Source organism: Pestalotiopsis fici (assembly GCF_000516985.1).
Source record: "Pestalotiopsis fici W106-1 unplaced genomic scaffold PFICI_Scf_3, whole genome shotgun sequence".
Classification (NCBI taxonomy): domain Eukaryota; kingdom Fungi; phylum Ascomycota; class Sordariomycetes; order Amphisphaeriales; family Sporocadaceae; genus Pestalotiopsis; species Pestalotiopsis fici.
In genome coordinates, this window is record NW_006917093.1 from 1690933 (window position 1) to 1959315 (window position 268383).

A 268383-nucleotide genomic window follows, 5' to 3' on the forward strand; every position below is an offset into this window, starting at 1 on the left:
CTATCCCATGAATCAAAAGCATAGAATTGGCCAATCCTGTTTCCTCATGATGCTTAACATGTCAGGACACCATTGCGCTGACTTCCAGACCAACACCTATCTCTTTCCGCGCTTATTAGGTGCATTTGGGGCAGTGTCGGTGCAAACAGATCGGGCAGTTGCGCATGTGAAACTTCACATATTGATGGCACTGGCAGCATGAGCGTTTGGCGATTCGCTGCTGTTGTCGACGAGCTCGGGCATGTTGATGTGTTGACAGTCAACCAGCTCCCAAGCCAACTTTTCCTGGGTCTGGTCGTTCTGGGGAGACATTTGTGCCTCTTTTGTGTCGTTTGGATCTGATACTTGGGTTGAACTGGGGCTTTTCTTTTCTTTTCGGGTGTAGTTTTCAAGGGGCAAAAGTATAGATGAATCTTGATATTGTTAGCTTGTGTCTATGAGGAGTCCTTACTTTTCTTGTCTGTCGGTCACAATACTGAAGAGACTTACCTTGAAACTACTGCGGATCCAATGCTGGAATCTGTTATTAGCTCCCGTAAAAGGGCTTTGGTTTCTTTTCCTTCAAGTCATTGAAATGATGAGCAGGACTTGGTTTAAAGAAACGTGATTGTGGCAGCCTCACCATTGATGATATTCGAATCTATATCAGTTTTGTATGCATTTGTTTGTTTTACCTTCCAATTCCTCAACTGGACAATGAGCTGAGCCTGAATCTATAATTAGCGTTCATGCATGCATCGTTGCACGCGTCTTGAAACCACTCGAGGAGACAATAAACATGTAGCACAAAATGCTAATCAGAACACGCAACACTGATAAAAGTCCATGTGATATTTGATTATAGTCTTTTGAAAGAACCAACAAAACAAAGACTAGTATATACGTATTCAAACGGATCACGTCTGGATGATTTAAAATAGCTGCAGGCCAGGGGAGCAGCATAATTTCAACAATCTCTGTCCATTCGTTTCCGGGCAAGGAGAGAAAACGTGTTAGTCTAGCAAAAATTTCTTTGATAAAGAAGGGAATGTGGATAATCAAAATAGGGGTGATGGTACAGCAGTGGCTTCACACTGTTATCCAGTGCTTTGAGGATGAGTATGGTTTAAACAATACGTGAATAACGTATACAGACCCAGAATGAAGTTCATGTCTGTGATGAGGTCGCATCGCCATGTCTATAAAACGGAAGCAAATTGCTCGCTAACTCGATAGTTTAAAGCAAAGCATTCCCTCTTCACCACATCAACGACTCCAGCACTACTTATTCAACACTCAGGACATCATAAAGGCAGGCATCACGATTCCCATATTCTGGAGCAAGAAAGAAGAACAAGAATTCTCAATAGACGCAAGCCCGCTCACCCTAGCTGTATCTTACAGTTGACCCTAGGAGACACAAGCACGCACAAAAGGGGAAAAAATGGCTCCCTATACCCAAGGCTTGCATGAACTGGTCAACCACAGCAAACCCGACCCTCCTAAACCTCAACCGCCTAAGCCTGATCCTAATCCTCTTGGCTGGACCAGGTATCAATGCTGCAACTGCCAACAGCGTGCGAGACATGACTGGAACAGGTGCCCGGTATGCCAGCATAGGTCGTGCAAAACATGTACAGTCATTTAGTGTGGACAGGAGGCGGAATTAAAAAAGACTGACTTGGAGAAAGAGGAGGCAAGAAACGGCCCAGAGCTTAAGATGATGTAGCACTGTAAGAGAATACAACAAACTTGACCAAGTATCTGCTCTTAATCCATGTGAAATGTGAAAGGGAAGAGAGAAAAAAGAAAAAAGAAAAAAGAAAGACTACCGGGAAAACTGTAAAAGAGCTTGTGTCCTCTCCAACGACATGTTATAACAATCTTCAAGCAGCAGTCTACAGTCTGCATCTTGCTAGTTAGTATGTCTTTATTGTCATTATGCTGTTGATGGTTGCGTGAAGCTACGTGAATCAAGAACTCACACAACTCTGAAGAGCGACCCCTTGTTCTCATCCACACTCCTACCTGACTCTATGAGTTACCGATTTCAGCTTCTCACTTGTCAACCCTCAATCGGATTCCCTCGCTTGTCCAAACTTAGGCTTATCCATTCATTGCTACTTATATGATCATGTCACAGTCAAGTAAGAAAATAGTCTGGAAAGAGCATCACGAGCTACATAGTACCGCACGAAGATCCTCCTCAAAACATTTTTTCCATGCCTCTTCACCTCGAGTAGGCCGCCAGCCCAGCTGCCGAGCCACACTTGTCCTGGTGCGCGAGTTGGAGCACAGTCCGAGCTCAAGCTCGACAAGGTCACCGCCCACCAGGTCCATATACGACTTGAGGTACGTTCCTGCGTCCTCGAGTCCGACACTGCGAACTTGGGCATCCTCTATCTTGCCGGCCCTTTGACACGCTTCCGCGATCCCGCGCGCCACATCCATCCAGGAGTGTATCCCATGACTCGAGAAGAGGATGCCCTTTTTGCCCGCGGGCAGACGGGATCCCCCGTTGTCGAGTATGTCCAGGACCACGAGGCGGTATAGCTCGGCCAGGTCCTCGACGTGGACGTGGTTGATCTCGCCCGCACCATCGCCAATTACTACGCCGTGCCCCAGCTCCAGGACCGCCCGGATGTACGTGGGGATCTGGATGCTGGTCCGGTTGAACAGGCCGGTGCCCACCCCGTAGATAGTCGGGGGCATCACTATTTGAATTTGGGTTAGTTTGTTTATGAAATCATGCTCGTAAGCATGTATATGCTTCTTGCGTGCCAGTGGCCGCTCTACAAGGATAGCATGAAAATACCACCATCCCCTATAGAAGCTGGAGAAACAGCAAGAGACGGTCTTCAAAGGGTTGCTTACTAACAACAGTCCTGACTCCAAGCTCCAGACCCGAGTCAATCACCCCGAGCTCAGTTGCCCGCTGGGGATAATGACGCAGCCCCTCACGGTGCTTCTCGTACCCATAGACGTCGTCCTCGACATCGTCAAACGTGCGGTCCTCGAGATACGCTCCCGTGATGGGTTGATCCGACAAATTCGAGGCGCCGGAGAGGTGAATCATCCAGATATCCGTCTTGCCTTGCGCAGCTGCACGCCGCTTCGCCAGGCCTCGCAGAAGTGCTTGTGCTGATGCTGGGTGGAAGCCCAGAGTCGCCCCGATCACGACGTCAGCCTGAGACGCCGCGGCCTCGGTCGCCTCTACATCGTCGAGACCCTTGTAGATGATGGTGCGCACACGACTGCCATAGGCCGAAGTGAGGGTCGTGGCACGGTCAGCACCTCGAACCAGACAGGTAATGGTGGCTGCTTGTAGCGCAGGGGAGTCTGAAGCGAGGAGCGTGGTCAGTATCGTGCCGCCGATGAAGCCCGTGGCACCAGTGATGAGGATGTTCTTTGGTGATTTGGAAGCCATGCTGTTGTTTCTTCTTCTTATTCTTTGGGATGAAAGGAAGTGGGATGTATTGTCATTGAAATCTTGCTCTGTCTCCATGATGCCAATCCAAACCTTAAACATTGCGCTTCCAATTGTCTTTATAGACGGTTCCGATTATATGGACTTGGACAAGATTCTCGGATTTTGGCCAAAAGTCCATGAAGATTTGCGCCTATGAACTTAGAGAGTATGAGAATTTAGCGGAAAACACAACATTTCGTGGCCCGATAACTACTATGGTTGCATCGATCCCCTCTGCTAAACGCCGATGAGGAAAGATATGCGACCTCTGATTGGCCAGATCGCCGAAATCGTATAACACCACTAATTCTTAACTCCCTATAGCTCCGGATAACGAGCCGTTCCCGAATGCCCATGATCATCATATCATAAACCTTTGAATACTCGAGTTACGATTCTTCGGTTGATGATCGATATAAAGTCACCCAAGAGGATTCCTAAGAAACGAGCACAAGACTGACATGTATCCGCCCCAGAAGTCAGTTGCCTGTTGAAAAAGTGCGCTGGAGAACATAAGGGTCATATGCGACACCCTTTCTTATGCTTCAGATACTCGAAGCATGTCTTGATACAGCCGAATGATGTAGTCATGTCGCTGAATGTTCTCCCGCTATCTTTTAGTACCGTGGTTTTGGAATATTGAGCTTCGCCATCTTCAGAGACATAATATGAGCCGGTGATTACCACGCTAGACCACTGTACTCTCGTTCCTTGATATCTGACAACCGTTTTCTAATTCCTTTATTTGGGTTTCACGTTCGCTTCGCCCCTCACGTTGGACCTCGAGAGAATTATCAGTGACCAAAGCAGTAGAGAAGCCTAAATGCATCACATCGATCGCAGCGATTCAAGCAGGCTTAATCTCCAATATTAGGAAGATCTGGTTACGAGGCACAAGTTGAATATAAGCTTTCTGGGATGGAAATGTCAGAGAACGAATGGACGCTGCGAAAAATGGCCATATACCGTTCCCTTGACCTCGACATGGGAAAATCGTTTTGGTTCACGACCAAGACAAACGACGTCATCTCCCAAAGAGGGATGGAGGCAAACGGTGAGGCGTGTGGGGCTTCTCCTCCTATTACGCACACTCCCGAGGCTTCTCTGTTGAACGCTCGCCAAACGGTGCTCAGAAGGTTGGCAGTTCTACATTAGCGATCTAGTATGATGCTTCCCATGATGCTTAAGGAGATCATGAAAACCCCGATTCCGGATAAACTCGACTCCCATATCAGCTCCAGATTTAATCAGAGGTCAATCCAACAGACCAGTCAATGTGTTCGCGCCGGAGAAAACTGTACCGCTGGCATCTCTAGGTCAACCAAACTGGCTTCAGGACGTAAGAGATCAAGGCAGACTTGCAAAAGCCTACCCTCTACTCCCTCTGTACACGGACCAAAAGGACACCACAGAACAGTACAATACTGTACAGGACCGTGAAGTGAATCCTTTTAAATGATTTCCAAATTGCTTGTCTCTCACCCGAGCCGATGTGTGAAGGGGGAACTGAAGACGAGATGATCGAGGAAGCATTGAAAGTTGTCTGAGTTGATCTCTAGTCTACAAAAGAGAGGTGCTGAAGAGCGACTATATACCCACGCAGGTGATCTGCGGTGGGTACTAACTACGTCAGTACGATATTGTCACCATTATTATATTACCCCTGGGTACAATATCGTGTTACATTCTATTACAGCCATGGACATCCGCCACGATACATAGAAGTGTTAGAGCGCTGCAGGACTGCGTGGGGGTTCCACGTAGGGGCATACAGATTCGTATGTAAGGACCGTTGGATCGCCATACAGGTGGTTCCAACGGCAGGCTTTAGTTGTTTTCTTTAATATACCGGTGCCTATCACTTTATCGTTGCAGTGATTCTTACACCTTGAATGCACTTTCGCAAAAGATGCCCGCATGAACACACTGCATATGCTGAAATCCAACTGCTTGGTTTTTACGATCACCACCAAAGAATGATTCCCTATGAACGGTTCATTTGGGCTAATTAAAAAAAAAAAACACATTTCCTGTGTCACAAGTTTTTATAGCAGCATCCATTCAACCTATCCATTCACGTAGCAAACGATATGCACATTTCGAAGAATACGAGACGGCAGTAGACAGCAATAAATAGACTGTATGCTTGACTGCCGCGTGGGGTCCCCACAGCCTGCATTTCACGTTAAAGGCTGGATAGACATGACAATAACTCATTCTTCTGAACCTTCATGTGATTATGACCCTGGTTTCAAAGGCTTTGATGTTTAACCGGATTATTGGTGTCAACGCAAATGCTCTTGAGATGATGCGTCGAAATCCTATCGAGAACCATAGTTTTATGCATCAAATCACTAAAGAGAAGGTCTTGTTCCAGAACCCAACCTTGACGACCTCAGTCCTCAAACATTTTCCATTTCTTTTTGTCGGGTTAGACGCTGTTGGAAACCATGACGTGACAACAATAAGCTTGGAATCTGCAACGCGAATCACTTGTGTGCACTCGTGTATATCACTTTAGCGACATGACGCTGGAAAACACGCTGCGTACCTCGCAGGTTTGTGAGGCCCATCATCGTAATAAGCTGTCTGCATAAGGACTCACTTCAATGTGAATACAGACTGATTCCCCTGACTTTGTGGCTGCCGCGATCGGCCTCTAGGTCTAATCAATACCCTTGTAGGTGATGCTGTCCGGGGTGGGGACGAGGGCCTAGAGCTACTTGCAAAAGGAGCTTCGTCATAAATGCGTCGTCATAAAGAAGAAGAAAATACGTAGTCACAATGAGAAGATGAGCGATGTCATTGTTATTTGCTTGGGGCAAGGGGGTCTATTGGCGAAAATATGATACAGAGGGGGGCTTCGCCTGGCGACCTCCATGACTGTTAGGCAATCTCCTGACACAACCGCTGCATCAAACTGCCTTGCGATATGCCTGTCAGGATGTATTATACCGAGAATGTCGTCGTGAGAAAATGAGCTTCGGTCACCGATTAATGGTTTTACTGGAAGGGTTTATGCAGAATGTGTTTCCTTTCGCCAACTGGATTTGAATTTGATTTGCACATGAACAGTTCCGTGGCCGCAAAGCAGGAATATAAGGTAGTTGCGCGGAATGGTTCATTGCTTCCCTGACCCAAACTCAGCATCGAGAGCTGAGGCATTAGAGCTTGCCAGTGTCCTGACGGGGCAACTCAATACGGCAGGGTATTGTATTTCTCGGGGTGCGGGCGGCAGTCTAATCTTGGGCCCTGTCACAATATATTCACCACAGTCCAACAGGTCTACGGGTAAACGATCTCACGGTTGCAATATTTTAACTGCTAGGACATAGCTCAAAGAGCTACAATTTCAGGTTCTAGCAGATCGGTGTCAAGATATTCGCAGTTCTGGGGCCGCCCACAGCTGACGCCCGAGTCCATCCACTGGCTGTCCAGCGACAGCATCCAGCGCTGTGATACCGCGTGGTCTTCATTGAGTGATCTTGGCACGGTCTTGTGGTGGCTTGGCTGGTAGGAATTGGACCCAAGGGGCAATGCAGTATGTGTTCAATTGTAAGCTGGGCAATAAAGATCCGATGGTCCAGTGATATCTACGGCTATAGCCGGCCAATGGGTGGACCGGTGATCTAACCAATCAGGTCAACGGACTAATGGCAGAACCATGGTCTACCATGACAGGATATTTTGCAGGGGTAGACATCATGGTAGAGGCGTCAAGACTGCCTAGAGAGAATGGTGAATAATACTATGCAAGCCTCTCTTGCTTTTGACCGTGCTTGGATTTCAACTTCTCGAGATACTATTTATTATGGCTCGCAAATAAGGTGTTTTCTTTATAGTTAGAGTTTCGGGGAAGGTTCCCCCACGGGGATATAATAATACTTGCATAGTTTTCCGTTTTAGGACGGCTTATAGCTTTCTACTCTTTGCATACCTAATACACCACCTTTCCCCGGACCGGATTTTTCTTTTATGGGGCTGATAATTAGTTGTTCGGGTCGTAGTTATGTCGTATGCCGATAAACTTCTCGGCTCTTAGAGCGGGACAACGGATCCGCACACTCCAGAAATAAACAAACGCGTAATTAGTTAATAAGCGAAAGTGGAGATGAGGAGACGGCAGGCATGCATATATATGACAAGATTTACTGCGATCCTACGCTTAGTCGCAGCCTAATAAATCTCACTCTTGAGAGATTAGGGGATTTAAAGGTAATTTATGTCCGAATACTCATTATGAGTATGGGATTTGATAAAACGCCGACTAAATAGCTGCTGAAAACTGGCATAAAACCTACAGAAATAGCTTCGAAAATACTAATTATTAGGGATTTCTTTTTGATCCTGTCATGGTGCATACTGTCCTCCTCCGTGGGCATATAGGTCCTGGTTCGTGATCGTTTCCCAACGATTGCGAGCATGCTCTTTGGCCATTATCGTACAGTGGTAGCAGCATGCCCTGACAGATCCGTTATACTTAAAGGAGGATCGTCGAAAACTCCATTTACGCGTCATGCCGCGTATTCCATGGGGGAATTTACCAAGGCTTAGCATGTCGGCAGTCGCAACACATTGCACCGCTTTGCTTGATACGGATAATGCCAAGAACTCATATTAGTACACAACATTGAATAGTTTTGCAAACTCGCAACCGTGTTGGGTCGCTTTCGCTCAATCTGCCTCCGATGTATCCTACCTTTGATTTAGAAAAAATAACAACCAGTAAACAACGACTTATATGGGACGAACATTGGCTAGTATTGCCCATATATGATGGTTTTCGGCATAGTGATGTCTAAGATTGGAGGTTTTGGGATTAATAGATGGCAGACCTTATACTAAATGCAGTGCTAGAAAAGTGCTAACGCACTTAATAATAACCCCACAGAAGCGTCTAAAAAGCGGCGCCTGCGGAAAATAACCTTTTTTAGTTTTAAACGGACCTTTACGGTATTGCAATCTTTCTCCAATGATATCGCACGCCCATCGGTGTGTGTTTATATAACTGCGTGCTTGCTAATTCTCGCGATAACTGCGCCTAACATGACTAAGGATATAATTTCTTTAAATAACAATCCTTAGTTTTGGTAACACAGAGCCAATATGGTTTTCTTAACAATATGGACCAAGAAATTACATAACTGTTAGAATATAGCTATTCGCGGCCTCGTATGACTATAGCATTTAGGTAGACAAGATGGATCAGAACGCGGTTAGCAAGCCACCACAGCCACGAGGTGACTTTCGGCTGCCATCATCCGTACGGCCAAGGCCGTTCTCCATGGCCATCGTGCGTAGGGGAACTAGTTCCCTTCTTTCCTTTTGTACACAACGTTGAATGTAGATTTATTTGCCATAGCCCCTGGTGCAAGAAAGTGAAATCGATCCGGATGGTGTAGCCATTCCAATATGAACCTATTTGTTTTTCTCACCTGAGCCGATATCGAAGGGGATAAGTGATCGTTAACGGAGTGAAAGTAGATTGAGTTGATCTTAACGAGCTACAGAAGAGATGCGCTGAAGAGCTATCTAATATACCCAAGCAGGTGATCTGCGGTGGGTCAAACTACATCACGTAACAGCAAATGGATCTGCAATTCTCGTGGATGGTTCGGCATACTCTGAATCAATACAGACGAGCGCCGGCCAAGTACTGGTAGTAAGCCTTGCATGATAGTCAGCCTCAGATGATTTCCAAAGAGTTGTACCTGTGCGGACTGGATTTCTTGTGAGGTCTGTATCAAAGAGTTGACGTAAGAGACGTCTTTATTTAATGTTGAAAAACATATTCAAATTGTGCAAATTGGTACATAAATGAGTGAATGAGATATTATCCATGCTGTCAAGGTTCTCGATTGATTCTAATAGGAAATTGAAGGTCCAGCCAGCTTCACTCATGGGATGATGCCAATCAGAAAATTTGGAGACACTTCTTTCCTTCTAATTTCGGGCGTCCGACTTGTTTTCTCTTTTATCACCTCACTCGGTGTCATATGCATGATCTTTCCCTCTGTGTGGCAATGATAGGAGGATCTCACTCACCACCCTCCTTTCTACGCTCTTCCAACCCGAAGTCTGTCTCAAGATGCGTGCGCATTGCAACTTCCTTTACAACCGCGCTGACGAAGAAGCCTAATAATGAGAAACCTATTCCAACTTGCCAGCATAATCGAAGACTATCCACGAAAATGCTATTCACCTGGCTGTTCACAAGAGGGTCGCTTGTTATAGTGCCAATTTGACCGCCTGAGGCTAGTGCATAAGCGCCTCCGTTGCTCAGAAGACTCTGCAATTGCTTATCTTGCAACCTCTCTTGGACAAGTGAGTTCACTTGAGAATTGAATATGGCAGCTGGAATAGCTACGCCCCAAACTCCTCCAAAACTTCGGACGAATCCCCAAGTCGCTGTTGCGACAGCTTGGTCAACTTCCGATAGAGGTGCCTGGATACACGGGAGAGTTGTCGTGGTAAGGATACCTGCAGCAGCAGCACCGATACACTGGCTACCCGCCCAGTATGCGGTGGAAGACTTCTCGTCGAGACGACTAAAGAGCCCAAATGAGATAGCAAAGAGGGCATACCCCAAGAAGAACCAAGGGCGGTAACGACCAAACTTGGACACGCCAAAGCCGGCAATCATGGCAAAAGGCATGGCCAGGGCTGCCATTGGGAGTATATTGACACCAGATGTAATGGCATCAGTCCTTAATACAGCTTGAAAGTAAAGCGGCCTAAGTCACGTGGTCAGTCAGATTTCCCACAGTTTTTGGGAAAGAAAATGCTTACATGAAATAAGTGATCCAATACGTCAGCATGGAATGTACGAAGGCCACAGCAAAGCCACCGAGCGATGTGCGATTCGAGAACAATCGAATTGGCATGGTTGGCTCGGGGATCTATCGCGTGGACTCGATACCAAGAAAAGCAGCTATACCAAGCACACCCAGAACCAATGGTAGGATTGTCCTCCAAGAGGACCATGGAAACTCCACGCCACCCCAGGTGAGTGCCAACAGCACAGAGACCACAGAAGCAATCAGTAGGACATTTCCGCCAAAGTCCACCCGCTTTAGAGAATTGCGCATGGAATCCTTCTTATACTGCACGCGCAAGACCGCAAAGAGCATAATCAGGGCCACACCGGATACTGGAAGGTTTAGATAGAAGATCCATCTCCATGTCACTCTTTCCGATAACAACCCGCCAATAACGGGCCCGAGCACTACAGCTACCGTATAGGCAGTAAAGATAATGCTAATAAACTTGGGACGTTGGCGTAAAGGCAAGAGGTCAGCGACGACAATCTCAATCAGGATATTGATGCCACCACCACCGATGCCTTGGATCGCGCGACCAACAATCAAAGCGCCGAGGTTTGGTGCTGACCCGGACACTGCCGAGCCGACAGCGAACAATAAGACAGCAAGCAAGGTCAAGCTGCGGCGGCCAAAGATGTTGGCCGTCTGTCCATATATCGGCTGAAACGCGGTCATGGTAAGGAAGTAGGCATTGGCAATCCAGATGAAGGCATAAGTGGAGCCAAGATCGTGAACTATAGACGGCATTGCCGTTGAGATCACAGAGACATCCAGTGCTGATAGTAGTGAAGCAATCATTAAGGAGACAATGATGGCCTATAATCCCATATTAGCTCACTAGCACGCGGGATTTCGAAACTCTTGACGTACCCAAAAACGAAAAGAATGGCTTGGCTGCGGCGGGTTGTTATCCACGTCTTGCGACGGGTTGGTATCAACATCTTGCGACGTGTTACTGGTAGAAGCCATGACGAGCGGGAACCCACACCAGTTCACGATGAAACTTGAAGGTGAGAAAAAATGAGGTAGTCAGAACCGAATGCACTAGCAATAAGACATGGGCGACAAAACAAGTCGAATACAGAGACCGAGAAAACACAGAGCTTTGACGAGACCGGGCCGACCTTGGGGGGAAAGTGGCGGCCCGCTTGTCCCAAAGGCAGGGCACAACCAACACGTAAAGAGCAGCCTGAAACTGCGCGCAATCATGCAAGATGATATCTTTCTGCGTAGTATTTGTTGTAAAGAAAGGTGACAGCGACTAGGGTTCTAACAGGATAGGAACCCAAGGCAGAAAGATATGTTGTGGAATAGCGGGTAGGACAAGGCACCTAGCAAGCCGGCATGTGTACAGATACAGACTATGAACATTCGGAAAGTGAAAGAGACAGAGTGCGGACACCGTGTGTTACGTACAAATTCGTACTACACATTCCTGGCTCTGTATCTTACCTCTGTCCCTACCCCTGTGCCCTGTGTTTCTGTTATTTCGGCTATTGCGGTGTCACATTGGAGTCCTGCGCGGTTTGGCGCCCGCCCCCACCATTATCTGCATCCGACCCCTGTACATGCACCTACTCATGCAGTTATTCCCGCCTCGTAGGGTTGGCTCCGGTGCACCAACATTAGGCGGGTTGGCCCACTTGAGCGGCATACATCTGGTTGCCGAAGTGAAGGCCTTTGACGCTGGACTGCCGGTTGAAGAAAATCCCATGCAGTCAGCGAGAATAGGATTGTCCCCATGATCTTCGAAGAATCGCGAGAGCCATAGTCAAAGCCCATCCTTCATCATGTCTACAAAATTCAGAGAAACCCTATTACCTATGCGCCAGAGTTGCAATAGATGTAGGGAGCTCAAAGTCAAGTGTCAGAGAAGTTCAGGCGGTCAATTTCGCGATGCACCCGCTTCCTGTATGCGATGCACCAGGGGCGGAGCAGTGTGTACCTACAGTCGTAAGTCATTTCCACAATAACCACCAAGGCTGGTCTCATAGGACACTGCATTCTAAGTACGCAATTCGATCGACTAATTCGAGAGACTTGACAGCACAACAGCGCAATGGCAGGCCACCACTATCAGGATGCGCACAGGATCTTTCCCCAAGCGTGGCACACAGAAAGCATGCCCGGCACCCTGCCCTGGGCACAACGACGCAGTCGGATGTGAGCTGTTTGACGGTCGGAGGGCCGTCTCCGCGTGAGGGAGAGTGTTTCAATATTGAACTAAATCCGGAGCTATACAACTTTTTCAAGATGCCTGGGATTGAAACGGGGCCATAGCCCGTGACAATCTCATCCCGTTGCCATATATGCGCCTCGTCATGTTTCATTTGCATTTCTGTGCAATGGACCTGTCTCTTATCGGAACTGCGCAAAATGAGTTCTGGCTGCGGTTGGGGGAAGCTGCTTGACATTCTTTCTCTCTGGCCCCTTGGCTGTGAAAAGTGCTTAGATGTGTGCAAGTGAGTGTGTGTCAGCATGTGTGTGCATATCAAGTGAGGTGGATGAAGAGTTATTCCGCTTTATGCAGATTGCTCGGTGCATCATACGCATTTGAATCACGGTACATCATGCCGTTGGTTGCACAGGTGGAAGTGGAATCTTATTGGACGGCCAAGTCCCAACCCTGCCCGGATCTGACCCTGACATTCCTATATAAATGGGTGAACAAAATTTCACTTCTTTCACCTATTTTCTTTCAGATAGCTCTATCTAATTCCGAACCTAACATCCGGGAACTTATTGCGTATAGTCCTCAAGTCATTACATTTCTATCACCATGGCCGATCAACAGCCCGATCAAGATGTTCGAAAGATGCTGCTCAAGTGGTCCGTCCACCACTTCAAGCTACCTGAGGTGGACGACCAAGCTTTTGCGAAATGGTACACAGAAGTCCAGGTTCCTCAAATGATGAAGATCGTTCAAAGGCATGGTATCTTGAAGTATACGCTCGTGAGTCTGATGCAGAAGCGCAGCGCTTGGAAGTTCTATGAATAACTCTGCCGCCAGTATATCACCCCCACTTATTTGCGTCAAGGGTTCGAGGCAGAAATCAAGGAGCAGAAGTCGGCGCCTGGTTGGAAGCTGGCTCCCTTTGATGTAACATCTACTTATTGGGTCGACGACCCAGACAAACTCAAGGCCATGCTCGCAGATCCCGACTGGGAAAATATTGTGATTGCCTCAGAGAGGCCTTGGATTGATACGGAGAGAGCCGAATGCCAAGTTGGATTCGAGACTACATTTCTCGAGGATGGAGAGATTGTCAATGTAAAGCCTTAGAGGCATGGCAAGAACTTGCTCCAACTTGGACATCTCCATTTCAGCTTGCTGCATAGAGGCAAAATCAGGAAAATTGAACACTCATTCTGACAATAATCGTGAAAATGCCCGAATAAGAAATATTGTTGCATGAGGTGTCGATTATCGCTGCGGACCGTGGTCGTGCAAAAGTGATTTCGTCTGAGTCTACGCAGAACCACCAAACCACAATCAGAACCGCTCTTGGAAACCCCTCATCCGCTCCCTGTCTTTCCTTCACAGTATCTGCCAATATGACGTAGTATTACAAAGCAGCAGTGTACAAACACAAAGGTTTACATACGGCGCTGATCCGGTGTTTTTGTGTTCAGTATAGATCCAATACCAGTAGAAATTGCAATGTTCGGCTTGGAATCTCAGGCTCCATCAATCGCGGACCGTCGTTTGGAACATGATAGATGTCCATGGCGGAATTACCAAACGTCCTGATTTCTCGTTCCCCAATGCTACACAAATTACGTGACTCGGTTGTTTATAGACTACGATATTATTGTCAAACTATGGCTTATGGATACCCTTGTTCCTCCGCGGCTAATATCAATACTATTCTATCGCTGAGCGGTGCCGTCATGAACCCGGCAATGGTAGTCCCAATGAACGGCGGAATGCTCACAAGGCCGGCTTGAGCTGCATCAAATAGATAGGGCTCCACAGGCATGTAGGTTGACAAAACCGTGATGGATATCTAAAACCCAGCAGTGGCCATGCCGTAAAGAACTGCAACAAACAGAACAGCAGGAAATTCGAACATAACGACCAAAGGTTGCGTAACGTGATGAAGCAGTTAGTTGACACACATACCGGAATCAATACAGATCTTGAGCTTCTGGGTATAGCTGTTGTTGAGTTCCTCGAATATGGAACCAAGTTCAAGGCTCATTGGGGCCCAGACAGGTGTCACAGCGGCGATCCTGAACTCATCAGTGATTATTTTGCATGCAGAAGACCTCGGCGAGGCACAATACGATGAACAGATAAATACATACAAATCAAATACAACCAGAGAGTACAGTATGACGTGGCCAAAATTTATCGATTTTCCCCCATTTTCTCCATGTCGGTCGTGCCGATGATATCCAATGCAATTTGCTTCAGCTCGGTCGCTACAAAAGTTCGGCACGGCGGCGCTGATCTTCATGGTCCCTCTCTCCATGTAAGTTAACATCTTGCTATTTGGCGTACAATCAATCTCAACCTCAATTCATCAATATGGCAAACCCATATTAGCGAGTCAATTGAGCATTTTGTCATCCCGAACTTTAAATTCCAAAAAGGCACTCACTACTTTGGACGTGCGTCTTGCATACAAAGGAGTCCAACCCAACTGCAGCCAAGATTGCCGTAATTGGCACCTGCTTTCGGGGTAGGATTCAGTCCCAACTTAAGCTTTGCGAAAGGCGCGCTGTATGATTACAGAATTGTTATAATCGCGCTGTTTTGCAACGGTGAATCGTCCAGCTGCCCATTGAAGCCTACCCTCTACCTCCCTCTGTACACGGACCAAAACGACAGCCGACTTGGGTATCTGATGCCGCAGCAGCTCCCAGTCCATAAGATAGCAGACCTCAGTCGCAGAGAACAAGTCGAGAGAACGATGAAAAGACCTAGTGGACCAGGATCTTCCTCCCTTGACAAATTGAGACAGCTCAGTTCCATTGGACTGAGACTGAGGGAAGCAAGAATGGTAATGAGTCTTGACGTCGCAATCCTCAAAGACTTGAAGGAATACTACATAATCTTTTTTCAAGCTCCTGACCTTCTTGGGGCGTTCAAAGAGTTTTGTGCTGTTGCCATGCACGATTTCAAGAGACGAATGAATGCGCTAGAGCGGTGCATTGAGTTGGAGTGCATGAGGTGCGACACGCTCATCAGTCAGTTGGAGGATGCCAAATTCATCGCAAGTGTCAAGGATATTTATGCATGCTGTTTACCTATCGGATTTGTAACGGGTCGGCCGATATGACTTTTTAGTACGGCCTCATCCTCGAGGCTTAAAGCAAAGAAAACGAGATCGCAAAACGACATGCGATTAACCAAGATTCGACAGCGCGCATAGACGAGCAAGGGCGCAATATTGCCTCGGACACACAGCAGGACAGCACATCAATGCACATTATCACACTAATAACTCTGATTTTCCTTCCAAGGAACATTTTTTGTTGTAAGATACCTATATCCTCGTTGAGATAAATTGTGGCAGTCAGGCCTGACACATATTCAGACTTTGCTCGACATGGGAATATCCGGCTACGATTCTATTGATAGCCTTGCGACAATGACCACGAGTTCATTCTGGATGCTTGTTGGCATTTTGGCTATCAGTGATGGCGACAGGATTTATTGTGTGCGCGCTCATTGTGCGCGCTCATTGTGCGCCACAAGGCAAGAGGAAAGGCAAAGGCAAAGGCAGAGTCAGCGGCAAGAAAACGCCGGGCATTAGGGAAATGCAACGAAAATGACTTTCAAAAGAATCTGGATGTCTAATGAAACCCCAATGTTTATGTAGTTTGTACGGATTGCAGATCTAAGTAATAGGATACTACAATGTCCGGGTCCGAGAGTGGAGCTACCCAACTAATAACGGACTGATTGCATTTGTAAGCTCACCAAGTGCGACAAGCTGCTGAGCGGACAAGATTGCGCCGAACGGAGACATATCTGGTAATAAACAAAAACGGCACTGCCATATTGCTGACCAATTCTTTATCGGCACTTTTTTTCTGCATCTCTTGGTTGTGTCTCACAAGCATGGATATATGTCCTTTCCAGCAGAGAGTATGTCCTATACAATTTCAAGGCTCCACCACCGTCTAGGATCCCTAGCAAAGAAATGGACATTTGGTTTGGTAATGTTTCTATACGACTTGGGTATAACGCCTCGAGGGCATTGCTTGACTAAGCCGTGGTGCTCGGTGTCCAGACAACACCGAGGCTGGGGAACTGGCAAGAAGCAGATGATATTGAGCAGAGTAAAAGTATCGTGGCTCGGGTCCGACGAGGTCCACGTGAATTTGAGAAGTATCGAGATGTTTTGAGTATAAGAAGTAAAGAGTTATCCAACACTGAATTGAGATTTTGATAAGATCACTTTCTCGCCAGCTTTCTCTTCATCGCCCTGGTCCGGTTTCAACTCTGCTATACAATTTCATCCAACACCAAGACTTGATCTCGAGACTTTACCAAATTCCCACCATGGCACCAACCACCAAGCAAGGCCGTAAAATCACCGTCGTGGGCGGCTCCGGCAACGTGGGATCCCGCATTGTAACGGCGCTCGTCGAAGCCGGGATCCACGAGGTCTCGGTCATCAGCCGGCCCGAGTCCCAGGCCACTTTCCTGGCTTCGGTGCAGGTCCGCCGCGGCGCCTACGACGACGAGGCGTTTCTGGCCTCGGCCCTCGCCGGCCAGGACGTCCTCATCATGACCCTGAGCTTCCAGGCTAGTGATGCCCAGAAGCCTCTTATTCGTGCCGCCGCCGCTGCTGGCGTGCCATATGTCGTGCCATGCGAGTTTGGCTCGGATACTACGAGTAAGTACCAATTTTTTTTTTTTGGAGCAAGAAAAAAAAGAGAAAGGAACACGCAAGAGTCTAATATGAGTGTTTCAGACGAGCCCTTGTGCCGGGAAATCTTCTTCTTGGAAGCCAAGAAGCAATACCGCAATCTGATTGAGGAATTGGGCGTCAGCTCATGGATCGGCGTCGTCAACAATCCCTGGTTCGACTATTGTCTGCCGCTGGGCTTCTTTGAGATTGATGTCAAGAACCGCACCGCTACATATTGTGAGCGAAAACCCACCACCAATCCCTTCCCCTGTTATGCTTCTTGCGAGACCGAGGAAGCAAGCCACTACTAACCAGTCTTCTTCCCACAGTCAACGACGGTAGCTACAAAGCCAACTTTACTACCATGGGCCGTGTGGGCACCAGCCTCGCCGCCCTCCTCAGCCAGCCCGACGCCAAACTGGCAGAGCACAAGAACCGCTGGGTCTACTTTAGCTCCCTTGTCGCCAGCCAGCGGGACATGGTGGCCAGCGCCCAGCGCGCCACCAAGACGACCGATGCCGACTGGACCATCACCTCCAAGCCCACGCAGCAAGTCCTCGACTGGTCCCGCGCCGAGACGGCCAAGGGTAATTTCATGGCCGCCGGTAAGGCCCTCTTTGCCCTCACCGTCACCGAGGGGTATGGTGGCAATTACCAGGACAATGTTGTCGATTATGCAGCTCTGGGACTCGAGCCCGGGGAAGACCTTGACGAGATTGTGCGCAACTTGGTTGGCGAAATGGGGGCGTAAAAGATGCCCATTAATATTAAGTGTTTGAAATCTAGGTTAGCAATTGATGACGTTTTATTTTTAGCATTTCCCAAGCCACCTTGCCTGACAAGCATACCTAGGTATGTTGTACCAAGACCAATGAAATCAGCAGTGTTGGTCTGTGTTCATACATTCATGTATTCAATCCTCGTCTTCATGTCTGTATCTATGTCCATAACATTAAGAATTCCGTGGATCCTCAACCCTGGCTCATATGGTATCAGCCCGCCCCATCAATTCATTTATGATGAAGCCCGATTCTATCCTCTTTGAGTCCATGTTTCACTACCACTGTTCCGATTGCAAATGGTATACAGGGCCGAAGTAGAGTCCTGGCCCTCCAAATGTCTCCGCGTGACACGGCAAACGGCCAACGCAATGCGCTATGCAATTTGTGTGGGGTGTCGATCAGACAGCCTGTCAGCTGTCCCTCGTAAGGTCATGTGCCTCATAAATATCATTCCATTCCTTTCTCCAATTCAAACACTTTCTGCGAAGGAGGCTCGTGGCGGCTCTGTCGGATTATGGCAAACAAACAGCCATCCCAAAGAGCCCAATTGCTCAAAATGACCCTGAGCCACAACGTCATTCTCATGCTCTATTTCTAGTCCAACTGAGAGATGTTGTCTCATTCAAACGGCATTGTCTCTCCAATGCCCACATTATGAGGAGCGAGATCCGTTTGCCAGAGTCTTCATCACAAGTCTCCGGTATTCAACAAGCTTGCCATCGACTGCAGCCCAACCCGCTCTCACAATAGCATTGTGCTTGCTTGCATAATATCAATCGTGAGCCTGGCGGTCGTTCCAAGCTGTAAAAGCGGTCGATGGCGCTCGCAGAATATCTTTGGCAATGCTGTTCTGGGCCGGCAAGACCTACTTCGCACGATCCCGGAATGTGATAAACTCCTGGACACGAGCTTGGTGTTCATCACAGTACCGCATCCACTTTTTTCGAATTTCGTGATCCTGCTGCAGCTCGATCTGGTACAAGGCCGCACCGTCCTCTCCATGGACACCTTCGAGCCAGGCTCGGCCGAATTGCTCCCGGCGCTTCTTCATTTCGAATTGGCGTGTGGCAAAGTGTGTGAGGACTATCTCGGTGAATGTCTCCCATTTCTCCATGTAGTTGTAGAAGTCCTGGGAATATTTTCTCCACTGAGTATTGCTTGGGCGCAGACCTACTGCAATTGTAGGATGCAAGCGTGGAGCGACTGGCACAGCCGGAAAGTCTAGGTCCGGAGCAGCCTGGGGCTTACTCAAGGGAACGTGGCCCGATGCTCGGCTCTCAAATGGCAGTGTGGTCTTGAGGTCGGCGAATGAATTAAGACCGGTGGGTTGAGGGTCTGTAAAAGGCTCAACCTTTTTGAAATCTGCAAAGCTTGCCCGGAATTCTTCCGAGTCTTCAGATCCGCCATTCTGTGCTACAAACGGCTGAGCACTTGCAGGTGCTGACTTAGACTGAGCTGCGGTAGTGTTTGTTGTATCTGTCGAAAGCGTAGGGCGCTGTTCTTGATCCTTACCCTTCACGTCCACATTACCAGCTCTCCACTCGGGCCGGGTTGGCTCCACTGGAATCTTTCGTGCGCCGTCCTCTGTCACATCCTCGTCTCCGGCCTCTCCGTCCTTTTCGACAGATGGCTCGTCGATATCCATAGCCATAGGGCTTTGGGTTCGGGGAGGAGGTTTAGGGGCATCTGTCCAAGCAGCTGTTGCGGTGGGTATCTCGTCGTCATCGTCGATGATACCTGCTGATCCGCCCCGCGTTACCTTGATTGGTTTAGAGCCTCTTCTAGAGTTTGTGCGTCTGGTTGGAGATGTAGAAGCGCTGGTGCTTGGCTTTGGGACAAAATGCTCAGATCCTATCTTTTCACCCCATTCAGCAGCCGAAAACTTGGCCGTAGCACCTTCGTCGGAGGCGCTGGTTTCTGGTCGCATTGGACTAGGGCCTGGTGGTGCAGGAACAGGTCGTCTGTTGATCTTCATGGGAGATCGGCGTCCTAGGCGGCTACTGGACTGCGAGCCACGCTTTGAAGGCAGAGGGATGTCTTCTGCAGGAGGGCCTCCCGCCGTAAAGGAGAACGCTTCTGGCTGCTCATCAACAAATTGTGTGCTGATATTATCCGCACTCGCCCTATCAAATTTTGCCGATGTGTACGTCGAGTCGTTCGTGTACCCGAAGCTATTCAAGTCGTTAGTACTGTCTTGTAGGTGATATGTGGGAACTGATGCGAACTCGACGCGCTTCTCTTTACCGCGACCCGTATCATTCGAGATGCCATACGAAGCAGGGTCTCCTATCCTGCGAATGAGGCGATCCACATGATTCTTGAGATACTGCTCGAATGGCAACAGTCTTGGAACGGTTTGGTTCACTTCACTTGAAGTGCTTCGAAGGCGCGATTCAGTGGTCATCGGATGTGTGGTCGTAGCTCTCTGAGACTTTCCAGAGGGCGAATGTATCCTGGGGCGATTTTGCGTGGCTGAAGCCGTGCGTGACGAGATTGCATACTTTGTTGAGTTATCATTAGGCTGATTTGCTGTTCCATCCGTGCCTGATGATTTACTGGTAAGTGTATGCGTATGGCGATTCAGGAAGCCAGACTTACGATTCTTGTCAGCTGCTGACTGCGCCTTACCTCCCGATGATGTTTGGGCAGATTCAGCCGACTGGGGTCTGTATCGGTCGCTGGGTCTGTGCGAAGCAGAGGCAGAGTCTGCGGAAGAGTTCACCTTGGCACCGGTATTGACTTTGGTCGAATCCTCAGAGCTGCCATCGTTACTGGAGCTACGTGGTGTACTAGAGCTTCTCTGGCGGGGGAAAGGAAATGAAGTATCTGCGTCGTGACTGGTGGAGGGTCGGCTCGAATCGCGAGTACTGCGGGCTCTGTTCAGGCCGTCACCAAAGAGGCTTGTCTTCTCGCCTCCAGGAGTAGCATATGGGGAGCTATGACGCCCGTCCACAAAGTTGTCTCTGAATTGTGCCAGGGGGTCAGGTACGGGAGGCACTCGGCGGCTCTGGCTTGTCGTACTGGCGGGTTCATCCGGAAAGATGTTCGCGCGCGTTCTAGTGGTGAAGTAGTTGTTATTGGAGACGGGAGGTTCGTCTCCCGGACCTGGCGATCTCGGCGTGAAGCCAGTTCTTCTGGCGGTGTTGCCAAATGAAGCCTGTGCCTTTTGCTTCTGAGAGGCGGTTCTGGGAACTCCTTCTGCGTCGGAAGTCTTGCTGTCACGTGTGGAGGATGTGGGCGGGCGGCCCGGCGTGGGCGGTGGCTTTCGTGGGGTGCTTGCGTTTGCATTAGGTCGCATGTTTTTCCAAGCGTCATAGTGAGCCTTTGCTGAACCGGTATCTGTATTCTGAGAAGTCTTGCGGGAGTTTGCGCCAGAAGTCTGGCCCCAATTGTTATATCTTGATGCGCCTGAAGTTGGACGCGGCTGAGGGCCTGCTCCAGCCGTATTGGCACCTGTTCGCTTCGGTGGAGGGGGAAAGTCTGCACCAGCATTGGCCCAGGGATTTCCTCTGACGCCGGAAGAGGTGGGAAATCTGGACGCGGACTTGTTGCGTGCCTCATCGTATTGACGCTTCAGGGTCGGATCGGTGAGGATTTCAAAAGCCGCTTGGATGATTTGGAATTTCTTTGAAGCCTCCTCTTCCTTTCCGCGGTTTCGATCAGGGTGCCATTGCATAGCTGTGATGTGATTTGGTCAGCATGGTACGACAAAGAGGACTTGGCTCCAAGGTGGGGGGATCGTACCAAGTTTCCTGTACTGCTTCTTGACCTCCTCTGAGGACGAGGCCGGTGTCACCTGGAGGTCCGCATAGTAGTTGCGGGTGGCGTCGACCTTTGGCATTTTGATTGAGCCAAGACCTCCGTGGAGGCTGGCAAAGAGTGCGGTTTGATGAAGAGTGAAGCTCTAGGATCGTATTCGTTCGTGCCAGGTCCTTCCTTGGATGTGGTGTTGTGGTTTGCAGAATTCGTCTGCGTGACTGCTGCCGAAGCAAAAGAACCTGTAGAATTGCCACAGCTGCCAAAAGAGGGGTGCAGTGCGAAGTTGAACCCTCGAGGAAGCTTTGAAAAAATTGGTTGCGAACAAATTGACTGGGTGCTTCTTCTTTGGGCAGTGACCTGACCCGACAGTGAGCTAGTTATTTTGAGGCGGGTCTCGTTGCCTGGTGAGATGCGTATTGGAGCTAGACAGGCATAATATTGCTTCGTAAGGGTCTTGCTCCTCGGCGCAGTAGCAGTACGTAATAGTAGTAGTGGCTATGAAGGAAGGCGAGGTGATTTGGACGAAATATCGAAATGTGAGGGTATAGAAAAAGAATTTATCAGGCTCTGGCTTGCGACTAAAAGACAGATTCTCTCTCTCGTGTCTACCAAGTGTGGCGTTCGATGCTGCGCGAAAATGGGAAGATGCAGAAGCTGAGGTGAAGAAGCCCAAAACGCCGAACTAATGGAGAATTAATGAATTGGCCGTAAATGGAGTGGTCGCATAACGAGCGCATCGGCGGGGAAGGTAAGAAGGAGAAGGCAAGAGAAAAAAAGAAGATATCGTTGGTGGTTTGAATAAAAAAAAAAAAGGCTGAAGGGGTGAAGTCACGCGAAAGATTGCAAGAGCTCCAAAGCGGCGATGTGATGTATGTCAGACATCCCATTCAAAAGTCAACAGATGACATCTGAATGAATGATTGAATTGCATCGTTAGCTCTTTAGTGTAAGCTGGGCAGCCTCGAAAGTGGGGCCAGGGCCGCATTTGCGCATGCGCGCGCACCCTGTGGATCTAATAACTGCCCTGAAGCGGGGCAGGGGTCTCTTGAGGGGCTCTTATTCTTTCTTTCTCTCTTTTCCTTTGGGCACTTTCTAGATGAATAAAAGTTGCGACATGAGGTCAGGCAAGATGGGGAATTATCTTGAAGGCGAACCATCAGTTACCCTACTGTCTACATGGTCTAAATGATTATTTGATGTCGAAGGGTGAGGATCGTTGTATTGTTCCTGACTAACCCCACCAAAGTAAGGTGGTGTAATAAAGCAGCATTAAACTTGATGGCAGAATTAAGACCAAAAAAAAAAACATGGACGCAGTGCACACAACCGCTAAACTTGGAATTTGCCCCCTTCCAGACAGGCTCATCACCTAGTTGTGAATAAGAAATCCTCTAGATCCAGGCACCACGAATGCAAGGCAGGCGACAGATGCATCCAATATACACCCATGGTGACAAGAGGCAACCAACCCTCTGACTATGTATGTATCCAATGTTAGTCAAGACAAGGACACCCCGAGATGCCACAGCCACAGTGCAATGACGAATGCTGGACCACTAGTCGGAGAACCGGCAAGGCGGACAAGAAAGTCCAGGTCGTCAACAGTAACGAAGGGGAGGAAGTAAACTAGACAGACATGAAGAACTGTGAATCTGCCCGTTCAAATTTCCATGCTTCATTCACATAGTAACACCACACTGCAATAGCGACCACTTATTTGCACAGAACTGTAACAGAATCTCTATCAAGACGCCATATCCTTGTCTACCCAACTGCATAGACTGGGGAGCGCCCCAAGCTTTCCCGTCTACTTGTGCAGGAGCAAGTACTTCGTAGAGTGGCATAGATACAGAGTATGCATGCTTACCTAATGACGTCATTTGTTTATACGTAGGCTACGTAACGTAGCCCCAAGCTCAGCTATAAACAGGAAATGCGCACCACCATGTCTGCTCTATGCAATATGATTCCTGCTCTGCAAGGGCATAATAAATATGCTTGACTGATGCATTTCTCTTCTGAAAATGCGCCCGGCTCCCCTGACTATTATCAAAGGTGCTTCATATCCCGTTCGTGGCTGTCCAGTGCATGCCTCCATGTAAGACAGCCTACCAAATTCTATCATGCCCTATTGTCTGAGATATCCAATCCGTGTCCATGTCATCAATTGAGTTGGCCAAGTCCATGATATCAGCCGTCGTCAATGGGTCGCCGGGGTCAATCCCGGCCAGAGTGAATGGTGGATCAAAGCTTGACGAATCTTGCGCAATGTATGCTGTAGCACTTTCTCTTGTAGTGAGCGCGCTGTTGCTGCTGCTGCTGCTGCTCGGTGACAGCTGCTGTTGTTGTTGTTGCACCCCAGGGTCACGAGATGACGCCCATGTATTGTTTTCCGACATGGTGCCCAACTCCTCCAGCAGCTTTCTCAAGTGGTCCAGTTCTCCTTTGCGCACCCGGGCTACCTGATTACCGCTTGCAATCAGATCGCCAAACACAGCATATGCTGTCATGATCCACTTGGAACCATTATCAATCAGATCAGCATCGATGGACATGGCTACGAGTACATTGATTGTCGCTGCAGAAAGTGAGTCGAGGTCAGATGGTAGAAACGGGTCTTCCCATCAAAACGTCAGCAAGTAATTCATCCCTCTCAAGCCGACAAGCTCTCGACCAAAGCCATTCAACGTACCTATGAGCGCCTGTTCTAGCAATGACTCGAGCATTCCCAGTATTTGCACTGAAGAATCTAGACACATCTGTATGATACTGTACGAAGTCTTTGACCCATTGAGTCTAGATTGGCAATCTTCTCGAGAATCTAGTCGGAGCTTGAGAAAACAGAACAGGAGCGGACGCGTGGCGAGAATGATGCACTTGAAAGAGAATTATTAGCCATTTTCAGTGTCAAGCCAACAGGGCTAGACTGACCCGGTGGTACTCGAGATGTAAATGAGCCGAAGTCCTTGATATCCCGTCACTGCGTTGTTCAGGAGACAATGGAAACCATTGCTGAAGATCTTTCTGCGCTTCAGCAATATCTGCCAATGCACTTTTGATGCCATGATGAAAACTGCGGCTGAGTTGTCCGCCGACGCCATACACATCTGTCTGATTAGCGATATCCTTTATAGCAAGCGTTCTTTCCATGACATACTGCGGTTGATGTCGGCAATCAAGTGGGACAACTTGAGCTGCATCTTTAAAGCTGTAGTCCGTGCAACAGAGCCACCAAATTCAGGGAGCTGGCAGTAGACATCGTGGCTCTGGACGGCCTGCGCGAGTCCAGCAACCGAAGCCATCTCACGATCGAGAAGATAGACAGTCCACCAGACCCGCCGGATACGTTCGACTGATTCGTTGCCGAAGCGGTCTGCCTGTATATCCGTGTTGAGGCCATAGCTCAGGGCCAGGCGCACCGCTTGGCCCATCTGGATTTCGGGGCAACCATTAGCACAAGATCAATGATTTTCTGACATTGTGTTCTGCATACATAATTGAGGGCCACAATCCGGTAGTCCAAACAGTGCAAGTATAATGCAATGCAAGTCAAGACCTCGACCGCGTGTACTGGGTGTCTCCACAGCATGATCATATTGGGCAATGACTGGAGTGCCTGTATAAAGTATTCGAGTCCAGGAGCATCCTTTCCGTGCTTCCTGACAGTGAAACCTTTCCCAAACGCTAGAATGACCATGAAATGAACATACCAGAGCTTGTCAATAGCGTCTCGGTCTGATGGATTCTCGTAGAAGGCATAAAATGTCGACATGAACGTGTCTTCGTCAAACATGTGGTACAGTTGGGCGCAATGAAACTTGACAGCGTTGATCAGATAAATGGAATGGTCGATGGCTGGGATAGTCACCGGCGAGCAACCAGCACTAGTTGGTTCCCCATCCCACTTGAGATCATAGGCATTTCCCAGGCCTTCAATATTGCGACACATGTCAGGAATACGATTTCTAAACACACGTTCGTACACCATGCTGAGAACCTTTTGTGTAAATGTCCAACTCGAAGACGTTCCCAGGTAAAAGGTCATGCCATTGCGTGCTGTCATGAAAGTCGAAGAATCAGTTGCCAAAAGATTTGTCAGAGCCGGCTCTTCACTCGTCCCTCGTGTAGAAGAATCCCCGCCGCGTTGGGTACCGCTCCGACCTTGGCTCGATGCGAATGTCTCTTCATTTTCAGGCTCAATGATGGAACTCTGGTCAAGCTCAACTGATGAGCCCGGTGTGATGGTTTGGTATTCGTGGACAGGAACATTGTTCGGGCGAGCAGCCTTTCTCTGCAGTTCATTGATGAATCTTGACCACGCAAAGTCAATCAAAGATGTTGGCATTTGGTTCAAGTAAGGAAACACTCTTTTTCCAAACAACACATACCCTTTTGTGACTACAACTCGTCTATGATGCTCATTGAAATGGCAAGTCAAATCCCGTTTCGTACAGGCATCACATGGTAGGCGTCCGCTACATCTGATTTTCTGCTTACGACAACGCTCGCAGCTTGAATCCACAGATAAATGTCAATTGAGATGATTTGCTTCGAGTGACTCGAAAAACTTACGCATTGGGTGAGCGTCTCGCTCTTGACGCGCTTCGTATTGCGCTTCTCTGCATCATCGGAAGTGCATCCGAGTACGATATAACTTTGCTTGGCAGCACGGCCCCTGTTGAATAAATTTGAAACGTGATCTAAGATCCGAACAAGGCAGACTGAGCGCAACTGACATGAGCAACGAGAAGTCGTTCAGACTCCCTGGAGAGTAGTAGTGTCGTCGAGATTGTCGACATGGTGCATCACACCAAACTACCTTAAAGTGGTCGACGATAAGCGGACCATTTTACCCCACAATCGTCGGATCGGAAGCGTATCCGGCTATGCAGGTGCGGTAAACTAACGGTGGCATCGCTGCCACAAATATCTGTGTTTGAATAAGTGATCGACACAAGTTGAGATGTGGCATTTGGCGTCCATTTGCTTACTACTGCAAACTCAATTGTGTTACAAGCATGACATGATCACGCGGGGCATGGATAAGCCTTCCTTTCTTGCCATAGCCAAATAGACTGCAAATGGCATGCCTGGTGATGATGACGGCCCCATATTAGTATACTCTCCACCAGAATACACTGGTCAGGTGCGATTCGTTGACAAAGTAATTTAACCTGACAACGATTGAGTTGTGATACCACACTCAGACGCTGCCTCATACCACGGCGGACAGTTTAGCCCATCAATATGTGACAGCGACATCCGAGAGTTACTGCCTGCGTCGACAACAAAATCCTACCACTCGGCTCGAAGTGGACATAATTAGGACAAATTGGGAGTCTCGGATTGGCCATTGAGAATACCGTATTCAAGGGACTAGATATCAGGCAACCGTCCAATCATCGCACCAGAGACAACCTCCAGTCTGTTTGAGTCCAAGCCATGAAACACAATCTTATCGATATGTTTGCATGAACTCGATGCCTTGACAGATATGGAAAAAGATAGGCTCAGATCTGATAGCAAATGCCCCCGCTGCGTATCTCGTCAAGTGTCTAGACTATCTAAACAGGGTAGCCACGTAGGTGTATCAGGTCGGATGAGCATCCGCTAGCTTCTTCCAAACATGTGTTTTGCTATCACGACCGACAACAAACAGTGCGTGGTGGCAGCCAATCAATGTTCTTGGAAACGTAAGTGTTATCTTCCTTGGTGCACTGAACCCCAGTTTTGGTCCATGTTGGGGGGTTGGGCTCTAGACGTATGAGTACAGACATGATGGCATGAGACCGAAAGCGAAATTGGTCTATATATTTGGGGTGAGGGCCACGAGTCAATACAGCAGTGCACATTGAACAACTATCCTATAACACCCAAAGAAGCTGTTCTTCATCAGTCATTCACAAATTGCAGTCATTGTGCCATCAGTCCATACACATCTTGTACCTATCAAAATGACCTCGTCAATGCTGCACTACTTTGGCTTTGGCGCCAACACGAAACCAGAAGATGGCCCTGTGGTCGACAAGCAGGAGCCCGTTCGTGCCTTGCCGGCTTCCTGGTACAGCTCCGACGACTTCTACAGCCTCGAACGAAGGGCCATTTTCTCACGCCGCTGGCTCATGATGACCCACAACTCTCGCTTCAAGGGGCCAGGAGACTGGCTTCGCTACAATGTTGCCGGCTATGATTTGATCATCATCCGTGATCGCGTGGGAGACATCAATGCCTTTCACAATGTCTGTCGACACAGGGCATACCCAGTGATTGAAAAGGAAGGACAAGGAACGGCCATGATACTGGCATGCAGGTGGGTTTTTCAAGAAACCATAATCGCCAACTTTGCTAATCTCTTTGTTGACAGGTACCACGGATGGTCGTACGGATTGAACGGCAAGCTGGCCAAGGCTACTGGATTCAAGGACATGGACAAGAGCGAAAAGGAACAAAACGGGCTCTTCCGAATCCATACCAAGATTGACAGAAATGGATTCATCTGGATCAACATGGATGCCAAGGAAGAGCCCGAGGTCAGCTGGGACGAGCACTTCAAGAACGTTGACGTGCAAGAGAGATACAAGCAGATGAATTTCGACGACTATGAGCTCGACCACACGTACGAACTCGATGGAGAGTACAACTGGAAGGCGCTGTCAGACAACTTCAATGAGTGTTATCATTGCCCGACCACACATTCCGACATACCTACCTTTCTCAACCTTGACTCCTTTGACAGCGATCTCAAGGACGGTCATGTTCAGCACCACTGCGAGTACACCCCAGAACAATTGGACAAGGGACTGAACGCGTTGAGTACCTACTACTTTCCCAATGTCTCCATGACCATCTCGTAAGTCACCAATCTCTGTCAAAAACATGTTGCTTTTCCTCAGCTAACAACGTAATATGTGACAGGCCACACTTTATGATGATACAAAAGTTCCTGCCCTCGGGATCCAAAAAGTCAGCAATGCACTATGAAGTGTTCCGCAACAAGAACTCATCCACCGAAGACTTTGAATTGATCAGCAAAATGTATGCACGAGTGATGGCCGAGGACAAGGTGCTCTGCAACAATGCGCAAAAGAACATCAATACCGGCGTATATGTCACGGGCCAGCTGCACCCCAAACACGAAAAGGCGCCCATTTTCATCCAGGGGCTCATTCGCGAGGCCGTCACGGAACATTACAAACGCGAAAAGGAGCATGGTCGGGAAATATGGCCTGCGCGGCAGCAATTGCCAGATAGCGCGACGGTCAGCATGGAAGATGTCGAGATTTGTGAGGGTCTCGCGTGCGCACCGCAGAATAAGGAAGTTCTGGCGTGGTGAGCAAGTCTGTTTGGAGATGCTTTGCAAGTCTTTTATTTGCGCTCTAGGAGTCTGATTATCTCTATCCAAATCAAACATACTTGTCAAGGCAAGAAGATCATTGTCGCTGTCCGTTCTTGTATGACACCACTTACACTGAAACCTGGTAGTATCAAGCATGACTCCCTAGAACAATTTGTGGAACAAGGCTTCACAATCAATACATATAAGCGTCCGATCAAAAAGACCCATGATCAGATCTAGCCAAGAACTTGCTCCTCCATATCTTTCCATCCACTAACCACAAGGGCGAGTCTGGGTCTGTATCGCTTCAACATCCACACCTTGATGTACCGGATACCCATCCGACCCAAGAATTGTGGGGCAACAGTTTGAATGGCAGATAGACTTCGAATGGGTACCTAGGTACCTAATCAAAACGCGATGCTATCTACATTAGATACAGGCATCATCGAGTATAACGGACAATGAGACAAATGGGAATAATGAAAATTCCGCAAGAACTCCATCCAAGTTGTGCAGTAGAAGTCACTCTCTAAAGTTCTTTTCTCCATGATGTCAATCGTGTCCTGTCACTTGCTGGTCCAGTTAACCATGGGCTACAAGGTACTTCGAGGTAGTTGGGTATTCATGATGCACTTCAGGGGGTTTATAATCCTCAATTATTGATTGGTTGTCAACAACAAATGCCCGCAATGGGTATTCACTTATTTCTTGGTGCCTTTTGGAAATATAAACTAGGTACCAATCAAGTCCCCGACCGTTCTTTAAAAAGACAACTCCGATGTACCAAAAACGCCCTGTTGTACTGGCTCAACCGGCCAATCCACTTCCGATCTGAATATGAATAATCCGACCAAAACTCCTTTCCTAGATAGCAAGTTGCGTTGAGGAACTTCCTCCGTATGCAGAAAGAAAAGGATGCTGTCAACTAGTCAAGAAAAGTCTACAGCATATCTCGGCTCATGTCATACGACCAACCACCTTCACGTCTTAGCTTGTCTCGAGCTGCAAGATCCTTCCGAATGTCATCCTCTGTCAGCCTATCTGTACCGCTCCAGTTTGCACTAGAGGTTCGGGCTCGGAACTTGTGCCATCGATCTTTGCTCTTGCTGAAAACCTCTTCCATGTTGAGTGGTGCTGGAGCTCCAAATACTCGCATGGGATCCAAGGTCTCTTGATCCATCAAGGCGCGTCGGAGAGCAGGCGAGTCAGTCCATGAAGCAAACATTTGCTTCTGCTCATCATCAGAGTATTCGTCCTCATCATCTGTGTTAATCTCTGGAAGCTCAATCTGTTCGCCGTTCTGGAAGCGGGGTGATGAGCGTGCTGCCGACTTGGCCGCAGATTTAGCGCTTGGACCGCCAACAGGTCGAGCAGGCGTCTTGTGAGCAGGCCCGGCTGGGTTGGGGGCAAAGGGAATTGCACCCTTTGCGAATTGGGCCGTGTCCATAGGGTGCCCAGGCTTTGATAACGTGTTGTGCTGGCTCGTCAACGTCGACTTGAATAGGTTCTTGGTAGCGCTCGGAGGCGCGTTCGCATATCCGCTCGGGAACATGTTCTTGGTTGCCGGATCTTGAGGTTTGACTGGCTTTTGGGCCTGCGAAAGCATAGACCCGGCGGCAACCTTCTTAAAGCCACCAGATGGGCGGACCGGGGCGCCCTTGAGGCTGGGCTGGCCCCCCGTTTCCATGTCATCTTCAAACTCCTCCGTCATGCGCATTCTCTTGCTCTCCTTGCCGTCTTGTTGCAGCGGGCGCTTAATTGTGGATTTGGGTGCATTCACGGGGCGTCCAAAGTCCTCTTGAGATTTGGGCGCCAATGAACCCAAGCGAGAAGCAGGGCGACTCGGCTGGCTGCTCTGGGAACTTCCTTTATAATCAGGTTGGCCGTTGATAGATCGCGCTGCCGGCGGCGGCGCTCGCGTTTGCTTTGCCTTTTCCAAGATAGCCTTCTTCTTCGCTTCCTCACGGGCGGCTGCAGCTTGTCTGCGCTCCTCTTCCTTTTGCTTATCGGCCTCGAGTTTGCGCTGCTGCTCCTGAAGCCGCTCCTCGTCTCTCTTGCGCTCCATCTCTGCCTTGGCGTCGCGCTTACGTTGCGCCTCCCGCTCCTCTTGCTCCTTCCTCCGTGCTGCCATCTCAAGCGCCTTGGGCCGGCTGCTTGAGGACTGTGAGCTCTTGAGGCTCTGAGGAGTAGGCCTTTGCATGGTCGCTTGACTGGCCTTGCTCTTGGGCTGCGCTTGCTGGCTCGTCACTCCCAGTGTTTCGTGCAGGCCAGAAGAAAGCGTGCTGTTTGAAGGCTGATACTGAGAGTGCTGGGATCCCATATTCACACGAATCACTGTGGGCGCCTGCTTCGCTTTGCTCATAGGCTCCTTTGTCGGCTTCATTGGTCGCTTGATCTCCCGACCCTTTGCTGCTGATGCCGGTCGTGGCACTGATGGAGGAGGCATGGAAGATGGTGCTTCAGTCATATCAACATCGGCATCTGCCTTCGTATCTGCTGCAGATCGCTCTTCTGTTTCTGTGCCATTAACTGGCTTTCGACGAGGACTTGTGCGTGTCGGCTTAGAAATTGGAAGCACCGGAGGAGGGACTGGCGTTTCAACCGGTCTCTGTTTCTTCTGAGCAAGCTCGGCAGCCTGCTTTTCCATGGCGGCAATGCGCTCCTGTTCCTTGCTGAAAACGCGAGCCTTTTCCCGTTCCTGTTCGCGGGCCTTCTCAAGCTTCTCCATTTGTTCAGCTACCCGTTTCGCTTCCTTGGCTTCCTTCTCCTTGCGCTTCTCTTCCGCCTTTTCGCGCTCAATCGAGGCCCGGGTCCTGCGGCCTTCGAGACGTACAGGGCTAGGGGGCCGGATCTGAGACTGCACATCAAATATCTTTTGAGAAAGATCGGGGTAAAGAGGCTGGGAGGTGTGTGAAGATGTCTGCTCAAGAGAGGATGTCGAAGGAGCGGCATGCAAGCCCAAGCGAATGCTGGATGGTGAGAGAAGAGATTTGCCCTCGGCGCTGATCGCAGCACTACTTGCAAGCAGTCCTTTTGAGGTTTTTAAAATCGACGAAAGCTTGTTCTTAACTTGCTTCAAGGGGCTTTCCCTCAGAGTCCGAGAGGGCGACTTTGGAGGCGCATCGAAATCAAAGTCGTCATCCTCTGCCACAGGTGCAAGTGATGGGTTAGAAACGGACATTGTCTGCTTCAATGCCAACATTTCGTCTTCATCCTGGGTCATGATTGGGATCGACGGGACGGAGGCTGACTTGTGATGACCCAAAGCACTCGTCGTTTTCGAGGGAACGACAGGCTTTTCGGGAGACTTGGGACGGATTTCGTGCTGGCGCGTCTTCGGCATGGTGAATTCACTGCCACTGACTGTAGTCTTGCCAGACACGCCTTCCATTACATCAGCGGTATGGCTCTTTGGCAGTGCGGGTCGTGGACTGAACATGTTGGATGCATTATCCGGGGTGCCTAGAGGCTCGATCCAGTCATCGTCGTCGTCATCCTCGGGGAATGCCCCCGGTGTTGCTTGTGTCTTGGGAGATGACAGCTTCGGTTTTTCTGGCGACTGAGGAGCTGTAATAACGCCCGGAGCAGCTGAAGGAGCCATAGGAGCCACGGAGGCTGCCGGCAGCACAGAATTGGCGATCGACTTGGATAGACGTGGTGGTGCCGGTTGGGATTGACCAAGCTTGCTGATCTGATCCTGTAGCCGTTGTGTGTATGTTTTGTTGTGCTCGGTAGCTGTGGCTGCCTCTTCCACCTGCGCCGGAGCCCTCGGAGCCTGAGAAACGATATCGATGTCGTCTTCATCGTCATCGTCATCAATATCCATATCATCATTCTCATCGTCGGATACTTCAGGTCTGATGTTACCGAGACTCTTTCCGCCAGTGGTTCTGTTATAATAGCTATTCCGTTTGTCAATGTGGCTAGTTCTCGAGATACGGTTTCCGATGCTCTTGTGAGTCATAGGCTCACGAGCCGGTAGTGAGGCAAAGTTCAAGCTGCTCTTTCGAACAACAGGTCTGATGGGACTCGATCCATCAGAGGCGGATTGAGATGCCTCCTCGTCCGCAGTCTCCAGGACCTCGGTCTCTTGAATTGGCTTTACTTCGACCTGTGGTGGCTGAATCGAGGATAGTTTGACTGGTGATGATTTCACAGGAGAGCTTTCTTGAGGTGAGTCCTCAACTTCATGCTGAATCGGAGAGCCCGCTGGAGTGGTGCTCTCGTGATGGCCCGGGTGGCTCTTTGGTGACGGAATCTTGTCAATGTTGGCGGTAAAGTACTGCGTGTCGAGCTCGGCACGTACAGTATCGATAGTCGCCGTGGGTTCTGGTGAGCCGCGCGCAGGTGTTTCCTGGATTTCGCGCACTGGGGAAGACACCTGGAAAGCGACATGTTCGTGGTTTCCTCTTGGGCTTGCGAGCTGCGTTGGTTCTTCAAAATCCATCTCCCCTTCGTCCACATCCATAAGCTCCTGGCTTCCGTGATATCCGGAGTCCACCATAGACACGTAATTTGAAGGTGCAACATTCTGTACTTTTGCAGGACTTGGTTGTGGAATCGGATCTGTGGCAATCTTGACCCTTGGTGCTGGGGTGCGGTCTACGATAGAAGAGCTCGCGAATGGGTTAGGCGCTCCTTTCGGGGTGGCGCTGAATATGTCGGCCAATGGCTGTGTTTAGATTAGTCAAGCAGTTCGGGCAGACAGTCGCCAGAGTTTGAACAATAAACATACCACGCGCGGTCCGGTAGGGTTGGCTTTCCGGGCAGTTCGCGGTGTCTTGCCGCGTAGCTTGCCAGGCGTCTTGAATATTTCTGCAACATGACTGAGATAGATTTAATAAGAGATCCATGGGGGTCTTTTGGGGTTTTCACCAACATTTGATTTTCGCTGAATATGTCCGCCATGTGCTCGTTCAACCACTCGAAGTCGTTCCGCGCGCTGAACGTGAACTCTTCAATCTCGTCCTGGGCAATATTTTGAGCCGACGAGCGCTCTTCTGCTATCCATGGCGCTGAGCCAACCTGCAGGCGCGCAGCTCGTTGTCCAGCCATGGTGGGCTGCTGGTAGTATTCAGCACTGTGAACAGCTCCTCGTACGTGTCAGCTCGACGGCCGACGCGTTTTGGGCGGTGGTGCAGTTAGCAAAGGGCGTCGTGGTGAATAGATGGGTGACGGTCGACTAAAGCATGGCTCAAAGGTTGTCAAAGTGGCTAGGTAGCAGCAAGCAACAGCTTGATGTCGTCTTGTGGGTTGTGTTAGAGTGATGAACAAACATTGAAGACGTGAGCGCAAGTTCTGGCAATGACCAGGGCTGCTAAGATAGGGTGTGAGCGGGCGGGCGGGCGAGCGTGGGTGTGCAATGCCGCCTTTTCATTGGGTCGGAGCCTGGAATGTAAACAAAAAAACACGCTTTGAGCTCCAAGAGCCGCTCCGCTAAATAAAAGCCCCCCCACCACAAAGCTGGACTTACCATTTGGGGTGTCTCCCGAAACGAGCCAGACATTCTCTGCACGGGCCACCGGGTCTGTACCTTAACCATTCAAGTTTCATCCCAAAGGCTATTTATTCATTGGGTGAACTAAAGCCCTGTAAGGTAGGTCCTGTTGCAAGCAACATTTGGTGCTATGGGTGAAATCCAGCCTCGGATTCCAGATCCAATTCTTAATCTTAATATCTCGCCCTTGTGGATTGGTACATCAGAATGACCAGGGTTTTGCCAAAAATTGTCTATTTTTGTGGCGTCACCAGAATTGTACACCACATCATCATCTATGATAGCAGTGGAATGAGCATGTGAAACATCATCATACGGGACTAGTTGACGGCATCTGTCGTGAAAGTCACAAAAACCAAAAGCAAAATGTAAAGGAGCTGGTTTGTCACCCATCTTCCTGATGCAGTATTACGCTCTCAAGGTCACAACTGGAACCTCAAAGATGCTCTGATTGCTCTGATGACTAGTACCTCTAACATCCGAGCAACTGCTCATGACTGTACATGAACTCCCCATTAGTCATGATCATTCCGTATTTCCGTGGCGCATGCACATATCTCCATAAGCGAAACACCAGCTTATTGCAAATCTTTGAACGCCGAATCCACGACCCTATCACAGCATAATATAAATTATGCTGTGCTGTTGGCAGTCTCTAGCTCTGCATAAACGAGGATCAATTCCTTCTGTAGAGACGGATTAGTTGAGAGAACAGTGCTACCTGTCGGTATGGTGAGAACCTACCCGCACTTTGCTCCAGACACTGGTGTCCCACACAATGTAGTATCCTTGCTCGTGTTGTGGGCTCAGCGAACGAGGCGTCATGGAGTCGTCCTTTGTCAGCCAGATCTGGAGCCTCTTATGCCATCTCCAGTTGCGGTTGTTCCTGCAATAAGCTATCAGTATGCGTTGCCATCGTTACGGGCATCGCAGACGACTCACAGCTCTGCTGCCGCCAACTGTTGCTTGACATCGCCAGGGCAGCTGTAGAAAATCCACATCAACGTCTCCTCGTTGAAACTTTGAATTTTGTTCTCCAAAGGCTGAACATTAGTCACGTTATAACACTCTGGCAATTTAAAATTCGGAATGGCTGGCCGTGGTGGCGTGTCGTTGAAAAGGGAATAGATTTGCGTCGAGATTGGCCTTTAGGCATGTCAGCTTACGGCTCACGATTTGTAACCTTTAGAACTCACTCATTGGATTGCAGATTGAGACCAAAGTGGTTTGGATCCACGCCCGTGACAGCACTCGTATAATCCGAGTAGTTGTTCATCAGCGTCCGTAGGCCTTTGATGCCCCATTTGTCGACAGGAGACATGCCAGATAAGGGGTCATGCGTCACCGGAGACTGACTCTCCTTTTCGTCACTGTCCTTGGCAGTAGGCACCTCGTTGCCAATGGCGCCTAACGACGCGCGACCTTCGGATGTGTCTTGTGCAGATGTGGGCGACGCTACACTATCTTGGCGGAAGCCCGGGGGCTTTTGTCGAGGCTCGTGGCCACTCATGGCGCTTCTGATGTCCTGACCCCGTGAAGAACCTGGATGTGTCAGCCACTAAGGTGGTAATAATGCACAGGTTTACCTACCAGGAGCGCCGGCATCGGGGGATCGTGTATCGTTTGATCGAGTATTGGCGGAAAGGGCACTGAGGAGGCCATTACCAGCTCTGTTACCGGAGATTGAAGGCGCAGGACTGGACTGGGCTCCAAAACCAAGCTGTGACATGAGGTTGGAACCTCGCTCCTGCCCAATCTCGCCGTTACCATTGCGGAATCCCCCGTTGCTGTTGTTGAGCGGCGGAAAGTCGTCGATGCTGCCTGGTTGAGGCTGCGATGCTTGTCCGGCATTGCCCTGGCCGCCAAACCGGAACGAGCCCTGATTGGAGGCGATGCGCGCAGATGAAGAGAACATGTCGTCTGGTTGACTTGGTTGGGATGAAAGAGGAGTGGACTGGTTTCTCTGAATCGGCCCCACGTTCCTGCTTCCACTGGTCGACCATAAGGACGATTGATTAGCGGACGGATTTTGAGGATTGTTCGACAAAGATGGAAATTCCCTAGATCCAAACACGTCAGTTGGGATCAATCTCGACAATACCAATCAATGCAGATGCTGTCCTCTTCCCACAAGTTTGTAGAGTGCAGGGGTTTAGAGGAGAGAAGGGAATAAGTTTGGTAGTGCAGTGAAGCTGATGACGTGACCCTTGCAAACGGAGTAAATAAAGAGATGGAGACCAAGTACCCCTTGGCAACAATAGCATACGGCGCACCGCTTGAAGAAGCCGTAGAAGCATCCGGCAATGGCAAAGCCAGACTACTGGTTGGCTGCCGTTGAACCAGCCGCTTCTTCTTGGGAACCGACTCTCCAGACACTGCCATCTTGCCGCAGAAGTGTATCGTTTTGCTGTTAAAGATCGCTCTCCTGGAGAGGAAGAGGGAGAGGAAGAGGAATGTTGATTGTTTTGGTATTGATGTTCGTCCCGTGTTCTCCTCGTCCCAACGGTGTATGCGGTTGGCCGCTGCAAGTGCTGGGTGATGGAGACGCGGACAGGTAGGAGGTGGCCAATAGTTGGGTGGGATGTGACATGAAAACACAAAGAAGAAGTTTCGACCTACGATAAATCGAGTGGTGTTGCTGGTTGAGATCCGCTCAGGCTTTGTGCGAAGCTAAGGTTTCCTCCCAATGGTCTCGCGGAATTTTGAAGGCCTGCACCGCTCATGGGCACATTTCCACCAAAAGCCCAACCACTGGCGTTATTTGCTGGATTTCAGAAAACGCATCAGTTCCAACTCTTTTTTTTTCTTTTTGGTTGTCGCATGTGCTCTACATCTGTTGTTTCCCCAGACGGAGAGAGGCTCATCATACCTAGCTTGCCGTTGGGTATCCGATTCGATACTGTCCTGCCTGGTTGTTGTGGTTGTTGCTGCCCACCAAATCCAGATGGCATCCCTCGTAGGGATTGTGATACGGTTCCTGGAAGGAGTAATGAGCATTAGCCAAAGGGTTGCAAATATGGAATGCTCAATCGCAAAGCAGAGCAAGAGACCCCATTTGCCCCTCCCCAGAAATTCGGGACCGCCAGGGCCACGGACGGACAGACAATCGGCATAATGTATTGGGCATAAAAGGGCACAAGGGGGAAGGGAGGTGTGGAACGGGTGCCGCTGAGAGTGGGAGGCTGGCACGACCGAGTGGGAGGTGGCCCAAGGCTGAGACAACGTAGGCCCTGGAGCAGCTCTAATCGCAGCTCCGTCGCAAAGCAGAGCTCAATGGCCGAGCAGGGCAGTCGCACAGGAGCGGGCAGCACATCGGAAGGGTCGAGGAAGCCGTCAAGGGGATGGTTTGAATCGCGCGAGGAGACACAATGATCGAGTTCGTGAAAGGCAAACAGCGGGGCACACGAGGCGCAACATTTGAATGGAAGCATGGTGAGTGGGAGGGTGAGGACTACCTGGACGATTCATAGTTGGGTCGCAAGGTCACTGAAAGTGTTTCTCGACAATATTCGCAAGCTCGATGGGATCGGTTTGGTTTCGGGTTGTAGAGTTCGGCGCCGATTATGATGGATATATTGTCAAGCGTAGTCTACTACTGCTCGGATGGGGGCACGTTGTGTAGAATTGTAGAACAAATGGAGCTTCATGGTCGCAATGAAGTTTTACTGGGGTTGGTGGCCACATCGGTCCTAGCCTTAGCGCTTTCCGGTTCGTGGAGCCATGGTACGTAAGGTAGTCGCTAGAGGTAATGTACACATGCTGCAGGGCAATGAGTCTGATCCGTGCACTGTTTTGCCGCTGCTTAGCCAGTCCCATGCCAGATATACTACAGCAGCCAGCTAACAATAAGACGCTTGCATGAAGACTTGCATTGATGAATATTACCGTGCGGGTCAGCCCCGATGACTCAAATTACTGTCATAAAAATCGCCAATGATATTATCTACATTTTTCATTCAGATTCTATATGAAGAGTACGCCCCTTTACAACAAGTATGCGCGGCCGCTTTGATATTTTTTTCTTTCTTTCTTAACGCGCTCGTCGACTAGCATAAACACTGTATCCGCTGGTATGCTTCGTGTGTGCTGCAAAGTTGCCAAGTATCAAGGCAGGTAATCTTGGGACCAAATATGATAGGAAGACACATATCCCTAAACATCCATGAATTGGCGAATTTGAGACTTGATGAGTCTGGCCGGTCAATTCCATATCAAGGCAGGCATGGCAAAGCTACAACAAGATAGGGCTGCGTGCCTGCTGATTTCTGTTGAAACTCAGTGCAATCGTATACTGCTAAGCACGCTTTGCTCCAATTCCGATGCCTGCAGTTGCCGACCGATCAGCACAATCTTTCCAGGTGAGCCGGCTGTTTCGCTAAGCGAAGTAGTTGGCGCATCAAATATTTCAAAGATTTCTCGAACGCCTTGCACGATCTTAACTTCTCCAGAGGTGATTCTCAGTCGAGCCTTTAGCCGATGGATCTCGAGCGGTGTACTTTGATCAGGCCCAGCACTGGGCAGTTGACCCTCCCACAAAACTGACCGAAGCCAGCCGTCCAGCATCTCTAGCTGTTCTGGCGTCAATAACGGCAAGTCGAGAGCAATGGTTGATATTGTCTTTCTAGGGTGTTAGCAATCGGTGCGATGTTGTTTTTGAAAATTTGAGCCTACCGGATCCAAGTGGCTATGGCCCTTTCCAGCAGTATCGAGCTTGTCTACTTGGTCGTATGCATGGAGATCCAAAAGAAAGCCTTCCAGCTCTGGTACAGCACTCTGAGCTGTAACATGAATCTTTGCTAGACCGTTGATGGCCTGAATACGCGCCTTGACTTGTTCTAGCTGTTCAGAGTCGACCAAGTCCGACTTGTTTATGACAATCACATCCGCATGTGAGATTTGCACATGGGCTGTAGTCATTAGCGGACCATGGCCATCATGTTCGTGGCCTTCAATCTTCCCTTGAGGGTCGTCAAGACTGCGAAGGATATTCTTGGCATCGACCAGCGTGACAATACCATCCAGATAAATGGTACTCCCCAGGCCGTCATCAACCCAGAAGAGAGGGGCAAGATTGCCCGGGTCTGCCAGTCCGGTAGTCTCAAGGAGAATGTAGTCAAACGCTCCTTTCTTCTCCATAAGCGATTCAATAGCATTGACACCGGAGTCTCTGCAATAGTCAGTCAGTTCCTAGGCTCTGTACTCCTGCAGTATGCCTCAAATTGATGTGCTGTACTTTACTGAGCAGCAGATGCAACCATTGCCGACCTCGAGCCATTCCTCTACTTGCTCGTCTCCCTTGTTGACGGTGAGCGACTTTTCAATATCAAGAGCTGGAAAATGCCATTAATGTTATATGCCCGAAAATTGGCTCGGGTTTGGGTGAATAGTACGCACAGTCTCCAAACTCGTTCATGATGACGGCAATTTTCTTGCCATGCTGAGCCGTCAATATATAATTGAGCAAGGTTGTCTTCCCAGCTCCGAGGTAACCTGTGCATCGTCAGAATTCCGATCCACGGCATTGGGAATATGAAAGCGCAGCTCACCCGTGACGATTGTAATAGGCACCTTCACTGGCTTCTGCTGAATATCTTCAGTATCCTCCCCTACACCCTGGCCAGTCTCGACTAGCTCAGGTGGCATGTCATCATCCAAATCCATGCTGGGTAATAAGGCGCTCTGTCCGTGCCTCAAAAACGAAATGGTTCGGAAAGATAAAGAAGGACTAGAAAGATTAAAGGAATATTACCACTCAGAGGGTGACAAAAAAATTTTGTCTCTCTAGTTCTTGTTCTCTTGATGTTGTTGAGACTCTCTCTGTTGGAAGCAGCAGAGCAGGTAGTCCCTTGGAATTGGTAAGTCTATATCTACTTGCATATTTATGCATCTAGATCGATGTTCAACCCACTATTGACGAATCTCCAATACTCATAGCTACATATTTGACAAGGATACCTAGTTAATATACATCTAGCCTAATAAGCTCGGGTCTTTTTTTTGCGCGCTTCCACCGTCTCCCAGCCGACTGGCTTACATTGCACCTACCTACTAGGTAGGCACCTAGTAATAAGCTTCCAGGTCTTGTGCTTCTTTGTCGCTCGATCCCAAGGCAAAGAAAGCCAATCCTGTCCTGTGCAGCCCTGGCTTGACAAACCACCCAGCACAACACGCATTATATCTGCGACCGGAACCCCCCAAGCCACGTCGCATCAATTGACCAACACTTTCTACAGCTTGATACGCGCGCGCCCAGCCGTCATTCCGTCGCATATGTCGCCACGAGCGTGGTAGTAGATAAAACACCATGGCTCTTCCACCGAGCTCTCCCCGGCTTCCCAGCCCACCTCCTCCAGCTGAGGATCAGATCGGTCCCAAATCACCCGGTGTCGACCTCCAGGCTAGCCAGATGGATCAAAGCATTGTCGATACGAATTCGAAGCGTCGCATTCACCCTGGCACAAAAGCCGAAGATATGGCTGCTGGACCGCCACTGGTGCCATTGAATGAGGTTTGTCCCTTGGCTACTACATTTGTTGGAAGCAATCTGGCCATATGTCGCTAACCTAGATGATAGCTTGACTCGGCTTTTCAGCTCCAGGAGCATCTTGCCGCTCTTCATTATCATCATACCAATGCCGGCACGCAACCCATCACCCGTCAGACTGCCTCGCAGATCGCAACGCCGCCGCCTGGCATCGACGAAACACTCTGGCTATATGAGCTCTGCCGTTTTCTCATCATGCAGTGCAACAATCTGATCGTCGGCTTCCTCTTCGATACTCCGCCGTGCTCACAGGCAACCTGTCCCGAGATGCGCGCTTCCGAGTGGCAGTTCCTCTGCGCTGTACACGACCAGCCCAAAAGCTGCTGCGCCATTGATTACTGTTGCCACACGTTGGACTGGGCTGCGAATGTCGTGACAAATCCCAAGATCTTCCCGAGTCGCTTTACTGTGCTCAATGAGGGTCATGATCGAAACGCCGTCCAGAAGAACCTGGTCAATGTTTTTAGAAGACTGCACCGCATTTTTGCGCACGCCTGGTTCCAGCATCGTGGCGTTTTCTGGAATATTGAATCGCAGTCAGGTCTCTACGTCTTCTTCAAAAGAGTATGCGATCTGAATAATCTTCTTCCTGCAGAGAACTACAAGCTCCCGCCCGAAGCCGAAGGACTGGATCCCACACCCTCAGAGAAGGAGGCTTCTCAACCAAAGATTACGGCAATTGCCAAACCGCCAGTACGGGACAATGCAAGCACCGCCCACGAAGAGGATGAACGTGAGAACAACAGTCTTCATGCACGCCGAACTAATACGACCCGGCACTCCAGCAGACCGTCTACCGGTAGTTTCGTGACTACGGTCATTGAGGAGAGGGAGGACGAGAGCTCAGATATCAATGAAAAGATGAAAAACATGCAACTCTCAGCACCCGAGACTGTGGAGGAGGCATCGGAGGTTGAGGTCCCCGTTATTGTGGATGGAGGACTGCTGAATGGACAGACCTCTGCGCCTCCACCGCAGATCCATGCCCCCCGCATCGATATTCAGGAAACGGAAGTCGAAGAGCCAAATGACAGTGAATCACATACCCAAACGAAAACCTCGATCACCAGCGAGGATAATGCTGCGCCTGAGCCTGAAGAGCCATTAGAAGCTGAAAAGGAGCAAGAAGAAGCTACTTCTGCCGACGGCGAATCTAGTGAAGCATCTGTTGAACACGTCAAGGACGTTGCAGCCGAGAACACCGAGGAACAGCCAAAGGCAGATTCAGACCCCGACCCCACAGAATCGACTGAAGGTCCAAGCGACCCAACGGATCACTCCGCTGAGGACAAGTCCTAAAGGTGTTCAAATGGCTCGGAGGAGCATGAATCACCAATCGTTCAGTGAGGCAAGGCAGGTCACCAACAAGGCAAAAAGGCAATTCGTAAAAGAGTTGCTAGAATATGGATAACGAAACGTCGCCGCTTGATCATGAGATACGAGTCTGGCCATCGTACAAGATGATGCATATAATTATTAGGCCGACAGATGGACTTGCGTGTTTGCTACGCCAGGCTGAGGGAGGTGCAAGCAGGTTTTCCAATACAAATGCCGGTGAAAACTCTGGTAGTGCGTCACTGGCAGCCGCCACGGAAGCGGAGATTCTCACTGTATAGAAATACTCGCCGTTCTCTAGGCCTAATGGTCACAAGTTACAAGACATTTGAACCAAGGAATAAGGTTCATGGTATTATGTACAATAGGCACCAGGTGGGTAGTCATTGGTTATTGGCCGGTTGTGCTCGAGTTGGAAAGAAGCTGCCCCGAGGTCGGTCTGAGCTACTCAGACCGTGTTTAGCTGGATACATGGCTACTCTAGCATTATGCCAGCAGCCATGGCGTGCAAAAAGAAAGACATGATTGAGACGCCTTGATGGCCATGGTACGCACTAATGTAATATGATATAAGCGTACCAGCAACTACAATCAACAGTTTATACACAAGAGTGATTTTTCTGTACAAATATCTGTGCATACTCGTTATATTCGTAAATTGGCCCTGCAGCGTCGTCCTCTTTGTCTCCTATGTATACGAGCATTGGCTGCTGGTCAGCCTCGCGCATTAAGTGTAGTCACTTCACGACACGCAACAAGATTTCCGAATATAGGTATTTAGTAAATTTTACATAGGGCACCCGGGGAAGTGTTTCATGACCATAAATAACACACGCCCCCTCCCCCCAACAAAAAAAAAACACCCAGTCCCAGGAATTTGCACATGCCGTAGATCGCGCATTCGCTGCACATACTCAGCCGCACCGTGCCGAAGGTCTTCAATAACGCAAACAAGGGGGTGGTGTAGGCAAAGGCAAGGGACAAGAGAGGGAGAAGGAAAAAAAAAAGCCACCCGTTTTACGCAACTTCCCGATTGGAGATGGGGGAAGGGGAAAATCGCAAGAGATGCCGTTTACAGCCATTTGCATCCTTTCGGGAGAGGATGAGAGAGACTGGGCGGATTTTTTGTTGATTTGTCTTGGTTCTTCGGGATTTGAGAAAAGAAGAATTCAAAAACTATTCGCAAGGCTACGAATTCTTTCAATGTTTTCCCCCCGTCGGGATGGGCTATTTAGAAACATTGAGCGACGGGCATGGGGGGGGGGCCACCGGGCCGCACACCGAGGTGGAAGAAAGGCGCCTCCTTCGGGATTTGGTTGTGGAAATGAGCGGCACGGAGAAAGGAAATAACAACAGAACGATGGAATAGGAAAAGATACCTCCTAATCAATTGGTCAAGAAAAATTCTCAAAGTACAAAGGAACATTACAGAAAATGCGTTAATGATCAACATCACAATGGAACCTCACTTCACAAAGATATCAAAAATTGAAATGATTATGTCCATCATTATTTATATACCGCATAAGGGTAATACAAACCCGATGCTTTGATGTCGGAATAGTAGAGTATAGTACACAATATAGATGATTCTGTAGCGCTCAATCATCTACATATTTGTAGGGGGAGCGGGTACACCTGGTACCCGTTGCTGCAATACATTGAGATTTTATGCTTGTGCAAAGGTCTTCGAAGGTTGTGCTGCCGTAGAAAACACGACGGGGGCATCTTATAGCCTATTTCGCTGCATCGTCGGGGATCTCGTGTGACCCAAAGCTTATTGTCCACGTCGTGTACCACGAAGCGGACCGACGAACCCGTATGCGCGGCTTGTAGTAGAAATTGCAATGACTAGGTCCGGGGTGTCCTTGCCAAGGCTGCGCGGCTCTTTCTCAAATATTGTGGTCTCGGATCTCGCTTGGTTTCCGAACCCCCGGTCCTTGGGAGTCGTCGTATCGCTCGCGAAAAAGACTGAGTGGATCAAGTTGATACTACTGCCAAATCATTGTGCCGAATGATGCCTGACGAGACCAAATCTGGCTGTCAATGGTCTTTGGGCTCGAAGCCGATCCTCACGACTCTATCTGTATCCCTCGATTAGAGCATGATGTTTTTGCCTTTCCTTGTCGGCGAAGGCTCAGAGGGAGACGAGCTCTCGTCGCGAGAATGAAGTCCCATCTTGGCAAAGACTGCCGTCATCTCCCGGAGACTTTCCGTCTGTTCGGAAACTGGGTTCGCGCTGCGCTCGTCTGCGAACGCACGTATACTTCGTATGACGGGGTTGAGACCCTCGTCGTTTGGTAGCCACCAATTGACGCAGGTCGGGTCCTGGAAGATTTCTGCAAACCGCGTCCTCATTGTGAGCGGGAAAACGTACCTGCGAGAACAAAGATTAGCCATGAGTAAATAGAGGGGACAGGGTGAAGCAGCTTACCCCATGGACTCGATAGTTGCAAACTTTGTTTTCATCCACCTCTGATGCTTTTCATCTTGGGGTAGGTAAAGCGTGGCAATGACCAACGCCGACTGCAGTATGACAAGAGCACCGTTTGGGCTTGAGGGCCACCTCTCGACCGTTTCAAAGATTTGGCATACATCGTAAGCCAAATCCCGAAGCTCTTGGGCCGGCTCCTGCTGCACCGCCAAGGCTTCTTGCGTCTTGTGCATGACGAGGATCGAGCGCCACTCGCAGAGTAGGATGGTAGTGGCGAAATATTGAGATTTATACAAGAACTTTTTGGCGTAGGGGTCAACAATATCGTCATCCGTCAGTGGTTGCCGGTTTTCAAAGTCAGTGACAAGATAGTCTGTATTGCACAGTTCTTGGTCGCTGTCGAGACTCGCCTTCCAATTCCGGAGTCGTTCCTCCAAATGCCGGTGCTCGGCAGCAAAAGATTGTGGCGAGATCTCGCCCCGGCCGCCCTTGGCGAAGAGCAGAGACATATCCACCGTAATCATATTCATAGCCGCAGAATATAGCTCGAGCTTCAAGCTGTAGTCGCCGGGCTCTCGTGCAATTTGACCTTCGAAGAACTCCAAGGCTGTTGAGAACCAATCTCGCGGTAACCGTGTTTCGAAGCCGCCGAGCATACCGACAAACACATCGAATCGGACATACCACGCAAAGAGTGTGCGGGTAACGTATGACTGCATTACCGTGCTTGGGGTGAATAACGTCGTCATGATCTGCAAGACAGCTTTTTGATGGCCCATCAAACTAACCCAGTCACCAAGATATTCCTGATAGTTGTCAGACACTGCCAAAGCAAAGAGAGCTTGTACCCAGAACCTCTCTCATCATGACGGCTTACCTCGATAGTGGCTAGTTGGAGAATTGTCAGGAGTGTGGCCGTATTTTGTTTCTCCTTCCTTCTGAAAGAAGCCAGTAGCAAAGTGACACTCTTATTGTAGTATTTGAGGAAGTCTTGGATTTGTCCTCGCGGGTTTCCGATAGTATGGTGGTATGCTGCAAAGCCGACCACTGCATACAGCAGGGCATCGTTCCCTTGACGAACCGCCGTTCCTGGTAGAAAACTCCTGAAGAAATCCTCGGGGTCTACTGACAAGCCGTAATTGTAGTGTGTGATGTTTTCGCAGTAGTAGTCAAGGTAGAAGCGTAGTTCTGTGGGGAGATGAGACCAGTCCAAAGGTCCTGGTTGAATGGACGGATCTGATGCGCGAAACGGTGCCATGAAACCAACACTCGTCCCGGTAGACAAGGATGGAGATGAGCTCCCTCCGCCGGAAGGTGTCTCGGAGCCATACCTTGCGCTATGCTTGGGTAATGTCGAGGCTGAAGCAGCGCTTGCTCTCCTATATGATGGATCAATCCGCGGATAGTCGTCATCGGGCTCTTCTTCGTCTATGATCGGCTCTAGCTTTGTGTCTCGCTCCGATTCGTCCTCGGCATCTCCTGGTGACTGTCCTGGGCTGTCTGTGTGTCCTCCTTCCTTGGCCGAAGCATCAGAGGGCCCCTTTCCGGTGGAAGCCTCGGGGTAGACGCATTCTCGCTTGCCCTTGCGACATCCTAGAACATCTGGTCAATATACAAATGACAACTCGGAGAGGGATAAAATGATCATACTTTCGCAAATAGGATGTGTCTCATCGCACTGGTAGGGCTTAGTCTATGTCAAATTCAAACTGAAATTGCAACTGCTTACCTTGACTCGTCTACTTCGGCAGGTGTAGCAGCCGGATCTTGTTCGACGATGCTTGACATGATCCACCCCGGGTGCTGATTTTCTTCGACTTCGTGCGTTTTGAGGTTTTGGAGGTTGAAACATGATGGGATCTGGAAACCCGGTGACATAACCTAGAGTTTCGTAAGGATTCACCATGGGCATCTCGCCGGCCTCCATTTGAATCTGGCTGTTGTGAATGTAGGAATGTCCCTCTTGAGAACTGGGACTTGTCTCCTCGCCAGGCCCAGCTCCGCCTGGTAGGTAATGCTGGTAATAGCCATCCATCTGGCTGGCGTGCTAGGAAGTCTATGTTGACTTGGTAGCAGATCGATGTCCAGCCAAGCACCGAATTACTCGGAACTGCCCTCGCTTATGCTCAACCCCTCCAGGCCGTAGACAGTATAACAGCGACCTTTCGAAGCTAGAAAGTTAATAAGAATATTCTATCAAGTGTCACTGACTTTTGAACACTTGCATTTAGTGACGGGAACGGAGCTTGGGGGTCACACATACAGGTTGTACAAAAGTAGTTTGGGGGCTCTCGACAATACTACGTCAACCTGGAATGTGTCTTGTCTTTGAGAGAGTATGGAACCTTGGTTCAGGCGGTTCCAGCGGGAAGAATGGTCAACCCCTGCTAGGCGTCAAGTCGGAATCTGGCTGGCCAATGACTGTGCATGGACACCACTCTGTGAGACTCCTGCTGCTTTTCTTGCGTGCAGCAGCTTCAGCTTTATGGGGCCTAACACTCGAAGCTGCACATGTACTGTAGCTTGGAAACTCTAATGATGAGAAGGGGCGTCGTCTCCTAGTCTCCCCAACAAAGTGATAAAGGAGTAGCAATGGTAATAGATCGGTTTTCTCTGGCCGGAGAGCGAAGTGGCTTGGGAGGATCTTCAGTTACCGGGGAACTGGTTAGGTTTTTGACACAAAACCGGCGACGGCGGTGGTGTAAGTCTGGTTGTGCTGTGGGCCAGTCCGGGGGCACAGATTATTCGTATATTTTATTTCTCTCCGCAACCAAGCCTTCTTCTGAAGGAGGTCTCCTCGGGGATCTGCTGACGGGATGGGCTGCTATAGCGGGGCTTTCTAGTTAATACCAGAGGGTGGAGGTTGTGAGGACAAGGTTCCACGACCAGGCCAGATGGTTTGGGGGTGCTCGTGCTTGGGTGGTGGTGTCTGACAGAAAGTCACCCTCCTGGTTTCCTGGTTTCCTGGTTCAGAGCAACGAGGAGCGAGTGGGTTCCTGATGGTGAAGGGGTGACGGGCCCGGCCGGAACCACTGTACCCTGCTGTTTGTTGGCAAGCGTGAGGGGATCGTGTCTTCTTCTTTCTTTTCGATGTAGTAATAAGAAATACTTTCTTTCTCGTAGATGCCCTTGTCGTCGTTTTCGGATACACGTCTAGCTCACAATGACAGATTGATCTCAATTCCAAAACTCCATTGGTCAAATACTCCAGAATTGTTTCTCGAGAGAACGACAACAGAAATAGTACTTTCTGTCAATCGTAGTCAATCCGTCGCCATAGAAGGAAAAAAAAAAAAAATCGTTTTCTGGACAGAAAAACGTTTGTCATCCGGGGTGTGGAGAGTTGTCAAGTGGCGTGGCTTGACGGAACAAGTGCCGGACGATTATTCGTGCTTATGTAGGGCAGTCCCGCTCGTATGCACTATCATCAAGTAAGAAGATGGCCGTGCTTGTTCAATCTGCGCCGGTCGAAGTGTAGTGTAGGCAGGTAGTAAAGTTGTAGCCAGCCCAGGAACCAATGACCAGGGTGGTTTGACGTTGCTTGATAGTAGAACCAGATTAGATTGCCGGCCAAAGTGAGTGAGAATAAAGTGAGTAAGTGAACCCCTGCCCGAGAAATCTGACCAAAGCGTGTGAATGAATCCCTTAAAAAAGACTCCACTTAGATCTATGGCTTTGATGAAACTGTTTGGGACGGGGCGCCGTGGTCGTGGGACGGGTTGTCTCCCACGGGTCGGGAGGTGGCTGAAGTCACGATCTTGGCTCTGTATACTTGCTTGGGTATTGCCTGGCCAGAGCGTCTGAGAGACAGGCCGGAGTTACGGGGCGCGCAGAATTCTTCCGACGAGCAGGCAGGATCTTCTCCTTCTGAGCTGGGTGCCGCTGCAGGGAATAAGAAGCCCTAAAGTTTTGAACTTGCTCAACCAGGAATAGCTGAATGTAAGTAAGAACAAAATGATGTATGTAGTGATGACCACCCCTCCCAGTGCCTTGGTAGGTGAGCCTGGCTGGCTCAGTTTTCTACCCACGCAAAAATTCCCGGTATTATAATAGTGTAAGATTAGAGATATTCCTATCCGGTCCTAAACTGACTTGGTGTTGAGCAAGTCCCGGTCACCAACGGAAACCAGGTCCGCCACAAGTAGCCCAGCCCAGCCCAGTCTAACCCGGGAGAAGCAGCCACTTCACTGAAGAAACGTTGGCTATGAGGCGGCGCTCAAGCGCTCAGAGACTTTCTGACCGTACCAAAGGCGTGATAAGGTCGCGGCAAGCAAGACCAGGGTCCTCATTTGCAAGACCCAGGATTCCAGGACGGTCCTGTGTGGTGGGGAAGTGCCAGACCAGGGCCCATTGAGCAGGGATTCCAAGAGCTTGCGACCTGCTGCTGGCTGCCACAGCGTTTGATCAGCATTGGCGGTCGGGAGTCGATCTAGTGGAGATGTTGAGCACGAGATGATCTGAGTCCCAGTGCATACAAGCCGCAGCCGCCGAGGTTGTCTGTCTGCCGGGGCTGGCCAGTGAGAGTGTGAAGCAGTGGGCGTGTGGATCAGTTTGTGTTAGACGGCTGCTTGCAATAAAGGGTATTGATATGAGGAGAATATAGGTAGCACTTTTGACAAGGTAGCTCAACGCCTTGACCAAACGAATAGATTTGATATGTAGTCTCAGTACCTTGTCTGGAATGAGCAGCGGTGATATGAAAGAGACAAGCCAGTACAGGACAGGACAGGAAAGGAAAGGCTGTTGCGAGGTGACACACACCAAAGCCCATTTAGTTACTCATCTCATTTACACAACGAAAAGAAAAAAGAAGAAAAAGAAACAAACCCCGCAGGATGTAAATGCAATATGTTTCTTTGGCAGAGACATTCAGTAGGAAGGATTCTGGCTAACACGGTCAGGGATAATTTCTTAGCTGCAGCAGAAGCCTCCAACAGGCTGGAGAACTTGAACGTCTATCAATTGACATTGCCCTGCTAGCTTACCATACCTACCCAGCAAGCCCAGATAGCTGTGGTTGCGAGTACGCGCCGTGGAGCCCTTGGAAGATTAGGGAGGCATTGACACGTCAAGGGGAGAGAAGAAGGAAAAAAAGGTAGCAGCAATTACAGAAAAACGAAAAAAGAGATGATCGAAATACCAGGTTATGAGACACACTTTTTTTTAGATGGGATTTTTCTTACCAAACCTCGGGCTTGCTGGGTATTAGTCCCATAATGGTGGGACTGTGCGACGTGACTGACGACCGCTGCCGCCATAGTAGTAGATCGATCGTGCCAATGCCAGTAGAGATGTCGCCGTCGCTGGAGCATCAACAGCATTAGCACAAACATCAAGCAGGGTCGGGGATGAGGATCAGGATCAGGGGCTGACTACATTAGCTGTCCCCATACAATGGGCATCCCGTCCGCGCCGGCGAACTTTGTAATATAGTGACATATGTACATAGTATAGAATCAGGCCATGACCCAGTGGATGCCGGGCCCCTGAGCGCCAAGAGGAACCGGATATCGGGTGCAAGGGGGGAAAAAGCCAGTCAGTGCGGTTCATACATACATGAAAGGTATATACTCTCTACGTACCACTCATTGGTTTATTCCCACGAGGTGAAGTGGGTTTTGTAGTATCGGCCCCAGTGGACAGTGGGCAGTGGGCACTACCTACACGTAGTGTACCTAGATAGTCATGATGTCTTTCTTGGGTAGTAGCGTAAGGCAAGTGAGTCGCAGTGTAGGCAGACTCTGGGAAGAGGCTACGGCCAGAACGTGGGCCTTTGAATTGATTGATGATTGAATGACATGATGACGGGTATGTATGGATGGATGGATGGATGGATGGATGGATGGATGGATGGATGGATAGATGAATGCACATGCGTGTGTGTGTGTGTGTGTGTATGTCGAGACTCCAGAGTCCAAGTTCTTTTCGCGTTCCTCGCATGCTCGGAGGGACGACCTCGACAAGGCAAGGCGTCGTCCGCAACAGGGCAGCCGCAGTGTCAATCCACCAACCATGCTGTCTTTCGATGTGGCCAGCCCACACACCGGCAGGAAAGCCGAGAAGGGACTATTAATCGCTGCATGCCGTTCCAGAGGTGGGGGAAAGCTGCGAGAATACATATCCCTGCATGGTGCACTACTAGTACACTAATAAGAAGGGGTGCTGCAGTACGTACATAGCAGTAGTAGATGGCGACGGCGCCGCTGACTTTTCGAAAGTGCGCAGATTGGATGGGGGGGATTTTCTGCAGCCAGAAGGCACAGTATCTTAATTTTCTCAACTGCGTGGGCGCGCGAGCAGCCACAAAAACAGCTGAAGGATCCATGAGTCTAGGTGGGACACGGTGATAATGGTGATGATGACGATGATGATGATAATGATCACTAATAAGTGAGTGTGTCACAATGATTGAATCCTTCTCTCATTTGCTTGCTGACAGGGACGCCTATTACTACGCAGTTGACATTTACATTTGCACGTGGAACCTTGACTTGCGGCTTCCCTTGTTGGTGGCCCTCCCAGGTAGAACAAAAAAAAATCTGTTCGGCCCTCTCCATGATTTAACCTTAACCATTCCTGGCCAATGACGTGACAGGTCTGGATCCCAAGAAAACCAGCAAATCTTTGCAGCTTGCGGTATAGTTAAATGTCTCATACGCTGTTACACGGTGTCAGATTGTCAAGTTGTAAAAGTCGAGCCATACCGTCTCATGTTGAGGTAGGCAGGTAGGTAGGAGTGTGTGAACACAAAACCAAACAGTATGAACAAAATAATGGGTCAGAATCCATTTTAAGGATTGGAAGAAAAAACATTGCATCAATGCATCATATTGTTGTACAAAGAGAAAAAACCACATTATGGACATCTTTACCTGCCTAACGCATGCAGTTGCTTTTGCGTGCAGAGTGAACAATGTTATACTACATAAATTTTGTTGAGGTACCTGCCTGTTAATTTATCTACCCAGCGAGGTAACACAGATGAGCATACGGTACACTTCGTACCCAACCAAGATAAGGCAGTAGAGAGTTATGTCAGGTAGACTGGAGGCATGGATCAATTGATATCTGGCAGAAAGATAAGGTAGTATACATACAAATATTGGCCAGTTCCCCTCTCTTCACACCGGCCCCAATAGACCTGCACAAGGCCCATTACAGATGCAGAGAGGGTTTCGAGTGAACGCGCGCCCAGAACCATCTGACTAAACTTCATGCAGGACAACGAAAATGTCACTCAGTCACCCACTCACTCAGTCTCTCATCGATGATGGGCACAGGGCGGCGGCGCCTAGGTAGGTAGGGAATGGGTATTATTTACAGGCACAGCATGTATGGTACCAATTGGATTCAGCTATTTACATACCTACCTACCTCAGCTACCTAGCTATGGTATGTACGGTACCATGAGATCGGGCGACAATGCATGCATGCACATACATACACACACATACACACACACCTCTACATGCCAGACAATGTTGCAATGAAGTCAGGGAGGGTTGCTATAAATTGCGAGAATGAGATACCGCAACCCCTGGCCCTGTCTAGACTTGCTGCACCGAAGCATTTCAGCATCCATACATAAACTGGAAAACCTGAGGATAGAAGGAGGTGCTACGAGAAAGATTGCATGCGTAAGACTCATGTGCTAGCTAGTAGGGGACGGGGGATACTCGGGAACAGGCACACAGGCATCAATGATACATGGTACACATGTACACCTTGATCTGATAATTGATTGATTCATCAATGTGGCGTCGTGTAAACTGTACGTACATGATATACGTACCTACATTCATATAGGTAAGTGTGGTTCAATGTTCGCAGGTAGGTAAGTGCGGTGAGGTCAGGTCAGGTCAGTTCAGGTAGACCAGGCAGGTACAGTCTGACGCCACACACTTGCCTCCTTCAATGTTACCAGCCATGTGCATTCATTCTCTTTCTCTCCCTCTCCCTCTTCTCGTTTCTTCCCCCCCTCTCTCTTTTCATTCGCTCGTGTGCATGCTTGGCTTGGGTCCTCTCTGACTCTCTGACCTATCACGCGCTCAGCACCGCGGCAGCATTTTCATCCCTCTCATTATTTTGGCAAATACCAGTACATTGAAATATCAATGTCCAGGAGACCCTTGCTTATGTTGCTTGGAGCCTACATATGTAACAACTAACTAAGTCCGTACATGACGGCCAACTGTTGACATGACACTTGCACAGTATGTACCTTGCATACAATTGCAAAAAAGTAAGGTTTCGACGTATTTGGACTCAGCATCCTATCCCATCCCAAAGAACCCGCTTTGTCGGAGTTGCTTGCGGCTCCAAGTCTAGCGTTCGGACCGTTCTCTTTGACTATATCATCGCAATTTCCCGGGCTATGCCTATTCCTCCCGCGCCAACGGAGCACAGACCGAACCAACTATGAGCATCCCAGAAACGTTGCTCGGGAGCTACTGCGTGAATTGCGCCCATGGACACACGCCGGTCAATTCCCAGGACTGTCTGTTAATTTCTCTTCAGCCGCAGTTGGTGAACCCGACTGTTCCGCACACATGCGCGCCGCCGCCCACACGCCCTTTCAACAGGAGGAAGGGGAGCTTGTCTTGTCCGCCTGCCTGTCCCAGCATGGGCCCAACGGCCGCCGCCCATCCCACTTCATTTCGCAACACAGAAACAGGGAAAGTTTCATCAGCACTTGCGCCTTTCTCCCCTCACCACGTACCATCCTAGGATCCCCACTTGCTCTCTCAGCTCATGCTGCTCCCTACAGACGCAGTACATTAGCCTCATGTGGCGGCGCCAGCATACCTACTACAACTGTGATATGCATTACGGAGACGCTCGGCGCAGTGTGGTCAGCAATAACTAGCGGAAATTGCTAGGCATGGGCGATGGAGCCTGAATTGGCCGTTGTGAGAGGCGCGAAAATCATTCGTGAGACACGAGCAGCAGGGAAAGCGATCCACTCCAGAGCTCCGGGGGAGCATAACTGCGGTAATCGTAGATCGCTGACATGCCCCGTCCAAGGAGGGGGGGATTGATGGACCCAGCACGGATTGGTCAAATTCAATGAATGGCTGAATGATTGTATGTGGTCTGTAGCTCAGTCCCCGGTACGTACTGTACATACGACAATCCGATCCATACATGCGCATCCTCCATGAACGAAACGCTGCTCACTCCCGAGGTTTGATCGTCTTACATCGTCACATCATCTCGAATCTCCAATCTCATACAGTTCGCAACAAAACACAATACAACCCAGATGGACTTTTAAAAATACCAGAGCAAGGATCCCGCGACAGCGCACGAAAGCTTATAACGGGGCTCCAAAGGACATCGGACGAAACCTCAGAATCAGACAAGCCCTCAATGTGCCACCCTACCTAGTTTATTCTTGGAAACGGGCACCCAAGGAGACGGATCACCAAATGGACGACCCCCCTGCCTGCGTGGGCAACCAGTTTGAACCCCTCCCCCCCTGTTTGTCTGTGTCTGTCCATCTATGGTATTCCGTAATGGTCTGTGCTGCAATTCCGAAAGCGAAAACGCCGGTGGGTGATTCATAGGCTTTACTTGATGTTGATAGCCTCACTCTGCTATCTACGACAAGGTAGCAGTACCACGGGTTCTCAGGAACCAAGAAAAGCAAAGAGATTTATTTGCGCATTCTCAATCAAATAAAATGATTATTAATTTCATTCTAGCAGTCACGAACTCAGGACCCGAGCCTCCGAATCGACAATGGCCAGCTGAACAAGGAACCCGGGTTTATACTCTTGCTCTACCTGAAATCTCCATCCATGATAAATTCGTTATGCATCAGGCTTGATGAACAACGGACGAGTTTCCCATACCGGAACTCTATATTAACTCAAATATATCAACAGGCCGGGGGTCAGCAATTGATAGCAATCCCTGCCAAAGCAATACCGGACCGCGCTGGAGGATCTCCCAGACAATGCAACATCAACGGGCGCTCGCAAGATGCGGAAACGTCAACTTTAAGACAAGGTTCTGCTATATGTCCTGTCGCCTTGACAGCCGCCTCGACAACGTCAGCTAATAATTAACCTAGATTAATTCTGGGAAAAAGACAGACATTTTTACTCACCAAGCTCAAAAGAGGCTGGATGATGCAACGCTGTCATGGCCGACTGAAATGAGATGCATTGCGTATCCGCCCAACCCCGACCCAGGCATCGGTGAGAAATTTCCAATCCGTATTATATCGTTTCCTACCAGGCATATGCAACAAGACTTGTTGGGCACGGAAACTTGCAATTTCTAGTGGAATTGCACCCTGAAAATGATTTATCCACGAAGGCTCATGGTAATCGGACGCAAGGCCTCAAACTGGAATCAATGGTGTTACGACTGCGTATCACCATTTGCCAATGTCTTATCCAGGACTGGCTCAATTCCGGCTCAATTTCTAAGAGATTGCCGGCCTTTTGCTAGGTATTCTAGAAGCCGCACTGGCTCCGGGCGACACGGCAGAGGCGCACTGATCAGTGCGGCGCCTCTGAGTAAGCGTGTCAGCGCTGCGCCGCCACACGCTTGATTGGCTTGCCATGGGGGTTTACCAGAAAAAAAAAATCACGATCATATCCCCAATATCCAATATCCCTGGCGCTCGGTGATCACATGTCAAAAACACAACAGCCACCCGTGAAACTCGAATCCGCCAAAATGATGGCATATGCCCTTGGAGATTGGATTGCTACGCAACACGAACAGAACTGGGTTGTTATTGAGTAGCTGGAGCCGTTACCATCAGAGGTGGATACGATGCCCAACCTTTTCAGCCTGCAAAAATTCGTCGAAATAGATTTTACGGCTACACGGCCGGAGAGGTGGCCCGGCGCAATTCCTCTCTCGGAAACAGCACGGCGCGTCGTCGTCCTCGTCCTACTTTGCGCCAGTCAAGCTAATGAATGTAGACTTTGGGAGCGGCTCTCCAAAACGAAGCCAAGAAGACGATCATGTCATTTTTTTCTTTTTCCTTTTCCCTCGACTACATTTTCCTCTCAATTCCGTCTTGTCCCACAGCTAGCAATTGCCCATGGGGCGAGCTAGTGCATATAAGCCACGACACCATAGTCCTAAGCTTGCGACCATCCATCTGTCTCCACCACCGAAAAGGGCCTGAAAGCTTGAAAGCAGCCGCCGGTCGCCTTGGGCTTCCCGGCCGGTCTTAGCGGGTTTCGTCTGATCACGTCGTTGGCGCGTTGCGAAGCGGCTCTTACGCGGCGTCCAATTTGTTTAGATTGGACCGGCTGCCAAAAACTGTGACAGCGAACCCACTATCGGTATCCGCAAACAAGACAGCCAAAGAGAACCAGGAAACGAAAGATACCGAGATCCAGGAAAGGCTGATCCCCTCCCTGTCCACCTTGGACGGCAGCTACCTCATTAGCTCACGGTCGCAAGTGCATCACAGTAATAATCAAGAGTCGCATCACGGTGGACATGGTGGGATGGTTCATGTCAGCCAGGCAAGTTGGAGACTGAAGAAATGGCGCGCTAATACGCCTTTCTGTGCCTGGGACTGCGCCAATTCTTGTGTCCACAACTTGCCAGGTTGCTTCGACCTCGGCCGTTCCAACTCCCAACGGTCTCAAAGTCGCTGATCCCAGTTCATTTCACTAATGATTGAGCCAAGGGTCCAGTCCTAGTATCGTCAAGTACAACTTCCTTCCAGCCGCCTTCGAGAGCCCGGAGCTTGCCCAGTAAATATGGCCCTCGAGGTAACATCGTTCGGATATACAATCAACTAGGGTAGGCCAATTACCGAACATGGTAGCAGAATTATCAATCCGTGGCGTTGATACCTCTAGCGTGCTGCCTGCTGCTCGCACCTTGTGCACTATCATAGTGCCAGTCTCCAGAAATTGTCAAACTTAGCAATAGCTGGAACTGGGGAACCGTACGATCAGGACCACTACATCTGCGTTCTCTAGCCACATGCGACTATACTCACGACTGATTGTGGCGGAAATCCATTCTAACCCCTCCGCTAATCAATCTACGAGAGACTTGATGACCATTAGAGCTGGGCGCAATCCCGCAGAAGGGGGGAAATTAGGAAGCTTGGCCGTTTTGTTCCATCTACATATGTAAAGTAATCATGGAGACTGACTATCAAAGGGGAATCAATGAGTTTTGTCGTGGTCGAGTAGCTGGGTATGTAGGCAATGCCTATCTGCAGAGTACAGAACAGTACAACGTTGGCAAATGATTACCCAAGCTCCACCCAGGCTTCGGCGCCCACGCTTTGCTAAACCTTGTCTCTCTACCTGAAGCAGTGGTGCCTTTCAACGTTGGCCTAATGACTAGGTTGGTTAGTATTACATATTTTGCCCGGCGTCAACAGACGCCGAGCGGGTTGCTGCGTGCAATCTTTCATTTTGTTTCTTGTTATTCCGTCCCTACCACTCATTACACAGTGCCTGCTTCGTACTCGGTCGGTTTTTAAAGCGAGCCCGCAACTGACTCCCGAGATGCCCGATGCCGAAATGCCTTAGGTGGTGTAGTGTCAAACCAAGACGCCGTCAAACGGTCATGACCTTCGTGTGCCTGACATTAGCTCGAAAGGACGCTCGTGGATGTTTTTTTTTTCTCTTCCCCCTCTACCCGACGGGGCTCCGACAAGAGGGACAGAAATATCTTGTTTGTTCGGCACTTGCATCAGAAGGTCACATCACCCCCCCTTACCTAGGCCTTTTCTACAGATTTACCCCTTACACCTTACATGGTAGGTCGGTAGGTAGTACATGCTTCTCGACAAGTTACGATACTAACAGGTTATGTTGACCATCAGAGCCAAGTACTAGAATGCATTCAATGGGTTTGTGGCCCTTGTCAACGTCGATGGAATGACGTCCACTGCCTAGACAGGTTTGATATCGTCGATCAGGTAACGTTTCAAAACCCCCCACCTATCAGACTCCATACATACGAGGGGGGGTCGATAGGGAGCGGTGGGACATGCGTAGTAGATGCATTCATTCCTTTTCTTTTTCTTTTTTTCTCTACGACTTTGCAGTTGGTTTCACAGGGCGATATCTCTTGTGTCGTAATCATGTTTCTCGATCACGATAATCTTTTTTTTCCGCATTTGACAAGAGAGTACGGCGACAATTATAGCGATGCTAGGCACTACCTACTAGGACATTTTTGGGATGTGGGAATGCTTCAAAAGTCTGGCAGCTATATTTATTCGCAATGGTAAGCCAATAAGACTAGTTGCCCCAATTGGGCATCTCGACATTGCGCCTTGGGCTATATTCCATTTCGAGGACGCAGAGGGTTTCATTCACTACCACTTTGTCAAACAGCCGTGGACAAGATTAGCAGCAATTGCTCCTAAGGCTGATCAGTATTGCCTCTTTGGATGACAAAGTGACGACGACACCTTTGTTGCGCGGGGTCAGCCAATCATGCCAGATGAATGACATTATTGCATCCCATACCTGGATTACTCAACAGGTAGGTTTGCTGGTGATGGAATAGAGATATCATGGCTGCAATGGGAATTGGATTGACATTACGCATTGACATCCGATATTGGAGCCAAGCCAATTCAATTCAACCCTGGCGGCTTTGCTGGAAGCGAGGATGATGCTTTTTTTCTTCTTGCTGCTGTCACTGCTGCCGCTTTCTGCAAAATTGCAGACGCAGGGACGGAAGATGTCACCGTTCTTGTCGAAATGGGCAAACTCAAAAATAACTTGCAGAAGTAAAAGAAAAGAAAAAAATCTTGAACCCCCCTCACCTTCGATTAGCCTATTTGTGCCTGCTCGCCGTACCTTATATTGAGCCGCCTTTGTGTCGACCAATGACATTCCGCAAGTATGCAGCGGTGGCATTTTTGGGGAAAAGATGTCGCTTGGGAGTCTCAGTATTTTTGGACTGTTCAGAATTTTTCATGGCAAGATTTTTCATCTGCTCTTGGAAAGATTTGTCTGATCCAGAAGACTTTTGCACCCTCCCTATTTGTGCAGTCTGGACATCTAAACGACTTGTTAGAATAGGATGCATGATAATGACTTTAGTGGTCTGATGTTGAGAATATACCTACCACCTATAGTAGGTATGTAGGTACTGACCTGGAATGCATAGGGACCGTAATGAGCGGGCGCAAATGATTGGCCGGCGGAGGTCGCCCCGGTGTGCTTGCTTCTAATACCAGCGTTTAAACAAAATCGGTGAACACTTTGGACCTCAATTGATGCGCAGCTCCAATATCCGAGAAAGTGCAACTATTCTCAAGTGTGCAGTATCCAGATGTATGTCAATGACTAGTGATAATAAATCACCGTTGATTCTTCTAAGAAGAGAAGTCCACTGTCGGCAGCTTTTAATGTCGAGTCAGCTCATTGGTGCACGTGCCCTTTCAGGGTGCTGAGGCTGCGCGCCTCCTGTCGTGTTTCGTGAACTGGCCTTGATTGTTTCATACGTGCAAAAGGGAAAAAAGCCCCAGATCCTTCAGTAAACAACACGATTTATATATCTCCTTGTTGACCAAAGATATAACATCAAGAATTAAGAAAAGCTAAAGAAAACTGCGAAAGTTGAAGATCCAGGACTTACCAGAGTTCATCCATTGGAAAACTTCCCTTTGCGAACGGACCCTTAGGGAACTTACACTAACCGCGATATCGGACCCTCGAGGCTGACAAAAGGACCCGGGACATCCAGCAACAAAGGCAAGCAAAAGGCGAAAGGATAAACTGAGGGATTCCGCAAACACGTAGAGGCAGAGAGAAGTCCAGTAGTCGTTGTTGCAGTTGGGATAATTCAAGAATGGACGACTTATCACTGGCCGCGATCCTGGAACTGGACGCCAGCGCCGTGTTCCTGCTCTGCGCCACAGTCCTGGCTTTTCTGGTGCCCGTCGTCATCATCCTGCCGCCCGTCCGGCCCAGCAAGAGCGACGCGCTGCTGCAGACACACTCTCTCGCCGCCGTTGCGCCGGCCAGGAGCGGCTTGCGGACACAGTACTCGGAAACGGCCCACTCAGCCGCCGCCGACGGCAACCAGCAGCGGACGCCCACCGTCCAGGCCCTCGTCGTCTACCCCATCAAGTCGTGCCGCGGCGTCGAGGTGACCAAGGCGCGGGTCCTGCCCCAGGGACTGCAGTTTGACCGTCTCTTTACCTTTGCCCAGCTCAAGTCGCAGTTCCCCGTCCCCGTGGACGAGGTGGATGGTCATGATGACGACGAGGAAAAGGAAAAGGCCCGGCACACGTGGACTTTCATCACGCAGCGCCAGTTCGCCCGCCTCGCCACCGTCGAGGTCGAGCTCTGGCTCCCCGACGAGATGAAGCTGCGCAAGCAGAGCATTGCCCAGACGAGCGAGGCGTTCCTGATCCTGCGCTTCCCCTGGCGAGCGCGCGGCTTCTGGCGCGGGCTCGTGGACACGCTCTCGGCCAAGCTGACCAAGGGCCTGCTGCGCGGCCAGCCCGAGATCGAGGTGCTGCTGCCCGTCGACTTCCCCTCGGCCGAGGCGGCAAAGGCCCGCGGCTACACGTACGAGGACGTGACGGTCTGGGGCGACCGTGTCACGGCCCTCAACCTGGCCTCTGAGCTGCCCGAGGAGCTGAGGCTCTACCTCGGCGTCAGCAACAAGCTGGGCCTCTTCCGCATCGACCCCGCGCATCTGCGCGAGAACAACCACGGAAACGCCCCCAAACGGGACGACCTTGGCTGGCAGCCCGTGTCGGCTTTCCAGGATGGGGTGAGTCATGCTGTTGTTGATTTGCAAGGAGAACCACCGCGAGACCGGCTCGCGGCAGCGTCTCTCTCTTCCTCTGTTTCCGCGTCTGTTTCTACGTCTCCCCTTTCCAGGACCCAGGGACCACCCACAACCCAGGAGGCCACCAATCGAGGAGCCTTTCCAACGCTAAACAACTTTCCGCAGTACCCCCTTCATATTCAGAACATCTCCAGCGTCCAGGCCTTTAGCAAGGAAGTTCCAAAGGACCAGGATCTAAAACAGCTGAGCGTCATGCGATTCCGTCCGAATATTATAGGTAAGTATTCATCGTCCTTTTCATAAACTACATGAAACCAGATTTGGCAGAGAGAGTTTTAACCAAATTTCACCCCAAAAGTATCCGGCGCACCCGTCTATGACGAAGACACATGGCAACAGATCCGTCTAGAATCAGGCAGTTCAGGCCTCTACCGCTCTGTGCAGCTCGATATATCGTGCCGCACGACGCGGTGTAGGCTCCCCAACGTGGATCCGGACACGGGAGACCGTCACCCCCGCCAGCCTGACAAGTCTCTCCGCGCCCTTCGCAACGTAGACCCCGGCGCCCCCAAGAATGGGTGTCTGGGCGTGCAGGCGTGTCCATTATTCGCGGACGCCGTGGATGAAGAGGATAGGGAGGGCTGGATCGGAGTTGGGATGGAGGTCCAGGTGGAAAAACGGGGTGACCACTTTTATCAGGATTAAAGTCTGAAAGAGAACTGGGTGGTTACATATAGATAATGAAGCAACACTTGTGCATATCACCTCGCTGTAGATTCTGAATCACGTGGTTCACTGTGTTGCCATAAAGTAGAAACCAAAGGTTTCGTAAATGGAATTCATAACGAGAAACTGCCAACAAATGCTGTCCAATCCCAATCGCAACCTAGCCAAACATGGATATCTGCCAATGCTGCTCGCAATAATGGTTGGTACCGAGGTATAGTCCCTTCTATAAGCCACATGTGATCCACCGTCATTTTCTCATAATTCTTCGTCACTATTTATGTAACTTCAATGCTTGCCACTGACTTCAAGCAAGCACTTTACTTGAAATCTGCTGCAGTCAGTGCCTGGACGTGACTTGTTCCTTCACTGAATCTCGTCCTGAAAATGCGGTTGGCGTTCTGGAACATGCCGTCCTTGAGCGAAACGACGATGAACTGTGAGCCCTTGAATCGAGTCTTGATCAGGCGACCAATATTTTGTGTATGCGACAGATCCAAAGCAGCGTCAACCTCATCTAGAATATACATGGGAGCCGGCTTGAATTGTAGCAGGGCCATAATGAGGGACAGCGCCACCAGTGACCTATTTGTCTCATTAGTTCGTGATTCATCTCTAAAGAGACAAACGACAAGGGAACATACCTTTGACCACCAGACAATTCTGTAAGACTTTGCTTCCACACTTTACCCAAGCACACCTTGACCTCGAGGCCCTCGTTGATAGTCTTGCCCTCTGGAGGGTCGAGCTTGGCGAAACTGCCTCCTGGAAGCAGTTCGGCAAAAATGTTACCGAAATCACCATTCACCTTCTCCCAAGTCTGCAAGAGGGCCTTCTTCTTGTAGTCGTCCAGACTAATGATGGTTTCCTCAATCTTGCGCTTGTCACGAATGACCGTCCTCATCATGTGTTTCAACGAAACCTCCTTCTTCTCAACAGAGTCAATCATGTTCATGACTTTGGGGTTGATCTTCTTCTTCATGCCTTGGAAACGGTCCGTCAAGGTTTTGAGGGTTGCCTTGCATTCGCCGATGTTTTGACCCGTAAAGTCATAGGGCGTTCCGGAACGGCCGAAATTGTCCTTCTCATCAGCGATCCACTCGTGTGCTTGCTCCATGCGCTCAAGCTCCTGGCCGGCTTGTTGCTGCTCCTTGTGGAATTTTTCTACAGTGTGACCCAGCTTCTGCAGCTCAAGATTCTCCTCGGCAACGCGAGAGTTCTTTGAGCGAGTGGCGTCCTCGAGCGCGCGCAACTCGTCGTCAAAGAGAGTCAACTTTGCCCGTTCTTCATCCAATTGTGCTTGAGCTTCATCATGGGTCTCTTGCAGAGTGGACTGCTTCTTGACAAGCTCCTCGACCTCTTCTTGTTGAGACTTGATCGCGAGCTCAACCTCCAGCAACTGCTCCCTGGCGGCCGCAAGATCACCAGAGACCTGCTCAGAATCGAGCTGGGCACCTTGAAGCTCCTTTTGCAAGCTCTTCACAGTGCTCGAGTTCTTTGCCAAAGTAGCTCGGAGCTTATCCAGAGAGGCTTGCAGCTCGACCAGCTTGGAGTCCTTGTTGTTTTCGAAATCCTTCATGTCCTTCTCGATACGCTTGACATCTGCACTGGCCTCGGTTTGGCGCTTCTTGGCTTCAGCGCTGTCCGTCTTGAGTTGGGTGATTTGTTCCTTCATGTTCTCGACCTCCTGAATGATGGAAGATGACGAGTTGCCGCTGATTTGCTCTTGCGCGAGCTTGATCTCGTGAGTCTTGAGATCAAGGTCTTGCTTGATCTTGCGTGCTTGATCGAGCTTGGCTTTCTCCTTGGTCATCTTTCCTTGCAATTCCGTCAATGATGATTGAGCTTCACGGAGCTGCCTGTTGATGTCATTGAGTTTCTGTAGAGTAACGAGCACACCGCTGGAAGTCGGAGCACTACCACCAGAGAGCGTGCCAGATGGGTCGTAGGAGTCTCCCTCTAGAGTAATGCTTCTCATCCTCACATTCGGGTCAAAGGTCACTCGCTTGGCAGTCTCTGCATCTTGACAGACGAGAGTGTTGCCAAAGACGTATTCCATGGCTGCAGACACCTCTTCATCGTAGCCTACCAAAGAGAGAGCCAGGTCGACCTTGCCAGGTGCAATCTTCTGAGCAGTAGCAATGGTCTGTGCTGATGCCTTGAACGTCGAAATCTTGTTGAGCGGAATAATGGTTACCCGCTTTCTCAGCTTACCGCCCTGGAGCAGTTGAGTACCAGTGACTTCGGTGTCTACCACAACATTGTACAAGCGGCCACCAGCGCAGATTTCTAGCGCAGTTCCTGCTCTCGTATGCTCCTTGTCGAGACTGAAGAGCTGTGCTACCAAACCCTTGACCTTGGAGCGATCAAAGTTGGGAGTAGGATCGGCATAGTTGAAATCAATGTTGGCCACTTTGCGCTTGAGTGCATCCGCTTCTTGTCTCAAACCCCTTATTCTCTGCTGCAATGCTGTTTCTTCCTTGTACATGGCCTCTTCTTGACCAGGCTCGAAACCAAGCTTGGCAAGTTGCGCCTCGAGTTTTTGGGATTGAGCTTGAAGATCTTCAATGTCCTGCAGCAATGATGCATTCTGCTCTTTTGCTTTCTTGGCACGAGGTTCTTCTTCCTTGATTCTCTTTTCGAGATGGTTGATCTTTAGTTTCGCTTGTTCTTGTGTCGTGGCAGCAGTTGCTGCACGGTTCCGGGCGTCTGACAGTTGACCTTGGTAACCACTTTCTTGTCCTTCCTTGGATGCCACACCGGTCTGCAGCGTTTGCAGGAGCTCTTCTTTAGACTCGGCTTCTTGATGCTGCCTGATATCTTCTTCCTTGGCTGTGTCATATTTCGCCTTGATCTTTTCATAAGCCTCGGTCTTTTCTTTGAGCGACGCTTCGAGCTCAGCCACATTACGTTCGACCGAGGCCTTGCGCTCTTCTTCCTCGGCCTTGCTCGAATTTTTCAAGTCCATGACGGTCGCCAATCGAACAAGTTCATTGGAGTGTTTCTTGACTTCTTCCTCGAGTGCTCTGGCTTTGCCACCCTTCTTGACCTCCTTGTCCTTTTGAGCCTTGACTCTGTCTACTTCCTCCTGGAGATTCGAGATTTCGTTCTTCAGCCGAGTTGTGGACTCCTCGAGGTCTTTTTGACGTTGTTTCTTGTTTCCAAGATCTGTGCCGGACTGTGCTAGCTTTTCTTGGTATCTGATATAGTCGTGGGCCACAACCACCCTCGTGAGGCGCTCGAGATCATTTTGCGTTTGTTGGAAATCCAAGAATGCTCGCTTTTCTGTTCGTAATTTTTCCAACTTGGGCTCAATCTCATCGCGCAACAGCTCTGTGATTTCTTGTAACTTCATTTCCTTTTTTGCCATGGTTTTGAGCGCCTTGTCTCTCCTATCCTCGAACATTCGTGTGCCGGCTGCTTCCTCGATCATGGCGAGAATTTCGACCGCCTTCATGTTCAAGACCTTGGTAATCCGACCCTGCATGATCAAGAAGTTTGGGTTGTTGATGTTGAGTTGGACAGACTGGAAGAGGTTTTGCACAGTCTGCTGTTGCGCTCGGTGTCCATTGATAAGATATTTTGTTGTGCCTCCAAGTACAATCTGTCTCGTCACGCTGATGGTCGCATATTCCTCGAAACCGATTGGCGACTTGTTCTTGTCCCTGTTGTCGAAAACGATTGTAACGCTTGCTTTTGTCACACCGGCTTGACCGCGCTTGTAGATCAAGTCCTTTGCAGAGACGTTAGCTGTCGGCGCGACAGGCGGTTCGTTGCGAGGATATGGTTTACCTGTAGGTTTTGCGCTCGCACTGTTGTCATATTTGTGATACCGAGAACAAAACAGATGGCATCAAGAATATTGGACTTTCCGGAACCGTTCAGGCCGGTAATTGAGTTGAAACTCTCGTCCCTTGGAGAAGAAGGTTGGGTCAGCTACATGCAATCTGTGTTGACGATAGGGTCGCAAGAGGGGTTGCCTCACCATCCTGATACTACTGTGCGTACAGCGTACGACTTGAAGCCGTCTATGATCAGCTCTATCACCCTCATGTTGTCTGTTTGAGGTCCTCTGTCGGCTGATTCCTGTGTTGTTAGTACATTTGGGTGTTGATGGCTTCCTCTACTCCTGCCCGATGTCGAAAGCCCAGCAACGCTTTTGCTTAATACACCGCGTTTATTTACCAAATAATGCGCCTGCCAATCAGCATCGACCAAGGCACAAAGCACAGACCAGTCGTGGCCAGCCCATGTCACTCTGAATCAGGCGGGGCAGCCTGGCAGCGGCCAAGCAGCCCTGGCAGCCTCTGTGCCGCGGGGCGCCTTCACAGCACAGGCAGCAGCCGCCAAGACCCACCCCCGCGGGTGGTAAAGAGCGGCAGTAATCAGCCTGCCGATGTCTATAAATGCGTCGCCCTCCTCCGCCAGTTTTCAACCTTTTTTCCCTTCCTTCCTTAGCTCTCTGCCGAATACTTGGCTTTGATCAAATGTAGTATCTGTTCTGTTCAGTTTAATCTCTGAACGAGGTCCATTGGCCTCTACAAGATTAACTCCATTTTTGTGCGAACGGGTGGTGGTCCGCTGGGTATATCCTATGACCACTTCCACAGCGTCCCTGATATCTTCACTACCATCAGGCTGACGCGAACTCCTCGCCTTCATTGCAATCTTTCAGCTTGTCTGGGGATGTGAAGAAGACTTGACCATGTACTCCATGTCCTGATGTCGTGTTGGAATCCATTGCCGGCCTGCTTGCGAATATCTGACTCGTTTCCACCATCATCCACTCGAAATGGCTTCACAGCGGTTTAGCACATCTTGATGTCTCGATAGGAAGCATGCTAGGCACCCGGCTGGCTGGCCGAGATGTTGCTGTACACACTCCAAGAATCTTGACATCTTGACCACAAAGCACCCAGGTACACACGCAGGCATATTGTAGCCATAACTGGGGGAATATCAAACATTGACTCATGTATTGCAACGTGTCGAAGGCGTTCCAAGGCTTTGCAGCTCACGTTTGACAACAAGTCCTGACTACCCAACTCCACTCTGTAGTCAGAATCTCGGTGACACGAGTACAGAGGAATGATTGATTGATTACTTCTATAACCATGTTTACGTCTATCTACAAACTCTATCGTAGCAAGGAGCATTTGATAGAGCATTGATCGTCAAGGCTACCTACGGGTGAGTGCCTACGGGGCAGGCGTATACTAAAGAGGTTACCGTTGGTACTTGTCTGAGCCACCAACAGTCGGATCCCGGCTCGCCAAGCTCCATCGATGTCCCTTCCCACCCACGCGACAGCTCAACTAGTAGTGCCGGGTCAGCAGCCGCTGTAACTTAACCATCGTCGTCACAATCGCTGGCTACTTTTACTATCTCATCTGTCTAATCTTAAACGCCCCCTTCCCCGTACTACCTCACGTTCACCACAACGCCAGCGTCTTCCCGTAGATTGCTTCTTCATCCCACAGATTGAAGCTTGAAATCATTAAATCCATACATTGGCCACCAGACAGCCATGGCGGACGAGCAGATCTCGCTCTCCTCGCTCATCTTTGTCGTCGTCATTTCCGGCCTGGCGATTAGGTATTTCTTCTTCTCCGGATCGACGGCGACGCAAACGGCACACAGACAATCCCCACGCGATGCCGCCAACGCTGCGAGGGCCAGAGAGGCTGCCGTCGAAAGGATACAACAAATGTTCCCGCAGGTTGACCGGCGGGCGATACTGTGGGATCTGCAGCGCACCGGGGGCAGCGTACAGGCCACGTCCGAGAGGATCCTGAGTGGCAGAATCGAAACGGTGAGATTGACTCTATCCATCATACTCCCATATCTAGTCTCTCGGTCTACGTTCTTGAAACCAGCAGAGCTCACAGACTGACACGTCTTTTGTTCTTTTAGCCCCCAGTGACGTTTCAACCACCACCTCCGCCTAGCTCGCCGACGCCGCCGGCACATGCCCCGATTGCAAAGGCGCCATCAAAGCCAGCAGAACCAGACTTGATCACCCGATACAATCTGCAGAATAAAGTAGAAGGAAGCGCAGATGATGCTGCAGACGGCAAAAAGGGATGGAGCTCGAACCGCGATGAACGTCAGTCTGCACTGCAACGGCGGCGAGACGAGATGATCCTCGCGGCCAGGAAGAAGATGGAAGAGAAAATTCGGGCAGAAAAAGAAGCTGGCCAGAGCGCGTGAGAAAGAAAAAGGCCGAAACACCCGTACCCGTCACCTGTCACTATCGTCGTCTTTGGGACATGGCGTGAGCAATATTGCACAGAGGAATCAGCGGCATACGTTATGCAGTCTCGATGCTGCCCACTCGAAAAACCACTGTTGCGTCAATATCTTGCATCTTGGATGCTTGGCCCGTCGATATAGGCAAATAGCAGCGATATTGTGGTTCCCCAATACAGGCACACTTGTGTGATAGAATACCCACAGACTTCAGACACGATGCCAACATTTGCAGTGATGGCAACGAACCTGCGACTAGGACGTAAGAGGTCACATACCCAGGTGGAAGCCAAATATTGAGGCAGTACAAATTTAGCTGAACAACCTTGATCACGGCTAGCAAAACGGATAGATGTTTTGGTGAACTGATATGTCGCCTTGCTAAAGCAAACAATCTATGTCTCAAGTCTATTGTAGATCTACGTTCTATAAACTCAAATCAAATGGCACTGGTATATCCTAACTCCTGATCCCAAATGTACTCCAAAGAACAATATTGAACGTTCCCAAAACCCACCCTATGCAAGACCCATATATGGTTCATATCATCATTGTTCGGCAATACTACCGATGGACCGTGGGAGTGCATAAGTATGCATTTGCAAGATAGGCAATGCAATGATGCCAAGGCTCAGCGGTCGTAGGGTTTCCTCCAGCGAAAACCAACAATGCCGCCACCCTCATCAGGAGGAGGAGCAGCCGTCACATTGGCAGTATCACCCTGGGGGTGCGCCTCTCTTGTAATGGTCTGCTGCTGTCGCCGAATACGGTCCATGCCCTTGCCGTAGCCCTCCTGGATGCCGCCAGTGACGCTGTCCATGGTCCAGGAGACGACCTGGCCGATCCTGCCTTCATTCATTGCATTGATCTTGGCGGTCCAGGCGACGCTGTGTCGCCCAACCGAGTTGACCAGGTCGAAACCATTGGTCGCTACCCAGTGGGAGAGCTGGTACTCGCGCTCGAGGTGTGCGCCGATGCGAATGGCCGACAGGAAAAGACACCACAGCATGTGGCCCAATAGTATGAGGCCAATCACGGCGTACTGGACCGCGTCGGACAAGAAGGTGCGGCCGCGGTCCGTAGGCCGGGCGATGCCGGCAATCTGCGGCTGGGGGCGCGGGTGTTGCGCGAGCCACGGCGCCGCCGACAGGATCTTTGCCGTCTCCCCGTGGTCGAGCTGGTCCGGACACGCCCGCAGGTAGTAGGCGACGGCGTCAATGTAGGCGCTGCGCTCAAAATCACTATCGTGCAGCTCGTTGGCGGCGTCGGTGGCAAGTTGTGCGCCTGTATATTTTTTTGGTTCTCGTGTTAGTCGAGTTGGTCCCGCGCTATCACATGCCAAAAAAGGCACTTATGATCACCCGCGACACACTTTTTTTTTTTATCGCTCGGACCGATAAGTTTCTAATACTGTTCCTCTTTGTAAGGGCAACGTACCTTGGCGAGCATATCTCCATTTGATACCAGAAGGGGACCATCTTTGGTTAACGGCGTCGTGCGATTGCCCGCCGAAGTTGTGTGGTAGACGTTGCTGTTGTTGCGCTTGGATTGCGACTTCACGTGCGTGGGGGGGCTGCTGTGGTGATGATAATGGTCCTTCCAGTAGTCTCCGGATATCCAGCTGGCGTCTGTTGGTGTTGTTTTCCATGTCCTTGACGGAGCGTAGGAGATGGCGCACGAGTTGTTCGTATCGTATGTCGTCGACTTTGGCTTCCGGCGTGGTCATGGTGCCTCCGGGAGCGACCTCGCCGCTTGCTTTGGCTCCCCCCGGGGATGATGATATATCGGGTGGTGTGCTATAGTCTTGAGATAGCAATAATTTTGTTGAATTTGTAATTATTTGCTCGTCGTCGTCGTTGTTCAGGATGGTCGTGATTTGGCCGTGGTGCGATGAATAATAGAATGCGCCGTCGGTCGTAGAGGACTGAGACTGGTGAGAAGATGCAAAAGAGCGAAGTCTGGCAGACAAATCTGACAGCCTTGGCCGGAAGAAAGATGGCAGCATCCCTACTGAGTGGCTGCAGGATGTTATCATACCCTGGAATCCATGATCATGCAGACGAACAGACGAAAAAGAAAGGGCTCGCAGGTGGGAGGGATCTTTGACCAAGCATGCCGGGCACATACTATATGGCTAATCGACCGAGACAAGAATTCCTGTTTTTGCACATGCGCGGCGGAATCAAGGTGCGGGTGTCTACAAGGTCAGGCCCCAAACTTGCTTACATACATTAGTTTTGTTTAGTAGTCGCATCGAGGAACTCATCGGTTGCAAAAGACGTTTGCGATAGTTCCCGAGACGGCAAAGGGCTGGGCCAGAACCCGACATGGACTATGCAGACTTGAAACCTAGAGTGTCCGTTCCCCTTACATTATCGATCGATGGCGCAAGAGGCTCAACTATATGAGAATGGCAAGCAAAATTCATGAATAAAGGTAGAACCTGAACCCAACGAATGCAATTTGTAGCCATGTTGACTACGTATCATCCGAGTAACACGTTGATTGTTAAACTGATGGCATTTGTTGAGAACTTGGCTGCCTTGATCATAGCTCAATCTTGTTGCATGGGACTTGCTTGTTGCGTAGTATACTCGGTCAGATGCCCACTGATAAGCGAGACCTGATGGCACAATCGCGATAAGCTCGCATAATGACAGGTAGTGAGGTTTCTCTTTTGAGTTATGTGCCTTGAGATGTTAACGATGAACCGTTGGTCCTCGACGTGTGCGTACATAATCGCTCTGCTCTATGCAAGCTTGTTCTTGCAATAACCTACGTCCACATCTACTGGGGGTTCTAATCAAGCGCTGGCCATGACATATGACTTTGAAAGACTCACATGATGAGTTCGTCTCGGCGGCATAGTCCACAGTTATTCATCTGTCTGCGGTTTGTTTTCTTGATTAAATCTGGGCCCTATTTTGCACCAGATGATCATGAAAAGTGTGATGGGCTCACTAAGTGCGTGCAGTCACGCAGTTATAGCCAGATATAGTTTATAAATTAGCTTAAATAAAAGGAAGCTATTTCCTATGCGCAGATTTTATTGTAACCTATTTAGGCACCGGATTAATTATATATCCGGTGCCGAAAATCGGGTGCACCCGTAATATTACCCCCCCTCCGGGCCTTTCGGGGAATTGAACCTTAGATTTCTAAAAACTCCTTTTTTAACCACTAAGCTATAACAGCCGCTTATGCCCTAATTGCTTTACGCAACGCTTCCCTTCCGTAATTCTTATTATAGAACCCGAGATTTTCCTAGTTATAATGCGTTTTTTATTACGAATAAAAGATTTGAAACGTAGGGTTTCTAATAATTATTAATAAGCCGTTATTTTTTTAATATAAAAAAAAGAACGCTATCCGGGTATATTTAGGATATTAAGGCCTTTATCGGGAAATGCCTGGTTAATTAACTTAATATCGAAAGGCGCGTAACCGGCCACTTCGTGCAGCCGGTATTTTTTTCGAGTAAATAAGGAAATTTTTAATATTTTTTTCGAATAAAAACGGGAAAATATAAATAAATTAAGGATTTAATCCTAAACTCCGACGGGAAGCGAAAGCATTTTGCTAATTAGATTTTTAAGCTTTTTTTTTTGGTTAGCCTTTTTTTTCGAGCCTTTGCTAATTGCCTGCTTTTAGCTGCTTTAGTAATAGCTTTTTGTTTTTTTTTTGCTAAAGGCCTTATTTTAGCCCTTTTTTTTTTATTTATTCCGTTATTTACGCTAAATCGGGTTTTAAAATTATTTAAGGCTTATATATTATCGAATACGGTTCGGGCTTGCTAAATAGGTTTTGCGTAACTTTGCTATTTTATTAGCAGTTTCCGTTCGAATTTTCGTTTTACGGGGTATTGCTTTATATAGAAAATCTTTTTAACGATTTATTTTTTTTGTAAAAGTTCTTTATCGAATATTAGGAGCGGCTATTGGTTTTCGCTTTTTTGTAACGGTAGGGGATTTTTGTTTGCTTTCCGTAATAAATTTACGTAAAATCGTAATTAGATTTTGCTAAGTACGTTTAGCTTAATTATTTATAGGCTAATAACCTTATTAATTTTATATTTCGCATTAATTTAGAATAGCTTTTTAGATATTTATAATATTTTTAGGTTTTTAAGCTTAAATTATATTAAATTTTTAATTTTAAATCGTTTTTATAGCTTTTTATTTTTATTCGCTATATTTTTTATTTTTTATTATATAGCTATTATTATAGCTTAAGCTAGGTTTTAGCCTTTTTTTTATCGGTTTACGAATTTTTTAGCTTGCTTTTTATTTATTTTTTATAAAAGTTTTTATAACGGGAATATTTGCTTTATAGGTTTGGCGTAATATTTATAGGTTAAAAAAAAGGGATTAGCGCCGATCGAGGTATTACGGTTATTAATAGCAAATATAATAAAAGGGAGAAATTCGGGCTAATTATATTAAACGTATAAAATAAAGGCTTTAAAATATAATTAAATTTTTTGATTTATACGCTTAGTCGAACCGTTAGTTTTTAGGTAAAAGGCTATAAATAACTTTTTTTTAATATTTACGATTTTGCATAAATAGGCTTAAAAATCGTTTATTTAATTCGATTTTTTATTAAAAATAATAATTCGAAAAAAACCGTAAAACCTTTAATAATAGTTAATAAAACGCCGGGCGTAATTAGGCGCTTTTATAATATTTATATTTTTTGTTATAATTATTTTTGCTAGGCGATCTACGATTATTATTATAAAACGAAGGTTTTTTTTTTTTTCGCAAAAAGCTCCGTTATAAAATCGATAAAAAGTTCCGAATAAAACCGGTTTGGTATAAAGAAAAAGGCTAGGAAGCCGCTTTTTTTCTCGCGCTAAATCTTAAAGCGCCTATAAATATCGCAATTAGTATAAAATTTCTGTATTGCTTTAAATATTTTCGGCTAGTAAAAATATTTTAATATTATCGTAAAGGTATTATCCTTTTTTAGGTGGCCGGTAATAAATAAATCGTGGATTTTTTATATAAATATAGTTTAAAAAGGTTCCTAATTTAGGATAAGCAGTTTTTTTCGGAATAGGAAAACGCTTTTAAGGTTTAGTTTATATTCCGCGATTAATATCTTAATATTATATTTTTTTTTGGATAACCTAGGCGGAAACGTGCGTGTTTTTAATTATATTACGAAATATAAATTAATAAAGTTAATATCCTATATTATAGCTTTATTTTAAAGTAATTATAATTTAGCTTTAGGAAATAAATCCTTATTTTTAAGGATTTAATAATTTCGTTTTACGCCTAATAATTTTCGTTTTATAGGTTTAAAATATAAAGGCATTATATAAATTAATGCTTAGATATATTTAGTATTTTCGGAAAATATAATAATAAATAGGAGCTATTTATTTTTAACGAGCTATAAGCGGCGAAATTCCAATTTCGGGTTATCGACCCTTTTAAGGAGGTTTTGTTTTAAACGGCTAAAAATATTAGGTTTATTATTTTTCCTTTTTATGCGGAATTATAATTAAAAACTAAATTCGGATAGGATTAAAGATTATCGAGTTTGCCTTTTAATTAAATTCCTTTTAATAATAAAATATTATAAGTTTTTATAGTCCGTAAAGATTTTAAAAAGTTTAACTAAGCTTTTTAGTTTTCTTTTTTATTTTTTTTAGGCAGCGGACGATCGCGAGCAGCTTTTTATTATAAATTTCGTAATTAATTTCGGCTAGGTTTAGTCGTTTAAAAAGGAAGGTTATAAAACGTAATTTTCCTTTATTATCGATTTATAAAAGGGTTTTTTTTAAGGCTTAGCTAAAATAGTCGTATTTAATTATCGTTTTACGCTTTTTATTTTATATCGTTAGGATAGGTATAATAATAAAAAGCTTTTTAAAGGTTTCGAAGCTATATTTTTTAGCTAATTTTTATTTTTAGGGTATTGATTTTTTAAGCAGGGCTAATAAAGGTTTTATAACGTCGCTAAATTAAAGGATAAACTTTTTATAAAAATTCGCGAAACTTATAAAATTACGAACTCCTTTTACGCTAATAGGAACCTTTTATTTTTTAATAGCCTTTATTTTTTTAGGGTTAACTTTGATTTTTTTTTCGGTATAAATAATAAATTTTAAATATTTGGTTTAAATAATAACGAATTCGCATTTTTTAAAATCGAGGCGGAGCCTAGCTTTATTTAATTTAATAAAGATTTTGTTTATTTTTAATATATAATTTGCGTAATCGCCGTTAAAATAAATTAAAACGTCGTTTAAATAAGCAAAATAAAAGTCGTTTAGGTATTTTCGTAACGTAATATTAATAAATTTTTGGAAGGTAGCTAGGGCTCCCGTTAATCCGAAAGGTATTATTAGCTATTCGAATAAGCTAAAGCGAGTGCGAAAAGCGGTTTTTTATTTATTTATTTTTTTAATTTTTATTTTATAAAAGGCGGCCCTAATATTAACCTTAGTAAACTATTTAGCTTTTAAAAGGGAGCGTAAGGTTTTTTTAATAAAAGGAAAAAGATAATGGTCCTTTTTTATAATAGCGTTTAAGGCTTAGTAATTTACGTAAAAACGAAAACCTTTTCCGGGTTTTTTTATAAAAAATATAAAGGTTTTTTCGGGAAAACTGCTAACTTTAATTTAATTTTTATTTAAATAATTAATAAGTATTTTTTTAAGGATAAGTAGTTTATTTTTAAATATACCGTATAAAGGGCTTTATAAAATTTTCCGAGTTTTGCTTTATTTATTTTTAAATAGGGTAATCGTATAATTTGCTCCGGGTCGATAAGGTAGGAGCTCCGTTTGCTCGTTATTTATAAATAAAGGAGCGTGGTATTTAAGCTAAGGAGGTAACGTATTAATTATTTCGGAAAAGGTTGTTTTTTTTTGATTTTTAGCGCTTGATTAATATTTACTATTATAACGATAAAAATCTAGGTAGTTTTAATTATTTTTTTAAAGTTTTTATACGCTTTACGCACCTTTGTTACGTAAATAATATTTATAATTATTTATGCATTTTTTATATATTGTGTTTTATTTTTTATTGGTTTAGGTGCCTTATTTTTATATTAGCCTTTTTTACGGATAAAAAGACCGTGCCTTTTAGTATTAAATCTAAGTGCTTTTTTTTTAGATAGGTATATTACGTTATTGCTTTTTATCCAGGGTTTTCCTAATATAATATTATAGGCTAGGTTAGGGACGACGTATTTTATTATTTTTTTTTTTGTCCGTTAATATTTATTTAGCAAATAGCGATTTTTCGAATATATCGACGTTTTTTATCGTTTTTGGCGAACCGGAGTTTTTTATTCCGGATTTAAATGCGTTTAAATTTTTTTTTAATTATAAAAGATTTATTAAAGGTAAAGTAATAAAGGCACTTATTATCGATAAACGCGTTATAATAAAATAAATTATTAACGAGTATATTTATTAAAAAAGGGGTGGTATATATATTATTTGGGATATTTGGAATAATAATTATAGGTTTTTTTTTTAAGCTTTAAAGGCGATTTTTTTTAGAGTTTAAGCATTTTCCGACGGTTTTTTATTTTCCTCGAGGTCCGAGATAACCTCGGCGTGGCTAATTCGGGGGTTAGGGTTAATAAAAAGGCCGTAAATAATATATTTTTAGTAAAAATATTTAGATTATTTATATTTAAAATATAGTCTTTTTTTTCGGAAAAACTGAATTTTTTGTTCGCTACGCTAAAAAGCTTAGGGTTTTTATTTATTCCCTAACGCCTTTTTGCCTATTTATATTACGTTTATAATATTAATAACGGTAGCAATAAATTATTATAAATCGAATTTATTAATTCCTTTTATAATAGTATTTTTTTTAGCGTTTATTCGATTCCGTAAGATTTCCCGAAAAAAGGTAAAATAAAACGAGGTAGCTCCGGCTTTTTTTAAAAATTAAGTTTTTATATTTTTAGCTTTTTTACGTTTATTTTTTTATAAAATATCTAAGCGATTAGCTATTTTTTTAATTATATTTAACTATTAGTCGTAATTATCGTTAGGTAAGTCGAAAATAATTAAGCGGTCTTTTAGGCTTTAGTTAATAGCGGAATTAAAAATAATAATTTTAATTGCGTTTACCTAATTTAGTTTTTTATTAAAATCGAGTTAATATTTAAAATCGTTTAAGAAGTCGGAAAATTTTTAATTTTCCCTTTATTTTATCCGAATTAGGCGATTACCCGCGATTTATTTGGCTTTTTTATCGATAAATTGGTTTTCGATTTTTTTAAGGAACGTTTTTTATTTAAGCTATTTAGGATTAATATTAGTAAATTATTACGCTACGCGAAAGCGCTTATTTTTTAGGAGGGCTATTATAAAATTAAGGTAAATAAGCTATTCGTTGCTTAATAGGTAACGGTTTTTTATTATTTTTATTTTTGCTATAATAAGGAAAAGCTTAAGGGATTCTGTTTTTCCGTCCTAAAAGGGCTATTTAGCGGCTTTATAGTAATTAAAGGTGCTATTATAGGAGGCTTAAGCCGTATTTTCGGGGTTGGAACCTTTTATAATATCGTATATTAGGGGGAAAAGCGAAGGGTTATCGAAAAAGGGAAATTTTGGAGCGACTTCGTATTTATTAAGATTTTCGGATATTACGCTATTAAAAGTAGGAGATAATACTAAAAACTTTATAAGCACCCTACTAATTTATATAAAATTGCAAAAACGAAGCTAATTTATATATAATGGGCTTACTAAATACGTATAATTACGCAATTATAGCTAAATATAATTTATAAATTAGCTTAAATAAAAGGAAGCTATTTCCTATGCGCAGATTTTATCGTAACCTACTTAGGCACCGGATCAATTATATATCCGGTGCCGAAAATCGGGTGCACCCGTAACAAAAAGTGACACCAGCAAGACTATAAAGAGGCTGAATACCTAGGTGATATATATCTTTCAAATAATAGTAATGTAACCACTTCCCGCCTATTCTGGGACGTTCTAGTCAGTGGCGAGCCAATCGATTTGGGAAATGCCTTCTAGTGCGATCTAATAGTGGATGTGATTGGCTGAAATGGCAGGCAAAAGAAATTCTCCAGGGGGTATCCGTCTGAGGCCCGTGCCCAGGAATTTTTCCATGGATGCAAAGAGCTAAGAAAAATTGGAGATTGATGGGCGACGCGATAAGGATTGGCTTCAAGCAGAGGGAGAGAAAAAAAATAAAAAAAATCTCCCCATTCGCAACATCACAGCGTGCGTTTCTACATCAACAGCACAGAGAGACTGCAATACCTCTCAACTCATCCCCTCCCTCTTCTAATTAATTTCTGAGAGCAGTCTGTATAACTCTGTCTTTTCTCTATATTATTGTGTTTTAATTCCAGCCATGTTCAAGGCTTCCCTCCCGCGACACGCCCGTCTGGGCAATGTCGTGTGTCGCCAACTATCAACATTTTCCTGCGTAAGACCTTTGCGCCTCCAGTCTCTGCAGTCTTCCGGACAACAGCTCAGCGCCTCCCGCACTCCTCTTCGATCAGTCTGCCTACGCTCCATCGCAACGAGACTCTACTCCTCCGAGGCCGCCGCCGCAAGGCAACAAGATGCCAACCCCGACGCCAAAGCCGGTTCGCAACTAATCACAAAGTTTGCCGATCTGTCGCAGCTGGGTGTTCACCCTGCCCTCGTCAGCGCCATCACCGATGGAATGAGATACGAGGACATGACTGACGTGCAGTCCCTTACCATCAACCCGGCACTGCGCGGTACTGATCTGTAAGCATCAATGCCCGTCGTCCCTGCCTTTCCCGGCCATCTACTAATCATCTCTGCTATAGGGTTGCGCAAGCCAAGACTGGTACTGGAAAGACTCTTGCCTTCTTGGTTCCCACACTCCAGCGTCTTTTGGCAGAAATCCCCGAGCTCGCCGACCGGAGGTCTAGCCGACGTGCCTCATCCGATGATGTGAAGGCCATCATCATGTCACCTACACGTGAGCTGGCTGAGCAAATCGGTGTCGAGGCCAAGAAGCTGGTCAGAAATACCGGCATCGTTGTGCAGACAGCCGTTGGTGGTACTAGAAAGCGGGAGTCTCTGATGAAGATGCAGCGCGAGGGTTGCCACATCCTCGTCGCGACTCCTGGTCGCTTGGAGGATCTTCTGTCTGATGAGTATTCTGGAGTGGCTGCCCCGAACTTGAAGGCCTTTGTTCTTGACGAAGCCGACCGCATGCTCGATGTCGGATTCTCCGATGCCATCCGCAACATTCTCGACCTGCTTCCGCCCGTCTCCAAGGTGGATCGCCAGACTCTCCTCTACTCGGCCACCATCCCTCGTAATGTCGTCCACTTGGCCAAGAGCTTGGTCAAGACAAATAACTTTGAGTTTGTCCAGACCATTTCAGCCGACGATGCACCAACCCACGAGAGAGTTCCTCAGTACATTGTCCCCTGCAAAGGATATGAGAATTGGTTCCCTGCCATCATGGAAATTGCAGAAAAGGCTCGCGAGGCTGCCGAGAACGACCCGTCAGTCGCTCCTTTCAAGGCAATGGTTTTCTTCTCCAACACGGCCGTTGTTGAATTCGCGTACAGCACCTTTTCCAACACCAAGCTTGGCGGTTTTAGTGGCGTGCCAATCTGGGATATTCACTCCAAGCTTAACCAACCCCAGCGTACCAGACATGCTGATGCGTTCCGTCGCTCCAAGACTGGTATCCTGTTCTCATCAGACGTGACAGCTAGAGGTATGGATTTCCCCGGTGTCACACACGTCATTCAAGTTGGTCTTCCCCCGGACCGTGACCAGTATATCCACCGTGTTGGACGTACCGGCCGTGCTGGTGCTTCTGGTGAAGGCTGGCTGCTACTGGCCGAGCCCGAGATCGCTGAGGCGCGTGCCCGCCTGCCTGGCTTGCCCATCAAGCCCAATCGCTCTCTGGTCACTCCCGCCGTCGATCTTGCCACAGGCCAAATCCCTGAGGAGACGGCCAGGTATTTCAATGACGTTGAGAAGGGCTATAGCAAAACTCGCTCCGGTGAGTTCGCTCAGGCTTACCATTCTTTGCTCGGTCAGAAGTTTGGCAGGAAACTTGATGTCGCGGATGCCGTTGAGCTTCTCAACAGGTGGAGCGAATACGGCTTGAAGAGAGAACAAGTCCCTGCCATCACCCCCCAGAGTGCCAGCAAGCGGGGTCTCGCCAGAATCCCCGGCGTCAGAATTGGTCACGACACCGAGCAGTCTTACGGCCGCGATGACCGCTTTGGTGGTAGAGGAGGCTCCGGTGGTAGAGGAGGCTTCGGTGACAGGGGAGGTTCTGATTCCAGAGGGGGCAACCGTGGCGGCAACCGTGGCGGCAACCGTGGCGGCAACCGTGGTGGCAACCGCCGTGGCAACTCTTTCGAGGACAAGTTCGCCTCGCGGGAATCCAATGACCGTCAGTCCTTTAGCCGATCTTCCTTCTAACTGCTATGCGCACGATCTCACGACTCACGTTGAGAATTTCGGCATGACGAAGCCAAGTTCTTCAAGACGGCTCAGCACGAACTACAATGTATAACACAACATAGGGGGGCCCCGCAATACCTGTAAATTATGGGCAGGCTTGATTTACTGTCACTTGGCTGTTGTATCATTTGGAGCATGTCCCCTTCCTAACAGGTACGGCACCGGGCTCAATCATGTTAGGCGTACCGGCACACTTGCACTTTTTATTTTTCACGACAAAAAGGATTCTCGGGGAGTAGAACAACGGCATTTGTAAAGCGAGTCTGGACAGGGAAAATCTCAACTTTGTACATTAAATGACGGGAAAGACTGACGTCAATAGATTGTACATTTATCAAGTGTATTTTGGCAATCTTGAAAAACTCAAAGAACCAATAGACAATAAAAAAATACTTGGAAAACATGATTACTTTTTTTTTTTTTTTTCCTTTTCATTTTATTGAATCGGTTGTCTCCGTGAGCATGGAATGTGGCCGTAAGATTTGTCTTGAAGCTTGTACAAAATCAATTACGAGTTATCCTAAGCAAAAAGATATATCCTCCAACAAAGTAATGTCTTCTCCTCCCATATCAAAACACGCGGGCGCAAGACAACGAGCGATCTTCATCAAGGGCCCATGAGCTGCCCGTCTTGGGGCGGGACTAAAGAAGGGCCAGCATATGCCAAGCAAGGGCAGTCGTCTTTGCTGCATTATCTATCTGCACGTAATGTAGTTGCAATATTGTAATCGTAGATACATAGTATGTGTGGGGGATTTGCGCCGCGATGCTACCTTGGGTCTACTTGTGGAGGTGTCTACTTGGGGTAGTTTGGATCTTGTCTACGTATCGGAGTGGTCCTGATGAAATGGCTAATGGAATTGTCTGGTCTGTTGCTTTTTCTTTTCTTTTCTTTATCCCGGGGCAAAGGAGTGACTACTAGGTATGTAAAAGGTAATGACATGATCTCCGGATTATTCTGCGGCCATGCTTGCGTCACAGCTTGACACTATAATTTATCTGCACGTGTATAGTATCGAGGCTCCGTGGCGCCCACTGGTATGCTAGATAGACATGGTGTGCACCAGCCCAAATGTGATACCTGAAGTGATGTAAGTCCAAGTTCTCCCATTGCAAAGTCACATAACGACAACAAGTAGTGGCTCATTAAACAGGCTTCTGTCCATGGATTCTTAAAGTTGATTGCGTGCGATCGTTTATTCTCCGAATGGACTCTTATTACACTCAACCATAAGACTTGGTCAGGGGGGAATTACCGAGGGAATACGATGTCAATCAGCTTGGCTATGATGGACCCTGTCTTAATTGAGAAGATCGATTCTTGAATTGGGACCCTGATTTCTCTCATCGGAGTTTATACATGGGCAATCGATCCTTTTGCCTCATCAAAATACTCGGGGCTTGCCTACATCCTAGATCCATGAGTCCTGTGACTGCCGACAAAGAATAAGATAAAATCAAATAGAATAAAACCAGGACGGTAGACCTCGGTAGGGCTCTAATCTCACCTGCTTGAAATTTTCACTAATTTTCGTGAAAGAAGCCTCAAGTCCGACCGTGCAGCCGCGAATCGAATGAGTAATTGTCTGTGCAGTCAATGCCAGATTAGATTCGCATCCCTCCAACACTCGTCTCTCATCCTAGCCGCGGTCTCGGTCTCCCTATTTCCCTGTACCTATGTATCCCCTGTATCCGATCGGCAATGGGTGGGATATAGTAGAAAAGGAACGTATAACATCACTACCATCTAGAAGCTCTTGTTCTTCGGCCAGAGGGTGTCGTTTCGTGGGTGGCTGCACCGAAACCACCAAGGGGGGAATAGTCTGGATCGGGCAGGTGGGTCACCGGGGGTATATACCACATCTCGGCCCATTCCCCAGTTGCGAAGTGCGTGGCCCTGCGAAGATCAGATGGTTTTGAACAATGCCAAGCCGTGTCAAGAAGACCAAAATCTATGGAAGGGGAGAATGGGGCAGTGTTGTTGCGTTTCAAGCAATGGTGAACAAGGCTTGTGGTATTGTGTTCATGGCTATTCAGACACAGCGTTTAAGAAAAGAAGAATACTTGGTATCTGGTAAGGTTACATTGTTCTGAGCAGCTTCTTTCAGACATTCCAAAATGTCTGTTCGCCAGAGGGCATGGCTCTGCAACATCTGGTCACGCCTCGCCACAGCCGCGATTCAAAACGTGCAGAATCGGGGCGTCATTGATTCAAGCCAGAAATGGTCGACGACACAATAGACACATTACTTGCCCGCTGCGCGAAAAGTGACGCGTATGTACGTACAGTCGAGAGTAGGGGAGGGGAGCAGCATCCGGACATGGGAACTTGATGGAGATGCACAAAATAGCGGACTGCCGAATTAGGAATGACAATAACGACAGTAGTGTTTATTTGGGGTATACCTATCCGATGCGCCCCGCCTTTACAACGACACCTGCTCCGGTGGTGGTCTGCCTATATGCAGTTTTGCCCTGATCTTAACACATGATTTTCCAATGAGAAGAGACGGTTCAGATTTCCAAAACGCTCATGGCTTTGCCAGTGGACGAAATCCCCGTTCTGGTTTGTTTGAATCCAAAGTGCAAGATATTTTCTTCTCTTCGAAAGGGCGGCTGGCTGGCCTCGTGGACACCAAGTAAATTCCCAGTACATTCCCACGTAAACGCCGGTCCTGAATGCTGCTAGTAGTATATGTGAATAGTGTGTATATGCAAAAAGACTTTCGTGAGTTGATTATTAGCGTCTGCTCTGCTGCGTCCCCCGGTGATTGTGGCCGCCGGCAGAAATCTCCCAGCGCACCCCGTGCAGGCTGGCCTCGTGCTCCCAGCGGTCTTCCCAAGGACCCTTGGCGGGCACCCTAGAGGCCACGGCAGCGGGCGGCGAAAGCGGTGGCGGCGAAAGCGCCGTGATGGGCGACGACGAGAGGGGCGACGATGACAGCATCAAGCCCTTTTCGTCGTCCGACGACCTCTCGTAGTGGCTCGAGCTCCGCGTCGGCGTCAGCTCGTTGAGGCTATAGGATATGTCGACGCCTTTGGATACCCGGATCCGCTGCGTCATCATGGACGACCGCGCCGTGTACGAGTCGACGGGGTGGTGGTCTCTCCTCCTCCTCCTCCGTTCTTCTCTTCTTCGCTGCCACCACCTCGGCACAAAGGTCCTGTACATCTTTTCGCGAAATGGCCGCGTCGTGCCAAAGACGATAAAGGGAATCAGCGAGGCCGTGACGCCCGGCAGGTCCTGCACAGCGACGCGGATCGCCTTTTCGGCCGTGGCATTGGGCGCGTCTGATAAAAAGTCGACGGTATTGTTCTGCTGCCCCGTCACCTGGAACGTGGCGATGCTGCACTCGAAAATGGCCAGTGCCACAAAGGCAATGGTGAAGCGGATAATGAGCCACTTGTCGTAGATGCCGCGCGCGCCTCGCCTCCGCTTGTTATGGTTGGCTGTGGAGGATGCGTGCGGGTTGTAGCTTCGTCTGGTGTCTGTATCCGAGGTCTCGAGATCTCTTCCGTAGCCAATGGTCCATGTCCCAAAGTTGCTCCGCGACTGCACGTATCTCACGAGGATCATGAGGAGGAAGATTGCTCCTCCTGCACAGCTCACAATGACTGTTCATGTCACCGATCAGACTTGATAGCTCAAATGGAATAGATTCGTGGTCTAGAAACTTACATTCAAAATCCGCAATGATGAGGAAGGCAACATAGGACTCTTGAATAGCTCGGACTTGGAGAAGACAAATTGTAATGAGTGGCAGAACAATAGACACGATCTTGCCGGCGATGTTGATGCGCGCAAAGGTCTTGCGCCAGCGAGGCTTGAAAGACCAGCCATAGACCGAGGCCAGCAGCGAAAAGGCCCAGAATAGGACAAATGTCGCCTCGATATTGTAGCATGTGTACTCTGATTTTGATGTTAGTAGAGTAGAGTTGATGAACACTAGGACATGTCTGACGTACGTATGTAGAAGAACACCAGATCAATACCGGATGCTCCATTGGAAATAACCAATACGGGATTTCCCACGTTGGCTACTCTGTTCTCCCAAGTAGCAACGGCTACATCTTGCCACCAACTGGTGTCGAGTTAGTCGCTATGTCTATCGACATGCTCCAGGGAATCTCTTACATGTAGTCGTGCAGTTGTTGAACGATACTGAATGTGGTCGACAATAACGGAAAGTATGAAATGCACGCCACATCTAGAAGCCATCAATGTCAATTCTTGTTTCTAGGTTCGTTGAAATGTTCATAGACAAGAGCACTTACAGCTCAACCGCTCATTATGCGTCCACGCGAGCCACAGCATCAAGACGTTACATGTCCAACATATGACCGAGTAAAACAGCACTGCGGCCGCTACTCCCGTGGCCTCAGCCGGCAGCTGCCACATTGTCTTTTGCTTTCCGTATTTGCAGTCGTCTTTTTCTCTTCCCTTGGCCGCAATGGGCGGTGGCTTAGGTTACGACGACAAGGTCCAGTATGATGGCAAGGTGAGCATGGCCAGAGACGGTGTATGTAGTGTTTTACAGGCGATTTTTGGTGTTTCCCCGACTAATATGGCAAGCACCTTTTTCTTTTCATCCGAAGGAGTTTGTAGAAAGACGGGAAAAGAAATAGAACCTAGGTCCCCAGTCCACCCTTACTATACCTGACGGGGTGTGTGGCATCTAATGTAATATCGCGCCGACCGACTGCCGAGCGATTCCATTATGTCCGCACTTAAGTGCACTCCTGCTGTGGCGGAGTGCGGCCTCGGGACAAAAAAACGTGTACTTTTACTTACAAGAACGGTCAAATATGTTATCACTGCGAGGTTGGCGGGTAGGTGGCCACACCTCACACCTACCTACATGCCTACCTACCTACCGCATACCTACACCTACATTACCTCCGAAAAGAGAGAACAATGTAAATCAGGTACTGGCAAGTCTGTGAGCTTCATGCATGCAAGGCAGCTTAAGACCTGCCACGCGGAGTAATAGTTGGCAGTCCAATCATGTTTCGGCATCAGCCCTTTGTCTTTTGCAGATACCGGCCAGACTCTCTGAATACGGACCAGGGGGGCGGGTCATGGTGGTGTGTGGATGTGGAATAGTATGCAGTGTACGGAATGGTGGGGGGTGTTGTCCGTCCTTGCAAGTATCGCCCAAACCAGGGCCCGGGTTTTTACCACTTTGGGTCATTTTGGGGTTTCCCGGAACCTGTTTAATGATAAACACGTGCCCGGTAGATTGATACAAGCAAGACACCCAACGGCCACCACCAAAAACTGTGTGTGCAGATAGATGTGCGGGCTCCCCAGTGGCTCTTGGATGCTATCTTGTCATAGCTTCCTTAATAGGCACGGTATATGCTGGAGCGCCGACGCAAGCAGGACCTTTCACGTCCGAGGTTGTTGGTCATGGGCTGACTGCGTAACTGACCGAGTGAACTTGCAAGATTTCTGTCTTGTTCATATCCAGATGTAATGATTGGCATCAGAGAGATGATCTGTTCATTCTGGACGAGGTACAGATCATGATGCCATTCGCGTTTGAAAGCACTCCCGTCATGTCTTGATTGAGGCTCAGCTGTTTGACACAATCGGGGTTTGCGCACCCTTTAGGAGATCGGCTCCTTCCGAGCGTTAGGGTGCTTCTGATAGGTTGAAATCATCTCAGCCACAACGAAGATGGGATGGATGGAATGCTAACATGGTCAAATGTAGTAATGAAAAACAATGGCACGGACCTATAGATTGTTTGATCGGAATATTCAAACGATCATGTACATTGATGGTGCTCAGCTGTTGCCGCGTACAGTATCGTCATGACGGTCTCTCGTGCTGCCAATGTGAGAGAGTCATGTGCTAGATAGTTGGGAAACGAGATCAACCAGAACGATACAAAGTGCAATCAATGATGGATCGTTTAGCTCAACCATCAATCTATGTGCGGTATCCTGAAAACAATTAATGGTTATTTATATACAGGTTAAAAGTACAAAACAAAAGTGCTCTGCGCATGCATGCGCCTGGTAAGACATCGCAATGGCGATTGACTGTGACTCGCTTAAAACTCCAATTGTATACACTTTGCCTCCTCCCTCCAGATATGCGCATTGCCTTACGCGTGCTGTATATCCTCTGTCAATCACCTGTCCGTCTCAGGTTGTGTCGTGGGTCTTGTGAAGACTCTGTCCTGACCAGACGGCTTTGGGTGTTTCCGGTTGTGCACCTCTCTCAATAATTGCAGCTTCTCTTCCGTGACCCTGATTGCTTCCTCGACTTCGCGTCCTGTCATTTTGTCTTCCCGAAGCCTATCCTCTACAACACGCGGTTCAGCAACATGTTTTCGGACTGGCATAGCGCCCTCATGCATCCGGTGAAGGCCCACTCGTTCTTCGAGCCAGTCCCATAGGTCGCTCTCCTCCCTACGCCAGATTTCCTCGTACGCAATCAAACGGTCCGAGTGACTGGGGAAGCCGAGACCAGATCCATATCCGCCGCCATTGCTGCGCGGGTTCAAGCCAAAGCCAAACCACGAGGCCACCAAAAGCCCGACTAGTAAACCGTAGACGACATTGCCAGTCAAGATGGGCTTGACTATGTCCACCACCGGGCCGAGTATTCCATGCAGTGGCTCCAAAGCACCCCAATCTTGCATCTTCTTTGCGGCTGGCTGTGCCGCTGTATTGAGCGACTCCCGTGATGTCTTGTGCAGCTTCTTGCCCTTCTTCTTCTTGTTGCCTTTGACACCTGCACCACCGGCAGCAGCTGGTCGCGATGAGATGGCTGCCCTCAGGCTACCAAATAGATCCTTGCAGTACTGAATTTGGCCGTCGTTGGCACCCTTTTCAATAGGACCTGAGCGATGTTAGTAAGGTGGAAAGAACAAGTCCTTGGGAACGGGGAATCCATACCTTTGATCCAACTCTTACCGGTCCACTCAATGGTACAGTTGACTTGCACACGTGTCGCGTTGTTCTCAGCCCACGAAAGACAGTACTTTGTCTTGACACTGAAGACGTTACCACTGGGTACGTCAGGAGTTTGTGTCACCACCAAGACATTCACAGCCTTTTCGAGGTCGATACCCTCGATGCTTTCCGTCACCACACACTTTGTCTGACGTGGTCCTATCGAAGCATTCAAAGGTTTGATGTAGGTGTAGCCTCTAGACTTGTTGTCCTGTGTCAGACCAACCTTGTCGTCCATCTGGAGGTCCAAGCACTTCTGCTCGTTAGTGAGCCACTTGCCCATGAAGTTGGCCGAGGCAGGCCCAAAGACCAGATTATAAACCTTGCCCAGAGGCGCAGCTATCACTTCATCTGCCAATGGCCTTTCGTAATGTGTTGCGGCATCGCCACACTCCGTCGGCGCGTGGGTGGCCGGACCAGGGAAGTCGGTTGCACCAGCTGGCACTGGCGCGCCGGCTGCTGGTTTCTCGGCTGTACCATTGATAGCTTGTGCGCCGGATGCTTTACGAGTGGCTGCTCTATCGGCCTCTGCATCGACCATGCTGGCTTCTGCTGCAGTATCAGCCTCGATGGCATCATCGCCTTCCTCGTCCTCATCGTAGACGTCGTCGGACCCGTCTTCACTAGCGTCCTCCTCGCCGATATCAGAACCAGAACCGCTATGGTCCAGAGGTACGTCTGCGTCGGTGACCTTTTCCGTCTTATCACCGCCAGTTTCCTCAAGTACGACACCATTGAGGGAGCTGCGCAAGGTCGGGTGTCCAAGTTTCCAAATGTTGACTATCAAATCGTATGTCGAGTCTCGGCTAGTAAAGCTAGCAAAGACATGTTTGGCGTGCAGCGTCGAGATCATGAGACCATTCTTGAAGACCAGAGCAGTGCTTCTCTTTTCCACAGCTACTATCTCGTCAAAGCTCATAACCAGGGTCGTGGTCCAACCAAGAATGTTGCTGCTGAAACACAAATGGCCTTCAGAAACATACAGTCTGCCATGGGCCAGAATTTCCCTCTGCAGAGCGCAGCTGTAGTCCTCGATCAAATAATCGTCATCTGGTACACTTTTAAATAGGGTGTGGAAATCGCGGTTGCGTTTTTTGCTAGCCACCGCAAATCCTGTCAATTTTGGTACACTTCCGGCCGCATTGGGGTGAGCGACGCTGGCATTAGCAGCTGCAATGGCTGCTCCAATGGTGGTGCCAGTTGTCCCGGCTGTGCCTCCAGTACTGCCTCGCTTTCTCCGGCGTCCAATAGCGCTGCGAATGCTACCACTTCGAGTAAGCCCACCAGTCTTTTCTTCGTACAGACTGGCTGTTGGGGAGCGGTCGCCGGTGGATTCGTATAGAGATCGTGGTCTGTATCCAGAGTCGTCAACTGCCAAGGCGGGCTGCGAGTTCTGAGATGCATCTGGGGCTGATGGAGCAGATTCCGAGCGCGTCCTCGTGTCTTGGAGGTGGTCCGGGAATTTGGACAGTTGGGGCGTGGGAGCTGCGCTGCCATTGTCTTGTATGCCCAAATGGCTGAGGCTCAGGTCGCCCTGGCCGAGAGTCTTGACTGCAGGCTCGCCCATATTTGCTTCCCTAGACTGGCCCGTTCCTGTTTCTACTTCGGTAGTGTCCCCGTCGCCCTCTTGAGACTCGGCGGGAATAGGGGTCTTGGGCTTGTTGTTGAGACCAATACTGGTGGTGACTGTGTTGCTCAGAGTATTTGTAGCGTTCTGTGCCGCTGAAAACATAGACGAGAAAAAGCCCGATCCTCCAGGAGTTGGCGGAAGGCCGTTCTCAGGGGTTGGCGTCAAGGGTGGAAGTGTGATGTTTGCCAACTTGCTTGGTCCGAGACTGGTCGCCGAACCGGATCGTGCTCGTCGCAGAGAACTGCCCGAAGGCGAGACGGTGACACTGGGTACCGGGAAGGGACCCGAATCTGATGCTCCGCGTGAATGATTACGGGCAGCAGGTGGTGGGGTCGGGGGCGTGTTTACTATTGCAGGCGCTCCCTGATCTGAAGGAGGTGTCTGTGGTCGTTTCGTGGTATCGATGGTGGCGGCCGTCCTCAAACGTCGTCTTTCAGGGGAAGCAACCTTGGCGTCATTGAACTCGGCCCCGGAACTAGTGGCGGGCCTGGATGATGCGTTCTCGGAAACGAAGTCTGCCTGATCTATACCGAACGAAGTTTGACTGCTCAGGCTCGGAGTTGCGCTCGTGTTCTTCTTGCTCTTGAAAACGTCCTTGAATCTGCCGGCGGGCGATTTGGACCGTCGAGACGCAACACCTAGCGGCGGCTGCAGACCAGCCTTTGGCGCAGAGACTGGGCGATTTACAGGCTCGTCGAGGTTGCTCGAAGAGACGGACACGGAGTAGGTCGCCGACCTGGAGAGACTGTCGTTGTCGGTGTTCGCCAGCTCGTCGATGTTGTGCACCCTGGGTGCGTGTTCGGCTTGGATGATGGGTGATGAAGTTGTGAGGTGCCCTATTTGTGACGGGTGTGTAGAAGGACCGGTGGGCCGGATTGGCGATCTGCAAATGTCCCGCCGTGTCAGATTATATGCTAATTTGGGACGAGCGGGTAACAGTAAAGTTATTAGACTGCAGGCTGGCTATGTTTCTGTGCCTGTGTAATGTAACTGGCAGGGGATAACATATATGACATGGTATAGGCGAGCAGTGCAGCAGCTGCGCCGATCTCGTCGTCTGGAATCAAAGATTGTTGTTGGTTTCGAGAAGAGGCCAACGATTTCGCGTATAATTGTGATCAAAGAAAGACGAGAGGTTGGAACAGTCCAGAACAAAGGGTCTGTGAGGGGAGGGGGATTTTGGTCGTTTGAGTACGTAGCAACCTGGAGACGTTCAAGACTGCCAAGCTAGGGGCAGCTCTGCAGCTACTGCTACCTAGGCCAAGGAACTACCTAGTAAGTAGGTCGTAGTATAGGGGTTGGGGGGCTGAACGATGAAATGATGATGATGATGTGCGTGCTGGGAGCTGGACCAGACTTGAAATGCGTCGACTAGTAAGTGCTGCTAAAATTGTAGTCGCAAAGCGGACACGATCCACTAGAGGGATCGTGAACGCTTACGATAGGGAGGCTTGGAGGCTCAGAGGCTCTTTTTCGTATGCAGTATGATATGAATAAACCCGATTGTGGATTCTTCATGGGGATCTTGCATCGAAGCATGGAGACGATGCAAGAAATGACTTGAAATAGGCTCGGCCAGGTGTCTACTTTGTTCGAAATCGCATTGGCAGATTGAGAGTCGCATTGTTTCCCCACGGCTTGGTTGCAGAGCTCGCTTCCACCAGTCCCCCGCCGACCACTTTGTGAAATACCTATGACCTCCTCCCCGGCACTGGCCTGGGTCAGGTACCTCAGGTATGTCAGGTTGCAGTGAGAAGAAACAAAGCAATGTGGCATGGCTGGGCTTACTTTGGCACATTTTGACCCAGATAGCTTGCCCGTGATACATGCCGATCTTGGCAGTTCTTTCAAACATGCATCCGCCTGAATCCGCTTGAATTCAAATCCTACAGGAGCTGTCCCCAAAGGTAAGGCAGAAGAGTAATAATTGATAAACGGGAAAATAATAAGGGGGGAATGAATAGAGGGTATGTTTTTAAATAACTTTTTTCTACTGTGAAATGAAGTAACTCACAAATCAGGATCCCAATCATCTAGTACAGGGGTAACATCTCCATCTTCCTCTTCGTCTCGGTAATCATCTGGGTAGTGGCTGGCTTGCGATTGCGCTTGCGACGTGTGCTCCGAGGAGCTATTGTCGGCGTGGAATGCACCCCGACTGTGAGGGCTTCGTCCACGAGGTCCATCCTCGCCGCTTGCTGCTGATCCAAAACTCTCTTTTGACGGCTGCTTCCTCCATCGTCGCGTAGCTGCAAGGCCTTTGGGCAGAAGCTTGGTGACTTTGACACTGCGTCCGTTGGCGTCGTTGTCCATGACGCACTGCGCATAAAGGGGTTTTTTGAGGCTATCGATATGTATGTCTCAACAATGCAGACGTGCAGTAGGAATTGACGTGAGCTCCCATCCGCTGGGAAATGTTTGATGCTGAATTCCAATAGTAGTGGTATACTGTACACAGATGCGCGTTGACTTTGCGTGCTAAAGAAGAGCTATCGCAGCCGTGTAACAAACAGTTCTCTCAAAAAAGGCCAGATTAGTGTGTCATGATTTCTTGACAGGAAACACGCCAGGACGGGAGGTAGGTAATGTAATTTTGCACGTCCGGAGAGCATCCGTATTGGACTTAATCTTTTTGGTCCGGGCTGCCGGCAAGGATTGATACTAGAAAGTGACTCCTGGGAAGTCCCCAGTATTCTATTATGGATCCGGTGGTCGAGACTCGATGATGAACGTGGGAAATACGGAGTATTAGCAAACAAGAATCATGTGTAGGTAGGATCAGTTTGTAAAAGAATTAGTTAAACAGCTTTGCCGCAACTCTCATGGCATCATGTCGTCTATTTGTCCGTTTGCCAGATTTCGCGCCAGCTCCTTGCACAACCGAGACAGACTATTGGTAGCCAAGTACTGCATGTGCCGTGAAACGAGGCATCAGCGATCAAGCACCAGGAGGAGTTCAAACGAGGTCGATGTCCTGCAAAATCCGTAGTTGCTATTCCGTCTTGGATACATTGAAACTCGAGGTAACAACCACCCAAGATCCGGGCGTACATGAGGTGAACAGTACATTACATAGCCGAAGCACCTGGCTAAACCCTCTCTGGCCAGAGTCTGCGGACCTGGCGGGTACTTGCAAGTTTCCGTCTTACCCAGACTTGTCAGTAGTCGTCGAACGCGCAAGTATGACATAACTAACCTACATGTTTTTCTGAGTGTCGGTAATACGTACCTACTTTTTCTTCTACACTATTATCTCTTTTACATACGAATAGATGGATGGACCTTTTTTTCCGTCTAGGTCAAAATCAGGGCAATCGATCTAGTAGTATAGCACCGTCCCAGAGCTAAGGTGCTGGGTTGTTCAATGCCAACTCGCCTTATCAAGCTTGTCGGCTTCCTCCCACCCCCTCCCCGCGTTTACACTGACTGCACCATTCCGAACTGAGCCCAGCTCCAAGCTTCCCAGGTGCTTGCCTGGGTTCCATGGCAGGGCTTTGCACCATAATGTAGTACACTCAGCACGGGTTTGCCAGGTTGTTTTAGCGCATGCAAACCCGGGGGAACCATGCCAGTTATTACCCCTCCACACTTGATATGAGCAATCGGATTGGACATCTATGCCTGCTCCGATCTGCCTGCACTTCTTATCATTTCAGATTGCCAGTCAAGTCAGTGCAGTGATAGGCGTCGTTACCTAGACACACCGTCGCAAACGACGACGCCTCAGTCATTTCCCAGCCAAGCTTCGTAGATATCATCTCCAAGCCGCGATATTTCCGACTTCTTCTTTCTTTCGTACGATGCGCGTGCTCTGATCCCCCCTCGAAAACAAGTTCGATCATCACTTGTACACCCGGCGCAATGGAAGCCTCACCCTTGATCAAGGTACGTCGCCTCGCTTCTTCTCCTTTCCAATGCTGACATGTTCGGGTCAAAGGCTCACGACCATGCGCGAGCTGCCTCGGAGGCTACGCATGCTTCCAACTCCACAGTCGCAATCAACGAACATACTAGAGCTGCTGGCGAATTCGCGAATGCCGCCAAGACGACTACAAGCGTTGAGGCGCTGAGAACTTTGAAGCTGCTTGAACAACATCACCAACGACTTTCGGAACTTCTAAGGGCACCCTTGGAGGAAGCGAAGCTACAACAAACCGTAGATGGTGCGCCCCAGTCTACTGATGAAAAGGGCGAGTCTGCCGTATCTAGACCGCCCAACAACGCTTATCCGGGAGATGAATCAAGTCACGCTACAGCAATCGAGAAGATTGCTCAACCAATGCCATCACTACCGAAACAGCAGAGATATCCTGCCCGTGATCTCGGTGCTTCGATTGCTAGCAACCTAGCCTCTGCTCGCGGTATTCCCCGATCCAAATACCGCTCGCAGCCTCTCAACCCGAGCGTTTCAAACACTGAAGTGCCTGGCAATCTTGCGCATACACTACAAAAGTCTGGATCTGGGTCCAAGTCAAAGATGCAGAGTATGATTGAACATGCCGATAAGCCTGGCCCTTCATCCCCTGGAAGAATCAGCAGGCAAGGGAGCTTGGAGAGGCGCTCCAGCGACAATGACCGTGTTCTCTCTAAACCCCGCGGCAGTCCATCCACGTCGCAGGATGCCGGGTTCTCAAGCTTTTACAGTGCATTTGGTAGTATCATCAACAGAATATCCGCACCACTTGCCTTTGCCGGGCTGCCTCTCATCAGTGAGGATCGGGCCGAGGACAACCTTGCTCCCGCGCCAGCCCAAGCACCGGAACCACAAGTACAAAAGCGACTTAGGCACAAGGCATCTGCGACCGTTTCAGTGGATCCTGATCTCAATAGGATTATCTCAAAAGCTGCCATGAATGCATTGAACCGCGATGGTCGATTTGCTACGGATTCCTTTTATGTTGTCCCCACCAGCGGCCATACGGCCTCGTACGCAAGCATTTTATCTTATGCTGACAAGGAAAAGCGTCGCTTGGAAGCGTCCGTACACGGTGAATTAAGCAATGTTGCAGAGGAGGACGAGGATGATTTTGTGGACGCAAAAGAATCTCAAGGCCCTCCATCACCTGGTTTCAGGCGAAAAGCTGGAAAGAGTCGTGCAGGCAAGGATGTGAGTAACGTGGTGGAAGAGCTGAGCCTCGAGAACGCGAGCCTAAAGGACGCATTGGATAAGTTGAGCAAGAGGTTACATGCTTTTGAGTCCATGTCACAGAACTCGGGAATGCGACTGGCAGAGAGCATGCGACTTATGCGCCCTGCTTCACCAAATACTTCCTCAACCGTCAAACCTGGAGTTGGCAGCGATGAGGTGCTCAGAAAGAGAAATATGGAACTTGAGGATCAGATGGTCTTGCTCAGCAAGCAAATGGAAGATCTACAAAAGGACAACACGAAATTACGGGCATATCTTGATCGATATAGGGAGAAATGGGATCAACTCAGGGCTGGCGCCAAAGCTCGACGTGCGGCCACCCAAGGAAGTTCCGAGGCAGCTGAGGCAGGGCCTCAGTCTCCTAGTATAGGTTAAATAATCAATTCATTCCTTTCAACAAGCTATCTCATCATATTTGGGCCAAATGCTCGATTGGCAGTGCCATTAGGGGGGTGGCAGGTAGAATGACGTTATATGTGCGTGCGAGAAAGCTTTGCGTCTCATTGTTCAAAGCCATATTTTCTTAACTGCAAGGTCTAATTTCTTTATATATGGGCACAAGACGTGAAAGGTTGAAATGGCAAGACCAGATCCAGTTCTCTCCGTCCCGGAACCGTCTTTTGCATGAATCTTTCTCTGCACTACTCCCCCATTATCGTTCTCGCCCATCAACAAGATCACCCCTCCAGCTCGGCCAAGACACGCCTAAACACCTCGGCCTCGTCCTCCATCTCAGCCAGAGACCGAGCCTGGCGCTCGGCATCCTCGATGCGATCAAACCTGCCCCCGGGGACGGGCCTCCCGACCTCGGCGGCCCAGCGGTCCCAGAAGCCGCCGCCGACGTTGCCCGCCTCGGCGGCCATGAGCTCGTAGATGGCGTCTCCGGGGCCGTCGCCCTGCTTGGCCGTGGCGCCCCGGATCCGCGGTATCACGTGCACGTGGAGATGCGGCACCGTCTGGCCGGCTTCGGTGCCGTCCTGGATGGCAATGTTGAAGGAGCCGGCTTCGGGGGTGCCTGCTGGGGCGGGCTGCTGCTGTCGAGACTGCTTCTTTTGATCCGCGTCAGAGGTTGAGGCAGGTGAAGTGAAGTAGTGTCGCGCCAGCATTCTCTGCACCCTTTGTACCGTGGAAAACAAGTCCGTCAGCTCGGGCGGTGACAGATCCGTAAGCCGCTTGTAGGGCTTGTGCGGTACCACGAGGACGTGGCCGGGAATCAGGGGCTTGATGTTGACCAGCGCAAATGAATGTGGCGTAGTCATGAAGACCTATTGAGCCTCGTAAGTTTGAATCTTCTGAGAAACAAGTCGTAAAAGTCACTTCTTGAATGGCCACTCTCGTCGCTCAATGCCCATTGAGATACGCTATTGACACTTCATTCATGAAGCTTGTGCTTACCTGAGTGGTGACCTCAAAAGGTCCAAAGTGAATCGGTCCTTCTGGCTTGGAGCTCATGTTTCTTTTTGTAAATGCACTAAAAGGACTGACAATGAGTTGGCCGGCTCTTTTACTTATCATGGCGGTTGGTTATGCTGTGATGAGCTGTCTAGATGACAGGTATCGAGTGCGATCATTTCGTGGTGGATACCCAAGTACTTTCTCGATTGAAGCATGACGTGATGGTTTTAATGCGGCTTGCGAATGCTTCAGCGGATACCTTATTTCATCACCACAATTCAACCACGATTAAAAACAAAATATAGAAAAATTATCGAATTGGATACTTATGCTTCATATTTGGTATTCTGTCATATATTTTGGGCATATCAAATCTTCACCAGTTACTCCAATGCTAAATGCTACATCGTGGCCCCATCGCCAACAGACTCCAAAACATTGTTCATGCTCATTACAGACCTCGTAACAACTCATCCAAGGAGATGGGTTTTCTGACGGCATTATTCATACCTTCATGAAATGTTACCCAAACCTTTTGCTCTCCCTGTCCAAGTTTGTCGCTTGCCTTGGGTTTCTTATTGCTGTTACCATCTGTCTCCTGCAGTGGCTTGGGATCCGACTTGATGACTCTGCCAAAGAAATCCTTCTTGACAGGTATTATAGGCAGAATAGGCCCTTTTGGCTTTGCGTTCTCTTTGCTTTCAAACGAAAAGTCTTCTGCCTCATGAGGGTTTCCAGCCTTGTATCGAGCCTGTCTTGCCGTATTCTCCCGCAGAATTGATACCTTGTGCATTTCCTGATCGACCACTTGGCGGACTGCATATCGAGTCGGTGCTTGTGTGCCGTGAAGGACCGCCGCCGAAGTCTCAAACGTGGACAAGGCATCAAGGTCACTAAAACTTGTCAGTCATACTAGTCTCTTTCACCTGTGCCTTTCGAGACTTACGGTTCCATTCGATATACCCAAACCGGCCGTGTGAAAGCGTCGCCTTCGATTTTTCCACGCTGGAGGGCAATGCCCACATCCAGCATTGCATCTGCTGCACGCTTGACCATCAACTTCTCAGCCTCTTTCCTGACGCTGGCTGTTCCCTTCTGATCGCCACTACCTCCGACGACAACCGGCTTCACATCTGGCGAGACCAGTCGCGCCAGATACGGAATGAAATCAGTGGCAATGTCTTCAACGCTGCGGAATGAGCGCATGAGTGTTGGCGCTAGGTGAGCATGCATCTCTTGGAGCATGGCGCGGTTGCTCTTCTCAGCCTCATGAGCCGAGAAGTCTGCACGTGGCCCGGAGAATGGAAGTGGAGGGGCTTCGTCCTCCTCCTGTCCACGTTTCTGATACATCAACTGGGAATGCCTCGTCGGTGTCGCAAAGAGATGGTGACAAGCCAACACTGGCTGGCTGATGTACGGCGCCAACTCCCAGTCCTGGCTTCCAAACAACCTCGAAGAACACGCGTCGTGGAAGTGCATCCACTCGTATGCCTCGTTCGGCTTGGTAAGGAAAAAGTCATCGTTGAGTTCGTGGTTTGGGTACTCGGAGAAAATATCCGTCACGACACGGTCAACGTCGCCACTCGTCTCAACCATCTCCCTCAGTCTTTCCATGGCATACTTTTTGGTTTGCTCAGAGAACTTGAGCTGAGCCTGTGGTTGTTCACCAAGTGGTGCTGCCGACTTGGCAATGGTCAGCGTGCCCTTTGGAAAGCCCGCGCCCTCTTGAAAGATTCGCGTGACGATATCCTTGGTGTTTCCTCGCCCCAATCCTCGTGCTCCACCTCCACCGTGTGCTAAATCATGAACAATATGCTGTTCGAGCCATTGCCGTGTTAGGCGGAGCTGTCCTTCCAGTGAGGCGGATTTCAATCGGCCGGCAACCCATTCTCCAACCACCATGATTCCTCTTAGATCACCTTCCGCATTACTCTGTGCCCCCTTTTTCGCATCCATCCCACTGCTCATGCCCCAAGCTGCTTCACAGAGTTTACGTGCCGCATCTTTTTCACAAGGAATGCCTTCCTTCTCAAACACGCTCTTTAGACGGTTGACCACGGAGTCTATGCTAGGCTTTCCAACATGAATAACCTCGGCAAGATTAGATTGGCGTAAGGGACGGAGTGAGGGGTGATAAACGTCGTTGCAGATAAGGATGAGAGGTCGCATCTGTCGAAAGTCGTCGGTCTTCTTCTGCTTGCGCCCAGTGTTTTGTGCGGCCTGACCAGAGCTATTTCTCTCCCCCAAGCTGATCAGATCCATGAGGGCCTTGATGAAACCTCCGTCTCCGGAGCCGCCAGAACCAGAAACAACACCGTCAACCTCATCAACGACAACGCAGACTGGACGCGCAATCTTCGGCTGTTCATCTGCCTCAATTTTCTTGTGCTGGACTGTCTTGACGCTCTCCGTACCCAAACTTGTCCGAATTTGATTCTTGACAACATCCTTACTCCGGTCGTCACTTGCATTGATCTCGAGAACCTCGTACCCTGCCTGCTTTGCACAAACGTGAGCCAATGTGGTCTTGCCCAGACCGGGCGGGCCAGTGAGCATAAGAATTTTGCGATGCGGCTTCTCTTCTTCGACTTGTTGGATTCTCCTTCCTGAAGGTCGTGACCGGGCAGCTCCTGGGAAAACAAGGGGATCCCAACGCTTTAGCCAGCGTAGCACGTGCCTGTTGGTTCCGTCGTCACCACAAAGATCGATGAACTTTTTAGCCCGATACTTCTCCGTCCATAGTAATGTCTTTTTTGAGCTCTTTGTTGTCGGTGCCTCGATAGACGGCATGGGATCATCTGGCGTCGCGTTCTCTTGGATTGTCTTGGTTGCTTCGATTTCCTGCTTGGCAGCGGCGACCAGCTCGTGGACATCGATGCCATAGTATGCGCGTTTTGCTCGGCCCTCTTTGGTCTTGGAGCGGGAGGCGACCATGCTTTCATACGAAGGAGCGGAGGAGGCTTTCCGTATCTTCACATCAACAGTTTTGCCGGAGCAACTTCTGATCTTGAATCCCGGATGCGATTGTCTCGAAATTATGTCCGGTTGTGATGACGCAAGGTGATTTGATCGCAACAATTGCTCGAGCGAGACATCTCCGTATAAACCAGGGGCCTCACTGTCGCAGGTCTCTGTCGCATTCTGTGCGTGTGTCTGCTGTTTGTCCAGCGCGCTAGTCTCAGTCTCTAAAGGCGCTGGAGGAGACGATGGCTGTGTCGAATCGGCCGTGGCATTATTGCCAGGACTGCTGAGCATGCGACGCTTTGCAGCGGGTTCTTCCTCTTCGTCGGAGTCATCGTCGATTAGAAACCCAGCTTTCCCGCGCGTTCGCGACTTGGGATCGCGCCCCGGGTTCGGTCGTTTCGCTGGCGGCGGCGAAGAGCTGGGGGGATAGACGACGGGCGACGAGGCCGTAATCATGGCGTATTTTCTTGGTCTTGGAGAGTCACCAATACTCTTAATTAAAAGTATTCAGCATTGAGCGGGTTGTACGGAAAGCTGTATGTACTTTCATGTATGTGCTCTTCACCAAGGTTCTGGTTAGGGTCAGGAATAACAGAGTGGGACGCGTCGCGTCGTGTAAAGTGGAATGAAACCCCACTATTGTATAGAGTGTGTAAGTGTGGAGCGGCTGGTACCTGTGTACTCTGTACCTAACCTTACATAATATTGAATGTTTCAATGTTGGCATCCTACAAGCTCCATGACAATTGTACTGCATTCATAGTATCAATGGGATGCAACTTGATAAATGACTAGGAGAAAGAACAGTAATGAAAACATCATACTTGCTTGTGTTGTGCAAAGTAAAGTGTGTATTTGTACCATGAATTGAAGATTCCACAGAATGAGTACTTTCTCCCTTTGCGCTCAACTTTCTCTTTTCGGAATACACAACGTATGACGACTTATAAAGACAGGTTTTTATAATAATAAATATTTAAATGATCACATGTTCTAATAGCTTTCAAATTCTTATTAGTGTAATAATTTAATTCTGCAATAAAGAGCAAATACAACCGTGGGAACAATCATGCCAGTATTTAGTAGTGACCTGGGAGAGGGCATTCGAGAATAACAACAACTGAATTAGGTAACCATCCGCTAAAGCTTGAGTTTAATACTTGCATGTCGTCTTTTTGAAATCTCTTGTCGAAGAGGAAAGGGCGACATATCTCTTTGATGAGCTAGTAGTAGCAATGCTTTGTTCCTGCCGCACCGCCAACCGAGCAAGTCCATACCATTGTTCCTCAAACAGCGTTTGATGTTCTCAACCAGTGAGATTTTGAACATCTTCCCTCCTCTCCCTTTTGTTTGTTGATTCCGACTCTTTTCAATATGTCATACAGATCACCAAATTGTTTAATGGGAAACCAATAAGCATGTCCGGACAAGACCCAGATCCAGCCGAGACAACACCGCTCATTGTCCCCGGCACCGCAACGATCCTCTGCCACGGCGAAACCAAGAGGCGACGGCATCGCGATATCAATGGCGCCCAAATCACCATATCGAACATGACCACGCATGACGCTTTTCTCGGCCTCGAAAACCTGCAGAATGGGGATCAAGAATGGCTGTGTGGATCCGCCGTCGACGTTCCAATCGAGTTCCGCTACCGGCAACAACCCCTCGAAGTGCAGGGTATGATCAACCTGTTCACCACGAGTGCAGGCGAGGGCCTCTTTCACCGACTTCAAGACAAGGCAGGCGAAGTCTCCCCCTTGGATTCGACCCGCTTCTTTATCCTGTTGGACGGCTTCAAGAGTCGCGAGTTCACCTTTTGGCCCATCAACACGGGAACACACTGGGTAGCCGTGGTACTCCAGATGGGCAAGACCGACGCCAGGAGTCTGCACTTTGACCGTGTCGACTGCATCACTGTCGCGGATCCGGAGCGCGACATGTATAGGAACTATGGCGTGCACAACCGGATTTGGCGTTTGCTCCAATCGTGCGACTTTGCCACGAGCGACTCGCAACTTTTCAGAAACTTTTGGATTACAAAACAACAGGATGATTGGAGCTGCGGGTTGCGGTGCTATGCCATTTTCTACGAGCTCATGCAAAAGATGACGAAGTTGCGTCTCCAAGGACAGGGCTTTGAGAGCTCCTTGAAAGAGCCCGTGTGTGAATGGTTTCATGCACAGTCGGTACGAGAGGAGATGGCCGGCCTCTGCGCTGCCATGCTCGCTCGCGAGCTGGGAAACGGCGCCCGTATCGCAGTCGAGTTGCTGGAAGAAGTCGAAAAGCCGGGCGCAGAGCTGGTGCAAGAGGCCCCCGACCAACTAGCTATCCCCATGAGATTCGCGTCGCCCCAACATAGTGCCATCGTCGAGAGGCACCAAGGAGAGGAAAGGCTCGGGACGCCTCAGGCACAGAAAGACCAGCCCCCAGGCCAAATAAGGCGTGCCATTAGCTCGATTTTGAGAAAAGGGACCCAATCCCCAACAGTGCGGAAAAGGTCTATAGCATCCGAAGTACCTCTAGGGACAAGTCCCAAAAGGGTGAGCTTTTCTTTCTGGGAAGAGGACGACATAGTATAAAAATCAAAGTTGGTTGCTAGAACAAGACGCGCTTTCTACAACAGACAGGATACCATGTGGCATAAATATGAAACCCCCATCATCAGCCGACCAGATTACATAGTCAAGTGAATTCAACGGGGAGATTGTCAGCATAAAGTATCCAGTTGGAGACGTTCAATATGACGAGTGCTGCCCAGGTATCTTCGTGACGTGTAAAGCGCCGCGGACGCCAGCTGTCAATCCAGCTTGTAATTCAATTCTGAGGACTCTATGATGCCATCTACATGTGTGTTCAGTACACTGTAGCTCTAGATGATATGTCAATAATACATGTAAACAAGCCGATATATGATACTAAACTCGGGGCAAAGCCTCGCTCGCCACATCTGCCTCGGTCACGGTTTCTTCATTGATTTCCCTTTGCTCCGGCTCAGAAGTAGCACCAGAGGACGGGGAGTAAACCGGCTCGTCGTCTTCGTCTTGTAGGAATACTATGGCGGGTTAGTATACTGATTGTCAGGTTTGTTGGGAGGGGAAACGTACAGCCACGTCGAACAACAAGACTGCCCATCAAGGCAAGACCAAAGAGCGAAGCGAGTAGCACAAAGAATGCTTGCGGAAAGGTCTCCACCGTCGCCGCATACAGCCCGTTGAAGATCATGGGCGCAAACACACGACCCGCCCCATGAAGCAACCCAATAGCACCGAGGACGGCACCCACATTCTGGGCTGGCACATGTTTGGTGATTGTACTCTGGACAACAGCGCCGCCCAGACCACCAATGGCTGTGATGACACCGCTGAAGACGAAAACGGCCTGGGATCGCGCAAAGATGTAGCCCATGATGCCGATGACCTCGGCGGTGAGGGCCACTCGTAGCATCCAAACATCCACCTTGTCTGCACCGCTGTTTCTTTCCGCAGCTTCCACTCCACTCTCGCGGCGCTGGCGCTGCAGAGGCCGGATTCGGAAAAACCAGTTGACCAGAGGGAAAATGCCGAGTAGCACAATGACACGGATGAAGCTTATAAGTGAGACAAACCGAGATGCCTCAAAGTTGCCCCAATTAAACATGTACTCGGTGTAAAGAATGGTGACAGTTCCTGAGCCCATGGCTGCTGATAGAATGACCGCATCGAGACAGGCCAAGATGATCATGTTTCGACGGAATGCTCGGTTTGCTCGACCGCCAGGCACAAGTGACTTGAGCGGTGCCAGAGGGTTGGCGCTGAGGAGAGCCGGGAGCCAATCGCCCGGATAGTCGCTCAGGAAACTGGCAGCCCGTGACGCCAAGCCAGTACTCTGGAGGTGAAGGCGGGAGCGCAATCGCTGTGCCAATTCCTCCTGCTCATGTTGGTGCTTCTCGCGAGCCAGCATCTGCCGCTTCTGAGACAAGGACTCTGGAGTAACGAAGAGGATGAAGAAGATGAAGAATATATGACAACCCAGTGTGACATAGAAGATGGATAGTAGTGATCCGGTAAATTTGACAAAGTAGCCAGCCAAGAGAGGCCCAAATGCAAGCCCGGTGAACAGGCAAGCATGCAGGTACCCAATGGCAACACCACGCCTCGATGGTGGCGTACAGTCACTGGTATACGAGGAGCTGAGAATGCTACCGGCTGTGAAGGACCCGGAAAGACCGTCAAAGAAGGATCCCAGAATCAACCAATGGTAGTCGATATAGTTTGGGTACTTTGCCGCAAAGATGGTGATGATTTCGTTGAGCACGCCACCACAAGATGCGACGACAATAAGACGGGTGCGGCCATAGCGATCTGAGAGTGATCCCAGCTTTGGCGCCGTGAGAGCACTCAACACACCAGCCAAGACACTCAGGGTAAGAGTAAATATAGAAACATTCTTCTGCACCGCAGGTATGTTACATTGCGGATTCTCAGCTCCCAAGATCACGGGCGAGAATGTGAAGGCTGGATTTTTGAGTGACTCGTCTGCAAAATAGTTGCGGCAGACAAGGTCGACAATTCTTTCCCACCATATTCATTAAATCCCCTTCTTATACTCGAAAAGGTTGGCTCACTCACAAGTTTAGTTTTGGTACAATGACACCGCCAAAGGCGAGTGTGAAGAAGAAAAAAGGTCCGATGAGCCAGAGTACCTGGCGGGTTGAGTTAGCACCTGCTGTACCAACCACGAAACACCATACGCGCGGGAAGCTCTAGCTGCACCGTTGGCGCGTTGAGCGCATCGGGCCGGCGCTGATAAGGTAACGTACAGACGGACGCCGCCACGCCGGTAAGTGCTTGAAATCATCACCGCCATCCCATTCCTGACTGAGTCGTCTTTCACTGCCATCTGGTGAGGCGCCAGCGCCGAGCAGTGGTGAGGTCTCTCGAGATCCTGCGTCCATCACTTCCTCGTCGACCATGATGATCTCGCCGTCCCCGGACTTGCCGGGTCGTCGTTCGCTCGTCATGCTGATAGTTGAGACTGTGTAATAAGATATATATATCTTCTCCGATTGTACGCTTAGAGTAGCCTCGGGAATACAAAGAGCTCCAAGCGGATGACGACACAATGCGTGGTGCCGGCCGGGGTTGCGATATCGATATGCGTTATCAATCGAAGCCGCAGCTCACATGTATATTTACCTACTAGGCACAACGCCTCGAGCCGACGCTTAGGTTGATGCTCAATATATCGAGAAGCGCATTACGGGGAAGGACTGGCGGTCTCTGCAACGGAAGCGATGAAGATGGGATTTTGAGAAATAAGAAACAAGTGAGCAGAGGAGAGACGAAGAGGGAGAGACACCACAATTCCCAAGCCGCAGACGCTTATCCAAGATAACAAGAAAGATAGGTACGGGGTCGGATGGACAGCAGATGTCTCCGCAATATACAGCGCATGACAGGTAGACAGACAAGTCAAACTGCCTGAGAAGTAGGAGTGTGTGGCTAGTACCGGGGTAATAGATCCGGCGCGTGGGCGATGGTCAATGTCATGTCCGATGAAAGCATAACTTGTGAGCACACGAAACGTACTTTGTACAGGGCAGCCCAGCAAGCAGAAGCCGGAAAACCCAGTGTGTGGCTTACGGGAGAAGTTCCCAGAAGTGGGCAATTCAATCCATTCGCAAGATTCCCATGCTCTTGGGCTTGGACATGGGCTTCAGGTTGCTTTGGGGGGAGTGGATCAATCGACAAAATGCCTGGGCGATGCGATAGTGAAAAAGCGGAAGGTGTGGTGTGGCAGCGCACCCCAAAAGCTTACGCTAATGCTAATTCAGGTCATCCAACACGTTAGCTGGCTTCCAATAGCCTGGAATCCGTGGGGTTTCAAGGAACAAAAGGAACGGCCCCCCCTGGAAGCAGCCGCTAAACGTGGCAGTCTGAGGCCGACTGATCACTGGATTGCCAGCAAAGAGAGACCCGGGAAGAGAGTGCTGATCCTACCGGAAGCTAGAAGCCTCGAAGCGCCCCCAAGATCACCATCCTCTCACCGTTGTATCTCACGTTATCATTTTGTTCCAGGTCGGAGCCTCGGACCATCTATATTGATCATTGTTGCTAATTTCCCATTAATCATCACTGAATCACCGAGAAAAGTACCCGAAGCTAAGTAGTAGAAGCTGGCTAGAAGCTCCATGTATTATTGAATTCAAGGTGCAAATGGACATCCCGCGCGTCCCGCAAACCATGTTTCTGAAGGGCAATAGATGAATCTTAACCTGCATGAAGCAAAAGTCAGGCAGCACATTTGATTCGTGGTTACTGCGATCATACACGCTCAAGCGACGTGGTGGTTGTGTGGGTGTGGCACAACAAAACGAGTCAATGACGCAACGATTCGTCGACAGACCTCGGAACCAACATTTGTGCCAACAAAATGGACATTGGTTTGTCAGCCGCGTCCATCGGGCCCCGACAACTCCATTCAAGGTCCTCCAGCAAAGGTCTCCAAAACGATGAATTTGATTAGTCTCAACGTTTCTTGTTGTCTAAAATAAAGCAGCAAGGCACATACTTGGATTAGGCACCCAGCTCAAGCCTATCTATCGTAGGTTCTGCTCTGTGCTTGGTGATACAGTAGCGTCTCTGCCAAACTCTACATAGTATGATCTGCACTCCACATTGATAAAGTCTAGACTTTTTGCTTCGTGCTTGGATTTCCAATGCGATTGCTAAGCTACACCACAGTATTATACAGCTTCTAATACAATGCGCCCCGTTGGTATTCTGGCGCGAGGATACACGTTTGTCCTGGAGAAGAGTTTTGTGCCACTGCTGATCATACCGCAAAGGCGTTCTGTGGGCTGGCAAAGTATTTCTTTGACTCGGCGCATTTCTCACTCTTGCATCCAGGGCATCTCAGGCCCATTTGGTACGAACAGTGAACACCACTATCCAGGTGGGCTTTGGCAATATTGGCCAGAGCCTCGATGAAGATGGGGTTTCCGTTCAGACTCTCCACGCGCTTGACCGTGTCGGGGTGACCAGATTCGCCAATGACCTCGAGGTCAAGTTCGTACAACGTCTCAATGTGGTCCGAAGTGAAGGCAATAGGGATCAAGACGAGATCCTTTTGGCCCTTGGCAACATATTCTTCCACTGATGTTGCTGTCTGAGGTCCAAGCCATGCGCTAGGACCAACTTGCGATTGCCAACACAATCTGTATGGATTTGAAAAGCCCAACCGCTGCATGACAGCATAGACTGTAGCTGCCACTTCGGCAGGGTAAGGGTCGCCTTTTGATGCACCAAGTCAGCACATTTGTACTTTGGGTTCACCTTGCAATAATTTGCCACGACATACCTCTGTTCACGACCGACATAGGGAGACTATGGGCCGAAAAGAGCAGCACAACCTTGCTCCTCTTATCTTCCGGGTACTCCAGAAGCGTCTTCTCAATGTTGCTTGCGAATGCTTCGACGAGTCCCGGATGGGCCGGCCATCGGTCAATCACACTCCATTGTATCGTGCCGGGTCCGGCTTTGCCCTCTAGCCTCTGGCGCCACTTCCACAGCTCATTGAGACTGCTACCGGTTGTCGAGCACGAGTATTGTGGGTACTGTGTGAAGGCTACCGCTCTGCCTCCCTTGCCATTGCCGAAACCATCAGCGAGCAATCTATTGTACATTTCTTCCGTCAAAGGATCGGCATAGCGGAAGGCCACGTAGGGCTTGTGAGGCGCGGTTTCGGGCGATATCCTGTCCAGAATCTTGCACATCTCTTCGCTCTGGTATTCCGACCACTTTCGAATAGGTGATCCGCCACCAATCTCGGCGTATTGCTTCTCGATCTTGGGTGTTCGTCGCTTCGAGATCAGCGGGCCCAAATAGTTCTGAAGGCGCCCGAGAGGGATCAAGTCGCCGTCTGACTGAAGGGCAACGTGTAAGCATTATCCGTGCCTGTGCGCAATAACTTGGAGAGACATACAAACAGTCGACTTAGAAAGTCGCCAACTTCTCCAGTCGTCGAGGGACCGCCCATGTTCATAAAGACCATGGCGGTCGGGCCCTTGGAGCCTACTGCATTCTGAGTGACCGGCGGCACGGGAGTTGCAAAGTGTCGGGTCTGCGACGTAGCAGCTCGGGTTGTAGCTGAACAGGTGGCAGCTCTCTTGGAGAGCTGACCCGCGGAATGCCTCAGGGACATTCTGTTGGGGATACGTGAAACGAGGACGGGGACGAACGCTCAATTCGTAATTAGGCCAGACAATTATAAAGAAAATCGAAAAGAAATTGACCGAGGTAGACTGGCAGTATATACAATTTTTTGGGAAAGTGAAATATTATGAAGTATTCACACGCCTGTCAGCAGCTCGTCGGGGGAGGTCATGGATAATAATGATGATGCATGGCCTCCGGGGGTTGATTTGCTGTTCGTCCGAAACTTCCAGCCTGCGACCGTCCGCCGCTAGTGCTAGTTCATCCGAGGAATATTCAGTACAGATCGAGGTTGGTCCCGATTTACCGATCAATCGAACCAATCATTTTATACCATTTGTCAGAGCTTCGAATTGCCGGGCGGCGTATTAACAGCTTATGTGTGGAATCATGCAAGAAATAGCGCTGTTCGGAATAAGACCTACTAATATTATCATACGATGAATAGTAGTAATTGATTTCCACGATCGGGAGACCGAATTTGCAAGTATAACCATGAAAAAGGTACGACCTCAAGTGTGATTGTATGCCAGGTCGATGTGCAGTACACAAAACACTAGCGCTTCATTGTTGGAAACAATTCCGCATTGGTTTCAATCAAAGTCGCAGTACCGGCCTGAGACAAGTCACCTGACTTCGCGTCTCTGGCGACTTCCCCATGCTTAATCGACGCGGTTGCCTGGCGATAGTCCCCTAGCTCCAAGGCATCCACCACGTGCCAAGGGAGACAGACACCCAGCAATCTATACAATTCTTTCCATGCCTGCACATAAAAAAGGCCAATATTGACCTTGACTTCTTTCAATGTTGTAATTCTGTCAACCGCGAAACTGCAAGAAATACTGCAGCCACCAATTCATCGCATCATGTCTGGCTACAACTACAAGCGCGAAGAGGACGAGGAGTCCGAGGATGAGGCCATCGATGAATCTGTAAGCTGCACTGATATCAATTGACACATAAGAACCCCCTCTCATCATCGCATAGTCCTACAAGGCGCAAAAGGATGCGTTGATTTTCGGCATTGAGATTAGCAAGTCCATGCTGGAGCCGCCAGAGCCCTCGGATGACAAAAAGGCTAGTAGCGACTGCGCTGCTATAGCTGCCTTAAAGTCGGCATACAAGATTATGCAGCAGCGTATAATTTCCAACCCCAAGGACCAGATGGGCATAATTCTCTTCGGAACCCAAAAGTCAAAATTCATTGAATATGAAGGCAGGGTAACCACAGTCTCTTACCCGCATTGCTATGTGTATCAGCCCTTGGATGTCCCCTCCGCAGAGGATGTCAAGAAATTGCGGAGCCTTGTCGAGGATGGAGAAGATGAAGACGAGGTCCTGGTTCCTTCCACTACAGAACCCGTTGAGATCAAGGATCTCATCATTTGCGCCAACCAAATATTTACAACAAAAGCACCCAACTTTGGTTCGCGGCGGCTTTTCATCATCACTGACAATGATGACCCTCATCCCGGCGACAAGTCCCTTGCCAACTCCGCGGCTACCCGGGCAAATGATTTGTACGAGCTAGGTGCCAGCATCGAGATTTTCCCCATCGTTCATGACGATGCCAAATTCGATGCCACCAAGTTCTACGATGTAAGTCACAGGCACCACATGTCCCGTCCGGGTTTTAGCTTATGATGATTAGAGCATTGTTCACATCGATACTACCTACGAAGCCATAGACCCTACTCGCTTGAATTCAACAAAGCTAGGAGATCTGGACTCGTTGATCAAGAATATCAACTCGAAGCAGACACCAAAGCGGGCATATTTTTCCAAGATGAACTTTGAGCTTGGTCCAGGCATGGTAATTTCTGTCAATGGTTACAATATCTTGCAGAAACAGTCGCCCGCAAGGTCCTGCTACGTCTGGCTTGATGGAGAGAAGGCACAATTTGCCACCAGCTCAACCACTCGCATGGCAGAAGATGATTTAAGAAGTGTCGGCAAAGACGAGATGAGGAGAGCCTACAAATTTGGTGGCGAGCATGTCTATTTCAGCCCAGAGGAGCTGAAAGATATCAAGGAATGGGGAGACCCGGTAATTCGTATCATTGGTTTCAAGGATCGATCTCTCCTGGACTTCTGGATGTCTCTCAAGAAGGGTATTTTCATTTACCCCAACGAAGCGGGTTATGTTGGTTCAACCCGTGTTTTCTCGGCTCTGTGGCAGAAGCTGCTCAAGTCCCAGAAAATAGGCATTGCCTGGCATGTTTCTCGAAAGAATGGAAACCCGACTCTAGTGGCAATCATTCCATCGAGAGGTCCCGACGACGATAGCTCTGGCACACAGTATCTACCGGCTGGTTTATGGCTATGCCCTATCCCTTTTGCCGATGATGTTCGCCCCGCGCCAGAGACCAAATTGGTTCGCGCGACGAGCCTGATGATCGATGTGATGAACAACATCGTGCGAAACCTACAATTGCCGGCAGCTAGATACGACCCTTTTGCGTATCCAAACCCGGCTCTCCAGTGGCACTACAGAATACTGCAACTCTTGGCACTGGATGAGGAATACGACCCGGACAAGATAAAGCCAGAAGACAAGACAAGGCCCAAGGTAAAACAGATCCACAAGCGCGTCGGTGGCTATATGCAAGACTGGGCCAAGGCGGCTGACGAAGAGCTGTCCAAGTACGAAGATCAGCAGGCTATCAAGCGCGACCACGATGCTGAAGACGAAGACGAACCTCGGCCAGCTAAAAGGCCGCGCAAGGCTGCCGACAAGCCTGCTAATGGCGGTGACAGTTCTGCTGTCAACGATGCTGCGTTGAGAAAGATGGTTGAGAGCGGTGAATTGTCAAAATTAAAAGTCCCCGAACTGAAGGCTATTCTCACCGCACGGGGCTTGGATGTCAAGGGCAAGAAGGCGGACTTGATTGAAAGACTCGAAGAGTGGGCCGAAAGCTAGCTTGTGACATTACAATTTCCAAGGGCACGATTTGCATGGATTAGAGGTCAGATTGGTGTTAGGCGTTGAAAAGAGGCTGCACAGGGCGCCTCCATGACTACCTACTTTGCTGGGTTTGATGAGCTAAATGGCGGAACTTGATGTCCTGCTTTGTAATAGAGTGTGTCTACCGACTTCCCAGATTGAACATGCTAACGACTTGGGGGTTTATTGACAGGCTGGAACACTGGCTCAGCTACTGTTGGACTATGAACTCGACTCACCTCCTTCCTCGCCTGGGCCTTCATCACCATATCATGAATCAAGGCCATGTTCCCAATCCATAATCGCAATGCCGCCTTTCTGCCATGTGAAATGCTGTGCATCAATTCATCCAATCGTGCATTTGGGTCCGGTGCTTTGATCATCCATCTGTCAACATTCCGCATAGAAGCATCTAACCTAACGGAGATCTTGATAAGTTCAGCCTCTTCTACGCTCACAGCCGAGCTCGTAGAGCCCCACGATTTCAAAGTGGCATTTTGCAGTGCTCTTCCTGCCTCGAAAAGATGGTAGATAGTTGTATCAAGATCCTCGTGGCCCAGTCTGGAGGAAATCAGAGACGTGAGGGATCTCCCCTCCCTGCTGGCACTTTGTAGACACCCTTTTAATCCAACAAACATCTCATCCAGGCTCGCCCACAGCGTCTTGATTAGCCCGACGCGCGAGGATACCTTGTCCGCCCCAGGGACGTGGTTGGTGGCGCTGTGGACGTCGGCATCGATGCGACGGCGCAGGAGCGAGAGATACTCGAGCCCCACGGCGCTTCCCACCTCGAGCATGAAGTCGGGGCCCCAAAGCTCTTCGACGACGCGCAGGAAACGCAAAAGTTCAGCGTGGGTGATCGACCTTGCGCAAGTCTGCGCCCAGAGCCATCGGTATTCTCGCCACGAGTCGGGGCTCTTTCGCCGGCTGCGCTGAGCATAGGATAGGGCCCTGGCGAGCTCAGCAATCCGGACGGGTCCCCGACTATATGAGGCAGCGCCATTACCGCTACCATTGGTCGTGTCTGTATAGCTGCGACTCCAGCTCTCGAGCAAGTTTCTCACCAGGCTACTGTCATGGCTCTCGCAGCTGCGGCAGTCCATGTTGAGCTTCTGCTCACCGGGGGCCAACAGACCGACATTCTGCAGCGCCCACCACATTTGCAGCGCCTCGTCGGAGCTCTCAATGTGCCCGCAGGAGAAGAAGTAGGAGTGGTGAGCGCCCGTCACCCGGCTTAGCGAGGAGGCACAATCGGGACAGAAGATCTGCGCCGACTTACCATTGTAGACGTTGCCCGAGGTCTCGGGCTCCCACGTGGTCTTTTTTCGGAGAGTGACGGTCACGTCTGGGTTGTGAACAATGTGATGGCCGCATATGAAGTGAAGGTAGTAGGTGGGCGGTTGTGGCGGTGATATGGGTTCTGTTGGTTGTTTGTTCTTTGAGCGTTTCTTTAATGTATGGGCCAGCCCCTCTTGACTGGACCCCGGTGTCTCCAGGGCCCCAAAAGACCGAGAGACCGGCGCTCTACTCATGACTGAAGTTTTGTCGTTCATATTGAAAGGACGATGATGATAATAGTCTTAAGAAACCATGACCGGGTTGGTTACAGACCAAGGCTCTTTGTCTTGATCCGATTCCTGACAAAGATAAAACAAGACGACGGATGACAAAAGGACAATTGTGGCTGGTGGTCGTCAGTGTCGCGTGACCACGAGGGCCGTAGACGTCAGACTTCTGGAAAGACGGCTAGAAGAAAGTCAAACCCACTCAGGTGAACCTACTTATAGACACAAATGAGTAGTAGTAACTCGGTGAAAGTTGCAAGTGTCGACTATGCCATTGAAAATTTGGATCAATGGCTTTCGTTCAACCACGAAGTGATCTCCACTCAAACGCCCAATAACAACGAAACAACAAAGCAGGAGTAAGGGGGTATGAGTTAGTGTACAGTAGTTGGATGCAGAGGATTCTAAAAGATTTGGGGGGACCGAGATCGCAGACCTTGATAAGAGCAGGAAGGAGCATTACTCGGAGATATATTTCCATTCAAGTTAGTTAGTGAGTTGGCATTGCAACATGAAAATGAAGACGAAATCACCAATTAACAAAATGGACATTTTCAGCAGCCGAGGACGTACACCACAAATTGTGTGTTGGATTTACCCATGGTTGGTTGGTGACAGAAGTGAGTAATCTTTTTTGAAAATGTTGAAATATTTCCACATTGGACAACATAATAGTCGATTATTACAGGTTACACCAAAAGTCATGAGAAGCGAATTATAATAAACTTTGACCTTCCAAGCATTGACGTTTCGTTATAAAGCCAACCGAGTAGTACGTACTTTTATTAGGGATCTGCCCGCTACCCTCGCCGCCTGTGCGCCTGCCAACTTGCAGATCGGCAGCTCCCCGCACTATTTTTGAAAGCAAAGAGTTCACTTTAGTGGATCAGGTGGCTGGCCAGCACTCAACCCAATAAAATCATTTGTCCCTAAAGCGCGTCCAGGTACCAACTGGTGTGTAGACCCCCATCGCGGCGCTGGCGTGACGTGCGCAATTCGCCCAACAAGCAGGAAACCGACGGCCATCACTGCGCCCACGACGTCGCAAAGGAGTGGGCGGCGGATATGAGAGTGTCGCATCAATCCATGCACCATGGATGTCCTTCTTAGTCAGTACGGCATCAGCGTGGGTGGCAGCGACGCGCCCCGATCTGCTGTCACAAGCGGAAACGCCTCGGTCGAAGAGCTGCAGCACGAACTTCACGATATCGTCGCCTCCAAGAGGAGTGAAACCCGCGCCGAGCACATTTCCACCTCGCTCGAGCTGCGCATGACTGCGGTCCTCAATGTTCCGCAGGAACCAGAGCAACTGGCTGACAACCTCGAACAATTGCTGGAGCCCATGACCAGAACCGTTACTGTGTCCGAGACCGTCCTTAACCAACCTACCGACGACCCAAAGCTGCAGAGATCCGTCGCAAAGTATTTGGCAGGAAGCCTAGCAGTAGTTGATGACAGTTTGTGGGCTGTGCGATCCGTTTCGAGGACGGCGCAAGGATGGTCATTTATCTATCACTGCCAACACTCACTCCAGGCTTGGAACCGCCAGAATGCCAAGAAGCCTGACCGACAACCCATTGCATCGTTCAGTGGCCCTGGAGGACTGGATACGGTGAATTTGTGTACGTGATCATGTGGTATGGCTTTTGATAAGCTCAGTTGCTGACCCGAATATTTACATAGCCCGTCCTGCTTTTGACTGCCGCGGTACACTATCAATCTCTTTCTCTAAGAGCAGCAGAGCGATTGTTGTAAAGTATGAGCACACTCCTCTACACAAAACAGTTGCAGAACTTGTCGAACGGCTGCTGCCTACACTCCCGCCGCCGCCTGTACCAAACGTCAATACACCCAATGTTAGCCGGTCTGCAAAGGCCAAGCGTCCACCCCCTACAGACGGCGAGGAAAGCAGTCGTAAAAAGCCAAAGAAGAAGAAAAAGAAGAAGGGCACGGATGATGGCGATGAAGCTGCCCAGCCCGGCAGCCAGGCGACTTCGCAGCCTCCAGAGGAGACTTCGAGCGGTTCTCAACCACCTAGTGCGCTGAATATTCCTCCACTCGAAGCTGCAAGGAGACGGGAGGTTGCCAATAACCTATTGATGGAGCGGGGAATCGACCCAGCGACCTTGTCTGAAGAGCAATTTAGCATCTTCTCGAATCAAGCCCCCAATCTGCAGGAAGCATCACTTGATATGCTCGCTAAGTATGGTGCCGAGCGTCTGAGGATTGTTCATCCTGATGAGAAGGGACCGTCGGCTCCTGCGTCATCGACTCCAGCTCAACAAGTTTCTGTTGGCGATGGAACTGATAGCGCTTCTGCTACTGCTACGGAAACACCCACCAAAAAGAGAAAGCCTCGTGCCAAAAAGTCCGACGCCGTGGTTGTCGAGGACGCGGGCGATGAGGGGCCTGCAGTCGCTTCCGCATCAAAACGCGATAGGAAAACCCGTGGTACGTGCAATACTTGCAAGCTGGCTAAGCGGAAGTGTACAAAAGAGCACCCTCAGTGCTCCGTCTGCGAGGAGCTCGGAGAGACTTGTGTCTACCTACCTCCAAAGCCTCGAAAGAAGTTAGGCATTTCCGCAGATGTGGCTGTGGACGAGGACGACGACTCGGAGGCTGTTGGTCAAGGCAGCACAGAGCAGTCTCTCTTGGAGCATGTTGCTCCAACAGTTCAAGTACCACCAGCAGCGGCAGTCAGCCACGATGATGATGAATTTATACCAGATCCCAATATTCTTGCTGGCCCAACTCAACCAGGCGGCCCTCCGCCTTACTACCATCAAGCCGAGGTCGCCGAACCCTCGCCTCAACCCTTACCACAACACCATGATGCGACCGGGCCAGGCCTCGACTATCCTCAACCAGAAATTCATCAGGAAGTTCATCACCAGGAATTTGCCCATGATGTTGCGCAACAGCCGCATCATCATTATCCTGGCTTAACATTCTCAAACACCCGCCCGGCTCAAGCAAGTCCGGAAATCTCGTATGCGACAACCAAGAAATCATCAACCCGACGAAAAGACGGCAACGCGCGACACAGCCTCCCCACCGCTCAGAGTTTAGAGCCTGCAAAAGCAAGTAATGCAAGTGGTGTGAATGCGTCCTCTACAACAAACTGGAGAAGGGGAACAAATCAATCGCCGGCAATGAATCAGCGGACCAGCACTGCTTCACCGACGTTGCCCCAGGCTCAACCACAGCCCAGCAAAGGAAGATCGACAAGAAAATCAGTGGCCGACCCAAGCGACTCACCATTTGATTCGTACCAAGCTGCTGCCGTACTTGCGCAGACGCCAATTCCGGTGCCAGTCCCCCGTGTCGCTCAATCGCCTGCTCTGAGTAGATCCCCGTTCCAGACTGCGCAAAAGTCGCCTGCCCGCGCAAAGTCGAGACAAGGACAACGATCCCAGAGTCGAACGCCAGTCACACAAACTCCGGTTCCGCCGCCCGTCATTCCTACAGCCCACGCTGCACCATCCACGCAGACATTCGATACCTCGACGCCTGCCTCTAGTGCTTCGATTCCGGCGTACAATCCATTTGCCCGATATAACGGCACTGGCAATGATCAGTACTCGCAATCTACTACGGCTGGCCAATCGACTCGTATTGCGTATGAGCCTAATACCTATAACCAACAAACGAGCACATCGACTTCATCAAACGCGTACAACAACACATCGTCCTACGGGTACAGTCGCGATAACACTCAAAGCAATCCTCTCAATCAGGCGCTCCACGACTCATCCGACTTTGGCAGTACAACAAACACCAATAATACAAATCAGTGGCCATCACAAACTCGGTCAAGTCGGTCCTCTGGATTGTCGAACTCGTCGTCCAATGCATATAAAACGACCGCCCCTGCGCAGGCCTCGTCTAACCAGCTCTATGGAAGTCGGGCTTCACAGCACCAGACTGCAGCCCATGGTTCTGACTATAGCCAATCGCCACAAACGCAGTCGTCCCAGAACCAACATCAGCGACAGCAGTCCTATGGTTCCTCTTACACGCAGCAAACGAGTGGGGACCAACAGAACCAAAACTGGTATGGCTTTACGACGGCTAACAGCAACACTGACCAGACCAGCTACGGCACCGGCTCAAGGAATGCAGGTTATAACATGGGCTCTTCATCTGCCGGATTCAATCCCAATGCCTATGGACAAGACCTGTACGAGCTACTTAGAAACAGTGGCAATCACTAAATGACATGTTACTGAGGCTACAGTAATTCATGTGATTCGGTATACGCACCAAATGTAATTGGAGTTTTGTCAGAGATATTGTGCCATGGCCGCCAAAGAGCCCACGATGCTAGGCGAGCATTATGGTATGTCATGTAATTGATCAAGAGCAGCTTCGCGATTGGGTTGGAGTCCTTAGAGACTTCTTTTTCTACCTCAAGGAGTCATGGGTTATTTGTGCGTTTTCTCATTTGCTCTTAGCTATGATACCATCTGAAGATACCAAGGACAGCCCCAAGGCAGTCTTTCATTCGCATGCGCCTGGCTTTGCGACTGCAGTATATAGTCAATAAGGAAAAAAGTAACAAAAACAGTGTGACTGCACAAATTACGCGAGATCATGAGGGGAAAAAAAGAAAGCCGTTCCTTTCGTCAATCGTGAGAGATCAGCAAATGTGTCTATCTATTGCTTATGTATATCATCTATTCCCTTTAGCATCTATGTAAGAAGCTCAACGGCAATGCCTATCTCTGACTCCTTCGCTACAGTAAACATTTCTCCGAGAGGATTTCCAAACATCTATCTCAAACGTGAATGCACGAGCCGCCCCTTTACCCAGACCTTCTTGGTATTCCGGTCGTCACCGCTAAACACCCACTTGGCCAAGCGCTCTTCCCACGTCTCCCAGCCAAAGATGTCGACGGGTCCATTATCCTCACTTTCCTGCTCCTCCTCCTGCTGCTGCTCCGTCTCGGGCACACCCCCCAGCCGGACGAGCTGCGCGTCAAACTCCATGCCCACCTCAAAAGCACCGACTCTGTTCTGCAGGCCAACGACCTCGGCGCCGCCCCGGGTCGCCAGGTACAGGACCTCTTCTACACTAAGCTTGGCCCTCTCGGCCTCGTCATCGTCGGCATCCTTCTCTTCTTCACCGCCGCCCCCGTGTCGGCGAGCAGCCTCGTGATGCGGCATGGCCAGGTGCCGACTGACCAACAAGGCCAGGCGCGCGGCCTCGAGCACGCTGGGGCTGTACCCGCCGCTCACGTCGGTACCGAGCCCGACGCCAATGCCGCGATCCAGCAGGAAGCGCACGCGCGCCTCGCCGCTGCCGAGGCTCGAGTTGGAGCACGGGCAGTGGCTCACTTTTGCGCCGCGCGCGGCCACCAGGTCGGCCTCGGCGTCGGCGAGGTGGATGGCGTGCGCGAGAATGGTGCGGGGGCCCAGCAGGCGGAAGCTGTCGTAGACGTCGGTGTAGGTGGCGTGCTCGGGAAAGAGGTGCTTGACCAGGGCGATCTCGGCCGCGTTTTCGGATATGTGCGTCTGGACGGGCAGGTCGGCATCGGCGGCCAGGCGGCCCAGGCGCGTCATGGTCTCGGGCGTGCAGCTGGGGGCGAACCGCGGCGTGAGAATGGGCGAGACGAGGGCATAGTCCGGGTCGATGCGGCGGATGTGGTCGATGCAGGCGTGCGTGGCCGCCATGACGGCATCGGGCGACTCGTCGCGGTAGTACTCTGGGCACATGTCCTCGTGGTCCATGCAGACGCGACCGACAAAGGCGCGCTGGCCCAGAGACACGCACAGGTCGGCGAGCAGGTTGGTGGCGGCCACGTCGATAGTGGCGTAGTAGGCTGCCGTCGTGGTGCCGTGGGACAGCGTCCGCCGCACGCACTGGCTGTAGACGCGCCGGGCCTTGGACAGGTCCGACAGCGACGATTCCATGGGAAACGTGTACTTGTTCAGCCAGTCCAGCAGTGTCGTCTTGCCAAAGATGCCGGCATTGGGATACTGAGGCGCATGGATATGTGTATCTGGTCATCTGCGTCAGTATTGGACTGCTCCCTTGTCATGCTGTACTTGGGATTACATACCTATAAAGCCTGGAAAGAAGAAATCACCCTCTCCGGTACTCGTGATCTCTGTATCTGCATGATCCCAACCGAGCTTCTGTTGCAGTATAGTCTTTGCCTTTCCCTCATTGCAGTCATGTTCAAGGTGCGCAATCTTGCCCGACTTGTCTACAAAGACGGCCGTTTGATGCATATACTTGAGCTCATCTAACTTGCTGCTGTGTATGAAGGAGCCCAGGAACACGTGATTCCTCTCGTTCTGTAGCACCGCCATGCTTATAGAGTCTTATGTTCAACTCAGCCAGGCCCGGTTTGGTCCCCTCGGGCCGTTGATGCTTCTCGTGGCTTTTGAGTGTATCAATCGCTCGCACGGCACAGGATAGAAACAAACTCTAGGCCGTCCTAATTCCCAACCAAAAGACTTTGCTCTGACGAGTAACTGTCTCGGATTTGTAGATGTCGGCTTTATCGTCTTGATCCCTTGGCGTTTGGCATTGGCACCTGGCACCGACTAATACCTCGCTAGTATTCAGGGGCTGAGGTTGAACGAGTTGAGTGGACACGTTCCTTGAACCAAACAATTGATTGCTATCGATGCAGTCTCTCAGGGACCTTATATCTGACGATTTCGCCACAAGATTCCAGCTGATCCGCGGCAATGAGTTTACAATTCCGTCTTGGTATGATAGAGGAAGAGGGAGGTTTCCGTACTGAATATACACACAAGAAGGCTTCAAACGTTGCCGGCGCCGCCTGCTGCAGCTAAACAGGGGACTACTGAGATGGTGTCTTGGTGGGCGCCCGTTGTACCCCGTCGTTCGGTGGCCGGCGGAGCCCGTGAGACAGACACCCAAGTTTAGAAACGTGGACATCGCCTCGAATGCGGAGAGCAAAAAACATGAGCAATTGACAAACATCAATGTAGTAGTCATTCTTATCATCAGCTGCTGAGCTCATCAATGCCGGTGATGCCAATTGATTGATTGCCATCATCGGCCGCCAGCTGCACTGTATACTCAGACAAACCATCATGGTGGGTGCGGCATTTGTTTACCAGGCCTGACTGAACCATATGGATCAAATGCCTTGTATAGTAGCTTCACGTATTAGACGAAATCGAAAACTGAAGAAACAATTGTCGATACTGAAATCTATTTCTTGATTAGGTTCAAATTGAACCCTCGAACTCTATAAATCTAAAACAGGACCAAAAAAAACACATTGACACCAGTCTCATGAAATTCCCAACGTCCAAATTCCGTAGCAGAAGCCGTATTGTACACAAACACATGAGCCTGCCCTCATTTTTTTTTCTGCAAAAAACGAAACGTTCACAATTCCTGGATATCATTTACTCTTTCCCTCATTCATTCCATTGCTTTTTTTTTTTTAGTGAGTTCCATTAACCTCGCTTTCATCGTGTCCGTTGACGCCATTGACACCGTTGACGCCGTTGGGCTGCGCATCATCCTGGTACGAATCCCACTTGTTCAAGATTGCCTTGATGTTGGGAGAGTTTGTCAGAGCATAGACGTTCTCAAAGTACTCCTTGGTGAGCTCGAAAGGTCGGGCCGTGACGTTGGGAATGTACTTTCCAATAAGCTTGGCGGGGTCGATGCTGGTCTGCTTGATCTGGGTGTTGAGGAAGCTTCGGAAAGGCTTGACACCAGAGCGCAAGAAGGTCGAGTGGAAGGGAACATCGATACCACGCAGAGGGATCGTGGCGAATCCACGCTGGAGCTCGAGGGGCTTGGGCTTGGACTCGGTCTGCTGGGCGCAACCCTTGATGATGTCAACCAAGTGCTCCTTGACTTCCTCGGGCTTCAACTCCCGCTTGAGTTGAACAATGTCAATCTTCTGCGCCTTCAGGAAGTTGGTGACACCAGTGAGCGTGTCCAAGGCACGGAGGTCACCCGCGCAGACGTATTGCATGTTGGCAATGTTGTAGTTGACAATCTCGAGCAACCAGCCAGTCTCCTCAGCAATGTTGCCAACGACAAAGCGGAGAGCCTCCTCGTCAAAAGACTTGGAAATTCTGCTGGGGTTCACGGCGCACATGGAGTAGTTGGAACGGCCGTCAGCATCACGCTCGACAGCGACTTGCATAGTCAAACCACGGTAGAAGACGACCGAAACGAGCGACTCAATAGGCATGACATCAGCAAGGGCAGCCAGGGCCGAGTACTCTCCGAGGGAGTGACCAGCAAAGGTGCTGTCGCGGGGAACAAGACCCTTGGCCTTCATGTCCTCGAAACTGGCCTTCTCCATCAGAGTCAAGGCAGGCTGTGTGAATTGAGTTGCCGAGAGCAGACCCTGAGGCGACCTGTAGGTGTACGAGGTTGTTCTGTCGGTAATCTCCTTGAAGATTCTCTCAGACTTGGTCGATCCGTCCTGAGCGACCGTCTCGAACTTCATATCCATGTACTTCTGGCGGATAGCCTTACCCTTGGAACCGCCAAAGTAGACGGTGAACTCCTTGGGGTTGTTGCGGACAATGTTGATAATGGAGAATCCTGTAAAGTGTTAACAAATACGCAGCGATTGGCCTCAAGTAGGGAAAACACGTACCATAGTTATCAAGCAAGTACTTGTCAGCTCTGTCCCAGACCTCCTTGGCAACAGGGCTGCTGTCGTAAAGTTCCATACCCATACCTTGCTCCTGCGAACCCTGTCCAGTGAAGACATAGGCTGTGACGGGCTGCTCAATCTCAGCCTCACCAAGCAAAACCTTGTCCTCGGTCTCCTTGTTGCTGGCCTCGACCTTGATGATCTTGCGACCTCCAATCATGGCAACGTGCTGCAACTTGACTTGGATGTCATCGTTGGGCAGGACCATGCCAGTCAGGGAAGCATGGAACGAACGAACACGGCCGACATTGTTCTCGGCTGCCCAAGTCTCGACCAGGCTTCGTACAGCAGCACTCGAGTACATGCCGTGGGTGATGGTGCCGGGCAGGTTGGCGTAGCTCGAGAAGACGCGAGAAACGTGAATGGGGTTGTAGTCTCCAGACACCTTGGCGTAGTTCTCGTTCGAAGCAGGCGCCTTGAGCAACAGAGGGGTCTTGCCGCTCAGAGGAATGGGGTTCTCAAAGCTGACGGGCTGCTCGATCGAGGATCCGTGACGCTCGAGGTAGTCGATGACGGGGTTGCCCTGAGACAAACCGGCGACATACTCGACGCTGGCGACCTGGTCAATCTGCTTGGTGGGTCTTTCCAACAAGACTTGGCCGCGAGTCTCGATGCTGCTAAAGACAGTCTTGTTCTTAAACTTGTACAGAGACTGCAGTCTGAAAACAAGAGTCTTGCCAACAAGATCCTCATCACCCTCCAGTAGGAACCACTCCTTGGACTTGAGGACGGCGACGTCCTTGGCAGTGGCGAGATGCACCTGCATTGGTGTCTCGACCTTGCGCTGGAAGGTGTTCTCAAAGTCAGTGTAGACACCTCTGTACAGGAACTGCGAGGTGACCTCCATGACAGCCTCACCATCACGAGTAATGGTACCGCAGACCTCGACCATCTTGCCAGACTCCTGGTTGATGACAGCATTGATCTGAGCGGTGGTCTCGACCTGATCACCCTTCTTGAGAGGTTCGGCACCAGGCATCATGCGGAAGCCATTGGAGAGATGGACAAGCTTGAGAAGATCACCATCAATCTTGCGGGGGAAGATTGGCTTGGTGATGGCCTTCCAACCAACAACAATTGCAAAGTCCATGGGAGCATAGACGACCTTGCCGGGACGGTCTACAAAGGCCTCGCCGGTGTTGCCAACAGCGTGAACAAAGTCGTTGATGTCTTCAGCAGTGATGGTAGCCTTGCCACCATCAAACTTGCCAGTAACTGGAGCATCAAGGTCGAGGTTGTCGTTGCCGAACCACGCGCGCCAGTAAAACTCCTTGATGCGGTCATTGCGGTCATCCATAACCTCGTGGATGGGTGCGTATCCAGCCTCGGGGTGGTAGGTGAAGCGCAGGGGCAGGGACACAGGCTCGTCCAGAGCAGTGGTATCCTTGATCATGTTGACAATAATGTTATCCTTGCCGTCCAGCTTGACTTCAATGACATCCACGTAGTGGTTGTGTCTGGGTTGCTCCCGAACGATGATGGACGTCTTGCTAGGGTCGTTGGGGTACTGGATTTCGACAAACAGGCCACGAACAGGGGCAAAGATTCTTCTCAAGGGGTTGGTCTGGTACTTTTGACCTTGCACCAAGACATCTGACATGAAGAGGGCATGGCGCCACGATCTGTTGGGGCCAGCAAGTAGTGCCAGCCAAGACTCCAGGGGTGGCAGAGCGACGGTGGGAGATGTAGACAAGCGGTAAGTGTTCTTGTGGTCATCGTAAGACACGGTCAAGCCCTCAATGTCAAGAGGAATCTCGGTGTCAACGAGCTTGCCACCAAAGTACTCGATGGTGGGAACAGACTCTTCCTTGCCTTGGTAAGCATCCTCGAGGAGATGGGTAATGTGTCCGTGGTGGATACCATCGAGGATCTCCTTGATGGGCTCGTCGACCTTAGTCGAGAACTTGGCGGCCATAGGACCCTGGAGAATACAAGTTCTGCCGACGTCTTGGTCAATGACGGCATCGAGATCCTCAGACTGCCACAGAGAATCCTTCTTGAAGAAGAACTCGAAGCTTTCATCAAGTGCGGGAACGAAGGTAACGGGCTTCTGGCCACGTCGCTGGCAAAGCATGACGAAGTGCTGGACATCTTGGGCGTTGATGGTCTGAGACTCAGCCTCGGGGTATCTTGCGAGGATCTTGTCAACGGCGCCGAAGGGTTCGTTCAGGTCAGAGTAGCTCTGCAACATGGATGCCTGGCTCGAAGAGGTTGTAAATCGACTCTCGACGCGGTGGATGAAGTCACCAGTCAGCTTCATGAAGGACGGGTCGATCCAGCGGGACTGGTGCTTGACATAGAGGAGCTCAACAAGGCGTCGCACAACCTCGGCGTAGGTCATGTCTTCCAGGTCAACCGTCTCGCCTGCAGAGTTGCGGCCGAACCAGACCTTCTGGAAATCATCGTTCAGCTTCTTGATAATGTATGCACGGTTCTTCTTGAGTTCCGCAACACGCTTCTCCTTGGGCAGGGCAAAGATCTTCTGGTCCATCTCGGCCCAGAAGAGAACACCACGGGTGGCCAACTTGTGAATAGGCTCGCCCATCTCTGAACGAACAGTAATCACACCGCCAGCAGCGCCCTTGTAAGTCTTCTCCCAGTCCTCGTCGCCAAGACCTGGTGCATCGACGATAGCCTGCTTGGCGTTCTTGCTGGTGTGCGCCTCCTTGGCCACCATCATGCGACTACCAAACATGCAGCCATCGAAGGGCATGGGCGGGTAACCGTACTTCTTGGACCATTCACCAGTGAGGTACGGGTAAGTATCCTCAGAGCTACCAAAACCACTGCCAGCAACAAGAATGATGTTGTCGTAGCGACGGATTCTGCCGTACATTTGAAGAACGGGCTGATGGAAGTCCTCAAAACCGTGGTGACCACCACCACGACCACCAGTCCACTGCAAGATGATGGGGAAGGTCGGGTTAGCCTTGGCAATGTTGATGACGGCCTGGATAGCCTCCATGGAACCAGGCTTAAAGGCAATGTGCTTGAGACCTAGAGTGTCAATGTACTCCTGGGCAACCTCAAGAGAGGGAACACCAGCACCAATGGTAAGACCCTCGATCGGGATACCTTCGGCGCGGAGTCTACCAACAAGAGGAATCTGCCAAGCCATGGCGCGGGGGTTGACGTAGATCAGGTTGATGGTGATACCACGACCGGCAGGAATGGCTTTCTCGATCTTTGTCAGAGCCTCGGTCATGGTCTTTGCATTGTAGTAACCGCCACCGGCCAACTCAATGTGGTAGCCGGCGTTCATGGTTGCCGCAATGAAATCCCACGGCACAGTGCTAGGAGTCATACCAGCAACCATGACTGGCGGCACACCGAGGAGTCTGCTCATCTTGGTATCGACGTATGTCTCGCCCTTGGAGGTCTTGACCAGTCTCGGGCCATACTCCTTCACCCAATCGTTGGCGTACACGACGGCATTCTCTTCATCGCGGTCGAAGAGCTCGGGCTTGTAACCGACCTCCTGGACAGTACCGTTGACGGTACCGGCGAGAATAACGCGAACGCCGGTTCCCTCCTTGTTACGGCTTGTAAGAATACCGAGGCCAGAAATGCCACCGGGGCCGAAGTCTAGGATGTGAGTGGCCTGCGAAAAGACGGTGGCCTTTTCCCAGTTGACCGGGTCACGGGTGATCATGCGGATCAGCGAGGGCACAATATCACCTTGAACCTCCTCTCTCAAGTCTGCGCCACTGCAGGTGTTGTAGACAGCGAAACCAAGAGATTTGGAGTCGATCTTGATGTCCTTGAGGTCCTCATCGATGAGCTTGGTGGCCTCCTTCAAGTATTGGCTGTGGAAGGGCGAGGTGATCGGCAAGAAGCGGTTGACGAAGCGGACCTTGCGCTCGGTGTAGGGAATTCTTGTCTGGTCGAGGCCTGTCGGGGCCTTGACCTTTCGAAGCTGCAGGTTCAGACCGTAGAGAGAGATCGGCGGACCGGTGACGACCATGTTTCTCGGGCTGTTGATCAGGGAGATGGAAATGTGGCGGTCCTCGGGGAGGTACTGGTTGGTGGCATCAATGTGCTTTTGCACCTCGCTCTGGGGAAGGTCGCGAATGCTAAGCATGGGTGTCGGCTCGCCCTCGCCATTGTCAATGGAGTCCTGGAGAACCTTTGGCGTCAACGAGGTCCTTGGGAAGACCTGTTGACTGCGAGCGCCGATCCAGAACAGAATGGTCAGAGCATCCTTGGACACCTTCTCGAACGACTCCCAATCACTTGCAGCGGCGGTAGCAGCAGCAACGACGATACCCTGGGAGTGACCGGTGGCACCGGAAATGCGGTCTCTCAGGATACCGGGGTGAAGGCCGAGACCCTTACCAAGGACCTGGTAGTGACACAGCTGAACCAGTCCAATCAAGGGAAGACTGACGGGCGCAGAGATCAGGTAGTCTGCGTCGGGTGTGGCGTCAGGAGTATGTAACCAGGCCATGATATCAAGGCCCTTGGCGTACAACTTCTGAACGCGGGGGTCTACACTCAAAGTTTGCAGGTGCTCAGCTGCCGAAGAGACAAGCTCGCCTACGAAGGAGGGATAAGTCTCGTAGACTTCCCGCAGCTCATCGAAGTACTCGACAATGTTGCCCTGGCCACCAAAGATGTTGTAGATGTGGGCACTGCCCTCATCAGCGGCTCTGAGCAGAGCAGAGTCGTGGGGTCTAATGGCTCTGTTGGCCGTTGAACGTGCAGCATAGTAGCAGCGCACAACGGCAATCTGCTTCTCGATGATGCCTGGGAGTGTTCTTGCCAGAGCATGCACGTCGTTGCCACGAAGGTACATGCGCTCGAACTCGTTAAGGACGAGCTTCAGGACCTCCTCATACGAGCCTTGGCCGTCATCTTCGCCCTCTTCAACTTCGTGGGCGACGAAGCCCATGTATCTGGCGACGAGCTCGGGTATCGAGGAAGGCTCGTCATCTTGAGCAAGTTCGTCTGTGGCTGCTGGCAAAGCCGAGGTGAATCGGTCTTTCAGTTGTGATGCGTGGTAATGGATGCCAGTGGGCACCAAGAATGAAGCCTCTAGTGAACCATGGTTGAGGGTGAGCGGTCGGAGAGAAGAATTGGATCTTGGGGTGGAAACGCCCGTCTGAGGGCCAGTTCCTGTGCCGTACATATTGATGTCGTCGTCGTCTCCGTAGACTCAGCAAAGAGCAGGAGGCAAGAGTAGAAAGAGCAGAAAATGAGCTCTGGGATGTGGGGGGGAATCGAAAGAAATTACTTGGTAGGAGGAACGGCAGGGAAAGGCAGAGACAGGAATTGGGCCAAAAGTAGAAGATTGGCAACGTGAATGCAAATTGAGAATGGGAAGTTCTACTTTTGATGCCGTCAACTTGTCGGAATCAGGGTAAATTTGTCAAGGGGAGAACAAAACGGCGAGCTTCCGGTCAGGGAGTGAATTGGTGTGTGGCTCTCACTGTCTGCTTGCTTGCTTGCTGGCGTCCTCAACATGAAGATGAGAATTTACCGTCCGGTCAGCAAACGCCTGATCTGTAGGAGCTTTGCTAGCTAGCTAGTAACCTCGCCAAAATTTTAGTCGTCTTGTTGGGGGATGAACGTGCATGCTATTGTGCACCAAATGGAGATCCTGGACAAGGGTGAGGAGCATCCCGGCCCAAAGTAGCGGTACCTATTGACATTTTACTTTGCCTCCATGGCTAGCCGTTATCATACAAAACTTTCTATCAGACAATCCACGGACATTCGCTGGAACCATTGTTCGGGCTTTTGCAAGTGAGAGTCTTGAGTTGAGTCCCTGAAACAGCGAGATATCATGGATTACAAGCAATAATGACGATATGGTTGGCCGTGGCCCGAATGCAACCTTGGTTTTGACTTTGGGACTCTTGATCACCCGATGCCTACCACGACTTTGCACTCTTTTGTGAGGTGAAACCTGGGTGTCAGAACCTTTTGAAATCGAGAGCTGGACATTGTAACATGAAAGAGAATATCAACATTTCCGCTTGTGGCCAGGATTCTTCGAGTGATGCCGATGGCATGATGGTCTCTTGGTTATGGTATAAACATGCCTTGTATCATGATGCCACCACGGGTGGACACGCGCTTGACGCGTCCCTATGCACTCCATACCAAGAAAAAGGTTCAGCAAGGAAGCTCCCAGTATGAGGCTCAATGGAAGTAAATAGTAGGCCGTTTAGCACGGGTTCAATGTTTACCGCATGTCCGTTCGAGTAACAATGTTGATGGACGCGGCGGGAGTATTTGTCAATGGCCATTCAGGCTAGGCACAAATAGAACCTTGGGTCATTATGGGACCAACCAAATAATTGATAGTCAACGTGGACTCTTGATATTCTGTGAACTTCTTTTGACAACTATCATGAACGTCCGAGGCAGTCGATTAGCTCAAGTGACTGAAGGCTATGTTGACATGATGGACCTGCGATGCAGCTGGATTCAACAAGTACCTACTTCAATGGCGATGTCGATGGCGGGGTCTAGTTTTGTCCATGCAGATTCAACTTTCCATCCCCTCGAGCCGTCACTGCTGCCATCAACAACCCTGATTTATGAGAAATACATTTACTATCTATGTGTCAATTATGCTGTTTGGATGTTCACTTCATTTCAACTTGTATCAAGCCAGTTACGGACATCAATGGCTGCAAGAGTGAGATCAAATCTAGGATGGATATTTTCTCGCTCAAATAAATACACCCGAAGCACTGAAAGTATCTCTACTTGCGACCCGCGACGGGGCAACGGAAAGAGTGGGCTGATCAGGGGTCGTCCAGAATTGGGGTTGCAGCGGGACAAGCAACTGAACCCCAAGGGAAGAACAGCCGGAGGGTACGAAGAAAAATAGAAAAAAAGCTTCCGGAATTTGAAACTCCTGCAAAGATAACGCACAGCCTTGTCGACCCAATTGGCAACTGCACAGAGCATGACGACATGGTACTGTTCGGTTCGTCACTGATAAGATATGCAGGTTGATTCGATTTGACCGAACAAATAAAGTATACAATGGCAAATAGTGAGCTAGCAGTTACAGACCTATGTATCGAGATTTCCCAAATATCTGCAGACGGGAAACTCTATCTGTTGCCTAGCTTCCAATTGATTTTTCTTTTTTGCCAACGACAAGACGTTGGAACTCAATTGACCGACCTTGAGGCGCGCCTCGATAAAAAGTAGGGACAAGGGATCACGCGTGAAGATGGGAGATTGTGTGGGGAAAGGGTCCTCGACGGGGCTAGCCCTCAACAGGCCTAGGGCGTGGATATGGTTGAGGAGCAGAAGCCGCCGGTGAATTGTCGAAGCATCCGTACTGGGGATGGGCAGCCAATGGTCGAGTTGATGGGACCACCGGGAAGAAGGAAGCAGGGGCACAAAAGGCATCTGGCCAGTCAGCGTTGGACTGCCTGGTCAGCGTGGCATGGTGATCGATTAGTGGACGTTGGTGAAAAAACCACGAAAAATAACACTGGAAAGTCTGCTGGGGAGTCCATCTATTGTAAGAAACGCCAAGAAGGGTACGTACCTCTGCTGCAAGGAAGCTCTGCTGCAGTACCAGCGCAGAACCTGCATCAAGGTGGGTGCGACACAAAGTAGCGAGAGTAACGGCCTCAGTGCAACGTTCGGGCCAGCCAATTTTTCTGCCGGTTCAACATTTGGGAACGCGAAATCTTCCCATAGCTACCGACTGCATCCCCCAGACCCGGACAACGGTGATTGCAATTTCAGGCCTCAGGTTCCTTGATCGAGAGGTTCCAAAATCTAATTCCTGTTTCTTCACTTCAATTCACTTCAACAGCAAGGTGCTTTGGGAGAAGGCATTCTTTGCTTGTTCCATCTGTCTGTAAGTTGCTTTCTTGAAATAATACCATATTCACCATCTTGATCACCACACCTACCCTAGCTTCACCAGAGTGCCCACCGCCGCGCTCTAGAGCTAGGTAGCAGGTATTCCCATCCATCCCACTCTGGAATCCCGCCCCCCATTGCTTTGACTACGACTTTGCAAACCGACACCAAGCTGACAAGTTCTCCCTGCAGAAATAATTTCTTCTCTTCACGTTGGCAAATCACGGAATCGGCCAACTCACCTCACCTGCCGACCGTCTCCTCGTGTTTCGTTTCCATTAGAGATACCCGGTGAAGCAATTCACTTGAGCTTTGCCTTTTAGCTCTAATTACGAAGCCCATCCCCCTTACCGACGCAACTCGCCTCTTGTACCATTGCCCGCCATGCGTCCCGAAGTCGAGCAGGAACTTGCACACACGCTCCTTGTTGAGCTTCTGGCATATCAATTCGCCTCCCCCGTGAGATGGATCGAAACACAAGATGTCTTCCTCGCGGAGAAGACTGCCGAGCGGATTGTAGAAATTGGTCCTGCCGATACACTTGGTGTTATGGCCAAGCGCACACTCGCATCCAAGTATGAAGCCTACGATGCCGCCAAGTCTGTGCAGAGACAGATTCTGTGCTATAACAAGGACGCAAAAGAGATTTACTATGACGTGGATCCTGTTGAGGAGGAACCAGAGCCCGCCGCTGCTCCGGCTGAGAGCTCTGCACCAGCAGCAGCCTCCGCCGCCGCACCCGCCGCTGCCGCTGCTGCGCCCGCACCCAGCGCTGGCCCGGCAGCTGCAGTCGAGGATGCGCCTGTATCAGCTTTGGAGATTGTGCGATCCCTGATCGCCCAGAAGCTGAAGAAGCCTTTCGCCGAGATTCCCCTCAGCAAAGCTATCAAGGATTTGGTTGGCGGTATGTATTCCCGATCATCGCATCATGCTCACAACCATTGATGAAACTAACATGTAAACAGGTAAATCGACACTTCAGAATGAAATCCTAGGTGATCTAGGCAAGGAATTCGGCTCAACACCAGAGAAGCCCGAAGACACACCGATAGACGAACTTGCCGCCGTCATGCAAGCTACTTTCAATGGTCAGCTTGGAAAGCAGTCACAGTCCCTCATCGCCAGATTGGTCTCTTCCAAGATGCCCGGAGGTTTCAACATCACATCAGCTAGGAAATACTTGGAGACTAGATGGGGTCTTGGAGCTGGCCGCCAAGACGGCGCTCTCTTGCTAGCAATCACCATGGAGCCTGCGGCTCGTTTGGGCTCTGAGAATGACGCCAAGGCCTTCCTTGACGATGTTACTCAAAAGTACGCCAGCAACGCCGGAATCAGCCTCTCGACAGCTGCTGCTGCAGGCCCTGCTGCCGGTGGCGGTGGCGGCATGATGATGGACCCGGCTGCCATCGACGCCCTGACCAAGGACCAGCGTGCTCTGTTCAAGCAGCAACTCGAGCTTCTGGCAAGATACCTCAAGATGGATCTGCGCGCAGGAGACAAGGCTGCCCAAGTTTCGCAGGAATCTGAAAAGGTTCTTCAGGCTCAGCTTGACCTTTGGGCTGCTGAGCACGGTGATTTCTACGCCTCTGGCATTGAGCCTGTTTTCAGCCCATTGAAGGCTCGTACCTACGACTCTTCGTGGAACTGGGCTCGCCAGGATGCTCTTAGCATGTACTACGATGTCATTTTCGGAAGACTTCAGGTTGTTGACCGTGAGATTGTTAGCCAGTGTATTCGCATCATGACCAAGTCGAACCCTCTGCTTCTGGAGTTCATGCAGTACCACATCGACAACTGCCCTACTGAGCGCGGCGAGACCTACAAGCTTGCAAAGTCTCTTGGTGAGCAGCTCATCGAGAACTGCAAGGAGGTCTTGAACACCGCTCCAGTCTACAAGGATGTGGCAGTCCCAACTGGTCCCCACACAACCGTTGACCACCAGGGTAACATCAAGTATGAAGAGGTTCCTCGCCAAAGCTGCCGCAAGCTTGAGCACTACGTCAAGCAGATGGCAGAGGGTGGCAAGATCACTGAGTACGGTAACCGCACCAAGGTCAACAATGATTTGGCTCGCCTGGTCAAGCTCATCAAGGCTCAGCACAACATGGCTAAGCCAACTCAGGCTGAGCTCAAGACTATTTCGCAGAATGTCCGTCAGTCATTGGCCATGAACGAGAGCCAAATTCTTCCCAAGGAGAACGGAAAGGGTGGACTTGTTAAGAAGTCTGGCGTAAAGACCTCTAGCCAGGCTAACAAGGGCAAGACCGAGTCCATGCCCTTCCTTCACCTCAAGAGCTACGATGAACTTACCGGTTGGTCTTACGACAAGAAGCTCTCCAAGGTCTACCTTGACTGCCTGGAGGAGTCTGCCAGGGATGGTATTAGCTACGAGGGCAAGTACGTCCTTATGACTGGTGCTGGTGCTGGTTCCATCGGTGCTGAGGTGCTCCAAGGCCTCATTAGCGGAGGTGCCAAGGTCATCGTTACCACCAGTCGCTTCTCTCGCGAGGTCACCGAGTACTACCAGGCCATGTATGCCAAGTACGGTGCTCGTGGCTCCCAACTCGTCGTTGTTCCCTTCAACCAAGGTAGCAAGCAAGATGTTGAGGCACTCATCGAGTACATCTACGACGCTAAGAAGGGTCTGGGCTGGGATCTGGACTACATTGTTCCGTTCGCTGCCATTTCCGAGCAGGGCCGTCAAATCGATGGCATTGACTCCAAGTCCGAGCTTGCTCACCGTATCATGTTGACCAACCTCCTCCGTCTTCTTGGATGTGTCAAGTCCGAGAAGTTTGAGCGTGGCTTCGAGACCCGTCCAGCTCAGGTCGTCCTGCCTCTCTCCCCCAACCACGGTACTTTTGGTAGCGACGGTCTCTACTCCGAGTCCAAGCTTGGTCTTGAGACTCTTTTCAACAGGTGGCGCTCGGAGGACTGGGGTAACTACCTCACTATCTGCGGTGCCGTCATTGGTTGGACCCGTGGTACAGGTCTCATGTCGGGCAACAATGTTGTTGCTGAGAGTGTCGAACAAGAGGGCGCCCGCACCTTCTCGCAGCAGGAGATGGCTTTCAACCTGTTGGGTCTCATGTCGCCAGACATTGTTGACCTTTGCCAGAACCAGCCTGTCTTTGCTGACTTGAACGGTGGACTTCAGTTCATCAAGAAGCTCAATAAGCTCATGACCAAGGAGCGCGCCAACATCACTGGCTCGAGCGAAATTCGTCGCGCCGTGACCAAGGAGACTGCCATTGAGAATAAGGTTGTCAATGGCGAAGAGACCGAAGCTCTGTACAAGCGAAAGTTGATTGAGCCTCGTGCAAACATCAAGTTTGACTTCCCTGCTTTGCCGGACTGGAAGTCGGACATTGAGCCTCTCAATGAGAACCTCAAGGGTATGGTCGACCTCGACAAGGTGGTTGTCATCACCGGTTTTGCCGAAGTCGGTCCCTGGGGTAACTCGAGAACTCGCTGGGAGATGGAAGCACACGGCGAATTCTCCCTGGAGGGCTGTGTTGAAATGGCTTGGATCATGGGTCTCATCAAGAATCACAATGGCCCCATCAAGGGCCAGCCCTACTCTGGATGGGTTGACGCCAAGTCCGGGGAGCCAGTTGATGACAAGGACATCAAGACCAAGTACGAGAAGCAGATTCTGGAGCATTCTGGTATCCGTCTGATCGAGCCCGAACTCTTCGGCGGCTATGATCCCAACAACAAGCAGCTTCTTCACGAAGTTGTTATTGAGGAGGACCTGGAGCCCTTCGAGGCTTCCAAGGAGACTGCCGAGGAGTTCAAGCGCGAGCACGGCGCAAAGGCCGAGATCTTCGAGATTCCTGACAGTGGCGAGTACACTGTCCGCATGAAGAAGGGTGCTTCTCTCTGGATCCCCAAGGCTCTCAGATTCGACCGTCTCGTTGCTGGTCAGATTCCTACAGGATGGGATGCCAAGAAGTACGGTGTTCCCGAGGACATCATCTCTCAGGTCGACCCCGTGACTCTCTTCGTCCTCGTTTCCGTCGCTGAGGCCCTGCTTTCTTCCGGTATCACTGATCCTTATGAGTTCTACAAGTATGTCCACGTCTCCGAGGTCGGAAACTGCATTGGTTCCGGTATGGGTGGTGCTGGTGCTCTGCGTGGTATGCACCGTGACCGTTTCTTGGACAAGCCTGTTCAGAATGACATTCTTCAGGAGTCCTTCATCAACACCATGGCTGCCTGGGTTAACATGTTGCTGCTTTCCTCCTCTGGTCCCATCAAGACTCCAGTCGGTGCCTGCGCTACTGCTGTCGAGTCTGTTGATATTGGTTACGAGACAATCATGGAGGGCAAGGCTCGTGTCTGTCTTGTCGGTGGTTTCGATGACTTTGGCGAGGAAGGCTCTTACGAGTTCGCCAACATGAAGGCCACTAGCAACGCTGTTGACGAGTTTGCTCACGGCCGCACTCCCAAGGAGATGTCGCGTCCCACGACTACCACCCGTAACGGCTTCATGGAGTCCCAGGGTTCCGGTGTCCAGATTATCATGACCGCCAAGCTTGCGCTGGATATGGGTGTGCCGATCTACGGTATCTTGGCCCTTACCACCACCGCCAGTGACAAGATTGGACGATCGGTGCCTGCTCCTGGACAGGGTGTTCTGACCACTGCTCGCGAGACCCCTGGCAAGTTCCCCTCCCCGCTGCTCGACATCAAGTACCGTCGCCGCCAGATTGAGCTTCGCAAGAGGCAGATCCGCAACTGGAAGGAGTCTGAGCTTGAATATCTGCATGAAGAGATTGCTGCTATCAAGGCTGGAAACGACCAGTTCAACGAGAAGGAGTACACTGCCGACCGTATCGCACATGTTGAGAAGGAGGCCATCCGTCAAGAGAAGGAGGCCCTTCGCAGCTTCGGCAACAACTTCTGGAAGCAAGACACCAGCATCGCACCTCTGCGCGGTGCATTGGCCACATGGGGTCTCACTGTTGATGACCTCGGTGTTGCTTCATTCCACGGTACCTCTACCAAGGCTAACGACAAGAACGAGTCTTCTGTCATCTGCCAGCAGCTTCGCCACTTGGGTCGTACCAAGGGTAACGCTGTTCTGGGTATATTCCAGAAGTACCTCACTGGTCACCCCAAGGGTGCTGCCGGTGCTTGGATGTTGAACGGTTGCTTGCAGGTGCTCAACACTGGTCTGGTGCCCGGTAACCGCAACGCCGACAATGTTGATTCCATCATGGAGCAATTCGACCTGATTGTCTACCCCAGCCGCAGCATCCAGACGGATGGCGTCAAGGCCTTCTCCGTCACCTCCTTTGGTTTCGGTCAGAAGGGTGCCCAGGCCATCGGTATTCACCCCAAGTACCTCTATGCCACTCTCGATGAGGAGACCTTCAAGGCCTACGCCGACAAGGTCGCTGGTCGCCAGAAGAAGTCTTACCGTTACTTCCACAACGGCATGATCAACAACGCGCTCTTCCAGGCCAAGGCCAGCTCACCTTACACTGAGGACCAGCTGAGCTCCGTCCTGCTCAACCCCGAAGCTCGCGTCACCGAGGACAAGAAGACTGCCGGTCTCACCTACCCTGCCGACTTTGCCAAGCGCGCTGCTGCTACCCAAGCAGCCAAGGCAAAGTCCACCAAGGAGTCAATTGAGGCACTCGCCCGTAGCCTCGAGACAACCAAGAACACCAAGGTCGGTGTTGATGTCGAGGACATTACTGCCATCAACATTGACAATGAGACCTTTGTGGAGCGCAACTTTACCGAGAAGGAGATTGCATACTGCCGTAAGATGCCTAGCCCGCAAAGCTCATTTGCTGGCCGCTGGAGTGCAAAGGAGGCTGTTTTCAAGAGTCTCGGTGTCAAGAGCCAGGGAGGCGGTGCTGCTCTGAAGCAGATTGAGGTCCTCCCCGATGAGAACGGCGCGCCCATTGTGAGCGTAAGTACTTCCTTGCCCCTAGCTCCAAGTCGACAGTGAGTTAACATGACTATAGTTGTACGGTGATGCCGCCGAAGCTGCCAAGAAGGCTGGCGTCAAGGAGATTAGCGTCTCCATCTCGCACTCGGAGTCGCAGTCAATCGCCATTGCGGTTTCGTCGTTCTGAGTTTGCGCACGCGTGTAATGTCTCCTCCTTGTATATATATTAGATTAGGTACAGGTCAAGGTGTGAAATGATGATTGGGAAATGTTTGGAGCACGGTTTTCGCTTCTGGTTATTTTTGCATTGACAGTAGATCGGCAAATAGAGAGAGATGGGCAGGAAAGAGTCAGGTCAGTCAAGTCGAATGACCGTCGTACCATTACAGAGACGGAAAAAAAATGGTAGATACAAAGAAAGGTGATTTGAAATTTCCAAGGGCAGCAGCAGAGAAATTTGTCCTAAAATGTGACCGACTCGATTTGTGGTAGTTTCGCCATTAGATTTGACATGTGAAAGGGCCCGCAGGACCCCCAGACCCACACTGACCGGTGAAGAATGACAGTTCTGGACAGGAGTTCCGAGCCCGGTCTTCTTGACCCTACACAGTAGATCAGAAATTCATCCCTTGATGCTTGTTGCCATGTGGCAAAGTAGCGTTCATTTCACGATCTTCTTTCCCTAGACACGCCCACCTGCGGGGTATCTTATAAACCATGACCATCGTGGTCTAGAGTTCGGACCCCAATGGGCCCCTTGAGTGAGAGACAGAGTGAGAGAGAGAGGCTTGACTAGCCCATTGCCAAGATGGCATGACTGACTACTACGTAGTGTCGCTTATATCGATCATAGTGTCTGCCTGTGTGTTCCAAGGTTGGGAAAGCGCACTTACGAATCGAGTGGTATGAACGAATCGCATCGATGCAGACCTGGCAGTGGCAGTGCTTGCAGATAAAGTGAGAGACCTTGGAGGAGCTTGGGGACTCACATCGGTGGCTACCAAGAGCACAGTCCGTCGACTGCCCTGCCCCTTGGGCCACTCTTATATCTGGACTCTGACCCTGGGCTTTTCGTCATGCAGATGCCCCTCCACGGGCGATTTCCCCAGTCTTCGGCAAGATACCCGAGAGCATTGGCCGCCGGGAATCGCAACTCTTGTCGAAAAGCCAAGGAAATTTCCAATCTCACCTCGACCACGGACACTCGACATCCTGGCTGGCTGAACAAAAGTAATCTTACTCAGCACTTATCGAACCTCGTTCTCGCTGTCTTTTCTCAGCATGCCTCATAGGGTCCATTTGCACGATTGAGGATACGGAACTTGAAAGAGGACCCAAATGAAAACTCTGGATGCCATGTACACTAATGCGTTGAGATGTAAAACGGATAATGACATTGTCTCGCCCCCACCCCCTACCAGCAATCGCGGAATGTCTAAGAGATATCTTGCTTGCACGGGCTATTACATAAGCCACCATGTCTACTCATCTTAGGTAAACATAGCACGGGCATTGCACATACGGATTTCGACTGGGTTCTTGGGCCTGTCGGCCTATTCTGTGAGATGAATGCTCATAAATTCCTGAGATTCTACATGCTTGAGAGTAGACAACTATATGCAAAGCAAGACGCTTCAAGATTCTTTCGCTTAACTCATCCAACTTCTCCCATTCAAGCACTGGCTCACTCCTGGCTAGCCTTGGCCACTTTAACCAGAGCATCGGCAAACTCTTTGGGCTTTGACAGGAAAGGCGAGTGCGAAGTCTGGAAGCGGAACTTGAGGGTACTCTCGGGGAGCAAGCCAGACATCATCTCCTGCACCTGGATGGGGAGAGCCTTGTCCTCCTCGCAGAAGAAATACGCGCAGTCCACCTCGTGCCACGGCTCGTTGGTTACGATGCCGCTGAAGACGGGCGAGGACTGGTGCTTGAGGTCCGAGACGGCCTTCTTCTGCAGCTCGGGCTCAACATCGTGATACATGATGGTCTCGGGATCGAGGATGGTGACATTGCCGGCCTCTTTGCCCAGGTCGCCCACCAACTATTCGACAAGTCAGTCCACGTGAATGGCAAATGTGGAGGGAGATGTGCATTATTGGACTTGATAGGGGAAAGTCTTACCTCTGACGGCGCCATCCACGGCAACCACGCGTCACCCAGCTGGTTCAAGATGCTGACGCCCTTGGAGTTTACAAATGCGCTGATGTACACAAACATGACGACTCCACCCTTCTTGCCCTCCTGGGCCCGCTGCCGGTACCCCAGGCCCTGCACGGCATTGGCGCCAACGAGACTTCCGTACGAGTGCACGCCCAGCACAATCTGTTTGCCCTCGTCCGCCAGCCTCTGTAGTACAGCACGGGCAGACGCTACGTCGTCGGCGAGCCCCTTGTTGGGCGGCTGGGCACCGACTGTGGGCAATGAGACGTATTCGGACTCGTAGCCTCGCGAAGCTAGATCATCTCGGGCAATATCGTAGCAGCTTGGCTGGTGCCATGCGCCAGGAATGAAAACGAAAGTTGGGTTGGTGGCCATGTTTGAAGACTTCCTTATCGTTGTGGGGAAATGTTTGTCTTTATTTGTCGGGATGAGTATAAAATTCTAGTGTTATAATAGAGAATGAGAGGAGAACAACAGGTTGACAATTACCATCTCATGGTGGTTCCACGTATCATATATATACACATTTACTATCGAGGCACTGCCCGCTGATCGGCAATCCAACGTACCATTTTTCTCTCATATTGTCTAGTGTTACGACCCCATTTTCTTTAACGGTTGCAATTTCTGCATTGGTATCAGTCAGCCAGTATGGGGGGAGAAGTATGGAACCTGTACAGAATGGTGATAGCGAGCGGGGCAATAGTCCAGGATTCTTCTCCGCCAAGATGAACTCCTGAAAAGCGTTGAACTGCGGGGGGAAGAACTTGATTGTCCCACTTTGGTTTCGATAGGGGACTGTGGTGTGAATAGGCGACAAAAAAGACCGAGTTGGGTAGGTCTGGGGAAAATGGAACCAAGAAGTTTAGGCAAGAGTATAATTCCCAGCGATGTCCAAATCCAGTAAACACATGACGGGCGCGGCGCTATGACAGTGGTCATGTGGTTGACTATTCCGTACGGCATCGCGGATTTACGGATTTATGAGCCTGCGACAGAATTGCCGATTGATTTGATTTACTCTCAATGGTAGTGGCTAGTTGCAATTGTTCCTAGGCATTTAGTATCTATATTGATCTACAAGAATTGCCTAGTTGACGAGTAATGTTTGGTACAACAAGGCTTATTACAGGGCTTATAACTTCAGGGGCCTCGAGACTTGCGGGGTCCCCACGATTTGACACTATGATATGTAGGTACTTGGTATGTAATAGTGGCTGGCTTCAAAGATCGACGATTATACGGCTGATGATGACGGCAAATGTGATGATGCAAATCTCTTGGAAGATGGTTATCTGAACATCCTTTGGTCTTCTAGGGTTGTTTAATCCTCGAATACCTGCCCACTCGCAATCGTCTCAAACGCTGCCATTGTGTGTCGCCATACAACCCCACCAATACCTCGCTCTCGGAGTTCCTTATTGAAGGAAGATGGAGGCAGGATCTCCGAATCTTTGTTGACTCTATAAAAGCCTCCGCCGACGGTATTATCAGCGGCCATGGCAACGTCAATGCCATTGCCAGTCTTGGACTGTTGCTCCGGCGTGGTCCCGCGTGCAGGGTATCGATCAGTAGCCAGAAACGTGATGCGATCACCGGTCTCCTCGGGCGTGATTGCTACCGTCCAACGTATCAGGGGCATCGCTAGATATCGATACAAGAAGTTGAACCACGCCGGAAATGCATTCTGGCCAAAGTTGGTGTTGACGAAACCTGGGTAGAGGTGCACGAGGGCGAGCTTTCCGGGATGTCTTTTGGCAAGCTCCTCGAGGAAAAAGGCCGTCATGTTGGCCACCTGGGACGACACACGTCGAAGGGTAGCATTTTCAGGCCTGCGGCAGCTAATGTCTTCGGTGGCAAAGTCTCTCTCGAAAGTCGGATTCCAAACCGAAACGACACGCGCCGGTAGGGATGATTGCAGGAGCAAGGGCAGTAGCTGAACGATACAGCGCATCCTTGAATAGTAGGCCAGGGACATTGTCTCGTCGAGGCCCTCTTGGGTATCTTATCGCGGTGTGAGCCATAGTTGCCGTGCAACACAATCTGGACTGTTTGTACGTTACCTTTTCGCTTCAAATTCAACAGCCCTTGCGTCATGACCAGGAAGTCGATTCTCGGTTCCTGGCCCGTCCTCGTCGCTTCATCTCGCTCTCGGGCTGTGATGGCGGCACAGACCTGATCAACATCCTTGAGGAGTGCCAGGTTCTCCGCGGCGATAAAGATGAACTGGCCGTGGGGCCAGAGCTGGAGGCACGAGGAAATAATCTCTTCTGCAGCCGCTCTGTTCCGTCCCACGATGTACAAGCGAAGGCCTTTGCCCTCGTTGCCGTGCGTTCTTGCCAATCCCTGCGCGCCAAACTCGCCAATGCCGGCTGTCCCGCCGATGAAGATGGCCACGAGAGGCTGGCGTTTGACTAGCTCGGCATTGGCCTTGCGTACAATATCCAGATTGACCATGGTGTGTTGCGTGCAATGGGTAAAAGGGATCAAGATCATGACACGAAAACCAGAGAGATTTGCTAAATGTTGCTGCGCGGCTCTGCGGCCTTTTGAACCCTTTTAGCTCTGGTCATATTGCCAAATTATTATACCGATTTCCGTTCCTTTGCATAACGCATGACGTGGATGAAGTATTGCGACTTCTGACTATCTATTACTGGGGTCACTTGTCTTCCCTAAAGAACGGTAGATAATACATCATGTTGTTAGGCGGCACGAAGTTCATCCGTCGGGATTCAGAAGACTGCGTTTTGATTGGCAAGCTTTAACTCCCACCCGTGCTCATAGACTTTGGTTGACCTTTTGGGTATGGAGACGCAAGCGAATGCGACCGGGTTTCGCAACATGGGGTTATTTCCGGCACTTTCCTTCAATTGTCCATTATTAACTCCTTTAATTTTCTATTATTAACTCCGGTACTATCATTTCGGTGTCGCGTGCACGGATATATGCAATTACTTGAATTGACATCCTGCATTAAAACCGAAACATTACTGGATTTGATCACTCGTGCAGATATGACGTATAAATGTTGTGCAGAGACAAGTTGTTGAGGGTGTGGAAGATCGTGACCTAAGCCTGATTTCGAGAACCCTTCTCCTGATGATTCATGGACCCTGGTGCCAACTTCCAGTATGCCTTGGAATGTCCTTTGCTGCGCGCTGCCTGAGAGATTAGGCCGTGTTTAGTGATTGTAGCCTCAAGTTAGCCAGACAAAGAGTGATGCGAGGTGGCATGAATGAATCTTTGGTGCTTGTTTCCTTGTTGCAGGGAATTTGTTCGGCAGAAAGCCTTTGTTTGGAAGCAAATATAAGAGGCACTGTTGGTCCTGCAGAGAACAATCCTATTGAGCAAATCCAAAGTTTGTCGTTCGTCTTGTTTTCACCTGTTTTTGTGGAAAGTGGGCAGGGACTATTTGCTGCCAGACCAATCACATCTATATAATACCTACCGCAGACAATGGCAGTCCTAGTCCGGCCCATGCCACTAGAAGAATATACACCACTTCTGGTCAAACCAGCGCCGCTTTCGTACTACACTATGAGTAGACCAAGAATCACGGTGGACACTCGGCAGCTCTTTGCTCTATCACCAAAATTGAACATGGACAGTGTTCAAGGGAATAGTCGAGCTGGCTTTGAGGATACACCTATTTCCATGTCTGCTGCAAGTTCGACAAGAACGCTAGGTTCGGCATACTGCGAATATTGCCTAGAAAACGATGTCATGCACCATCACCACCACCATCCGCGATGGAATTATGGTAATGAATCTCCGCAAAGCACTGACGTTGATCTTGAAGCAAACCGCCCTTTTCATCCACAGGCGTTGCGAGCCAAGCCCATTTGGAGGCGATGTTGGGATACTGAGAGACTGCTGCCGGCTATTGAGTTCCTCATTGTCCTGCAAATGAGGCTTTTGGCGATCATGGTGCCTTTATTGCTTCTAGTGGCCATATACGTCTTCTTGAACCAGGCTACACAAAAACACGTAGGTCTAGTTTTTACTTGATAATTCAGGCTTGTGGAGATGGCGTCTTCATATACGCCCCGTAGAAAGACTGGCACATAGTACTCAATAGACTCTGTCATACAAATACATATATTGCGCATAAAAAATATTGTAGCAGGCCCGACGAGAGAACTCAGGATGATATGAGGCCAAAGCTGCAAAACAAGGAGAGTAGATTCCTTCACATGCAACGCCGTCGAGCCAGTAACTCCTCCACACTAAACATTAAGCAACTCCTGAGCGATCCGGAGAACGCGGTCATCCGGAATGTCGTAATAGGATCTCCACTGACTTATTGTGACATGCACAGCAGTACAGTTCAAGTCGTAGGCAATTGTAGCTTCCCTAGCATCTGCGTTCCAGCCTTTGGGAATTGTTGCAAACATTGCAATGCCAGCCACCAAGCCGAACAACAGCGCGAAAAAATAACCCCCAACTCGACTGACCTTGACGACCATGCCTGGTTCATCTCTCGTTTTCGGTCCCTTGGCAATTAATTGGATAACAAACAAAATAAGAGGAGCCAGTATAGGCAGGCCAAAAAGAATAATGCTTGGTATGACGACGCACAAAAGCATGACTTTGATGAAGCCCCAGCAGAATGCTAACATTGATGAACCATCCGACATTGAGGCCATCAAGTCAAAGTCCCACTGAGGAGCGCTATACAGCCATGACTTGGAGCAGAGCTGTTCTGCAGAGCATGACGAATTCCCAGGCGCCCCCAAGATCCCCGACTGGAGGCAGTCGTACCGAGGAACGAGATCGACACCAGTGGGCTTGAACTGGCCCCAATTGTATCCAAGCTGGACACAGGCCCCGATGGCTTGAAGCCCGGTCAAGATCCATAGGATCCAAGTCCTGACACTGCGCCGATCGGCGAGTCTTTCCGATATGTATGCTTGCTGCCAGACAGATATCCACGAGACCAAGGAATTGGCGGCGTAATAAGCTGGATTCGTTGCCCATCGGAAGAACATGGCCCACCAGAACACGGTGGAAGACGCCACATAGCTCACCACAAGGCCATCCCCAGGACGCAGTGCCTTGTCGCCAGAAGCAAACTTGCGCAAGTTCGTAGCTGCGACCAGTGCCGTGATATTGATGGTCATCCACACGCTGATATTTGAGGGCTTCAACGCCGAAGGTTTTGGGGTAGATGGAAGAACTTTGAAGTCAGAAAAACAGCTCATCATCTCGCACCAACCCAGGGTTGAGTCCGTTTCAGAGCTGATGTCGTCGTCGGAAGTATAGTTTTTCGCCCGCGAGTACAAGACGAAGCCGCCCTGTTCGACTCCTGGGAAAGATACATTTCCCTGCCCGAAACCGTTTGCCCTGAGTGCCGCGCAGTCAACTGCCTCAAGTGGTGCGCTGGCACATTGACTAAAGTTGGTGTTCTTGAATAAGGCGTATTCTGGAGTTCCGTAGGCGGCCCCCCCTCCTATACTGTTACGGGTCTTGAACATGGCAATGACTATGGCGACGATCCCTACGAGGCAGAGGGCGAAAACGAACTGGAGAAACCTAGCGAGGTAAGATAGTTTTGGATGCTCAGGTGTATGAGATGATCCATGCATGTTGCCATGGTTGTGTTGTGGTATCGGTCTTGAGCCACCGTAATAACGGTTAGCTCCATTGACGGGAGGGTAATAATTCCGACGATGATGAGGCATTTCGAGTGTCACATCACCTAGTTGTATTATGAGTACGTAGTCTGATAGAACAAGGAAGCCGGACCTTAAATATTATGTATTTTCTTTCAGGTGATGGCGACTGTATGAATCGCGTCGTAGGACTGACAAGGGAGAAGAAGCCTTATGCAAATGACAATCCAGTAACCTGAACAAACAGGCTTTGGGCTGGCTTGTCACGCCTTGACACCATGGCTTCCGGCCCATTCTCGCCCCTGGCAAGTACTAAGTTTGTGGCCAATGTAACTCATTTTTCTATAAAGGCGTGGTCACCCCAGTTAATACAGTTGCAGGATTGCAGCCATGCCAGCAAGCAAAGAAAGCTCCTTACTCACAGCTCAGCCCCCTTGTCTAGGTCACTACGCAAACGCGCCTGTGATTGGATCATGAATTTACATGCAGCCGAGACAGTTTTATTCGATTGTTTCCCTCCACCAGTCAGCCGCGAGTCTTGACTTGTCGCGTCTTGTTATTGCATCTAGTATTCATCCATGGTACAACATGCTACATGGCTGCTAAGGCACCGCACCTGACTTCGTTTTACCGCTCACAACCTGCATTGAACGATCATGTTGATGAGGTTCAGGTGGGTATGCCGACAAGGAATCGCGAAAAAGCAGGCATTAATGGCAGCTTTGCGTACGGACACAAAAGCCTATACATAGGACCCTGTGCAGCTTTATAGAAATACCCTCTTGGATAAAAGCGCCGGCCCCCAATGTTCTTTGCAGCTGCATCTCATGTCCAAAGTCCCGATTCGATCAAAGACGTGCGGAAAATCTTAACATTCGACGCTGATGCTCGGCGAGAGGAAGGGGAATTACAGGTATTCAGATTGCGTAAGAGATGACCGCTAATACTGACATCAAATGTATTTCGGGACGCTCGGAGATAATGCCGGGTTTAAACGATGCCAGTTCTAGCTTGGAGCAGGCCGAGGAATGGGAAACTCAATGCTTGTTCGTCATAGATTGCGGGGACATTGTAACAGTGAATGAATGCAATGGTTTGCTACGTTGCGCAGCGGTAAACTTTTGGCGGCTCCGTGTGCAACTCTCATGTCATTTTCTGGATTATAGTAGCCAAAAATGGCTGTTTCTGAGACAACGACTGTCCATAATACACCACAGGTCTTCAGCGTAAGCGATCGCGCCAAGTTGCTGTCAACGTTGTCAGACTCCGGCGCGCCGGTTCTGATCCACCTCAACGCCGACACGACCTGGCTGCTGAGCCTGCCGTATCCACCATTGGCCGAGCGACCAGCCGGCCGGACACGGTTCAACATCCTGCTCGATCCGTGGCTTCAGGGCCCGCAGTCGGACGTTGCCTCGTGGTTCTCTACTCAATGGCACCTTGTGGCTCCCAGCGTGCAGACGATTGCAGAGCTCAACACGCTGCTGGCCGAGTCGGAGCAGGCGGGGCACTCTGATGCTACTTACATAGACGTGGTGGCGATATCACACGAATTCACAGACCACTGTCACGAGGCAACGCTGAGAGAGCTCCCACGCACCACGCCCGTCTTTGCCACCGAAAAGGCCGCCGAGCTCATCAAGTCCTGGAGGCACTTTGACCGAGTTGTGACCACTCCGGGCTTCTCGTCGTCAACGTCGGATTGGCAAAAGGCTCTGAGCTTGGCGCCGCTTCCGTCCTGGGTCGGCATCGGCCGTGTGGTGACTGCGGGCAACGCCCTCTACTACCACTCGGCCGTCATTATCGCATTCAAATCGCCGGTCGAAAATGAACTAGAGGGTGACCTGGCCCCTCGTGCTGTCCTCTATTCCCCTCACGGTATTAAAGGCTCCGACCTGGACGCGGTCAAGAAATCGGGCATCGAAACACTGGCGCTTCTCCACGGTCTCCACGACGTCAGGATATGGATGACGAAGCAGCTCAACCTGGGCGCCCTCAACGGGCTCGAAGCGGTGCGTGCGAGCGGCGCCAAGTATTGGATTGCTACACACGATGAGGTAAAGAAGGGCGGTGGCTTCATTGCACCTTTGTTGAGGCGGACCAAGTACACCGTAAACGACGCTGTGAGGAAAGAGACCAAGTCAATGGGCGAGCAAGCGCCAGACTATGAATTTGTCGAGCTTGGTTCAGGTGACAGTTTGGTGTTGACATGAACAATGATGGAATTTAGTAGAGAGATATATGGTGTCTAATCTGCCTATAAGACTGCCTTACAAATTTAAGCTTCGGCAAATCTGCTTCTCTTTCTGAGCTGTTTTCCATAGCGGAAGAACAACCAGGGAAATGGCATCATGGTAGCGGTAAGAAACGCAAGCAAACTGGATGCCCAGTGATAGCCTAGTTTGTTATACATTTGCAATCCAAAAAGAGGAAACGCCGCTGTACGTATTAAAGTGAGCCCAAGTTCATTAAGGTGTTTCAAGTATGTTGACACTCACCAGCAAATGCACATCGAGTGAATGTGTTGGCCGCGAGTGCCGATGCCGCAAAGGCTGGATACGCATCGACGAGAAACGTAAAGATGCCAGTAAAGACGAGTAGGGTCCTGTGTCATTACAGTGAGTTAATGTTCGCCTTGGAAAAGAATGATGGCATACTCACCCCATTCCGAAGACACCGGAGCCGATAATCGGCACTATCCAGTGGACTTGAGCGTAGATGGTCCATGCAAACCAAAACAAGCCGATGGGTACGAGCACCCCTCCGGCAACGGCAGATGGGAGCTGGAACTCGGGCTCCGAAACTCCTCCATTACGCTCGAGTAGTCGCATGTGGATACGGTGCCACACGGGTTTTGTGGCGGACGCTGCAATCATTCCCGTAAAGATGCCCATGAAGGCAAGCCCGATCTGCCACAGGCTGAAGCCGTAAACGTTGCCGAATACAAGGCTAAAGGCGCCAAAAAAGAGGTACAATATGCCAAGCAATATTGCCGAGTAGAGACACAGCAACAAACAGATGGGCTCATAGATGAGAAGCTGGAATGGACGAGAGAACGAGCGAGTGATGCTTTGGAGAATCGACTTTTGTGAAAGTTCCATGGGTGACTTCCATCTGCTATTCTCGGTCGTTTTCCGTAGATGACGTGCCTTTTCTCGTAGCTTGATTGGGTCTAGTTGACATGAGCAAACCAGAACTTTGATTAGTTGTTTGGTCTCGTCACTCACGATAGGTTTCGGGCACCAATACAAAGATGCAGACCATCATGACGCCAGCCCATATGAGCATAAACTAAAGTGGAAAAAGTCAGTAACGGTGAAATAATCTTTGGTTACATCCATCACCAACATAAAACGTCCATCGCCAATTAACATTATAGTTGATAAAACCACCAAGCAAGGGACCTAAACTCGGGCCTATTATTCCAGTCAGTACCTTAATCGTGAGCCCAAGATACGAGACACCAAATTATACCTATGAACGGACTCATGGATATGATGATCATTGGAGCCTGTATAGCGTCTGGCCGAAATAAATCGCTGACGGTGCCGCCGCTGACACTCAGGAACGCGCTGCCGGCGAAGCCATCAAAGAATCTAGCCTGGACCTAATCAGCTCCATGTATCATATCAAGGCGATTGTTCAACGGCTTACTATAATGGTGGTTTCTGCGTTTTTGGCTACAGCAGATGGAATGAGCCAGATCAAAAATATGGCCCTGTGTTTTGTTCCCATCGATCAATTTCTTATCCTGTGCCAAATTAAATCATTGCGCGTACCATGAAGCGATATAAATGGGCCTGCGACCGTAGAATTCGCTGAGGGGGCTCAAAAGAAGCGGTCCCAAGGACACTGGTATCGAGAATCCGTTAGTACCTCAGTAACGGCATGTTATAAGTGCCGACAAGTATCTACTGACGCCCGAGCACAAAGGTGGACAACCCCAAGGTTGCTACGATGGTCGAAATCTCGAATTCGGCGGTGATTTGGTGATATGTAGATGTGTAAATCGAACTCGCACATGTCCTTCACTTTGTTAGCATAGCAGATAGGAATTGTCGAAAGACTGAATTTGCTATCATGGGACCGAGCACGTCTTGAATAGATCCAACTTACACACAGAGACTCCCCATTCCCACAATGATCACGATAATCCACCTGTGCAGTAATGATCGGCTTCGCGGGCAAAAGGGATCCTTGTCACCATCCCAGCGGACCAGGAACCTTTCAGTATCCGTCTTTTCGGCGCCATCTGCTTCGGTCTCGTCGGCGTCGTGGTGAAGATCTGCGCACCCATGGCCATTGTTTGAACGGATGCGTCTCATCGCCCTTAGTGACGCCTGAGATGCGAACAAGCCATTCGTGGCAGCACCATTGTCGACGGTTCGTGTTTTGGCGTGATATTGATGCTCAAGGTCTCCCGTATCGTCGTGGTCATCGTGCTGACTGATGCCTCTCGTCGGTTCGCTCTGATCTTGGAGTGTATCCAGATCGTGGCCCTCCATGGCAATGCCTAGATCCTTGTTGAATCGTGCCTCGGAACTCAATTGGGAATGTTGTTTCGAAGAAAATGGGAGCACGGCGTAGGCCCCGATATGAGATGATTTCGTACGTCATAAAGACTATGATACTTTGCTGAAATGATTCATGAGATGTATTTCAAGTGTCTCTATGAGAGGTGTTAAATCCATCGAGTGGCATGAAAGCGACTGCCGGTCATAGTTTACCCGCATGATTATTGTTGCGCCTTGACTCAGGGGACACCGGCCGGGGTCTCAGCGGAGGCACGATTCCGGGATCTGTTGAGCTATCCCGAAGAGACGGCACGACCGAGCTCCTGGTGCGAATTCAAAAATTCAGCTTTTCATAGTTGGAACCCGACACTTCTCCGTCAGAGCTTGACGATCCTGCATTGGCAGACTTTGACTAGTTCCGTGCCTGGGGATTGGAGCTCTGTTGCACCGTACTCTTCTAGAAACGCCTTAGTCATCCAAGGCCATGACATAAGTGAGTGATGAGATAACTTGCTCACTCGGTATGCATGGTTCTCCACCATCTCTGGACGGGACCCAACCGAGAACCTTGATGATGGACGCCTTACTGGATATCGCCGTAGGGCGTGTAGGGCGTGGTCGCTCTGGCAGTGGAAGCTAGCCATTTTCTACCTGTCATTCATCCTAGTTTCTCCTTGGCCTACGAAATTTCCCACAGCTTTCCACATGCTGACAGGGCACATCGCCAATAGTCAGAACTCTATCGGGATTTGATATACCAGATGCCGCTGGCGCTGGGTGTAGCTACCACCACACTACGAGTCTAGTTGCATGACTCGCAGCCTCGGTTGACGGCGCCGCGCATCGATTTGCGCCTTACGTGAGCAGATTTACTGTCCTGTCTGATTCAACACCATGATTCCGGGCTTTGTAAAAGATAATATCCTTAGCGATGGTGCACTTGGCTATTCTCATGCTCTGCAGATTAGTTAAGCCGGGGGGATTTTCTCCCCCGCATATTGATGCACTCGACTTGATTATCACAGTGCCTTGGTAGTTCCAGATTTGATTAGGACTTGTGTGCTTTTCTTTGTATAAAACCGTCTAATATCTTGAGGAAATGAATCCATTCTTCTCTCATCAATATCAACATCAATTCTTGAGGTGCGCCTGTTTCAAAGCCTACATCTTCTGCATAGTGCATTCTTACACCACGACTACCAAAGTCTTCAGTTTATCATACATTTCTCATATACACACGCCCATACGCAGGCACAAGGGCAAACAGACAGACAGAATGGCGACCTCAAAGTTGTTCGAGCCCCTTCGCATTGGCAACATGGACTTGAAGCATAGAATAGTCATGGCACCACTCACGCGATACCGAGCAAACAAGCAACACGTCCCCCTCCCTCTCATGAAGGAATATTACGGCCAGCGCGCGTCGACTCCCGGCACCCTCCTCATCACAGAAGCCACCTTCATTTCCCAACAGGCCGCCGGTGACGCCAATGTCCCGGGCATCTGGACCAAGGACCAGATTGCTGGATGGAAGCAAGTCACCGACGCCGTCCATGCCAAGGGCAGTTATATCTACGTGCAACTCTGGGCCCTGGGTCGCGTCGCGAAGCCAGATGTTGCCAAGGCCGAGGGTTTCACCATTAAAGCCCCTTCCTCCATCCCGACCGACGGCTTGCCAGCGCCCGCAGAGCTGACTGCCGAGGACATCGAGTCCTTTATCGCAGACTATGCCCAAGCCGCCCGGAACGCAATCGAGGCTGGCTTTGACGGCGTAGAACTGCACGGCGCCAATGGATATCTTGTCGACCAATTTATCCAAGACGTTTCCAACCAGCGCACCGACGAGTACGGCGGCAGCATCGAAAACCGATCACGATTCCCTCTGCGGGTCCTCGAAGCCCTAGTCGCAGCCGTTGGTTCTGACAGAGTTGGTCTGCGTCTATCGCCGTGGTCCGATTTCCAGGGTATGCGCATGGCTGACCCGGTCCCTCAATTCACCCACCTTGTGAGCGAGGTCCGGAAACTGAAGCTCGCATACCTGCACATTGTCGAGGCTCGCATTTCGGGCAACACCGACAAGGAGTCGGCTGATACCAACGAATTCATCTTCAAGGCGTGGCAAAAGGCCTCTCCAGTCCTGGTTGCCGGCGGCCTAAAGCCCAACACTGCAAAGGCGCTCTTGGAAAAGGATTACGACGATGTCGAGGTGGCGGCCGTGTTTGGCCGGTACTTTTTGGCCAACCCTGATCTTCCATTTCGCATCAAGAAGGGTCTGGATCTCAACCAGTACAACCGCAATACGTTTTATGATGCCGAGAGCCCTGTGGGATACATTGACTATCCCTTCAGCAAGGAGTGGTTGTCTGCACAAGCTTGAGATGGAACACAGCCTTCAAGTGAAAGAGTAAAGAGATGAAGAGCATGTTAGAGTAGAGCAAGACTTATACATAAAATAGAGCCTCTATACCGAATTGAAACTTTAGATTATGGAACATGACTGTCGAACACATATTCGTGATGAAAATCGAATTGAAGCCAACGGAGCAATTTTGGAGCTGGTGCTATATTCGAGAACACCAACTTCGTGACGTCGCAAATGAACATGTCGCCAAACTATCAAGTCAAAGTCAAGAACTCTATTTTTATCAAAGATACAGACAGGATGATCAAGTTTAGGTAAGTGTGACTGTAACTTGCGTCTCTGAGGTGCCGATTTTCCGATCGGGGAGGCTCTTCTCCAAGGCTATCATTGATAGACGCGTATGAACCGCAAACTACGATACACCGGTGAACAGAGTGCTCAGATAGACCCGCAGACCAAGATTCAACTTCAAACCAATCACATTACATTGTTTCATCAAGAGTGAGCGCAATATCTGTAGCCCGGCTACGTAGTGACCAATGGCTTTACTAGTCAGTAGTGGTGTTCTCTTCGCCACAAGCTATTCACCAAGTTCAATCTTCAACCAAGTCCACCAATTATATGAATATCCTCCCAGACTCATATCCTCTCAGGGGTTCTAGTTCAATGAAGATCAAGCTTTAGTTTGCCAAGCTCGAGTTGCCAATGGCGATTACCAGATTAGGGAGGTCTCATTGCCGCATTGTGGGTAGGTCACACTGCCGCCGCTACTCTACTTGGCATTACTTGGCAACTCAAACACCAGAAACAGCACGCTAATGTTTGATCATATCCAGAAGAAGACACAACTTATTAGACTTGGAACAATAGTGGTCTCAAAGGAGTCTATGTAAATACGGGTTATACAGCCATCCATTAGACTATAGAAAACACTATTCTTTGGGTTGCTGAGGTTTTCAGCAGTGCTATACTCTACCATCTCGGTTGTTATAGTTGCCAAGCACGCGCCCTGATCCCCAAGAGGTCGCACTACCTTATCTAGGAAAAAGCTAAGACTTGACTCTCCACCACCAATTCGCTTCCCCTGCATGAAATACACAACCTATGAGCTCTCTTTGCCTTGACTACCGGCCATTCGCCACGCGCTTTGTCACTTTGGCAAATGACTTTTGTTTAGTCTTTATGATGGCAATCTCATGTCGACCGGCGGCATCCGATCTCGTGGTCGTCATGAACTTGAGACGTATCAGGAAGGACAGTTGCTATTCTTAACCAACTCGGGAGCGACAACAATGTTAGTGTTCTTGGACATGTCTTCGAGCAACCTTCCTATTAGGTGCCCAACTGTAAAGATATTCCGTCCCATCTCCAAAGGTGCAAGATGTATAAGAGAGCTCTCGGGCGTCATAATGGCCATCAAGGTCATCCCAAGTAGCACTCGAACTTGCATCTCCCCCTCCCCACCAAGACCTCCCAAGAAAACACTTGAAGCTCTATAGCCAGCCAATCAGACATCATGCAGCTCAAGTCTATGGTCGTCTCGGCCTTTGTGGCCACGGCTGCGGCTAAACAGCGATGCGCCGCTCCCGACCCTACGGAGGAGCAGCTCGAGATCTCCAGGCAGATGGCCATTCAGGAGGCTAACCACCTCACGGCTACTGGCGAGCAGTTCTCTGCCCAGGCCACCATTGAGACCAACGTCTACTTCCACGTTGTTGCCTCTGGCACGACCGAGGCTGCTGGTTACCTCAGCGTAAGTTGGCAGTTCTTTGCATCAATAGATCACAAACACACATACACACAAGCCTTTCAAATACTCACATGGTTTACAATTTAGAATGCCACGCTCGATGACCAGCTCGATGTCATGAACACGGCCTATGCTCCCCACGGCATCTCGTTTGTCGACGGCGGCCGCGACTGGACCGTCAACTCGGTCTGGGCCCGGGACGGCGCTGAGACGGCCATGAAGACGGCGCTGCGCAAGGGAACCTACGCCGACGTCAACATCTACTTTGTGTCGGACCTCGACGCCTTTGGCTACTGCTACCTGCCCCAGACGGTGTCGAGCAACGCCATCCTGGTCCAGGACGGCTGCACCATCCTGGCCAGCACGGTCCCCGGCGGCGCCGAGACCGACTACAACTACGGCTACACCGTCGTCCACGAGGTCGGCCACTGGTTCGGTCTCTACCACACCTTCCAGGGCGGCTGCGGCACCGTCGGTGACTCGGTTGCCGACACGCCCCCCGAGAGGACTGCTGCTTCCGGATGCCCTGCTACCCGTGACACCTGCACTGGTGGCGGCGTTGACCCCATCCACAACTACATGGACTACTCTGACGAGTAAGTATTTGCTTTTTTTATGCTCTTCAACATTCAAGACACAAATTTGCTGACAAGGTTCCGTAACAGCACCTGCTACGAGGAGTTCACCGCTGGCCAGCAGACCCGCATGTACAACCAGTGGAACGCCTACCGTGCCAGCTACCAGTAAGCGCTCTCTCAAACGTTTGACTGAAGCGATGATCTGGTATTGGAGTCGAGCGCTGCTGTGATGTCGGGTTCGTGATAGGGGAATTGTAGCATGTCATGAATACTGTTCTCATTATAAAAACAAAAATTGTATATATTATCAAATATCATGTCCAAATTTGATTCCGAGTCCACTTGTATGGCCACAACAAATCAGAAGTATTTTCGTCCATGCTTGAATTATGAATTTTCGTGCCCGAATCAATTCATGCTGTTACAAAATACTCATAACTTCATGAATGATGCACAAAAGTAGCATAGCCTCAAGCAGTAGAATCGCAACTAGCAAGCCACTGTAAAGACGATCTAAACAAGTGGGATGCGGCCGCTGGTGAGATTAGTCGAGACGTTTGAAAGACACGATGCAGGCATTTACCCAGGTTCATGACAACTTGTTTTTGCCTCAGTGCCGATACTTGAATTCGTCTGCCTGATTGGAAATGAACAACTAATTCAATCTTGAGCATGAATCATCGGGGATCTGGTGATCTGACTATTGTTAATGTCTTGATGTTTTCTGAGGGTGGATCCTTGTCAGCAACTCGGCCATGTTATTAGCGTTCTTGATTTTAGATCCATTCCTACCATCGAAATGACACTTTTCATCATGGCGCAGGCAGCCATTTTGGCACCGTCTATTATAATAAAGTTCCAGATCCCCAAAAATGTCAATAAATCAGAAAGACGCAGAGCGTAGGAAAAGAAAACATTAAACAAGCAATAACAATGTCGGGCGCAAAAGACTGGAAAATGTTTCCTTTTCCCGCCAAACTGACCTGGCGACAGACGGTCTCCTTTTGGCTGCGCGACCAGCTGATCCGGCGCCGCCTCCGGTCCTCGGCCACCCCCATATCGCGGCTCTTTGACGGCCTCCCCGACCCCGGCACCCCGCGGCGCATACTCGTGACCGGACTCGACTGCGCCGGCAAGACGGAGCTGCTGCGGAAATGCTTCTCCCAAGACGTGACCCAGCCAGGCGGCGGCGATGTAGTCACGTACATCCTCACCATTGGAATGTGTGTTGAACAAGTCAGCTACGGCAGCGTGACCGTGTACGCCTACGACGTGGGCGGTTGTTCGCCGGGTGGCCTCCGCCGGTTGGCGCGCAAAATGGTCGCCGAGGCCGACGCCGTGGTCTGGGTTGTCGACTCGATCGATTGGGAGCGCATGGTTGAGAGCCGTGAAGAGTTTGACCGCTTCTTGTGCCACGAGGGCGAAGAGTTTGGGCCTGACAAGCCGCTGCTTTTCTTGTCTAACAAGTCTGATTCGCCTGTAAGTCTGAAACCGAGAACACAGAAAGAGGGAAAAGATGTTCTATTTTTGGTTTTCCTATAAAACCTTTGGCTGACTTGCTCGACCCAGCAATCAAAAGGACTTGAACAAGTCCAACGACACTTTGGAGATGTACTTGAAAGAATGAACTCGGTAAGAATAGTCAATAAGGAAAGCTGCCATGAAGGTGACTGATGAATTCCTCTAGCATGTGGCAGAAACAGCAATTCCCACGGGAGATGGATTGCTGGAAGCCTTTGGATGGCTGAGTGATCAATTGCAGGGAAATCAGAATCAGGAAATGAAACAAAAGACATCGACCAGTACAATCATGTTGCCAGAAGCCGAAAAATCATGAATCATATCTTCATTATGACGTCTGCTGTTTGAATTACAAGCGCGACTTGGGGTCTCTATACTTTTTGTACGAGTGATCCACCTATTGGTGGAGATGGGTATACTGAAAAAAACAATGCTACACAATGATCCATTTCTTGGGTGTGAATTATAGTCCAACATGTGAAAGACAAAAAGTCTTTAGATCAGAAGAGCCACGGCATTTTCGGGACTTCAGAATGGGGACCTAGTGCTGTATGCTGGTATATACTGGATGACCAAAGACACCGCCGGCTTACATGGCGTGATACTGCTCGGTGGTCTCGACAATACTGCTCTCTCGGCCAGGTCTAGCACCACCTGCAACGTGGAAGTGGTATTGGGGAGCATAGACCGTTCTATCGTCATCGACAACGTGAGCCTGGCGGGGTGCAGCCGGGTTCTGGCCACTGAAGCCGTCGACGAATCCTAGCTTATAGGATTCGTCGTCGCTAACGACTTCCTTGGGCCGGGACTTGTGGCTGCGGCCGCGGCTGGCCTTGCGATCGTGCTGTCGGCTGCGCTCACTGCGGCTGCGCTCTCCACGTCTCTTGTCGCGGCGTTGATTGTTGTACACAGTGGTCTTCTCGTTGTTGCTGCGCTTGTAGGAAACGTTGTAGTTGTTCTTCTTGGACTTTCTGCGGCGGCGGCAGCAGCACAACAGCAAGAGAAGAATCAAAAAGACCAGACCACCGACGGCGCCACCAACAATGGCACCAACATTAGTAGTGTTGTTGCTGGTGGTGCTGACGACGGGTGCCGAGGTGAGTGGATTGGCCGTAGTAACCACTACAGTGCCGTCGCTGAGCGTCGACGTGGACAGGGTGGCTCGAGATGCCGACTCTGACGCTGCTGATGCCGACGCCTTGGAAGCCGACTCTGACGCCTTTGATGCCGAGATGGAGGCGTCAATGACAAACTGGGGCTCATCCAACAATGTGGTGATGGCCGTAGCAGTTCCACACTTGAACTGCGAGCGGACTGGCGATCCGGTCCACATGTAAGTGACACACTCGGACGCTGTGGCTTCCGAGCTGTTCAATGTTAGTCGTGCCCGTTCAATGGTGAGAGAATGGATATCGTCAAACTCACCAGCATCCTGTTTTTGGACCCGCATCGGCACACGATCCCTGTTCATAGGCCTCACGGTTGAGGCAGGTGACGTAGAAAGGGTTGTAGTCACCAGAGACGCAAGCGACTGCATGCTCACTGTTGGTCGCGCAGACTTGATTGCCGTCACAAGTCCATGGTTGTGCTGTCAACTGGTCAGAAAAGCTGCTCTGAAAGGCTGGAATCAAGCAATTTGGACTCACATGAAATTCCAGAAAACCAGCCGCAGGTTTTCGAGTTGGTCCAGTCGGTCGTGGCATCTCGGCGAAGCAGCTCTAGGACAACCTCACTCTTGGACCTGTGGCCAGGTCCCTGCGTCGGCTTTGGAGTCCAGCCGGTAGTCGAGCCAGCAATATCTGCGACGCCCGTCTCCTGGGGCGGCTTCCAAGTCGGGGTCGAGTGGTCGGTCCACTTCAGCCAGGCAGCGCTTGTGCTGCCAGCAGCGCAAGCAATCAATAGTAGCGATCTCATGGTGTCGCGACGTTATTCCAAACTCTCTAGGTGATTTGGTAGATGTGAGAAAAGACGAAACTAGCAAAATTGAGACGAAAATGCCGAAATGCCAATATTTATAGATTGGTGTCGCCGATGATGGTCATCACCGTGGTGTGTGATGGAAGTGATGCAGTTGACAGAGAGTTGGTGAAAGGTCGAAAAAGGCCGGTTGTGAGAACTGCCCAAGATCGGCGTTCTTTTCTCCGAAATGATGTACAAAAGAAGAGAGAAAAACAGTAACGCGCAATGCACAGAGCCAACAAAGATGCAATGTCGAGCTGGTTGCTGGGTCGTCTGTAGAGTCAAGCGCGTTGACTGGGGAGCAACAACTCTCTATTCACAATGCGTGTAGGTGAGGTCCAGCCGTCGAGAGATTCAAGGTGATGGAGTCGGATGGGTGACGAAGCAAACGCCGCAATAGTCAAAGCAGGCGGCAAAACCCAAGGCGATCGATCCCTCACACTTGTTGTCAGGAAAAGAAGTCAAAGACAATCATCAGATGCAAAGAAAGGAATGTTACAGATTTTGTGAGTTGCCTGTGAAGAATTGTTCAGCAGCAGGCACCACACCTATTGAAGTGGCCATTCATGGAGACCCCAAAATCTGATCCCAGCAGAATCCGAAGTAGCCGGACCTGGACCAGGTCTGGAATCTGCCCCCAGAAGCCAGAGATGGATCTGCAGCATCTTTTTTCCAAATGATACGTCGAGTGTTTTTCTCTATTCAGTGGCGTGAACTTCTCAAGCTTTTCTCCCAGCCAAGCGAAAACCCACTTTCACAACGGTACCGCTGTCGACAATAAAGTTGATAGGCTTTGGGACCCCTACCAAACCCCAGATGGTCAGTGGGGGCCTTTGGAAGATCAGTGGATGGTTTCAGCGCTGCATCCTCTGAGCCAATCAAATTTTAGCGGCTGCCGCTGGCGTCTTGACTCTTTGCCATTTGCGTCTGCACCCACTGACTCGGTCAATTCTTTTTTTTGACTTGTTCTCGGAATGATGCATCGCATATCATTCAAACCTGTAAAAGATGGATTGATAGTTGTAAGATTATCGATTCACCAAAGCAATAGATCATGTCACCTTTTATATTTTCTTCAAATCTCGTGCCTCTCTACGCTTTGCTTTTCCTCAGCAGCCAAGGGCCCCTGTTTCTAAACTGAAGCGAGCTGTGCCTCAAGTGCATCACTCCAATAGCTGCGGCGCTTATTTCATCTTATTTTATACCACAGTTCGGCGCTTAGCAAAACAGTCAAAAGGAAGCTGTCGGAGGATGAAGTCGGAAGATGAAATCGTAGTAAATTGCAGCGTTGAGAATACTGCAATTTGGGTATTTGAGCATAAATCATGACTCAGCGACGCCCATCATTCAATTTGTCTTTGCAATAGCAATTCGAGAGAATCGGCGCCCCGAGACCTTGCTCCACTCATTATAGGCACGGTGCACTACACTGAGCGTCAGTTAGAGAAGCATAGTGCCGCAATTCATAGAATACATACTTGGCTGCACAACTATAATTACCAAGCTCAGCACCAAACTCATGCGTAAAGCATACCCGTTTGAGGAGCTTGAACATCGTGATCCTCTGTGCCAAAACCCAAGTGCATGACAGGCTCGTCGTCCTCGACGACGATCTTGGCAGCGATATCGAGAGGTAATGGCATGGCCCCCCAACGCACTTTACCTCTCGCAACTTCTCGAAGGTATTCCTTCTCCTCGTCAAGATCTTGCATTGTTGTTAAATGGGACTCAGAGTCGTTCACTTTGTATTTGACTTGGCGTTAGTTGAGACATCATACTCAATGCAATAGGTTGTGATCGGCTCACCTGAGACCCTTGGGACCCGAGGAACATGACAAGCAGCTGACAGGACGAGACTATTGGTACCTCCCACGACCATGTCATTCTGTAACTTGCGGTATTTGAAGAAAAGTGGAGATAAAGCAACGACAAGGCCAACGCAGAAGAAGATGAGAATGCTCAGTCCTGAGTAACTGATTGCTATCACGGCATCAGAAGGAACGCCCATACTTTCGGCCAAGTCTGGTCTGGCTTGCACAGTTTTGCCTTCGGAGCCAGCACCTATCAATGGTCAGCGAACCCTATCAACAAAATATAGCATAGGAATGTATACTTACCCCCTTCGACCACGATGAAAAAAAGTGCGTTTGAGACAAGCCAGTGAAGTAGAATACTCACTGCGATCAATGGGACACTGTATCTGAAAGGCAGTTGAAGTCTATAGGTCGACACTTGTTGACCCACTGGATAAGACACCCGCAGAGGCGTGTACTTACGACCGTAAGAGTTCAGCTCTAGCTCAACTTGTAATTGTGTATAAAGCATGTTGACCGCCAGGTACATAAAAGATAGAATGAGCTGAGGTATGTTAACGACCAGGAGTGAAGCAACGTAGCCCATGCTTTCACCCAAATCCCAGAGACTGTAATCTTGGGAGGGGCCGAATGTATTCAATCTACATGGAGTTAGTCACGGGTTTGGCTCGCTGTAAAGCCACTCGATGTTTTCTTCTTCTCACTAATCTCAAGCTCTAATGGAAGATTACTCACCCAGTACTACTACTAGAAGTAATTAGTGCTACAAGAACAGCAACCATTCCAATGAAAATAGGATAGTATACTTGAATCCAAATGCCACGGGATACGGCAGAATATAAACGGTGAGCTTTAGATTTCCACCGGCGTGGCCTTACGGCAAACGTAAGATCTAGACTTCCTGCAGTGGTAGATGTTTCCCGTGGTTGACACTCGAGGTTCTGCGCCGCGGAGAAAGTGAGAGTACTGAGGCCTTTTGTGACAGGATCGGGGTTCGAGATGAAAGACTCGATGGCGTCTCCGGGAGTAACGAGTGAAATGTCTGTCAGAACGAAAAGCAGAAAGACACAGGCCATGATCTTTACCAGGACGCAAACCATGACAACCAAGATCAGGGCATTAGATAACCTGACCTGACACGGTGCCGGCTCCGCAAGGCAATGGTCGACTTGCAGATTCCTTACCCCCGGTTGAGAATTATAGCCGTTTAATGCCTCTTCTGCTATGATGTCCCTTTTTATTCCAATATCTGTAAATGACAATGGTGCGACGCCATCCACTTTCAATATATAAGGTGGCTGAGACGTGTTCAGACCGAAGAGTCGCCCGCACGAATGGTCGAATGCCTTGAGCTCTTTCTTGAATAGTTTGTCGGACTCTTCGCTTCCATCAACGTAATCAGCAGCACCGGGCCATCTTGGTGACTTCGAAAGGGTACAAGGCGCCCAAAACCAGAGAGAGTTTACCTCGCCGGGTGGGACTTTGGAGTCCCAATAATCTCTCAAACTCCCAAGGGTAAGATTAAAAATTTGTTCTCGCTTCCAACCTCGTACCTCAGATTCAGGCGGAAGGACAATCATGACAACGTTTTTGTACATGGTGTGAATTTTATAAGGTCTGTATTCGTCCATGCATGATTCTGGACTCAGCTTGACCCAGTTGGTGCAGTTCTGCGCTGTTGCTGCAATTTCACGTCGCACGTGATCGGTGCCAGACTGACTCCAATTAACAGTATCTCCAAAACCAAGAATATATTCTGGGGAACTGCCGGAATCATTAACTAATGATCCAAACTGCACGGGAGAAGCGCTGCCGGAATAAGCAACTAATGATCCAAACTGCTGCACGGGAGAAGAGCTACCGCTGACGGCCAGGCTAGCCCCGGGGAGCCAATAGGTTTGATTTTCGACCCCATTTTAAGCAAAATAATCTATCGCTATGGTAACATTCCAATAAAAACTCTGGTATATTATGCTGTAAATAGAGCTATTAAAGAAAAGGTGTATAGGAATACTGCTCAGAAATAAAACCACCCAACAAATTTGCTTTATCCGTGACAAAGCGGGTATATTAGTCGGCGACTGCAGACCGATCTTCAGAAATCGGAAAAATACGTAAGCCTTATCGATCTCTTTTCTGGATAGAGAAGTGACGATCTGCATAAAAAAGTTGGACGAGGCCAGTATTCCGGTGGATATAATATTCAAAATTAAATAAAGGATGGTATTAAGCCTAAAGGCGTGCTCGCAGCTTCCTTTAAAAAGCCCGGTTAAGCTTATATCTGAAGCCTCGCGCTTTGGTACAGATATTGCGAGACACACAAGCAGAGTTATTTCACAGATGACGGCAAGAAGAACATTGATGCCACCTGCCTGGCGCCATCCTCGCTGCGAAAGAAGCCTGAAGGTCCACATAGAAATGGTTGAGCAATGTCAATAATACAGTTATAGATGCAATGAATGAATGGAAGTGTATCTGGTGGGAAGGCGGTTGAAAGCATTCCTCTGGCGGGTGGGGAAGGACAGGAGTTGATCCAAATATGAATCTCAGCCTTATGGGGGATACTCATGTTTACCGAAATTAAGTCCCTCGAAGAGGGGCTGTAAGGCATATGGATATCCTAGGTGGGTTTCGGCATTTGACCTATTTGTGCTAATTGTGAAGGAGTGTTACACTACTTCTAGTATTGACTACCTATGTAGAGTACTGTTCAGATACGAACTCGCCCTGCAGTCCTCCACTGCGTCAGCACCGCAGCCAAGGTAGGGGCCACAACGATGCAGCTTGTCGGATGAGGAAATGGGGCTGTATTGGTTCTTCAATCTTACTGTAGCATTGCATATTCGAAGATTCTTGGTGGGGAAACAATACATAAGAAAGATTTCAGGCCCATCCAGCTCTTTACCCACAAATTCCCAATTTGATTTCCAATTCATTCATTCATTCACTTATTCAATATTTCTTCATAAGGATTACCCTGACACCGAGAATGTCTCTTCCTATCTTGGAAGAATTTCGAAACGGGCTGAAAGCAAAAATTACACGACCTGAGAGAACCTTAGTATTGGGGCTTTCCACAAGACGTACTCCCCAGACTCGTAATATTCATGTGTGTGCGGATGAAACGACCACTAGAGGTCTCAACGCAATACTTCAAGATTCTGAGACGAATTTGATGTATTATGACCCAATGCAAGACGTAAGAAAGGCGTTGTTTGATACACGAAATTGGAGAAAGTCCCCGCGATTTTTACGTATTGTGGCAACGATACCCGCTTTACTCTGGACATTATATTATATACCAAGGAATGGTGATGCTGTCCTTAGTGCAATAAATTCGCGTCTAAATACACAATACGAGGAACTGAAAAATAATATCTTACTCTACGAGAGTTTCGCTCCAAGACAGGTGAGTGTTCCCTTTGAATTCAATGTAATCCATTAATCTTGAACTGTAGATACTTTTCGCTTCGTTCTTTGTTTCGTGGGATATCTTCCGGATCCTTCACTCGTTTTATCTACGTCCTCCAGGATTCCATTTCGAGATTACGTTACTGCTCGAAATATACATCATGCAAATGTGTCTGGTCGATATGGCTAAAGATATATCTTATTATCCTACCCTCCTCTTGCCAGGATACCAAGTTCTATGGAAACTTCCACTAGTGTAAGCACAAAGCATTGAGTTAATGGCTCCATGCTAACAACTAAAGTTTGTTCAGCATATTCATTATTGGGCATCATCTTTGGCAGTACCCATCACGGCGCCGGGAGCGTATCCGCTACGCCACAATCAAACCGCGACTGGCCTTTACTAAGTCAGGAATTCCAGTAGCCGTCTATCCCCCGCAGGACATATTCAGCTCTGTGGAGATGGACGCGCTCTCGATAGACTCGTTGCAAGACTACCCGGACTCGCAAGCCGACCACACCGAGTATCACCACCACCACCAAAGTCACGACTCCACCAGGCACATCAACGAGTCCCAGGATTCACTTCTCAGCAACTGAGCCATCGCAGGCTTCCCAATACGCAATAAAGCAAGAACCGCCATACGCACGGTCTCATCAAGGGCTTTCAATGGCCGCGCCGAATGTCTCTGCGGGAACGAAAGCATTAATCACCACCGCTGGCAGCTCTGACTTCTAAATCCATCGACAATCTCCAAACTGGAGGGCTGAATGAAAAAGCTTTCATCTCGGGGAGCAAGGAATCAGTGGGTACAATATTTATACAAACACGTGCAGTACACGAAGCTACGACATGCGCCGACACAATAGATAAGATCTCGCCCATCATCATAGATGCTACCAAATCCATTGTTCAGTATTATTCACTGATCTTGTTCCTGTGAAAAACGAAATGCACTGACTGTTTCATCACCCGCAACGAGCCACTGAGCCACACATGGTGAGGGATGAATGTCTCCATGGCCATCGCTGGCGCCGGATAAATTCCAAGGTCAGGCCATTACTGCGATGAGCCAACGCCAAATGGTGATGACGGTCTATCGAATTGCTCCACAAGGGGAGTACTGGGTCTTATTGTATTGCGTCTGCCATATCACAAACAGTGACTCCAGGTCAAAATATGGCACAGAGACATCCCTCTAAAAGCCAATCACTTCGAACAGGCGAAAATGATGCCATTGCTATCAAACAGGAAATGGCTATCCATGCATGTACCGTATGCAAAAGAATCATAGCATGCCCCAGTGATGCATACTCCTTAGAACGCCTTTAATGACTCTGACATATATACTCCCTAGGCCAATCGCATCCCGCGCCTTGCTTCTTATTGCTCCACGATCAGCTCTTCTAATGATCTCATGGCCTGTCCACCCGCATTCTCAAATTTGGACACCATCATTTCACATTCCACCTTGAGCCGTTGTTCCGCCAGGTTCGCATTGTGATGGATCCATTCCTCGACAGTCATCTTCTGTTCAGGGCTAGTAAGCTGCAACCCCTTAAGCAGGTTTGATCCCGGAACGGCATTCTCCTTTCCAAGCTCCTCAAAGATGAGGTCAATGTCAATAGGCGACCATGGCTTGTTGCTTTGAAGAGCGACAAGGAAATTGTCATTGCGCTTGGTGGGCGACGATTGGACAGGGGTAGTGGCTTCGGGAACCAGGCCAACACGGCTCGATGCAGATGTATTGGATGGCCTAGACGAAGGTGGCTGGTTTTCTGCGTCCGAAGACTGTGGCGACTGTGACGGCGAGATGGTAGCCTGCCTGGCGGCTGGCGTAGCAGAAACAGCAGGCCCAGGTGTAGTGGGTGCTTGAAGTTCGTCCTCGGGTACCGGTGGGGGTGGCAGTGACTTCTTTCTCGGCTTGCTAGGCCCTAAGCTGACCCTGGGTGTCGCAGCCTTCTCCAAGGGATCGGCAAAATCGACTTGATCGACCTCGGCGGGCAGCTTGATCTGTGTATCCTCGGTGGCTAGTTCAGGCTCTGGTTGGGGGATAGGTGGGGGTGGAGCAGCTTGTGTGCTGTTTTTCTTTGGACGGCCACGCTTTTTCGGTGCTGGAGCTGCTACCATAGACTGCTTGACAACAGTGCCACTGCTAATAGCACTGATATCGTTTTGATCCATTGTGGTATCCTCGAGGACGGTGGAAGGCTCTGCATCTGGTTGTGTCTCGGGCTCGGGAGCTGCCTTCTGTGCCTTTTGCGCCTTGGTCTGCTTTGATGCCTTTCTAGTGCCCGCCTTGCGCCCCTTCTTGGGAACTTGTAATGGCTCCTGCTCTTCAGCAGCCATCTGCTCTTGAAGTTGTCTCAGCTCGGCAGATGCATCGGCATCGTTCATCTCAGCGGGCGCCGGCTCAAACATGGCATGATCATCCGATGTATACTCTTCGACAACCGGAGCTGCTTTCTTGGCTGTCGTCTTCTTCCCCTTGGCTTTCGCAGGGGCCTTCTTACGTTCCGAGTCAGAATCGGCCGTGATCATCTCATCGTCGGAGAGCGGTCTCTCCATATCCGCCTGCAGTTGTCGATCCAGTTCCTCGTCGTCCGGAAACTCCTCTGCGGCATTGTGGAAAGAATTGTTTGACATGGTGGATGCTGTCGATACCTTTCTAGTGCTCTTTGATGTCCTGGTGCCCTTCTTTTTCGTGGTCTTTGCAGGTGGGGCGGGAGACGCGTCCGTCATATCTTCTACTGGCTGAGGTTCGATCACAGATGGCTCATTTGCTGTGTTGCTGGGGCGGCCGCGAGTTGCGCGCTTCTTGGGTGCGGGTGCTTCCGCATTGGTCAGGACGGAATCGTCCATTGCGTCGCTAGCTCTCTTGCGTCCTCGCGCGGGTTTCGGTGGCGGAGGTAGATCGTCCTCGAGAGGTTCTTCCAACACCTCAGCTGGCTCTTCCTTTTTGGCTTTGGTTTTTCTACCCTTGGCGGTGGTTGTGGCCTTCTTTGCGCGTCCTTTCTTTGTGCCCCCAGTTGTTGCAACTGATGCAGTTGTCATGACACTATCCTCGTAGTCGGCAGGCTGGTCTAATGTTGATGGTGCCTCGGATGCAACAGTTGCTACAGATTGGGACGACAGTCGTGATGCTTTGGAGGCTCTAGCTCCTTTACCCCTGCCAGTCTTCTTGGGAGCCTGCTGGTATTGATTGATCAAAAGGAAGAATGGACATTCGGGTGATCGCTTGTAATGTTCGTGCCTACGAAAAAGTGTTCGTGTAAGAGACCAGAAAAAGGTGATCAGCGGCAGGATGTTGAGGGGTACTCACATGGGCTTGTCGCTGGGTTCCCATCCATCCAATGCCAATTGGCAGTAGGTACAGGTTGCCATGTCGTCCGATTCGAGAGTCGGGGTGTATTTCCAGCCGGCGTCGACCATCTGGCAAGTACATTAGAGGTCAGGAGTCGCGTCATTGGACGGTGGCCAAACGTACCTGCTTGGTCTTGCACTTCCATCCCCTCTTTCCCTCATGCGGCCACCGATCACCGAATGTGGCTTTTCTTGCGTCTATCATGTGCGGAAGACTCGGGTCTTCAGTGTTGTAGTCTCCTGTACGTGCCTCAATTGCTGCGACGATTGCCCAGCCACAGTTGGGTGACAAGCGCAGGTGTTCTACGATTGGATCATCGCCATCTTCCCAGCCTCCTACCATCTTATGGCATAAAAAGCATACGGTGTTGTCAGGGTAGTCGGGGGCAGGATTGAAGTAAAACCCAGCGCGGGCGAGCTGTGAAATGATATGGTCAGTACATTGCCGCATGCGCCTGTCGCCAATGGGTCGCGTCTAGACATACAGAATCTGCATCGATTCCCTTGTGCGGCCAGGTCAAGGCCTTGGAGGCTTTGCCTTTCCCCGTTGTCTTGCGGCCTGTTGTGGGTTGCGCCGACTGAAAGGAGGCCAGACGGCCCTCCTGAGTGAAGAACTGTTCAAAGACCTCGTAGTCCTCCATCTTTGCTTTGTTGGCAGCGCGTCGCCGCTCGTGAAGTGTCGCAAAAGAGCCGTTTTCAAGGAGAAAATGACATGGGCACGGCGATGCGCGGCGCCAAAAGTAACAATAGGTCGTCAAGCCCCGTGCGCTGCTGCTGCTGCTGCTGTGTTTCGAGGAGCTAGTTCTGAGCAAAGTGAAGGCGACACTTTTCTAGCTTTTCGCACGGGGTGTGGATCGTGGCGCGCAAGTTATGGAATCCTGGAGCTGGGAAAGCGGGATGAGATTGATGTGAGGGTCGATGCCAATTAACGCTGCTGCGACACTTGAGTTTGGGTTAAGCGCGGCCCTCATTGGTCCCCGGACCGCGTTTGTTTACTTTGGAAGCCACAAACCCGCTAGATCCACATTGCCGGTTGCCAGCCCCACCTGCCTAGGTTAGACCACAAGCAAAAACATCGAGCCACGAAAAGAGAGTCCTAGAAGTCAGCGGCCTTCAGCCCTGGAACATCAATTTAGGGAAATATTTGAGCTAAATCCATTCTATCATGTCTCATCTATTTCTTGATAACCTTCGGGATTTTGGGGAAACTCTGAATTCCCTGCTCACAAAACTTATACCAATTCTGTGAATCACAGCTTTGGCTTGTCAGAAGTCGTATTAGCTGCGAACATGATAGTGTAGTCCTGATTGAGAGTAAGCAGTCTGCAATGTTCACTGTACTCATCGCATTGAAAACGGTTGACAGCGAACGAGTTAGTATGGTCATTTACCTCAGCCAAAAGATCATGCGTAGGAGTCTTTGCCCACACTAGATATGCGCACATCAAGTGGTGCCACGCATTGGAAATCGTCGACTTGCAGACGAATTAACACAACTCAGCTCGCAGATTACGCAGCAGTGCAGTTTCGGAAGACGAAAGTCGAACGAATTCTTCTGTTCTAGCAGCCATGTCTTGCAGCCCGCGGATCCTACCGCCATTACAATTAGGTCCTTTTTTCCATGTAAGGCAGGCAGGCATCGTAGGCTTCCTTGAAGCCAGGACCTCGTAAATACTTTTGGAACACCTCTTCGTCAATCACCCGCGCACACTGCAATGACCCCGCGATGAAAAAGTCCGTGTAGCTTGGATGAGCACCGAGCACAAACGGGCCCTCGGCGCTATTTGTGCGAATCAGCTCTCCAGCCGAGCGCATGGTCTCTGCCACCTCTGCCCAAGCCTGCTCCTCCTTGTCTCCCTCGAGCAGATCCTCGAGGCGATGACCTATGGCTGCCTCGCGCGTGCGCCGGAAGAACTGTTGCGCGCCCGGCGACAGGATATTGATTTCGCGAGGCATCAGCGACCGGCGAAACGTCAATGCCAGTCCCTGGCGTGTCTTTGCCTCAATCTCGCGGCCCAGATCCGAAGTCAGCGGTACTGCTGGGCTCGGGTACGTTTTCTCAATGAATTCGGAGATGGGCTTTGAGTCCATCATGTAAGCTCCAGTCGGCACATACTGGATGACAGGGACGGTGTATTTGGTTCCTGTTTCATTAGGTGCCAAACCGCTGTGATGATTTATATTAGTCAAGCTCTCATGCGTGCCTGACCTGGGGTAGTGATTGGAACATTTCAGCAACTTACAAATCTTTGAGAGTGGGTTCAATATCTTGGAATTCGAGGAAGACAGTCTTGTAAGAGACGTTCTTGTAATTGAGCAGCAGACGGATACGCCAAACAACGGGTGAGAAGCAAACATTCTTGATACACGCCAAGTCGTATAGAATAATCTCTGGCTCAGAAGTCATGATGGGCAGCGGCGCGAAGAGAACGATTGAGATTAAGGATCTATCTTGACTGAAGTTGTGAGGCAAAATACAAAGTCGGTGAGCAGCAGGCACGAATTGATATACTAGGTATAGCAGGTGTCTGCTTACATAAATGCGACACGGAGGCTGCCTGAGGAATAGTCACCGAACCGACCCCGATGACGAATATGACGCGCGTGCGCCCTTCCGTACAACAACGGCCAATCACAAATCTTGGGCTTCCGTTGGATTTGTCGCACGTAGGACCTTGAACAATGCCGTTCTACGAGGTATCTCAGTCGTGGGCATGGTCAGCACTAGCACGATCTTACCTGTGTTGAACAACAGAATGCAAATGTTGCATTAGACTGCCTAAACATAGATCACCTAATCCAGGGCAAACAATCCCCCACCCAATAATGTATTTCTCCCGAAAGCATTCCTGCGATCTTAATGGTCATTAGTCTTTTTGAGATCGTTGAAATGCCCCTTGTTGACTAGATGATTCCAAAGCCTCTCTCCAACCATGAAGCGCTGAAAACGAAGCAACGTTGGCGCCGACACACAAGACACATCTACAATGGCTCAATCCAAACAAATCAATAATGTACCATTTCAGCAAACAGTTTGGAATCATTTAGTTTTGATAGAACAAGGAAGTTGCCTTCGTAGGACTGATCGCAGTAATAGCTCAATTCGTAGCAAATGAACAATTCTTCTCGTGTAGCTTCAGCAGAGCTTCTGACTATTACAAGAATCCAAGCTCATTCAAAGGCATCTATCGTTCACACGTGTCGATCAGGAAGCCACAAAGACAACATTGACAATTTCAATAATTGGAATCATGGAGTCGCACAACAAGAAGTATCAGACATAACCGAGATATTGACGAACTGCGTTTACTTAATCTTCTAGCACGATGAAAAGGCCGACTGCACTTCCCAATCTATTCAATCAATCTTGTCCGCGCTATCCTAGTACATATTCGGATTATATGATCAACGTGATAATCGCCGATTGGCTCCCTATTCTTATGACCCCGTGATTGCTCCTATTGCTTGCACGATCATGCTCATCTGCGCGCCTGCTTGTAACCTCGAGATCCGCACGCTTTACTATGTATGTGATGGATCCAACGATATGCACGCACAAGAGCACTTATTCTTTTCTAAGTAATCTTCGCACATTCACTTCAAGCTTCGGGAGGGGGTCTGATGCTACGATGGGTTATCTGAACGGCACCAACGCTTGACCAACTCCCCAAAACGTCAACTCCGAAATGCTGGGAATCGCATATAGGGACAGGTTTGTATTCAACTGATCTACAGCACCATGGCATGATCAAGGACCCAATTCAGCTCACTTGCGCTCGTTATTGTCCTTTAGGTCCTGGTACTGTTCCCTTCCAACCTTCTTCTGCTGGTCCTTGCCATGGTCGGCTTCTGGCTGGCTTATGTGTGAGTGACCCGACTGCTTTGTCACTCCCTGGTCCGGACCAGGTCCTCCAAGATTACGCTTTGCTGGAATCATGTTCGTGTCAGCACCATCTCACAGTTGGGATCAGGAAATTTGGATTTGTGGTGGTAGGGCATACAGTCCTCTGCCAGCTTGTGTCCGGCGTCCTGGTGTACAATACGGTCCGACATGATGATTCAGAGAACTTGGAAAGGTTTGAAATACGAGTTTGATGTATCTGGAGAATTGTTTCCAAGTGTTATATGTCAACAATATCGAGCGGGGTAAATCTGAGTCCCAAAACCGTGGTCATCCTATTTATACAATTATTGCTGCGCAGTCCCCAATTCCGCTTTTTGTGGAGGTACTTCCTGCTCCCACATTCTACAATAGAGTAAGCATGTACTCGACGAGCGTACATGGCCGTTTAGAGTTCTTTGGAGCATAGAGGTGCATCGCGGGGTTGCAATGACGTGTGGGTGACGCCATTAATTAGTATCATGCAGTGCGTAAGCCTATGGACATTCCAAAGTGTGATAGAGTCAATTCTAGGAGGGCCAATCAACAATTTTCAAGGGACGAGGTATGGTCTCGGCAGCGACTTGGCACGTCGCTCCTCCATCACCGTCAAATTCGAGGGATTTGGCAGTTTGGCTCCAGGTTCACACATGAGACAAATTTCAATTGGACCTTGCGCGCCTGAAATTGATTAGAATGGCGTATAGAAATTTTTGGTCCATGTGAACATTAAAGAAGAGATTGGCCCACATCTAGGAGTGTCCTTAGGTTTCATGCGGGTTTTGAACGCATCTAGGATAACATGTCAATGGTAAACAAGATTCTTGATCAATTTTCCATTACGACGCGGTTGCTCAGAGGACGGGTTCATTCGATACAGAATCGAACCGGTGGGCCCATTATTAATAGGAGTTATGTCCAGCTTGACTGGTTTCTCCAGAACCCCAGAGAAGGAGGCGCCGATCAAGCTGTCCAGATTTTGAGGGTCAATACCTGATAAAATCGAGACCAGACCGAAACCCCTGCCCAGTGGTGTGGAATACAGCGTAGCCGTCGTTCCAAGGATGATAAATATCAATACAGGCTGGAATGCAAAGACAAGATAAAGCCAGTACGACTTTTGCAATGTCGGTCGGGTATAGAGGAAGGACTGGTCGTCTTGACTCACGGGGTACGTCGTGCCACTTTCTTCCTGCGTGAGCCGGGTGCGATTCGCTGCTGTCATGGCGTATGCACTCATGTTGAAAGCCGTAGAATCAAAAGGTAACGGGTTGTCCTCAGATTTCATGGCTGTTATCTGCGACCACATCATTGCCGCTACAGCGGTTGACATTGAAGGATTCATCCAGACGGACTGATTCCCTCTCGCACCACTGCCACTATAGGTCTTTAAGATTCCAATAAACGAAGAGATGTATTGTATCGGAAGTACAAGGATACTATTGGCAATCACCTGTTGTTTGGACCATGGCAGCATGTCCTCGTCGCATGAGGCATTCACCAGTCGATAGCCCCCTCGAGTGATTGACCATGTACCCTTGCAAGGTTGTCGGTAGATGTTGAAGAGATAGACATAGTCTGGCAAAGCTTCGCAATCTATAGAACCTGATGATAAGTCGATGCTATTAGGGGATAAGCCGATGTACTGCGTAGATTGATCCGAGAGCAACTTCCTGTCCATCATGAAGAAACTCCAGTGATTGTATAAATCCGATGAGTCGAAGGTCCAATAGTCGTCCTTGTCTCGCGCGAGCTCACACGCCGTTATAAAATCAGAGCTAAATCCGGTCGGGTCGCGTGTTTTCGACTCATTACGGGTGGCGACGGTCCCAATAACAGGCGCGGTCACGGCCCACGACTCTCCGATAGCGAGAAGCTCTTGCACCTTGGAAAGATACTCGGGATTAAGGGTATCAAGCATGGCTGTACTTGTGTCGTTCAGCAAGAGAACATTGTGGCCATATGTGTCGGGAAACGCTGGCAAAGGCGGCTCATAGTTGTCTGATCCTCCGTTTGATGCCACCAGGAACTCTTGGGTTGCATTGAAAAACAATGAATTGCCCGAAGCAACACCAGCTTGGCCTGGGAGCAAAAACATGCCGTAGAATGTTGCGTTTGATATGTAATCCAATCCCTTGATCTCGATGACACTATATCCGCCGATAAAAGTCTTGTATAAGACACTGAGGCCAATAGGTAGTGCTATCATGAGACTAAGAGCGGCCCGCCAAGGAACACTAAGCCCCGGTGCCAGAGGCATATTTCGGAGGATTGCATCGTAGTTTTGAATGGTCGAAGAACCGAACCTATTCTCTAGGGAAATAAACAATATTGGAGCGACGCTGGTGAGACACATATTCATAATGCTAATCAGAAAACCGACGATGATGAGCTGATTATTCTTCGTGCCAAGACGCCAAGAGATGGATTCGTTGGCAACCACGATGATTGAAAAAGTACAGCATATTGTTGATATAGCGGCGATTACCATGTCCGAAGCGTAGAATATCTTCTTGACTGTCGGCTTTCCAAGCCTCGGTATGTTGTTTAAAAGTCCGTTACTGGATGATCCAGGAGTCAAAGAAGCCGTATCATTGACGCGAAAAGCACTCTGGCGGTCGTCCATTAGATACATTGAAGCATTGGTGTCCAAAGTATCAAATGGTCGAATGCTGTATTTGCGAGAATAAGCACCCTGGTTCGTTTGGTCGCCTTGTAAAAAAGCCATATTTATGAGACACGACCCGTAAAGAAATGGGTTTTATTGAAACAGCGAATTTCGTATCAATACGAATCGAAATTCAATTGAGGTAAAGGCCCATCCTATTATAATTTGAATTGCTTGTGTAAGGCTTTGGTGGCTTAATCAGGAGCTATTTGCGGGACTTAATAATTTGCTCGTAAGCATGAAATATCATGGCATTTCGGAGCATCGTCAGGCTATATAAGCCTAAACAGCAATGCTGTAGCTACACACCGAAATATTAAACAGCCTTATAGGTGGATAATAGTGCGTCGAGCTGAAATATCCACCATCTCTTTCTTAAAATAAGTATACATAAAATCTGTTGTCTCATGGCTCCCGGGTGTTGGTATCTCAGGCTTATTATGAACTGGTAACTTTTGTACGCTATTGAAGCATGCAATGCAACGTTATTGTGATCCGTTAATAGGAGCACACAAAAATGGTGCTGGCAGTCATGGGTGCAACTTGACCCACTCGAATGTCAGAGTATAGCCACACACCCACAGCCTTCTCCCTCGAACATGGTAAAGAGTAAAAAGCTATATTGCTATAAAATTCTTGATTCCTGCTCACGCAGCGGCCGCAGTAAGTCAAGTGTCGACTGGCATTCGTTGAGGCTTAGAATGTTATGGCGGCCAAGTTAAAATAAGACATTTGTGATCGTCGCCAACAATTTTCTTATCATCGAGCATAAGTGCGAGTATATCTCATATACTCGACTGTCTGAGGATTGTGAGGCTGATAACCCTTTCCATGGTGTCATCCGACGAGTCCCACACTGCACAGCCACTCTGTGGCGCATCGAGTTAGATGAAAGATGCCTCTCATCGGTTGATGAAATGAGAGAATGGGTAAAAAGCTGACTTTATGATACTTTGTGTGGATGCCTGGTTTGTCAGCCGTAATGTGCCATACTCACGCAGCCACCTTGTTGCGCATCAAGTAGCTTAATGCACCGTTTGACGTGATGCCACCTGCAACTGGCCTCGGGTAGGACTCCTGCACCTAAAGTCACTGTACTCTGTACACACACTTTCAACATCATTGATAGCTGCTGGCCTATGTAGGACTCAACTTCCCTCCCCCTACTAGGGCGCAAAAGTTCCCTTGTCGCTGCATGATCCTGCTGCACGAGAGTGGAGCTAGTTGGGGGTCCCGGGTTGCGTCTTGCGGCTCTCCAAACTTATACCATGTCCTAGAGCTGGCAAGACTTATACCCCATCAAGTTTTTGCATCACAGCTTCTAAACCTCAAAGTATCGTACACTCCTGCGCGATCAATATGATCGAGCGACACCTTCAACCTGCCGCGTACCCAGATTGGGCGCGATACAAGAAGCAAATCATAAGTCTTTATGCAGTTCGTACACTACCAGAAGTGATGCAGATTATGCGCGAGGAGCACCACTTTGTAGCCAGGTACCCCAAGCCGAATTTCGCGTGAAGTATCCCACAGTGTATTTCTTCTTACTGATATTGTGTGTGTGAAGTCCGATGATGTACAAGAAGCATCTTCGGAATTGGGGAGTACAGAAGAACTTGAGGTCTCATCAGGTGGCAGAGGCGCTTGGCAAGCCGTGCGACCATACACTAGATGAACTTTCCAATCTTTATACAGGATTTGTCGACAAATCTAGGGTACAAGGCTATCTTCGCCGTCTACCTGAGGAAAGACGCACCCGGATTATCACAGCTATCCATGAAGGCCTCTCAGCTACACAAACTGCGCGCTCACTCCATTCGACAAGGCCCAAGCCCCCAAGCACCGAGCGCTATCTGAGCAACGTACATGAATATGTTAGAGGAATGTTCGGCTCCCAGGCATGGTCGAAACATTGGTTGTCAAATCCTAGTCTGTATGGGAAAAACTTTGAGTCATTCGATCTATCAATGACTGCAAAAAAGGCCGCCGACCACGGTCACACGGATCAAGCCTTTCGGATCATTGACTTTACCTTTAAACAGCTCCAGTCCTGTATGCAACACGGGTCTGCAGACATCCTGGTGTACTTCCATTCATCTGCGCTCGTTTATCACAGCATTTGGCCAGAGCTGACTTTGCAATGGTCAAAGCATACCAAGCAGCTCTCTCGAATATATTACAATAGTCAAGATCATGCGGGGTTCCTCACGGGCTGGATCGAGCCAATGCTACAGACTAACCTCGAAGACTGGTTACACTTTTCGATTCAAGTCATCAACCTCTACTGCGAAGTCCTATCCGAGCATGTCAGTGTTGACAATACGCTCAATTCACATATCGTCTTGGCCCGAGCGATGATACTTTCGCGGCTCCGCAATGCCAAAGTTGCGGCTGTCTCCACAGATGATCTGATCAGCGTGGGCCGTTTGACTTTCGAGAACTTTGGTCGCCAGAATGTTGCAAGCGTCGTTACGAAATCCGCCTTGGCCGGCATCCGGTTTGACGAAGGGCGGTTTGAGGAAGTTCACCAGCTACTGACCCAAATCTTACAATCCGACGACATTGACAAGTACCTGGAGGTGAAGGCATTCTGTTATAAGTTGCTGGCACTAGTCGCGAACAGGATGGGACATTCCGAGGAAGAAATGCTAATGACGCGGCAGTCCGTCATGTTTTGTACGGCCAACTTCACCCTTGATAATGAGCTGACCTTGGACGCCTTTTACGACATGGAGAACTTGCTCCGGAGTAGAGGTCAACAGACGGAAGCTGACGCATATAGACAGCTTACTGGAGACATTCTGGACGGGGTGGTCAAGCATCTGGATCGAGTAGCACTTGGGGAAAATCGCGTCCCGGAGACGGTTGACGCAGAGAGTCTTCCTAGTGCTCCCTCGCGTTTACTGGCCAGCACTATATTAGAGACTTGGAGGACCCGATGGTGACACTAGCTTACGAAGGGTTCTGTACAGATTTCTTTTTCTCTTCTTTTTTTTTTTTTTTTTTTTTTTTACTACAGACTAGAAGAGTTTCCGCATATAGTCATAGAATTTCATTGATATCCGAGATGCCCGGACAGCTGAGATCCTGCTGCCAAAGTAATTCTGTTTGCACCCCTGTTCTAGCACTAGAATGGCGCCTGTCCATAGGTTTGCTTTAGACGTTGTCACACGTTATGTAGGTATCTACCTATATACAGAAATAAATGGGCGTAGCTCTAGCTCGGAGCTCTCATGACACTCCTTCTTCCTCACTACCTACCACAACTTTGTCCTGGAATAGCAATACAGTCAGATTACCCTTCTCCATCGGCCATCATTGCGGATTATGTACTTTCTCCGATTTCATACGCACGAGAACGGGTGCCATGCCTCCAGACCAGGCTTCTTCCTTTACGGCGCAGCAGCCTTGCCGGTCAATAAATAGGAACTGAGTATGACAAATCAGCTCCTCTTATACAACGAGGAGTGTCCGTTTGAACCTCAATGATACACACACCCTGATCATGTGCGCTGACTGGGTAACTTTTGTACGCTAATGGAAGACCCCTAATGTCCCATCCCATTTTAGACGCACAGCCTTCGATACCCTTCGGAAGTTTGCTCGTACGAAGAATCGACAACTTTTATATGACACCTCCCTGTCGCCTTGGTATTGTCGCAATGACTTTCATAGCTGAGTTATCGTTAGCGTGGTACTACATTGCAACAAAGAACTAATGATTGCCAAGCTGCCTCGTCATATGAAAACCATTAATCAAGAACCATCGCAATTTCACTCAACCGTTTGCGAGCGTGCTACGAACAAAATGGAAATGTCAGATAATGGGCTCTTATCAACTGGCCCCAAAGTTTATATTCACAAGCCGCTCCTGCTCTCCGCGTCCATCAGGATTCTCGAGCTACTTCCGTCACGCGACAGAGACTCCCCTATTCACTGCAAAATCCGCGAGTTTGCTCTCACAGAAAACCGACACTCCTACGATGCGCTTTCGTACGTATGGGGGCCACCGACTGATGTTCGGCCCGTTGTCCTAGACGATGCCATCCTCCATGTCACCGTCAACTGTTGGTCGGCATTGCGGCATTTGCGCCACAAGTATTACAAGCGAATGCTATGGGTTGACGCCATATGTATTGACCAGAGAAACACGTCGGATGCGATACAAGAGAGAAGTAAACAGATCAAACTGATGGGTAAAGTGTACCAGTGGGCCAAGAGGGTCATTATTTGGCTTGGCCCGGGAAACGATGCAACATGGGCGACATTGGCCACAGCTCAGGCTCTTTCATTCTTAAGCGTTGCCGGCCGATTGTTTGGAATCAAGACCCTCCAGCGAGCTAACCAGAGATTAGGGAAAGCGGTCTTCCGAGGCAAGTAGCTTCCCGATGTTGATCAGGATTCACGAATCTAACAGTTTCAGCGGCCAATGTGGAGACAGGCACCTTGTCCAACAAGTATTATGCCGAGCTCATCGATATGATGCAGAATCCCTGGTTCGTCAGAGTTTGGACGATCCAAGAAATGGCTCTAGCCCGGAGGCGTGTAGTCAGACGAGGAGACTCGGAGTGGTCGTGGCTGAGCTTCCAGATGATGCAACACGGTATAATGACATCTATAGGGTTGCAAAATTGGGAAGTTCTCGAAAGATCCGAATTGACTCAGCTCATGTTCACCATTCTGCCATCTCGGTGGCTCACTTTCCGTATGAAATGGTACCACAAGGTTTTTGATCGAAGCGGTCCTTCTCGCATAGGCCGAGAGCTGAACAAAGGTCTTGAATTGAAAGTTCTGTCGTCCCTAATGGTACACAAGGCAACAGAAGCAATCGATAAAGTATATTCTGTCTATCGTATACTAGAGCTCATGTACATCAAAATTCCCGAGCCCGACTACAACAAATCCGCCTTGGAAGCCTACAAGGAAACCACGAGGTGTTGGATACGCAGTCGACAAGATTTGGCCATCCTCTTGATTGCAGCGAGACCGACGAGCCATGGAGAGGGGCCTTCATGGGTTCCTGATTGGGGTCAAGACGTACCACCGAATAGGGCTCGATGGCTCGATTCCATGGCCACCAAACCTCTGCTGGACAACCTAGCATCAAAGCGTCATTACCAAGCATCAAAGCAGAGCAGAGCATACCTTCAAAAAGGCAACTCGATAGAGATACCCGGCCAGCTACCCGTCTCGGGCAAGCTCTTGGGCAAGGTATCAATAGGGGTGACAACCAAGAATTTCTCACGGGATTTGTCCCCTGCGCTATTTGATGCGGCAAGCCTCAGTGAACTCTCGAAGGATTGGGTGGAGGCCTTTTGTATTTGGTCCGTCATGGTTTCTCAGTTGACTTCGTACCCAAATGGCGAAACCCCCATTGAGGCTTTTTACGAGTGCATCATAGGTTAAAGCATGGAAGAAGGAACCAAAGGCGACCATGATTTGTCGAAAGAGTCGTTTATAACTCTCCACAACATGCTTTTTGATGATACGCAAAGTCACTCATGGAGTGACAGGGAAATCGACGAAAGAAGTGGCATGATCACACGGTTCTCGATGCACCTTTGGAATATTGCCAACCACGCATTTTTCATCTTGGACAATGGATATATGGGCACTGCGCTTTTCAGTCTTCAAGTAGATGACGTTGTCTTTCTGCTCGCTGGGTCACCGTGGCCTATAATTTTGCGGAGGGATGATAATGGCGGCTACACTTTTGTTGCAGCCGCTTACGTCCACGGAGTCATGTATGGCGAGGCATGGCCCCAAAGCTCAGATCAACTGCAGGATATCGTTCTCGTTTAGGAGTGGGGAGTGGCCAAGGCGAGGAAGGTGTTCTCTTCTCATTCTGTATCACGATGGGGTCTATGAAGGTTAATTGGCGACGCGGCACTGCAACGGCTCCCAAATCTACAAGGCAGTCACTTGATGATTACTCATTTCTTGATGTAATGCCGTGGTACTTGTTAGGTACGGAGCACCAGAGGGCGAACTATTGAAAACCCCCGATTTTAGCCTTATACGATCACCCCTTCGTGGTTATAATAAGAAAACTGTAGTAAATTATAATATTAAGAGAAAAAAAAAGAAAAAAAGAAATAGAAAGAAATTTTTTTAAAAAAAAATAGAAAGACAAATAAAAAAGGTTCATACCGACCCTCCCGAATTTCCACTTCTACACCAAGGATTTGGTGTCGCTGAAGAATCTTGCGGCAATCCATAGCGATGGATATACCATTTCTGCAGGTCAGACTATTCCTTTCCACTGCGATTAGCAACACAATCGGAAAGTCGCGCCTTTCGACAACTTGTCTGCTCCTTGTCTCAGGTTCGTCTTCCAATCCTATACGGATAGGATAGAAGTACGTCCAAGCGCACTGATTGAGGGCCTTTATCAAGGCTATTGAAATCTCTCGAGTCCATTTCGATATTAAATTCGAGTCTAATATCGCGGAGAACCCTTTGCGTCGAGTGTATTGAAAAGGACCTTCTAGTACTGGCGGAGACCAGTGGTCAGTACCAGTTCTGGCGATAAGCCTCGGGGACTGCGCTAATCCGAAGAAATATTCTTCTTGCTCGATAATGCTGGATTCGGAAGGCAAAGCCATTTTCAGAGCGTGTATGGCTTCAAGCCTACTTCGCAAGGATTGATTATCCTCGACTGTCGTAAATCTTGGTCTCTTGATCGCTTTGGGCTCTGAGGTCGACTTCGTGCGCTTGTGTTGCAAGTAAAGTACAGAGAGGCTCTGATCTGATTTGGAGGTGCGTACCACTGCCTTTTATACTTTTTAAAAGTTGTTCACGTAAGGCTTTTCTTGGTTGCTGAGGAATTGATGCAATAGCTCATATACCGCCAAAAGCCAGCTTAAGGGGGTAGAGAGACTAGAGGAATCTAACTTAATTATAGAAGAGATCTTATGCAACCTAGCATCCGTCCATAAAGCGCTCGGAGAATATAAGCCGGCCGTTGATTGGTGACGCGGCAACGTAATGGCTGCCGCGTATATAAGGTAGTCATTTGATAACTGTTCATTTCTTAACATAATGCCGTCGTACTTCTATTCATCCAGATATATTGCTATTGCGCTGTCTTTGGACAACCGTGGTTGTGCTCCTACATTCGATGTAGGATCATCTTCGGAATGCGCATGGGTAGCTTGTAGAGAATCATTGCTCTCTTGGAATACTTGCTGAATCTGATGAAGAATATCTTTCAAGGGAATGACGTGGACTTCTTCCAAAGGGCTTGTTGCTATGACTGGCCCGTGTTGCTATGACCGGCCCGTACACTTTATGGTCACTCGCATCTATGACAAGAGAGCCTGGACCCCCCCCTGCGAATAACTATAGCCACATTAGCAAGTATTGATACGAGACAGCATACGTTTTCCATACCATCACCATTTGCAATTCACTGTCCACAACTCGGATGTGAGTGAGCCGCAGGTACCGCCAACATAGGATGGTATCGAACGAAGTATACCATGGATTGCGGTGTATGGCACAGTCGTCAACGACGATCTTCAGACTAGCCTAATGACTCTTCTGAAATTATCCCAGTGTCTCATCGTCAGGGAAATCGTATCGATCCGCGAATACATACAGATCCATCTCTTCGTCGCTCCTTGGTCCAATATTAGTATCTTCTACAGGCGCTAAAAGCACTGGAGAATGCTGAAGCGCATGGGCCGTAGTATTAATGCATATTAAGTATAAGCAGGCAGATTTTTCCATAAATGGGCCTAGTCGTGGCTGGAGATGTGTGGCAGCGGCCGGACACCATCAAAATATTCCCTAAATTCCAATCATACCCAGAGACATTTATAGTCATGTCAAGGCTTTCCATTACATGGACGGTGCACCCCGGATAACCTCCAATGGCATCAACGTATCCGGATCCGGCACAAAGCCTGGGGCCAGGATGATGTCGTTGGGGTCTTGACTGATGTCAATCTCTGTTGCTGAGAGTTAGCTGAAATGTTCGAGGGCGGTCAAAATTGCAGATACTGACTCTTGATGCCCCAACCATTAAAGATACCGACAATGTCTTCGTGGCTCTCTTCTCCCTCAACATCACGTTTGTTTGGTGAAGGGACCGGCCCGGTGAAAGTTATGGTACATTGGCTGAAAGATGGAACTTGCCCATAGCCTGTCATTGACACACAATCAGGTCAGTCACTGCTTTCTTTTGGCATGGAATTCACACCATGCAGCTGCACAATTTCTTCGGGAAAAGACTCACCAGGAGCGAAGTTGGTGGCTCCATTGTAGCAATACCCATTGCGGGTTCCAGTGAATTGGTAAATGTCTGACTGGCCGAAAATGTTTACAGCGCAGGCAATCTGGGTGACATCAGTTTGGCCCGCACCGCTTATCGACCAAGTCGATGCGGGTTGTGCACCCCACGCAGCCCCATCCGTACTTGTCGACGGCGCTGCCAAACCCATTGTGAAGTTCCGTCTGAGATAATAGCCCAAGCTGGCTGCGTGATCCTGCAATGGAGACAGTCAGTAGGACATCCGAGGTAATTAGCGACATTGCGGTAGGTCGTGAAATGGGCCATACCATCCCAGCCTGAATGTTTCGGCCTACCAACAATAAGGGGGAGAGAAATAAAAGGGAGAAAAAAAAAAAACCTACCGCGGTGGATATTCCCGCTGACTGGGGGATCGTATCTGGGTACTTGGCAAGGCGTTGCCAACCAGAGTTGGTTAGCCACCCAGGGGGCGCACTCGTCTCGCTTCCCCATTGTTGCCAATTTGGCGCGGCAGACGGGTCATCTGCATAGGCAACATTTGTTTGCAAGTTGCCGAGAAGAGCTAGAGTCAACGTCTTAGCATCACCTTCGTGAGGGGAAGACTCGGGAGAAGGGGGTGGAACGTACAGTTGCAGTTTCCTTGGAGCGTCTGCTGCCATACTGGTACGCAAGTCGTCGCGACCGTGGTGGGGTTTGTGGCCAAGGTGCCGAAATAAGAGCCACCCTCTTCGGTGGAGGCGAAGGGAAATTCATCGCACGAGACGATCTGGGTGTTGGCATTCACGCCGGCAACCTGGGCGAGAGCAGTGTTGTCAACCTGGCAAAAGCTTGTACCCATTGATTTGGGAACGCCGCAGGCAAATCTGCGGCGAGGGGTGGAGTTCACAGGATCCCACGTCAGAGCAAGGCCGTTACTAGAAAGTGACCGCTTGTTAAAGAACTTCTGGACATTGGCGCAAAGTCCGGGTGCCACTTGATTTCCTCCAGGGCCGTTGACTTGACGGTCACAGAAGATGTTGCAGTTGTCTGCGTCTAGAGGTCAGTCTTGTTTTATAATAAACGTCTCCCCTGCAATGACTTGGGGTGGTTGGAGGATAGAAGTAGCACGTACAGCGGAAATCGGGTAAAACCCAACCACAGGTGTTTGAAGCTCGCTTTTCGTTGCCCCCGCTAGAGCATGAGGTCTCGGGGCACGTCAACGTCCCGAGGCTGAAGCCGGCGACCTGATCATTGTCCTCAGCTTCGGCATCCGAGCTTGAGTCTCGTTTCTGGTTTGTGTGCAGAGTGCTGGGAGTTGCGGTGATGTTGATTAGCTCATTCCCAGATGACCAAAGAATGGTTCCATCCATGCCCACAACTCGAGCCTCCGCCAGTACGGATTCGGGTTCACTGAGCTCTTCAGCGTTCCCACCATTGAGAATACCACGCCCTTCCAGCTGATGTATCGCCCAAATCTCGTCTCGCTTCGAGTTTGTTGTTGATAGCACATCACCGTTGGAATACAGTGTGATCTGTTTTGGGGTATCGAAGAGATTGCGTGCCGCCATGTGCCAGCTGTAGAGTGGAATCGATGCCCAGCCACCGTAACCGATGTTGTAAAGAAGGTAGACGCCATAGTTGTAGGCTACGCTCGCGTCTGTTGTGGAGACCGATCCGGTTGCATCGGCGTGGAATCTGAGAGTGTTGTTGACGTACCCAACGATTTGGGCATCCACAATCGACACGCCGCCGATGAAGCTGCCACCGCCAACCTGGATGCCAATGTGCGCTTCTGGTGTGATTTTTATGTCAATGTCAACTGAAGCCGAGACGGAAGCCTGGAATTCTGGGACGAGGCCGCTGTCGACCGGCTCGGGATTACCAAGCAGATCTTGGATCTTTGACGCGGCATCACCATCGTCGTCTTGAGGCCAATAGACCTCGGCCTTCTCAAAGGTATAGCGGGCGCCCACTTGCATAGTACCACTGATCTGAACTACGCCCACAATTTGACCGTAGATGTCCAGTGTTGGACCCACAGCAGCAATTCCCTTGACGGCCAACCCAGGATAGGATATTGTCGGTATCAGAGGCTGTCGCGGAGACTGGTACTCTAATCGTGCCCCGCCCTGGATGGTCAATCCAAGATAGATGCTTGGCTGCATGCCGAAATAGGCATACGTTGCTGTCGGTGTTGGTGGGACCAGCGTTCCCGAGAAATAGTACGCATAGGTAGACTCCAGAGCCACTTCGGTGTCGAGATAGATATTGAGCTGGGCATTGGTTCGAGAGCAGCCGACGAAAGCTCGGTAGAGAAGTACGCTCTTCTTGAGATACTGGCTCAGATTGCCGACATTGCTCAGCTCAATGGTGTTGAGCCTGGAAAGCCAGTCCCCGAAGGCACCCCACCATCGCTTTGCATGAGGCGACTGGTCTTCAGCCAGATCTGTCGCGTTGAACTGCGTTGAACCAGATGACATGAATTCGGTTTGCCTCTTACGCATGCGCTCATGTTCTTGCTTGGCCGAACTGACTTTTCCACGCCAGTCCCGATAGGTCAAGTGTGAGTTATCCTGAAGATCACGGCGGACCTTAGCGGGAGTGTCGGTCACATCATCCCAGTAGGAGATGAGATTAGTGTAGTCGACGCGCATATTGATCGGCTCATCGTCGCGTGTCTTGATGAGATGGAAGTTGTAGTCAATCACCATCTTGTGTACGGTGCTCTGGAGGCCCTGGGAATTGCGTTTTCGGAGATGGTGGCCAGGAAGGTTGTAACTGTCCCCGGCGGGCTCGATAGACACCACACGGGCAAAAGGTCCCTCTCCTACATGATCAGGGAGGCGGATTATGGTGTCTTCTGCGCCGTTCAAGAACAGTCTTTGGCAGCGCGGAGATGTGTCAACGTAGTTGCAGAAAACGTAGAGTGTTTCCTCGGAGTGATCAAAGTTTGTGTCAATGAGGGTCTGGTTGGTCGTTATGACCGAGCGCTTCACAGGGGCGATATACTCAGAGCGCCGAGTGACAGTAAAGTCCGACGAGAATGTGCTGTCAATGGAGCCTGGGGGACCGTCCAGCATGATAAAACCGTACGGATCGCCCCCGTATCCGCTGTCAGGCGAACTTTGGTCGTTGTTGTTTCCGTAATTGTCCTGGTACGCCCACTCCACGTCGTCACCTGTAGAATCGTAGTAGTCTTCCCAGAGGTAGCTTGGGTCTGTATCCTAAATTAACACAGTTCCTTTTATTCATCCAAAATCACATACCGACGGGCCATTTCTTGTTATATGACTCGGGAGGGTCGCAGCATAGTGGCCACTGAGGATCTGACCCGGCAGCGGGCGGATAAGAGTCACACCGGCTCTTGCTGAAAGTCGCTTCCGGGTCACGGTATGGATTGGGTGGATCAAGCGCCGTTGTGTACTGGACCTTTGTCGATGGACATGAAGAAGGGTTACACTCGATCTCGTTGATGTTCACAGAGCTCCTTGAATTAGCCGTGAAAGTCCAAGAGCAGTTGCTCGGTACATCTACGCCATATATGAGCAAGTCTCGTCATCACGCCAGTCTTTTCGGATCTTACCGTCGTTGGGACAACAGAAACCTTGGACGAATGAATGGTAGACACCCACAGCATCGCCCATGGATACCGAGCAAAGCTCTAACGGGGATGTTAGCTTACAGTCTAATTCTTATTTTTTCTTTTTTTTTTCCATCACGAGATGTCAACTTACTCCCATTTCCGTCGTCATATCTTGAGGTCACCAAAGTGCTTCCATCAGGGCAGACTGGGTCGTCAATGGTGGGTCCCTGGCAGCCGGTCCAGGAGCATTGCGTCAAGATCTCCGCACTGTCGCAGCACAGGGTTCGCTTCCCTGAGTAGCATAGGCTGTCACCATCAGCGTCGCTATAGGTGTCCGAGTTTAGTTGGTACTGGTTAGAGCCACACTGTCCCGAGCATCCAAGAACTGAACGCACTGGGGCACCATTCCATTCGCAGTTCTTGGGCATAGCGTTGGTCGGACAGCAGATGTGACGATACCAGCCCTTTGAACAGGCCCCTTTGATGTCTCTTCCAACCTGTTGCACTGGTGAATGAGCGGTTGACACAGAGGAATACCCAGAAGGGCAGACTTGGTCGGGGCCCAGCTGGCCAGGCTCGCCGTTTGTGCAGACTTCTGTCACGTAGCAGTCTTGGCCAGTGTAGGCAGCGAATCTGTCGAATGAGTTAGAAAATCATGCCAAATGCTCCGAGGAGAGTAAGTTCGTTAACATACTGATCAACAAGCTTCTCCTTCTGAGTGTCCGAAAGACTGCCTCCTTGAAGTAGCGCTCCTTGCAGTGCGGATTCGCCGAGCAGTCCGGACAAGGCGTCGTATGTACCGGTGTCTTGGTCGATAGCCCAGATCATAACTCCGCCAAGGCAGTGTCCAGTAAGATACTCCATCTTATCACCCCAGGATTGGGCATCATCATATGAGATCCACTGGTTACCATTGTAGACGTTGAACTTCACAGTAGTAACGGGGTCGTAGTATGTCGCAACGTTCCTGCATACAGTCAGCCTACGGATATTCGATAGCGCAAGCTTTTGTTCCTCTTGCTTCCCGTGTACCACATAAGTGACTTACAGGGACTGATTACTGGAAACGATTTCTGAAGTCATTGTGTTAATATAGCTCCATCACGACATGGAAATTCTGAGAAATACCTGCGTAGTAGAGTATCCCTGCTGTGTTGGAGCAGTCGCCAGCCAGGCCAGCAGAAGAGAACTCGCAGTCGGGACCGTAACAAGATGAATCTGCCATGGTAAAAGACCGTCCATAGAAGCCCATACCCATGACAACATTCTCGGGTTCGACACCGTTGCGCCACAACAAGTTGAATCCTTCGTCAATTTCGGTAAGGTTGGTGTGGCCCCGCAGATAGGCTCCTGTATACTGGTTCTTCTGATCCCACATGCCGTGGAGGTCGTAAGACATCATGTTGAACCAGGATATATACTTTTGCATGGAAGGGAGATCGAAGTTTTGCAGGTACCAATAGCTCGAGGGGATCGTGCAGGTGATGTCCCACCCCGGGTTCACTGCATCGAATGCTTCACGCATCTCGGCCAAAAGAACAACGTAGTTATCTGTATCATCAGGCGAGCCTCCACGATCTGTGGCAGTGGGGTACTCCCAGTCTAGGAACGGACGCATTAGTACAACGAGACGACCTGTCTGCAGACTCTTCGGTCTTACCGATATCAATACCGTCAAGGCCATATTTCGTCAGATATGCCGATAGCGAGCTGATGAACGTCTGACGGTTCTCATGTGAAGCTGCCATGTCAGAGAAGTAGGTCGCAGTGGGCGGATCGTTGAAGTTCCAGCCCCCGATAGCAACGTTGACTCTGAGGCCAGGATAAGTCATTTTCAGCTTAGACACTCGCGCTACGATGTCGCCTCCCGTGTCCACAAGCTCAAAATTCTCGTCAAATTCGATGAAGGCCAAATTGATGTGCGTCAGAGCACCTGCAGGGATGGATTCCGGCATCATCGTGTCACATGCTCTGTCAATGCCGAATAGTTCGTAGTATGCTACCACTCTCTGCAGGGTGCTGGCATCTCGAGTAGCTGTACACGTCTTGACCCTAGCAGCTGATGAGAGAAAGTTCCGATGGTTATTTCCTTTCTGAGTTTCAACTTACTCAGGATCCTCACAGCCATGCTGGCAACCAGAACCACAGAAGTCCGATGTGGTGCCGCAGAAGCCGTAATGGCTGCAACAGACATTCAAAGGACAAAGAGCGGTCGAACCATACTGGCCGCACTCTGCAGTGGCATTGCAAGTACCTAAACACCCATCGCCGCAGAATTCGGGGCCGAATCCACACCTGGCCACATCAGTCAGCCCTTTATACCGATGACAGGGTCAGCGCGGACTTACGATCCAAAGTGACTGCAACAGCCCTGTGAGCACGGGTTTAGGATGGAACAGGCGGCATTTTGCTGTCCCTGAGCGGGGAAGTTGTAAACGAACAAGAAAATAAAGAATGTAAGGTAGCCTAAGGCCGGATACATGATGGACGAGAATCAGCTTTTTGCGGAAAACTACCGACACATGATAGAGAGACAGGGAAAAAAAAAGGAGAGTGTCAGATATATGACTGGAAAAAAAAAAAAAAGAACTCCGGGTAGAAGGGCTACGGAGACACTCGAGTCTCCCCAGTCCCGCAGCCAGAGGCCAGAGGCCAGAGGTGAGCTATAGAAATGACCATCATGTTGCTCCTGTGAGTCTAGCTGGTGGACACACCAAAATATCAGCCCTCGCGATTCCGACTGAGACCGGTTCATTCCACAGGCGAGGCCATCTATCAAGCTGGTCTGAACGACGGCCTGATATCTACACCTGCTGGCACTATCCGCTAACCGCTGGAGCGGAAATAAGCGCCGAGCCTCAACCACAGGAAGTTGAACCTAGCCCTTGTAAGTATAGACAACTGCAAGCTAAGATGCGTGGTTTGTCAGGAGATTCTTCACTATAGCGCGCATGCTGGGATGGTCAAGCGGAGCCAAGGGTCGGACGGGTAGCCGCTCTGCACGAGTGTAATTCTCCTCTATATCCACATGGTACTGAAAAGCTTGTTCATGCTAGGGCACCAGTCACGGCGACTCGATAAAGCTTAAATGAATCAAGCCTAACGCCGGCTGCAGTGGCCTTTACTAGACCCGGTCCACCGCAGAGCTGAAAGAATCCTCGTGCTATGCGAGGGACATTAGTCCTGATAAGTACAAGTTTTGGCAAGTGTATGCCAGTTAATTACCCATATAACATACGAGTAATTAGTGGTCTACTATTACTAATTAAGGACGGAATTCCCACCAAGTTTCACTAAGCGGCACGGCGCTTTTTCTGTTGATACTATGGATTGAGTAGCAGCGACCTAGCTTCTAGGCACTAATGGACCCGACTATGCCTGACTGTATGGCAATTGGTAGTTATGAAATGATCAAATGGGTCAGCCTATCCGCCGTGGCCATTATCCCGAATTAGATGCCTTAGGTACCTAGGTAGTCATGATGTACCCGGTAAGGTTCTGCATAGGTCACTGTCTTTCAAGACTACCTAGAAAAAAAAGGAGAAAACATGAGCTCTCGAGAAGGCCCTTCCGATCTTAACCACGTTTTCCTATCTACTAATTATGTTTAATTTACAGGGGCTAGTCGGCCTCGTCCCCTTCGTCCAGCTCGTAGGGTGGACCAAGAGGGGCGTCCTCATCATACTGCTCACCGACCAGACCCTGCACCCAAGCCGTATGGTCGCAAGGAAGCGACCCGCAGTACATGGCTTCAAGACCCTGAGCATCGTATGCACCCAAACGGTATTGCCGCACGACGTTGCCGTCAGGGTCATACCATACGACTAGGAAATTTGCCTCTTTCGGATCTAGCGCCGTCAGGGTCTCTTCATCGGCAATGAAGATGAACCCTATTTGGCATGCGGCATGGTAATCCGAGTAGAGTTCAGGCCAGTACGGTCCATCCTCGGACCACGATTCATCGGCCTCTTCGACATCTTCCCTGGCCAGCTTCTCAGCTTCGAGAGACGCCTTCAACCCCTCCTGCTTCTCCTCCTCATATATCTGCAGGTTGCGCCTGTAGCCCCAGGGATGGAGTAGCTGCGGCACGCGGATGAAGATGCGTTGCCAATCACTGCCGAAATCATAGCGTTTGGGATCGTTGAAGATCTTTTGCGGCTCGTCTTCCAAGCTCCAGAGGAGGTTCGTCCAGAGGGCTGCCCAAGCCCCATCGGTGCCTGGTGCGTAGCAGGTGCGCAGCCAGATGAATGGTACAGCACTACGCTCGTGCGCCGAGGGGCGAGCTCTGGTAAGGACAGCTTGATCACTCTCCGGCAAGTCAGCTACGTAAAAGAGGTTACGCTCTTGGAGTTTCTGATCATAACCCTACAACGAAGTTGGTCAGTTCCGCACGCAGACATGACCATGAATGCACCGGGGGACGCACCCATCGTTCAGTATAGCCCGCCTGGAGAAACTCCTGCACAATAGCAAGACCTTGCTGTTCATCGGGTAGCTGTGATTGGGCATCCCACTTCTCCTAGCGGTGGGAAGAATAAATTAGCCAGGTGTCAGACCTCAGGGCCGATAGGGACCGAAAGGGTTCGGCTAAGATACCGCACTCACTAGCAAGTACAAGTCCACCCCGAAGAGGCGGGTTTGCGCAGGGTTGAAGGCCATATCGAATGCAAACAAGAGGGCGAAACGGTCACAGGCTATCGTGGTACGAGAAGTCCTTGAAATGATTAGATCCTGCAAAGACGCCTGGCAAAGACTTATACCTCAGAGACGGTAGTGAACTTGGGGTCGTCAAGTCAAGCACGCGCTTGCGCTTAGGTCGGTGGACTTTGGCAAGCGCCGACCCGCCTGTCCAGCGCTAACAACCTAGCGCTAGGGTTCCTGCATGCACCGGAAATAGGGGTGTTCGTTAGTGGAGCGGAGCCCCCGGCCACCGCTGTATTATACTAGCTCCATTGCTAGGGATTAAGTCAGGGTATTTCGGTCCCATGTCCATTCGTGGATGTATCTCCAATAGGCATCTAGGTAGGTATATGATCTAGGGTATTGAGGCGCTTCCATAGGTATGTAAATTGGTATGACTAGTCAAGGCAAGACACTTGGTGCTATGGAACTTTTATGCAGGTACCTATCCATGCCGTGCAGTGAGTGGCCTCAGCAGAACCCGGGCTCATCTCCGGCCCTGAAAAAGTCGGCTCTACCGCATACGCCGTCGAGGACGGCTACAGGAGGAATTACTGTAGTGCCAAATTCTTGGAGAGACTTGTCCATGCCAGGGTCTTGCGCGGAATAGTTGCTGGGCCGGACGACTCCAGACCCTGCGGATCTAAATCCATATACATAGTTGGCAAGTCCATATGATAGCAGAACATAGGTACCTGTTATCCATGTGTCACGATGGCCATCTGAGCCTTTAGACCACTGCTTCTCCCGTTTTTGTCAATGTTGACTGCCGTCTCTACATTCTCGTGAGCACAGGCGCCCCCAAGGAAAAGAAGAAAAAAACCTTCTCCATGTCGACTCGTGTAGGTTCCTCGCTGAGGAGCTCTACGCTCAGAATTGCTGCGCCATGGTTACTGTTGATGGCCCCGGGCTGCTTAGGTATTCAGCTCTTTGACAGCACCAGTGCAGTTCCTTCTTCCATTCCTGCAGACTGTGCTACTGCCTTGACAGCGAACATCACCTGCGAAGTGCTCGTCTCCGCGGCGTCCGTTTCCAACCAACAATACATCGATGTAGCAACTCTGGATTCATTATGCACAACGACATGCTCGCAGTCGCTGCTTTCGTTCCAACAAGATGTGGAGAGCACATGCGGATCAGCCCCTTACGCCTTTGACGAGACCAGAAACCAGACTATATCCTCCGTCGTGGATCCGCTGGTATGGGCTTACAATGTTGCATGCCTATCGAGCAGCAATACATTCTGCTACCCGGCAGTCCTAAACGCGTCCAGTGGTCTGACGGAATGCTCAGACTGCTTGCTCCAGTATGAGGCAGCCAGTACGTAATATCGAGAATCACTTCCTACCTCTTTGGGCAGCCATGGAGACCGACCGGACCGTCCTCCAAAGTCACACAACCGGCAGATGGGCCCACGCCGGAAATTCCTTCTCAGCATACAGAACTATACCGAGAAAATACTAACCACTGATACTTTAGTGCTGAACTCTGACTATGGAAGAGTTAGATTTGACCCAGACTCCTTCTCCACGCAGTTGTCGTCGTGCGGCATTGCGGCGACGAGCTACCCCTATACTGACCCCCCAGCAACGAGCACGACAGCCACAGGCACAAGCACCACGACAGCGCCAACTCAAACTTGCACCGGAACGAGCTACGTTGTTCAGTCAAGCGACACCTGTGGCTCCATTGCCCAGGCAAACTCTATAGCCACGGATCGCTTTTTGAGCGAGAACAGTCTGGATTACAACTGCACAACCCTCAAGACGGGAAACACTGTCTGTCTAGGAGCTAGCTGCGCGCTTTACGAGGTCCAACCCAATGATACTTGCGATTCTATCCTGGCAGATGAAACCTTTTACCTGACACAGTTGCTATCATGGAACCCGTGGGTCTACTTGTAACATCGTCCCCGATAACATGATTGCTAATCTTTCACCAGTACTATCTATGCCGATTGTAGCAATTTGGATTCCATGGTCGGCAGGGAAATCTGCATATCGTCAGTTGAAGCAACTCCCTTTACGGCTTTCATAGAAGTTCCCTAACAGACTGAGCTTTAGACCGCCAGGCTCCACTACCTGGGATGTTCAGCCACAGAACATTACAACGAGCTGGAACGTGTAAGAAACCTCTCCACACCCAGAAGGAGCATCTTCCCTGACATATACAGAACATTTGTGATGCCGACGACTGTCTTCACCACTCTCCCAGAGCAGACGTCAGTTCCTACCTACAACACCACCTATCTGGCACCGACAACACCCATAAACATTACCACGATCACGGCAACAGCCGATCCTACTGCCATTGAATCCGTAGGTGGATTGCATCTCCTAGTACTGGACTTTGTCTATGCAACCAACTCGCTTTGACTCTTTGCAACCATCCTTTTCCATCCCTGAAAATCGAGTCGACGCTGACATATGCTCTAGTATGTTTCCTTGCTGGTCTACTGTCCCATATCATATAATGACACGATGGACGGGTGGACCATTCCTGACCTGCCTGACACCTGCGCCGACGCCTTGTCATCTTACTGCCAACCACCGGCTGACGCGACAATGCCGCCCAGTACCAGTTTCGACGCGACCTGTTACCCGAGCTACTGGGACAATCTAGCCACAGCCACAGGCACATCGGTGGCAACAACGACGACAACGAGCGGTCCACCCGGGCCCACACAGACTGGTGTCGCTAGTGACTGTGATGCGTGGTATGTCGTTCAAGACAACGACTCATGTTCAGGGATCGTGGAGATGTACGGAAATTTCACGCTGGACCAGTTCTACAGGTAGGAATCCCAGCAGACTCGCCTGCGGCTGTTTTGAATGGATCCACCGTCCACTTATGCTTACACTGTGATAGTTGGAACCCGGCCGTTGGATCAAGCTGTCAGTACTTGGGCGTTGGCTACGCCGTGTGTATTGGCATATCTGATGGGTCCACGTCGTCAACTACAGGAACCACAATCAGCGCCACCGCGACGACAACCACCAGCAGTGCCCCCTCCCCCATCATGCCAAGCACAGACCCCAGCTGTACCAGCTACTACTATGTACAGAACGGCGACTCCTGTTATGACATTGAGCAGGAATATGATATTACTGCTGATGAGGTACGTGCCGAGTTATTCAGCTCCACCCCTTCTCTGTGGCATGAAGGCGTATACTGACATGTCCGAAACAGTTCAACAAGTGGAATCCGTACATCGGATCGGACTGTGCCAACCTATGGGCGAGCGAATACATCTGCGTCGGCGCACCCGCGACCGGCACGCCCTCTACGGCGATGACGGCAACCCAAACGGCGACGTCAACGGCAACTGCGCCTTCCCCATTGGAACCAAGCACGGTATCTGACTGTACGGCGTACCACTACGTTGTATCTGGCGACTCGTGCTTTGACATCGAGCAGCAGTACGACATCACCGCGGACCAGGTAAAGGCCCCTGTCCCCATGATCCTCTTTGCGATGTGGGAAGAAACTGATCGTGTTTAGTTCAACGAATGGAATCCCTATGTCGGATCGGGCTGCGCCAATCTCTGGGCTGGTTACTATGTTTGCGTTGCGGCACCCACTTCCTAGTCGAGGCAGGAAGCTTGTGAACTGCGGGTAAATCAGTCTTCTCACTCTGATTGAGCCGTTGGCATCATCCGCGTTTGAACCAGGCACATTTTCACGCCCAGTAGTCGGGTGTGATTATGGGAAGCTGTATTGGCTGACTACGCGATTGGTTTTCAACCTCCGCCTCGGCCATCGAGGACGATGCCCCTGGGAGAGGGGATAGTTGTCATGATAGATATTATATGGCATCGGATAACATAGTCCATATTATGAGTTTTATCGCGTTTACATATCTTATTTAATTGCTGTATTTGTTTTTTTTCGGAATTTTCTAGTTTACCCAATGAGGCATGCAAACCCAATCTCGGTCGATGAAAGAAAAGTCCAATAGTTGTCCACACGTCCAACAAGGGGATCGGGTGTATTGAACAGTTGAATTGAAATTCCATTCCCCTGGCTTCATTTAGTCTAATCACTCTCAAGACAGCTTAACCAAATCCTACTCGTCACCATCACCATCACGTCCAAATTCGCGTTTGCACATTGCGGTGCTTCTCTCTGCGCCCCCTATTCATCCGACGCATAGAGAGGCCATGGACCGTCTCCATGTGCCGTATGAGATTGTCCTTTCGTGGATTGTCCTTTGGAAAATTGCAACCTTCAATGCTGCACGGGAAGCTCAAAGAAAATTCCCCGTGTTTTCGGGAGGCCAGATGGCGCTCCACGTCCCTCCAATTCTTGGCCGTGTAATCGCAGTCGCTGTGGGTGCAGCAGTAAAGGCTGACTGTCTTCTTTCTGTACTTTGGATGGCTGGATGATGAGGGTATCAAGAGAGTGCTCGACAAGGATGGCTCTCGTTGGCCCGGTGTCGGTGTCAGTGGAGCCTCCATTGACAGTTGAAATGCATCATACCAATCTGAAGAGTTGGTTGGAAGTGCAGGGGACATAATCCGGTCAGACGAAAGACTTGCTTCAGCGGTGGGTGTCAGTGCAGAAAGTGATGGATATCCAGTCATAGGTTGTAAAGCGCCTAGTGCTTGAAGTGAGGCTTGATGATCCACGTGGCTGCTGGCAGCCTCCGGGTCTACGGAGGATGAAATCTGCGCGACCGATGATGCACTCATGAAGTCGCTTTCTCCCAGTAACTCGGACTGTATGTATTTGTCAGACATTATGGATGGTCTTAGGGTGTGCCGAGATATCTTACATGATATATTGGAAACTGGTTGGCTTGGTGTAGCAGCATTGAAGTGTTGCCGTTCGGGAGTTCCCCATCCTCAAAAAGTGATCTACCCGGCGTGACATACTTCAGTTGTATATCTAAAGGGTCAAAGATTTCTGTGGCCACGCAAGACTGTATGGGCTCTTGGTTGATAGATGTCTGTAATATTGACCGAGGTAAGTAACTATGGAATAAATAACTATGAGTGTGCACTTACCAGGCCCTGCGAGATGTCGTTGACTTGACCATCTCGTCCTGGGGCCTGGCTTGTGTGACTATGTAGACCATATTGAGACAGAGTATCATTATTCCATGAAAACTCCGTTTCAAGCAGCTTGCTAGGTTGCAAAGCTGACACGGTCGACGTAGAACAAACCAGGTTACCCATAGACGAGATGGAAGGTGCATCAGGCAGGGATCGTGAATTGCCCGGGTCAAAAGAGTGGTTCAAATCCGTGTCAATGACTTCAGGACGACTGGCTCTCCCAAACCAGTGTCCGTCAGTCAGGTGACGTGGAAATGAACTACTCTCAAGACCCGAGGCAATCAACGATCCCATACCAGATACAACTTCATCTGTCATAGGTAACCATAGCTTGTCCTGCATCTGCGTGCAGCGACAACATTGGCACTGCATGTAATCCATCTTGGATCTTCCTAAACTTTCCTATATTGTAAAATCTCTGTGTTGCCGGTACTCATGCGGTGCACAAGGCTATCGTATAAATTTTGTGGTGAGTAGGTAGATATCGACGTCGAAATTGGTTCGTTGCCACGTAAAATGAAACTCGATCCACTGTTCCCAATATTGGACGTTTTCTCACACGTTCTTCGTGAATCACGACGGACGCGGGGAGATGAGAAGATGCCAACGTTGAATTGTGGAACAGGGCAAAACCAGATTGGTGCAAGCAGAAATCATACCACCCGCGCACGCAGGTGTAGATGACTCTCAGTTTTTTTTTTTTTTTTTTTTTTTTTTTTTGGTTCTAGCGAACCAGTAACGTAAGCTCCTCGGAATGATATGGTCGTCGAGTCTGAAGTTAAGGTGTTGTAATCAGGCGTTCTCATTAGGCGTTGTCATCAGGCGTTGTCGTAAGCATTTGTTGGTGCGGAATGAAATGGAACCGTGCCTACTTTTATGGATTTCCTAACAGAACTGATGGTCAACGAGAATGATTGGCTTTGACCAATCGGCTCGGTCAGGGCTGTGCCACCACCACTACGCATGCAAGAAATGGCCTCACGCTCGATTTTATCCAATCATTCGCTCAGGTGATCCAAGCCTCCCGCATTGAGGCCAATCGAACAGCCAAGAATTAGCCAATCGGATATAGGAGACAGGAGGTCTTTGGCGAAGCCAACAGAACAAGACATCACCCACCGATGCAGGACTCGGGCACTTGAGATTTTCGGTCAAGGTATTGCAGCGGCTACGCAATCGAGGCCTGTCAACCCACCCTGCATAACCACGTCGTCGTTGTGTAGGGCCTCATGCACTCATCATCACATTGCCCTCGCAGCGCAAGAGTGCGCACTATACGCCTTGGCTCCGCCTCAATTCCCCCACAATCATGGAAAGTCAGTGATTGAGTAATAATCGTGTGGCCAATAGACGAGGTAAATGCCAAGACGTTTGCGTCTGCGACGGCATTGGTTGTCTCTCCATCTGCGCAGAAGTGAATTATTGCATGCTGGAGCTTATCCATGGCCACAAAACGATTGCGGTATTCTTTAGCCTTGCCTCATTGTGCCTCTTAGGCAAAGAGTTTTGGGCAGCGTGCGTCTGTATGACAGAAGCTATCACTTTTGTCAAGTTCACCCAGGGCTAGACGTGACAGACTGGTTTTGCAATGAAATATAGCTGGCAAGCCTTCAATATGGTCTGAATTGAATGTAAAAGAGCAGATGTCGCAAATTAAAAGCCGCCATCTGCAAAGTCTGACCAGCGATTGTGTCAACTTCATGAGCTTCGGGTGTATTGAACAATTGAATTGAATAAGTGACCACCACAGCAGAAAGACCTTTCCGCTCTTCATCGCCCCTCTCACTGCTTATTATCATTATTTCTCTATCCCTTAGAGGTCTCCTAATCGGTACATATAAATCTATTTTGCCAACATTTTGTTGACCTGGATTAACCCCGGCGCTGCCAATGTCTCTGCTGCAATGTCATCCGCGTCAGCAAAGTTGGACGCCTTTGTCAGTGCCGCAATGCTCAGACCGTCCATAACATTTTCCGTGTAGGGAAATTCAGCATCAAACGTAATGGTATCTCCAAAGCCCTGAACATTGGAAATGGGCACCGAGATGGGCAGTTGTTGCCCCGTGAGGTATGTGATGAACAGATTCTCCTCCGAGATACTGCCAACTTTGATCCCGGCACTGCTGAGATCGGCCGAAAACTTGAGCGTCATGTCCTTGGCCTCGGGCGTCGTCATGACTTCGAGCACTGGAAAAGTGGGAATAGGAATCGCCGATATGTCAAACGGACACGACACGATGAACTGCTGCAGCGCGGAAAAGGCAAACGGGCCCGTATTAGTTGTTAGAAACGGCTTCTCGGACGGGCTGCGCTTGAGCATGAAGCGGTAAAAGCCGTTCTGCTCGCCCTCTTGGCCAATGATGGAGGCGACTTGGCGAATGATGCCGCTGGCGTCGCCATTGTCGGCAAAGGACTTTTCTGCGCTGGCGAGCGTGCCCAGAACGACGCTGGAAAAGGTGACGGCTAATGACAAGGCCGATTCCAGATCGACAGAGGGGAATTTGTACTCGCAGGGAGCCGGTATGAGTGTTGCATTGAAGTGATTCAATACTTCGAGCGCACTTATCACGTGAAGCTCTTCTTGCTGCGAGAGGTCAGTATCATTTGGAAAGCTGCAATGCTGTACGGAATACTTACCGCTTTGACTGTTTGTAGTATCTCGAGTATCTCTGCAGTATCGCTCATTCCTGGAGCTGATTGATACCCCTCCACATTGTTGGTAATATTGTCTATCAATGACGAGAAAAATGCTACTTCAAACTGCTCATTGAATGCAATGAGCTGGAAATTTGCTACGCCATCTTCGCTCAGCTCTATCGGAGGCTTTGAGTTTGACAGTGAACCGCCTGCTGTCGTCTGTATCTGCATGAGCTGCTGGTTGTCGGGGTTGGGAAAGCCATCAGTCGAAGGAATGGCGTAAGCTGTCGCGAGCCCCAGTAGGGCGGCGGCGTTAATCAGATCTCTGCAAATCATTATGGTGTACCTCTAGAGAAGAATACATTTCAAAGTCGAGTCTTTGGTCTGCGACGTTGTTTATAATGTCTTGCCAATGTGTGCACAGCCGGGGCATCTTGTGTCAAGGGGAACGGATGGTGCGGAAGTCATCCTGACCGGAGTTGACATGCTTCTCACCTGAAAATGAAATCGGATGAGCTATGATATCCGTCTCAGTATGATAACTACTATCAAGAGGTGGACTATAACAAAGTTGTTTGCACGGCAATTGAATGCGCCGCTGCGAGATTGCCAGGGGTAATGTTTCGCGATACACAAGTCCGGTGCACAGATATCATGAGTGGCAGGCTGTGCCGTCCGTTGTTGGGTAGTGCCCCAAGGAAGACGGATCAACTAGGTTAGGCTAGATAGCTCCAGGTGAGTGCTTGTTCAAATACGGCAAATTTCACAGAGGGAAAAGTACAAGCAAATACCGGGAGTAGCTGAGCCTGCTTCATGGTCTAGCGTTGCTAATAGCCAAACGTGAAGAAATCATATGTTCGTCTGAGCACAGAGCAGGAGATGTGGTCGCCAAGACTTTATGGTATCGGCGATCATAGCGGCGTGGTAGAAACAATAGCGCTGTGACGAAAACATCCCTGGTGAGGGTGTCCATCACAACCGGGCCTGTACTTGCGCCAATCAGCACGTTGCTGGTGTTGGAAGGACAAGGTAATATAGTAGACCCGAGTATTGGGTAGTGCAACTGACGCCAAGAAGGTGTCATTATACACAATCAGGGCGTGCGTATGTCCTGAAGATTGCTAGCATCGCAGCTCGGACCTTTGCGCCAAGCTGAGACTGGAGACTAAGAATTAAGCTTGATTCAGCACGACTTGATACACCCCAAGACAAGAGTTCGGATGACTTCAAGGATATTCTGCTATCGCAATCATACAGTGATTTAATCTGCTATCTTTCGGCTATGATTGATTCCGAGGACCTGCAGGTTGTAAGAGTCGATCGCGATCACTCTTTTCCTGCGAGTCGTTTGCATTGCTGGTGGTTTAGTGGGTGAGAGGTTGGATTTAACAGTGTAGGGGAGACTCACACAAGTTCAGCAAGGACAAAATGTGGGTATCTGTACTCCCTACCATTTTGATTCAATTTCCATCTTTTCTCGGAACGTTCGACACAGGAAAATATGCAATCGGCTCTAGCTTACCAATATCTGATCCCTGGCAGGCCTGGTTTCCGGTGAAAATGACTCGATCCGCACATGGCAAACGTCGATCCCCAGCCACCTCGGACGCCAATGAAAACTCTGCCGTTTTCGCCCCGCACTTGTAATATAATCTCCAATAATTCGTCCGCTATCAACAAGCGCTGAAGAGATTCAGAGCTTCGCCATTGGTCCGTTGGCAGAATTGGCATTGCGTCTGACTACGACCGCTCTCCTAGCAATAGGAAGTGTAATCAGTTGACATCAGGAGATTCTGGGTTCGATCCCCAGGCGGACCTTCTTTTTGCCCGTTTGCAGGCTTTGATGATTCTTTTTGTTGTTTTGCTAATCATGTTGTTCGAATATGTGTGCATCGCAGGCAATAGGCACACGTGACCCTAAATCACCCAGTAGATTATTTTTGGCGTTCCAGCACCCAGGTCCCAGAGTGTCGGGACGGGCCTAAATTCCAGTTGACTGGCACTAGAGACTTTTTCAAACAACAGGCAGGTGCTCTCTGACTGCTCCTTCCTTCCTGGCAAGCTTTATTTCGAAGTATATATTTTTATCACAGTAGGAAAGGCGGTGCCATTCATTCGGCCTCATAATGAAATGCAGCAGCTGTGAGGCATGTTGTGAATCATTCTGGTGCCAACACAAACAGGCGGCGCAGCCCACTTTGCATGGAAATGAGATCCGAACATGCCTAGCCGGGTGCTTATTAACACCTGTGCTTCTCATGTGCAGGCTTCGAAGGTGGACTTTTGACTTTTTGGCACACTGGTTTCGGATCATCCCAAGATGAGCTGAGTCCCCCTAGGAGGAGAGGCATTGGGAAGAACGCCATCGGTTTATCAGTACGCAATCAGGATCCGTGTTGGAAGGTTTGCTTAATTCTGTTGTTCACAAAATTGTCAGCTCCCTGCCCTCTGCCAAAAAAGCAAGGAAAATCTCTGGATTTATATCACAAGTCTGGCAAACTTCTCGAGTGGGCTCAGAAAGTGCGGATCCTGACACCCGAGCCTCATGAATTACCTGCTATCGCGCTGGACTGATCAAAAAATTACGAGTGTCGCACAGGATGCTGCCCAACCCAATCATGCAGAATAATGCCTCGATTGTAAGCAACGTGCATTTCGCCCCTCTATAAATGCGGATTATTTCCAAATTTGTGTGTTATTGGCAACAAGGCTCGCACTGCCCTGCAGCTCTGCTCAACATGAAGACCTGAATGGAAATGAACCGACAGGCAGCAATGTGCAAATTTCATGCAAATTGTACTCGCTTCGCCAGTTAGCCAAGACCGAACCCTACATATCGAGATGATATGAGGGCCATTTCGACAATGATCCATGCATGACACCCAAAGGTCAGCGTTGCGATTATGCAGGATCATCGTATTCTCGGTGATATTTGTATGGCTCAATGCAGTACAACCGCCTATCCCTTTTTTTAGACGTAACGATCAACATTGCCTCAATTGCGTACCTATGTGATAGCCAGAATATTATAAGTGAGAATATCTGCTTTCCAAAACGTTGTGTTTCAGAGTGTGTCTGGTTCCTAATGTGAAGTGTGTTTCCGCAAATCTGAAGCAGATCTACAATCAAATCTATGCACAACTCTGGTTCAAATGGAGATTCAATCTTATCCCGCATACATTGGGACGTGGACGAATTGGTCTCGAGGACGCATCATGGGGGCAACTCTGACATTAAAACGACAAGACGCGGATTTACTCATAGCCTTGACAGCATTCTTTGTCGCTTTTGTAGGCTCGCGCTTTTGGAGGATCATCTGTTTCGCCTTGCACAGATCCTTCTCGACAACCGATCGCCAGGACGTGCTATACCACCAGCGGCAAGCAATCCTGCGCAACTCTTCAGCACCAGAAGGTGATGTTGAGTTGCTCTTGAGGCTTTTCTGGAAGAACCGCCGGACAAGCCAAGGATGGAAATTGTTTGCCACAGCCTTATTTGCTTGCTTCTGCCTTGCTGGTTTCATAATATCCGGCGCTTTATCCTCGCGAATCTCCACTGGTGTCGGCAACGAAGTCTTGATCAAGAGCCAGCACTGTGGTTTCTTCGCTACACCAGGACTGGCGTGGAATGCCAGCCTTGTCAAGTCAGACGCTTACCCTACCCAAATTGTCGATCAGGCTGTCAGTTACGCACAAAATTGTTACTCAAATGAAAGTATAGGACTTGATTGCAACGTCTGGATCAAAAACCGACTTGATGCAACTGTTGACTATGCCGCAGCTTGTCCCTTTAGTGATGGCATATGTCGAACCCAGACGGCAAACATACGCATAGACAGCGGCTATGTAAATAGCCACGACCACCTTGGAATCAATGCTCCTGCTGACGAAAGATTTCTTTTGCGAAACGTTCTTCATTGTGCCCCTCTGGTCACTTCGGGATTCACCAGCCAACAAAACACGCCGATTCGGAACTTGACCAGATATCACTATGGTTCCTGGACTTCAGCGAACGGACCTTGTGATTATGTGAGTGCTCTATATGTGTTTGCACTGTCTTCATTTTGAATCATTTCTCGTAGAATCTAGGTATTCATACTGAGCAGGTGGGGGCTGTATTTGCTTTCAATCTATTTTTTTGCTCTGATACTCCATTTCCCAAAGCAGCTATACACAGCTAGTTCTAAAAGTCCTATAGATTTGAAACCTAATATATATGCTAACATACGTTTATTTCCCCCAGATTTATAGTGCCGCAGATGTTGTGTCGCAATATCAACAGTTGTTTTCTAACACTACCATGAGAACAAATTCACATTATTCCGTAAAGTAGGTTTGGCCGTTTCTCATAATAATAGAGGGTGGCAATTTTCATTCCCGGCACTAATTCTGAACATGCCAGTTGCCTGTCAGCAGCAAGGCTGAATAGCACAATGTATGATAACAATTCCGGCTTCAAACCCATCGATAACCTCGTGCGAGTAGACGCAGACGTCACCTTAATCTTTCTTTCAGGAAATAGCGTCTAGAATTTTTATCCAATATCGGGCGATTGGTACCGCACAGCAGATGATCCTGTCGACCCATATACCGGGTTCAACACTGAAGACGGTGGCTTCAAGGTCTATCTTTCTATGGAGCCGGCATCGCCCGTGGGATGTGCCAAGCAGTATCAGTTTTGTAATGCTGAATTCCCTGGAACTGAAGGGTGTGGACCTCTGACAAGCCTCCGAGAAGCCGTAGTTGGTGTTGCCCCGTTCTACAACACAACTTACGAAGAACTGAAAAGATTCTACTATATCGGAAATGCTAGTTCTGCACAGGTCGCTCGCTTTGACTACTTTACTAGCATGTTCTTTGGCACTCTCAAGTCTTTTGACGCAATGCTATCGACTCTAGGCTCGGCGGGCCTACTATCGCAGAGAACAGTCTACGAGGGCATACAATTATCATTGCCCACGAATCAATGGCAGCTTGACATGAAACACCTGTGGGATATTTCGATGGCATCTATCCAAGCTGAGGCTATCCGACATGCGTACGGACCGATCAATGGGGCTGTACCCTCGGCCTGGATAAACTTCACCGGGCCAGCACTGGGTAAACTGTGTAATAACCAGGTATTAATACCTCTTTATCTTCGTGTTCTAGGAACTCAGCATGTGCTAACTTTTACCGCAGAAAATTCGGAGCACGGCATACGGCTCGTTTAGTCTCTTCGGTCTCTACTTTGTCTTGGTTGTGGGCATCATCATCATCCTAACTTCATATCTACTGGAGCCAGTGTCTTCCCTCCTTCACAAGAGATGGGGATACAAACAGTACTCTCACCTTGAATGGACATCGAACTCGATATTACAGCTCCAACAAAACGCGCAAGAGGCTGTAGGCCCTGGCACCTTGACGACAGGCGTCAAAGTTGCGCCGGCAAGAAAGTCGAACGAAAGGTTGAACTGCCTCAATCCAACAGATGTCTCCCGTTCTTCTTTGCAGTTGATCAAAAGGACAGAAAGACCACGATCAATTAGGACATCTGAGGAGCCTGAAGTTGATATATCAGATGCTTCGGCATCAAGTCTTCGCGAGACACTCAATACCATCCCAATGAGTGTTCTAGAGAGCCAAGCATATCATATCGAAGGACGTGCAAGGACTCCCTATGGCACCTTGGACTCATCCACGACTCTGGCTTCGGGGAGCAACACAGGCTCCTCCTCAATGCCGGATAGCGCCTTGGGCGAAACGAGCTCTTTTCGTTCACAGCAAATGCCAATCCAAGAGTCAGAAGCGCCACAGATTCTAGATCGTTTCGATTTTGAAAGAGAAGTCCCTCCACGGGGGTACTTTGCCAGTTATCTATAGAACGACGTCCAGTATATATATAGATCTCGCTAATTTACAATTCCACTCTTATCACAAATATGCAGAACTACTTCTTCCTCTGCAAAAGACAATGTTCACCCCATTGTCGCCTGTATTTCTGAGGAACGAGGTTCGACTCGGGTACCCACAGCACCCGCGCGAGTAGATGCGTGTTCCCGGCATCTAGGAAAGGAACACACTTGGCGACCTCCCAGTTTTCGGTGTCCTCGATGTAATCGGGCTCATTCGGTGGTAGGGGATCCTTATTTAAAGGATAGTGTGTGTCGACCAGGAATGAACATTGCCGGATATCAGTGTACTTGCCCATATCCTCTTGGTTGAGATCATTCATACCGCTCGTTGGCAGCCAGGTACCACTCCAAAGCCCAAATCCGGTGCGTGCTTCGGAGAACTCGCCCGGCAAAAGACCTCGAAACTCGGAACGGATGAACTTGGCATGCATATCGCGCGGTAGGAAGTAGGAACTGGGAAATCGGTACCACTCTTTTCCAAAGCATACACTGTCTCCGCGTCCACCCAGTCCCTCTTCTCCTGTAACGCCTGCACCGAGGGGCGTGTACAGCTTCAGCGGAGCCGAGTAATTCTGGTACAATCCAAGGATGCGGGCGACGCCGAGGTCAAGAGACAGGAATATAGCCGAAGTTACAATGAACAGCTTTAGTTTTGCGGGGATCTTTCCGACCAATGTCTTTGGGTCCGAGTTTCCAAACGCGTTGAGAATAATGTGCAGCGTTACGGCAGCATTGAAGCAGAGGAATGGGTAGGCAGGATACATGAAGCGCTCTTCTTTGTGTGGCTGCAAAGTAAAGATGCCCAACCACAGATAGAAAGGCGAGAGGAAGACGACAGTTCGGAGACCAGTCTGAAAACCGTATTGTCGAGACGAAAGGGCCTTTTGTACAAGGAAGAGGGGCAATGCCAGCAAAGCCAGCACAAACCAGATGTTGAAGTTGATGGTCAGGTTGCGAAAGTAAAAGGTCCACGGCTCGGTGCCATACAGATCCGGGCCTCCGGTCGAAGAAAAGATATTGTACTTGACAATATTCCATGCCACCATTTCCCACTTCTTGTAGAAAAAAGTGTTGACCAGGGCATCGCCAACCTATACATGTTAGCACTAATGGGTCGATAAGCTTTCCGTCAGCTGAGACATACCACCAAGAGAAAAGCAGCAGTGACGCCACGAGTGACACGCAGAAATGCCTCATAGAAGCCTTCCTTGCTGCTAACCACGGCAAACAAGGCCTCTTCAACAAGGAACGGAGCAGACAGGGCGGCGGCAAAGGGCCAGCCCAGGATTCCACCAACAGCAAACCACCAGATGCCCCAAGAAGTCTTGAGACCTCCACGCCAGTTCATAAAGGCGGCGGCACCCAAAAGGGACATGTACATGGCAAAGCTGGACGGCAAAAAGGCCGTGGCCGAGTGGAAGTTTCCAGGGGTAATGACGGTAGCGATCAGAAAGAAGAGACCAATCCTAGAGTTCATGGTGAAGCTGATGACGCGATAGAAGAGAACCTGGCACAGGGCACAGGTAAAGGCCAGAGCATATCGTACGGCATAAAACTCGCCAACCTTTGTCGGATGAGGGAGAATTCGTCGCAGATTGCCGACAATGGCATGCAAACCAACGTAGAACCAGCTTCTGATGGCATAGTCGGGTGAATACTCCCAGGTCTGCAGACCGTAGCCATGCGAAAGGTAGTGTGTAGGCTCCCAGTAGTTGAACGTCTCGTCACAATCTTGAATCGGAGCAAAGAGGGCGGCGATGAGGTTTGCGGCAAGAAAGATGTAAAAAGCCTTGATGGGCTCAAGCGCAAAGTGGGACGGTGCTCTAAGAGTCGGCATCAGTTAGCGACGGCTAGGTGCAGAGCAGAACAAAAGACCACAGGCGCGCATCTGTCTCACTCACTTCTTTTTGGCATGGCTAGCTGAGGGATGGACAAAGTCCTGCCTCTGCTCAATGGCGTCAGGCATTGTGAAGATGTTGGCGCGCGATTGGACCGCAATGTGCAGTCGAAGCAGCTGTGGGCATCCGAGGTGTTGACAGTTTGGCAACCCCAGAGCTGAACGAGCTGTCGCGATTATTTCCAGCTCAGCCAGCTCCAGCTGTGACGTGTGGCCCAGCGGCAGGCGGCGGGGCACTGATCCCGGTATTCTATTCCAGCCCCGATAGTAGAATATAGGTATACTCTTAGACATGCACTTGGAACTCATTTCTTTTGGTTTGCAGGGGATAAAAGCGATGTATACAGGTATCATATTTCCATGTCTCACAATAATAGATTCACCATGAGAATCACACCAGAAACAACCACTGTGAACTCTTGTCGCTACATTTCCGAGTCAAGCCTATTCCTGTCATATCTATCCACAGGGCAGGATATTTCTGTACCGAGGCGGCGCCAACGCTAGCTTCCGTCCCTGCATGAATCTCTAGCAGTGGGCTGTACCCACTTAATTTTTTCTTGGGCGGCTCTAATACAAGGTAACCATTTCTGCGGTTGAAAAAAAAAATCCAGCATTTCAGAGGGCAACTTTTCTTGGAAAAGCTGTTCAACGAAAACCACTGGTGAACATCATTGCCACGGCCCCAGGACTTTTCGACTCGGGAAATATTGCAGATTTTTTAATAGATCTGCTCTGCTTCCCAGGCTGAGGCGAGATAAATTCTGGTGTCGCTGTTACCGAAAGGCAGAAAAGCACAGTCCATTCACGACCGGACCTTGTCTTCTTGGACTTGACATCTAAAGCAAGACACTCTTCATTTCATCTTTGTATTTCCATCGTTGAACACTCATTGATCCCTTGCTGCCAACCATGGCATCTCCCTTTCAGATTCCTGGTCTCTCGACCTTGAATCAAGCTGAGAACAGCCAGACCCCCAAGGCTACCGAGAACACTGAGCACACCACATCTATCGCAACTACTTCAGTTCCTGTCGCGACTGGCAATGCGCCTGTTACCGCCCCTGGTGACTTGAACAATGGCGCAGAGCAGAATTCTGTCTCTGACGTGAACACCGCTCAGAACGCCCAGCAAGACATTACCTCGACTGTCAATGATGGCGCTATGGACGTCGACGGACAGTCCAATGAGGAGACTGCCGCAAAAGCTAGCGATGCTACCGAGGCTCCTGCCAGTCCTCCTTCGCTCACTGAGGGCTTGGAGGCTCTCATCGGCGGCCTTGATCCCACACCTGCACAAGCTGATTTGGCCAGCGCCCCGGCAACCCACGAGACAGAGGCAGACCAGAACGCCGAGATGCGTGACGCTGATGCAGCCGATGGTGGTAATGAAGAGGGCGAGGGCTGGGAGGCAGACTCTTCTCCCTACGAGTCGTCTTCCGACTCGAGCAGCTCGGATGATTCCGATGATGATTCCGACGACGACAACGAGCTTCTGAAGCCTGAAGAAATGGCACGCATCCTTATGGAGGCGGCATCCGATGACGAGGGCGATGGTAAGACCAAGGGCTCTGCATCCGGTGGCCTTCGTACCAAGAACGAGATGCCCGAGGAGGTCGTTCCTAGACCCGATGTCATCATCAAGCCCGAGATGCAGCTTCACGTGCTTGGTGAGGTTGAGCACGTTGTCGACAGCGCTATCGTCATCAAAGCTTACACGTCTGGCGAGTACCAAGTTCTCGACTCTGGCTCAGTCCTTTGCACTGAGGACCGAACGGTTGTTGCAGCCCTGGCCGATCTCATTGGCAGCGTGCGTGAGCCACGATACATGGCAATGTTCAAGGATGCAGAGGAACTCAAGACCTTCAACATTGAGGTCGGAACCAAGATTTTCTACACCATGGAGCTCTCGACTTTCGTTTTCACAGAACCCCTTAAAGGCATGAAGGGAACTGACGCTAGTAACCTGAACGACGAAGAGCTCAATGATGACGAGATGGAGTTTTCCGACGACGAGAAGGAGATTGAGTATAAGAAGGAACAGAAGGCTAAGCGCAATGCCCGTTCGAATGCTCGAGGTGGTGGCGATGGAACCCACGGTGGTCGTGGCGGTCGTGGAGGCCGACAGGATGCCACTCCCGCTCCCGCCAATCTCAAGTACGATGATGAGGACGATGGTCCTTACCGACCCTTGACTCGTCCGGCCAACTTTGGCCAAGGCGGTGCTCCTCCTGCCTTTACCGGTGGCTCCACCAGTCACGATGGTGGTTCTCACCGTGGCGGCCGTGGTGGAAGAGGTAGAGGCCGCGGAAACAACGCCCGTGGTAACCGCGGAGGTCAGCGCCACCAAGGTGCTGGTTACTCGCAGCAGCCTCAGTCTCAGGGATATCCCTCGCAGCAGCCGCAGCAGCAGCAGCAGATGCCGTTCTGGACCCCTCCCCCGCCTCACGTTGGTGCAGCGCAGGGTTTTGTTCCGCCTCCCCCGCCTCAATTCTTCGGCGCCGCTGGCGGTCAAGCCCCTATGGCTCCGTTCACTTGGCCTCAGCAGCCCCAGAATCTGCCTGCCAACTTTGTCCCTCCCCCGCCTCCTCAGTTTCAGCAATACGGTCAGAATGGACAGCCCGCTTTCCCTCCCGCCTTCTTCACTGCCATGCAAAATCAGGCCCAGGCCCAGGCCCAGGCTCAGTACCAAGCTGCTCAGAACGCAGGCAATCAGCAGCAGACTGGTCAGTTCCCTCCTCCCAGTGGCTCTGGTTAGGCACCCGCAACCACTCTGGGCAATGGTCACAATGTCAACACTGCCCTTACCAACCTCATGAACATGTTTGGTCATGCACGTATGCAGCAGGCTGGCATGCAGCAGATGATGTCCAACCAGATGGGCTACATGAACCCTGGAAATATGAACCAGGGCAACCTGTCTCCGGCCAACATGATTCAGGGTCATCACAACAACATGCCCTCCGAGCCGCGCAATATCCAGGGCCATCATGGTCAGGAATTCCGCGCTCGCGAGCGTTCCGAGCCCCATGACGCCAACAATGGAACTCGAGATGGTCTGCATCAGCAGAACCCTGTTGCTCCCGACGATGACCGTGCTTGGCCGTAAGGTGCCCAAGCGTCAAGCCTGCCATTGGTTATCTCTGCGCGAACAAACTGGATGGTAATCCAGGATATGGCGAGATGTGAGCGAAAGCTTCACGATGAAGAAAGATTGCAGTCCTTTCTATTTGTCGCGCTTGATACGCGTTGGCTAAAAGACTGGATGATAAGAGGCAAGTTGGCCATCGTTTGGGATTTTCGGCAAGACTGTAGTGGACAACACGTATATACAGCACAGAATTGATGATACCTATTGAAAAGGTTACAGACTTTGTATTTCCGTTGCTCCGTGACTCTACCGTGACCAGCTCTTTCTTCCACTGAATTCGTTCAACCTTGTGCTCCGATCTAGGCGAGCGTATAATGCTATGCTGAGCCCACGATCCAGCTGTGTTCAACATGCAGCGGAACACATGCTCTTAGATGACATCCTCCATCAATTTGGCCGCATCATCTCGATGCTTATGCATGTCAATATTGAGAATAAAGTCCCATCTCGGCAAAACCTTTTGCTTCAGTCTCGACAAATCTAGCTGCGTCTCCTTGCCTTGCCCAGTCATGATGAGACCAGTCTCTCTGCTCGACTCGACGATGCTTTGGGTCCGGGGCCGGCGAACCTGATCGTAAATTTTCAATGCCGCACCTGCATCCTTGGTCGTCTTTGCGCGCCCGAGCAAAGTGGATAGGATGAGGCTATCTTCGATGGACATGCCGCCGCCGGAGCCCTGCCAGGGAGTAGTGGCATGAGCCGCGTCGCCAATGATGCAAATGTTCCCCGAGACATATGTCCGAGCATGAGGATGGTCCCAGAGATACATGGCAGGCTGCTGGGGTTGGTCACAAAGTAGCTGTTGCCTTCATGATTAGTCAACTGTATCGACGAAATAGAAGGGCTTGACTTGCCTCCTTGGCCGCCTTCTTCAGATACGGGGGCCAGTCCTGGTAGAGCTGCGTAATCTCCTCGGCACTGACAAGGCGGTGCCACTTGTCCGAGCCCACGGCCGCTTCTTCACGTACAGAGATGATGACTTGTACCAGTTGGCCGTCATTCAGCACATTGTGCATCAGGTATGTGCCATCGCCAATCCACATGTGCTCACGCGCATTGGCAGCATCGACCGGACCCTCGCCGAGACTGGCCCGAGCCTCTGCGTAGGGTTTCAACGCCATGACTGCCCACCAACCAGCATTTCTAGGGTGCGCGGCCGGGTCGGAGTCCCCAAGAACAACTTTGCGGATGGTGCTGTGGATGCCGTCAGCGCCGACGAGGACATCACACTCATGCGTGGTGCCGTCGGTGAAGTGTATCGTGATTGGGCCATCCTCGCTTTGCTTCTCAACTCGCTCAAGCTTTTTGGAGGCATGCATACGTTCCAGAGGGACGACACTCAGCAGTTCTTTGAGGAAAGCAGCGCGATGGACGATACTGGTGAGACGTTGCCCTTCCAGGTCCTTTGCTTCGTCAATCTCGCTCCCCTGGTCAGGACCCTGGGCAAGCATGAAGCGGACTCCTCTCATGGGAACGGCACCGGCACGATCCAGAGCTCCAGCCGCTGACGGACCGAGCAGATCCAGTGCGTCGAGGGCATTTCGGGCAATACCCACAGCAGCGCCGGCTTCTTTGAATTCTGCCGCAGACTCAAAGATATGGACGTCCAGATGAGGGTATTGGAGCAATGCGTGGATGAGAGAAGCACCCGCTAGGCCACCACCAGAGATGGCGATTCGGATCGTGTTGGACATGATATTGATTCCCATCGATAGTGCGAGTAGCCAAAATATCTATAATTACGATGTATGTTAGATGGCTGCAACACGAAGCAAGACAATGTTCTCAAGAACCACAAAATGATTATGGAAAATATCATGCCCTTTACCTCCATTTTCCGTATAACACGTACTTATATTAATAGTGATCCCTGCATCTGCATTGCGCAGTTGGTTCAAATCATTGCAGTCACAGCTGTTGGCCAGAAATGTAGTGATGATTGCTCACTTGACCTGCACGATGCATGTAGCGACAGTTATAACAGACGAGGTCATTGATCACGTACATACCCATCATTATCGGCTCATAAATTCGGTCACTTTTACACCTATTCAAGGTTCCCCCTTCCTGGCGAGTCATTACTTGAGATGCTTGGATTTGAATGCTAATATCTCTATCTCTATCTGGTAAATTTCGATCAGAAGCATCAACATCGCCGCCGAAGGACAGGGCCAAGTCCATACCTGATCGGCAATACCAGCGGCACAGCATGGGGAAGGACTCATCTGCCCCTCACTGTAGTACCAGACCTTGGTATTGATTTCCAACAGTAGTGCTGCAGAGTGGAGATGTTTCAAAACAGTGTACACCAAAAATGTATACGCAAATAAGATCGCCTGGGAAAAAAAAACATATTGACATTATTTATTGATTTATGGCACCGTATCTTCCGGCTTTGATGAAATCGACAAGAATCAGAATCTTGAAAACTCAATGTCGCTTATCCGAGTTCAAACCACTAAAAGAGACGATTTGTCGTTGACCAAAGACAGAGTAGGTAATCATGTTTGTTTTTTTCGTTGCTTAACTCTGAATCACTCTTGCAACAACATCCGTCAAGTTCTCGCGTGGCACGCCAAGTTTGTCATTCCACAAATGACCCTCCTCGGCAAAATTGCTTCCATAGCCCGGATTCAGCGTCGCCACCAACAGCAGCTTGGAAGCCGCCATAAAGTTGCCACTGGCCAGCGCATTCCGGGCCGCCTCGGCCTCGGTCTCCGTCGATGTATGCAGGATCGAGTAACGGCTGTCCTGGATTTTCTCGGCCGTGGCCACCAAGTCGTTGAGCGACGCCTCAAAGGACGAGACGTAGACGTGCTGGTTTGCCGTGATTTCGGGATTCTTCAGTACGCCCAGAACGGCCCTGGCCACATTTTCCCGCGTGGTGCCTGAGAACTTGTACTTGCCGTCATCCCAGACGGTCGCCTTTTGTCCTTTTAGGTCGAATCCTAAGAATCCGCTTTGTAGGGCGCTTGAGAAGGCAATTAGCATGGCTTTCCTGGTGCATGCAGGAAGGCGATACTTACACATCAACAAAGAGACCTGTGCAGATAGCCGTCCATGTTAGGCCAGTACTCTCCTTGGTCTTTAGATCCTCAATATGCTGGGCCCGGAGACCAATCAAGGGAAAGATGGACACGGTCTTTGCATTTGCCGTGTCACCGGCATACTCGGAAGGGATAAAGCGCTTCACGCCGGCCTTGATGGCGGCCTCGACAAACTTGCCCTCCTGGCCAAAGACCTGAAAGCTGGTGGCCATGACGACGGCATCCTGGCCGGCAAACGCCCGCTCCAGCTCCTCGGGCGGGTAGCCATCGTCGACCTGGACGACGCGGACACCGTCGGGGTGTGCACTCGACGGCGTCGACTTGCGCGACACGACCGTCACGGTGAATTCGGGGTCGGCTTTCAAAGCCTCGACAATGTATGATCCCAGGTGGACAAAACCGCCGGATTTGGAAGCCTATTTCGGCAGTGTTAGCGGGGGGAGACGGGACCGTGGAAACGGATGTCCGATTTCTATTATACGGAGACTATGCATACCCCGACAACTACGACGTTTTTGAGAGGTGCCATTGCTGTAAAAAGGGAATTGTGTGAATATTTAAAATAATTATGTGCAAGATTTCTCTTCAAGAAGAAGCCAAGTTGAGATTTACAAAATCTGACACAAACAATTTTCCCAGACACGACATTCAATATGTACTTCGATTATGAGAGTCCAAGTTGATTGAGTGGTCCCGCTTCTGCCCCCTCAGGGGTAAGCAAAGAGAACCAAAAAGGCGGGGCTTTGCCGTAACAGAATTGGTCAGTCGTTTCTACTCTTGAACCAACTTGTGTCACTTTCATTGAGACACTAGTCAGCATCTCGGTCATGTTTGGAAGTGATCAGAATAGCAATAATAAGAAGCTCGGACACTTTTCGGGGACAAATAATTTCATCTCGTGTTCGCAGCGTCTTCCTCGGCAGTTCTTTGGGCTGTCATTCTGTGTCAGAACATGGGATGCAGGCATATAAGTAACATTGAGCCTGGAAAGGCAACCCCACTTTCGTGGTCATATCAAGAGATCTTCTGCTGTGTCTTTCGTACCAAGCTACCTTGTCTTTTTCTACTTTGCCAAAAGTGTGTGGGCATATTGAGTGATTGTATTCTTGGCGCTTACCCAGGTACAATCTCGCAGCCACGAGTTATGTACACAGTGGTTAGTAGACCAGTGAGCGATTATTGCGGGCATTTCTCTTCCAAAAATCAGAAATCATAGTTTAAACCTGAAAGGGTACCGATATACTGCAAGCCGAGAATGACTGCCAGGACCCTGCACCCAGGCCATGTCGCCTAGAATAACCAAAGTCTTGAAAACCAAGTCTCTTCCCCCATGCCCCTTGATAAGAAGCGTTCGCTGGCGGTATGGATGCTGCAAAGAAGGAATTAGCAGTGCAACAATAGGATGGCAAAAATCTAGTAACATGCTGGGATAATATTACGTACCTTCTTTATTCTGAGAAAGATGAGTATATGCAGTTGCGCAGGAGTCTTTTGCTGCTTCCGTCACTTCTAGCACCATCATCTATTCAGGCAAAATGGTAGCGAAGTCTGCTGGGAGGCAATCCGCCGACATTTGGTGTTTAGAAGCCCGATCAAATGGAGATAATTTTACTGCTTTGTTTGGCAAAATCTTCGTGTCCCAAGTCGGAGCGTGCACTACGGTGGCGAATCTTCTCTGATGCCAATCATTATAGCATAGCCGAGATCACTCTGGGATTCTTTTGGCAATCAAATTTTGAGCTTCTCGCAGTGCTTGACGAGGGAATCCTCAAAAGATCGGCGGGCCTCGAGGGCGTTGCTGGTCTGGCCGTTCAACGTCAGATACTGCTCGAGGTCTGCCAACATGGACATTTTCGCCAGGGTATGATGTCGCCTCTCGACTTCAACCAAGCTGTTATCGTCTCCGGCAGTCGCGCTGCCCTCGGGCTTGCTGCTATCCCCACCGTCCCATTGCCGCCATTGCAAGTCCACGGTCGTCTCATCTGGATCGTCGTCGCGCGGCGGGCTCGTCACCTCGCCCGAGATCTCGGCAATCGTGTCAATCACATCAGAAATGGGCATCTGCTCCTGCTCGTCGTACCAGTCCCGGCTCGTGATCAAGTCGGTGATCTCGAATATCGCCTTGGAGACTCGGTAGTGGTGGCTGCTACCGGGATCGGCGCCGAGGTCGTTGCGCAAGATGAAAATCTCGGCCGCGCGGCAGTCCTGCTCCGTGTAGAGCTCATAAGGTGCACCTGGCGTGAGCTGTTTCCGTAGCATCTGGTAGCCCGAGACCAGCAGAGTGGCACACGCGGCGCGACGCTCCGGCACCGCCATGGCGGCGAGCGATTTCAACGCCTTGCAGTACGGGTGGTACGGGCCGTACATGGTCTCGGCCATTTGCTGCGCGTAGCTCAACATGGCGTTGCCGAGTTCAGGTCCCGAGAGCGAGATGAGCGCCGCAAACGCCGAGGTGCACCCAAATAGACGGGGGTCGTGGGTGAGGAGCACCTCCTGGTACTGGTCAAAGTAGGGCTGGATCACCTTGAACGCCTCCACCGTCCGACCGAAGCGCAGTGCCCCTTGAGCGACGATGGTGGCGTGGTACCATTCCGTATAGAGCGATGTTATGTGATTTACTGGCGCCGTCTCGCCATCGAAGAGGTGGTTGTCGAAGAGGCCGACAATGTGATTCTGGAGATGATATAGACATCCTTCTGTCCGGTAAAGGTCGTCGGCTCCCGCAAGGCTCCTCCGCGGCGTGATATCAGGTCGAATCTGGTTGAACAGCCGTACGAGGGCTCCCTGCTGCTCCAGGGGAAGGCGGCGAATGTATACTGCAAGTTCCTTGTACCGCTTGACGTCAATCACGGCGTCACCCTGACTGCAGGCAACCAACTGTTCGAGTGACTCCTTGACGCGCCCGAATCCTCGATTCTTCCGTAGATCCCAAGCCTTGATACGCGATTTGTACATTCTCGTACTATATACACCCGTGTTAGCGATTGTGCCGCGCGGCCTCTAAAAAGGGACGAGCGGAGATGTCGATGATCGCCCTAGAGGGGAAGAAAAGGCGGGGGAGAAGACTGACGTTCCCGAGAACCCATAATCTCGTAGCATGACCTCCATGGTCTCTTTCAAGGTTCTGTCTTGATAGAGGCGTGTGATGTGCTCCCGATGGGCCTCCCAATCCGCCGGTGTAGCCCATCGCGATTTGGTGCTGCTGTTGCTGCTGCTGCTGCGACGGTCCGTCATTGTATACCTGCCTGTCTGTCTGTGTTGTACTACTCGGGGACTGAGTCAAGTGGAAGCGCGACTGGAGCCGCGATCTCTGGTCAACTTTCCATCCACGACAACGACGATGACGACGACGAACAACAATAGATGGAGATCATCAGAATGCTGTTGCCAGGCGACTGTCAATGTCGGCTCAATAATTCCAGAGTGCAACTCGCCGAGTGATTCCACCGAAGGTGTGCGGCGAAAAGCGTCTCGGCCTTCTCTTCTATTTACATTGCCACAAGCAGAGAGAGAAAGATGCGATCCCTCCTCTCACCGTGACCCCTGTTGAGGTACCAGCTTGCAAATTTACCACACAGTCCCACGGTCGACGGGCGACCCGTCTCTGTGGGTCAGGCTGACAGTATTATTAGGCTAGGGGTGAGTACGGAATACTTGGTTTTCCTTCAACTGCCGTTATGCAGAAGGACTGGTGTCAGAATGTCAGACCCTGCCTTGGTTCACTAATCGGTATCTCCGACATGTGTGAGGTTTCGCCCGAGTATAGTGTCCCTATATCTTTGTCCTCCAAGTTATTGCGGCACGGGGACTCCAGTCCGGCCACAAAATGCTTGCTTTCAGGCTAACCGAAGGATTCGGCGTCGTGTAGCACCCAGGTTACTAAGCAGTCTAAATTTGGTCATTTTGACCAATGATTATTTTCTGTGAGCCATATGTTCTGACCTCAGTGGAGTATCGCCACAGGGGTTTTTAGTGGCATGGCATGGGCAAATGGACAGTCAGTGGTACGTAGCGTAGTACGTGCAAATGCCAAATGTCCACTCAGGGGATAGGTAAGCCTTGAGCTAACCTAGTCCATAATGACTCCCGAGCCGTTGTCTGTCAAGCGTAAACTCTGTTGTCATTTAAGGAATTCAAGCCGCTAGAGGTAATCCAATTGTGTGTATTTAACGTGTTCTGGACCTGTCAAATTCATGGGAATCATGAAAAGCGCATGGCATACGTCAGAGGCGTATATATATTATGGGATCAACACCATCATGAATATCACCTGAGTCTTGACCACAATAAGCGAGATGCATTGTTACAAATATATCCTCAGGGATGCCCTGGAGCACTGTACTGGATCACGCTGGGCCGTGCTTATCCAGGTAATCCAGGCTATGTCAATTCAAAAGGACAAAACTTCAGAGGGTGCACCCTGGCATCCTGGATTGATTTAGACGCGCATGCTCGTAACTACTTTTAAATATACGGCATTGCTATGTCATCAGGATATCGTAATGAATAGCTACAAAGACAACACTGAGCTCTTTCTCAGTGTTTGAAAGGAGAGCCCGCCGGCGCCTGATCATCTAATCGCCCGTACCCATTATGATACATGGTATCAGATGCCGGGTATAGCACGTGGACGTCGTTGCCGCGTCCGTTACCCCATCGATGTGGGTCGTAGCCCTGGTAGTCGTACGTGTTGGTCTGCTCCGGGCGAACCTCCCGCACCTGGACGCTCCTATACGCCTCGTACTGGTTTGTCATGGTCGTCTTGGGCCTCGACCCGCGCCGGCGAAAGAGCTGCGGCAGCGGGTACGGAAAGTGTGTCAGCAGCAAGACGACAAAGAAGACGATGCAGATCGTGGGCAGCAGCCACGGTGTCAAGAGATAGTTGAGGGAACGCTCCTCGTTCTTGGAGATCAGCTCTACCAGAGCAAGGCCGAGGCCCATGAGCCCAAAGAGCGTGGTGCGGGCAATGATGAATGGTGTCCAGGGCTGCTTGCGCCCGACGGTGTACATAAATGTCATCAACATCAAAACCAGACCGGCCGTGACATATGCGTATTGAAAGACCGTGTACCAGCGATCGTTGATGTCATTGTTGGCCACCCATTGCATTAGAGCTGGGTCCGACTCCTCCATGTCCTGAAAAGGGTCGATATTGAAATTCACAAATAGTGAGTTTGTAACTGTGATGAGTAGTTCTTGTAGATCATTCACCCATCTTTGTAGAAGATCAGGGTAGGCATCTTGCGACGGACGGTCCCAGAATTCTTGTGGAAGAGCTTTAATATCGTTCAGGAGCCAGTCGACTCGCTCGGAAGTCAAGGTATATGTCGGACTGTAGACTGAGAAGATGCTCTGGACGGTGGAATTCAGGTCGTTGGTCACTAGATCGCTCGTAATGTAGACGTCGCCCTCACTGAGACGCGTGAGCAGTGTTTCGAATTGGTAGTCTGCATCATTCATGACTTCGTTCTGTTCATGTGTCAGCCCAGCTTATGGTTGATGATAAAGCTTGTTTTGGTCACTCACTACTTTCCACCAGATCATAAATTGAGTAGCACCCTCCATGAACAAGAGGAGAGCAACGTGGAATGGAAAATGGAGGATACTCCATCCCAGCTGGCGCCACCCTTTTAAATGGTGGTGCTCCATCCAGTCAAAGTATATCATGAAGAAAACATACATGAGCGTAATAGCGGATATCAACACTCCGATGGTTGCGCTGGCTGACGGTGAATATTAGCATGGTGCTACTCCTGACAAGAATTGACAATAATTTACTCCATCCAGCAGCGTTCTTGACAATGAGTACGATATTCTTGGCGATACTGGTCACACCAGCGCCAAGAATAATGACAGTAAGAACCGTCATTCTTTCTGTCAAGTGAGTCTTGGAAAAGGTCAAGACTCTGTAGTATTTTGCCAATCCTAGTTGAATGATGGCCTCGCATGCCGACACAATGTACCACACAATATAGACGCGACTGTTTTTATCGGCATGGAATCGAAATCTGATGCCGAGGAAGATCATGGCGGAAACAAAGTGGACAGCTCCAGCAATAGCGACCGGGAGTTTGCCTTGCTTGAAGTGACGAATGTGCCAGATGATCGTGCCATATTGGAAGAGCAGAATGAGCCTCGAGAACATGAGGATCAACGATAGTGTTTGGAAAGACCACTGATCCTGATTCGACGGGTCAAAATTCGAAACAACAATGCTGAATCCCACCATGACGCCCAGGTGAGCTGTCCTGACAACGCGCTCAAAAATACTGTCGGTGACAAATCGTACATCGAACATGCCGACTAGGAACCATGTAAACCAGAGGATACTGCACAAGATATCGGTATTAGCATCACGTTCTGCCCCGTCTTCTCCAAACAATATTTTCATACCTCAAGTATCCGATATAAGCGTATAGGTCGGTTTCCTCACTGACACTCTTGGACTACATCAAAATGTGAGTCAATGTTCGTGAGTGGAAAGAGGCATAAGGAGAAACTCACGGATGAGAAAACTTCAAGATTGGCAACAAACCACAAGTCATAAAATAGCTGAACTGATCAGTCCCGTTTCATACTTGCCATCAAATCCACGGCATGCAACATACCTCGTAATTTGTCGAGTTGGTGTGCTTTATGAACTCGGGACAATCATGGTTGTCCTTGTAGCGGTAACCAAGCCGCTCGACATCCGCCTGTGCTTGCGACTCCAGACCCACGGCTTCTACTCTTTCGTGCCCTGCCTTTTCACTGAATCCAGTCGCGACCGGGCTAGAGATGAAACGAAGGTTGCTGTCTCGCCGCGAGAGTTCCTGTTCTGGCTGCTCCTCCGTAGCAGTTGTGTATTCGTTCTTAGTCATGGTCACGTCGGTAACAGCCCAGCCGAAATTTTTCGATATCGCCAGGTATAATTTGTTTCCCCAGAAAGAGAGAAGGAAAAGAATTAAAAAATCAAACGCGTCCGCCCTTGGAGAAATGACAGCGCCAGCCGGCGGAATGACCAGACAGAAATGGAAGACGATACACAGAGCTCCAATGAATGGGGGCCATGGCCTATCTTTAAAGATACTCGGCCCCAGGTAGCCTTGCGATGATATTCGGAATCACTTTGCCGACCACAATAACCACATCTGGAGGGGTCTGGGCCACTAAGAGACCCGAAGGATCCAACCCGCGACATTGGTCATTGTGAAATCTTTCCCATCGCGTGCAAGTGGTAGACAATGCCAAGGCCCTCTGCAGCGGCCCCCCTGGTATACCAAGATAGGGCATCATTGGCCGTGTCAAACAGAGGCTGAACTACTTATAGCAGGGGGGGCTCAGCTAAGTCCCGTTGGGAAATCTTTCTGCCCTATCAAGGATTTTGTTTTCTATTCTGGGGGCCAGTACGAAAAGTGTTTTTGGGGTGTAGATTTGCACTTCTTGAGGTCTAGTGCTCGTGCGTTGGAACTTTTGACCCGGCCGATGGAGAACAGAATCTTAGCCCTTCGACCCCCATCCCCAGGCCCTTGGGAATTGGTAGCTAAAGAAGGGATCATATACTGCTCCTTCACTTGGCATCCTCCTAATTGGAAAGAATATGCGATGAAGCTTTTCATCAATCACAACCAAAAGACAACATTGAAATCTTCACGCAAGGGTCGCTTACAATCACCCATGTATGTAATTGTGACACTGACCTTGGATTTTCAAGTGCTGACATTCTAATTTGGACTCTTTGCCAAAAACAGCGTAGCCAAGTAGTAGTTAGGTAGCAATCCACGACGATGAGAGAATGGAGCAATAGCGCAATACACATACTGTGTGTTCTAGACAGAAAACAAGCAAAGATTGGCGGCAGACTTGAACTTGACCATACCCAAAAGATTTCCGCATCTTGGTATCGACTTGATCAGGCATAGAAACGAATTCCCAGTAGCCAGGGAGTGGGAAGTGGGAAGTGGGGGATTCCCAACAATCAATATGATCACTTAGACCCCTGCAATCCACGCTTCCAGCCTCTAAATAAGATTCTGCAGGTGGGTTGTCACTAAAAATAGCCTTCGAACCTGCTAGGTACTGTAGGGCTTGGGCATTCTGTATTACAGCAAAACACTGAACATTGCTCTTGCTAACGATCCGTGCCTCTTCCTCTATCTTGGTCTAATGGACTGCTTTATTGTCATGCAATAATTTCCCTGGGAGCCCTGTATAATGCGACATATATCCGGAAGGGAGTTGAAGCCCTTGCTATTGGTAGATAAGTGGTTGTTCTGTGACCCTGTGTTTGGTGAGGAAACCAAATGGGCTGGCCATCGAGCTCTATCTACTAGGTAGGATGGAACATAAGGAAAAACAAATGGCGGAAAACCACAAAATCTTCTTCACCGACGTTTGGAACAAAAAAAAAACCACAAGCGATCAAAAAAACACTACGCAAATAGACAAGCTAACCCCATAAAATTATCATCGACCCAATATATATGCTCCTCGATAAACACGTGGATCCCGCGATCCCGCTCCATGGCTTTGAGTTGCTGGATCCAATTATAGGATTCCGATCCCTGACCACCGTAGCACGCCGTCAAAGGGGCAAAGGGGGGCAAATGGCGAAAGGACTCTAGACATTGTCAATGCGAGGAGCAGACTGGGCTGAAAATGGAGGCTCTTGGTCACGAGCCTGTGGCACTTTTGATGCGATCTACAATACTGATTGATCATTACTCATCGAGACATAACAAGGCATGGTTCTTTTTGGCTAGCGATCATAACCTAAGTAGTAGAAATGGCCCCGATCTCGGAATACCCGTCCAAGAGCTTGCGCAATTGGTAGTAGTTTACATCAATTCAATCGACTCCGTCCCTTTTAAATGGAGCGCACATGGCAAGCGACCACAAATGCGCCTACACACCATGAAGTATATCATCGCTAATGCAGAAAATCGTGTCAGGTATCTATGAAGTGTACTCCTTCTGCAACAACTTGGCAATCGTGTTGAGCCTATGATAGTTAGCAGCTGCTTCATTTTCATCTCGTCTCACGTCTGGGTCACTTACTGAATGTTGCTTGTTCCCTCGTAGATGGCACCAATCTTGCTGTCTCTCCAGAACTTCTCGGCCAATCCCTCTCTCACGAAGCCCATGCCGCCCATCCACTCAATGGCCAGGCCGGACACCTTGCCTGCAACTTGCGATGCATAAAGCTTGGCCATGGCAGCGTCCTTGACAAAGTCCTGTCCAGCCTCCTTCTTCCTGGCGGCATTGTAGACCAGCGCTCTAGCGGCCGCAATCTCCACGTAGCACTGGGCAATCTGGTGTTGCATGCCCTGGAACTCACCAACTAGCTGACCGAATTGCTTTCGGTCGTTCCAGACGTACTTGACCGCGTTTTCAAAGGCGCCGAGAGCGAGACCGGTCATCTGAGCGGCAATGCCGATTCTGCCCTCGTTCAAAATTCCAATGGCATACTTGTAACCTTCGCCCTCCTTTCCAAGCAAATTGTCGTGAGGGATCTCCACGTCGTCAAAGTTGATGACACATGTGCTGCTGGCCTTGATGCCGAGCTTCTTCTCCTTCTTGGCAATGCTGAAGCCCTTGGCGTCCTTCTCGACGATAAAGGCGCTGATTCCCTTGTAGCCCTTGCTGGGGTCAAGGTTGGCAAAGACGATGAAGAAGTCGGCCTCCATGCTGTTTGTGATCCACATCTTGCTACCGCTAATCTTGTAGCCATCAGCAGTCTTGACTGCCTTTGTGGCAAGGGCAAAGGCGTCGGAACCCGAGACGGGCTCGGACAGACAGAATGATCCAACAGTGTTGGTGGCGAGCTTTGGCAAGAATCTCTTCTTGATGTCGGTGCTGCCCCATCGGATGATTGCCGTGTTTACCAGGGTGTTGTGAACATCAACCATGACGGAGACGGACGGGTCCACTCTGGCCAATTCCTCGATACCAACAATGGCCGACGTAAAGTTCATGCCAGCTCCGCCATACTCTTCGGGGATTTCTACACCCATGATACCCTGCTCAAAGAGCTGTTCTACCAACGTCGGGTCCATGGCCTCTGCCTCGTCCATGTCACGGACTTTGGGCAATATCACATCATTTGCGAACTTTTGTACCGCCTCTTGCATGGCTGCCTCTGTTTCGGAAAGATGCATAATGGGCGTGGGCGGGATGTCGGAGATGTCCATGAGCCTGCGAGGCGTGGACGAGAGGCATCGTAGTCTGGTTTCATGTTGTTAGTGCGAGTTGCATGGTATGGTGTTTACAGGATTGCTGCATACTGTTGAGGGGCATTGAATGTTCTGACAGTGTTCTGTACTCTTGGAGAGGAGGATGCAGAGGCTCTGGTCATAACAGTCAAACTCCGCCGCAGCGCGGGACGGAGAGTTCTAGCGATCGCAGACATGGTGATCTGGGGATAAGCACGAGCGTTTTCAAGCGTAAAAACAATGTGAAGGATATGCGAAGGGCGGGCAATGCGGGACAAGAGCCAGATGGGGTATAAGTTTCTGTGGTATCGTGAATCAAGAGCAAACTGATCAAAGGAAGGATTCCGGATAGAAATAAAGGAGTAAACCCCAGGTTTTGATCATCAATGGCTAGGAAACAAATCTAAAGTATCGCCTCGTTCCCCAGACGGCGCCGCCATCCTTCTAACCGCATGCCACGGAGAGCTTACCCCAAGCCGAGGGAAGCCGTGGGGCCAACCTTGCCAACCATGGTTATCTTGACTCGTGGGGTTCAAAGTGCGGAATTGAGCTGAGGTCATACCTCTGTCGGCGATTGCCGCGATGGCCTGGCAGCTGGTGCCAGGGCGTTGGCTATACTGACAGGAGTGGCAGTGGCTTGGCTTTTGCTCGCAGCCGTGGCATGTGATGAACGACAACGGGGACCTTGATCCAGAAGACGGAACAAGTCTACCACCGACGACCCAGCCCAGAAACCGGGGATTCCACTAGAATCGAATGGCCCGTGCGCGAAAACGCAACAACGCCAAGCCTGTAGCAGCGACCGCCAAAAAGAATATCGCGAATGGTGAGCTGCTGCATCGTTGCTAGTTTGGCAGTCTCGGTGCAATTGCCATTCGTTCTTCAGCCCACACGATCCCGACCTACATCAGTCATGTCGGCATCGATCCTCAGATACCTTATGCCGTCGCTGGCCAGGCGGCCGGCTGTTGCCCCAGTCCCAGTCAAAGCCACTTGGTCCTCGATACCACGATCTTTCTCGACGACTCCCTCGCCGCAAGCGACATTGAACCAGGTTATGAGAGTATGGCATCCACCGTCCTAGGCCATCAATGCCTACAAGCCTCGATGCGATTCATATCTTCTAACCATGTTCCTCCAGAAAATCCGAACTGGCAAGCGCGCCCGCCACGCCGTCTCACCCGCTCTCGCCGATACACAGTGCCCGCAGCAAAAGGGCGTCTGCCTCAAGGTCGGTATTCAGCGACCCAAGAAGCCCAACTCCGGCGAGCGCAAGACGGCCCGTGTGCGTCTGAGCTCTGGCCGTCAGATCACGGCCTACATTCCCGGAGAGGGTCACAACATCCAGCAGCACAGCGTCGTGCTTGTTCGCGGCGGTCGCAGTCAGGATTGTCCCGGTGTGCGATACCACTTGGTGAGAGGCGCATTGGATTTGGTAAGTTCTTCGAAAAGCCTATTGCTCCGAAACTCCTGAGTCGGGTTGTTCGTGGTGTTCTGGTATAGGACAAGTCGGACAAGGAATGATACTGGAAACACTGGCTCCAGTTTGTTCCGCCTGACTTTTCAGATCCGACATGTATATCACACTTTATCGATGCCCAGAATCCAGCCTTAGCGCAATAAGCTGCTAACAAATATATTCAGAGTGGTGTTGCCAACAGAATGTCAAGTCGCAGCAAGTACGGAACCAAGAAGCCTAAGAAGGCTTCAGTTGGTGCATAAAGGAGTCACGGTGATAAGGGAGAAGATATGTAAAGTCGGGGGTTTCATGAGAAAAGGCTTCGAGACCAAAGATACCTACTTGTCCGAATTCACGGACATTGATATCACATTGTACCAAATAATTGTAGCATAACAAGACGGAAGCTCTGCTTCGAACATTATTTTGAGCTTTCGGCCATCCTCGATTCCGAATTACAGCCAGGCCTACAATGCATAAATGTTTACTATATCGATGGCCGGTCAACTTTCATACTGGAGATCGTGGGCTACTCCCAAGCTTGACTGGTCGTCCTCGACCACCAATTCTGGGGCTGCACTGGGAAGTCTCAGACTTGAGTCAACTTAACGAGGCACAAGCGTGATTCCTTATTGCCAACGGACTGGGTCAAATCCACAAAACCGAATGTGTTGTTCATTGATAAGCATGAGACCATAATCTACCCAAGAGCCGCAGATATGGCGATCTTAAAGTTAGACATGTAGGAAGTCCTCGCCACTTGTGATAGGCATGTCGAAAATAGACCTTGTATCTCGAAAAAGTGAGTTGACTTATGGTTGCGTACCCCAATTTCAATAGCAATAGCAAAATTGATCTTAAGCCGTACCCATTTGTATTTTCTGACCACTTTTCTCTTGCATTCATGAAAGAGACGGGCACGGGCAACTGAGACTCTCAAAACTCAGTGCTAGCAAACCACATGCAAGCATGCAGTCAATGTTTCTTGCATTTCACTTACGAAGACCTCATAATACGAATAATCATTGCTCGTGATGTCGTTGAATTGATCATAGAATGACTATCTCCAGAACGATTTAGCCATTAATTGGTTTCAATAACATTTGTCTTGCGCCTCGATGTTCAAGTACAAACACGATGCCGCAAGACTGTAGGGATATGGACTTTGCTGAACGTTGTAATATGTACGCATGCCGGTAGCAGTATTATGGTTGCTAATGACAGGGGCATAGCTCACATTAGGTATCCTGCGTTTAGTCTAACCTAGTCTCTAAGCAGCCTAGCCCAGGTCCCCGGACAATTACACAGTCTGGTAGGTACCGCTCACAGGTACCTTGACTTGAGACCAGGTGTGTAGCCTGGATGGGTGCATCAACCATCCTGACAAATACGGGTTCCCATTCCCGTCGCCAAATGTGAGAACACCACTTCTGAGGCACTGTCGCCTCTGCCAGAACACCACCATCACACCGTATTTGTTATATATTCGAATGCTGGAATATTCGTCGCCATGAGAATTGCAAACGTCCTCCAACTGCCGCTGCTGCTGGCCTCGAGCCTGCTGGCCCCTGTGTCCGCGGAACACACCAGCAACTGGGCGGTCCTCGTCGGGACGTCGCGGTTCTGGTTCAATTATCGACATCTCGCCAATGTTTTGTCCATGTACAGGACGGTCAAGCGGTTGGGCATCCCAGACTCGCAGATCATTCTCATGCTGCCGGACGACATGGCCTGCAACCCGCGCAACGCCTTCCCCGGCACCGTCTACAGTAACGCCGATCGAGCCGTCGACTTGTATGGCGACAACATCGAGGTGGATTACAGGGGCTACGAGGTCACAGTTGAGAACTTCATTCGACTGTTGACCGACCGCGTCGGCGATGAGATGCCTAGGAGTAAGAGGCTATTGACGGACGATCGGAGCAATATCTTTGTCTACATGACGGGGCACGGCGGCAACGAGTTTCTGAAGTTCCAGGATGCCGAAGAGATTGGCGCGTTTGATTTGGCCGATGCATTTGAGCAAATGTGGGAGAAGAGGAGGTATGCAATCTCCAGACCTGGGCCATGACAGCATTTGCAATTGATGTGCTAACGTTGGACCAACAGATACCACGAGATCTTGTTCATGATCGACACGTGCCAGGCCAATACCATGTACAGCAAGCTCTACTCGCCAAACATTATTGCTACAGGGTCTTCCGAGCTAGACCAGTCGTCATACTCACACCACGCCGACAACGATGTGGGCGTGGCCGTCATCGACCGCTACACATACTATAATCTGGAGTTCCTTGAGTCTGAGGTCAAGGACCTGAACAGCAAGAAGACCATTGGCGATTTGTTTGACAGTTACAGCTACGAGAAGATTCACTCCCATGCAGGCGTGCGTTACGATTTGTTTAGAGACGGCGTTGACGCAGCACGTAGCCGGCTTCTGACCGACTTTCTTGGCAATGTGCAGAATGTTGAGATTGATGGTACCAGGAACAGCACTGTTGATGATGACATGCTCGCTCTTAGCAGAACCATTGCCCAGCTCAGGGTGCTTGCCGACGAGCAAGAAGCTGCCGAGAAAAACGCCAGTGAACCCGTCAAGTCGGAAAAGAAGTTTGAAAGAAAAGTTCCTGCAGCCAGACCCCTAGACGATGGTAATTGGTGGGCAAAGAAGCTGGTCGGCGCAACTGCACTGGCTGGATGTAGTGCATTGTGGGCTCTGGGCTCCTACTTGGAGAAGGCGAGGTAGGTCGTATTAGCAGTGCCGACCGTTCCATCAATGATGCTTCAAGAAATATTCAATTATTAGAGATACCCAAATTACAAATAAATGACTGCCGCGACATCTTGCGATCAAATGATATGTAAACATCTTCCATGTTTTACGCGTATAACAATTTATAGTGTGCCCCCAGCCTGTCAGAGCAGCTTTTAGTGGTTGGCGACAATGCATCTTTTTAAGCACTTTGGAGCAGCAATTTTCTACCTATGTACCCATGTACCTGCCTCGTGCCAGGCAGTCTTCGTTTCAAGAGACGGAGCGCTGCCAAACATATTCCTTTTCACCTCATCTACTACTCAGCATGAAAAGCTTCACTACTCAAGATTGACCGTTTGAGATTTTTCGGACAAGATTTCAGGTCGTTGGCATTCCCCACCGCATTACCTACACACTGGCGCAAGCTTGAAAGTGAATCTCAAAGAACACGACAATGAGATCGAGATATCTTGGTACTTACAGCATTGTTAGACACATTGAATCAGCCTGAGTCTATTTCACCAGGAATTGGGGCTGCCACGGCATCGTAACTCATCATGTCGGCTCAGAACAAGACCTCAGAAGAGCCGACTGGCATCCTTCCACTCGAGACCTTGAACCTCCGGGCAGTGGCACTTACAACGCACAACCTGGCCTGGTCGCCTGATGCCGAGCTGGCCGTTGCCTCGGATGATTCTATATATTTATACCTTCCCGAATATCCATCGCAGGGCACCAGGACCAAATCCACTTCGCTTGCCGACCTGGACACAAGACGACAGTACTATGAGGTCGCGCTGCGCTTTCCCGCAGTGGAACGGCGCGTCCCCGAGCTGAATCGACCACTATTCGAGCGGCTCAAGCAGCCGTTTCCGGAATTCGACTTTACATGGGAGGCCGGGCAGAGCATAGTCGCTAATCTCGGCAGCTCTCTGAACCATGTGGTCGCTCTCGAATGGTCCCCCAACGGTCTGGGACGGATGAGAAGATCGGTGCTCGCCGTGCTCACGGGAAGCGGCGCGCTGACTGTCTACTGCGAGGGTATAGTTGCCGACGACGCCGGAGGTATCAAGATCAAAGGTCGCAATATCCGCGCCATTAGCTCCTGGGTGGTGCCCTGGGGCGTCGGCGGCAATCTCCTCCTGCCTAGAGCCAAGTACCACGATTCGCCCTACTCGTTGGAGCACATCACATCGTTTTCATGGGCTAGGGACCTCGAGAAGAATGGCTCCTTGTTGGCCTACATGAATGACGAGGACGAGATTGTGATTCTTTCGGTTCAGTCTCGGCACACGATTGTGGGCGAAGAGAATGATCCGGGCGAATGGCGGGTTGAGGAGCTGGCTCGGTTTGCTGGTGGCGGACCGCACGAGAAGAGCGATGTAAGGACGTGGCACCTCCGTCGAATTGGAACTTTGCTGATATGTATTGTCGTAGCCATGCGATCCAGATTCTATGCCTTCTGGTTCGTCCTTCGCTCTACGCTGGAGTCCATGGCTGCAGCGCTCTGGCAGCAGATCGGCAATCCTCTCATACGTGACCAGAAATTATGTCGGATTCCGCCAAATCACCATCAAGGGAACATGGAGGGACTTTAAGACCCCAGAGGTTGAAGTACAGCCATATGACATTAGTGGTACATGTCTGCACCTCGGCCCCGACGCATTCATCACATGGGAAGACTTGGTATAGATGATACTCCTTGCTTGTTCTCGGTCATATACTAAACTGCATCTAGATATGGACAAAAGGCCAGTCAAAAGAGTGCCGTGGAATTATTGCAACACCATTCACGACACAGTCATTCAATGTCACATTTGACAGCACCATCGACCCCGCGACGACTGCCAAACACTCAATTTCTGAGTGCGGTACCGCATATCCATCACATGGACATGCCAGCAACCACTCGAATCCAATCACTGGCCTCGTTGTGCATGCTCCAGATATCTCCAAGTCAACAGATATCCCCTATTTCTCTCTGAGCCGACTCTCGGCAACCAACACAAATAACGATTGGTATCAGACAAACCTGCCTCTGCCTGCGGATCCCGACAAGGCTCCATCAAAACCTGCGTGGGTGACTGAGATCTCTGATTTGCTTGAAGTAACAGAGCCCCTTTCGATGGCGTATCGATATTACAATCCCGATGGGGCAACAAAATCAGAATCTGATGCTGGTGGCAGCGAAAACGAGGATGATAACAGCATGCTAGACGATGACGAAGATGACGAGTTTGAAGACTTCGACTCGGATGAAGAAAATGGTAAGGCCACTTTCGTCGACGAGCTTAACGACCCGTTCGAGGGAATGGAGAGGATCAACCCAAACCGGCTGCGTATCTGGGGAATGGCTGCTAGCCCCGGCAGTGGCGTCGTAGCCGTCTTCACCACCCTATATAGTACCATCAAGCCGGAGCGCTACACATTTGCCGGCCTGCGATGCAGAATCATGTTTGGTAAAAGCCTGGCGCCCGTCGATCCGGCATTCTTCTCGACGAGAAAATTGTCCACGGAAGCCCGGGCTTTCGAATGGATGTATGGAGATGCTCCACAGGTTCCCGGCGTCGGACTGCTCAATGGTACCTCGGCAGAGACGACCTCGAAACAGCAAGCTCTCAAGGGAGCCTTCAAGCATGTTGCGGAAAAGGTAAAGTGTGCCCTGTGTGGTGCAAAGCTCGAAATACAAGCTGGAACATCACGGTGTCCAAAAGGTCATGTCTTTGGTGAGTTCAAATTTTGGCATGCAAGCAACGAGGTCGAGGACTTATGTATACTGACTATAATTCTATAGCAAATTGTGCGGCAACGGGCATCCCCGTCCTGGCGCCAGGAATTTCTAATAATTGCGGCGTCTGCGGCTCCAAATGTCTCAAGCCTAATGAGCTCCCAGACGACATTGGCGACGCTGCAACTGCTGCTGCAAAGCAGATTTCAGCCGAGACGTGCGGAGGGTGTGGCGGCAAATTCTTGAATCACTGAGCCTGGCCCACGGAAAACTATCGCATGCAATAAAAGAAAGATGATAAGAACAACAAATTCAATCTCAATCCAGGCTCCTTGAAACCAGCCCCTCATGCTGCTCGTTGACTTGCAATGAGGTGGGTGAATCTCGATATTCTACAACGCCTCGTATCCTGAACACCATAAATGCTAATAACCCTTTGGAAAAGTGAATGACATCTGACCACGTGAGAAACAATAGTATATCCTTGCCACCTAAAATAACGATGCCTTTTTGACGCCTTTTGACTCGCAATGCATGCGAACATGTGTAAGTTGAGACAGGGGCAGATGCTGGGAACTTGTTGTGACGAAACAAGGTCTATACCGTCGTGTTGGGTCTTGCGCGGTTCTTGAGGATGGATTGCATAGGCATAGCGCGCCGAGGCAGAAGAGTGTCGGCTGTGCTTTGTCGACGAGGAAGATCATCGAGTTCTTGGCCCTGCTCTGGATCAACAGGCTTTCTGCGGCGGGACGGGCACGAGCAGCAGTAGGCACAGTAGAAGACGACGCCGATAAGCAGACCGAGGACGATGAGCACGCCCATGATGGCAATGGCCACGGATACGGTGATTGTGTCGTCATCTACAGGCGCGGTCGCTTTGTGCCTCTTGTCGGTGACGAGGCCTATCATGTCGCGTGCCTGTATGCTAGTATGGATGTAGGAGGTAAAATTTCGGATGTTCCACTGCTGCCCGGAGGGATTGGACGGCGTGAGCATCTCGACGACTTGGTCCATGATTCGAGACTGGAGGGGTACAGATGAATTATCGCAGGTTCTTTGAGTGGCCTAGAAGAGAGTATAAGGCGTAAAAGCAAAACCAACTGTTGAAATGTCCAAAATGTCCAAGGTCCTAGGGTAGTGGGTGAGTGGGTGGGTGCTCGGGTCTTATAGGGGACGCTCAAATTTACACTTTTTACCCTTCTCTAATTCTTTTCATTTTCTTCTTGGTCCTTTCTCCGACAGGATTATTTGTGAAGGGCCAGCAACCTCTGCGGCCGAATAATAAATCTTAATGCGCCGAACGTTCGGTGCCTGAAAGCCGGAAGGGTTGACACTACTGCAGGTACTTGTTGTGACGTCTGGTTAAGATCCAGCACAATAGGCGCATGATGCAGTTACTCATGGATTCGTAAATACTAATTCATTAATGACATCCGGCGATGGTTCTGGGTTGTTTCGGTTCTCTGTAAACGTATGTGGGAATCCTGTTGAGGAGCGTCACTCCATTTACAGATCGCAATAGAGCGTACGGGGGGTTCTTTTCCTAAATTACCGAAGCGCCAGAGATCTATCGGTCCTATCGGCGGCATCTAAAGTCTTCAAGGTCACATGGGCCTCTGAATACAACTCTAACGTCGCAAAACTTATGCCCTCATAGAATCAGCGATGGCAGAGATGAAGGTTTTCGGTCTTGGTTCAAAGCCCCTTGGACTATCTACCTAGGTACCTAATTATTTTACCCAAAGCATAGCTTACCCAGACAACAGGGTATCTAACAGACTGTCCTTGGTTTACGGCATAAAGCCATCAAACAAGGTCATGATATTGAGTTCAACAATAATTCGCCTCTTCGGTGCTTGGTGTACAGACGGAATATCTCGTACCATTTGGTCTTATGTTTCTCCTATATCAATAGGACTTGAATTTTATATCTGGTCCTGAATCTTGAGACCATTAAGTGGTGTAATTCAATAATTGCTATCATAATGACCAGCGTTCTGGGTTCCTATGTAGTCCATTTTCACGTCTTTGTTACTCGCCAATACCATGAGTAAGAATAATTGTCTTTTCTGCTCAATTTTCATTGACAAGGTCTTGGAACAGATAGTGCTATGCCTCACATCGATGCTATATATGTGTCCTTCTATGCCAATCGGTTTATGCATTTGATCACTATCTTGGACACATAGACTGGCACATTATCGTGTATCTGATCCACTCTGTGAACCAATGAGACCTTTCTTGATTTGATTATGATAGAGCCTTCAACAAGGTAGGAAAGACCAAGTTCGATGTATATGCTGTTGATAGATGTCTAGCTGTGCTTGTGAGTCAAGGATATAGCTAGCATATTGGTAAGTAACTGTACTCGCCGATTGTAGGCCGCCCTTTTCCGTGTATATCTCCGTTGGCGCCTATACTCTGCCCCGTCTCGTCTTTCGACCCGTTCCATTGTCAACTCCACCGTCGTCCATGTAGATTCAGACATCGTCGCCATTGCCTCGTGTAAGCATGCTAGTACTATTAATTTGTCTGGACCATTTACGCATTTACCATGTCTCCCCCCAAAGCTCAATAAGCGCTTAAGCAGTACTGCCCCCTCCAAGATGACTTTAATTGTTTGCAGCTGTTGCTTGAGATCAACCCCCCAAGACTTTTCACCTGCTAGCCACACAGGTGTTTGATTGAAATTTTCCATCCCACCATTTCTTTCCTTTGCCCAGTCAACTGCTCATCAACTAGCTCATCTCATCGTGGATTCGAACAGTCTGGGGACTCAGCCCATCAACCTGAAGGCTGAATACCCGAGTCAAGATGAACAATCCCTCGCACCCCCAATCGTCGACAACGGCGGGCCGCCGCCGGATCATGACTCAGGCTGATCGCGTAAGTTGCTGCGACTTTCATCACGCACCCATCAACGCTTGCCCCTCGGAAATGTACCCAGCTGACCCGAGCGCATCAAATCTATTCAGATCAATCTTCTCGCCTTCTGTCTGGTTGACATCCACATCAGCACGAACAAATCCATCGACATGACGGCGTTGAAAGAGTTCTTCCCGGAGCGCTACATCCAGGATCTCTATCGAGTCATCTTCGATACCTGCCAGCATCTGGGCCCCCAAGCACCCGCTTCTCCACTCGCCCCGGCCAGTTTTGGTTTTCCCGAGTCGTGGTACCAGAGTCCTCGCGCTGCCGGACGCGATCCTCGGGAGTGTTTGCGGGATATCCTCAAAGGTCCTGTAGTTAAAGATCTTCGTCCACGCTCTGGTTTGCCCTATGTCACCCTCGAAAGCTTTTCGCAGATTCTTCGCGACAAGAAGCCGGCAGACCAACGCGGATCTGGACTTGGACAAGCTGGTCCAGTCACTCAACATGCGTCTGTACTCAGACAGCCTGATACAGCTGGCCCAGTCTCTCAACCTGCGTCTATACCCAGACAGCCTGATGCAGCTGGTCCAGTTTCTCAACCTGCGTCTGTACCCGGACAGCCTGATACAGCTAGTCAGAAAGGACCTGAAAAGAAGTTGGGGTATCTAGATGCCCACTTCGAAGAACTCGACAGACAATTCAGGGCATACGGATACCCTGGATCTGCCCATGGACAAGTTAGTTCAGCTGCTCGTCCTGGGTCTGTTTTTCAACAGCCTCATCAGGGCGCTCAATGTGAACCTACATTTGGATCTTCTCACGTAGGCGCTCAACATGGCCTCGCCAATGGTTACCAACCGATCGATCAGGCCTCCCAGGTTACCAAACCCTTCCATGAAACTGTCACTTGACCTTATATGGCAGCTTTCCAGAATTTTGGCCAAGCTCCTATCATCAGAGCCCACGGCCCAGTTATTCATAACCGAGCTCCCATGCCTGTTTTCAGTCATGCATACGCTCAATCCATTCCACGAGGCTTTGCTGGAGGCAATGAAGAGCGAGGCCCGCATTGAGCCCAAGGCGAGCCACGAAAGCGCTTATAATGAATCCGTTTGAATACTATTGCTTGCTGCTCACTGGGGAAAGGACGACAATGCATATACCACCTGGGGGAAATGGAAATGGAAATGACCAACAAGGTAAATTGGCAATTTTCGATCACATTTTTGTCTCGAGATATGATAGTATCCTTGGATTGGCCAATCCGAGTAGCACCCCTTCATGCTTGAATTAGGGGCATGGCCGTAATACAAAATTTTATTTTCTCTGAACCACGCCAATAAAATGGCAGTCTAAAACCATAAGTGGTCATCTGTTTTGATTTTCTTTCTCATAGTGGGAGGTGAGTTTTCCCATTCCTTGCGTCGTGTCGTCGTGATCCATATCAGTTGCCTTTCCTCCTCTCAGAGGCGGCAAATATTCATTCGTACTATTCCAAGCGACTACTACCGCTTTGACTCAAATCTCTTGCAACTCCTTGATCAACCTCCGGGCCTCCTCTCCAAAGTCAAAGCTCTTGCCTCCTATCATGAGCTTGGCCTTTGGGTCGGTTCCATTCTCGCAAATGCACATGCCGGCCATGAAGGAGCGGGTCCAGATGTCGCCTCGCTTCTCGACGCCGGCGGCGCCCAGCTTGGGAAAGGGCTGGACCTTGCCGTCCTTGTCCTTGAGCTCGCCCTTTTCCTCGTCCCACGTCCACTCCCAGACCGAGGACTCGTCGGCATAGGCCCAGGGGTTGGCAATGTCCTTGGTCTTGCGCGAGGCGCCGGCGGGCAAAAAGGGCAGCACGTGCTCGACGTAGGTGGTCTGGACAAAGTCCGAGACCATGAGGAGGGCGGGAGCTGTCTTCTTGGTATCCGTGGGGTAGCGAGCTGCTGTGGGCGGCTCCGTGTAGATGTACTGTGGGTGATTGAAGAGCTGTCGGAGGAGCTCGGCGTGGAGGCGGGCAATCTTGAAGGCCTCCTTTGGCGTGGGGTGCTTGAATGGAGCATTCATGTTGGCCATCATGCTTTGCATCATATTGGGTAGATTAGAAGAGATGTTCTTTGGAGCAATTGGTGTGTTGGGTGAAGTTGGTAGTTGATCAAAGACTTTTTGATATTTCTATTCTGGCAAAGGTGATACTCAACAGCGATTACTGGCTTGAGGAATATTGGAAGAAATAGTGGGTTGAAACGCGTCGAATCACGCGTTGAGTGAAAGTTACGTAGTGGATGGTGGGGTAATTAGACTGTATGACGTTGAAGTGGTGGGGGAAACACAAATGCCGGACGCTTAATTTGGACCCTGATGGCCACTATGAATAGTACACTGTACTGACCTCGGAACTGGTTACAGAACATTGAAGTACAACCCTTCCGAATGAAGGTATCAGGATATCAGGCACTGGAACTTTTAGAAAAAACATGAATATTTATTATCCCTACGACTATTGCCAAACAAAAATTTGATGACCACTGGAATCAGAAGAGCTCATCATCATCCTCATCCCATCTTCCATGGGGACTTGGCACTGGGCTTGTTCTCATCCTGGGCCGACTTTTGAAGATAGCCTCTGGATCCTCCTGTTGTGCGTCCAGGAGCTCTTCCATGACCGAAGCATCGCCCAGGCCCTCTTCGTCAACCTTGGGAAAGTAGCCATCTTTTCGCGGCTGGATTAATTTGCTCTGCCTCTGCGACCGCCTTCTTTCGAGCTGAGCTTTCTGTTTTGCTGCTTCGAACCCTGCCATTGACCGACGGGTACGAGCGACGAGGTCGTCATATTCGTCACCATTGCTCGACTCAGCGACTGGTGGACTTGTAATACCAAACTTTCTATTGCTCTTAGCCAGACTCGGTGATAACAGGTGCGGGTTGGTCTCGTCATCTGGTTCAAACGAGCTGGTTCTGGACATGGACATGCGTGTCCGTTCCGCAAGGGAAAGCGTATGGCGAGGCCTCTTGGTAGGCGAGGGTGATGCATTGGACATGGATGCCAGGATCTGGTCAGCAGTTGCCTGTGTTGGTGAAACCGATCCAGAAGTCTCAAGTGCAGTATCGGATTCTGATCTATCTTCGGATTCGGACAAGGAGCCGGGCGCATCGGGTGACAGGATTTTCGGCTCTGGACGAAGCAAAACCTTTTGCTCAACGACGGGTTCACTAGGGACCCTATCGACAGCAGCACGAGATCCATCGCTACCGTTGCTAGTAGAGGACTTGGTCCGTATTGCGTATTGAGCGCTAGGACGCATCAAGTCCGATGATCCCTGCGTAGAATCACTATCTGTAGAGCGCTGGCGGGCTATGGGTCTTCGAAGTGCTCGTGTGCGATCAAGCTGGCTGTTTGTCCGCCCGAGAACCTTGGCATTGGCCGGGGCCATGGTCTTCGAGGCAGGCCTGGTGTCTTCTGGCTCGTCTTCCCACTCACTAAGATCGGAAATCGGTTCAGCCGCCAATCCAGATACTGTTAAGAGGTTGGAGGACTCTGCGCCTCTCTGTGTTCTGGCGAGCTTGGCAAAGTTGGGGATGTGAGGTTTGCGAATCGTGTCCAATTCTGTACGCAATGACTGGAGCAACTGTGTATACTCTGGAGGCCCGTTGGAGGGTGACGACTTGGCAACCTCAGTCGACGGTAGCAAGTTCTTGTGTGCATGGAAGCCAAGGTCAACACGCTGTGCCTTGTTGTTGGCCTGTTGCTTGCGGTCTACTTGCTTCTGCGCTTGATCCCCAAATAACTCTTGGCGGAATTGCTGCCACTTTTCAAGCCTCGAACGCTGCAAGCTGACTCTTTGGTCCAGTTTTTCTAAAAGGCCAGTGCTGTCGCTCTCCATGTCCGCAAGCTGTCCGGCACGTACTCCGGACCACACATGATTAAAGTTAGAGGCAAGCAGGCCTCCTTGATTCAAGCCCGTATCGTTCTGAAGAAGCGTGTCTGCCCATTGATCGCTGCCAGTCCAATTGGTCTTTATCATCTGGCGAGTCTGCTTCATCAAAGTGTCGGGGATATTGGGATGTGCCTGGGACTCGGCAGTAGCTTTGAGCTCTTCCTTTCTTCTGGCCACTTTCTGCTGTTCTGATGCAACCAATTCTTCAAAGTCTCGATACTTTTTCCGGGCGGCTACCTTGTCCTCCAATGCCTTGCGCAAGGAGAACTTGTGGGCTAGTAGAAGGGCGTTGATCTGAGTGCGATCGCCAGAGTAGCCATAGTTTTCGAGTGATATCTTTTCCGAGATTGCGGGAGTGTATTCATGTCCGGCGTTCAGAGCTCTTTCAGCGACCAGTTTCTTCAACACTGCCGACGAGAACACGGCCAGCACCTCCTCGAATCGTTCGCCCTTGCACTCGTCAAGCATGGTCTTGCGCAAGACGGCATCTCGTCCCAGGAGCCCACTGCGCTTTACCTGCTCGAGGCTTCGTAGGAGAGCTGCGCGTAGATTGATCGACTGGACCTGGTCAAGCGGCGGGAAGAAGGGCTTCAGCTTATTCCGCGCTTCCTCGCCGTCCCAGAGGACAAACAGCTGGTAGAGTGCCCATTCGACGCATTGTATTCTGTTCTTGAGCCCGCCGGCCGCATCTTTGGTGGAAAACGTGACCTGGGAGATACCGGGCCAGTCTCGTTCCTGATCGAGGTCTAGAAGTCGCAGGTTGGTGAGGAAGAGCAAGACATGATTCGCAGTGCTCGGAGTAGGCGCGCCGCCCGTTGCTGGCTGGGCGCTGCTCAAGGGCGGTCTGCCGGAAATGCGAATGGGTCGGGTGCGCGCGAGGCCGGAGGTTGCTTGTTGGCTTGACATGACGGCATTGTTCAGGAATCCAGTGCCTGTCTGTACGCAAAAGAAATTCGTGATTGTGACAGAGTCCAAAAATGTATGCCTGGGCGCAGGTTGCCCACGAACTAGAGAGAGCACTACAAGGAGAATGAATGTGAGGTACCTTGGTGGTCACTAATGTAGCCGGTAACGTTAGCAACCTTTAGTTGTTGACTTTCAGGGGCCTGACAGCCAATCCTAGCACACCCCTCGGACCGGCGAAGTTCCAAGGTTGGCTTTTCGCGGGGTGGACGTGGGTGCCAATGTCCAGGCCGGGTACGGAATACCTCCATCATGGTTCTCTATGGTACGTAGTAGTATGTAATTCTATATATGTTTTCACAGCAATTTTAACGCTGTCCAAGGAAATATTTTGAGGGCCAAACTACACACCCTCAGAGCCCCGAAGTTGGTTATACCCCTTCATTTACTTCTGCTGCCAATATAGAACCGGCGGGAAAAATTTTGAGGGTTACGTTTGATTTGTATCCTGATACCCACATGCTAAGCAAGAACCATTTTCCTAGACATGTCTTAGGTATTTCACTGCACTTTTAACCCTGCCAAAGAGGATAAGTGGTGGCGCCCAGTCAAGAGCTGTCAAGACCCAGGGGCCAATCGAGAACTTAAGTTTAACCTTGCAGGTGAAGATTATGTACGTTCTGAACTAGACTGATTTCACTGCAATTTGAATGCCGCCAAAGAGGACAATTTGGTAGCACCCAGTCAAGAGCTGTCAAGACCCAAGGGCCAATTGAGAACTCGAGTTTGACTTTCGCGGGGTGGACATGGGTGCGAATGTCCAGATTGGGTGTGCTGACATCCTTGTCGGATGTTGCTGCCAGACGGGCATGGGTATTTCACTGCAATTTTAACACTGCCAAAGAGGACATCCGATCAAAAGGGCCAATCCAAGCACAGCTTTACCCGCTCTTTACTGCAATTTGAATGTCACGGAGAGGATAATTACTTTGACGGCCGATCAAGATCTATCAATACCCAAGCGAGAACTCTTATCAAGTTTAGTATGTCCTATTTACCTTAATCTAGTGTTTTCTCCCGGGCACGGTCTAATGTATCTAGCCAGGCCCAACATGATCGTGACCGTACTCGATGAAAGTATCCCACATTGTCTGTGCACGTCAGTACTATGCACGCTGGACGATATCTGAATAGTAACAGCTACTCACCCAATCAAAATCTATGTTGGACAAGTCATCCCCGAAAGACAGACCATCAGTGATTGTATCGAAGCTAGGGGTGTATCCTGAGGTATTGACTTGCTGTTGAGTCGACATCGTCTTCAAAGGTCCAGATGCAGTGCCAATGTTGTGAGGCGACTTTGACAGCAGATCCACGAGGAAACGATAAGATTTGTTTGCCTCATCACAACTTGTCGAGGCGGCTTCCCAAAAGTGGCATGATCTCCCCAACACCTCGAATAGATCTTCGCTACTGGGAGATTCCTCGGCCTTGGGCAATTTCTGCCTCAGTTCTAGCTCTAGTATCAAGATCATGGCGGCCAGCGTCAGCATTTGCCTCACCTGTGATATCTCGTATAGGCCCGGCATCAGGATATCCTGAAGACCCAACAGGGACAATGCTGACGAGATGCACCGCTGTTGGGATAACTTGAAACGTTCATCGACTCTCGCCTTTGCCATGAATTTCCTGTGCAGAGTACACATGCCTTTGTGATACATGCTGATGAGGTTCAATCGGTAAAAATCCGCGCGATTGCTGCTGGTCATGTTATTCTTGTGGACAGGTACCGTCATTAGGTAGCTGGGAAAGCCATGAAATCTATCATGCAACAGCTGGTCAATCTCGAGCACCACTTCATACGAACCCTGGCTGGCGGCACTATTGAACTCAGCCAGACGGCCTAGGGCTTGACACAGTCGACCTTTGACAATGAGATATGTGGCCGACGTCGATTCCTCTAGCGACCTTGATGGTGGCAGCACCGTTGATTCTGGCGACAGCTCCCAGTCGTGCAGATTGCTGGGCTCCCTCGTGTCAGAGTATATCGCCGTGGCCGTAGGCGGAAAACCTCCGAGAAACGACGACATGGCGTCCATGGTCATGACTGAGCTCCAGATGCGCCGCCGGTATTCTGCTTGTAGTACCGAAAAGCCTGCAGATCGTGAGGGCTCCCTATGGTAGCCCATGTTGATGGCAGTGCGGATGATGACGCCCGTCATGATCCAGAGACCACGGCGATTGTCTTCCTTGCGGCTGAGCTCGGCAGTTGCATTGAAACGCAAAGTTTCCACAGTATATGGCAGGCACTTGGCGATATCGCCGCTTAGCAGACATTGTGCTGTGCGCATCCGGTACAATTGAAAGAGGGACTCTGCCATGCCCTCGTACTCTGAAGGCTCTCCATACTGGTCGTAAGCAAGCATGTTGATGCCAAGCATAGAGAATAGAAGACCAAGCCAGATGAAGCCCGTCTTTGTGGGGTCTTTCCAATGCTCATTGTACTGGGAGAAGATGAGTCAATATTATCGCTTCATATTGAGGAGTTGTTGACAAACCTCTTGCATAAACGTTGGCTCGTGCAGAATAGCTGTTTTGTTATTAGTGGGAAAGACCACGTAGTCCTTCAAGGGGCCTTGCTTACGAGGAATATTTATCGGAAAATTCGAGCGATCAAAGAAGTTGGCAACCATACGGTCAGTCTCTGCCTTGGTTGGGAGCGACGCAAGTATCTCAAGTCTCTCTATAGGTTTGACCTGGTTGAACAAAAGACTGGATCCGTCAACCGTATATGACAGATCGGCATCTGGGCTATCATGGCTGTGAGACTCTTGCTCTTGCGTCCAAGTGTTTTTGAGCTCATTGATCTAGTTTCAATTTGTCAGTGATGAAAGTCTAGCAAGGCGAGTAGTCTCTTTACCTCTTGAAGCACGGTATACCAATCATTATCGCCCATGTATACCGAGTGATTGCCATCTATTACTGTTTGACCAGCACTGGTACCATCTTGCCCATTGCGGATTGCAGCAGATGGCTCTGTTGTTGAATCTGCTTCGGGACTTTGAGGCGTAATCACAGCTGTCCTCTCTTGTTCTTGTGTCTGCTGCTGCTCATTAATCAATCCTTTGACAAGCTCTTCCAGATGATCGATACGCTGTCGCATCCCATCTCCTGTAGTATTGCCATTTCCAACGGATGCAGCTTGGTTTTTTGGGCCGCGGAAATGGCAGGAGTCATTCTGGTTACGAGCCACACAATTCTGACAAGGATTCTCCCGATTACATTTCAACCTCAAGATCATGTCAGTCCATAGTCAAAGGTTAGGAGGTATAGTTGAGCATGAGCTGAAGGGTGGAGAACCCGGGGTATTCGGATGACATACTTTCTAGAGCGACATGGGTCACACGATAGAGGGACTCGGTTTCGCCGGTGCGGCCGCTGATTCTGTTTTACAACACGTGTTGGCAGATTTGTCCCTTGAGACTCCATATTCAAAATCTCAATAACTTTGGCCCAGAGATAAGTCCATGGAGAAAGTGATGTCGAGCATGGCCGGAGTTGTGAAAGAGGTGAGTGAGAGGTCCCCACTTCTTTCTTAAGTCCGCGGAGGTAATGGTAAGATCTGACAAGTACTACCACATTACCAATGCGCCGAACTGAACTATATTATAGACCTGGAACATGTACCAGTACCGCGTTAATCAGCAGAATATCGTGTTGACTTAGACCAATCACGACACTGGGGATATGCAAAAGGTAGTAGATTCCATAGATTAGACCTATACAGTCCTAGACTCGCCCCTTGTATCACTTGCTGTGCCATGCGCCACGGACAGTAGGATTTGTCTCAGCCCGATTAAAGTCCGTGGACTTGGATTCAACGTTCACATTATTCAAATGAGCCATCGCCAGAGAAGAGATATATTTGAAAGGTTGATCACACTTTAACCAAGTAGCATACTCATACACCTCTGGTTCATCTGCAATAATAATAGAAGAACAGTACCCTCTTACATCCGCGATGCCTTCCCTAGCCAATTTCTTCCATACTCAGCTAATTCTCAAGATACCACTGCCAACATCTTCCTTTGAAGCCAAGACGGTCATTGTCACTGGAGCCAATGGGGGCTTAGGCAAGGAGATTGTCAAGCATCTCATCCGCCTTGGAGCTGACAAGATCATATTTGCCTGCCGCAGTCAATCGCGAGGCGAAGAAGCAAAGGCGGAAATTGAGGCTGTCACTCATTGTGATCCCGCGATTATCCAAGTCTGGACACTCGACGTCGCCTCTTCCTCATCCATCAAGGCCTTTGTGGACAAGGTGAACACTCTACCAAGGTTGGACGTCGTCATCAACAATGCAGGAATCGGCGCGAGTAGCAAAGTCCAGGTATACGGAACTGAAAGTACCCTCGGCATCAATGTCATCGGGACCTTTCTGCTGGCCGTGCAACTTATCCCAAAGCTGAGAGAGACTGCCCGCAAGTACGAGACGACGCCGCACATGACCTTTGTTGGGTCGGCCTTGTATGATATTGCCAAATACCCCGAGAACCACGGCGACGATATCTTTAGCTGGTTCAGCGACGATGCGCATTTTGATAAGACGAATCAGTAGGCCAAAGTCAATTGTGTTTTTTTTTCTTGTGAGATTAAGCTGACGATTACGATCTCGCTACAGATACAATCTTTCAAAGCTATTGCAGCTCTATGCGGTCATCAAAATGTGTGCCGCCATCGACCCAGTCGAAAAGACAAACCTTCGTCCCATTGTGGTAAACTCCCTGGACCCCTGTTTCTGCAAGACTGGGTTGGTGGGAGGTTTGACGGGTGTAGCCCGAATCTTCTTCAATATCTTCCAGGCAATGTTCGCCCGTACTGCTGAAGAGGGCTCACGGCTAGTGGTGCAAGCTGCAGCAGCAGGAAGAAAAACTCATGGACTATACTTGAGGGCGGGAGAGGTGCAGGCGTATGCACCCATTGCTCTTGACAACGAGAAAGCCACTTGTGTTTGGGAAACTTTGTGTAAAAGGTTGGAGCAGATCCAACCAGGAGTTTTGGAGAATCTGAATTGATAAGACTCAGTTGTATGTTTCCTTTGTTCATTGTTAAGCTTATAGACTTTCAAGCGGCCCGATCCATATTGAATAATCCTTTTCACTGTCAAATAGGACTCCAAATTCCGTGTGACAAGTTCTTTCCAACGATAATTGACTCCGGTATTGATACTAGGGCTGGCGCGCGATCGCCAGATTTACGGAGCACCAGAGAGCAAACTGTTGAAAACCCGCGATTTTAGCCTCATGTGCTCACTTCTCCGTGGCTATTATAAGAAAGTTATAATAAATTATAATATTAAAAAAATTAAAAAAATAAATAAAAGAATTTATTATTCCCTTCTCTTCTTTTTTCTCTTCTTTTTTCTCTTCTTTTTGTTAAAAAATCCCCAAAATGGGGGAAAGGCAAAGGGAGGTGGATTTTTGCTGCTGTAAATAGGGTGATTTTATCCAAATCTTGGTTTTTCAACAGTTTGCCCTCTGGGCATCCGTACAGATTGAGCGGACAATGACAATGTCCGAAATATGGGAGTGGGAAGTTAATTAGCAGTGCGTGCCGAGACCGAAAACGAGACCGAGATGAGGTCAATGCACTCCGTGTTTTGTATTATTCGTCGTGCACAAAGTCGCCGCAATTAGCCCGTTTCCGACTGGGCGTCTCCGCGAGTGGGGGGTATGGAGTTGGAAAACTATTATATCAAATGCATGCTTCGCACTATAATCCCTCTGGAGGCCAAATTAACCGTCATTGACTCCCACACAATTCCAAATTTGTCAAGATGAAGGTCGCCATCGTTGGAGCATCGGGAGAAACTGGAATGTATCTGACAGAAAAATGGGGATGACTGCTATTTTAGGTAAAAATCGACTCCGAAAACACTATTCTACGCAAGTCTTATGCTATTTAAAATAGGTCTCGCGTTATTTTACTTTATTTTATAATATCTCTAGCTATCTCATAAGGTTTTTATTAATGCATTATTTTTAATAATAAGTAATAAATATTAAAATCGACTTTTAGCAAAATAATAATAAAAAATAAATAAAAAGAAATATATTAAAATAAAATTATAATTTAATATATATATAATTAATAAATAGGTACTCTATAATATCATATATTATATATATTTATTTTTTTATATACCTAAACACACGCTACAAAATATATATATTTAAGCATTATAATCGCAAACCCTACCCTTTTACGTTAGCCCACCTAAAATTTAGCAAATCTAGCTAATATAATCTCTATTATATAACACTATAACCCAGCACTACCTTTATACTAATATATTGCTTTTATAGCGTTATAATCCGGCGCACCTTAACCAGCCTATTTTAATCGTTACAATCTTTATAATAATAAACGATATAAGCCTATAAATCGACGACTTTTGCGAATCCCTTTATACGATCCGATAAATATAAGCTATATATAAAGCCCGGCTTATAATTTACTCTTTTTCGTATAAATAAAACGCGATTATATACTCGCACATTAATCGCCTGCTTTATACTAATAAAACGCATAAAAAGCTCGTATTCTAAAAAAAAAAATAAATATAGCCGTAGCCGCCGAAGCGGTAATAAATTCTTAAAGCCTTTAAATACATAATAAAGCTATATTTAAATTAAACACTTTTTATATATCGTTAATACTACGTGCTATATTAAATAAAAAGGGTTATATTTATCGCAAAAAGCCGGGATAAGGCGACCGTAAATTCGGAAGAACCGCGCGCGGTTAAAATACTCGGCTCGCGACTTATTAACGGCGACCGGCTCGTAAACGATATAAAAAGGCAAAATGCAAAATCGGTTATAATAAAAATAAAAGCCATCCATACGCTAAAACGGGCCGTATTCCAAAAAATTATTAAACTTTACGCCGCTACACGGCTATTATCTATACCACACGGCTACCCTCGCAGCCGCGGTCGTATAATTTAAATATTTAAATATTTAGCAAAAATAAATAATATTATATATAAGCGGAAAAGTATAAAACTAATTAATTTAGTAAAAATTACCTTTTATTATAAATGCTATTAATTCGGGTTTTTTTAATAAAATAATAAAAAAAGCATTTCCCGGAATAAAAAATAAAACCATAAAATCAAATTCAAAAATATATAATTAACTTATTAAAATATTACCTTAATTAAAATACCTAACGACTTTATTAGCCTTTAGGCTTATTTAATTTGCTAAGCAAATAAAATATATACCATAGCTACCGACGGAAAACAAAAAACCCCACAAAACCATTAAAGCATAAATTTATAATTTAAAATAGCGTTTTTTAGCGTCCGAAAACCACTTAATCGCCTTTTGCTAATAAGCCGATTTTAATAGCTTAACCTTATAGCTAAATATCGGTTTTTTAAAACGCTTATATTTAAACTAATATCATTTCGCTTTAGGACTATTTTAATCTATATTTAATAATAAATTTAAAAAAAACAATAAAAAAAGGGACTAGGCTAAAAACGCGCAATATTCGAAATTATCGTATACTAAGCCGGCAAATATAATAAACGGTATACCTAAAAATATAGCATTATTAGCGGCTAATAATAAAGCGATTTTAAAAAGGATTATAATACCTAGGCCTATTTATAATAGCATTAAAGCTATATTTTTAAATAATAAAGCAATACCTAAGATATTAGCGCTTTATTACCAATCTTTACCTTAATTATACTAAACGCGGTATTTTTTAAGGTTCTATTTCCTATTAAAAATAGCGCTATATATAATCCCGTCAAAGCAACGCCAACCATAATAATACTTTTACAATATTATATTTATTTTATACCGATTAATAAATTAATGCTTAAAAAAATTCCTAGCGCTTTAAAAATCTCGTTTTAAGGTAAAAAAATATAATAGCTAAATATCGCCTTAAAAAATAATATTATTTTACAAATAGCTAATATATAAAATAAACTTTCCCGTAATATATATAAAAATATATTTAATATTATAAATTAATTACAAAGCGCTTAAAACCTTTATTTTAATATTTTACACCTTATTTTAAAATTTTTAATAAAACTATAAAATAATATAAAATTTACCGTTTTAATTTAATTATATTTATAATTAATATATTAAAAAAAACGATTAATATTAATAATAATTATTATTATAATAAATATAAAAATATATTTAATATTATAGGTTAATACTATAAAGCCCTTAAAACCTTTATTTTAATATTTTGCATTTTATCTTAAAATCTTTAATAAAACTATAAAATAATATAAAATTTACCGTTTTAATTTAATTATATTATAATTAATATATTAAAAAATACGATTAGCTTTAATAAAAATTACTATTATAATTAAATAAAACTAAAAAAAATTTCGTAATAAAATAAACAAAATATAAAAGCCGATTTTATATAAAAGCGCCGGGGTTGCTACGGCTTAAAAATAAAAAGCGGTAAAAAAAAAGCCACTAATTATTATAATATATAAAATAATAATATAAATGCAAATAACAAAATTTTAACGCCATTTATATCTATTACTTATCATAATAACCATAATATAAGCAATATAACAGCCGCCGCTAACCCCCTATTCAAAGCGATAATAATAAAATACTTTATACTAATTTACATATTTATAAAAATATTAAGCGCGATTATAATTAAATTTTAATAAAAATTAAAGCCGTACGTAGCAATATTTATATTTATAAATATTTCTAAAAATCCTAATATTATATAATAATTAAAGGCAATATAAATAAAATAAAATAAATATACAAATCGAAGGTTTCTATCCTAAAAAGAATATAATAATTTTAGGGTACTTTTTAATACGTTTACCACCTCAAAGCTCGTTATCGGTATCCTAATTAATCTTCTTATTATCCTCCTTTTTTTTAACCTCCTTCTTCTTAACCTCCTTCTTAACCTCCTTATCCTTACCTTTTTTTTTACCCTTAAAAACGCGCTTATACCAGTAATAACCAATTACGTAATAAATATATTCGGTAGCCTTAAAAAAATATAAATTGCTAACCCGCGTAACTTTAACCTTACCGATCTATTAAAAACCAAAATCGGTCAAGCTATTAATAATACAAACGGCAGCATTACCGTTTTTTTTACTATCGGTTAAATATCCGGTATTAACGCCGAAACCAGGGCGTTAAATAAATAAACCGTTTAATAACTTAACGATATTATAAATTATACCTACCTTAAAAATGCTAAAATAAATTTAAAAAAAAATATATATTTTACAATTAATACCCACAATATATAAAAAGCCAAGCTTATTTACGTCTAATATTAATAGCTCCTCCGTCCCAAGCGCCGTTAGCTAAAGCCTTAGCGGAAATAAAATTATTAGCTATATTATTTAAATCGCGTAAATCGTATATTTGCCTATAAAAACTAAAAAAAAGTAAAAAAAAATCCTTTAACTATATATAAAGCAAATTCCGTTTAGCCCGAAGCAAAAAGCAAAAATAAATAAAAAAAAAAAAAAAGCATAAAAAATATAATTAGCGATAAAAAGTCTTTTTTAACCGTTTAATAACTTATTACTATTACATTAATATAAATAATAAAAACTTAAAAGCGCTAATATTTTTGCTAGCGTTTAACACTTTACAGCCTTCTAATTAGCAGCATATTATTTAATATAACGGCCTGGTAACTAATCTATTATATATTTAAAAATATCTAAATAAATAAGCCGCGGTATATTTAAAATTCGCATAAAAATATAAATAATTAAAAAAAAATCGAAATTTTCAGCAAAAAACAGCACCGTAATATTTACGATTAATCGTTAGCATTTATAAATAAAACAAAAAATTATTTATAATATAAATATTAAAAAATTATATTAATAATTATATTTTTAATAATATTTCCTAACCGCAAAAAATAAATAATTAAAGCGGTAAAGCGTATTATTTATAAAGCTTTTTTATATTGCCTAAAAATATAATACGTAATAATTAGCAGCCTACGCAGGCGATTCGCTACATTACCTATACCTATTCTTATATCTTTTGCTTTCCATCCTCCTATTATTCTTTTCCCCACCCCTTTGCCCTTTTTTCTTCCCGTTATTAATTCGCCTTAGTCCTACCGTCGCGGACTATCTCGTTAATCGCCAATTATCCACTTATAATCGTAATATTATACATCTTTATATTTTTAACCTTTTAATAATACCAATTCTCTTAAACCTTTTAAATAAAAGCTTTTAACGTCGAATTATAGCCAAATTTATAAAAAGCCACAAAAATATCGGTTAAAGCTAACCGTATCAATCTCTCGCGCTTTATCCATAATCTTAAAATAACTATCACTTATAAAATATTACGGAAAACGGCGCGTCTAGCGTATAAGGTTTTCGTAAAAAACTTAAAAAATCGGATTATATTACAAAAATTAATAAATCTAAAAAAAAATTAAAAAAATAAAATTCTCGAGCATAATACAAATTTTTATATAAAAACACATATATCGAACAATAGCATAAATAGCAAAATCAATCGAGCGGTCTTGCTTTTCCTATAATCGGAATATAGCGTTAACCTTTATAGCTTTTTCCTTATATATCCTAAATAAAAAGCAAAAGCGGTAACAAATAAAACTAAATAAAAAATCTAAAAAATCTATAAAAATATATATCGATTATAATATTTAAAACAATTATAAAAATAATAATCGTTACCAACTTACTATATTTAACCCCTATAAATAACGGGCTAGGCCGGGCAATAATCCTATATAACTAAACCTAAATCACGCTTTATTATCGCCTTAAACTCAAATTTTATAATATATATAATATATGCTAAAAATACCTAAATATAAAAGTAGCCCGTATTTTTAGTTACCGTATAGCTGGGGTTAATTAATTTTAAATTTTTTGCTAATTAAAAATTATATAAAAAAGCTATTTTAAACCGGCTTTTTATAAATATATTGCTTTTATAATTATATAATTAAATATACGTTAATTATTTAGTTTTTATTAATCGTTATAGGCCTTATAACGATAAACGATGCCTTTTAAAATCTTTATAAAGCAAGCGATATATAATAGCCGCCGCTGGCCTTTTATCCTAATCTGGTTTATAATATTATATGCTGGGGTAGCTATTTACGAAGCGATACTATTAAAAACCATATATCGACTTATATATTATCATTTTAATAAAATATTATCTATATCCATTATAAATAACTATATTTATTATATTATAATTAAATAAAAACTACCCAAAAAATCCTACCCAAATAAACGGTAACATAAAGCACTCGCAGCCTCCTTTAAGCCGCGCCTATTCGCCTAAAATATATAAATAGCTATAAGCAATTATATATAACGCTACCTCTAATTTACGAATCAAAAAAAAAATCTATAGCAGCCACCTAAACGGATATATACGAAAAAAAACAAAACATATATTACGCTATAATCGTAATCCTAAAACTACAACTAATAAAATAATCATTTACCCAAAAGCATAGCCACTATCCAAACTTTAACAAAAAAATACGTTATCTCCAAACTTAAAGATTTCTCCTAATTATTTTATAAAAGCAATTTACCGGAAAAAAAAATAAAGCTTTATTAGATTCGTTTATTTAGCCAAAGGCTATATAAATATCCGGATTTAAAAAGCAGGATATAGCTTAAGGGCCGCTATTAGCGAAATAAATTAAATATAAATAACCTTACCTTTTATCTAATTCGAAAATAATAATAACAAAAAAACGGATATATATTCTAGCATACCCTCGAATTTAAACGACTTTTTTAGATTTATAATTTTCTATTTATTAATCGATTAAATAATAATCCCCTATTTACACCTCCCTCGTTACTATACCTAGCCTTTTAATTATTAATAAATCTAACTTTAGCTATAATAACAACCGCGTTATAAAATAAAAAACTCCCGGTTTACGCCCATAATACTATTTAAGCTTATAACCTATAATCTAATCCGCTAACGCCGCCCAACTCCTTAATAGGTAATAATTCGCTATAAAATATATCCCTAAACGGCAAATAATCCTATTTACCGTAAATACCTCTAATCGGAGCTTATTAACTATATATTTAATAAAAGCTAGCCATAAAAAAATCCATATTAGCGACTTTATTACGATTTATATAAAGCTTTACGTTAAATTTTAAACCGCCGAAGCCCGGCTTTTAAAAATCCATAATTTTAATAATCTAAATTAAACTAAGCATTACTCAAAAAAGCGGCGAATATTCGGCAAATTAAAACTTTAGCGGCGAAAGCGCCGAAAACGTAAAAAAAAAGCTTAAAGTCGTCTAAATAATATTCGCGGAAAAAAATAGCCGTAAATAATAATAAAAAAACATAAAAATAGCTTTTTTTAAAAATATAATAATATAAAATATTAATTAATATATTTAATTTATATATAATAAATAATTTAAATTAACTTAAAAAAATGCTATTATTAACAGCGTAACGCGCTAAACCGTACTTTTCGTAATCCGGAAAACGCCCGTTAATATATACTACACCTTTTAAAATAAATTATGCCTCGAATAAAAAAAGCTATTTGTAGCGGCAAATTTAAAATATATTAAATCTAAACGGTTCTTTTTTATTTTATTAATTCCGTCGGACTATTTAACGCTAGCGAGCCGTATTATTCGAACGCCTACTAATACTATAGCGTTTTTTAATCTACCCCAACGCTAATATAAACTACTAATAGCTAACGCATTCCTTAAATTATCTTTATTTTAATTATATTATAACGTTTTCCGCTATACCTTAAAAATAGCAAAATAAAATTAACAAAAATTTACCGCTTTAATAGCTATATTATTAAAATATAAAAAACCCGGTTTTACGCCAAAATCCTAAACTAACAATTAATCTAAAAATCCCTGCCGCCTAATAGCTATTAACTAAAATAACGCAAAATTTCCCTTTTTTTTTCTAACCTAATTTAAATTATAAAAATATATATACGCAGGATTTCGAATACGGTTATGCCCGATAAATATAAACGCCTTATATATAATAATTCTAATAATAATCTACTTAAAAAATCGAAAAATAACCAAATAAAACACACAAATTACCGAATATAATAAATAAATAATCTTTTATATACGGCCCATCGTTATATTATATTAAATTAATTTAAGCAAATAATATATAGCTAATATACGGAAATTTCCCGAAATACATCTAATCCTAAAGCCATAAATTAAATAATTACGGATATAATCCGGGGAAAATAAAAGCTAAATTCTTTATACGCCAAATTAATGGGGTTTTTTTTTTATATAAGGCCTATTAAATTACCTATAAAGTTATAAATACATAGCTTACCTACTAAGCGTTATACACTTATATTTATTATTAAAATACTTATTCCAGCTATTATATTAAATATAAATAAAGCTATTTATAATTTTGCATTTGCTTTTTATTTTTTCCCCTAAAAAGCCTGGATTATTAATAATATATCCAGACTTAAAAATAAATCTAAATAAACAAAAAAGTAATCGGTATTCGGAAAGCTTAACAAAAAATATAATTTAACGGTAACTTAAATTCCGTAATAATAATAGCTATATAACATTTTTTTAATACCTACCAAAAATAATATTTATAACGTTAAACTATTTTACACTCGAACCCGTTATCTTACTTTTACTTTTATTTTTACCTTTCAAAATCACCTTTAAAATCACCTTTAAAATCACCTTTAAAATCACCTTTAAAATCACCTATAAAATCACCTTCAAAATCACCTTTAAAATCACCATCAAAATCACCAAAATCACCATATTTATCTCCGCCAGCTATAATAATAAACTAATAAAACAAAAAGCCATTAATATCGGCTTAGCGTAAAAACCGCTTTAGCTCGGCCGCTTATAAAACCTAAAGCCCTAGCTCGAAATAAGCAATCTAAACGTTGCCGTTGCAAATACCCACAAAACGGTTAATCCGAGGCTTAAAAAGCATAACGGTACCGTAAACCTCTAAAAATACTAAAACATCCTCTAAAAAGCCGCAATAACTAATTTTAGCAAAAATCGCTCGTTAACAAAATAATATAATACACTTATATACGCATAAGGTACGCTTACCCTTTAAATAAATAAATTAAATAATATTTAAAACAAAACGGATATAGCTTTTAAAGCTATAAACCTTATCTTAATATAAAATCTTACGCGTATTATTTTCTCTTATAACCTAAAAATTCTCCTTTATTACCGGTTTTTAAAAACCCGTAGGCTTAACGATTTAAAAAAAGCTATAAAAATCGCTTTTAAAACCTTTAAAAAATCCCGCTAAAGCCGTAATCCTCGAATTCCTAAATTTATAAAACTATTTAATAAATTAAAGGCCATTATAAATAAAAACCTAATAATAAAAAAAGCAAAAATATCCGGGATTTAAATAATAAATAAGCCGGTCGAATATTTAAATCGATATTAAAGCACGTTATATATTAAAATTATTTATAATAAATATACTTTTCCTTATTAAATCAAATAATATTTAATTCCCACAAATAACGGGCCAAACCGGTAACCGTTATATTAATACCACTATATAATATTCCAATCTAACTATACTAAAAACCGGTAATTTTAAAAAAATTATAAATAAAATATTAGGCTAAAACCGTAATTTGCTATTATAATTCGAATTACCGTCGGGCCGTTTTTTTTTATATTTTAAAAATAAAAAATACCGCTTATATAACTAAGCTATTAAGCTAAATATAAAATATAAAACATATTATCGCCGTATCGAAACCCAAAGCCTACTAAGCTTAAAAAAAATTATCGCCGGTTCGAAATATATTTCGTAAATAATAATTCTATAATAAAATAAATTATAAATAAAACTTATTATTTTAACAGCTATATAAACGCCGAAAAGCGATAACATTTTAATAAATAATTCGAAAAAGGTTTTAAATTTAAAAACGTTAATATTACTATAAATTTAGCAAAAAAAAAACCGATCCCAAAAACATAAACCCCCTTTACTCTAATAATTTAAATCTCTATAAAAAATATAAACCGGCCTATTAGCTAAAAACCGAAACGGCTTTATCGGCTAAAAATTAATAACGTAATTCCTCGGAATTACACAAAACTTTTATAAATAATAAAATCGGATCGGACGGATTTAAATTCCTTAAATTTTTTATAAAAACTTTATTACGATTTTATAACGTTCCTTTTCGGGCTAAAGCAAAAATAATAATATCCGGAAATATATCTAATACCTATTATTAATAATAATATACTATATAACGTCGATTAATTTTTAATTTTTTTGCTAAATAAATATATTAAAACAAATACACCTAAAAATTATATATAATAATACCTTTTACTTTAAGCTATCCCCTATTTTTACCTATTATTTATATATCGAAAATTTATCCTCTACTATTACCGGCCTTTGCCAATCTATATATATTCTCCCCGAATTATATTACCATCTTATACCCTTTTATTTCGATTAAAATCTTCGCAAATTCCGAAATAATAATATCGAAGCTATTTAGCAAATCGAGTATTTTAACCGCAGAATTCGGGGTCTTTTAATAGCATAATTCTGCCGGTACCAAACTATATTCTTATACCGTATAAATATTATATTATAAATATCGTAAACGAAAAATCTAGAAAAACCTTAGGGGTATTTAACGATATATATAAATCTTTAATATATATATAAATTATCCTAGCTTAAAAAAAATACTCCGTAATCGCTATAATACGGATTAACAAAATAAGCTATACTATTATAAACCATTTAATATAAATATAAATACGCTTAGCTTATAAAAACCAATAAATAATTCGAACATATATAAGCTAAACTATTATAAACCATTTAATATAAATACAAATGCGCTTGGCTTACGAAAGCCAATAAATAATTCGGGTATATATAAAAAAGAGCTTACGACATTATAACCGGTATAAAGCAAAAGACTTAATATAAATTTTATTTTTTAAAGCTAATATTAGCTAAATTTTAACAAATACTATATATAAAAAACTAAAAAAAATTATAAAAAAATCAATTAATAAATAGTTAAAATTATCCTTTAATATAAATAATTAATATTAAACAAATAAATATCTTAGCCTAACGTCGTTTATATCTATTACTTTACGCATTAATAATTAAAAATATATAAATAAAATAAAATTTATTATTTAAAATCGCTAAAAAGGTAAAAAAAAAAAAGCTCTATTATATTAAAAATAATAAAACCAACGGCTTAAATAAATTTAACGGCAATTATTTTTAATTCTTAATAGCCGTATTAATCTTAATATTATTCTAAATAATCGTAAAACACAAATATACCACCGCAAATATTACAAATAAAAAATCAAAAAAAAATAACATTATAACGCGCTATAAATCATAAAATACTAGCGTAAATAAACCCGGCTTAAAAAAACTGCATAACAGGCGTTACAAACCCAACCTCTATAATCGTAAAATCCACCACCACACATCATCAAATATACACTCAGCCTAACCCGGCGGGCAAAAATTAAAAAACAATTAATATATATATATAATTAAACAGCTAAAAACATTACCTTTATTATACAATTAATAAGTAACAAATTTTAAATAATAAAGCTCTTTTTTCGAAATTAACGTATAAATTTATATATTTATGCCTAAAAACGTAAAATAAAAAGGAAGCATTATAAAAAAATCAAAAAACACAATTAAAAATAACCTATTTAAATTATAGTCAAAAAAATAACTACATTAGCCTAAATCATAATACATTATATAAAATCGCCAACGAAAAAAAATAAATTACAATAAAACGGTTCTATTTTAACAAATTATCGCAATAAAACAAATAATTTTATACTTAACAAATCATCGCGATAGCAAATATTTCAAATCATCGTTTATATACATACTCAAACTTATATACATATCCAACTATTCGATCTAGCTATAATATAGCCTTTAAAATCGTATATATAAATATACCTTTTTTTATGCTTCATTTATCTTCATTTCTATATCAATTATCTCTTATACTACTCCATATAATAATTAACTACTATAACCAAGCTAAAAACAAATAGCTATAGCTATATTTTAGTTACTATATTAATAAATAAAATATTAATAATTTAAGCTTATCCTAATTATTACTAATAATATTTTTTAATCTTTAAATATAAAATACTCCGATATAACATTTGCAAAAACATATATCTAAATTACAAATTATATATATACCTTTAAAAAAACACATATAAATATAATTTCCACCAATAGCGGCAGGACTACAAACCTAGCTTATAAAACCCGACAAACTCGACCCTTATAATACCGTATACCACTATATATTCTATTATTATAAACGTTATTACCCACCCGAATCTACCACTAAAAACAGCACTAAAAGCGATTTTAAAATAAACTAAAAAATATTAAAAAACTCGATAAATCTTAAAAGCCTATAGGTTATACCTTTTGCATTAAAAATACTACGGAGCAGCTTTTAAACTTTTATTTTTTATTAATCTATTTAAAAAACAAAATCTCCCTGATCCGTAATCGCTAAAATAAAAAATATAGCTCCTTAAAAGCCTATTAAATATAAAAAATACCGATATATCTATAAATAAAATAAAATACGCAAAATAAAAAATATAATTTCCTTACGAAAATAAATATAATAAATATATTTTCAAAAAAATTTCCGACGGTTAATAAAAGCTAAATAAAGGCCACGCTCGAATTGCTAAAAAATTAAATCTTCCAAACGCTAAAAAATCGGCAAACTAAGTTTTACGCCCTAAATATATTTTTAATAAAAACTAAAATATATAAAAGCTTTTATAAATATAACTATATTTTATAAATTATAAATACGATTAATAAAATAAAACGGAATTAAAAAACTACCTAAAAACGGAAATACGCGCCAGCTATTAAAATACTAAACAAAAGCTTTCCCAAACATAAACCTAATATTAGCTTTATTTTCGGAAAAAAAAACCGTATAATTATCCGGCCTAAATATAATAATTAATTATAAACGCCTATAATACCGCAGCTATTTTACCATATATACTTATAAGCTAATAATTATAAAAGCCTTTAATAAAAGCCGAAATCGATAATAAAATAATAAAAAACACTATAATAATATTCGAGCTAATAACGCCCTAAGCTATAAAAATAAACTTAAAGCCTCCGCCAAATAAACGTTTTCGGCGGAATAAATCAAACGCAAACCCAACCGCTTTAAAAACGGCTAATTTAATAATATCGGTCTTTATAATACGCCTAAGAATTCGACGAAAACGGTTATTTTCCAAACGTAAATTCGGGTACGACAACCTAATTTTAACGGCATTTAAGCTTCCCGTCGGACACAATATAATTATTCCTAATAACCTCGTTATACCGGAATTAGCGAAACTAAACTTTAAATTTCCCTATAAAAAAAAAAACGGAAAATGGCAAAAAAAAAATACAAAAAAAAAAGCTTTTATTAATATTAACCAAAAAATTTCGAAATAAATATAATAAATCTATATACCCGACTTTAACTTCGGAAAATTAATCCTATAAAAGCTTTATATTATTATATATTATATAAAAATATTCGCAAAACCAAGCGCGCAATTACGTTAATTACTATTATACCACTACTTATAACTAAATTTATCCAAAATCGGGATTTTTACTCGATCTCGCTATTACTATCCTCGCCCTCGCTATCCGCAATATTCCAATATAAGCAGATCTTTTCGTAAAAAATAAAACCGTCCTTTATTAAAACGCGCTATTTATAGTATCGGCATTTAAAATATATAACCGTATAATATTTCCTAATCCTTCCCGGTTTATACGTTTTTAAATAAATAAAGCAAACTAATTTATTATCCACTTCCTCTTTACTCTAAAATAAAGGCAATTTATTATAATTCGGAACCGGTAAAACAGGCTTCTAAACCGGAAAAGCTGGCTTTTATATCGGAAAAACTGGCTTTTATACCAAAAAAGCGGGCTTTTTAACGTAAAAAAATAAATAAATCCCGTCCGCAAAAGCCAATAATACGTTACTAAAGCTAAAAACCGTCTATTTAGCTAAAAACTTCTTAAAAACAGCTAATATATCCTTAATAACGGTTATTAGCTTTTCCGAATCCTTAATTAGCTTTTAAAAATCGAATATTAAATCTTATAAATTATCCGGATACGGTAAAAAAAAAAATACCAAAGGTTTCCAAATATTAAATCCGTAATTACTTAATACCAGCTTTAATACCGGTATTATATAAATAAAAAAATTTTAACTAAGCTAATTTTAAACGCGTCTTTACTAAAAATCCCAAATATTGCCTTAATAATAAATACCGCCTTAAACGAAAATTATAAAATTACTCAAAATATAAAAACCACAATTAACGCCGTTATATTAACGGGAAACCGTTTTTAAATTTAACGTTAAAATTAAAACGTTTCGATTAAATTAGCGCAAATATCGATATATATTTTCGAAAATTCGCTTATATCGCATAAAAATCGGAGTTTAGCGCTATAAATCCGCGATAATAATAATATTAATTATATAATTATAAATAGCTAAAAATTAATAATCCGCGTTTTTAAAACGAAAAAAACTAATATTAGCTATAAAAGCCATTTGCTATACGTTTATATAATTATTTTTCCTAAATCGCAAAGCTAAATAAAAAATAATACTAAAATTAGCGTAAATATTAAATAAAATACCCGCGTCCTTTTTATAAATTATATATTATAGCGAAATATCGCGGAAAATTTCGAATATTTACCCTTTTAGGTCCTTTTATTATAATTATTCCTATCGAGCTATACGCACCTCCGAATTTTAGCGGTTTAAAATAAGCTAAAATTAATAATCTTATTATAGCTTAAAAATCGGGCCTAATTTTTGCTAATTACCTTTATATGCCAAATTATTAAATATAAATTTTGCGTTTTATTTCGATAACTAAAAAAAACGGTAATTAAAATCTATTAAAATATTATACGTCGTAATTCGGAACGGAAATTCCGTTAAACTATTTTAGCGAAAAAAAAAAAGGCAAAAAAAACAGCCGCGGGAATACTAATAATATCCTGCGAAAAAATCTAAAAAAGCAAAAAAAAAGCAAAATAATAAATAAAATTAAAAGCAATTTAAAAAACACTAATATTACCAAAAGTATAAATACCAAAAACAGCACCTAAAATCGCACTAAAATAAATAATAAAAACAGCATCCAAAAAAAAACAAAAGCTAAACCAGCTAAACTAGCGATACTAAAAGCACTAAAAGCACTAAAAGCACTAAAAACACCAAAAGCACCAGAAGCACTAAAAGCACTAAAAGCATTAAAAACACCAAAAGCGCCGTTACCTAAAGCGTTAAGCTTAATTAAATAATTCCTTTTTATCAAAATCTTAATAAGCGACTTCTAAGCTATAGGCTTTAAATATAGCAAAAAAAAAGCGGTAAATACAAAATAAAATAAATTCGCGACCTTATTATTATTAGCGCTTTTTTGCTTTTTTTTTATAAGCTTATTTTTAAATAGCGTTACCGGCCGTTTTAGGCAATTAATTTTATACCTTTAATAAGCTTTACCCTTACCCTGCTTTTTAAAATCCCGTCCGTAGTAAAAGCATTTATAGCATTTTTTTTATAATACCTTATAAAATATAACTTTTTAATAAAAAATTAGCCGTAAGCGTCGCAATCGTAGCTTTCCGGCCAAATAACCAACTCCGGCTTTCTTATACACTTTACTTAATATTTAACGCGTATCCTAATATTAGGAAACTTCTTTTTATAACCCGGACAAATAATATAAATTTTATAATATTTATTAAAATTATGCTTTATAAAAGCGGAAAAGCCGTAAACGTCGCAATCGTAGCTTTCCGGCTATATAACCAATTCCGGCTTTTTTATATATTTCCCCTAATATTTCGCATACGCCGTAGTATTAAAAAACTCCGCTTTATAACCTAAATAAATAATATAAATCTTATAATATTTATTAAAATTCTGCTTTATAAAAGCGGAAAAACCGCAAATTTTATAATCAAACTTATCCGGCTATACGACTAATTCCGGCTTTTTTATGCATTTTCCCTAATATTTCGCACGCACCGTAATATTAAAAAATTCCGCTTTATAATCCGGATAAATAATATAAATTTTTTAATATATATTAAAATTCGCTTTTATAATAAAATAATAACCGCACCCGTCGCATTAATAAAAATACTCTAAACTATCCGGGTGCAAAAATAAGCATATTATTCTCTAATATCGTATAAAATACCCTTTATTAAAAAACAATATAATATAATACTTATACACGTATTTAAAAGCATCCTTCCAAAACTTCCTATTGCTTTTTACTTTATTTACGGCAAATAATTAATTAAACGGCATTATAACCGCAAATAAACTTTACCTAAACGCATTCCTTATAACGCTTATATTAAATATTTATTCGTTTTTAAAAAAAAAAATTTTTCGATTAAAAGCTAGCCTTTAAATATGCTAACTTAGCGCCCCGACCTCCAAATCTAACGGTATTATATTTCGTTAACGTTTTAGCATAAAAATTTACCGGAAAATATAAAACGGATCGCGGTTCTAAAACGCCCGATATCCCCTTAAACGGCTAATAAATAATTCTAAACGGCCTAATTAATAAGCTAAAAATCTAAGCTAAAATTTAACCGTTATAAATAAAAATAAGCGATTAAATTAAAGCTATTATCGCCGGGTCTTTTTTCTTAGCTAAAGCCCATAATTATATTATAAATCCTTTTATTAATACTAATTATTAATAAAAAATTCCATTACTAAACGAATAAAACGCCGAATAAATCTAAAATTAGCTATTTAATATAGCTATTATTAACGCCGGCTAAAAATACGATTTTACCCTTAGCCCGCTAAATTATACCGCACTAAAAATAAGCGTACGCGAAAAGCAAAAATTGCTAAATTTTTTTTAAAAAAATAGCCCCGATTAGCCAAAGCTTTTTCGCATTTTTTTATTAACCTATTAAGCCTATAACGGAAAAAAGCTACGCAAAAAGCCCAATTCCAACGTTATTTTTTAGCTTTGGGTTTAAAAAAATAATAAAATAAAAAAAAAACAAATCTTTCGGAATAATCGGGATTTTTAATATAGCATAAATTATAAAACTCCTTAAATATAAGCTTATAATCCCCGGCAATTTACCGATATTAATTATATAATCGCAAAAATATTAAAGCTAAAAAACTATCTTATATTAAATAATAAACTTTATAAAAATCTCGGTATTAAAATAATTATTTATTAAAAAACAAATCCAATAAATTATTAATATACGGCGATTTATCTACCGTACAAAACGTCTAAAATATAACCTCGGCTTTTACCGGCGGAAAATTTACCTAACGTTAATATTAAATATTATAAAAAGCTATATTACTAATAATAATACTAATTATTTTAATATTTATTAAAATATTAAAATAAAGCTTAAATTCCTTTTATTACCAAATAATATTTTCGGAATTAATTATTACCCGCAAAATATATTTAATAAAAAATATAACGGCAATCGGGTAATACCCGTAAAACTAATTTAAGCCCTAAAAAACGATTCGGAAATTCTCCTAATTATTAAAGCCCGTAAATAAAAAATAATAAAAAATTTTCTTTTCCCTATCCAAATAAACCTATCTAAAAGCATTTTACGCTTTAATAAAAAAAATAAAAACCTACGAATTCTTTTTAAAATATACTATAAACTAATATATTCGCAATAAAAGCTAAAGCCTTTTTTTACGCTTTCGTTATTTTTTAATAAAATAAAAAAGCCGCAGACGCATATATATATTCTATCGAAAAAATTAGCAAATTCCTAACTATTAAACGCGAAATTATAATACTTCTAATCCCTTATTATAACCTTTTATATAAAATCTTATATCCATTTTATAATATTATTTTTTATATTTAAAAAAATATAATATTTATAAACGTTTTTTTCTCGGATCTTTTGCCAGCCTATTAATAATAAGCAAAATAAAGGTCGTCCTTAAAAATTATTTCCTTAAAATTAATTAAAGCTAAGGAAAACCTTTTTTAAAAATTCGATTATATCGGGAGCCTCGGAAGCGCCAGCGAGCTCGTTATCGTCCTCGAGCTCGTCCTTATACTAATCACTATCGTCGACATAATCTAAATCTAGCTAATCGGCCTCCTCGACATAATTATTAAAATAAACGCTCGCATTAACCTAACCGGGGTTAAGCTTACCGGCGTAAATTTTATTTTACTAAAAAAATATAGCTATAAAAAAAAATATTAATATATAAACGTAAAAACTTAATAAAATATAAATATAAAAATAAACAAAAACTTTAAATTAATTTTATCCATACCGTATTTAAAAGCTTAAAACTAATATAAAAAACGCAAAAGCGGCTTAAAACCGATAAAAACCTATATTTACTAAAATAAATAACAAAATTATTTATAAAAAATAGCTTAAAAGACTCGAATTTAATAATTTTATTTTAATTAATCGGATCTAAAACCGTAAAATATTAGATTTATTAAAAATATAAATAATAAAATTTATATCTAAAAAAACCTAATTAAAAAAACCTAACTAAAAAAACCTAAATAAAAAAACCTTAAATAACTCAATTCTAATTAAACTAAACTTAAAAAAAAAAATTATCGACTTACCGAATAAATGCTAGATATTAAAACTTAAAATAATAAAATCTTTTAACGTATTAAGCAAATATTAATAAAAATATATATAAGCAAATATTAGCTTAATAGTTTTAATTAAATAACTAAAAATAAATAAAACCGGCAAAATAAATTATAATTAATAATAAATCAAAAATCAATAAAATTCTAATATGCTTATAAATCCTATAAATAAATAAAATAAAAGCCTTAAGCAAAACGGATTTAAAAAATCACAAAATAAATCAAAAACAAAAAACATAAATACCCAAATACTATAAAAGTCAAAAACCTATTAAATTATTTAAATACCTATTGCTTATATTTAAATATAGCCTAAAATATATATATTATATAATTAAAACTGCCTTTATCTACTAAAAACTATTATATTCGATATATTTTTTATTAATACGGTAATATCTTTTTCTCGCTTAATTCCTAATATTTGCATTAGGTACATTACTATAAAACCGTAAATAAACGCTATAAAATAAAAAATATATAAAAATCGTTTATATATAATAAGGCTAACGGGTAAATAAGACTTAATTAATCGACTTATACCCGATATTTATTAATTCTATAATTATAATTTAATCCGGCGTATTATATAATATTCTACAGCCTGGCACTATTAAATCAATACTTATTTTTAATTTGGTCTATAAACTGGAGTTTTCCGTATATTATAAAAATATATAAATATTACCTAATTCGATAAATCCCAATCTCTGGCATTACTTTTATAATAAATTATAATTTATAAATTAATTATAATTAAATATCACTTTATAAAGCTTTATATACCTAAGTATATTAAGCTTTATATATACTAATTTATTTTTAATAATACCTTATATATATATTAATATATTATAAATATATATTTATAACCTACTTCTCTATATAAAACAAACGACGGTATAATAAAAGATTTTATATATAACGGATATATTAAAATCTACTCCCACCAAACTTTTAATTTAAAATCTGCTATTAAGCAATAATTAGCCGGTAGCATTTAAAACCTTTAAATATAATTCGGACAAATTAAACGGCTATTAAATAAATTATGCTTTTAAACGGACTAATCTAAATTCCATTAATTTAGCGATAAATATATATCTATAAAAAAAATTATATATATATAATAAAAAAAAAATTTATATATAATAAACTAAAATAATTTACTATTTATATTACCCTATTATAACGGCAAACGGGTGCAAAATTCAAATAGCCTATTAAGCTCTATTTCTAATAACCGTTAGCTAATAGCTTAGCTTTAAGCTTTAATAAATAACAATTCTATTACCTATAAAACAGCTTTAATCCATTACATCTAATTTACGCACTTTAGCCGATTACAACTCTTATTTAAAATCTACAAAATCAAAAACTTATTCTTATCCGATCTTATTAGCGTATTTATACAAATTCTTTACCTGCCACCTTATATCTGGACTCCACCTATATCCCAATACCTTATCCCTTATTAGCGAAAAAAAAACGCATTATCGGTAAAGCTATAAAATTACGCCATTAATTATAATTAAATAATAAGCAATAACTCCTATAAATCCATAAATTAAAAAGCCTTTTAAGCTATCCCTATCCCTATTACGTTATTAATACTAAATTACCGGTTAAATTATTTTCTAGCTAAAAAACAATATAATAAAATATTATTATATACCGCTACCTTACTAATTAACTCCTTTTACATATTATTATTTGCTAATTAACTTTTATTTTACTATAATTATTTAATATAATTATTTATAAATATCGCTTATACGGTCGCTAATACCTGCCTTATACTATTATACCTTATTATCCAATTTTACCAGCCGCCGGATCGCAAACGTATACGCTAAAACGCGGCTTAATTTAAGCTTATAAAAATTAAAAACCGCAATTATTTTCTAATTTTTTATAACCGCTAAAAACGTCTTTTCGGTGCCTAAAAACTCAAAGCTATCGCCTAAATTACCAGGGCTCGTTTCGCGCCATTAACTACGGCCCCGACTATAACCCCGATTTTATATTTACTACCGACCGCCGCCTTTCCCCTTCTTCCTTTATTTTTTATAAATAAACGCGGCCTTACCGGCCTCCCTCGATATATCGCCGTCCTAGCCGGGCCAAATCCACGTCTCCGTCTAATTTAAATAAACCACTTTAAACCCGCGCAAAATCATTACCGTCTCGAAAATACCGTTTTTTACAAATTTAAAAAAAAGGCGGTAAATATTATTATAAATTTTAAAAAATACGATCGACTTACTTATATCGTCGAAATCGTTAAAATTCAACCGGTCGTAAAAATCATCCAAACGCCAAAACCTAATAATCTAAACCTAAGCCTCCGTTTTAATAAAATAAGCGTACTATTACCTTTTATAATTAAAATATAACCGGAGCTAGCGGTACACCTAATCGATACCTTATTTATAAACGCTTTAATAATATTAATCCCGTCGCCGACTATACCGTTATAAATTTACTTTATTAAAATTAATCAGGCATATAGCGATTCCTTATTAATTTTAATTTTATAAACTACGGTTTAATATTTATTAAAATTCTAATTAAAATTCTTTTAAATTACGGTTTAATAATACTACTCGGCTCGCCTAATATATATATATAAAAATAAAAGCTCGGATAGCATCGTTACAAATTATTTAAAATAAATCGGCAGCCCGACCGATCCGACGTTAAGCCGCCTATTATATTACGCCGGAATAAACTTATTCGGTATATAATAAAGCACAGCGTTTTATAATTTATAATTATCTATAATAATGCCACCCGATCGACGCCGAATCCCGTTATAATAAATTAAATAAACGGCAAAATTAAACATAATAAAAACACGGCAATTACGCATAATAAAAACACGGCAATCAGGCATAATAAAAATACGGCAATAAGCATAATAAATTAAAAACACGGTAATTAAGCATATAAAATCGTAAATATTAAAAACTCGGATATTATTTATAAATCATTAATTATAATTAGCCATTAACGCCGCGAATCTAATTTATTCGATAAGCCGGCTCGCTTATTACTAAATTACCAAATATTATTATAATATAAATATAATACTAAATATCTTTAACCTAATAAATATATTTATATTAGCAATTATTTTATAATCCACCTTAAATATTACGGAGGAAAAATACGGCATTTATATAAACTCCGAAAGCCTCGATAATACTTTCGCTTAATTATTATCTAATACCGTATAACGCGTTTTTAGCCTTTTCCATTTTTTTAATCTCGTTTATAATATCGTTTTCGTCCTTATTTTCGTTAAAAACCTCCTTAGCGAAAACTAGTTATTATATCGCGCGGTATCGTTTAACCGCGTAAACCCCAAAATTATCTATATTATAAAAAACTAATATTTTCTCTTTTTTTATATTATCGAAATACTAAAATATTAAAGCTAAATAGGACCAGGCCATATTTTCGCTAAAAAACGTTTTAATCCTAGCCCGCGGCGCATTTTACGCTAATAATACCTAAATATCGCGGGCGCGCTCGATTATACTTTCGGGATTAAGCAAATATTTATCGTCGTTATTATTATATAAACTTTAAAAAACACTAAACGTAAATCTATCCTTCCGGCCTTTATTTTTACCTTTAATTAAACGGGAGCCCTAAGGTTTTATTTTGCCTTTATTATCGCTTTTGCTTTTGTTTTAGCTTTTATTTTTACTTTTACCTAGGCCTTTACCTTTGCCTTTTTTTATAATATTTTTATATTATTTAGGGAAAACGCTTAAAAAAATATAATTAACCTTATTACGCAGATTAAAAAACGCTTATATATTATTTATTTTGTTTAGCGCGATTTCGTCGTCCAATTAAACTCCTTTGTCGTTAAAATATTTATAAAATATAACTAATTTTTTTTCGTCGTCGAAAGCATCCTAAAACTTTTTAGCCTTATTTGCGAAACCGCCTAAAACGTTAATAAAATTATTAAAATATCTAAAATTATTAGCTTTAAAATTATTAACTCCAAAATTATTAACTTTAAAATTATTAGCTTTAAAATTATTAACTTTAAAATTAAAATTTTTAAAATCGCTAAGCGCGTTAAAATTATCGGCTTTATTTTTTTTAATAATACCCGGCTGCTTATTATTTTAGCTACCGCTTTTAAAGCTTTAGCTATATTTAAAAAAACTTTTAAACTTTAATATAATAGCGCTTTTAAAACGGCGCAAAATCTCGGATAAAATAAGCGGTTTAAATTTTTATCCTCCGAATTTAGCCGCCGTAGCATTAAATTCGTCGCCGGAGCCGAGCTTTTTAAAATAATAAATAAATTAATCCTTAATTTGCTTTATTAGGGCCGTTAGCTTTTCCTAGGCTAAATCCCGGCGCATTTTTTATAGCTTTATATTGTATATATAACGGTTTAATTATAACTCGAATTCGTTTTTACCGCTAACGGTAAGGCCTTTTTTATCGTTATTTTCGGTAAAAGCGGCCTTTTTCGTTTAAAAAATACCTTTAAGGTATTATTTTTTTAAAAAAATCTAAACCGCCTTAAAAAATTTTATAGCTATTTCGGTAATTGTTTTAAATAAATATTATATTTAATAATAAATATTTTAAAAAATAATAAAATTAAATAATAATTTAATCGTAATAAGCATAAAAACGGGTAGGCCTATTTAAACGCTATTTCGTTTTTATCCGGCATTTATAACGATTATCGTAATATAAATCGTATATTATCGGGATATTAGATACGGCTATATTATTTTAAAATAATATATAAATATATAATTTAAAAAAGCAATTTAAAATAAATATTTATAATTTATATTTATTTATAATATAAAATAGTAATATTTATCTAAATACAATAATAACTCGAAAATTTTACGGCCTTAAAAATTTAAAAAACGTTAACCACCGCCGCCGGCCTTTAAAACCAAGCATTTAAACCAACCTATTATATAATATTTCGTCGCTATAAAAAATATAAAAATCTCCCCCGGCCTCGCTATTTAAATATATATTATTCCACCTTTAATAACTACTAAACCCGAAAAGCCACCTATTTTTATTTCCATTTTAGCTTCTATACCTAATAAAGCTTTCGTTTTAGCCCATTTACTCTAAATAGCGATTATAAAGGCAATAGCTAATAAACAACTTAAACCAAACGACGCCGGCGTTTTAAACGTTATTAAAATTTCGGAAAATAGCTTATTCCTCTAAAAAATATCTATTATTAAATAATACCTTAATAGCTTTTTTAGCTTAGCTATAATCCTTAAAAAAATTTTTACCCTAATCGATATAATTATATAAAATAATAAAATTTTTTAAAAATAAATTTTGGAGCTCGTTAAAAAAATTACCGTAAATTAATAATAGCTAAAAAACGCAAAAACAGATTTAAAAAATTAATAAGATATATTCCCGGTAATCGTAAAATCGGCAAAAAAAAGCAAAAATATCCGCAATAAATATAAAAAAAACCTTAATACGCTTTTTGCTATAAACGCTAGCGGCCCGCGCTTTAATCGTTTGCTCAAAATTTTTTCCCGGAATTTTTTATATAGCGTATATACGTAAATCGTATTTTACGGCTTTAACTATCCTTTTATATATTATTTTATTAATATAAAAATATACCACCGGCTAACCGGATATAGCCGCGGCGTATAAAAAACGTAATAAACCTAGCCTATCGATTTATCCCAACTAAACTCCGTCGCTTATTAAAAATTTACCGAAAAAAAGCTCGCCGCCGCTAAAATCGCGATCGGGCCCGCCGGGTTCCTCATACCTATAAAAGCGGTAGCCGACGAACCCATCGTCGTCGATCCAAATTTCGATAAAGCGGTAGCCGACGAACCCATCGTCGTCGATCCAAATTTCGATAAAGCGGTAGCAAATTTTAAACCCGGCCTCCGCGGCATTTAATAACCGGTCGAGCATACTAAAATAAAACCTAAAAACGACGATAACGACCTAAGCGTTAAAAAAAATAACCGCCCGTCGTTTAAACCTAAAAAATTCGCTATTAAATATAACGCGTTCCCGTTCGCGCGTAATTACGCCTATAATACGGCCATAAATAAAAACTTTAAATCGGCGATCGATAACCTAAAGCTTATTAACGGGTTTAAAACGGTCGAAAACGTCTCCTAAAAAATACTCGTCCGCATTAATATATTATACGCCTAATACTGCTAAATAATCCTAATAAACGGCCTTAGCTCGGTAAAATTTAAAAACAAAAATAACGTCGCCGTATTATAAAAATAGCTCGCCGCTAACGTCTAAACCCTCCTTACCTATATCTAAATAAAGCCGTAAACCGAAAACAAATATAACGCCTTCAAAACATCGTTTAACGGCTTTTTTTAAGCCAAAATAACCGATTTTATAAAAGCGAATAGCCGGAAAAATACCAAAAAAAAAATTCAAAAATAAAAAAAACTAATAAATAAACGCGATAAATCGCGGTTAATTTATAATAATTAAAATTAAATAATTTGCTATTACGTTAGGCTTTTTTATTTTAATTATTACGGGTAAATTTAATATCGTTTAAATTATATTCGTTTTTATATTTTTATTTAATTAATTACTTTTATACCGTTTTTATAAATTACCATAATTACTAATAACTACAACTATTAGCATAAACCCTAAACTATAATATCGCGCTATTAAAATCCCCCTTACAAAATCTATAATAGCTTTACTTTTATAAATCCATTTCTACGCCTTATTTCCGACGAAGCCTCGTCCCAATATACCAGCTATAAAAACGCCGTTTTACGTACCTCTCGGACTAACACCTCCTTATCCTCGGAATAAGCATACTTATAAACCAAATATACCCAAAGCTTTATAAATCGGTAAAACCCCTTAATAGCCTTATAAAACGAATATATAAGCGATAGCCGGCTAAAAGCGGTGCCTCCGGCCCCTTCGATCGCCTCGTCCTTATTATATAATAGCCTAAAAACTTATACCCCCTCGCATAATATAGCCGATAACGGCAGCCGGTCCTTAAGCGATAAAAACGTTACCCAATTACCCGGGCGCTAAGCTAAACCGGCCTATAGTATATATAACGCCCGCCAAAAAACCAAAAACTAAATTAAATACGCCTTATATATTATTAATAAAACAAATTAAAAATTATTAGCGGTGCCTTTCCTTTATAACGTCGCAATAGCCAGCTTATTCGTATTAAACAAAAAATTTAATACCGCTAATAATACTCGGGTATTACCTTGCCCTCCCGCCGATAAAAAACGGCCTTTTTATAATAATATTTCTTATTATAATTAGCGTCTAAAAGCTTATAGCAAATATAATTAAAATTAATATAAATTTTATAATAGCAAAAATAAAATCCGTCTATTTTTTTAAAAAAACCGGCCTTTAAAAAATTATCTAGCTTAACGCCGGTTTTTAAATATTTACTAAACTAAACGATAACGCGGAAAAAAGCGGTTATATAATCGTTAAATTTATAATATTAATATAATTAATAATAAAAATAAAACAAATATCGGGTTATATTATATATTATTTTATAAAAGCGCCGTTTAAAGCACCGGTCTCGGCTAAATAAAAAAAAAATATCGACCGGCTTAAGCAACAACCAATCCGCCGGCACAAAAATATACAAATCCTTATAATCCAAATCTATAATTCCTTAAAAGCCGAATAACGCCCGAATATATTAGCTAAATTACCTAATACCGTTTTTTAAAAGCTAGCTTAACGCGTATTATTAATGCTTTAATAAGCGAAACCGCTTAACCTTATAAAAAAGCATAAAATTGCGAAAAACGCTAAATTATTTTCGCTTTTATCCGTCGTCGATATTATTTATTATAAATAATATCCTAAAGCTAAGCACCGCCTAAAATCTCATAATAAATTTTTCGGCGCCCGAATCCTTTTTTAACTCGGAAAAATTCTCCGTTTCGTCTAAAAAAATAATCTTTAATTTTATATTAAATCTATTATAATTATTATATTCGGCTTCGAAACGGATAAATATAATTAGCGGATTAGCGACCGTAACCGTTAAACTATATTTATATATTAAATACCTTTTATAATTATATATATCGCGGAATCGCCTTCCGTATAATTTACCTTAAATATAAACCTAGCAAATATATATTTTTATATTTATAACCGGTATATTAATAATAATAAAATTAAATATAATTTAACGCGTTATTCCTAAATTTATATAATTTCGTTTTTTCCCTAATTAAATCGCGAAAAACTTAGCCGTTATTTAAATTTATAACATATTTATAATATATATATAAAAATTATATTTTATTTTTTAATAAAATCGCGAAATAAATTATTATATAATTTTACGACGGCTATTAAAATATATATAAAATAATTCCAAAACTAAGGCCTGGTATAATCCGGATCTATTAGCGATTTTTTTCTTTTTAAATATCGTAACGAAACCTAATTTAAAATTATAATAAATCCGTAATTCCAAAATAGTTCTAATAATTAAAACGGTAATCGGTATCCAAAAAATAATTAAACAATTCTAATAAATCATTTAGCATTATAATATTAAATTAATTAAATAATAAAAGCAAATTTAATATATTTAGGTATATAAAACCTTCGAAAATATATAATCTATTTATTATAAAAAACGATTAAACCGCTTATAATAAGCTTAGCGTTCAGCTCTAATAATATAATAATAAATATTAAAATAAAAGCCCAGCCTCCTTCTTTTTCGGGCTTTACGCTTTATTATAAATTAGATATATATACCTTTCTTTACTCCTATAAATATATATAAATACTTAACTAACTAATCAATTACTTTACTTACTATAACCTCGTTTATCTTAACAATAAATAAAACAAAATATAATAATAACAACCATTATAACAACCACTAAATAGCCATTAAAATCATTAAAATCATTATAATAACCATTACAACCATTACAATAGCCATTATAACACCACCCTATAAAGCCTATAAAGCGAATTTAACTAAAATATTAAATAATCTTTTATATATTTAATATTAAAAAACTTTAAAAATAAAATTAAATTATAAATTATTTATTATATAAAAATATAAATAAAAAAAAGCCTTTAAAAAAAGCCAAATAAAAACGCAAAAATACCGGGAAAAAAAACGAAAAATCCCTAAAAAAAAAACATAATCGCAATATTAGCCGAACATTTAAACTTTATTTCCTAGCTTATTTATATTATATCCCTTTTAATCTCTAAACTTTTTCGCACTTCGAAGCACTTTTTTATTATCGTCGCCGTCCTTATTAACCTTACCGCTATTACCGCCCTTATTTTTTTTATCGCCTTTATTATTTTTACTATCCTTATCGCCAACGACATTCTTCCTATTTTTTTAATTATTATACTAATATATTTCTAAAAATACCTTAACAAAAACCCGGTATTTTTCTTTAATTTTAAGCGCGTCGTTTATATATTTATAAAAATTAGTAATTATAATAAAAACTGCGGATTCGTCGATATTATAAATTTAATTAAAAATTATACAAATAAGATTCAAAACTTTATTTAAAAATAAAAAACTTATATAAAAACGCAAATATAGCTATTTTTATAATAGCGTTTACATTTATCGGCTTTTATATATTTTATTTTAACAAGCTCCTAATACTAACTATCGGATTAGCCGTACAAAGCACTTTTTAAGCAGCCTAAATATAAAATAAACCGAAAAAAACTATTAACACAACTTAAAAGCTAAAACGTTTTTTTAATAATATTAAATAAAAAAATCTTAAATAAAGGAGTTTTAAATAAAAAAATCTTAAATAAAAAAGTTTTAAATAAAAAAATCTTAAATAAAAAGGTATTAAATAAAAAGGTCCCGGAAACTGGAGTTTTAAATAAAAAGGTCTTAAACGCTAAAATCTTAAGCAAAAAAGCTTAATACTTACGAAAACGGGCAATCTCACAATTACAACAAACCCGTTTAGCTAAAAAATTCGAAAAGCTATTAAAAACGGTATAAACGTTAAAAAAGCCTTCGCGTAAATTAATAGCACTAAAGCTAAAATAATAGGATCCGGTTAAATAAAGGCGGGCCAACTAAAAACTACCTATAAAAATATCGTAATCGGCTTACAAATTCTCACTTTTACTATAACGGCTAAAAATAAAGCCCTAAAAAGCAAATTAAAAAAAACCAGCGCTTTAAAAAACATTCGAAAAAATATTACTAAAATTAATCGGATAAATATAATTTTAAGGCTCCCTTTTATAATTACCGGCTAAAAGCTATTAACCTTTAAAAGGCGGTTAAAAAAAGTAGCTAAACGGATATTAATAAAATTTTAGCTAATTATTTAGCTAATAACCCTATCCCGAAACGGGCTAATAATAACTAAACGAATACTATTAAAATCTTTATTAATAACTTAACTAATAATTTTATCCTAAAGCGGGCTAATAATAGCCAGGCGGCTATTAATAAAATCCTAACTAATAACCTTATCCAAAAGGTTATTACTAATAGCTAATTTAATAACCCTATCCAAAAACTAGCTGCTAATAGCCAGTCTAATGCTAAAAAAAGCTATTATAGCCTTAAAAAGCTGCCTAATTTTAATATTATTAAAAATTCTAATAATCCTAAAGCAAACCCTAAAAAAAGGCAAAAGTATAAAAACCACTAAAAAAAGGCTATTAAGGACCTGCAAAACCGGGCTAGGGAATTCTAATACTAAAATCAGAAACGTAAAATATAACAGAAATAAAAGGTTTACGGCCAGATAAGCGCTAAGCCAAGCGACCAAAAGCAGGAATAAATATAGTAGAGCCTCCCATAGACTTAAAAATCTTACTTATCTTTTTAGGGGTTATTTTATCCCTTAGCATTTTAAAAGCGTTAACGATAAATCTAAAAAAAAAAAAAATAAAGACTTAAAAAAAAAATAAAACTTAAGAAAAAAAAAATAAAGCTTAAAAAAAAAAAAAACTTACGATAATTAAAAATAATAAGCTAATGGTAAATATATAATAAAAAAAAAAAGGTTAAATATAAACTAAAAGCAAAAATTCCTTTAATACCTATAAATATTATAATTCTTTCCCTAATTAAAATAACTAATTAAATACAAATGCTTAATTAATTATTTTAAATTAATATAATTTAAATATTAAAAAGCAGAATATAAAGCTTAAAGCTAAATACCTTATAAAAATTACCTTAATATATAATAAATTATAATAAACGAATTTAAATACTAATAATATATAGCGTGCCCCTTCCCCTTTTTTGCAATTTAATAAAAACAAAAAAAAAAGGAGCACTATACGATATTAATAATTACGCCTAGCGATTTTAAATTAAGGCTTAAAAAGCGTGCCTTAATATAGCTAAATAAGCAAACACTATATATAAACTATATATACGATTCTAAGCGTTTATTTAATAAATAATTTGCTTTTTATTATATTATTTTATAACTTAATAATATTATTTCGGCTTTTTTACAAATCCTTAAGCGTATATCTTTTTTAATTTATTTAATTATACTAATAATAAACCGCCGAAAAATAGCATAAACCGTATAAAGCCTCGTATTAAAACTTTTAAATAAATTAGGGAAATCCTCGCAATTTAACGCGAAAAATCTTTACCTGCCCGGAAAGCGTAAAAAGCTAAAATAAATAATATAAATAAAAATCAAACCAAGCTTTAAGCTAAATTATCGCTTTATAAATACGCAAAATAATAGCAAAAACCCACTTTTGCCTAAAAAAAAAATAAATATCTAAATTAAAAATACGCTAATAAAAAAAAATACCGGCATTAACCGTCGAATTTCTATTATTATAAAATAAAATCGGTTAATTATTAAAAAACGATAATTTAAAAATCGAAAAAAGCGATAAATATATTAGCTCGTTTATTATTTAATCCGATATTAGGAAAAAATGCTAATTAAAATACCGACCTTTTATACCGGGAAAGCGCCGCTTTATAATAAAAAACGCCAAAGCTTCCGCGCAATATCGTAAACTTTATTAACTTATATATATTTTAAAACGTTATAAATAGCGGCGTAATAAAAACAAAAGCGGCCCTTAAAAAACTTAAGCGTTCCTAACGTCCGAAGCAACTTTATATAATTAATAATTAGCAATATAATCGTAACAGGCCTACGGTTTAAAAGCCTATTTTTAATAGCTTACTTTATAAACGGAATATCGCAATAGCCGTCGCTCTAAACCTCCGGTAACACTATTATATAAAATTTCCAAACGGGAACCTTACGCAATATCCAAAATATAATCTCGGCGGCCTCCTATCGGGCATATACTAAATCTTTACCGCGCTAATAAAAAACGCCTAACGCGGCGCTAAAAAACTATTAAAAATCTTTGCTATACTCGATACCCGTATATAACACCCGGCTTAAATACCAAAAATTATTAATTATTACGCGGTAAAAAACGTTTAAACGCTTAAAAAAAAAATCCTCCCTAATATAATATAAATTACTAATATTTATAAAAAAAAATTTAATATAACCTCCGCCTAGCCAGCTAAAAAAACTATTAAATAATCGCCGCGCGCCGCAATAAGCGACTATATAACGGCGCTAAAATACTCGTCGGACTTAGCGATAATAGCTTTATAATAATACGCCGATTTTTTAGCGTACTAATTATCGCTAAAAAATCGGAATATATATTCCGGCTTAATTTTATAAAAACTTAAATCGGCTAAAAATATAAAATTAATAAACGGTTAAAGCGCTATTTTATATATATAAATTAAAATATTTGGGGGCACTAAATCCAAAACGCTATATTTAAAAAATTTTTTTATTATAATAATCGAATATAACTCGAGCTTTTAAAATTTTAAATAAAAATAGTATTTAAAATTAAATAAAAGTAGTAATAAAATAACGCGTAATTTCCGGCGAAAAAATAAAAATAAAAAAAAATAAAAACTCCCGTATCTAAAATAATAAAAATTTAAACGAGCCTATTATTATTTTTTTATTTATAAAAAATATATTTAAATTATAAATTTCGGACCTAATATATAAACAGCCTTTTATATATTATTATTTTTAAAGCTAACGTAATTTCTATAATATCTTTAATTATTAATATATATTAAATACGGCCGCCCTTATTTTTATAATAATACCAAAATAAAATCCTACTAAAAACTCCTATTATTATATTATAATATTTACTATCGGAAATTATTAAATTATAATAAAGCAATTACGGAAAAAGCTATTATTATAAATTTTTAACACAATATTTCCATTTTTATAAGCATCGTATTTAATCTAAAACGGGTTATTAAAATCGTGCCCTTATACGCTCTATATTTAAAAATCAAAAACAATTATTAATAATAATCCACCACAAATAATAATCCAGCTAACGCAACTATAAAACAATTAAATTAATATATATACGTATATAATAAAAAAACGCCATTATTGCCCGACTACTACTTTATTATTTTGTCGCGCAAAAAAAAAAAAAAAAAAAATTATTATAAATACCAACGCGGGTTATAAAAACCTATATAAC

The 268383-nt window shown here is 46.9% G+C and overlaps 73 protein-coding genes across 73 annotated transcripts; 28 read left to right on the forward strand and 45 right to left on the reverse strand.

Annotated features, from left to right (window-relative positions):
- Positions 1–2151: 2151 nt before the first annotated feature.
- On the reverse strand, positions 2152–3406 carry PFICI_04653 (uncharacterized protein; the record flags this gene model as incomplete). Its single annotated transcript, XM_007833234.1, has 2 exons — positions 2152–2693; positions 2854–3406. 2 exons carry the CDS (start codon positions 3404–3406, stop codon positions 2152–2154), a joined length of 1095 nt encoding a protein of 364 aa, XP_007831425.1.
- A 6079-nt stretch (positions 3407–9485) lies between these two features.
- On the reverse strand, positions 9486–10332 carry PFICI_04654 (uncharacterized protein; the record flags this gene model as incomplete). The annotated part of the gene is made up of 2 exons (XM_007833235.1): positions 9486–10182; positions 10238–10332. 2 exons carry the CDS (start codon positions 10330–10332, stop codon positions 9486–9488), a joined length of 792 nt encoding a protein of 263 aa, XP_007831426.1.
- Positions 10333–10347: 15 nt separating this feature from the next.
- Positions 10348–11238, reverse strand: PFICI_04655 (uncharacterized protein; the record flags this gene model as incomplete). The annotated part of the gene is made up of 2 exons (XM_007833236.1): positions 10348–11085; positions 11140–11238. The coding sequence occupies 2 exons, from the start codon at positions 11236–11238 to the stop codon at positions 10348–10350; spliced, it is 837 nt and encodes a 278-aa protein (XP_007831427.1).
- A 1810-nt stretch (positions 11239–13048) lies between these two features.
- PFICI_04656 (uncharacterized protein) lies at positions 13049–13552 on the forward strand (the record flags this gene model as incomplete). The annotated part of the gene is made up of 2 exons (XM_007833237.1): positions 13049–13222; positions 13280–13552. The coding sequence occupies 2 exons, from the start codon at positions 13049–13051 to the stop codon at positions 13550–13552; spliced, it is 447 nt and encodes a 148-aa protein (XP_007831428.1).
- Positions 13553–16783: 3231 nt separating this feature from the next.
- Positions 16784–17886, forward strand: PFICI_04657 (uncharacterized protein; the record flags this gene model as incomplete). The annotated part of the gene is made up of 3 exons (XM_007833238.1): positions 16784–17120; positions 17199–17372; positions 17465–17886. The coding sequence occupies 3 exons, from the start codon at positions 16784–16786 to the stop codon at positions 17884–17886; spliced, it is 933 nt and encodes a 310-aa protein (XP_007831429.1).
- An 896-nt stretch (positions 17887–18782) lies between these two features.
- Positions 18783–21758, reverse strand: PFICI_04658 (uncharacterized protein; the record flags this gene model as incomplete). Its single annotated transcript, XM_007833239.1, has 3 exons — positions 18783–20461; positions 20516–21595; positions 21662–21758. 3 exons carry the CDS (start codon positions 21756–21758, stop codon positions 18783–18785), a joined length of 2856 nt encoding a protein of 951 aa, XP_007831430.1.
- A 2026-nt stretch (positions 21759–23784) lies between these two features.
- Positions 23785–26021, reverse strand: PFICI_04659 (uncharacterized protein; the record flags this gene model as incomplete). Its single annotated transcript, XM_007833240.1, has 5 exons — positions 23785–24293; positions 24369–24552; positions 24608–24783; positions 24834–25107; positions 25170–26021. The coding sequence occupies 5 exons, from the start codon at positions 26019–26021 to the stop codon at positions 23785–23787; spliced, it is 1995 nt and encodes a 664-aa protein (XP_007831431.1).
- A 1609-nt stretch (positions 26022–27630) lies between these two features.
- Positions 27631–29009, forward strand: PFICI_04660 (uncharacterized protein; the record flags this gene model as incomplete). The annotated part of the gene is made up of 3 exons (XM_007833241.1): positions 27631–27986; positions 28041–28526; positions 28592–29009. 3 exons carry the CDS (start codon positions 27631–27633, stop codon positions 29007–29009), a joined length of 1260 nt encoding a protein of 419 aa, XP_007831432.1.
- Positions 29010–29955: 946 nt separating this feature from the next.
- PFICI_04661 (uncharacterized protein) lies at positions 29956–34070 on the reverse strand (the record flags this gene model as incomplete). Its single annotated transcript, XM_007833242.1, has 3 exons — positions 29956–33687; positions 33751–33841; positions 33895–34070. 3 exons carry the CDS (start codon positions 34068–34070, stop codon positions 29956–29958), a joined length of 3999 nt encoding a protein of 1332 aa, XP_007831433.1.
- Positions 34071–35144: 1074 nt separating this feature from the next.
- Positions 35145–37463, reverse strand: PFICI_04662 (uncharacterized protein; the record flags this gene model as incomplete). The annotated part of the gene is made up of 7 exons (XM_007833243.1): positions 35145–35198; positions 35257–35398; positions 35455–35658; positions 35709–36054; positions 36103–36572; positions 37132–37276; positions 37382–37463. 7 exons carry the CDS (start codon positions 37461–37463, stop codon positions 35145–35147), a joined length of 1443 nt encoding a protein of 480 aa, XP_007831434.1.
- A 1324-nt stretch (positions 37464–38787) lies between these two features.
- Positions 38788–40173, reverse strand: PFICI_04663 (uncharacterized protein; the record flags this gene model as incomplete). The annotated part of the gene is made up of 5 exons (XM_007833244.1): positions 38788–39129; positions 39184–39679; positions 39746–39842; positions 39907–40002; positions 40059–40173. 5 exons carry the CDS (start codon positions 40171–40173, stop codon positions 38788–38790), a joined length of 1146 nt encoding a protein of 381 aa, XP_007831435.1.
- A 643-nt stretch (positions 40174–40816) lies between these two features.
- Positions 40817–42355, forward strand: PFICI_04664 (uncharacterized protein; the record flags this gene model as incomplete). Its single annotated transcript, XM_007833245.1, has 2 exons — positions 40817–41020; positions 41087–42355. The coding sequence occupies 2 exons, from the start codon at positions 40817–40819 to the stop codon at positions 42353–42355; spliced, it is 1473 nt and encodes a 490-aa protein (XP_007831436.1).
- A 2133-nt stretch (positions 42356–44488) lies between these two features.
- PFICI_04665 (uncharacterized protein) lies at positions 44489–46860 on the reverse strand (the record flags this gene model as incomplete). The annotated part of the gene is made up of 5 exons (XM_007833246.1): positions 44489–44768; positions 44826–45631; positions 45703–46418; positions 46476–46503; positions 46555–46860. The coding sequence occupies 5 exons, from the start codon at positions 46858–46860 to the stop codon at positions 44489–44491; spliced, it is 2136 nt and encodes a 711-aa protein (XP_007831437.1).
- A 12770-nt stretch (positions 46861–59630) lies between these two features.
- On the forward strand, positions 59631–61286 carry PFICI_04666 (uncharacterized protein; the record flags this gene model as incomplete). Its single annotated transcript, XM_007833247.1, has 3 exons — positions 59631–60563; positions 60747–60858; positions 60940–61286. 3 exons carry the CDS (start codon positions 59631–59633, stop codon positions 61284–61286), a joined length of 1392 nt encoding a protein of 463 aa, XP_007831438.1.
- Positions 61287–61627: 341 nt separating this feature from the next.
- Positions 61628–65360, reverse strand: PFICI_04667 (uncharacterized protein; the record flags this gene model as incomplete). The annotated part of the gene is made up of 4 exons (XM_007833248.1): positions 61628–61892; positions 61952–65040; positions 65100–65220; positions 65293–65360. 4 exons carry the CDS (start codon positions 65358–65360, stop codon positions 61628–61630), a joined length of 3543 nt encoding a protein of 1180 aa, XP_007831439.1.
- A 1474-nt stretch (positions 65361–66834) lies between these two features.
- On the forward strand, positions 66835–67517 carry PFICI_04668 (uncharacterized protein; the record flags this gene model as incomplete). The annotated part of the gene is made up of 2 exons (XM_007833249.1): positions 66835–67119; positions 67221–67517. The coding sequence occupies 2 exons, from the start codon at positions 66835–66837 to the stop codon at positions 67515–67517; spliced, it is 582 nt and encodes a 193-aa protein (XP_007831440.1).
- A 670-nt stretch (positions 67518–68187) lies between these two features.
- On the reverse strand, positions 68188–69282 carry PFICI_04669 (uncharacterized protein; the record flags this gene model as incomplete). Its single annotated transcript, XM_007833250.1, has 2 exons — positions 68188–68840; positions 68994–69282. 2 exons carry the CDS (start codon positions 69280–69282, stop codon positions 68188–68190), a joined length of 942 nt encoding a protein of 313 aa, XP_007831441.1.
- A 7642-nt stretch (positions 69283–76924) lies between these two features.
- Positions 76925–78999, forward strand: PFICI_04670 (uncharacterized protein; the record flags this gene model as incomplete). The annotated part of the gene is made up of 2 exons (XM_007833251.1): positions 76925–77310; positions 77373–78999. 2 exons carry the CDS (start codon positions 76925–76927, stop codon positions 78997–78999), a joined length of 2013 nt encoding a protein of 670 aa, XP_007831442.1.
- A 2782-nt stretch (positions 79000–81781) lies between these two features.
- PFICI_04671 (uncharacterized protein) lies at positions 81782–83440 on the reverse strand (the record flags this gene model as incomplete). Its single annotated transcript, XM_007833252.1, has 5 exons — positions 81782–82656; positions 82721–82951; positions 83008–83123; positions 83177–83249; positions 83317–83440. 5 exons carry the CDS (start codon positions 83438–83440, stop codon positions 81782–81784), a joined length of 1419 nt encoding a protein of 472 aa, XP_007831443.1.
- A 1741-nt stretch (positions 83441–85181) lies between these two features.
- PFICI_04672 (uncharacterized protein) lies at positions 85182–89950 on the reverse strand (the record flags this gene model as incomplete). Its single annotated transcript, XM_007833253.1, has 3 exons — positions 85182–85894; positions 85951–88520; positions 89652–89950. The coding sequence occupies 3 exons, from the start codon at positions 89948–89950 to the stop codon at positions 85182–85184; spliced, it is 3582 nt and encodes a 1193-aa protein (XP_007831444.1).
- Positions 89951–91559: 1609 nt separating this feature from the next.
- PFICI_04673 (uncharacterized protein) lies at positions 91560–93161 on the forward strand (the record flags this gene model as incomplete). The annotated part of the gene is made up of 1 exon (XM_007833254.1): positions 91560–93161. One exon carries the CDS (start codon positions 91560–91562, stop codon positions 93159–93161), a length of 1602 nt encoding a protein of 533 aa, XP_007831445.1.
- A 302-nt stretch (positions 93162–93463) lies between these two features.
- Positions 93464–94238, reverse strand: PFICI_04674 (uncharacterized protein; the record flags this gene model as incomplete). Its single annotated transcript, XM_007833255.1, has 2 exons — positions 93464–94051; positions 94182–94238. The coding sequence occupies 2 exons, from the start codon at positions 94236–94238 to the stop codon at positions 93464–93466; spliced, it is 645 nt and encodes a 214-aa protein (XP_007831446.1).
- A 394-nt stretch (positions 94239–94632) lies between these two features.
- Positions 94633–97601, reverse strand: PFICI_04675 (uncharacterized protein; the record flags this gene model as incomplete). The annotated part of the gene is made up of 2 exons (XM_007833256.1): positions 94633–95074; positions 95128–97601. 2 exons carry the CDS (start codon positions 97599–97601, stop codon positions 94633–94635), a joined length of 2916 nt encoding a protein of 971 aa, XP_007831447.1.
- A 962-nt stretch (positions 97602–98563) lies between these two features.
- PFICI_04676 (uncharacterized protein) lies at positions 98564–99727 on the forward strand (the record flags this gene model as incomplete). Its single annotated transcript, XM_007833257.1, has 1 exon — positions 98564–99727. The coding sequence occupies one exon, from the start codon at positions 98564–98566 to the stop codon at positions 99725–99727; it is 1164 nt and encodes a 387-aa protein (XP_007831448.1).
- A 336-nt stretch (positions 99728–100063) lies between these two features.
- PFICI_04677 (uncharacterized protein) lies at positions 100064–102147 on the reverse strand (the record flags this gene model as incomplete). Its single annotated transcript, XM_007833258.1, has 4 exons — positions 100064–100200; positions 100253–101697; positions 101756–101829; positions 101947–102147. The coding sequence occupies 4 exons, from the start codon at positions 102145–102147 to the stop codon at positions 100064–100066; spliced, it is 1857 nt and encodes a 618-aa protein (XP_007831449.1).
- A 1814-nt stretch (positions 102148–103961) lies between these two features.
- Positions 103962–105329, reverse strand: PFICI_04678 (Ferrochelatase; the record flags this gene model as incomplete). The annotated part of the gene is made up of 3 exons (XM_007833259.1): positions 103962–104419; positions 104487–105051; positions 105111–105329. The coding sequence occupies 3 exons, from the start codon at positions 105327–105329 to the stop codon at positions 103962–103964; spliced, it is 1242 nt and encodes a 413-aa protein (XP_007831450.1).
- Positions 105330–106206: 877 nt separating this feature from the next.
- On the forward strand, positions 106207–108260 carry PFICI_04679 (ATP-dependent DNA helicase II subunit 1; the record flags this gene model as incomplete). Its single annotated transcript, XM_007833260.1, has 3 exons — positions 106207–106272; positions 106328–106939; positions 106992–108260. The coding sequence occupies 3 exons, from the start codon at positions 106207–106209 to the stop codon at positions 108258–108260; spliced, it is 1947 nt and encodes a 648-aa protein (XP_007831451.1).
- A 191-nt stretch (positions 108261–108451) lies between these two features.
- On the reverse strand, positions 108452–109837 carry PFICI_04680 (uncharacterized protein; the record flags this gene model as incomplete). The annotated part of the gene is made up of 1 exon (XM_007833261.1): positions 108452–109837. One exon carries the CDS (start codon positions 109835–109837, stop codon positions 108452–108454), a length of 1386 nt encoding a protein of 461 aa, XP_007831452.1.
- Positions 109838–110942: 1105 nt separating this feature from the next.
- On the forward strand, positions 110943–114063 carry PFICI_04681 (uncharacterized protein; the record flags this gene model as incomplete). The annotated part of the gene is made up of 2 exons (XM_007833262.1): positions 110943–111471; positions 111533–114063. The coding sequence occupies 2 exons, from the start codon at positions 110943–110945 to the stop codon at positions 114061–114063; spliced, it is 3060 nt and encodes a 1019-aa protein (XP_007831453.1).
- A 559-nt stretch (positions 114064–114622) lies between these two features.
- Positions 114623–116164, reverse strand: PFICI_04682 (uncharacterized protein; the record flags this gene model as incomplete). The annotated part of the gene is made up of 2 exons (XM_007833263.1): positions 114623–115851; positions 115912–116164. The coding sequence occupies 2 exons, from the start codon at positions 116162–116164 to the stop codon at positions 114623–114625; spliced, it is 1482 nt and encodes a 493-aa protein (XP_007831454.1).
- Positions 116165–117279: 1115 nt separating this feature from the next.
- PFICI_04683 (Fatty acid synthase subunit beta) lies at positions 117280–123646 on the reverse strand (the record flags this gene model as incomplete). The annotated part of the gene is made up of 2 exons (XM_007833264.1): positions 117280–118403; positions 118459–123646. 2 exons carry the CDS (start codon positions 123644–123646, stop codon positions 117280–117282), a joined length of 6312 nt encoding a protein of 2103 aa, XP_007831455.1.
- A 3095-nt stretch (positions 123647–126741) lies between these two features.
- PFICI_04684 (Fatty acid synthase subunit alpha) lies at positions 126742–132449 on the forward strand (the record flags this gene model as incomplete). Its single annotated transcript, XM_007833265.1, has 3 exons — positions 126742–127261; positions 127323–132283; positions 132339–132449. 3 exons carry the CDS (start codon positions 126742–126744, stop codon positions 132447–132449), a joined length of 5592 nt encoding a protein of 1863 aa, XP_007831456.1.
- Positions 132450–133946: 1497 nt separating this feature from the next.
- PFICI_04685 (uncharacterized protein) lies at positions 133947–134797 on the reverse strand (the record flags this gene model as incomplete). Its single annotated transcript, XM_007833266.1, has 2 exons — positions 133947–134303; positions 134384–134797. 2 exons carry the CDS (start codon positions 134795–134797, stop codon positions 133947–133949), a joined length of 771 nt encoding a protein of 256 aa, XP_007831457.1.
- Positions 134798–135746: 949 nt separating this feature from the next.
- PFICI_04686 (uncharacterized protein) lies at positions 135747–136879 on the reverse strand (the record flags this gene model as incomplete). Its single annotated transcript, XM_007833267.1, has 2 exons — positions 135747–136426; positions 136486–136879. 2 exons carry the CDS (start codon positions 136877–136879, stop codon positions 135747–135749), a joined length of 1074 nt encoding a protein of 357 aa, XP_007831458.1.
- Positions 136880–138651: 1772 nt separating this feature from the next.
- Positions 138652–140106, reverse strand: PFICI_04687 (uncharacterized protein; the record flags this gene model as incomplete). The annotated part of the gene is made up of 1 exon (XM_007833268.1): positions 138652–140106. The coding sequence occupies one exon, from the start codon at positions 140104–140106 to the stop codon at positions 138652–138654; it is 1455 nt and encodes a 484-aa protein (XP_007831459.1).
- A 1106-nt stretch (positions 140107–141212) lies between these two features.
- Positions 141213–142250, forward strand: PFICI_04688 (uncharacterized protein; the record flags this gene model as incomplete). The annotated part of the gene is made up of 1 exon (XM_007833269.1): positions 141213–142250. The coding sequence occupies one exon, from the start codon at positions 141213–141215 to the stop codon at positions 142248–142250; it is 1038 nt and encodes a 345-aa protein (XP_007831460.1).
- Positions 142251–142315: 65 nt separating this feature from the next.
- Positions 142316–144542, reverse strand: PFICI_04689 (uncharacterized protein; the record flags this gene model as incomplete). The annotated part of the gene is made up of 10 exons (XM_007833270.1): positions 142316–142476; positions 142536–142642; positions 142699–143209; positions 143265–143328; positions 143386–143453; positions 143512–143638; positions 143692–143755; positions 143817–143889; positions 143957–144063; positions 144154–144542. The coding sequence occupies 10 exons, from the start codon at positions 144540–144542 to the stop codon at positions 142316–142318; spliced, it is 1671 nt and encodes a 556-aa protein (XP_007831461.1).
- A 1285-nt stretch (positions 144543–145827) lies between these two features.
- On the forward strand, positions 145828–146928 carry PFICI_04690 (uncharacterized protein; the record flags this gene model as incomplete). Its single annotated transcript, XM_007833271.1, has 1 exon — positions 145828–146928. One exon carries the CDS (start codon positions 145828–145830, stop codon positions 146926–146928), a length of 1101 nt encoding a protein of 366 aa, XP_007831462.1.
- Positions 146929–148429: 1501 nt separating this feature from the next.
- On the forward strand, positions 148430–149410 carry PFICI_04691 (Extracellular metalloprotease; the record flags this gene model as incomplete). The annotated part of the gene is made up of 3 exons (XM_007833272.1): positions 148430–148666; positions 148751–149259; positions 149329–149410. The coding sequence occupies 3 exons, from the start codon at positions 148430–148432 to the stop codon at positions 149408–149410; spliced, it is 828 nt and encodes a 275-aa protein (XP_007831463.1).
- Positions 149411–150174: 764 nt separating this feature from the next.
- Positions 150175–151078, forward strand: PFICI_04692 (uncharacterized protein; the record flags this gene model as incomplete). The annotated part of the gene is made up of 3 exons (XM_007833273.1): positions 150175–150720; positions 150811–150873; positions 150929–151078. 3 exons carry the CDS (start codon positions 150175–150177, stop codon positions 151076–151078), a joined length of 759 nt encoding a protein of 252 aa, XP_007831464.1.
- A 273-nt stretch (positions 151079–151351) lies between these two features.
- Positions 151352–152676, reverse strand: PFICI_04693 (uncharacterized protein; the record flags this gene model as incomplete). Its single annotated transcript, XM_007833274.1, has 3 exons — positions 151352–152129; positions 152188–152350; positions 152409–152676. 3 exons carry the CDS (start codon positions 152674–152676, stop codon positions 151352–151354), a joined length of 1209 nt encoding a protein of 402 aa, XP_007831465.1.
- A 1562-nt stretch (positions 152677–154238) lies between these two features.
- On the reverse strand, positions 154239–156133 carry PFICI_04694 (uncharacterized protein; the record flags this gene model as incomplete). Its single annotated transcript, XM_007833275.1, has 4 exons — positions 154239–154462; positions 154528–154782; positions 154839–155176; positions 155271–156133. The coding sequence occupies 4 exons, from the start codon at positions 156131–156133 to the stop codon at positions 154239–154241; spliced, it is 1680 nt and encodes a 559-aa protein (XP_007831466.1).
- Positions 156134–159330: 3197 nt separating this feature from the next.
- On the reverse strand, positions 159331–161951 carry PFICI_04695 (uncharacterized protein; the record flags this gene model as incomplete). The annotated part of the gene is made up of 4 exons (XM_007833276.1): positions 159331–161200; positions 161270–161379; positions 161435–161728; positions 161796–161951. 4 exons carry the CDS (start codon positions 161949–161951, stop codon positions 159331–159333), a joined length of 2430 nt encoding a protein of 809 aa, XP_007831467.1.
- Positions 161952–162915: 964 nt separating this feature from the next.
- Positions 162916–163717, reverse strand: PFICI_04696 (uncharacterized protein; the record flags this gene model as incomplete). Its single annotated transcript, XM_007833277.1, has 2 exons — positions 162916–163477; positions 163554–163717. 2 exons carry the CDS (start codon positions 163715–163717, stop codon positions 162916–162918), a joined length of 726 nt encoding a protein of 241 aa, XP_007831468.1.
- A 1359-nt stretch (positions 163718–165076) lies between these two features.
- PFICI_04697 (uncharacterized protein) lies at positions 165077–165363 on the reverse strand (the record flags this gene model as incomplete). The annotated part of the gene is made up of 2 exons (XM_007833278.1): positions 165077–165237; positions 165312–165363. The coding sequence occupies 2 exons, from the start codon at positions 165361–165363 to the stop codon at positions 165077–165079; spliced, it is 213 nt and encodes a 70-aa protein (XP_007831469.1).
- A 632-nt stretch (positions 165364–165995) lies between these two features.
- On the reverse strand, positions 165996–167918 carry PFICI_04698 (uncharacterized protein; the record flags this gene model as incomplete). Its single annotated transcript, XM_007833279.1, has 1 exon — positions 165996–167918. One exon carries the CDS (start codon positions 167916–167918, stop codon positions 165996–165998), a length of 1923 nt encoding a protein of 640 aa, XP_007831470.1.
- Positions 167919–169217: 1299 nt separating this feature from the next.
- On the forward strand, positions 169218–170803 carry PFICI_04699 (uncharacterized protein; the record flags this gene model as incomplete). Its single annotated transcript, XM_007833280.1, has 2 exons — positions 169218–169354; positions 169426–170803. The coding sequence occupies 2 exons, from the start codon at positions 169218–169220 to the stop codon at positions 170801–170803; spliced, it is 1515 nt and encodes a 504-aa protein (XP_007831471.1).
- An 863-nt stretch (positions 170804–171666) lies between these two features.
- Positions 171667–173264, forward strand: PFICI_04700 (uncharacterized protein; the record flags this gene model as incomplete). Its single annotated transcript, XM_007833281.1, has 3 exons — positions 171667–172158; positions 172214–172235; positions 172282–173264. 3 exons carry the CDS (start codon positions 171667–171669, stop codon positions 173262–173264), a joined length of 1497 nt encoding a protein of 498 aa, XP_007831472.1.
- Positions 173265–173330: 66 nt separating this feature from the next.
- Positions 173331–173660, forward strand: PFICI_04701 (uncharacterized protein; the record flags this gene model as incomplete). The annotated part of the gene is made up of 1 exon (XM_007833282.1): positions 173331–173660. The coding sequence occupies one exon, from the start codon at positions 173331–173333 to the stop codon at positions 173658–173660; it is 330 nt and encodes a 109-aa protein (XP_007831473.1).
- A 2040-nt stretch (positions 173661–175700) lies between these two features.
- Positions 175701–182156, reverse strand: PFICI_04702 (uncharacterized protein; the record flags this gene model as incomplete). Its single annotated transcript, XM_007833283.1, has 14 exons — positions 175701–175810; positions 175867–176004; positions 176098–176347; positions 176496–176674; positions 176740–177144; positions 177224–179308; positions 179358–179621; positions 179675–179752; positions 179826–180307; positions 180369–180690; positions 180803–181276; positions 181335–181726; positions 181784–181969; positions 182023–182156. 14 exons carry the CDS (start codon positions 182154–182156, stop codon positions 175701–175703), a joined length of 5499 nt encoding a protein of 1832 aa, XP_007831474.1.
- Positions 182157–183295: 1139 nt separating this feature from the next.
- On the reverse strand, positions 183296–184333 carry PFICI_04703 (uncharacterized protein; the record flags this gene model as incomplete). The annotated part of the gene is made up of 3 exons (XM_007833284.1): positions 183296–184039; positions 184101–184193; positions 184280–184333. The coding sequence occupies 3 exons, from the start codon at positions 184331–184333 to the stop codon at positions 183296–183298; spliced, it is 891 nt and encodes a 296-aa protein (XP_007831475.1).
- An 851-nt stretch (positions 184334–185184) lies between these two features.
- On the forward strand, positions 185185–187855 carry PFICI_04704 (uncharacterized protein; the record flags this gene model as incomplete). Its single annotated transcript, XM_007833285.1, has 8 exons — positions 185185–185674; positions 185834–186242; positions 186297–186356; positions 186418–186477; positions 186528–186672; positions 186790–187148; positions 187223–187472; positions 187544–187855. The coding sequence occupies 8 exons, from the start codon at positions 185185–185187 to the stop codon at positions 187853–187855; spliced, it is 2085 nt and encodes a 694-aa protein (XP_007831476.1).
- A 3396-nt stretch (positions 187856–191251) lies between these two features.
- Positions 191252–192381, reverse strand: PFICI_04705 (uncharacterized protein; the record flags this gene model as incomplete). The annotated part of the gene is made up of 2 exons (XM_007833286.1): positions 191252–191992; positions 192046–192381. 2 exons carry the CDS (start codon positions 192379–192381, stop codon positions 191252–191254), a joined length of 1077 nt encoding a protein of 358 aa, XP_007831477.1.
- A 2830-nt stretch (positions 192382–195211) lies between these two features.
- PFICI_04706 (uncharacterized protein) lies at positions 195212–195962 on the reverse strand (the record flags this gene model as incomplete). Its single annotated transcript, XM_007833287.1, has 3 exons — positions 195212–195637; positions 195702–195723; positions 195874–195962. 3 exons carry the CDS (start codon positions 195960–195962, stop codon positions 195212–195214), a joined length of 537 nt encoding a protein of 178 aa, XP_007831478.1.
- Positions 195963–196477: 515 nt separating this feature from the next.
- Positions 196478–197906, forward strand: PFICI_04707 (uncharacterized protein; the record flags this gene model as incomplete). The annotated part of the gene is made up of 3 exons (XM_007833288.1): positions 196478–196519; positions 196574–197164; positions 197226–197906. The coding sequence occupies 3 exons, from the start codon at positions 196478–196480 to the stop codon at positions 197904–197906; spliced, it is 1314 nt and encodes a 437-aa protein (XP_007831479.1).
- Positions 197907–197973: 67 nt separating this feature from the next.
- On the reverse strand, positions 197974–199904 carry PFICI_04708 (uncharacterized protein; the record flags this gene model as incomplete). Its single annotated transcript, XM_007833289.1, has 3 exons — positions 197974–199029; positions 199083–199761; positions 199840–199904. 3 exons carry the CDS (start codon positions 199902–199904, stop codon positions 197974–197976), a joined length of 1800 nt encoding a protein of 599 aa, XP_007831480.1.
- An 843-nt stretch (positions 199905–200747) lies between these two features.
- Positions 200748–202592, forward strand: PFICI_04709 (uncharacterized protein; the record flags this gene model as incomplete). The annotated part of the gene is made up of 1 exon (XM_007833290.1): positions 200748–202592. One exon carries the CDS (start codon positions 200748–200750, stop codon positions 202590–202592), a length of 1845 nt encoding a protein of 614 aa, XP_007831481.1.
- A 63-nt stretch (positions 202593–202655) lies between these two features.
- PFICI_04710 (uncharacterized protein) lies at positions 202656–202943 on the forward strand (the record flags this gene model as incomplete). Its single annotated transcript, XM_007833291.1, has 1 exon — positions 202656–202943. The coding sequence occupies one exon, from the start codon at positions 202656–202658 to the stop codon at positions 202941–202943; it is 288 nt and encodes a 95-aa protein (XP_007831482.1).
- A 412-nt stretch (positions 202944–203355) lies between these two features.
- PFICI_04711 (uncharacterized protein) lies at positions 203356–203754 on the reverse strand (the record flags this gene model as incomplete). The annotated part of the gene is made up of 1 exon (XM_007833292.1): positions 203356–203754. The coding sequence occupies one exon, from the start codon at positions 203752–203754 to the stop codon at positions 203356–203358; it is 399 nt and encodes a 132-aa protein (XP_007831483.1).
- A 49-nt stretch (positions 203755–203803) lies between these two features.
- On the reverse strand, positions 203804–204679 carry PFICI_04712 (uncharacterized protein; the record flags this gene model as incomplete). Its single annotated transcript, XM_007833293.1, has 1 exon — positions 203804–204679. One exon carries the CDS (start codon positions 204677–204679, stop codon positions 203804–203806), a length of 876 nt encoding a protein of 291 aa, XP_007831484.1.
- Positions 204680–205508: 829 nt separating this feature from the next.
- PFICI_04713 (uncharacterized protein) lies at positions 205509–206561 on the reverse strand (the record flags this gene model as incomplete). Its single annotated transcript, XM_007833294.1, has 3 exons — positions 205509–205956; positions 206012–206448; positions 206529–206561. The coding sequence occupies 3 exons, from the start codon at positions 206559–206561 to the stop codon at positions 205509–205511; spliced, it is 918 nt and encodes a 305-aa protein (XP_007831485.1).
- Positions 206562–207760: 1199 nt separating this feature from the next.
- PFICI_04714 (uncharacterized protein) lies at positions 207761–209266 on the reverse strand (the record flags this gene model as incomplete). Its single annotated transcript, XM_007833295.1, has 2 exons — positions 207761–208994; positions 209103–209266. The coding sequence occupies 2 exons, from the start codon at positions 209264–209266 to the stop codon at positions 207761–207763; spliced, it is 1398 nt and encodes a 465-aa protein (XP_007831486.1).
- A 1302-nt stretch (positions 209267–210568) lies between these two features.
- Positions 210569–212892, reverse strand: PFICI_04715 (uncharacterized protein; the record flags this gene model as incomplete). The annotated part of the gene is made up of 6 exons (XM_007833296.1): positions 210569–211501; positions 211559–211755; positions 211811–212361; positions 212426–212478; positions 212537–212584; positions 212641–212892. 6 exons carry the CDS (start codon positions 212890–212892, stop codon positions 210569–210571), a joined length of 2034 nt encoding a protein of 677 aa, XP_007831487.1.
- Positions 212893–214966: 2074 nt separating this feature from the next.
- On the reverse strand, positions 214967–216419 carry PFICI_04716 (Short/branched chain specific acyl-CoA dehydrogenase; the record flags this gene model as incomplete). Its single annotated transcript, XM_007833297.1, has 3 exons — positions 214967–215012; positions 215069–216235; positions 216295–216419. The coding sequence occupies 3 exons, from the start codon at positions 216417–216419 to the stop codon at positions 214967–214969; spliced, it is 1338 nt and encodes a 445-aa protein (XP_007831488.1).
- Positions 216420–217135: 716 nt separating this feature from the next.
- On the forward strand, positions 217136–217944 carry PFICI_04717 (37S ribosomal protein S12; the record flags this gene model as incomplete). The annotated part of the gene is made up of 3 exons (XM_007833298.1): positions 217136–217285; positions 217364–217657; positions 217867–217944. 3 exons carry the CDS (start codon positions 217136–217138, stop codon positions 217942–217944), a joined length of 522 nt encoding a protein of 173 aa, XP_007831489.1.
- A 1247-nt stretch (positions 217945–219191) lies between these two features.
- On the forward strand, positions 219192–220427 carry PFICI_04718 (uncharacterized protein; the record flags this gene model as incomplete). The annotated part of the gene is made up of 2 exons (XM_007833299.1): positions 219192–219724; positions 219791–220427. The coding sequence occupies 2 exons, from the start codon at positions 219192–219194 to the stop codon at positions 220425–220427; spliced, it is 1170 nt and encodes a 389-aa protein (XP_007831490.1).
- Positions 220428–220993: 566 nt separating this feature from the next.
- Positions 220994–223418, forward strand: PFICI_04719 (uncharacterized protein; the record flags this gene model as incomplete). The annotated part of the gene is made up of 4 exons (XM_007833300.1): positions 220994–221818; positions 221874–222122; positions 222175–223162; positions 223231–223418. The coding sequence occupies 4 exons, from the start codon at positions 220994–220996 to the stop codon at positions 223416–223418; spliced, it is 2250 nt and encodes a 749-aa protein (XP_007831491.1).
- Positions 223419–223761: 343 nt separating this feature from the next.
- On the reverse strand, positions 223762–224178 carry PFICI_04720 (uncharacterized protein; the record flags this gene model as incomplete). The annotated part of the gene is made up of 1 exon (XM_007833301.1): positions 223762–224178. The coding sequence occupies one exon, from the start codon at positions 224176–224178 to the stop codon at positions 223762–223764; it is 417 nt and encodes a 138-aa protein (XP_007831492.1).
- A 1800-nt stretch (positions 224179–225978) lies between these two features.
- Positions 225979–226946, forward strand: PFICI_04721 (uncharacterized protein; the record flags this gene model as incomplete). The annotated part of the gene is made up of 2 exons (XM_007833302.1): positions 225979–226050; positions 226140–226946. 2 exons carry the CDS (start codon positions 225979–225981, stop codon positions 226944–226946), a joined length of 879 nt encoding a protein of 292 aa, XP_007831493.1.
- A 607-nt stretch (positions 226947–227553) lies between these two features.
- PFICI_04722 (uncharacterized protein) lies at positions 227554–228090 on the reverse strand (the record flags this gene model as incomplete). The annotated part of the gene is made up of 1 exon (XM_007833303.1): positions 227554–228090. The coding sequence occupies one exon, from the start codon at positions 228088–228090 to the stop codon at positions 227554–227556; it is 537 nt and encodes a 178-aa protein (XP_007831494.1).
- A 467-nt stretch (positions 228091–228557) lies between these two features.
- PFICI_04723 (uncharacterized protein) lies at positions 228558–230867 on the reverse strand (the record flags this gene model as incomplete). The annotated part of the gene is made up of 1 exon (XM_007833304.1): positions 228558–230867. The coding sequence occupies one exon, from the start codon at positions 230865–230867 to the stop codon at positions 228558–228560; it is 2310 nt and encodes a 769-aa protein (XP_007831495.1).
- Positions 230868–231961: 1094 nt separating this feature from the next.
- PFICI_04724 (uncharacterized protein) lies at positions 231962–234027 on the reverse strand (the record flags this gene model as incomplete). Its single annotated transcript, XM_007833305.1, has 5 exons — positions 231962–232015; positions 232073–233368; positions 233423–233454; positions 233509–233731; positions 233785–234027. 5 exons carry the CDS (start codon positions 234025–234027, stop codon positions 231962–231964), a joined length of 1848 nt encoding a protein of 615 aa, XP_007831496.1.
- Positions 234028–234885: 858 nt separating this feature from the next.
- PFICI_04725 (uncharacterized protein) lies at positions 234886–235939 on the forward strand (the record flags this gene model as incomplete). Its single annotated transcript, XM_007833306.1, has 2 exons — positions 234886–235478; positions 235546–235939. 2 exons carry the CDS (start codon positions 234886–234888, stop codon positions 235937–235939), a joined length of 987 nt encoding a protein of 328 aa, XP_007831497.1.
- Positions 235940–268383: the final 32444 nt, after the last annotated feature.